Here is a 215,867-nt window from a genome sequence, read left to right as displayed (position 1 = left end):
TAAAGTCTTCCGGTTTCCCGCAGAGCTTACAGGAGGAAAGGAACTGATCGGGGTAGCAGGCATGAAGAATAGGGTAGGGAGCAGTACTGGTCTCGAGTCGGTGCTAGTGGGAGGCCTAGGTTAGGGTTAGAGAGGGAGCCGGCGGTGCGTAAACGCGCCGGGTATCTCGGTAGTGTGTAAGGGTATCTCTGAAGGTAAGCGGACGCTCCCGGGATGGCGGAGGGGCTCCAACTCCAGCCCGGAAAGTGAGACCTCGGCCGAGGGAGTGGACGTTCTCGTTACCCGGGAGGCCTGCGTGTGCGGGGGTCCATATAAGGGTTACAGGGCGGGTGGGGTGCCAGAAGCGTAGAAGCCGAGCCACAGTGCGGGATATCAGGCCTTTGGCGAAACTGGATAGGGCGGATTTTGAGTCGGAGAGAATTGCGGTGGCAGAGGTGGAGATGAGAGTGAGCGCAATGGCTGGTTTCTCTGCAATTTCTGATCATTCTGTGGTGGTGGAGCCTGATGCGAGTGATGGGCAAGTGCGCGCCAGCCAGACAGTCAAAAACCTACGAAGCTTCCACGCATTGCAAACAAGCCTTGACATCCTGTGCACCGTTTAATGCGGTTTAGCATTGCACTTTATCTCTCAGTCCATTGATCCACTTACATTCCTAATTCTAATTTAAAGGTTGTTTTTGCATAAAAAACACGCATTTTTACGGCTCATCGTTTTAAGGGGTGGAGACACCAAATTTGTGGTTGGCGCGTTCTTTGTTTCAAACGTTTCTTATTGCTCCAGGAAGCATGATACACACTCGAAGACTGATATATTCACAGTGAATAGTTTAATATCGCATATTTAGATGAACGATTTGGCGGTTGAATTTTTTTTCAGGAGAAATTCCAGAGGCCCGTGTACTGTGCGATGTCAGTGCACGTAAAAGAACCCCAGGTGGTCGAAATTTCCGAAGCCCTCCACTACGGCGTCTCTCATAGTCTTAGTCGCTTTGGGACGTTAAACCCCATGAACCAAACCAAACCCGATTTTCGGTTTCGGTTTCTTAACACCGAGTTAGACAGTGACGTGACTGTCTAGGATGCTCAACTACTTTGGCTGGTCACGTGGTCCCACAAAGCTGTGACGCACCTACTGCTGCATCGTCTGCTCTCTCACACACGTGCTGACCAGCGCATGAAAACAAACAACGGCATGGCTAGTCCCAGTAGCTCGGATTTTGGCGAATCTAATTCCAATGAGGACATCGACTTTTTTTTTTATCGCACGATCGGACGCTAATATCGCCTTCGCGCGATCTCGTGAGGATGCGAAGCACTTTGCAAAATGCCAGTAAGCTTGGCTACTTGGGCAATACGTTGACAAAACCTAACCGAGCGAGTGGCGGTTCGCAGAAATGTGGCTCGCTGGTGCGTCAACTGCGCTCACGTGGCTTGTCACTCGTGCCTCATGGCTGCTGCTGTGCCCCGCTCATCGTACGTCAATGTATTTTGGTATGACGTCACCAAAACATTGGTTACTTTACCAGTGCAGTAACGTCAACGTTGATCGCGCTAGCGATGGCTTCCGATCGTGAGACAGCATTCAGGTAATCTTTGGAACCGAAATAAAATATTTTTTAAACGTTTGTTGAGTCCAACACCTGGCTTTGAGTGCCCTTGCGTGCAGAGGAATCCCATAGCAGGCATTTTATAGCCTCAAAATTTGGTGTCTCCACTCCTTTAAAAAGAACATTTACTGACTTCTGGAGCTCACAGCAAGTGGGGCGATCCATCCGCACGAGGAGTGTTTTTGTTCACAAGTGCGGCGACACTACTCTTCGAAAAATAAAGCGAGTTCGGGTGCCCAACGTGCAGTGAGGACCCGCTCGAGACGCTGGGCCAAGCAAGGTTCCTGCCAAGCAAGGTTAAGAGCAAGGTGGCGGACGAGTACTCAATTATGCTATAACCTGACCGAGTGAGGAAGCTGGCGCACTAGTAACATGCAACTCTATAGACAGTTCATAGTAATTGTTGCAAAGTATGATTGTCACCATTGTCACCAGGGCCTCACATTAGCCCCTTTTCAAACTAAGCTTTTAGCCTACAATGTTTTGGTTAGATCTGTTCTCGAATATGCTAACGTCGTTTGGTTTCCTTATACTAATCAAGATATAACCAAACTTGAAGCCGTTCAAAGAAAAGCAGTCAGATTTATATTTAACAAATACAAAATAACCGATTCGCCTACTGAATTAATGGAAACTGAAGGAATAAAATCATTGCAGACCCGTGCAAAAGTCGCACGACTAAAACTCATGTTTCAACTAATAAATCGACATCGAAAACTCGACACTACTAAATATATTTCCCTTTCCGAAGCAAGATCAACGCGTCATAAACATTCGCATACATTAAGTGAGTATCATTTCCATACTAATTGCTTTAAAAATTCCTTTTTCCCACTAGCAATTCGAGAATGGAACAGCCTTGATCCATCTATTACTAACTGTTCATCATTGACAAAATTTAATATTGCAGTTGAGAGTATGTCCTGTTATTAGTTATTCATTCCTGGTTGCTTGCGTTCTGTTATTATTATACCCATGGTTATTTGTTTTTTATGTCTAAGTTTTTTTTTGTCAAACTATGCAGTGTTACTTAAACTAAACACCTATACTGTGTTAATGCCTTTGCAGTGTACGATAATAATATTTACTGTTTACTTATTGTCTGCGTATTATAACAACTAGCAATGTTTCAACATTTTGTTATTCTTTGTATAATACTACCGACATTAGCCTTATTTTATGCGTTATTTGATTGTTTTCGTCACAGCTCGGTTGTATTTTCGTTTTACCGTTTGTTGTTTTTCTTAACATGCTGACGAGTTGAATGTTCCAATTATGCTTGACCGCGTTCTGTTAGCCTCACTAAGCCCTCCTGCCACAATCCCAATTGGGATTAGCAGTATTTGTAAATAAATAAATAAAAATAAAATAAATAAATATGGAAGTGCCTTATAGGATGAAGAGACGAGCGGAGCGTTTACGAACCACAAAAAACACTTATAGGTGTCACGACTATCGCTCGTCAACCGGCTGCCTGCGCAAATCGTTGAGGCACAGGAGCCGCTTTACGCTTCCCTGTGGCCTAAAAGCTAGCGTTGCACAACATTTATTTGTTGAGGTCGGTCAGCCCGAGCGTGGAGCACGTGTGTCGGTGCGTCGGTCATCCAAAAGGAACTCAAGGGGTCGAGGGTTTAAAACAAATATTTACTTACAGGCAGGGAAACACAGAAAAGGTAAAAACGAACAGCAGGAGTAGCAGAAACAACTATACAAAACACGAAACGCGACAAGCAGGAGACAGACAATACAAAAACAAACAAATCCAACTATAGCGAACAACAAGACGGCATACAGTGCATTAAAGGAAGGAATATACAAAACGTTACAGGTAGGAAAAGGGGATTTGCGGAAAAGTGAGCGCCCCCTGTCCTGTAAAGAGGGAAGCTCCACCAGAACTTTTGGTTGGAAAGTTGTTCCCGAGCAGACATGTGCAAGGCAGCGTTCAGCAGTTCTCGTGCGCTTGTTTTGTTGTTTTAGTGTTGTTTCTTTGCCGGAAACGTGCGTTTGCTAACGTGAGAGGTTGATAGAGGAGGAGAACCTTCAATTTGCGTTTTTAGAAACGGGGTGAAGCGAAGATTTTTCGCGTGGTAGCCTGAAATGTGTGGCAAAACCTACACTCCGTTACCTCAGCTGTTTGCCGGGCTCATCGCGGCTGGTCCTTCAAGGAGGAAGGTTACGTCAGAAACTTGATGATGAATCTTCAAACAACTAACGATGAACTAGATTTCGTACGAGTGGCGCGTGCGCGAGGTCAGTGAATACCGGTGTTTATGTGACAAGGGCATGGTTCGTCGTTAGTACGGGCCTTCCTTGTAGTTGGTTTCTCGTCATTGGTACGCTTTCTTGTTAGGGCAGGAGTTTCTGCTAACTTCGTACAGCACATTTTGCTGCTGGGCACACTTAACTGGTTAGTAACCGACCCGTTGTACTATCTCAATCATGGCTCGTGCTGAACGGCAGAGCGTTGCTTTGCGTGCTGACGGGCCGCAGGAGCGTTAGAATGAACGGATATACGCGAGGATGCGTTCTGCCATGCTCCCGCTGTTCAGATAGCACGGCTTGACATTGTTGCATTTATGGTGGGTCTTCAGATTAATTTATATCATTCGGCTTCCATCGAATACGCAAGTGTGTCGATGGCAAAACTCTTCTAGAACGACCGAGCTGCGTGCACTTGGCAGCAAGCGCGAAATACAGCAGGAACATCCGTTTCGAAACGAGCTGGGCGGGAACCTGAGCTTCGCGCTTCCTTTCTGAATGAAGTAATTCGTGCAGCCGTAGGCCAAGCAATGAGCTGGCATTTTCATTCACGCTGCAAAAGCGAGGCAAGGCGCCCACATCTTTCGCCGCACTACAGCGAGGGAATGCACGGCCGGCTCATGTTTTCCAACCAAAACCAAATCGCCTATAGAGGGCGCTGTCTGCGCCTTCGCTGCGCATGCGCAGAAACTTTTCCGCAAATGGTCAGTTCACATACCGGGGCCACGGCGATGACTCCGGTTCGGGTGGCATTCGATGGGGCGAAGGCGCGACGGCGGCGGGCCTTGCGCAATGGAACGCGTGTACCTCGGCGCGGTAATTCGGCCCTCCACGCCCGCAGACACACCACCCAACCTCTTTAGTTGCCCGTCTCCTCCCGACTGTCTTCCCTACAACCCGGACGGGCCGGCAGAAAGCACACCTTCCCCGTTCCCCTCATCATCGGGGCGCTATTTTTCAACGTCGCCGAGTCGGCCAGGCCTGCATTCTCCACCTTCAAAAAAAAAACAGCGCACCCGCACCACGGCCCTTGGAACCAACCAAGCAACCATCCAAACGACCGACCGACCGACCGACCGACCCGACACGACACAACCCAACCCAACCCAACCCAAACCAAACCAAACCAACCCAACCCAACCCAACCCAACCCAACCCAACCCAACCGAACCCAACCCAAACAAACAAACAAACAAACAAACAAACAAACAAACAAACAAACAAACAAACAAACAAACAAACAAACAAACAAACAAACAAACAAACAAACAAACAAACCCAACCCAAACCAAACCAACACACACGCGCACACGCACACGCACACACGCGCACGCGCACGCACGCACGCACGCGCACACACACACACACACACACACACGTGCATGTACACGTTCGGGGAAATCCCTGACTGAAGGTGCCCAAGCGACGGACGACTGCCAGACGCCGTTTGTCAAAAATCTCTGCCTCTCCCGTAACCGAGAGCAGAGTAAGAATGAAATGTTTACGGGCATAAAACACTGGTTGTAGATGGTACTAGTCAAAATCTTGAAATGGGTCTAGTGTTCAACACACCACACCACACATACTTTGCACTGGTCCATGTGGACGCAATCGTTTCCTGTGAGTGTTTGGTAAATCTCTTCCGCCCTGCCTCGTGAGCTGTATCCGGTTTCTGTTTGCCTTCCATCTTTGTAATCGTTGTTTTCATTCCTCGGTTATTTGTACCACTTTGCCTATGTGACAATGGTGACGTAACCACTGCATTACGTCACAAATAATTGTTGACGAAGTAATGAAAAATTACTAATTAGTGACTAATTGCTGATTAATTACTAAATAATAATTATCTGCTAGTTAATGACGCTTAAGCTTCGCCTTTAGGAGTGGAACGCGACAGCGTTGTAGCGCTGCCAGGAAGTCCACGGAACGCCACCACCCGTTTGGCGCAATGCCTTTTCCTTTGAACGCGACGCTTTTTGAGGAAAGGAAATTAAGCAGTAATTCTCTGTCATCTCGGTGGACACCCGAACCGCACCGTACAGGAAGGGTGAAATGCCGCCACCCGTTCAGCGTGATGCCTTGCGCTTTGAACGCAAGGCTTTTTGAGGAAAGGAAATGGCGCAGTAACCCTCTGTCATCTGGGTGGACACCCGCACCGCACAGTAAAGGAAGAGAGGAACGCCACCACCCGTTCGGCGCGAAGACTTGCCCTTTGAACGCAACGGTTTTTGAGGAAAAAAATGGCGCAGTAATTTTCTGTCATCTCGGTGGGCACCCGAACCGCACCATACAGGAAAAGGGGAACGCTGCCACCCCTTCGCCGCGAGAGAGAGAGAGAGAGAGAAAAAACTTTATTTACACAGGAATTCGGGGCACGCCCCAGGGTCACCGCACGACCCCACTGCACTCAAGTGTTAATGTTCCGAAGATCCATAACACTGGCAACAAGGCCGGTGGCGATGGTCTGCACGGCCGGGTCCTCCGAGCGCAGCAGGGTCTCCCAGTCCTCCCAGAGCTTGAGATTCTCTATTTCCCGCGGGGGAGGGTCCGCCGGGAGAGGGAAATGATGTGCAGGGAAGAGGCGAAGGGCTCTAGGCATAGAGTGCATGCCGGAGTGGGGAAGGAGGGATGATAATGGGCTAGGTTAAGGGGTGAAGGGAGTGTGTGTGTGTGTATACTCTGCGCCAGAGTGTTGCGTGTTTGTTATCTAGGGAGCGGTGGGGCGGGGGGTAGAGCTGGCGTAAGGCTCTGTGCGGCTGGGTCAGCTCACTGAATGCGTGCATGTGCTCTTTCGTGAATCCCCGATCAGAGGCCACCTGAGCCCGGTTTAAAGAACCTCGGGCTAAAAGGTTGGCGGCCTCGTTTCCGAGATTCCCGGAGTGCTCGGGCACCCATATCAGCTCCACTTGGCGCGGAGGGGGGGGCATCGGGCGAGTGCAGTATGCCAAAAGCAGGGACATCGACTCGGCCTCGAGCAAAATTTAGAATCGCAGTTTTAGAATCGCTTAAAATGTACCGGGCTTCCGTGCGGGTGATAGCAAGTGCAATGGCGGCTTCCTCTGCAGCTTCTGGGGAGGTGTCTGGGGGGAGAAGGTAGTGTGAGGAGGGCGGAAAAAGAGGAGTCCCCCACAGCTGCTGTCACTTCATCACCCGTGCAGGCAGCGTCCACCCAAACGGCGTCCGGCTGGGGGCCGTACGCTCGATGGAGTGCCTTCGCACGGGCTTTGCGGCGCTGCTCATGGTGGGACGGGTGCATATTTTTCGGGAGCGGCCTGATGAGGAGCTCTCGGTGAAGGGATCGTGGGATGGCGAGGAGGGTTGGGTCGTTGGCCGGTATTTTGATTCCGAGGGTGTCCAGGATATAGCGACCTGTGGAGGTTTGTGTGAGCCTGATGTATTGGGCCTGTCGGTGGGCCTCCACAAGTTCCCCGATCGTATTGTGGAGGCCCAGGCCTAGTAATCTGTCTGTGGGTGTGTTGAGGGGAAGGTGAAGCGCTACCTTGAATGCCTTGCGAATCAAAGCATCCAAAGCGTTTATGTCATGTTTGGATAGTTGTAAGTATGGGTTAGTGTACAGCACACGGCTGAGGACAAAGGCATGAATGAGGCGACATAGGGCGCGCTCCTTCATGCCTCTAAGACGTCCCGAAACACTGCGGATGAGGTGCGATATCGCGCCTACAACGTGCTTGAGTTTCTTGAGGGTGGTGGTGTTTTATGCGAAGCATATTGCTAGAGCTACCACTCACGCCGTCGGCTTGGGACCCCTAGACGTCACACCACGTGACACCGCGACGTCACACCACGTGACACCATGACGTCACAGCCGTGACACCGTGACGTCACACCACGTTACACCGTGACGTCACATCACGTGACGCCGTGACGTCAGACCACGTGACATCGGATGAGAGAGGCGGCCTCCACCTCGCGCCGTCGCCGTGGGACCCCTAGCCGTCACGCCACGTGACACCGTGACGTCGTCGTGACGATGCCATCGCACAGACGCCGGAATGTCCTCGAGCGGCATTCCCGCGCATTTCGAACGCGCGTTCACACTCGGTGTAGGTGAAACGCTCCCTCCACCGGGCAGGCAGACGCGGCTTCCGTGGCAATCCAGGCGCTCACCCAACGCGCGTCTCGCGGTTAGTCGGCGTTCCGCTGTAGCCATGCCGTTGTCTTCCCCTACGACGAAGGCTTCTAGTAGTTGTATTAAAATGACCAAGTATGCAACCAAGGAAAGCCATGTATTACCAAGCCTAGCCACCAATATGCTTCGCATCTGACTAGGCTTAACCTTAGCTAAGCCTCAGCCATAATTTTTTTGCCATCGTTCTGGATGTGCAGGCCCAATACACGGAGGGTTCCGACCTCAGGTACCGGATTACCATTCAGTTCAATGGCAATGGGGGAGCGGGGGCAACGGTGGCTCTTGGGCCGGATGAGGAAGAGTTCGGTCTTCTCTGGGGAGCAAGACAGTCTGATGGTCCGTGCGTAATTTTGGGTGAGGGTGGCTGCTTCCTGTAAGGTGTTCTCTATGTCTCCGTCACTGCCGTGAGTGGTCCACAGGGTGATATTGTCGGCATAAAGAGTGTGCTTCAGGTGGGGAACAGCGGCCAATTTTCGGGCGAGGGGGATGAGGGTAATGTTAAAGAGAAAGGGGGAAAGGACGGACCCTTGAGGGGTGCCGATACTCTGAAGAGTGTAGGAGGGGGACGACAGAGGGCCGAAGTGTATCTCAGCTGTGCGGTCAGTGAGGAATGCTTGAATGTAGGCATACGTGCGCGCACCCAAATTCAAGGGGGATAGAGCAGTCATGATCGCCTGATGTTCAATGCGATCAAAAGCTTTGGAGAGATCCAAAGCTAAGACTGCCTTGGTGTGACCCGGAAGAAGCGGGTCGAAAATGTCGTGTGAGAGTTGCAGCATGGCGTCCTGTGCGGATAGATGGGGGCGAAATCCTACCATGCTATGCGGGTAAAGATTGTTGTCCGCCATGTGACTTGTGAGCCTCGCTATCACAACATGCTCTAGGAGCTTCCCAAGGCATGAGGTTAGCGGAATCGGGCGAAGGTTTTGAAGTGTAAGTGGTTTGTTGGGTTTAGGTATGAATATTACCTTCGCGTGGCGCCAGGACTGAAGGAGGTTACCCTCCCTCCAGCACTGGTTGAAGTATTTCATAATGTGGGTGATCGATTGGTCATCCAGATTACGGAGCATGGAGTTTGTGATTTGGTCTGCACCAGGTGCGGAGTTGGCGCGGAGAGTCAGGAGGGCCGCTCTGACTTCCGTCTCCGTGATGTCGGTGTCGAGTGTTGGATTTGCTTGTCCTGTGTAGTGCGGCAGAGGTATGGGGCCACCTGGAGATGTGTACATGGTTTGAAGTGTGTTTAGAAGGGTGTCGGGATCGTCAGTGTTTTCATGTGTGAGGCGTGTCACGTGGTGCTGTGTTGCTGATTTGGTGCGCGTGGGGTCAATGAGGTGTCGGAGGAGTTGCCATGCGCGTTTGCTGGACAGGTTTCCGGCGATGCCATCACATATCTGTCCCCAGTTGGATCGGCAGAGCTCCTCAGAGTGCTGTTGGATTTGTGTCTGCAGCGCGGCCAGCCGCTTCTTAAGCGTTCTATTGTGTTTGTTGCCTTTCCAGCGTTCTAGGATAGTGATAAGCCTCCCAGAGGTGGGCTAGGCGTGTGTCAAGGGTAGGTGTTTCAGTTGTAGTTTCAATGTCTCGCGTGTTGTGGTGAACGTCATGCTTGAGTGACGGCACCCATTCGTCGATGTCTGCGATGGGAGCGTCTGGGAGGGCGGTGCGTACAGTGCGAAAGGCATCCCAGTTAATGAGTTTGTGTGTTGTATTTGCGTGACGGGGTGCTTTGTACGGGACAGTGATTTGTATAATGTAATGATCACTGCCCAGTGTATGTTGTGTTCTTCGCCGCGAAGCTACCGGCGCTTGTATGCCGCTCCTGTAGGAGGGCTTAGGGAGTCTCGTTAAATATTGTAGGGTGCCCGGATGCTCTCGTTTCAGTGCCCGGATGAGTTTAATTCAGTCCCCGGATGTTGGCTCTCGGTCCCGGCGTGACGTCATCACACTGCCGGCAACGGGAGCTAAAAGCATTTCAGGCTTAAAAACCTCTCCCTGTCTCTTTTGAACGGCTTAAGCAAGTTCGTCATCTTAACATTACCACCCTGAGGTGTGACGGCACTTTCGCCACCATTATAGCCTTGCCCGCTTGGGCATTGCCTTCTATATTTTTGAGCTCAATCATTTTGTTCTGTCTCCCCGCTTCCAACTCAGCTTGTTTTTTTTCTTTCTCTTTCTGCTTTTCACGCTCGTCAGCCATCACTTTCTGCACTCGGCGTAACTTTTCCCTAGCATCCGTTATATCGTGCTCTTCAAACTCCACCTCTTCAATTACTTGGCGAATATCTGGTTTCCTCATACTTTGGTTTACCTGTAAACCAAGTTCAGCTGCCAACAGCAGCAATTCGACTTTACTCAATTCCTTTATATCCATGGTTGGCGAGAGCCGACTACAAAATCTTCAAACTAATCACACACCCAGTGGTGATTAAATGCAGCAGGTTCCTCGGATAAAAACAACTTCTAAATCATCTGGCAATACGTAGTCGCTTCAGCACTCGCCTAACCAGGAACCCTTGATGGCTACCGTGTCTTCCGAAGACAGGAACTGCCAATTCCGGCAATCCCAAATCGTCGAGGTTGCCTTTAAGCGGTTGTCTTCACTACAGGCCTTTACGCTGCACTGCGACGAAGGTGACTCCCTGAGCGACGTAGCGGAGCTCCGTTGATCCCGGATCCTGAAGGCGCTCTCTCGTCAGCTGTCGTCCACCAGCCTTGTCCTTATCCCTCCGCTGCCAACCAGTTTGCTGCTAGGTACGGGCTGTGGACTCGATGAAGGCTAGGAAATGGGTCTTTATTCAGAAAATTTCACCCAAAAGGAAAGAGGGCCACAGGCACTTGGAAGGTACAGACTGGCTCCCCGAGCAGCTGTACTCTTCCCCTGCTGGAGGAAGACTCCCTTCGTTGACTGCCGCTCCATCGAACGCCGTGCCCACGTGACCAAGCTGCGCGTTCTCGGACGGAAGCGTCCTTGGGCTGTGACGTTCGCGTTTTCGAACGCCGAACATGAGCTCCGCGTCCGAGACGAGGCTGGCACCCTGCGACGCCGAGTCTGGGTCGGAACGCTCGCGGCTCAAACAGTTTCCGGAGCTCGCGGGCCTACAGGCCAGCAGTGTCTTGCAACGCAACAGCGCGCTCTGATGCGAGCACGAAGATTCCAAAACCCTGAAGCATTCTACAATGCCGGGAAGCTCAGGTTTAGAGCTTTTTTGTCCCGCATATTTCATCAAAGGATTTTTGCGGCGCACAGGGGCATTCCTGACCTCGAGCATGACGCCGGCGACGAAGGTTAGTGCCAGCCTTCCTTGTTCCTTGTTTACACTAAACTGCAAAGCTCCTTCTACTCCTGTTGTAATTAGTGTACCCTCATACTGCGCTAGCTCGACCTCAATCTTTTACAGATTACCGCTAGCGCACGCCTTTCTGTGACGTTGGTCGACCGAGCGCGAACAGTGCTTGCGCGGCGTTGAAGCGTGCTGCTGTTCTGAGCGGTTATTAGTGCCTCTGCCGCTTTGCTACGGGCCGCTGACTTCGTGCAAATGCGGTTCTCAGCAGTCCCTTCGACCCTTGTCGCAATTTATAGCCATAATCTCTATTATTCAAAAGGTGTTTCTTTAGAAGCAAAAATTTACGGTTAAGGCTGACCTCAGCGCAGTATACACTGCTTAGCTTCCTGGAGCCATGGTAAGAGTTGAAAAAAATCGTCCTAGATCCAGCTCAAAGCCAGGAGCGCCCAGGGCCAGCTAACAGCCTACTCGGACGGCTAGCCGATGAAACCAAGATGCCATGCGAAAGGGCTGAACAGGAAACTACGTTAATCCTTTGATTTGGGAGCGTTCTCCTTGAATGAGAGGAATAAAAGTGAAAGTACAATTACGAATAATACCTTCGTGTGTGCTACCAGGAGACGACAAAGAGAAGCCCAGCACCCTTTTTTTTTGCGCCGTGCGGTGATGTGTAGCGGATGCCTTTGTCTCATTCCTTTGGTTGGCAAAAGGTGCACTTTTATTTTAAAAATCATGATTTAAGAAAGATTCATAACTTTTGTTCGTAGCCTTGAGGCTTCAATCTGGGGCCACAAATCGTGACTAATTGCTCGTTAGATGTAAGGGATCGGTAGTGTACGCGGGGTCGTCGGAACGCGGGCGGAGGCCCTCATATGACCGGAACTGGCAACTGTAAGGCACGGGGCCGTAAACTAGCGTCCCCGAAGAACGCTCTCTCTCCCCCTTCTTCATCGCGGCTTTCCCGCTGCGATAAACGCAGCACAAGCATCGGACGCAGCTCGACGCCTTCCCGGTCATCGTCTAGAACCAGACGGAATGACAGCACCAACTCCTCGCGTCTCACCTGGGCAGACCGCGTTTCTGGCAAGGCTACCCGTCATCCCCCACCACCCCAGTCCTCCCAGGCAGATCCGAGAGACCAGGAGCTCAAGGCCTTGCGTGAAGAGGTAAGCCGCCTTTCCTCCCTCCTAAGCACCCCCGCCCCCTCTATGCCCCTTCAACCCGCACCCGCTGTCATTAACTCGACCCCATCATCCACAGACACTTCGAGCACCCCTCCCGCAAAGAAACAACGCACCACAGACGCCACACCCCCTCCCGTACCCTCAGAAATAGACGCTAAATTAGCAGCACTCGAAGCCAAATTTGACCACAAACTAAAAGAGCTAGACGCACGCCTCGAGGCCAGATTCAATCATTTTGCCGCCACTCTCACCGAAAAACTTGAGCAGCGCATGGACGCTATGCTTACCAAGATGATGGAGCTCTTGGAGCATAATCTTAACCATCGCATCACCCAACTTCAAACCCCCTCCACTCCCCCCATCCTTCCTCCGCAAGCACAAACCACCTATCCTGAGCCACACATACCAATTGACACCCGTCTAACTTCCATCCTCAATCCCCCTACCATCCAATATTGAATTGAATTGAATTGGCTTTTTATTTGCAGGAAACAATACAGATGAATCCCTGCGGGTGGCGTAAGGCTAAAGGCTTGGAAGCCTGACGAGGCCTTAGCCCCCTCACATCAGTTACAGCCTGCAGCAGCACACACATTTTCTGAATTTAAGCATGTACGCGGTTGCAATAGGATAACATGTTCACGCTTTTCAATTACAACACAATGAATACGAGAAATACACAGTACAATGCAGCAATATAACTAAAGTGCAGTTCAAAAGTTTTGAGCAAGAATGACGGTACATAGGCATCCATGTACAAATGAAAAGAAACTAAGCCATAACTTGCGTTCGTTGCGTACAAACTGCAAGTTTCTAATAACACAATTGAACAGAAGTGAGTATTAGCGTATATCAGTCTAACAAAGAGCAGTTTATGGAAAAAGCAGTTTAGCGTTTATGGTTCTAAAATTATATTTGAGGAAAATAGGAATGCTCGATAATTTCGTTTGAAGGCTCTGAATGGTTGGCTGAAGTCAACATAAGATTCGTGTATGTTAAGCAGTCTAACTATTTGATAGTCCATAGCCTGTTTGCCATAGTTTGTTCTGAATTTTTATACCTTTCTCTTACGATACCTGATTGCATATCTCATGGAGGCATGCTGGATGTTATCGGCATATAGCTGTTTTTTGTATATTAGTTGCATTATCCGGAAATTGTGCACTTTTTTAACTGGAAGGATATTATGTTTGAAGAAAAGTGGTTGCGTAGGCAAGTTTCTTACTTGACCTTTGTAATTCTCTAATATCCGAAGTACGCGCTTCTGCAGAACTAATATTCTCTCATAATTCCCTTTGGTGGTCGTACCCCATACTAGCATACCATAGAGCAGTTTGGAATAGAATAAAGTGTAGTACATTGATCTCTTCAGCCAAAGAGATAAGATATGGGCCACTTTACTTAAACATCCTACAGAACGCGCGAGTTCCGAAATTAAATGATCTACATGATAAGTCCATGACAAATGTTCGTGAAACCATATTCCAAGAAACTTTTGCGTCTGCACTTTCTCCAAGTAATGGTCTTCAAACTTAATATTGATATTATCACATGCATTCTTATTGATGGGTCTGAATACTATGTATTTAGTTTTTTCCGCATTGAGCTGCAACTTATTTTTTTCTAGCCAACGGGACAGTTCTAGCAGATAATCATTAGCTTCATTTCTTATTTCTTGGATGGTTGTGCCTGTAAAAAGTATACTTGTGTCATCAGCAAACAATGTGATTTCAGGTGTGTGTTTTAGCTCAGTGATATCATTAATGTAAAACAGAAATAGTACTGGCCCTAGTATCGAACCTTGTGGGACACCTGCTTTTATAAGTAGTTTCTGGGAACATACGTTGTTCAAGGTAACGTACTGTTGCCTCATTGACAAGAAACTCTGGAAAAGATTTAAGGTAATGCCTCTAATGCCACATCTGTTCAATTTACTAAGCATAATATCGTGATTCACCGAATCAAAGGCTTTCCGTAAATCGAGGAAGATACCTAGGGTATACAGCCTCCTGTCAAGATTGTTAATAATATGAGTTTTAACTTTTACGAGGGCTTCTTCTGTCGTCTTGTTTTTTTGAAAACCATATTGGGATGACGAAAGTATATTGTATTTGTTAAGGTAAGTTGTAAGGCGCTTGTGAATGCACTTTTCATAAATTTTTGAAAATGCGGGCAGGACTGAAATTGGTCGGTAATTTGAGATATCATTTGTAGAACCACCCTTATGAACGGGGACTACTTTCGCCACCTTCAGTTTCTGTGGGAAGATTCCAGTCAGAAACGATAGGTTTATTAGGAACGCAAGTATTGGACTAATTACAGACGAGACTTCCTTTATTGGCGCTACCTTAATTTCGTCATATCCACTCGAAGCAGTGGCTTTTAATTCCTTTATAAATCTGGCGACCTCAGCTGGCGGGGGGAACACTAATTATCTACCCATTTTAGCTTGGAACTGCCGCGGCTTCCGGGCAAAGCGCGCGCCTCTGCAACTTCTCCTTCCCACCATCACGCACACGCCCCACATACTACTTCTACAGGAGACTGCACACCGGGCAACCCTCCCCTGCTACACATCTACACACTCGGATACCACTAACACACCCAAGGCGTCCACACTCATCCACCGCAGCCTCACCTACAAAACTTATCACATCACGTCTGAGACGTCCTGCGTGATCACAGAACTTATACATCACACACATTCACTTCCTTCTATATTTATACCAAACATACACCACCCCCCGTCCCTGCCGATGGCCCCGCTAGAATCACTTCTGCGAAAGCTACACCATCTAGCAGGGAAACATCCCCTACTCATCGGTGGGGACTTCAACAGTCAGCATACTGACTGGGGATACACAACCACGACACATCGAGGTCGCAGGCTCTGGCTGCGCTTGCAGAACCTCCAACTCACTGTGCACAACACGTTTCAGACGCCTACGAGGATCGGCAACAGTGTCAGCATGGACACCAGACCGGACCTGACGCTGAGCCGCTGTATCCGCGGCGTTACCTGGAACAGAACACAACATACACTGGGCAGTGATCATTACATTATACAAATCACTGTCCCGTACAAAGCACCCCGTCACGCAAATACAACACACAAACTCATTAACTGGGATGCCTTTCGCGCTGTACGCACCGCCCTCCCAGACGCTCCCATTGCAGACATCGACGAATGGGTGCCGTCACTCAAGCATGACGTTCACCACAACACGCGAGACATTGAAACTACAACCGAAACACCTACCCTTGACACACGCCTAGCCCACCTCTGAGAGGCTTATCACAGCATCCTAGAACGCTGGAAAGGCAACAAACACAACAGAACGCTTAAGAAGCGGCTGGCCGCGCTGCAGACACAAATCCAACAGCACTCTGAGGAGCTCTGCCGTTCCAACTGAGGACAGATATGTGACGGCATCGCCGGAAACCTGTCCAGCAAACGCGCATGGCAACACCTCCGACACCTCATTGACCCCACGCGCACCAAATCAGCAACACAGCACCACGTAACACGCCTCACACATGAACACATTGACGATCCCGACACCCTTCTAGACACACTTCAAACCATGTACACATCTCCAGGCGGCCCTATACCTCTACCGCACTACACAGGACAAGCAAATCACACACTCGACACCGACATCACGGAGACGAAAGTCAGAGCGGCGCTCCTGACTCTCCGCGCCAACTCCGCACCTGGTGCAGACCAAATCACAAACTCCATGCTCCGTAATCTGGATGACCAATCGATCACCCACATTACGAAATACTTCAACCAGTGCTGGAGGGAGGGTAACCTCCCGCAGTCCTGGCGCCACGCGAAGGTAATATTCATACCTAAACCCAACAAACCACTTACACTTCAAAACCTTCGCCCTATTTCGCTAACCTCATGCCTTGGGAAGCTCCTAGAGCATGTTGCGTTAGCGAGACTCACAAATCACATGGCGGACAACAATCTTTACCCGCATTGCATGGTAGGATTTCGCCCCCATCTATCCGCACAGGACGCTATGCTGCAACTCTCACACGACATTTTCGGCCCGCTTCTTCCGGGTCACACCAAGGCAGTCTTAGCTTTGGATCTCTCCAAAGCTTTTGATCGCATTGAACATCAGGCGATCATGACTGCTCTATCCCCCTTGAATGTGGGTGCGCGCACGTATGCCTACATTCAAACATTCCTCACCGACCGCACAGCTGAGATACACTTCGGCCCTCTGTCTTCCCCCTCCTACACTCTTCAGAGTATCGGCACCCCTCAAGGGTCCGTCCTTTCCCCCTTTCTCTTTAACATTACCCTCATCCCCCTCGCCCGAAAATTGGCCACTATTCCCCACCTGAAGCACACTCTTTATGCCGACGATATCACCCTGTGGACCACTCACGGCAGTGACGGAGACATAGAGAACACCTTACAGGAAGCAGCCACCCTCACCCAAAATTACGCACGGACCATCGGACTGTCTTGCTCCCCAGAGAAGTCCGAACTCTTCCTCATCCGGCCTAAGAACCACCGCTGCCCCCGCTCCCCCATTGCCATTGAACTGAATGGTGACCCGGTACCTGAGGTTAGAACCCTCCGTGTATTGGGACTGCAAATCCAGAACGATGGCAAAAACACCACCACCCTCAAGAAACTCAAGCAGGTTGTAGGCGCGATATCGCACCTCATCCGCAGGGTTTCGGGACGTCATAGAGGCATGAAGGAGCGCGACCTATGTCGCCTCATTCATGCCTTTGTCCTCAGCCGTGTGCTGTACACTACCCCATACTGACACCTATCCAAACATGACATGAACGCTTTGGATGCTTTGATTCGCAAGGCATTCAAGGTAGCACTTCACCTTCGCCTCAACACACCCACAGACAGATTACTAGGCCTGGGCCTCCACAATACGATCGGGGAGCTGGTGGAGGCCCACCGACAGGCCCAATACATCAGGCTCACACAAACCTCCACAGGTCGGTATATCCTGGACACCCTCGAAATCAAAATACCGGCCAACGACCCAACCCTCCTCGCCATCCCAAGAACCCTTGACCGAGAGCTCCTCATCAGGCCGGTCCTGAGGAATATGCACCCCTCCCACCATGAGCAGCGCCGCAGAGCCCGTGCAAAGGCACTCCATCGAGCGTACGGCCCCCAGCCGGAAGCCGTATGGGTGGACGCTGCCTGCACGGGTGATGAAGCGACAGCAGCTGTGGTGGACTCCTCTTTATCCGCCCTCCTCACACTACCTCTCCCTCCAGACACGTCCCCAGAGGCTGCAGAGGAAGCCGCCATTGCCTTTGCTATAACCCTCACGGAATCCGGTACATTTTAAGCGATTCTAAAACTGCGATTCTAAATTTTGCTCGAGGCCGAGTCGATGTCCCTGCTTTAGGCATACTGGACTCGCCCGATGCCCCCCCCCCCCCCCCCCCCCTGCCCCGCCAAGTGGAGCTGATATGGGTGCCCGCGCACTCCGGGAATCCCGGAAACGAGGCCGCCAACCTTTTAGCCAGAGGTTCTTTAAACCGGGCTCAGGTGGCCTCTGATCAGGGATTCACGAAGGAGCGCATGCACTCATTCAGTGAGCTGACCCAGGCGCACAGAGCCTTACGCCAGCTCTACCCCCTGCCCCACCCCTCCCTAGATAACAAACACGCAACACTCTGGCGCAGACTAAAAAAACACACATTCCCTTCACCCCTTACCCTAGCCCATTATCATCCCTCCTTCCCCACTCCGGCATGCACTCTATGCCCAGAACCCTTCGCCTCTTCCCTCCACATCATTTCCCTCTGCCCGGCGGACCCTCCCCCGCGGGACCTAGAGAACCTCAAGACCTGGGAGGGCTGGGAGACCCTGCTGCGCTCGGAGGACCCGGCCGTGCAGACCATCGCCACCGGCCGTGCTGCCAGTGTTATGGACCTTCGGAACATAAACACTTGAGTGCAGTGGGGTCGTGCGGGGACCCTGGGGCGTGCCCCGAATTCCTCTGTAAATAAAGTTTTCTCTCTCTGTCTCTCTCTCGGAACGCGGCTGGGGGCGCTCAAAGCGAAGCCTCTCCTTTCTCGGAACGCGGCCGCTCGCGAACGCGCCCGGAAGTACGGGTGTCCCCCGCCCCGCAGTACCGATTCGCGCACGTACTGGCACGAATGTGTATTTGTGTTTGTTTTTATGTTTATTTAGTGGTAGAGAGGGTGGTTTACCTTGTTGAAGCCGGAGGGCTGGCCATGCCCTTGAAGAACCAATCATGTTAAGACCACAACATGATTGGAAGCTATGAAATGTGGGCCGGGCCTTTAGGGCTTTAAAACCGGGCCCCGGAGCCGGAAAAAGGGTTCTGCGCTAAGGTGAGATGCTACGCATCTTCGGCTATGCCGAGTAGGGGCCTCCTCTAGTATTAGCCAGTTCCACCTTTTTGTTGTTTCGTATCGTTTTGACCTTTAATTTCACTCTAGTGCCTGAACATGTATCTAATGTAAATTGTTGTACGTAAACTTCAAGTATTCGCCTTACCCCTGCGTCTCAACTCATCGCGAGACCGTCTCTGACGGGGCACCCCTGGTGCAGAGATCAAGCTTCAGTCTTCAAGTTAAACCAACCGTCTCTGGCGGGGCACCACTGGTGCGAGGAAGAAGAACCTGTTAAATTTACTGGCGCAGTCGACAGGATCCTGCGGCCATCGGAAGACGGCGCAGGAAGAAGACTTGAAGGCAGGAAAAAGGCGACGAGAAGGCAACAGGTCAGCGTTCGAGAACAGACCTGCAGGGAGAGACAGAGGCGAGGACCACGGCAGTAGTCCAGCGACGAGAGTCTGCATCCGGTCAAGGAAAGCACCGCGTCGAGAACTTGACGGTCACCGGCCGGTCACAGCAAGTGACGACAACGTGCACAGGACCAGCGGCGTGCGACAGCTCGTCGCAGCGTCCGGTGAAAGTGGCGGTGGACTGCGACGCCAAGGAGCTGGCAATGCGGATCGACACATCGAAACTGTGAGTTTCCTTCGTCGCATTGTTCACGTCCCTGTTCATGTGTTCGAGCCGGTAGGACAGTTGAGGGGTACAGAGGACGGTATGGTGTGTTATCCATGCCGGCCCTCACTCGACGTGAGGTACCAGGTTGAGTTAGCGAAGGCGCACTTAGCGGACCTTCAGGCTCAACTTGCGAAAGTAAATGGCGGAAAGGCGCTGCTTCGTGAGGAAGAACCTCAGGATGTTAAGTATGTCTTGAATGTAATAGAAGCAAGACGCCAGCAGGTAGAGCTCGAGATCTCAAAGATCAAGGAGAGTAAAAGAGCCAGTGAATCAGCCAGGGAGAACTGCTCCGAGTCCCGAGAGGTGAGGCCGCCTGTGCTGGAGGACAAAGGATTATACTTGTCATGCACAGGTCAGGGAAACAGCAGTGAGGACGCTGAAAGCAATCAGCCGGTATGCGGGAACGCATCTTTGTTAGGAAAGGCCGCAAAAGGTTCAGGAAGTGAAAACAGGATTCCTGAAGGACGCGGAAATATCACAGCTTTTCCGCCACCGCGGGCGGCTAGCAAAGAACAGGAGCAGCCCAATTCTCGTGATCTAGGGTCAATCGAGGCCAAGGTGTCCGATAACAAACAGGACAGCGGTGGAATTCCTTCAGGCTCTATGACTAAGATAGTGACCTGCGACACGGAGCTAGTAACAGGTGAAAATCTGGCGTTGCTGCAAACACACACTGTGTCGGGCATAGGGCATGAAGTGCCCCGTAGCGTTACTGGTGGCAAGAGCCCTTCATCCGAGGCAGAGAGCGGAGGTGGGCCTGCTGGGCCGGCCGGGCAGAACGCCGCGCAGTTGTCGAACGCACACGGTGTGTGTCCGGCCAGGTCATTTGAGGACCCGGAAATGAGTAGCGACTTGCCGCAAGGCAAGCTCGGGTCAAGTGACTGCGAGGGAGCTCATGAAGCCTCGGAGTTAGACGATGCCACGAAGCCGGCAAATGCCCATCAAGCAGGGAACGGCAACGTCAATGTTTACCTGAGCAGGAACGCGGCAAATGGCTCTAAGCGAGGCGAAGTGCCAGGAGGCAGGTGCGCGGCTTTCATGTTGAAAGCCGGTACGTGGAACATTACGTTCCGTGCTGCAGGTCGCCGAATCAAGCGTAGCGAGACCGGCCGCATTGGTATGGTTAAACGGGGCAAGGGCTATGCTCCTTACGCAGCACGCGGTTCGTACCGGCGCACCAGAGAGAGCGGGCCCTCAGGTGCGTCGTGTAGTCATGGGTTTGGACCCATCAAAACCCGAGACGTTTTTGATCCTGGAGGGCACCAGCTTTTGAGCTCTCGCCCCGCTGTGGCGCCAGCCTAATGAGCATAGCGACCATTAGGTGTTAATCGTGTCGATTGAGACACGTGGGGGCTTGAACGCACACAGGGACGCTCGGTGCGACCAAGGACGCTCACGTGGCCGCTAACGGACCCCATATCAGTGCTACTGAACGCTCCAGTTGCGAGTGTCTGTGTGTGTGTGTGTAATCATTCGCGAGCAGGACGAGGGTGTGTACTTGAAGGTGGTCAACTGGGTGCAACCCACCAACTTGGACGCCGTGGTACGGCGCACGGCAGGCATGCCGCTGTGTGTGAGTGCATTTTGCTTATGTTTTCTTGGTGCCCTTAAGCATTTTGCGTAATGTTGTGTTGGTTCCCGTGTGCATTATTTTGCTTTTGGTTTTGTTGGTGCCAGTGCTAGTGTAGCTGCGGTATGTCACCCACAGGTTGGTTTTGTGACACGTACCGTATAATTCTAAAAGTGGCATTTGAGCCCCATCCCCAGGATTCCGGCCCATGCGCCTCAGAAAACCGGTCGCGCCATCTCGCGACAGCCGGCGGCGCGGCGGCGCGTAACTGAATGGCGATGAAAAATAAAAAATCAATATCTCGTCACGCATAACAGTTACAAGCGAGCTCTGACCCTGAGGGGTTAAATACCTCATAAAGTTTCTTTTAATAAAGTTTCATCACGGTGGCTTAAATATTGCGTTTACCCTGCGCGATGAGATATGGTCGCATGATGCCTATGACGAGGTCGCGAAAAAAACCCCACTTGTCCTCACTTGATCACTCACCGCTGCCATGATTTACAATATATCGGACTGCTCTAGGAGCTTTAAGTAGAGAAATGTCCCATCTTTTAATAGATGTAAAGTATTTTACATTTGAAAGAGGCAGAATTTTTCCCTGGCTATTTTTCTATTCATCATGCATCCTCAGCATCGGCAAGAAACGTGTGGCGCCCTCTCTTGGTGCGTTTGGCTAGGCGCACGTCTACGCTTTTTTTGCTTGCTTTAAGGAGATCAAGTCACGCCTTGTGAATGCGCGCTTTTATTAAAAGTGTCCCCATCAGATGTAGGCACACAAACATGGGCCGCTACAAGAAAGTGCTCGCCATGTATGGGTATTAGAGAGGATTATAAGCAAACTCCAGAGCTTTACAGACACATTTACTATTGCAAACGCATACAGTGGCTACTTCAGGATGAGTGATAGTGGAAATGCGTGCGCATTAACTATACAAAGCCACGAAACTTAGGTATTAGTGCATTAATCGCTACATCTTAAAGCTGAATAGCGTTCAGCTCTTCGAAAGTTTAGGCGATGCGGTCAAAATGCAGCAGGGATGCGTTGAAATCAGTGTACCTCTGTAGTCTCTTTATTGAATATAAAGCTATTTCTGTAAAGGTACAAGCCCAATCAAGCCGAATTCGTTTGGCTTCTTGCTGTACTCCTGTCATCTGTACATATATAGGTGCACATAAGCTTGTATACGTTGCAAGTACTGCAGGATTCTATGCAAGAAACCTGGTGCTCCGTTTCGTGCCTGTTTCACTAACTGATTGTGCGCATTAGGCAATTTGTCCAGTGTAACAATTCGTAGTGTGGTAATTCACAGCAATTCTTCTAGGTTGTTAAAGTGCCTCCAGTTATTCGATCATTCGCCGTCGCTAAGGGCTTTGTCATTGCCGTAATCACTGCTAATTTCCGCGTTCGTGTCAAAAGTGTGTGCAAACTATGAAGCGATAACGAAGAGTTCATAGAACGGCATGTTGTGAGGTATTCTGACAAATCTGCCATTTGCTGTGCAGGAAGCTACGCCTTTTCCCAAAGCTGCAACCCAGAGGCAAATCCAATTAAAATTTTATGACTATAATTTGCATTTATTTGAGAAGTAAACGCCAGCCAAATAAGTTCTTGTAGGATAACACGACGTTTCAAAGCCGGCTCTGTTTCTGCTTTAAGGCGGCAGCTGGGCGCTCCATCCGGGCCACTTGCGCAATGCGCCGCTCGCGCTGTCCATTAGCGACAGGACGCTACGTGCACGCGGCCTAGAATATGCAGTTAATTTACGTGCGTTGTAAATGTGTACAACAATGCTTAGGCACTAGCTTGCGAGCGGCGCGAACTTGATACTTTTTTGTATTTTGTGAATTTTGTACAATGCTTCCCCGTCTTTTCTGCCGGTCGCTTTCCTCCGTACTTTTCCTCGCTATCCTCTCCCTGTGACTTCCGCCGGCTCTGAATTCCGTGAATTCCACCGGCTGCAGCTCTCGTGCTTCTTTTTTGTATTTTTTGTCAGTAAACGATTACTACTACTTCTTGAAGGTGCGACTGCGGGCGCGTTGCGGAGCCTTTTTTAAGCCCACATAAGGTCGACCGCAGGGTCACGGAGCTTAAACCGTGGATGTAGGAAAAGGAAGTGGTTCCCAGAAAACATTCAACATTCTCCTCCGTCATGACTCAAGTAGAAGGCTTCTGCGCAGTTTGGTTCGGTTTCCACCACAATAGTGCCGTCAAAGTCACCCCTGTAGTGGCATGGCTGGGAAGTATGGCCACTGCGCTTCTGTTCATTTGCTTGACATCAGTTTTGTGCTGCTTCATTCTTTCCGTCATATTGTTGGTGTCCCCAGCCTAAGCCTCGTTTACATGAACCGGACTGCGGTAGATCGAATCGGGGGGTCAAGTTGTGTAAGGTCAGCCCGACTCGACGATTGCGTGTTTACATGAACTAGATTTTAGCGAGTCGAGACCGGTTCAACTGCAGCGACACCAATCGTCGAGCAGCGCAGCGGGTGAGGGCAGTGGCAGCCTCCAAGATTGCGGCACGGCACCGCTGTCTCGCAGGCGCGATGGCGCAAGCGTAAAAACAGGATCGTAATTTATGCTCTCCACTCCCGCTAACCCGACTCTTCGTCTGTATCCGGTTTACGTGCTATCTTCCGTTGGGATTGAGCGAGTCAACCCCCCCCCCCCCTGCAGCGGAGTTGACTGGACTCACTTCCTCGACTCCCGGAACCGACTGTACGATGTTTACATGAAACCAGTAACCGGTTTTCAACTGAATTCCTCAACTAAACCCCTTCAAGTAAACGCCGCTCTAGACACCATGCACTCGAGCAGGGTTTTTGCGTACCACGCCTTGCATCTTTTCTGTAGGACGATGGGTCTTCGGGATAGGGGAGGAGGCGCCTGATAATGATGTCCGGCTGGTACCCAGTTTCCACCGCTTCCTTTCCGCGAATGCTGGCCAAGGTTTTGCTGACGCCTTTTACGTACAGATTGCATACGCGTTTTTGCTCCTGGCGTGTACTTAGCCTACGCGTAGAATTGTTTTCGTTGCGTTTTTTCCCATAAGGATGTTTCCTTTTGTTGACAAGTTTTAATGGTGCAAGGGCCGCCTTGCACCAAAGAGCGCCACGGAACAGTGTTTTCTTCTACATAAGATTAGGTGAAAGACATTTTTCGAGTCAATTCACCTCAGAGAAACCACGAAAAAATTTGTATGCATTGGAAAGCGATAGGTACCCGGGGGGCACTGGGAATCGAACAACCGAACCGCCCGCGAACCGCATGCTAAAAGCACTGCTATCGCTGATTTTAAAATAAATAAGGAAGAATTGGGCATCGCTTTTTTTTTTATTCGTGAAGTCTGCCTTGAGGCATAAGTTGAGAAAAGGGGGAGTGGAATGTAGGTTACAGAAAGTTAAAAGAAGGAGTGTAGACCAGTTTCGGCGAGGTACTCGCATAGGCTGCTGGTGAAGTGATTGTCCATAGTCCACTTCACATAGTCCCCGTCGCGGTTCCACCACAGGCCGACCTCCCTGAGGAGCCGTTTTCTAATAGGGGCCGTCGCTGGGCAAGTCCACAACAGGTGCCGCACATCACAAATGTCCGGTGCAGCGCCGCAGTGAGGGCACCTGTCAGTTGCTGGCATCGCTTTCAACCTAAACTTGCTTGAATTTCACGCTACCCTTCGGACACAACTCTTTGACAATATGTTCCTATCAGAAAGGCTATGACAACGCGACACAAGATTCGCAGAATTAAATGGATGGCGAACACAGGGAGAAATGGGCGTTATTTTCAAGAGGTACGTAGGTGACCGGTTGCGGGGGTAAGGGGGAGGAGAGAGCAAAGGGCAGTAGGGAGAGGGTGCTGTCTCCTGCTGTACCTTTGTGTGCGCCTTTCTCTTTTTCCCCTTTTACTTCTCCTCGAGCCGTGGACCGCAGGCCGCGAATTCTTCTAAAGTGCGCTGTTTTTTTTACTTCCGACGCTGAAGAACGACAAAGCTGGCGCGTCTGCCAAACCGGTCCTGAAAGGTCTCCTGCATGAACGCATCCCTGCCGGCTCACGTACTAAAAAAAAAAAAAAAAAAAACCCCTTACAGCTGCTAATGCGCCACTCCTGACTGAAGCGGTCAAACATTTCCCAAAAATCCCATCAGAGTTTTTGGAGAGAATCAGTTGCATTCTCTGACGTCCTGGTTACGCAGGACTGCCACCAGCTTTGCGAAGAGAGCAGTGCAAGGCACAAAGAATGGCACAAAAAGAAATTTTGGTCCATTTGTCGTGGCTACGGCAAATGCGAATTAGGTGTGTTAGCACTGCGGTTTCGATATTGGAATCCACTGATCACGGCTGCAAGTTGATGCAGAAGATACCCAAAGCACAGCGCGAGAGACGGGTAGTTTAGGACACGGGATGTTCGGCTGCGGTGATGTAAGAGCGAGTGCTGTGCTGCTGAGGTGCGTCGTATTACGTGTCATGTCGATCTGCTACTGTTTTCCATATGGTTTGAACACGGTTCATGTACATAGAACAAAAGACAGTGATGTAGTGGTCTGATGCAGTGGCCAGCAAAACTAATCTATACGCGCCGTCCGGATTCGGAACCCACTCGGTCCGTAAGGTATTTTCGTTTAGTTAATATTATTTAAGGTCAAGAAAACTCCAGACATACAGACGGACCTAGGCGAACACTAAGAAGCCTCAGCACCGGGTAAAAAAAAAAAAACTTTGATCGCATCAGGTCGCTGTTGTTCCACTGCCATGTGGAGCAATACCTTTCTGCGGCCACGTAATTGGTGGAAGCTTCGGAAACCACGCGTCCTCAGCCTGTGTGCCAAGAAACCAGCCGTATTGCGTTTATTTTTTCTTTTCTCACCCAGCGTGTTCAAGGCGGGCTGACTGTGCGGCTGCCCTCCGTGCTCCCTTTGTTGGCGTGCAAGAAAAGGAAAAGTCAGGTCGCGGCTAACAGGGTTCTGTGCCTTCTTCGTGCGACTTCGAGCGGTGATTTGTCAAAAATTACTGCGAGTATACACATAACATAAGACATGACTAAACGTCCCATAAGCGGCACAGAACTTTTTCGAGACAACGGGACAAGATTTTGCTGCGATAATCAGAGAGCGGAGCCCTAAAAGCCTGACAGTTGCTATCATTGACAACATGGTCGGGAAGGTATCTAAACTGTGAAGGATGAGGTAAATGGGATAGTTGGTTGAGGAGCAACAAAACTTTCAACCACACCAGCACTTCTCAGCATGAGGGGTTGTTTTAATAAATATTTTGTGTAATGGAGCTCCACAATACTGGTATTACTGCAACAAAATGGCGATATTTCTACTTCACAGCTGCATCAGAATGCACATTTTCCGTTCCATAGTTGCCCCAGAACGCCCATTTTTGTTCTCCAAAAGCCTTAAAAAAAAAACATATTTTGGCCATTCCAGCACTGTTGTCAGCGCTCCGTCACTCAGTCGCTAGCTTTCGTTGCAAGCAGTCTCAGTCACCCGGAAGCAGGACTCCGAAAGTTCGCGAACAATGCTGAAACGGTGAGCGCAAGCGGCGCCTATGTGTTGATCCTGCGTGAACTGAACGAAGCCTTCAACGGTGGGCAGAGTCACGCGTGATCTTGCGATGCCACCATTATTAGGAAGTGCGCGCCCACGAAGTCAAAACCGCCAGACGCAAGAAACAGCAAAAACAAAAAAGGTGCCATTTGGGCATTCGAATGCCAGTTCAGCGTCAATTCATTCGGCTTTACATGTTTGGCCAGTGAAATGCAGACTGACGCTGCCAGGTAAGCTGTAGGTACTCTGAGCAGCTCCGTCTTTCATAGTGAGGCGGAGCTAACCAAAGTGCAAGCGCAGAATAGAAGGCTTGATGATCGATACAACTCATGAACGGTACGACGAATACACCCTATGGCTTCACCGATTGGCATGACGCCGTGATATCTTGTACCTGTCAGCCTGTCATCACGAGTTTTTGCACGTTAAATGGGATTACTGAGGATTAGGCAGATTAAACACGACGATAGCGAAACCCGGTAGACGGCATTTGACGGAAGGCCTCCTTTCAGGAGAATTTGCCGATTACGGCTCTTGAGTTCTATTCGACAATTTTGACTTTCTCAGCTTCTCCGATTATCGGCTGTTGAAAAGAAGTATAGTATGTGATTAACGTAAATTGAACCAAGGATAAAAAATGGAGTTCCAGAGCTACATGAAACCACCCACAGAGTGTTTCCCGTCGTATGGTCCTCCTCAGAGTATTTTATAAATTCCGATTAATTAGTTAATTAGGTAAGATTAATTATGCTAAATTTTAAACATTCACTTTAGGTTAACGTGCTTTTTGTTAAGTTGTAGAGGAGCGTTACGAAAGAACCGATCAAGTTTTTTTGTAGGAGCGTGTCTTCTACGTTGTTCTTTCTTCAAGTTTTTTAAAAAAAGCCCGCGAAATATGAAAACGCCACGTGTTTTCTGTCTTCCGCTACCGTACTGTCGCGTTGCAAGCCAGCTCTGAATGAACGAAGCGTGTGCGCTCACCGTGTCCAAGTAAGCGGCCGGGGCGTAGTTCGACGGGCTGCAAAATTATGAAAAAAAAAGAAACGAAGACTACACTGGAATACACGACTTCACTACTTTCACTTCATTTTTTGGTTTGCCTGCGCGATGTCTCATAAAAGCCCTATCGCAATTGGCAGATGACGCCGTGCGCTTTCCATGCTGGAAGAATGTGCTGATCGCACTTTCAAGATTATGCTAAGAGCGGCGTCGACTGCTCACTTCCAGAAGGTGAGCGCGCACGCTTCATTCAGAACGCGCTTGGCAGCGCTACAATGCAGTAGCGCAAGAGCGCAATGAAGTGTTTTTTCTTTTTCATATTTAGCGAGCATTCCATGAAAACTCGAAAAAAGGGCCACGTACGTTGCTACAAAAAACTGGATCGGTTCTTTCGTAACGCCCCTGTACAACTTAACAAAATGCACGTTCCCTTACAGTAAACGTTAAAATTATGTATAATTGATCTTAAATAAGTAACTAATTAAGCGAAAATAAGAAATACTCTGAGGAGCGCCACACAGTGAGCAACAACATATCGTTGGTTTCACCTGGCTACGCCGCAACCCTTTTTTTTTTAAATCTTTGGTTCAAGTTCCGTGAAACACCCTGAATAGATTTGGCCTGCAATTGCGTCTATCTGGAATGAGGCAGGGGCCCTTGTGCTTGCCTCGTCCTCTGGAATAATGAAACACGCACCATATGGCGCCTCTTGGAAAGCGCTTGGGTGCTTTATTTCGTTGCTAAGGCGTTTCACTAAAAAACCTAGGGTTCCGTGTTTTCAGTATTTCTTTTTTTTTCATTTGGGGGTTATATGGTGTTTATTTTTTCTCTTTGGTTCGATGATTTTCGCTTTCTACTTTCAATGCCGGAGAGAAACCGGCGTTTATCGGGATAGGTGTTGTAAAGCGGCTGTATAGTTACTGGAGAAAATATAGCGCACCTGATTTTTTTTATTAAACACATACCAAACACCCTACCCAATGAATTAATGCCCAAACGAGTAAAAATAAAAGAGAAATGCTATGACAGCAACGGAACGCTGTACGACGTAAGATTATTCAAAATTTTGGCACGAATGTAGTTGAGAATACTGCCACCGCATTGAGCCTCTGCCAGTGATGGCATCGCTTGGATTCTCTGTAGTGTATATAGTACATACACACGCAAATACTTGGAACGACGAACGCACGGCGCCGGATATTCTCGTAATGGAACTATAAGGCTTTAAAGAGTATAAAATGTTATATTTACACGTAGTGAAAAAAAAAAATGGACTCGTACATTGAGAGATTTGTCAGCCATCGGAGGAATGCGGTCAGAAAGCACACATTTTACATTTGCGCTTGATGGGGGGATGGCAAGAAAATCAAGAGATGGTTTTAACAAGACCGGCCATTCTTTACAGCGCGCTCTCCATAAGCTGTGAAAGTAAACGTCAGCAGATGTAATTTTGAACAGCGATTATTCTGAGATCCTTCTTTCAAAAACGGGTGGTCTGCAGAGCTCACAACAGGCGAAAATAATCCATTAAAGACTTCTTTGTCATCAATTCCTGCTCTATGGACGGGTCCACACTTGCACTTGATGCCAGAAGTCATGGCTATCAAGTGAGTTTTCGCGGAAGCTGCGCATATATTTCTCGCGGACTTCATAGCTTGTCGAGTAGCGAATATATCGGTCTTCGCACCAAACGCTGACCATTCAGGAAGGTATTGACCAGTGAAGGTGCAGGCTAGATGAACCAGGATTGAGTACACGCGGCAGACAAGTGCCTCCTCTGATTCCAATGATTTTATTGCTGTGTTTATTGCTTCGATGTTCTATACCACGCGATTACACTTCACAAAAACTATATATACAGTCATGTCTTCGGGGATAGCGAGTACTGCTAGCAGGCTCTAGAGCTTTTCACCTTTTGTTTGATTTCTCTCCAGAAACCAAGAACATGAATGAACGCTAAAAAAAAAGTACCAGCTCTCAGGGGAGCCACAGTGGCAAGTTGCCAAACTGGCAATGAGAGAGACGTGCAGGCAATGTGAAAATCCCGCCGTATTCCCCTGGAGCCTGTAAGCACTGCTGAGCCGAAAGAGCAGAAGATTTTGTCGGGTGGGGAGCTTGTCCTGGGTACTCTCGTGTCCTGTTGCGTTCCTCGTTACAGGAAACTTATGCCTGACCTACGCACTTGAAAACCGTCACGCTGGTAAAGAGAAGACAAAGGAACGCGACGACAGAATTTGGTTTCGATTGAAAGGAATGGTACCAAGGACAGTTCAGTGCGGCTGTGTTCCGGGTGGACTAGAGAAAAAAAAGTAGAGTACATTTCTTCACTTGAAACTGGCATTCTTTTCTTCAAGGACGGCTGAAAATCAGTGTTTATTGGTTTTCCAGCATTCATATCAAAATGCCGCGGGGGTCATTTTTCGGAGTTTAACGGAGTTTAACGGATACCGAAAACACGTCATCTCTACTTGTAACAGGGTTAGTTGGTGCGATTGCAATGTTAGAACTACGCTCACTTCAATAAACCGGCCTACACGGATTCGTGTACTACCAGTACGTGTGGGTCTTTGTTCTGTACAGTCCAGCCAGCGAAGCTCTAACGCAATATGTTTTCCTCTTTCCGACTTTCTACGGGAGCCAGATAAATTTCAGCTTAACTTCCACACTTTCACGCAGCTGCTGCGCGGCTTCTAGAACTGATATGATAAAACGTTCCGCTGACAAACCACTTGCCCGAGTGCCTGGCATACCGAAGTTTACCAAACATGAACCGATGCTGCAAGCAGTACAGCGACGGCGTACGCCGAACGGGCGCCGAAAAAGGGCATGCACCTCCATGTTCTTGGTGCTGGCTGGCTCCCCCTCTGAAGCCGACGGAAGTAATTTCGAGCCGTGAAGAAAAGAGGTTGGGTGCTCTGAAGGGCAACTCGAACCGCGGAAAGTTCTGGGAACCTGATAGAGCTTCAAGCCATCAAGAAAAGAGTCGCCGAGAGCCCCGCTGTCCTCCGAATGTCGTAAACCGGACCCCGCTTCCTACGCGTGCGCGAGCGCCGGTGCGTTCCGGTGGTGGTCCGGTGACGTCTCCTATAGTGCGCATGCTTATACCGGTTCTGTGGTATTCCAAGAGCGCCCACCTTGAGCGCGTACGCCAAAGAAGGGCCCTTGGAGCACACTTTCAGCATATCGAGTGCCCTCAACAATTTTTCAACCGAACATTCTCGTTCGAAAAATGAGGGGGGAGATGTCCCTTTTTCAATATAAGACAGAAGTTGTGGAAAGGATGTGAGGAGCGGGTCGGGACAGGTACTTGTCAAGAGAACGCATCATGGTAACCTTTCGGCAACTTCTTTTTACACTATCTCGATGGCTGGAGGCGTGCGTCGAGGCTTCAGGTTCCGGCATATTAGGGAGCAGCCCCCCTCACCTTCTTCCAAGAACGATACAATGGAGGGCTACTGACTCATCCCCCCTCGCGCTAACCCCTTGAGCCAGCCGAGCAGGAAGTGGAAACGCGGTCTGTGAACGAGGGTTCTTGGTTTGAAGAGACCTTCATGTAAATAAGCTTTCCTGCAATTCTGCAAGTTGTCCATTTACTTCAGACACAATGAATGCCGGCACGTCGAGAGTATGCTAGGGTGCGTCAGCGGACATCAAGGCCGCCAAGCGACCCACAGCGAAAGCGGGTATCTTCCACGGAGCTGCCTTCGTTGTCTGCATTCTCAGTGCACGCTCTGCGACGTATTAACATCGACAGCTGTTGAAGGCATGTTTCTTGGTTGTGCATCGTCGATGTTGGCGTTGATGTCTGAGAGGTACGAGCACAGTTACATCACGAGTGAAAGAATAGTGAGGCCATGCGTATTGAAAGCAATATGAAAATAAATGGCAATAAGAAATACGAATTTCATCACCTGAAATCTCGCGTTCTACAGTGGTAATCACGTCCTGTGATTTTTGTGTTCTACTCTGAGCGTTTTCTTTTTGTTTTTGATATAGTGACATTGGAGCCTCGACGCTTTGTCGTCGCCAGATGATCTCTGGAGAAACGGAAAGTTTGCTACATTCGACTGGTTTCTAGCCACACAAGGCGAGAACACGCGGTTTTTGAAGCTTTCACCAATTACGTGGCCGCTGAAAGGTCTCGTCCGTTCCCAATGGTTTGTTTTATTTGATACTGCACACAAGCCATAATAACACAGTGCACGCACGTTTAGTGAGAAGGAACGAAGTAAAGGCTCTAGGAAAAGCCTTTCAGCATGCCGTATTTTTCAGTAAGTGAGCAGACGAGAACGACGGCCACTCGGTGATGCGGTTCCATCGAGCGGCCGTTTTTTTATCAACCGCCACCTCCACAAACTGGTAAAACAACAGCCAGCTGACGGGGTCGCATTTTTTGGTGCGGCACTAAGGCTTGAATTCTCGATTTCGACGTGGTCTGTCTGTATGTCTGAAGCCTGCTTCACCTGAAATAAAATAATCGAAAATGTTTTACGGCCGCGAGTGGGTTTCGAACCCGGGCCAGCGCGAACAGATCAATTTTAGACAACTACATCGCCGCAACCGAGCATCCGGCATCCTAAACTACCAGTCTCTTGCGCTGTGTCTTGGATATCATTTCTTCAACAGCATCCGTGCGCAATGGATCCGAACACCGCAACCGCAGTGAAAACCGGAGTGCGGGCGCACCTGCGCATGTGGAGTAACCGCGCTAAATCGTCCGAAATTTGTTTTTGTGCAGCTCTTCGTACCACGCCATGACCACGCGCTCTGGTTTTAACAAAGCTGGTGGAAGTCCTTAAGCTGGTGGAAGGCATTAAAGAATGTAACTGATCCTCTGCAAAAGCTCTGATGCCATTTTTGGGAGATTTCTTTCGCGCATGGAGTGACCCCTCGACAGGACTGACTCATTACGGGTTGTAAGTTTATTTTTTTTATGACAGCCTAGAGACAAGAGTGCGTTCATGTATGAGACCTTTCCGGGCCGTTTTCGCAGAGGCGCTGACTCCGTCCTGTTTCACTGTAAGGAGCAGAAAAACAGCGCACTCCAGAAGCAACCACGGTCTGCGCTCTACGACTCCGTATATCCCGGAGGCTCCGTATATCCCGCTGCGCTCTTCGGAGCACCCATCCTGTTTCGAACAGCAGCCTGGGAAGGTTGAGTGATTGTGCTGGACATGTGTTTGTCTCTGTGCCGTGTGAATGTTCTGTGTTATCCCTCCCAGGAGGGATGCCCAGGCACGTATGCCGGCCTAGAGCGGGGAATAACCGAGTGACTCGAGGAAAAGTAAAAGGGGGAAAAAAGAAAGGCAGGCAAAGGCACAACAGGAGACCCCCCTACTGTCATTTTCTCTCCCGCCCCCTTACCACCCACGACCGATTCCCCGTTGCAAAATAACCGCTCTTATCCCTACCTATGCAACAGCTCACATGAGTCACATCATCCTTCGCCCTTCATGATACTACACCTCCCCCTTCTTCATCAGCTCCCTGCTGGAAAAAGTTGTATGATGCAATAAACTCATACAGTTTGTCATACAAATATCATATATTTATCATACAAATCATAGAAAATTATCATAGAAATACTTTTGAAGGAACCAGCGCACAAAACACAACGGACAAGAAAAAGGCGGTTTTGTGTGTTTTGTGCGCTGGTTCCTTCAGAAGTATGTATTACCAACTAGCCCAACAACAAGTGTTGCTCAAATTTATCATAGAAATGTCATACATTTCTGTAAAATCACACAGTCATCATAGAGATGTCACAGAATATCATACAAATTGTATGATATATCATAAAAATTGCACGATATTCTATGATGAAGCCTCTATGAGGTTATTGCATCATAGACCTTTTTTTCAGTAGGGTTTGATGTTGCCAACAGTGCGTCTTGTTCTTGTAGCCTTTGTGGGAAGAACACTGCCAAAAAGTCATGTCCGAAGGGTACAGTGAAATGCAAGCAAGTTTTGATTAAGACGAAGTCAGCGAAACCTTGGCCAGTATTCTCAAAAAGGAAGGGATGTAAACTACACACAAGCCGGCCGCCATTATCGGACGCCTCCTCCACCGTCCCAAAGACAGTCATCCTAAAGAAAAGGCCTAAGGCGTGGTATGTAATACCTCGCTTCAAGTGCTTAGTGTCGTAGGCTGTGAAATATGGGGTTAAGGTGAAGCAGCACAATGCTTACGTCAAACAAATGAACGTAGAGCGAAGCGCGGTGGCCTAGCCCTTCGAGGCGTCTGTCAACAGGACTGACTTCAACAGAACCATTGTGCTCGAGTCCGAGCCAGATTTGCGCAGAACGAAAATAGTCGGCCTAGTCGGTGTCGCCGAAGTGCGATTTTCGCACAGTGCTTTCACATGCAACGCGTACCCAGCGAATTCGGTCGGAGGGACACGCAAGGTTGGTCGATGTTTGCATAGGCAACCCACGATTAAACGCGACAGAAAGGCTGCACGTAATGTGTTGACGATGTTATGGCCAGCGTGTTTTTAGATGCAAGGCAATATTTCGTATGATTGATTGTAAAACATTTTATTCGCCGGGAAGAGCTTGGCAAGAGGTCGCGTTAAGTGGTCGAGAGTACATAGCCCTCGACGACTTTGTCAGCCCACTCCACCGCCAAAACTTGCGTTCTGGGGTCAGAGCTAGCCAGCACGGTCTCCCACCGCTCGAGAGAAGGAGCTGTAACTAGATCACCCGGAGGTGGCTCTATTTTGCAGTCCCACAGGATGTGATCGTAAATAGCACGTTGGCCACAGTGTTTGCAGTTTGGGTTGTAAAGATCTGGATAAATGTGCGCGAGGAGTGATGGGGTGCGTATCGATCTCGTCTGTAGACGACGCCACGTAACCTCTTGTTCTTTAGTAAGTCTTTTGTCTGGAGGGGGGAAAATTCTCCTCTCTAGTTTAAAATGATTGGTGAGATCATGATATGTGATCATGGAGTCCTTCGTGAAATTCAGGGAGCCAGACTCATCCACTGCCCGGTCGACGAAACCTCGGGCTTTATTGTGGGCTGCCTTGTTCCCCGGATTCCCCGAATGGGCTGGGACCCATATCAATTGGGAATAATTTGGTGAGAATTTGGTTACGTTAAGGATTCTAAGGGAGATGTTTGTAATTCGCCCTTTAGCGAAATTATTGATACCCATTTTGGAATCGCTGAAGATGATGCTCCCTTGGGTATGCGCTAGGGCGAGGGCTATAGCCGCCTCTTCTGCCGTTTCAGAGGATTTCGTTTTGATTGTCGCCGAGACGATGTGGTCACCATTCTCGTTCACAACCACAATTGCAAAGGCATTGGTATTTTTGTATTCTGCCGCATCTACATAAAGTGTTCCAGCGCACTGTCTGTATTTGTTATGTAAGGCTTTGGCTCTTGCTTGTCTTCTACCCTCATGGTGTACGGGGTGCATGTTTTTGGGGAGTGGTTTGATTAGTAGGGCCGTCCTATAGTCGCGGGGTAAGTCTACTTTAGCATCGTTATTCGTAGGTTGAAAGTTAATTCCGAGCCTGGTAAGAATACTCCTGCCAGTTCTGGAATTGGCTAATCGCGCTGTTTGAGCCATTAAATGGGCTTCTTTCAGTTCGTTGTAGGTGTTATGTATTCCTAACCTCATAAGCCTTTCGGTTGAGGCATTTAGTGGGAGTCCTAACGCAGCCTTATAGGCCTGCCGTATCATACTATCCAATTTGTCCTTTTCTGCTTTCGAAAATTTGAGATAAGGGGTGGCATAGAGTATCCTGCTTAGCGCAAAGGCCTGCACTAGTCGGCATAAATCTCTTTCCCTCACCCCTTGTCTGCGGTTAGCTATGCGGCGGATTAATCGCGCCGTCGCTTCTACCGTGCGTTTTAGCTTAGTGAGTGTGTCAGTATTCTTTCCATTCGTTTGTAAATACAACCCCAGTATTCTCATGGTCTGTACCTCTTTGACAGATCGTCCATTAACATAGACGTTTATTTGCGGGGGGGATGTCGTGGTACGCCTAGCTCTTTGTTTACGACGGATCACGAAGAGTTCAGATTTTTGCTCAGAACAAGTGAGGCCGGATTCCCATGCGCATGCCTCAATGATGTCCACTGCTGCTTGGAGTGTGTCTTCTATGTAGCCTTCGCATCCTTTGGTTACCCAAAGTGTGATGTCATCTGCATAGAACGTGTGATGTAGGTCTGGTATTTGTGCCAGTTTGGGGGGAATTTTGATGAGGGAGAGGTTAAAAATGAAAGGGGACAGGACGGAGCCCTGTGGCGTTCCTTTACTTCCTAGTGTGATTGGGGCAGACTCTATTGTTCCGACCGTTATCACTGCTGTTCTGTTAGTGAGGAAGGATCGGATGTAGTTGTACGTCCTTTCTCCGGGGTTGATTTCTGACAAGTTTGTCAAAATGGCTCTGTGGGTGACGTTGTCGAAAGCTTTAACAAGGTCTAAACCCAATATTGCTTTCGTTCCTGTTCCCTCGTCAGCTTCAATTATGTCCTTGTTAAGCTGCAAGAGTATGTCCTGGGTAGATAGTTGGGCCCTGAATCCTAACATTGTTTCAGGTAGGAGGTTCATGTCCTCCGCATAGTTTTGGAGCCTATTGAGGATGACATGCTCCATGAGTTTGCCTAGGCATGATGTTAATGAAATTGGGCGTAGATTCTCAGTGCTGAGTTTCTTACCCGCTTTAGGAATAAAAGTGATTTTCGCGTGTTTCCACTCTGGTGGTATGTTGCCTGCATGCCAGTATTTGTTCATAAGGTCTGTAACCGCCGCGATCGACGTTGCGTCTAAGTTCCTGAGAGTCTTATTTGTTACTTTGTCTGGTCCCGCCGCAGATGTTGTCCGCAGTTTTCCAATTGCGTACCAGACCTCTGCGTCTGTGATGTCTGCGTCTAAATTTGGATTTGGAGTCCCCCGGTAGTCTGGTTGAGTGGTACCATCATCCGTGTTTAGATAACGTTCTGCTAGCTCTTTGATTAGGTCTTCAGTTGTACCCTCATATTTATGTATGAGTCTGTACAGTTGACTTTGTTGCACGGGACGTGTTTGTTCTGGGTCGAGCAGGTGTCTTAGAAGATGCCATGTCTTCTTATTTCCGAGCTGCCCATTGACGCTTTCACATATTTGGTTCCATTGTTGTTTTTGGAGAGTAAGTGTATGTTCCTCGATTCGCCTCTCGATTTCAGCGATCTTTTTGCGTAGTCGCTTGTTGTGTTTTTGCTTCTTCCAGCGTTTTTGGAGGCCTTTTTGTGCCTGCCACAGGTGTAACAGTTTTGAGTCTGCAATCTGCTCCTCCTTCTCAACTGGCACCACAACGCTAGTGGAGCTGACATCCTCATTCAGGGAGATAGTCGCTAAGGTTAGAGATCTCCTTTGGAGCTGTTTTGTCGCGAAGTTGCCTGAACTTGTCCCAATCCGTGGTTCGTATTTCTTTTGCTTTGTTTTTAAGTTTTGTCGTGGGGAAGGTGATGCTAAGGATGAAGTGATCACTACCAAGGTTTTGCCCGGTGTTGACCCACTTTGCGTCCTTGACGTTTTTAGAGAGGGATAAGTCTGGAGATGTGTCTACACATACACTGTTACCCATGCGTGTGTGGTCGCTCGGGTTGTTTAGCGTTGTGAGCCCTAGTGACTGTATGATTTGCCAGAGCAGGTTCCCTTTCGGAGTTGCTTTGGTATATCCCCATGCTGGGTGTTGAGCGTTGAAGTCTCCCACAATTATTAGTTGAGCCCTAGCAGCCAGCTTTACTGTGTTTATCAACAAGTGTGGGAGTCCATTGCCTTTGTTTCTGGGCGGGTTGTATACATTAAGGATGAAGAGATTTGAGTCTCCTTTTTGCCTTGGTACTATTTCAAGTAGGGTGTAATCTTCTTCCGAATCATTTATAAAATGTTGAATTGCGGTGATATTTCTATGCACCAGAGTGGCTGTGAAGGAGCCGGCTGCGTTACTAGTATCATAATGAGGTGGCAGATATGCTTTATAGCCTGGCAGTGTAGCCCTGCCGCTAGCTTCTTGCAATGCAATCACGTCTGGGGTTGGAACAGACGGTGCTTGTTGGATGTGGAGCTGCAAGTGGGCCCGCTTGCGGCGGAAGCCTCTGCAGTTCCACTGCCAAATTTCAAATTTTTGGCGTGGTGCCATGTTGGGTTATAGATGGTTGTGGCGTCGTGGACAGATCCAAGATGGGGGGTAGGCGGGCCTCGATAGTTGTAAGCCTATCCATTATTTGCTGCATGCAGGTGGCTATTTGGGATACCTGTCCCTCTAGTGTTGCAAAGCGCATATCTATCTCAGCAAATTTGGTAGTAACGAGGCCTTGGAAGGTTGCTTGTTCTGTTGATATAGCGCTAGTTCTCTCTGACAGAGTATTGATGTCTGCCCTGAGTTTGGTAGGCGCTTTCGACGGCTGCGGGGTGTCGGCTTCCGAAGCCTCGGCCTTTCTTTTGGATTCCTCGCCTTCTTTTGTAGGAAGCGGTCTTTTAGTTGCTATTCTGGCGTCTGTGTCCGTCGCGTTATGGGCCGAAGACTGGGACGCGGTGGAGGGAGTGTGGCAAATGGCGTCCGTTTCCATCGCATTATTGGTCGAAGCCTGGGACGCGGTGGGTGGCGTTCTAGCCGCAGTGGCATTCTGTACCTGATGCGCTTGTAACAGGCGTTTAATGTCAGCCAACTCTTTTTTAAGGCTGGCAATTTCTCTGTCTCGGGATTGTAGTTGGATCTGAAACTCCTTCTCTCGAGCGTCAATAGATTGGGAGGCATCTGCTGGCCAGCTCACCTTTTTATTGGAGCGGCTATCGCTGCGTCCGCGGCTCGAGCTTCTCTTGTCGTTCCCTGCAGGGTTCCCCAGGGGCGGGAAGGAGCTGGAGTTGTTCCGGCTGTGGCTGCCTCCTTTTCCGGTAGCACCCTGTTCCTTCTTCCTGGGCCTAGATTGGTGTCCGTGGAGTGATGAGTCGTTGTCCCCTTGCTTGGGTGTCTGGTTGCCATGGGGCGTTCCTTGTTTGTTCTTGGTGATCAGCCGGAATTTGCAGTTCCGGCTGCCTGTGTTGTGGCCCCCGTTGCAGACGATGCAGACGGGTTGGCAGGTTGGCTGTTCTCCCTCAGGTGGAGGCGAGTGATTTTCTCCGCAGCGGCGGCAAAGGTTCGTTGTAGGTTTGTAGCAGACGTCGGCCCGGTGTCCTACCCTCCTGCAGTTGTAGCATACTTCATGTTGCTCCCTGAAGGGGTGGACCCGAAAGACGCCGCACTGATAGATTACTTGGCTGGGTAGCTTCTTTCCAAAAAAGGTGATTTGTATTGTTCTGGACTGTCCGATCCTTCTGGCATCCACAACTTCTATTCCTTCGTTTCTGTTTCCGAAGCCTTGGCGAACCGCTTCGGGCGAGTCTCCCGCGTAGGCGTTGTAAATGACCCCTTTTACCGAGTCTTCGGGCGCCGCCACGTACGACGTAACGTTGTAGGTTTTACCTTGGAGGTTCAGTTTTTCAATCTTGGCGTATGCAGTCGCCCGTTGACGATCGGGCGTGCATAGCGTGAAGGTGTTGTTGGCCGTATGTTGTTGTATGTATGTTGTTGGCCGTATTTCGTATGTTGTGATTCGAATAAACAGTTTTGATTACGCCGCGGGAACAGCTCCCACGTGACCCCATGCCGAGACGGCGCGTGACGTGTTGTCACGTAGTAGCTGTTGCCGCGGCGGTCTCGACACGCGCGCCTCGAGACCGGCCGTGGCCGCGGCAACAGCTCCCACGTGACACGCGCCGTCTCGGCGCTGCCCATTGGTCAGTCGCAGAGCGAACACACCGACGCTGCGACTGAATTCCAACCGGACGGAACTTGGTCGCAGGCCGTCTGCGGCTAGACCGACGGCCCTCCCCAATAACAGCGTCGCAGGCGAGAATCGCATGCATGTGAAACGGCCCTAAGTCATGGCACAGTTAATTTTTTTTGTGTGTGTGATGGAACAGAGTAAAACACCGGGACACAGGTTTTTGCGCTGTTCCATCACAAATGCAAATGAGTAACCAACATGCCCAACTTGCTGCCCTGGCTGATTTAAAAGTCGCGGGGGAATGTTAATCGTTCCCTGGAAATGGCTCCCTCTTCTTAACCCGCGTTTGTGGGCTTAAAAAGAACCTGCGACTCCCCTGCAGTCCCTCCTTGAAGAAGTAGTAGTAGTAGTAGTGGTTTGCCAGAGGCAATAACAGCTGACAAAAATAAAATAACGAAATTAAAAATGTTGCCGGCCGCGGTGATTGCTATCTAATACCTTTGCCCTGCAGTGGGTGTAGTCGGGCTGATGATGATGATGATGACCCCAAACATTGGAGCTGCGCCGGTGTAATTAAAGGCAAAGGGAGAGGATAGCGAGAAGTACGTAGCGGAGCGACAGAGAAAAAAGGCAGGGGTAGCTTTGCACAACATTCCAAAATGAAAAAAAAATTATATGTTCGCGCCACTCGCGTGCGAGCGCCTAGGTATTGTTGCACGTATTCGCATCCGTGACGGGTAAATTCACTGCATATTCAGGGCCGCGCGCACGTAGCGTCCTCTCGCTAATGAATCGCGCGAGCGGCCCACTTCACAAGCGGGCGGGGTGGAGCGCCAAGCCGCCGCGCTTGAGAAACCCAGTCAGCTTTTAAACGTCGTGTTATCTAAAAATAACTTGCCTTCATTTCTCAAGAAATTTAAATCATAATCAACAACATTTAACTAAGGTTTGACTCTTGAGTGCTGCTCTGGGTAAAGGCGTAGTTTCTTGCCGAACAGACGGGAAACGCTTCGGAATAGTTCCCAGCATGCCGTTTGTGAAGTCTTCTTTAGCTCTTCATAGTTTGCGTACACCACTGGAATATTTTCCAAAACTAGCATCGCTTGCAGCAGTGGTAAAGCCCTTATCGACGGTGAACGAATAATCATCGGAGGCACTTTACCAACCTTGAAAAAATGTGAACTACCACACTACTAATTGTTACATTGGATAAATCACGTACCGCGCACAATGAGTCAGTGAAACAAGCATGAAGCGCAGCATCAGGTGTTGCCGCTTATTATACTGCAGCTCTTGCTCACTCAACGCATTCGTACTGCATTTTCACCACATCGACAGAAGTTTCGAAGAGCTGACTGTTATCGAGGCCAATAACACGAGTGTTGAAATGCAGTGATTAATACACAATTTTAATATTTTTAATGCACAGACTAAGAGCCACATACAAGTATTCGTGAGTGAGCTCTAAGTATGAGCGTCGGGAATTACGCATTTCACTGCTTGAACGAGTGTCCCTGGAAGTTTCATTGCTTTTGTATTGTTAATGCGTACGCAATATCAGTGTCATTATGCATATGTGGTCACTGTACGCGCTTAATAAAAAATGTACCTATCACGCAAAAGAGTCCTTGTAATCTCCTCTATCCACCCCGGGCGCGCTTTCTTGTCGCACTTTATGCAGCAGCCCATGGTATAGCCTCACTCCGATGGGAGCACTTTTGATTAAAGTACGCCTTCATGTGGCACGACTCAACCTCTCAAAACAACCAAAGCATAGCACGGCCGGTCTCGACGCGCTCGCTCACGAGCGAGCGCGTCGGGACCACATAAAAAACTTGCTTTCGAAAAATATTTCGTAGTTAGCAGGGCTAAACCGCCCCCAAATTTTTTGACGAAGTTGGCATGCGTACACCGCACTAGCCACGGTCCGGCTTCTTTTCTTTCACCCCAGCAAAGAAGGGAGCGAGTAGGGGAGCGACACAATCAGCGCGCCTTGAATACGCTGGGTGACAAAAGAATAAAGAGAATCTCTGCCGGGGCCCCGAAAAGCTGGGTTCACGTGAGGGGAGCGCACACAAAGTGGAGAATGCGGGAAGGTGAAGGCATCTCTCCCCCAACCCAGGAAGGAGGAATGTAAGAGGAGAAGGAGGAGCTCAACTTCATGCGGCGCGTGGTGGCAGATTTGTGAACTAGGGGCGCATGAACCAGAATCCAGGCCATGTTTGTAGAATCTTGGGAAGGGTGTGTAAGGGATCGGTAGTGTACGCGGAGTCGTCGGAACGCGGCTGGGGCGAAGCGTCTCCTTTCTCGGAACGCGGCCACTCGCGAACGCGCCAGGAAGTACGGGTGTCCCCCGCCCCGCGGTACCGATTCGCGCACGTACTGGCACGAATGTGTATTTGTGTTTGTTTTTATGTTTATTTAGTGGTAGAGAGGGTGGTTTACCTTGTTGAAGCCGGAGGGCTGGCCATGCCCTTGAAGAACCAATCATGTTAAGACCACAACATGATTGGAAGCTATGAAATGTGGGCCGGGCCTTTAGGGCTTTAAAACCGGGCCCCGGAGCCGGAAAAAGGGTTCTGCGCTAAGGTGAGATGCTACGCATCTTCGGCTATGCCGAGTAGGGGCCTCCTCTAGTATTAGCCAGTTCCACCTTTTTGTTGTTTTGTATCTTTTTGCCCTTTAATTTGACTCTAGTGCCTGAACTTGTATCTAATGTAAATTGTTGTACATGCCCTGCGTATCAACTCCTCGCGAGACCGTCTCTGACGGGGCACCTCTGATGCAGAGATCAAGCTTCAGTCTTCAAGTTAAACCAACCGTCTCTGGCGGGGCACCTCTGGTGCGAGGAAGAAGAACCTGTTAAATTTAATTAGATTTCTGCTCTGCGGGAGATTATTTTAAAATACGGAGCAAATATGTCCTTGTTTCTTAATGTCTGTTTTGTTTGTAAAAACAGTCATTCTTGGCCTGTTGCTACTTCGAGCTACCACTTCTCGTGGCATGGCTGAGCCTCAGTAAGGTTTATATTACCTTTACGACATGTTCAGGTAAAGGCGATGCACCTGACAGCATACAAATTAGGCCCTGGGGACGTCTCTGCTACCCATTATGCGCACTGCGAACGCTAGTGTGCGGCAGTTTACTAGTGCACCTTCGACGTGTCCCACCTAAAGCAAGCACATGCTTCCATGGTGCTGCAGTAAGTCCAGTTCGACGATAGCTGTAATCCAAAATGTAGTTGACCACCACAAAGAATCCGGAGAACCATTTTGCGAATGTCACCTGCAAGAAAGCTTTTACGTGGCGTGCTGAGCTCGCCATTTACGCATTCTCATTGGTAGCCACTTAGCGCAATGTGACTAGACAACGTTCACAAGTCAGGCACACAGGACGACGGACACACTTGTGAATGTTTTTATGCTGCGCTAAGTTGTGACCTAAGAAAATGAAGCCCCGAGTAGCCGAGCGAAAATATTTATTGAGCCATTGCTCTGGCGCACTGACCAACATTCACACGCGTCAAGAGCGCCTTGAGAGAGCACGGATGAGGTTTCGTACGCGGCCGCGCGAGAAGTAGACATTAGTGCCTCTTTAAGGTCTAATTTTACGCTCAGCCGCCGCGGTTGTATCCGGGACTCGCTTTCGATGTAAGGAAAGCGCGGGCCGCTCGAGAACGGATTCGCGTTCAGTTTCGAAAGAATGATTTTTAGAGATCGTTCCAGTATGCAAGGGAGCTGCCGATTTACACAGACCGGCGGTTTTAGGTCGTTTACTAAAGATAAAAATTACTTTTCGATATAGTACTACAGGATGAAAACTAATTAGAAAACAGGAAAACATATGCTTGTCACAAAAATGGAGTATAATGCTCAAACTTTGTTGCCTTTCATACTGCAGAGACCTATACGTTCTGCAGTACATGAACCGTACAGGCCCGGACAAAAGTGAACGGAGCATGTAACTGTCTTCGAATATTTTTCATGCGTCACCTAATTGAAATTTCCAGCAGTGGTGCGCACATGCTGGTGGTGGAGGTTGGCAGGCTTTCTTGTAGACGCACAACGCTCCTTCTTTAACAAAGGAGAAAGCATAATTGCGCTTCGAACGCAATAGCGGGCTCCGTTTACTTATGGCCGCGCCTGTACGTGCGAACCGTGCGCGTCATTCCTGTTTTACAAACAGCACGAAAGAAGCAGGCGAAACCAAGGACAGGCGCTGGTGGTTGGACATGTGCCGCGAGCTCACCCGTCTCGCTACTGCCGTGAATGCCATTCTTCGCTGCAGTGGGCAGCACACTTTCAATCTGGCGCACTGCAGCGCGGCCTCCATATCACCCCGTGCTCATGAAGTCATCTGCTCTCCTTGCAGGAGAAGATGCCAGAAGTGTCGGCCTTGGCCTAGACGAGGGTCCTAGGCCCGCTCCATGTAGTTCGCGTGGCGAGGATGCGCAGTCACCAGTCTCCGACGGCCACGACGAGACGAAGGGAGGAACGGCCTCTGGAAGCGCATTCGAACGAGACCATTCCCGCGGGCCGAGAATTGAAGGTAAGCGTAATTCTGTCATCTCGGTGGACACCCGAACCGCGCCGTACAGGAAGGGAGGAACGCCACCACCCGTTCGGTGCGAAGCTACCGGCGTTTGTATGCCGGTCCTGTAGGAGGGCTTAGTCTCGTTAAATCTCGTACGGTGCCCGGCTGCTCTCGTTTCAGTGCCCGGATAAGTGGAACTCAGTGCCCGGATGTTGGCTCTCGGTCTCGTCGTGACGTCAACACACTGCCGACAACGGGAGCTAAAAGCATTTCATGCTTAATATCGCCTAAGTTGCTTGTGCAACCTATACGCAAATGTTCAGGTAATTACTTACGAAAATGACGCTGCACAAATTGAAGAACAGGGGGTAAAGCCTCAGGGGGCTTGCCAACGTTTCGACGAATGTACTTTGAAAGGTAGTGAACGTGGGCAGACTAAAACATAAAAAAACATAGGTCACTGCAGAGACATCATCATCATCAGCAGTATGACTACACCCACTGCAGGGCAAAGGCCTCACCCATGTATCTCCAGTTAACCCTGTCCTTTGCCAGTTGCGGCCACCTTATCCCCACAAACTTCTTAACCTCATCCGCCCACCTAACTTTCTGCCGTCCCCTGCTACGTTTGCCTTCTCTTGGAATCCACTCCGTTACCCTTAAGGACCAGCGGTTATCGCGCCTTCGCATTACATGCCCTGCCCAAGCCCATTTCTTCCTCTTGATTTTCAACTACGATGTCATTAACCCGCGTTTGTTCCCTCACCCACTGCGCCCTCTTCCGATCTCTTACCGTTACACCTATCATTTTTCTTTCCATAGCTCGCTGCGTTGTCCTTAACTTAAGCTGAATCCTCTTTGTTAGCCTCCACGTTTCTGCCCCATAAGGGAGTACCGTTAATATACAGGTGTTGTATACTTTTCTCTTGAGGGATATTTGTAAACTGCCATTCATGATCTGAGAGAAACTGTCGGCGGTTAGCCGCCGACAGTTGGTTAGCGGCCGTCGTCCATGATGCTTGCTTGGTTTGTGTGGTCGCGTTTCGGCCGCACTTCCGGCGTCCAGCGGTAGTACATTGGTTCCTTCAGCCGACAGCGCGGATGCCCGGATTTATCCACATAGTCGGCGGACAGCCATGCCTTTGCAGGCATTGCTGTCTGATGGGACACGGTGTGTAGTCATATAGTTTCATTGCGAGCAAACTTTGTGTGTCATTTGAATTGTGGTAATATAAAAGATGCCTGATTGCTGTTTTAGGAGGAGCCACAGACAGGACCCACAGACAGGCCTGTCGTAATCCTACCCAGACGCCATGCTACCGCTGCTTTAGAGCCGACCACCTGAGGTATTCTGCGGCGATCAGGAGGCGGGTAAGGATTCAAAAGCACGTTTGCGCACTTTCAACGTCAGATGGCAAAATGAAGAATACAGTCGATAACTGTCATCTGTCATTGAAGTCAATGGCAGAAAGGGCAGGCAGGTGGCTTTTTGACGCGCACAAAGTGAACAACGGAGGTTAAAGCCTCATGGTGCTTGCCAACGTTACGACAAATGTACTTTGAAAGGTATAGAATGTGGGCAGACTAAAACATAAAAAACAGAGGTCACTGCAGAGTCTGCATTGGAGAAATTCGAATGCATTGGCGTTTGCCGCGACGTTGGTGGCTCCTAGTCGACGCCTTTCTACACCTACCACTCTCCGATCCCCGATGCTACCGCGCAACGATGTGCGCTTTTTGTTGCTGTACTCTGGTTCGCTGTAGGCATGATGTCATCAGACGTATGGATGACGTCAACCTCTCATGACGTCAGATGGCCTGAATAATTAGCTGCATTAATTAATTAAACCCGTTGATCACCCTCGTTATATACTAGCGTTAAATACTGGAATTAAGTACGATTGTTAATTGCCATTAATTAGCTTATTAATTATTGACTAATTTTAATGACCGATGACTATTGACTGACTAGATATTTTTTAATCACTGACTTCATATACTCCACCACACCGCTGCATATACCCCACCATACCATGCCACCTGTCGCAGCTCCCCGTATGTGGACATCATCATCATCATCATCAGCCTGACTACACCCACTGCAGGGCAAAGGCCTCTCCCATGTCTCTCCAGTTAACCCTGTCCTTTGCCAGTTGCGGCCACCGTGTCCCACAAACTTCTTAAGGCCGTTGTACGATCGCTTTTGAGCGGATCCGCCAGGCAGGCGGACTGGCGGACCGAACGACCAGACAATAGGCATTCGCCCCGTTCGGCAGGCGAAAGGAAAGTTGGTGAACTTCAACTTTGGGGCGGACGAGCGAACCGCCCGGCGACCGAATTGCAGCGATTGGCTGCTTTTTACGTGACGTAGGCATCCGCTCCTGCCGGGCAAGATGGCCGTCCGTCGACTGAACTGGGGAGCGAGGCATAGGTCGTGGCTGTAGTGGTGGCATCTATGCCGCGAGGCATACTATATTGGCCACATGTTGATATTACGAGTGTTCAGAGCGACTGCGAACTTCTCCGCGTGCAGCAGCGGCGAGCAGCGACAGTTTCCCGAGTTGTAATCGACGCTGATGTAGTTGACAGAGCGCCTCTTCAAACCGACGCAAGACCTACGCGTTGGCGGTGTCACGAAGTGTTTATATGGAGCTGTTTGTGGTTGCTGCAAGCGTTCCTAATTCCTGCGAGGATCATCACGCACAGCGGCGAGCAAAAGCTGCTCACGGTGAACTTCTGTGGGTGCATGAGCTGCCTAGCACAGTGACTAGTGTCCGCGTAGTGAAAGTGATTGCGATCGAAGCGAGTGCTTTTACATCAAGGCAGTGAAATGTGCACCTTCGAGAGCTCACTACGCACGCCGTGCTTTCGGAATGCTGAAATGAACGTGGCGTTGTGCAGCTAGTCGCATTCGTTGCGATGGTTGCAGTGATCGCGACCGAAGCGTGCACACGACGTTGTTGCTGGCTACGCATTCGTTACCATTTTGTTCGCGATTCGTGTTGGCACTGTGCTTGAGAATTGCCGTGTGTGCGACGTGACGCGACGCGAGCTTGGCTGCACGGCCGTAGGATTGTTTTGCGGCGACAACAGCGATGTCGCCATCCTCTGCGCTTTGGTGCTCCATTCAGTACGTTTTGTGATGATGGGTGCTCGGGTTACGACTCGCCGGAGAAACTGTGTAACCTGTGTGAAAACATCGGTGCAGTGCAAATGTAACTTCGGGAGCGTCATTTCTTTTTATTTCCTGCCGGCTGTGCGCACATTTGCCTGCAATAAACATATCGGCGTGATGAATGGGTGACTGAAGACTTCCGCTTTCGGTTTAGGTTGTAACATGGAAACAAGAATCATTGCCGCTTTTGAATCACGACTGATTGACAGTGTACAAATCTCTAATATGTGCCAACTCATAAGTCTGTTTTGATGAGCATTTGAATTGATGTAGCGCAGAAAAAAAAGTGTGGCAGCAGCTTATGCAATCAAAACTGACCACAGAGCAAGTTGAGCATAACGAGTCTTGATGAAAAAGAAGAAAAAAATATTGAGACAACCTTTGCCATTGCTTTTTTTCTCTTTTTGCTTAGCAGTGTAAAGTCAATATTGACAAATGCTTGGCAGTATTCAGTTTAAGTGGGATGTTGGTTTCCACTGCAATCAGAAAAATACAGTGGTCTTGAAGCACCTCATAGGCAATGACAGTGTCTGTTGTTGATTTTGCTCATGGTCCTTTTCGATCCGGGGATCAGTGGTACGAAACTGGATGTGTTCGCAATGCTATTGTTGCAGAGCTGCTTGCGAAATCGGCCTTATTGGTGTTAAGTGGTTGTTCAGCGGTGCTTCCTGGGTCAGCCGCAGCACTTTGTTTAACAAGCCATTCTCGAAGCTTTGAGAAGATCTTGTCGATGCACTTGCATATGTCTGTCTGCTTCCACCTTCATTTGCCTGTGACTGCTTGCTACAGACATGACTACTTGCAGACTGCAAAATAAGCCCTGTGGAGCTGGTAAAGCTACGCTAGGAACAAAGACGATGGTAACATCACTGCACAGCGTAGCAATTCTTGCTCTGTTGTCGTCCCTTAGCACAGTTTCGACATGCCAACTTGCCACCGGTGCACCCCACAGTACGCTATGATCAAGTTCTGTGAAATTTACGGAAAGCAACAACGGGAGAGGAAGTAGGTTGTATAGGCATATCTAGTGCATGCTGTACAGATAGCTTCCTGCCTTATTATAGCCTGGCCCCTCTGTTTTTAATCCTTCATCACCCAGCACCTATGGCCCTATTTGTGTTATTGGCATGTGCTGCAAATCACCAAACACATTTCATACTCTTGACCCTGCTAGATTGTTTTGGCCCATTAAGTTGTTTGATTCAAATCGGCAAGCTTTTAGAAGACATTTCTGCAATAGCCAACTTTTTCTTGTTCTTCACGACATGCACCTTGACTGCAACATCCCCCTATGATGCTTTTGTTCTTTGCTTTGAAAAAGCATGCATTTCCCCTATTTATGTGAGGCTGGTTTTCTCGTGCTTTAACTTGCATCCAATAGCTCTAAACTGGATCCAAGCTTAAACAGCCAGCCTTCGGCAGATTTCCCTTGCCAATTCTTATGTATCTTGCCTTTTCCTGCAATCTCGGACGTCCGCCAAGGCACTCCTTTGGGCCTCAGCTTTTCATTACTTGCATTATTACCGTCCCTTCAGTGTTTTGTCATATGCCTTCAATGACAGCCATATGGTGTGTGCCATATTGCAATCAATACCAGCATTTCAGTTGTTCAAAACAACAATTAGCATGCCCTAGATTGTCCTGTTTGCTAATGTTACTAAGAATGCAGTAATATTGTTTTTTATTGTCAGCATTACATTTTGCCAACTTATAAGGCCTTCCGATAAAGGTATATTCACTGTATACTGGTTCAAATACCTAATAATCCTCATACACCCACCCACAACCTAGGATATTTACACCATGACATGTTGTTAGTATCACCATCTTCCAAGTTACTTGCATTCAATTCCTCTGTGTGTCATCAACTTGGGTATTCTAATGGCACATGGCACAAATCTAACTTAACTAGAATCCTTGAATTAGTTCAGTCCTGAGCCGCTTGTTTTATTTTCTCAGGCCATTTTTGAAGGTCCAGTGTGACAGCACCAAAAGTGCATATTTGAATGTCTTCATCTTATGCAGGTTTTTTTTGCTCCTTACCAACACGTCCCCAACTAATCAGTCCCAACTTGTAGTCTCTCGTGCACTAGGTGCACTAACACTCTTGTGCCTCGTTTAGCTCATATGCCACTGAATTTCAAGATTCGTTTTTGTTCGTGCCACAGAAGGCTGTAACGGTCTTGCATCCCACAAGGCTGTGTATCTTACTGTCCTGCGAAGTGGTTACTACAGAAATCGTGGTATAAATTACGAACTCACTGAGCTCCTACCTGGCACACCATTTTAAAGCTCGCTACTAAAGTAATGTCATTTAGGACCACTGAGGTGTGATAAATATGAAAACAAATAGATCTGATATAGTGCTCAGTCACTCGGTCACCTCGGCAAACCAGTACAATGCTCTCTTATACATAACGTGTTCATTGAGAACTTTGTTCATAATTTATTTCAAACTATATCGGGGCAGATTTACACAATAGTAGCATTTGGGCTAACTTTGCACAAGCTAGCTTTAGCTACCTACATTCGCCGACTGCAAAGCTAAACATGCATTAGTGCACCCACCTGTTGTTGACCAGGCTTCTCTTTGTGCTTGTCTGTTCTGCTCAGCTGAGCAACACACTGACTTCATGATGTGGCTCAGTGAGAATTATACATCTGTATGCTTATGCATGTAACTTGTATATAGTCACATGTACTAAGGATAGTATTAACTGGGCAATTGGTTCAGCTTAAAAGCTCTCATCATCAGATTGCAGCAAAGAGATAGCAATAAAAGACAAAAGTCATCACTGCCTTTCTGTTTTTCTTCATCATCCTTCGGCCTGACTTCAACTTGGTTTTTTTCCAACTTCCTTATGACTACTGATGGCTCAGTTAATTCGTTTCCTTGCAACCCAGACTGGCAGTGGAATAAGGATATTTTGCTAAGAAATTGGTAATTAGTAACTAGTACGACATTATTCTATATATAACAAGTGGTGCGGATATCGATTAACAAATACAGATTCTCTCTTTTGCTTGCTGCTTTGGGAATCAGAGTTGCCCTTAAAATTTCTCATATTATTTTTTACTGATCAGAAAGGACGTACCTTCAAGATTGCTGTAGAGCTTTACTGGAGAACTTAGGCATCTATGGCCCACACATACTTCAATGGCTTATTTTTCAATTCATTCTGTCCTGAGACATCATAGCTCTTATTTCTGAAAATTAACTTTTTCGCATTCTGCTTGATATGATTGTGTTTGCTTGAGGTAACTGCAAAATATGAAGCAGTTCCCGTTCCCTTGACTATACAAAGCATTATATCCTAGTCTCCGCCAATATTTGCTATGTAGACTTTCCAAATCGGTTCTTGCATTTCCTTAACCTCTAGGCCAGTGTACTTACTCCAACCACTTTGTTTTAAATTCATGGGACAGTTAAGAATGCTTTGTGGTCATACGCACAATACGCCACCTTGTTTCTGTGCATGTCAACATTGATTGGCTCTCAACAGAACTTTCCACACTTGTTTACTATGCTGCATACTGGTTTGCACAATGTTCACTGCAATGTCACCTCAGGAAGCACTGGTAAAAGGAAGCGGCCTGCCCACTGTCACTGCAGAACAAAAGCGTGCACTTTAGTACAGTGATGCGCACCATATCCGCTTTGAAGCCACTGAGTGGTATTTCTATTTCAATTTTCGTAATGGTGTGAAAAACATGACGAAAAAAAATCAGAAAAGAAATCAGTATTATTGCGTCGTCATTTTTCTGTGATGTGATATTGTAAACACCTGCAGTTAACACTGATCTTCCATATTAGTAAAGGTTGGGAACATTGTAATTTCCTCATGTATAGATGCATTCATATCTGATGGTAACATGCTAAAATATGCTGATTTTTTCATGCATACATAATACACACATACACATACACCTTTTCTTTAATGAGAGACAGTGGCGTGTTTGATGTCATTTGACCACACATTCTATGATGTGGATAGAGTTGAAGTGCGGCAGGAGTGAACAGGGACACAAGAAGAATGATATACAGGTGATGCTGGATTTCCCACAGCTGAAGAACCAAGCTGGGCAAAAATGATCTGGTTTGGTTTGGTTTATGGGGTTTAACGTCCCAAAGCGACTAAGGCTATGAGAGACGCCGTAGTGGAGGGCTCCGGAAATTTCGACCACCTGGGGTTCTTTAACGTGCTATGACAGAGCATTGTTAAAGGCTGTGAACAAGCAGTCCACATCAGCAGCAGCAGATGCCCTCTCTACAGATGCAACAACCAATCTTGTCAAGGTCACCTTGACGTCAGAAGCAGTAGCATGGACTAAGCCTTGGTACTATTCCCTTTTATCTAAGAGCACACAGAGGCATCTGCTCTACGTCCCCTCTTGTGTAGGACAGTCCAGCATACACTGTTCTTGATATCACTTTGGACAGTTGGCAGTATCAGTGAGGTGTTTGTTGCGGGTTGTCTCTTTTTGTTTCATGTTAACTATGCGCATCTATTCCTACAACAAATATTTTTGTTTGCATTGAATTGGCATCTAAGCTCAGTCAACAACCAATGTTCAGTTTTGGTTTTTGGCTGTCAGAACATGTTATCACCGAACACTATAGTCAGATTCAATTTAAGTCTGCAGTGAAGCTTTGCCATCTGGACCGCCGCACAGAATTCTTCCGCGCCAAAAAAAGTAGTCCGCTGTTAAAACTTTTATTGTATACTACCATAAGAAGCTTATTACAAGAAAAAATGATAAGCTCTAGAATTCTGATACCTGGATAGATTAATAAAGTCAAACATCGAACAACTTATTTTATTTACTGTTATTGGTTAGTGGAGTAATACAGGATGCCTCGGGCCATGACCGAGTGCTAACAACTGCTGTTTCTTTTAAGTTTTATCCTACTATACATGAGGTACGCGGTATGTGAACCAGAATCATAAAATTTCAGTCACAGCAATTTCATCTTGTTCAGATGTCTGATGTGTGTTCCACAAGGTCACCATCCTCAAATCCAGCAAACAATTGTCATGAAATGCACCATTATTTTTTTACTTGCAGTTATGTTGTAGGTAGGTAGCCAACGTCTGTGTTAAAGTACTCCACTCAAGATGGATGTAGGTTTGCTTCTGCAAACAATGGAAACTCACTAAAAGCATGTGTTTGATTGCACAGACGGTTACCAGTTGAAAATAATAACAGTCATATTCACCCGACATCACTGCTATCATTCAGCAGCACAGAGAACCCTATGCAACAATTTTGTGGCAACAAAAGACAGAGTGCAGGAACCACTGTGTATACGCATGTATGGAGTGCATGCTGCACGTACTGTTTCTTACTTCAGAATGCTGGCCTTTGCCAGTTACCACCCAGCAGCTATTGCCCCATTTCCATCACTATGCAAGATCAATGCTCAAATGCATGTGCGGTAATTAGTATCCAACTGTACAGCACTGCATACAAGAATTCCCAGTAAGTGTCAGCAGTTCACCCATGATGGCTATCATTAATCCTGATTTTCAATTATAACCTCAGGAATGCCTTCAGGTACTTTCCTGGGCCTTTTCACACCTCTGTCCCATTATGGGGACAGTGCTTCTAATTAGCCCCCTCAGTTCATCCATCAATAACTGTTCCCTCTTGAGGCTGTTCACTGGTACATGTTCCTCCATAATGTCATTTTCCACCTGTCTTAATTGTTTTTTGGGCTTCTCCCAATAAATGCAGACGTCATAATCTCTTTTGTCAGTTAATTTGTTATCCTTTGTCATTGTATGACCGTCGCAGCATTCCTTTCTGAAAATTTGACATTCTTCATTTTAAATACCCCTAGTATGCGGTCTTGACATTGCGCGCATCCATCCCGGCATCCGTGGGATTGGTACGCGTTACAGATTCCGCAAATATGTGCTTCCGAATTCGCTCACGCGGAAATGTACAGGTCACAGCCTGCCTTAATTTCGAGTGCTACCATACTGTACATGCGCCCGTTTCTTCGCCTTCCATCACGTGCCCCAGTAGTACGGAAGCTCTTTCGCAGCGGCTCAATGCGCGGGCACAGCGGGGAATCAAGGCATCAACCCACGAGACGATTCACTTTGAAACCGGTTCGCATCTCCGTGGTTCGCCGCGTGGCGTCACCTTTGCGTGTGCAAAGTTCTTCGTCCTGTTGCCGGCTGAACTTCGGCACGCCATGGCTATGCCGAAGTTCAGCCTAGGTGCCGGTCGCCGAGGAGCAAAAAAAGACCACGTTTTCGCGCCGTCTAGGTTGCCAACAGGAGCATGCTATTGGACAGACGGCAATCCCGGGCGCGCCAATCGGAACGCTTTAAACCATCCGCCTCGTCCGCCAGCTCCAAAATGATCGTACAACACCAATTCCGCCCCACGCCCGAGCGAAGGCCGAAAGCGAGCGGTTCGCTCGCTGGCGGATCCGTCCAAAAACGATCGTACAACGGCCTTTAACCTCATCCGCCCACCTAACTTTCTGCCGTCCCCCGCTATGTTTGCCTTCTGTTGGAATCCACTCCGTTACCCTTAAGGACCAGCGGTTATCGTGCCTTCGCATTACATGCCCTGCCCAAGCCCATTTCTTCTTCTTGATTTCAACTAAGATGTCATTAACCCGCGCTTGTTCCCTCACCCACTGCGCCCTCTTCCGATCTCTTACTGTTACACCTATCATTTTTCTTTCCATAGCTCGCTGCGTTGTCCTTAACTTAAGCTGAATCCTCTTTGTTAGCCTCCACGTTTCTGCCCCATAAGGGAGTACCGTTAATATACAGGTGTTGTATACTTTTCTCTTGAGGGATATTGGTAAACTGCCATTCATGATCTGAGAGAAACTGTCGGCGGTTAGCGGCCGACAGTTGGTTAGCGGCCGTCGTCCATGATGCTTGCTTGGTTTGTGTGGTCGCGTTTCGGCCGCACTTCCGGCGTCCAGCGGTAGTCCATTGGTTCCTTCAGCCGACAGCGGGGATGCCCGGATTTATCCACATAGTCTGCGGACAGCCATGTCTTTGCAGGCATTGCTGTATGATGGGACACGGTGTGTAGTCATATAGTTTCATTGCGAGCAAACTTTGTGTGTCATTTGAATTGTGGTAATAAAAAAGATGCCTGATTGCTGTTTTAGGAGGAGCCACAGACAGGACCCAGAGACAGGCCTGTCGTAATCCTACCCAGACGCCTTGCTACCGCTGCTTTAGAGCCGACCACCTGAGGTATTCTGCGGCGATCAGGAGGCGGGTAAGGATTCAAAAGCATGTTCGCGCACTTTCAACGTCAGATGGCAAAATGAAGAATACAGTCGATAACTGTCATCTGTCATTGAAGTCAATGGCAGGAAGGGCAGGCAGGTGGCTTTTTGACGCGCACAAAGTGAACAACGGAGGTTAAAGCCTCATGGTGCTTGCCAACGTTACGACAAATGTACTTTGAAAGGTATAGAACGTGGGCAGACTAAAACATAAAAAAACAGAGGTCACTGCAGAGACTGCATTGGAGAAATTCGAATGCATTGGCGTTTGCCGCGACGTTGGTGGCTCCTAGTCGACGCCTTTCTACACCTACCACTCTCCGATCCCCGATGCTACCGCTCAACGATGTGCGCTTTTTGTTGCTGTACTCTGGTTCGCTGTAGGCATGACTTAATCAGACGTATGGATGACGTCAACCTCTCATGACGTCAGATGGTCTGAATAATTTGCTGCATTAATTAATTAAACCCGTTGATCACCCTCGTTATATACTAGCGTTAAATACTGGAATTAAGTACGACTGTTAATTGTAATTAATTAGCTTATTAATTATTGACTAATTTTAATGACCGATGACTATTGACTGACTAGATATTGTTTAATCACTGACTTCATATACTCCACCACACCGCTGCATATACCCCACCATACCATGCCACCTGTCGCAGCTCCCCGTATGTAGACATCATCATCATCATCATCAGCCTGACTACACCCACTGCAGGGCAAAGGCCTCTCCCATGTCTCTCCAGTTAACCCTGTCCTTTGCCAGTTGCGGCCACCGTGTCCCCACAAACTTCTTAACCTCATCCGCCCACCTAACTTTCTGCCGTCCCCCGCTATGTTTGCCTTCTGTTGGAATCCACTCCGTTACCCTTAAGGACCAGCGGTTATCGTGCCTTCGCATTACATGCCCTACCCAAGCCCATTTCTTCTTGATTTCAACTAAGATGTCATTAACCCGCGCTTGTTCCCTCACCCACTCCGCCCTCTTCCGATCTCTTAACGTTACACCTATCATTTTTCTTTGCATAGCTCGCTGCGTTGTCCTTAATTTAAGCTGAACCCTCTTTGTTAGCCTCCATGTTTCTGCCCCGTAGGTTAGCACCGGTAAAATACAGCTGTTGTACAATTTTTTCTTGAGGGATATTGGCAAACTGCCATTCCTGATCTGAGAGAACCTGCCATATGCGTTCCACCCCATACTTATTCTTCTAGTGAGTGGACATACAGCCTTTCAAGCCCATCTTCGCGATCTCTGCACCCTCCCAACCTCCCGGATTCCTTTCTGCGGACCTGGCACATATCTTTCTTCACTATGGCAGGTGAACCGGCTATCCTTTTTAGCAGCACCTGCACAGATCTCACACCTGCCTTCCTAACACCGTTCACCCATCGCGTCTTCCTCAGCCGTCCTTCCTCCCCGGAGTGAAGGCCCTATTTTGACTCCGCCAACGATGACTGCTCTGCCCAGAGGAAGACGTTGGCAAGCACTCCGACGTTTTCTCCTGCTTCGCTAACTTTGTGTGTATCACTGGAGACAGTCGCGCGGGCAAGAAGTGGTGATGGTGCTGCTGACCTTGCTCCTCTGACGGCAAGCAGTGCTGCGTGGCTGAGTAAAGTTTCCTACTTGTTGCGTGAATATCTGAAAGAGCCAACTCGCCAAGCGGATTGATCTGTATGCGACATTCGCTTCAGCCCGTGTCCAGTAATTCGGCCCTGCGGAACAATTCGGCAATCCCGAATACTTTGACACGTCGGGTCCAAGCGGCGATGAGGTACAAGCATAAGATACACAGATCACAGATACAGAGATACACAGATAAGATATACAGATTCAGTCGTCCTTAATAACGTGCGTCACAGTCTGCATTATCTAGAACGCCATCACTGGACTCGTGAGTAGAAAATGCACTGCAAGCTCTCCTGCGCTAAAAATAGTGTGAAAAGGACGTCGAGCGCGGAAAATAGAGTACGGTTTACAAGCGCATTGAGGGGCATTGTCTACACCTTAGAAAAAGAAGAGTTCGGCAAATTCCTCACAAGAGCAATAGAGCTATAACGAGCTTAAGACCATCATGACTTAAGACATTTCATCAGTGCGGGCCCTGCGCTAGGTACAACTGATACCGTGTCGCCTCTTTCTACAGCTTGAGCTCCAGCACATGCCACGACATCATGCAACATTACGTACCAAGGTGCTGCCGAACAGGCGGTGAAACCTGAGTGGCCACTCACCTGTCCTGTTACCTGCTTTCGAGAGAAAACGGATGGGTGGAAACAACGTTGTGCCGACGGGCGTTAAGCTTTACGGGAAAAATTGCTGAAACTCTTTCCATTTTTGGCACTCAAACATGAAAGGAATCTTTTCGCCGCCAAGCAAGAGCCACCTGCTCCTACAAGCCGAGAAAGCTGAGGCAGTTGTTTTTGTTGGTGAAGATCTCCAAGTCTGATAACCGCACGCGCAGATAAAAAAATATACCAGAATTGGTGAGAATTTTTTTATCGTCATTATATTAAGTAACGCCACTTATAAAGGCATGTGCACCGTCCAACTCTAGTTGGTAGTGGTAACAAACACTAGAGAAAGGCTACATGCTGTAATTTATACTGCAATGGGTATTTCTACTCATTATGATTAAATTTACAATCCACTTTAACTGATAGTGAAACAAGAGTCCTTCAGTACGTTTTATCCGATTCAGAAGCCTCCGAAGTTCGATGCCGGAACAGAAACAGGGACAGCCTGCCGGGGCAGCCAGACGTAGGCTTCCTAGACGCTGGCACAGTGTAAGCGTACTTTTCAACGAACTTTATTTGCTTTCCAACTTTATAACCTTTAATAGACGTTTAGCTGGCTTGCTGCCGGCGTCCAAGATGCTTGCGTAGGTAGTTTGTGTGGTTGCGTTTCGGCCGCATTTCCGGCGTCCATTTGTAGTCCATTGGTTCCTTCAGCCGACAGCCGGGATGCACAGATTTATCCACATATTCTGCGGACAGCCATGTCGTTGCCGACATCGCTGCATAATGGGACACGGTGTGTAGTCATATATAGTCTCATTGCGAGCAAACTTTGTGTGTCCCTTGAATTGTGGTAATATACAAGATGCCTGATCTCTGTTTTCAGAGGAGCCACACACAGGGTCCACACAGGGGTCTGGCGTAATCCCACCCAGACGCCTTGCTACCGCAGCTTTAGAGCCGACCACCTCAGGTACTACGCGGCGATCAGGAGGCGGGTAAGGATTCAAAAGCACGTTTGCCCATTTTCAGCGTCAGATGTCAAAATGAAGACTACAGTCCCAGGCAGCACAAACCGTTGGCCCAATATTGGGAGAAAGTTGGCTATGTCTGGCCCTATATAGGAACAGTGCTGACTACATTGTCCCCATATTGGAATTGCCATTCAGTATCATATCCAACAATGGCCATACTTATTCGCTGTTCTCCCAACATTGGCTACGCCTCTTTATATCATCTCCAGCAATGACCCTAAATGTCCGCTGTTGTCCCCATATTGGCGATGCCGCTTCATTACACCTCCAACAACGGCCATAAATGCCCGCTGTTGTCCCATATTGGCCATACTGCTTCATTACACCTCCAACGATGACCCCACTTTTGCGCTGTGGACCCCATATTGGCAACGCCACTTCATTAAACCTGCAATGATGGTCCTACTTGGTCCTAGATGGTGCGCTGTGGGGCCCATATTGGCAACGTCACTCCATTACACCCCCAACAATGGCCCTTAATGTCCGCTCTTGTCCCCATATTGGCAATGCCGCTTGATCAAACCTCCAATGATGGCCCTACTTGTGCGCTGTGGCCCCGATATTGACAACGCCGCTTCATTACACCGCAAACGATAGCCCTACTTGTGCGCTGTGGCCCCAATATTGGCAACTCGCCTTCATTGCACCTGTAGCAAAGCAGACATTTGGGCTAGTTGGTGTGAATGCATGGTGGAAAAAACAGCGCAAACTAAGACAGAAAACAAAGAAAAGAGGGGAGACACTACAAGCGCTGACTCGCAACTAAGGTTTATTAGAAAGAACAGAACCGAATATATACACAAAAACCACCCACGACTGCGTACGTCATAACAGATTATGTGCAAGGCATGCAAGATGATCTAAACACGAGCATCGCGCGTGTTCACCCGGTTATTTAAGTACATAAATTCCAAATCTGACAAGGCCACTGAAGGATCACTCAGCGCTTGTAGTGTCTCCCCTCTTTTCTTTGTTTTTTGTCTTAGTTTGCGCTGTTTTTTCCACCATGAATTCATTGCACCTCCAACGATGGCCCTACTTGTGCGCTGTGGCTCTCATATTGGCAATGTCGCTTCATTACGCCTGCAATTCTGGCCCTACTTGTCCACTGTAGCCGGCGATGCCACTTCACTAGACCGCCAACGATGGCCCTTCTTTCCTGCTTTTATCCCCAGATTACCAGTCCCACCTCTTTACACCTAAAATGATGGTCCTAATTGTGCGATATTTTCGCTGCATTCGCTGCATTCGACATGAGGCATCCAGTGATCTCCCTGCTTTTTTCAATGACGATTGTCGTCAAACAATCTTTTTGATAACCGAGCATGTTTGGTTATTTGCAGTTAGTTGCCTTGTTTCATGAACTACATCAGCGTAAAACGCTGATGTGACCTTACTGAAAACAGCGGTGTAAGCAAGCCAAGTGGTCAAAAAAGAAGCAATGGTCAGATTCATTCCCCAAGGCAACAGTTTTGAAAAGCGGATTCTTTTTTCACCATGGTATTTTGTGTAGGGGGCGAAGAAACTGTTTGCTTTGAATGTTAATCCGACAGGGCTCATGAAAAAAAACACAGAAACGATCTTTAGCGTCTGCTAGCAAGCTGCGGATCACTATGTTCCTTCTTTGTTCTTCTTCATGCAAGCTCAGTGTTTCGCTACTACTGTAATTAATGCGGTGTGATCGAAGCGGGTATATAGTTTTACCACAAACAAGCGTAGGCAACCAAATTCATTAATTGATGCGTGCAAGGTAGAGTGACGCTGCTTACGGCCCTGAGAGCAGTTTAGGAGCGGAAAAAAGGATGTGTTACATAAACAAAAATAAAAATGAATGATCTCCGTTCTCAATCCGCGAAGCAAAGTTTGCAAGCTTTTCCGAAATAAGGAGATCAAGGAGCGTTAGCACTGCTGTAGCTTTAAGAGATTTAGGTGGGCGACAACGAAGGCAAGCTAACGAGGGCTCCACGTTTACATGAATACCACAGCAGCGCATCGTATTTCCTAGTGTATCACGCGGAGGGGACACGCCATGCTTGCATGTACCGCACAAGTCAAGTGAGAACAGTGACCTCTTGTCCATAACACGTGGCGGGGGAGGGCAGCCGCTCACATCTTGAGCCTGTTCTGCAAGCTTTGTTATCCCTCTGAGGGGTTATTCTGTAGACGCTCAGGGAGGAGGAGGGGAGCCGTGAAAGCCAGGGCTCCTCGATGCGCAGCAAAGCGAGGGGGAGGCACACATCTAGGCTCTCTACCGAAACTTGTTGCTACTGACGTCAGCAGTGGCTTGCATTGGACTTGCACTTGTCGATCTGCCCACTGCCTGAGCGATTATTGCATTTTGCTGGCGCATTTTCCCTCTTTACATGAGTGTGGTACACCAGAAAGTTGATATGCTGCGCTGCCCTCACATTCATGTACATGTGGCTTATCAGCCGCTCTAGTGCTATGCGCTTTCTTTCAGTTTATTTAGCGGTTCTACCCACTATTTTTGACAATTAGATACAGAATACTTCTGTTTTTTTGGCGTGTAAATACTTTCGAGCAACTGAAAATGCGGCCAACTTCAAACCGATGATATTTTTCAACTCCATCGTCTGGGATTGCAAGGCACAGAAAAAAAAGGCGGTCAAAAGAAACATCGGTCATTACACTGTCTTGTCTGCAGCTTAAACGTTACGTGACGGCAAGCGATGAAGAAAGGACTGCATGACCGATGGCGATGATATGATTTAAGGTCTGCGAGCCTAGCACGAGCGCTCCTGCCCATGCCACTGCCCGCTTCGTCGTTTTCTAGTCCGTCACATGACCCGGGGCCACGAAGCGATGGTCCCGATCGCGCGAACTAGAAGATGCCACAGACGATGACAAGCAGGACGTGACGATGGGCGTGGCAGAACATATGAACAGAGAAGAGAAGATGAAGGGCTTGCCGTCACGATGAAAGAGATGATGAGCGGGTGAAGCCAGGTCCACGAAGACTGAGGAGCCACCGGTTTCTGGAAGTCAACGTCGAGGCCCGTGGACACACCTAACGGCAGGGGCTGGGGTACTTGTTTCTCGTGTGAGTGTCGGTGGTCAATGGGTTCTCTGGTCAGTGGCGACGGTCTCGGTTCAGTGGGGTCGTAGGTCGTAGGGTCTTCTAGGTTCTCATGTGGGCGGTGAGTGGGGCCACAGGGCAGTTGCGGCGGTCGTTGTGTCGTCTTGTCGCCGTGTCTTCTGGTCGGGGCTTGGGGCGGGGCGGTGAAGAGCGGCGGCGTCGGGGCATACCTGGCAGGCTGGGGAAGCGCCGGAAGGTGCGAAGCCGTGAGCTCTCCACAGAAGACCTCGGTGTACAGCAGGCTCCTAAGCTCCGGGACCCAGCACCTCCACCAAATGTTACGTGACGGCAAGCGATGAAGAAAGGACTGCATGACCGATGGCGATGATATGATTTAATGTCTGCGAGCCTAGCACTAGCGCTCCTGCCCATGCCACTGCCCGCTTCGCCGTTTTCTAGTCCGTCACAATATACTCATAAAATATGACACGATGTTACTACCTTGAGCCAGCCGCAGTTCACTGCAAAATTTGTAGATGCAATCGGCAGCCCATACCGAAGTTTAATCGCTCCTAGTTTTTTAAATCATTGCTGCGTAGAGTGTTGAGAGCGCTATTCGCAGCCTCAGAAGATATGAAATACAATTTCAGCTCCCGCTTTCGGCAAACACAGAGACGAACATCGTCGCGATACAATGCCTCACCCACAGGATGCTCGCCCTAGAAAAAAACAAATAAATCGCTTTTTGCTTTACTAGAATTGAACTTGGTCACAAATTTACGCGTGGCGCATTTGGAGAGAAGAAACGATCTGAGTAATGCGGAATTTCTGTTTTACCGCAAATAAGCAGTACACGTGAACAATTTGCTACACGTTTACAGAGTGAAGAAGCAGGAGACGAGAAAGAAGATGTAGATGTAGGCTAGATTTAAAAAAGAAAAAAAATAAGCGAACAAACGGCTGGGCTTCCCGAAGCCGCGAAGCTAAGGTAGCGCTAGGTTTTTTAATGTCGAAAATCGTTTTGTTACTCAGCTGTGATTTTTGGGCATTCTATATAGACGGCTCTTGCATATACATTTTTTCTTATAAATATCACGTTTATCAAATTAAAGATCAGAACTTTTTGCCGATCGCAATGCCACTCGTTTTTGTTTGCTTTTTCTTTGCGCGAATCTTTAACGGGCATGCAAGTTATTATCATAGCATGCACATACACGTGTATTATCTAGTGCACATGTCATATCGAGCCTGAACATGTCTCAGGGTGAGGTCAAAGAGCTGAAGGAGAATAAAAACAACGGTGAGTTAGGAAGGAAGAACACCAACACAACAAGAAAAGCACAAGCATGCACAGCAGCAAGATAACACACAAAGAAGGCAAGAAATGCAAGGCTAACATGGCCCACAGTATTTGAGGGAGGCAGCATCACAGACAAGCAGTGGTATTCTGGCAAAAGGTCCATTAATGCAGCATGATAACACTGGATGATGTGGATTCGTTTTGGCAAGCCCTGTGCACTCCACGAGCAATCTACAAGATGCCTCAGTAATGTTTCTAGCCTGATGTGCAAGAGCATGACTTTCCCACTGTGCACACTCCTGACCACATACATATCAGGGCCATTGTTGGTTCTTTTTGAGCAGTGGATCACAATGCCGTTAGGCAACATTTACACCATACACTGATGCAATAAAGACCCTGTGATGCCACTATTGTGCACTGCAGGAGAGTAATGCTCAATGAAATGCGTTCACTCTCAAAGTACTTTCCTTTACTGTGAACTAAAGTAGACAACCCTCTATGTACACTCAAAATATGACATCTACAGTTCAGTGAAGGGCACCATACCAGATGTAGGTGCTGAAATGTCGGCAAATGTCTGAAAGGACACTGAGGACTAATCGAAGTTGCTCTGCAACAGTAGATGACCACATTCCAATAACAAATGGCCTACCTGTACTGAGAACAGTGCTTGTGTACAGATCAGAGATTATTTGTTCAAAGAAGCAGTTCAAAATTACGGTGGTGAAGTGCATTAGCAGGAAGGCTATTACAGCCCTTGGTTGGTAATAACTTTATTAGTACCACTTCAGTGGATCAGGTGAGGGTGGGTGAAGGGGTATTGAGCAGGTCGGCGACGGCCCTCAGGCCACTCTAGGTGACCAGGCACTGTTTGGCTGCGGTGACCTTCAAGGCCCAGGCCATGATGCAAAGCTGTATCTCTACACCAAACACTATCTTCACAAGATCGGCATCGAAAGTAACCCAAATTGGGCACAGTGCCACACTCCAGAGACTATTGGACACCTTCTTTGCGAGTGCCCGAACTATACTGCTGAAAGAGCAACATTGGAGGCGACCGTGAAACGACTGGACTCTCGCCCTCTCTCTGAGGAAACTCTTCTGGGCGCCAGGACGAGACGTTCTGATTGGTGCCGTGTGACAAAGGCCCTGCTCAACTTTTTGTGTGAAACTGGCCTGGATACTCGTCTGTGACCGCCTGTGCACAACCTACATGGTTAATGACATGTGTCGGTGTTTGTATTGCTGACACCAGTTTTATGAGTTTTATGTGCGTCTACTCACCGCGATGCGAGTGCCAGCCAGTGTGGTGTGTGTGGTGTGTGTGTGTGTAGACATCACCCGAGAAGCTCATTGTATTATGCCATCATCAGCCTTCATTCGCACTTTCCTTTTCCTCCTCTTCCCTTTCCCCTGTGTGGAGTAGCAGGCCAGGGCCATGTTACCACCGGCCGACCTTTCCACCTTTCCCTCATTAAAATTCCTTTCTCTCTCTGCCTGTGAGCTGCGCAGAGCAGCCTCCCATCGCTCCTGTGATTCCATAGGAGGGTTCGGTTTGTTTGGGCAAGCCTGATATGTGCGTTTGAAATCTGCTCTGGTGCTCGAGCATAAGTGACAGGTTAGAGATTTCTCCCCTCTATGTATGTATTACACTCCACTGCATGAAAAAAAAATAGAACACTTAAAATGCCTAGTGGTGTGTGCACATGGAGGGTAAATTGTTTTTTTGAGCATAATTAAGGCAGCTTGAAAAATGTTAAGCAAGTCTGACTCAGAGTTTCCACCAGGAGTGTGTTAAATTAATGAACAGAAGCTATTCATCACCAATATAATAATAGAACAGGTCGCAAAATGTTGATGAAATTGGAGTCACTGCAAGTGCCTGTGCATAAAATTTAAGCCCCCTGAAAAATTGTATTGAGTGCCATGTGCAACCAGAAAAGAAAGGTACGGAAAGCCTGCACACACCACTGTCAAGGAGAGAGGCTGCGATTCAGCAGAAAGCCCAGTGTTATCCAGTCGGCATTGTGTCAAGAAACAAGCTTCACACGTGGATGTCCGCAGTGAAAGTCACTGAAAAGAGGATTTGTAATCTGAATCAAACGTCAGCACATGTCTGAAACTACTTCATGTAATAAAATAATAGACCTTACGTACAGAAAATTAATAAATTTCTTTCTGCATTGAAACCCATGCCCCCTAGATCGCCAGCCAGGCACGCTACCAACTAGGCCATGTAGGCACATTGACTTTGCTGAGGTACAAAGGGGGGGGGGGGGAGTGATGTGTGGGTGCTGTTGGCTTAATTTGAAGCCTAGCAATGTAATTACTGCAGTGAACTAGAGATGTGGCAATTAGTGAGAAACTAACAACAGTAACATTACGTAGGTGAACTGCAGTGTGGAAGAGGTCAAAGGCAAGAATTGGAAACCTGCGTTGAGGCAACTGTGATAAATGTGTGAACACGAATGAAGAACAGTGACTGTGTGTGTGAAGAGAAACCGCTGAAGGGAGCCATAAACACTGTCGTGTGATACCCATGAATGCTGAGCTCAAGTGTGCCCCTACATTTTTGGGGAGCGAGACAAGTTGAAATGCCTCTTAGGTGTTGCAATTTGCTTAAAAAAAGTGAGGTGTCTTTTACATGCACAGTGAAAAGTTTGTGGAAGCCATTATAGGCAAAATAATTTATTTTCATCACTGACCTTCATGCATACTAAATTCATCATGCAGCCTAACTGCGAATCATTACCTAGTGCAACGTTACATATTGACGAATATGTCTCGTCTACAAAGATAAGAATTTTTCGGGACAAACCAGTCTTTCATAAACGTTTGACAGTGGAGTACATGCACATTATTGTTGCCTAGCTTGCAAACTGAAGTAGCCTTTGCTAAACAGAAAAATGGCAGCACGTACACTGGTATGGTCTAGTCACACTAAGGGTTCAGAGGGTAAACAGGTTGTCTAGGATTTTTCATAAAATGACCAAACAGCATCCGCAATTTGCATGAAGCAAAATGCAAGAGGACAAGGCAATGAAATTGGGATCTAACAGAGTTTCACTGGGAGGACAGGTAGGCAGTGATCTTCCAATCCATGCATTCAAGGTTGATGGCTCAGCATAGACAAAGAACCCAGACCACAAATCCTTGAAAGAGGAAAAGATACCGGACCTGGGAAGACCGCCTGAGTAACCCAGAAAGATCAATAAAGTTTACTACTACTACTACTACTATTATGATCCATTTCCAGTTGAATTATTGAACCGGATCATGCCCTTCCAGCTACAAAATGCCATTTGGAGCTTTATTATTGAAACATAAATTACGTCCAGCTGCATAATTTATACCTCCATTTACCTTCAACTGAATTAATGTACAATTTGTAGGTTTTCGCCACGGGTAAAAATTTCAACTAGAAGATGGGAATGGGTACATGTGTGAAAACGCTGGCCAGACCTTGCATTTTACTGGGAAAATGACCATGAAACAATTACGTGACTTTTCCTTCAGGAAAATAGCTCACTGCTGTATAACTACAAGCAGCATGTGAAAGAGGCAGTCGAAAGCAAGCACACAGAGGCAACCAGATGCCATGAGGCAAAGCATGTTGCAATCTTATCACACAAACAATGCCACACAAGGCATGTTGCACCCTGAAGAACAGATGTTGCAAATGACTAGAGACAAAGCGACCATGCTGTATGTTGAGGATGTTGTGGACTGCTGGCTCTCAACAAACACCAAAGCAAACAGAAAAGCACCGGTGAAAGCATGTGCAGTGAACACCCTGGTGCTAGAAGGAAAACATTTTGGTGCCCTCCTGTCTTTCACTGAACTTAAGCACCAAATAAAATGTGCATTGTGTGCAAGCAGAACACATAGGGAGGCACCACACGAAGGAACAGCACTTCTTCACAATCACCAAAGCATGTGTTGAAGCATGCACTCAGCAAGTTGGCAGACGGCAGACTGAAAACACTTGGGACACTTCTTGACTCACAAAAAACTGCAGCACCAGACAAAACTAATTTCTACTGTCATGGATACCACCAATATGGTCCAGTTTAATGAGGAACACCAAAGTGATGAAGACTTCACCGGCTTCCTAGCAGTATGCCATCAAACTTGAAGCAGAGCAAATGTACACTGATTACTTGTGGCATAGCTACACGTGAAAACCGTGGCAGTGAGTGCAATTCCCGCACGCAGATGCTGATCATGCACTTCCGGTCTGTCAGGCAGAATCCAAATGGTGCTGTGTCCTCCTCCTTGTTGTAGATGTTGGTGCTCCTGCTATTACCACCACTTGCCAGTGGTGTCATGGTCCTGCAGCTGAGTGTGGATGAATATGTTGGGTTGCACAATGCAAGCTGTGGTGACCTTCACAGAGAACTCTTGACCATGCTGCACCATGGCCTTTGCAGACACCTCAGGAGCCCGGTATGGCCACCCAGCTGGGTAACCAGACCAGCTGGGAGGTGACCAAACATCAATCTGGTATCCTGGCTCCAGAGCACATGAGACCCCATGGTGAGGGTGGTCTGCCACATCTGCATAAGATGCACACCATTACTTGCACACTAATCAATGCTGTGCACTGAAATCTCCCAACGAGCTAGACATTGTGTTAAAAAATAGTCTAGTTTTACGTAAAAATGTAAAATACGCTCACTGCAAAACCAATCATTAGTATCAAAACAAACTCTAGAAGTGTGTGATGAGAGGCTAGTTGGTAAGACATTCTGAATACATAAAACTACACAGGAGACAGGACACAGGACTACGCTCGTCCTGTCTGCATCTTTTCTGTGTCCTGTCTCCTGCGTAGTTTTATGTATTCAAAACAAACTGTTTCTATATAGCTAAAGGTACTTGATGGCAGATTTCCCAAACTGATGCACAGAAGTAATTACTACAGTCTTTTTATACTCAAGAAAACCGCTACAGAATGCACTGCAAGGAAGGGCACAAGTTTAACTGTTTATGACTACCTTGAGTTTTTTAGTATATGCATGCTTTCGCATTTTGCACCAATCGAAATGGGGCTACCTTGACATTGTGGTCACTGAGAGAAATTCAAAACCACAGAACAACACTGCGTGTCACGCAAACCTATCTCCGCTGTCACTTGAAAAGTACAGACATGATTAATTTACATTATTTTCATACGTGGTTCTATTTACACTGTTCTTGCTTGCTGAACAAACTATATATAAATGCAATCAGATATCATTAGCCGTACGCAATCTTACTAAAGGCAAACATCTTATTCCTTAATGCTTGCCACTACACGCACACTAAGCGCGTGCTCACCAGTTTGACGATTTCCATGCGGGCAGCACATGAAGAGAGATTGCACACAAACGGGTCATAGATGGATCCCGCACAGACTTCGTGTGAGCTGGAACCTTCACCAGCAGGAACAACACACCTGTAAATAAAATGTACAAGAGTCATACATGTTTGTTTTTCGCGCGCCCTAAGAGAAATGATTTTTTTCACCCTGCTACGGTCATTTCCACGTGGCTGCTGTGTAACTGATGATGTAACGCTGTTATGAAAATTTTACCTTGGATAGCAAAATCACTTTTGTGTGCTTCACTAATAATGCTTAAGCCAGTGTATAGTATTCTTTTAGAGTTTCACGCATTTTTTTTTCACACTTAAGGAAACGACGCCTTCCAGCTGATTTCACCTATGCTGCCTTTCACATTCATCAACACCAAAAACAAAGAAATGGAACAACGTACTAGCATGCCAGAATTTGTTTTCTCAACTTGAGCCGTGTGCAAAAACTGAAAACAGTATGATGAAAAAAGCAACGCGAAATGCCGAATAAAAATTTCGGATTCGCAGCATGCATGCAAAAGGAATGAGAATGACGCTACACACAAACACGGATGTCTCGTCGAGAAGCCCGACACATTCCTGGAGTTTGTTGCTCGGCCGCGCGAACACCTGTCGTGTCATCCGCTCATCACGCGCGCAAAGCCCATCCGTTCTGCGACGTTTCACAGCTGGCGATCGCCCCTCAGAGCTCGACAGTTCGGCACTGCTTCTCGCCGCAATGCATCCTTGCATAGCCACCACACCATATGCCTCGTCAGGTGATTGCACAGACGAGCTGTCTAGTCAGAGACAACTCGAAAGCATCGCGGTGACCTCGAAAGTCGCTCACCTTTCCCACTTCTAGGGTTTAACAAGCGACGAATGAATGCAAGGAGCAGCAAATCGCAGCGCCGGCACCGCCATTCGAGCAATTTTCGCGCTTCACTAACCACACGGACGGATGATTTCTCACTGCGAGCGAAGGGTTTGCAACGGGAGTGCAATTAGCGCCCCCATGCGGCTGTACGCTTAAGCGTTCACTATTAACGCTCTCAAGGGTTGCTTATTTCAGATGTGCTCTTTTAACGCCATACCATTACATTGTGCAATCAAAACAAGACTTTTGTGAGCTTAGTTTTGTCTTGAAATAAGTACCCGTTAAAGTGCGGCTACCTAACGCCGTATAAATCAACATTTCACTAACTCATTTGCATGATGCGGGTACCTTTCGCCGGGCGAAAGGATGGCGGCGAATTTCAGCCATTTTTTGCAATGGCGGCACAACGTAAACGTGATGAAACGTCATTCTGACATCATTCCAACATGTGTGCCTATCACGTGAATTACGTGATATTGTTCCAACCAATCAGATTTTAGGAAGTTGCCATTTCCGGTGTGCAGCTATTTTCTCCAAATTGGCAAGTCGAGCGCAAGTGCTCTCGCGCGGACCACTTGTAGCTTCTTTTCCCTTCACAATCACATATATGTACCAGCCGGGCACCAAGAATAGCGCTACGAAAATGCATTTTCAATGCCACGTCAAATTGACGTCACCGCGAAAAGTGCTCGTGTAACCGACCCTGATTGACACGCCCATTGACGGCGATTGACACTTCTGACAGCCATTCAGAGAGGCAATATGGCGCCGACAGGCGAATGTGAATATCGAGAATCGGGCCCCTGCTGCATCGCCATCACGTGACTTCGTTGCTTCTATAAAACAAGCATTGGAAACCCGTCGGCACCACTAGGCAGCGGCGACAAGCCAACGTGCATATCGCTCGTATCTTTCTGCTGTTACTGCAGGCCACTCGCAACGCAGCCGCACTAAGCGCCGCCGACTATCAAGTTTGAAGCGTGCGTGCCAACGAACGCTAGAAGCAAGCTGACCACCCTGGTGTTCCGGTAGCCGTCAACGTCGGCTCTGCTGTGACCTGCTGCATCGCCATCACGTGACTTCGTTTCTTCTATAAAACAAGCATTGGAAACCCTTCGGCACCAGTAGGCAGAGGCGACAAGCCAGCGTGCATATCGCTCGTATCTTTCTGCTGTTACTGCAGGCCACTCGCAACGCAGCCGCACTAAGCGCCGCCGACTATCAAGCTTGAAGCGTGCGTGCCAACGAACGCTAGAAGCAAGCTGACCACCCTGGTGTTCCGGTAGCCGTCAACGTCAGCTCTGCCGTGACCTGTTGCATCGCCATTACGTGACTTCGTTGCTTCTATAAAACAAGCATTGGAAACCCTTCGGCACCACTAGGCAGAGGCGACAAGCCAGCGTGCACAACGCCCGTATCTTTCTGCTGTTACTGCAGGTTAGTGAACAAACTGCACTAGCATTTCTAGTTTTGTAGTCGGGTCTGCCAAGTTCGCTGCAGCGTATTGGTGACGTCCAGTGTTTCATTTTTCTGCTTTTTCGCGTGTGTTCGTTTCCCTATCATCAAAGCTCCCACAATTTAGGATGTCGAAGGACTTAGCCAAAGTTAGAGAAGAAATGAAAGCTGAGCTGGCAAAGTTGAAAGCTGAAATGAAACTCGAACTGAAAACTTTTCGTGAGTCCATAGAACGGGAAATAAGAAATGAATTACGTGAGATTAAGACTGAACAGGCTACCTTGCGGGAAAGCATTGAATTTGCTCATGGTGACATCAAAGAGCTGTCAAATAAGGCAGATGGTGGAACTGCGAAAGCCAAAGAGCTTGCAAGTGAACATCAAGTGCTCCAGAAGAAGCACGAAGATCTGGAAACCAGAATTCTGGACGTTGAAAGTGGGCTTGTTCACTCTGACCAGTATTTTAGGCGAAACAATCTTGAAATTAGAGGAGTTCTCAAACATGAAAATGAGTCTACTGCTGATTTGCTTTCAAAAATTGGTACGGCAATAAGCGAACCTATCCTGGAATCGGACCTCGAGGCATGTCATCGTGTACCGACAAAGAATTCGGGCACGCCCAACATTGTTGTGCAGTTTCGGTCTCCGGCGAAGCGTGACACTGTACTCAGGAAGGCTAAGAAAATGCGCCTGACCAACGATGACATCGAACTTAACGACCCAGTCCCTGTGTATGTTAATGAGCATCTCTGCCCCACACAAAAGAAACTACTTTCCATGGCTACCAAGAAAAAGTATGAGCAAAATTGGAAATCCGCGTGACCACAGATCGGGAAGATCTTCATGAGGCGCACTGAAAAATCTCTGATCGTACCGATAATATGTGAAGCCGATTTCAGCAAGATTTTGGCAGTGCCAGCCGATGACACAGCAAGTACGTCACAAACAACAGTCTAAGACTGCTTGTCCTTTTTGGCTGCTACTTTAGCTGGAACAATGGACTATCACGAGTTTGCTTTGGCTCGCGCAATCCATCTAAAAAATCTGTCCTCTGATTCAGCACTTCATATTAACGCTCGCTCGGCTGGCAACAAAGAGGACGACATAGCTCTGTTTCGGAGCCAGTTTTCTTTCAAGTTCACCGTCGTAATGTTGTCCGAGATCTGGTACCAAGATGGTTGCAAAATGTTGGAAGTGCCTAAATACGAAAATTTCTTCCTAAATCGTACCAATAGGCGTGGTGGTGGCGTCGCTCTCTACATTGCTGCCCATAAACAATGTGGTATTCTGACAGATTTCAGCATGATAACAGAAGATTATGAAGTTCTGACGGTGCGAAGCAGAGATGAAATATTATGTGTTCTGTATCTTCCCCTACTGGTAACTTTTTGCAATTTATGAGTTTTTTTGAAGAGTTATTAGAGTATTTGATCAATTTGATCAAATACCTCAATTTGATCAACACGCCAACTAAAGTAACATGTACCACCTCTACTGCATTAGACTTTTTTATTACTAATGTTGAAACCGATGTTGACAGTGCCGGCACGTTAGCGTCTGATGTGAGCGACCATTGTCCTATTTTTTTTACCTACCTAGGGGAAGCACTTAAACGGAGTAATAAAAAGAGCCTTTCTTAGTGCAGCGTATTTCTGAAAGCACATTGGAAACCTTCAAACGTGACATTTTTAAGCACGATTGGTCATCTGTTATGAGCCTAAAAAGTGCAGACGACGCGTATGATGCTTTTATTCAGCAGTTTTTAGATATCTACAAGAAGCATTTTCCTTTTGAAACAGTAACGCGCTCAAGAAAGATAAGAAAGCCGTGGATTACGCGTGAACATATACACATGATAAAAAGTAAAAATCGACATTACCACTTATTTTTGCGCACGCGCTCGGAAAAGACACTAAAATTCTTCAAACAACTGAGGAATAAACTAAACTCTGAGCTCCGTAGGGCTAAGAGGGCGTACTATGAACGACAGTTTGACAATGTTGCCCGCCAGCACCCTAATATTGCCTATAGTCCCATACAACTTAAGAAGGCAGCGGCTTTTCCCCGTCAAAGAACCCCCTGCCAGCCAATGGCGTCTCCTGTTGCTCATTGTCCTACTAGCGTGACAATGCAGGGAGTGGCAGATGAAAGGGGATAGTCCCCTCCATCCATAGTCCCAGCTGGACCCCTCTCTCCCTGCATTGTCACCCTAGCAGGGTCATGAGAATCGGCCGACGCCATTGGCTGGCAGGGGGGTTTTTGACGGGGAAAAGCCGCTGCCTTTTTAAGTTGTACCCGACTATAGAGAATGATAAATGATGTCTTGGGCCATCATAAGGGCAGCACCGTGCCCAATGCAGTAAACATAAATGATCATGAAATAACACGTAAAGCTCTTGCGGATTACTTCAATAACCACTTTGCGAACAGCATCACTTCTTGCTTGAATGGAGCCAGTACAGACGTTAACGAGATCAGCCTTACACAAGCTGCGAATAGTGCATTTCTACAACCGACTGATGAAACAGAAGTTTGCAGTACATTCATGAGCTTAAGGAACAGTAAGGCTTTGGATATTGACAATTTACAAACAAAACCAATAAAGCACGTTATAGGCTTACTGTCCCTTGCGCTTACGCACATTTTTAATTTGGTAATCGAGTCAGGTACTTTTCCCCTTGCCATGAAAAGAGCCAGGGTATCACTCATTCATAAAGGAGGTGACCGCAACGTCGCTTCAAACTACAGGCCCATTTCTGTACTTCCAGTTCTTTCAAAAGGATTAGAAAAGTTATTTTTTTCGCGAATAATAAAGTTTTTCGGTAAAAACAATGTTCTAACAAAATCTCAATTTGGCTTCAGAACCGAAAGGTCTACTGAGAGTGCATTGCTAACACTAAAAGAAAACATTTTGCAGAATATAGAGAAAAATGTCTTTACGCTTGCCGTGTTTCTTGATTTCAGCAAAGCATTTGATTGCTTAGATCATAATATTCTAATCAAACTATATTCATGCGGCATCCGTGGGAAGCCATTATCAATAATTGAAAGCTATCTTGCAGCAGAACTCCGTCTATATGTATACATAATGAAATTTCTGACTTTCTACCAATCCGCCTTAGAGTACCACAGGGTAGTGTACTGGGGCCCCTACTGTTTAATGTATTCATTAATGATGTTGTTAACATAGACAACATCACTCAGTTTATTATATATGCCGATGACACTACTCTGCTTGTCTCTGGCCCTGAGGTTGAGTGTCTCATAGAGAAGTGTTATGTTGCTTTAGAAAAATTATCAACCTGGTGTCGCTTAAATCGACTTCAATTAAATACAGAAAAAACCAAAGCAATAATTTTTCGTGCTAAGAATAAGGATCTACAACGCAGTGGCATACTAAAATTTGAAGGACAGGTTATTGATATTGTCAGCAAACACAAAACATTAGGAGTGTATTTTTCATCTCACTTGCCTTGGGATGACCATATTGAACATCTTAGCAAAAAACTTTCCTCGGTTGCAGGTGCGTTGTCGCGATGCCGTGACACTTTGCCTCTAAAATGTGAAATCAGAATTTATTATGCATTGTTCCAATCACATTTAAATTACGGCAGTTTAGTATGGGCAACAACTACAAAGACTAACATGAACAAATTGTTCATAATAGAAAAGAGAATTCTGCGTCATGTTGCAAATCTCGAAAAATCGAGTGCAATAAACAACGCCTTCCAAGCACATTCCATCATCCGCGTAGGTGACCTATACCAGTTTCGACTTCAACTCAAGTATGTTTGCGCTACCCATGTCAAAAATCATTTATCAACATTGGCCTGCTTAGAATTACCCCAGGCTTTAATGCACACACGAAATCAGGATGTATGGGTCGTGCCATTTTTTCGTACTAACTTTAAATTACAGTCTTTAGCTCATAACCTTCCATGTACTTTAAACGCATTTCAAAACACCACTGGCTATAAAAGAAAGGAACTACGGAACTACTTTGTAACGTTGTAAATACTTGTGTACTATTAATACCATTCTTATTATTATTTGCTGTGTTGTTTAGCTCAGTGTGCTACTTGTGTTTGCTTCGTTGACTGAATATCTGCCATCTTCAGTTGTCTCTTTGTTCTTACGTTTTGTTTTATTTCTCTCTATGTACAGCTAGGAGTTTCATGACATTTTTATACTGCCTCTCTTCTATGCTTCGTGTTTTTACCATTTATTGTTATAATATCACTTATAGTTACTGATGGCTTATAACTAATTGTCACAGGCTGCGCGCTTTGCCTTGTATTGGTTTCCTGGACTTCGTCAAGCTGCGTTAGTAGCTTTTATCCACGAAACAATCCAAAGATATCTGGTGAATAAAGTGAATTGAATTGAATTGAAAGATTCAGGGCTACTTCAGACTTCAATCAACCAAATGATCAGGCAGGTTTTCGAAAACGGTACTCGAAAACAAACCATATTAACCCTATCAATCAGGTGATATAGAAATGCGCAGAATGTAACCGACCCTCACATGTAGCTTTCATTGATTATGAAAAAGCATTTCACCGAGTAGAAACGTCAGCCGTCATGCAGGCATTGCGGAAACGGGGTGTAGAAGACGTCAGCCGTCATGCAGGCATTGCGGAAACGGGGTGTAGAAGATTGTTATGTGCAAATATTGGAAGATATCTATAGTGACTCCACAGCTGCCATAGTTCTCCATAAAGTCAGCAAAAAATTTCCAATTAGGAAGGTGCAGTGAGACACGATCTCGGCAGTGCTATTCACCGCCTGTTTACAGGAGGTATTGCGAGGCCTGGGTTCGGAACAGTTGAGAATAAGATTTAATGGAGAATGCCTAAGTAATTTGCGATTCGCTGATAGATTGCCTTTCTAAGTCACTCAGGACATGAACTGCAAAGCATGATCATTGAGTTAGACAGGCAGAGCAGAACGGTGCGTCTAAAAATTAACATGTTCGAAATCAAAGTAATGTTGAACAGTCTAGCAAGGGAACAGCAGTTCACAATTGGTAGCGAGGGGCGGAAAGTAGCAAGGGAATATCTCAATTCAGGGCAGGATGTGAAAGCTGATCCGGATCATGAGAGGGAAATAACTAGAACGATCATAATGGGGTGGAGCGCATGTTGCAGATTCTTTCAGATCATGAATGGCAGCTTACCAATATCACTCAAGAGAAATCTTTACAACAGCTGTATCTTACCGCTACTCACCTATGGGGCAGAAACGTGGAGGCTATAGAAGAGGGTTCTGCTTAAGTTAAGGGCAACGCAGAGAGGTGTGGAAAGAAAACTGACAGGTGTAACGTTAAAAGACTGGAAGTGGGCATAGTGGGTGAGGGAACAAACGCCGGTTAATGACATCCTAGTCGAAATCAAGACGAAGAAAGCTTGGGCACGGCATGTAACGCGAAGGTAAGATAACCGCTGGTCCTTAAAGGGACACTGAGGAGAAATTGAAGTTGGCTTGTATCGACAGAATACCAGCTCCTGATTACAAAAACGCCACTCATACTGACAACAAAGCTCTTGTAACGTAGAAAAGAACAAGAACCAAAATACAGGTATCGCCGCCACAGGCCAAACTCGCAAGTACAAGCGTGATGACGTCATAGGACAAAGCAGTGTTGCTAGAACCAAAGGTTCTCTCAACTCTAGGACCCTAGAAGGCACAAATCACTGAGGCGCAGCCAATGCATGCGCAAATCTCCTTGACGTCGCCAGATGGCGCCACGTGCCCGGCAGCTACGCGCGCGCCTGAAGTATCGGGACTAGAGATGCAAAATTCCAGGAAATTTTGAACAATCGGGAAAAAAAAACGGTTTTTTTCTCATCTTTTTTCCGAAAATTTAGAAATAATGGAAAAAAACTAAATTTATTTTGCGCATGACAACGGTTTATTGTCAATGTCAAGAGCCATAACTCTCATAATGCAAATAACAGAAAAGAAATTCTTTCTGCCTTTTCACAAACAAGTGCAAGGATATCACAGATTGAAGGAATTATAGAAGCATCCAGCAAACGCGGTCTGTTTTCTGTAGATAGGCATGACATTGTGGAACTGTTATGGCACTTATAGTAAAAAACACTCGAATGCCTCTTCTGCGGCTGCTACTTCGTCACTGCTTCAACTTTGGATACATTGACCAAGGCGGTGACAAGGTGAACTTATACAATTTATTCGTTGTCAGTATCACTGGCTTCATCTGTAGCCTTTTTCATCATGTTGAGATGTGCGTGCACAAAAACAAGCTTTTGCACCTTGTCATTACTTAGCCTGTTCCTACGCAGAGTATGAATGTTGGCGAAGTCAGACCAGTTTCGCTCACAAGCAGCTGATGATGGTGGAATCTGTAAAACGTTTCGAGCCAGAGGCATCACCGTTTTAGTGGTGCAGATTCCCTCCCACCACGTTGAAGGCCGCATGTGGTTAGCAGAGGCCCATATTCCGGACCTTGACCATATGCCTTCATTGGTCCTGTATTCTGCAACGTCGTAGTACACTTTTCCGACTTCGAGGTTCATGTGCTTACTGTGCTCAGAGATCAAGTCAAACGCTGACAAGACTTCCTCGTCAGTCAAGTTTTTCCCCTTGTATTTTGGGTCAAGAAGGTTTGCTGCACAGTGTATGGGACGAACTGTAAACGCCTTGCGTGTATTTAAGGCTTTTTCGGCGAGATCCCGTTCATTCTGCAGAAGAACAGAGCACTGCAAATTCGTGTGAATCTCCTCTGCTAGACTGTGAAACAAATTTTTGACGTCCGCCAACAGGGCTTGGTCACTTCTACGGCTTTGATAGCCTTTGCGATGGGTTCTAGCAAAGTATGGCAAGCTTTCAATGCAACCCAGAACTCTTCTTCGTCCAGAACGACAACCCTAAGAGCCTTGACGAACTTCACGTTCTCCATTATAGCAATTTCTTGCAAAACCTCCTTGTTTCGCAAAAGGCTTTCAAAGGAGAGACAGACACCACTCCATCTCGTCTTGCTCGGAAGCTTCAGGCTGCAGCTCACACCTTTGCCGTACTTTGTTGCCTGCCTTTCCTTGAATGTGGCCAACACCAAGTGAGTTTTCTTAACGTATTTGATGATATCTTTCGCCTGCTTATGCACATCTTGGATTGTGCCAAGTGTAAGTAGATCATTCATCAGCAGGTTCAGAGAGTGTGCGGCGCAACCAATCGCTGTAACGTGAGGAAATCGCTCGATAACGAGAGCCCATGCTGCTTTCATATTACTGGCATTGTCGGTTACCAGCGCCTTTACCTTTGAGCTACCGACCGATTCCATAACTGCACAGATTTCTTCTTTCAGGTAGGCCGCGGTATGACTGTTTGTGCCGGTGTTGATTGACTTGAAAAACAGTGGCGATGGTGAGCACAGCACAAAGTTTGTAACCGATTCTCCTTCGACGTTTGTCCAGCCGTCAGTGACAATTAGCGTGATGCATGAAGCCTTTTCAATGGAATTTTTCACTGATACGGTAGCGGCCTCGTATTCTGCGTCGAGCAATGGTCCAGCCAAGCTGTGCCGGCTTGGGGGCTTATAAGAAGGTCTAAGTGCTTTAAATGCAGCCACCCAATAGTCATTTGTAACCAAGGTGAAAGGAGAGTTGGAAGCATACGAGGTCTGTTAGAAAAGTATCCGACCTTTTGCCGAAGAAAAAAAACTGGTGTAAGTGGAGCGTGGGAAACCTAATCACCTTCAAGGTAGTCTCCTTGGGACTCCACATACTTCTCCCAGTGGTGCTGACATTGTTGGAAGTATTCCGAAAATGCCCCTTTCGAAAAGGAGTTTAGCTCAGCTGTCGTTGCAGCTACAATGTCCTCTCTTGTCTGAACTCGCGCTCCTTTCAATAACCTCTCTTTTTGGGAAACAGCCAGAAGTTACAGGAGGCCATATCAGGAGAGTAAGGAGTCTGTTGAACTACAGCAGTCTGGTTTTTCGCGAAAAAAGTGTGAATTTAGTGCGAGGAATGTGCAGGAGCATTGTCATGATGGATGCGCCAATTTCCTGTTGACCTCAAATTCGGCCACTTGCGCCGCACAGCACCACGCAGGCGACGGAGGACATCCCTGTAGTATTCTTTTGGTCAATGTTTACTTTGTGGGGTGCGTACGCGTGGTGTGCCACACAGAGGGAGTCAAAGAAAGCAGTCAGCATCACTCTGACATTGCTGCGCACAAGACGGGTCTTCTTTTCTTGGTGGGTACAGCCGAAATAACAAGACGCAGACACAGAAAGGAACACGTAGAACGTAGACGAAGCTGACTGTCAACTACAATTTTATTGGAAAACCCGCGCTTTTTGTTTCCTTGTCAAAAAGATCTTGCTTTTATCTCCCGTGGGGTTCGTTCAAGAATGAAATTTATTTTCTTGATAGAGAGATTGATGGTGTACTAACGCACCGCTGTCCTGTTTCCCGTATCTCCAATGCCTCAAGGATCTCACGTGTCACTTGGTCTGCAAACCTTTTCATGACTTGAACTTCATGCAACTTGGGCTCACACTTGCGCACTTTTTTTCTTTTTTTGTTTTCTTTACAATCTCTGCAATGCAGGGCTAGATTGCTGCTTGGGGCACCTGATAGCGATGCTGCATGTTCCCTTATCCTATCATTAAGGCACCTTCCCGTCTGCCCTATATATTGTTTGCCACAAGCCAGAGGGATATTATAAACCACACCTTTGACACACTCGCTGAATCTTGTTCGGTGTGCGATCTGGCATTGCTGCTTCTTTTGCCTGTTGACTCGGGCACACATGCTCATTGCCTTGTTCGGTGCAGAGCAAACAACCCGGACCCCGTGCCTCTTGCCAATCTTCATGAGGTTGTGGGTCAATCTATGAACATACGGAACCACTGCTAATTTCTCCCTTTCATTGCCTTCTTCAGGTCCACCTTTCCTTGCTTGCACTCCTTTCAATTTCCGCAGCAAGCTTTCAGCTACGCTGCTGAGCATCGGAACGGGGTAATCCGCATGTTTTAGCCTATCAATCTGCCGCCGAAAACTTGTCTCCATCTGATGCTCACACGATTTCTTCAGAGGTGACAAGAGAGCAGCACTCGATATTGCCCTTTTCACGGTCTTTGAATGGCTTGATGAAAAAGGGAGAAAATGTTTCTTCGCCCTAGGCTCGTACCTCCAACATAAGTGTCCGGGTTGGAATTCAAGGCGTAAGTCCAGGAATTGCAGCGAATCCTTGGCTGGAAGCTCGTGGGTGAATTTCAACTCTGGGAAGTTTTTGCGAAAGGTCTACAGTACGCTATCCTTGAGTCGCTCAAAGTCCGTTGAATCCTCTGTTCTGCACAGAACCAAGAAATCATCCACATAACGAAAAATCCGTGTGACGCGATTTTCTTTCACAGATTCTTGTATTCTCTTGTCGCATGCGGCCAGGTACAGGTCACTGAGTAGTGGTGCTACCTTAGAGCCGATGCTGACGCCTCTTTTTTGGACGAACAAGGAATCCTCATGAGCGACGATCGTAGAGCCAAGATAGGCGCGCAGCAGCTCTAGGAACCCTTCCACCGACACTCCGGCCGAGTTTTGAAAAGAAACGACTCCCTGCTCTTCAATGGTTTCTCTAAGTGTGGTCATCAGTTTCTTGTGCGGAATTGAATAATACATTTCTTTGATGTCAATCGAGAACCCGTACATTTCGGTCGTTTTGAACTCTTTTATCTCAGACGTTACTTCTTCCGACTTCCAGATTCTTTTTTGACAAGGAAACAAAAAGCGCGGGTTTTCCAATAAAATTGTAGTTGACAGTCAGCTTCGTCTACGTTCTACGTGTTCCTTTCTGTGTCTGCGTCTTGTTATTTCGGCTGTACCCACCAAGAATTATGAACCAACTAGCTCAGTTTTCTACTCTTTTAAGGGTCTTCTTTGTTCTTGGTGACGTGGAATGCTGCCATTGTGACGACTGGGATTTGGTTTCGGGGTCGTACCTGTACACCCAAGACTCGTCACCAGCGATTATGGTGTTGATGAAGTCGGGGTCACTGTTTTTGGAATCCAGCATATCCTGTGAGACTTCAACACGAAGCTGCTTTTGCTCCACCGTGAGCAGCTTCGGCGCGAATTTCGCCGCATCTTTCTCCATGGCCAAATTTTCGGTGGTAATGGAATGTTCAGAAAAATTGGTGATGTCCACCTCTTCCACAATTTCTCGGATAGTCACACGATGGTCCCGCGTCACCACAGCGTCCACTTCGGCAATGACCTGGTCATTTCGGCATGTTGATGGCCAACCGGAGCGTGGTTCTCTCTGCAGCGATGTGCGGCCGTCTTTAAACCAATTGTACCACTGCTTAATTTGTGTGCTGCTCATAGCATTGTCACCGAAAGCCGTCTGAATATTCCGAATGGTTTCCACTTGGTTGTCGTCCTGTTTCTGGCAAAATTTGATGCAGTAGTGCTGCTCCTGTCGCTCCGCCATTTTCCTTGCAATAAAAAACCGACTAGAGCACTGCGCACTGCCTCACTCAAACGCTGCGTGCCAGTGACTGACGCTATCGGCAGGCGAGAAAAAATTTGTGCATGCGCACGAAGGTTCAAGGTAGGCTGGTGCAAGCGTGCTTGTTTCAAATCCATGGGGTGTTCATAAAAAAAATAAAGTCGGATACTTTTCTTACAGACCTCGTATATCGCCTTTGCCAGCGCTTTATCGGCGTTCTTCTGCGCTTGAGGTGTCATCGTGTCGACGAACTGAGTCACCCTTCCACTCGCTGACGCTGCGCTGCTCGCTGTGCTGTTTACTACGCCATGAGCTTCGCTTGAACTACGACTGCTACACGAAGGACTGCGAGAGCGGCTTCGTGGTGTCACTTCCTCTCTTGGGAATTTCACGCACTGAGCAATGTGCCCAGAAAGGCGAGTGGCATTGGGAAAAGCATAGCTGCTGTTGCAGTACTTACAGACTGCGGGTCCCCGTTTCCCGCCAACGGTCTCCCCGACCGTGAAGTGCATCCACACGTTGGAAAGTGGCCGCACCATTGCAGAATTCGCTCCAACACGGATATAAATGAGGATTTCCGCAACACTTTGCGCAGGGGTGCGAAGAAAAGGCAAAAGAGTATAAAACAAGCACCAAAAGAAGAGAAACTGTATCCACCGACGAAACTTCGCCGACGGCGGAGCTGACAGTACGTGGTCACGATGGCGATTGCTCAGCCGTCGATCGGCATTTCGGTTTCACGTTCGGTGTTTCGGTTTCGCATTAGGCACTGTGTGTTGCGCAAACTTTATTTCTGTACATTTTTTCCCCCGCGGAAATTTTGACAAATTTTTCCACTGCTCGTGAAAAAACGGAAAAAAAAAATTTTTTTTTCCGGAATTTTCTCGTTTTTTTTAGCACTTCGCATCTCTAATCGGGACCAATCCGTGCCTGTTCACCGTCTAGGCGGGCTCCCGGTATTCCGCTAGCTCTAACAATTGGTACACGGTATGCTAAAGGTGTCTATTTGCGAGAACTTCGTTGACGACTTCGAGAATGAGATCCATCGTAACGCTGGCAAAACGCCAGTGCAAACGTAAGCGAAGCGACTGTAGCGACGGCCGCAATAGCCGATAGATGCCTTCAACGTGCGGCCGGCGGTAGCTTTCTTTTCGGCTGCTGCTAGGCCGCACTGCTGGGCGCCAGAAATCACGGAGTCTGCGTTACGTCATGGTCACGTCATGTTTCACGTCACTTAGTCCTGTGTCGTCATAGGAGAATCCCAAGTTTGAATCAGAGCGGCGGGAAAAACTTTTTCAACTTCGAAACCAAATTTAATAGAAATAAATGCATCTTTCGCTGCCGGCCAAGTGGCATCAAAGCCATGACATGCCGAACTATCGCATTTTACTATAAAAAAAATATCAATAGTGCTCTCCTCACTGTCCCTTTAAGTTGCTGGTAATGGAGTGGATTCCAAGAAAAGGCAAGCGTAGCAGGGGGCGGCCGAGAGTTAGGTGGGCGGATGAGATTAAGAAGTTTGCGGGTACGCGGTGGCTGCAACTGGCAAACGACAGGGTTAATTGACAATTTGCGGAAAAGCGAGCGCCACCTGTCGTGAAAGAGGGAAGCTCCACCAGAACTTTTGGTTGGAAAGTTGTTCCCGAGCAGACATGTGCAAGGCAGCGTTCAGCAGTTCTCGTGGGTTTGTTTTGTTGTTTTAGTGTTGTTTCTTTGCCGGAAACGTGCGTTTGCTAACGTGAGAGGATGATAGAGGAGGAGAACCTCCAATTTGTGTTTTTAGAAACTGGGTGGAGCGAAGATTTTTCGCGTGGTAGCCTGAAATGTGTGGCAAATCTTCTACTCCACTACCTCAGCTTTTGGCCAGGCTCATCGTGTCTGGTCCTTCAAGGAGGAAGGTTACGTCAGAAACTTGATGATGAATCTTCAAACAACTAACGATGAACTAGATTTCGCGGGATTGGCGCGTGTGCGCAGGCAGTGAGTACCAGTGTTTATGTGACAACGACATGGTTCGTCGTTAGTACGGGCCTTCCTTGTCGTTAGTTTCTCGTCATTGGTACGCTTTCTTGATAGGGCAGGATTTTGTGCTAACTTCGTACAGCACATTTTGCAGCTGGGCACACTTAACTGATTAGTAACCGACCCGCTGTACTATCTCAATCATGGCTCGTGCTGATATGGCAGAGCGTTGCCTTGAGTACTGACGGGCCGCAGGAGCGTTAGAATGTCAGGAGCACAGACCTTTGGGCTAGTTGGTTCATAGCAGACACGTACAAGCGCTAAAAAACACGGACAGAGAAGAGACTTGGACAACACAAGCGCTCGTGTTGTCCAAGTCTCTTCTCTGTCCGTGTTTTTTAGCGCTTGTACGTGTCTGCGTTAGAATGAACGGATATACGCAAAGTTGCGCTCTGCCGTGCTGCCGCTGTTCAGATAGCACGGCTTGACATTGTTGCATTTATGGTGAGTCTTCATAGTAGTATATATCATTCGGTTTCCACCGAATACGCACGTGTGTCGATGGCAACACTCTTCTAGAACGACCGAGCTGCGTGCACTTGGCAGCAAGCGCAAATACAGCAGGAATATCCGTTTCAAAATGAGCTGGGCGGGAACCTGAGCTTCGTGCTTCCTTTCTGAATGAAGTAATTTGTGCAGCCGTAGGCCAAGCAATGAGCTGGCATTTTCATTCACGCTACAAAAGCGAGGCAAGGAGCTCACATCATTCGCCGCACAACAGCGAGGGAATGCACGGCCGGCTCATGTTTTCCAACCAAAACCAAATCGCCTATAGGGGACGCTGGGTGCGCCTTCGCTGCGCATGCGTAGAAAGTTTTCCGCAAATGGTCAATTGGAGAGACATGGAAGATGCATTTGCCCTGCTGTGGGCTTAGTCAGGATGATGATAATGATGAATCGGCAAGTTATATGCGCGTCTGAAAGCTGGTTGAGATAGCTTTTTTGCATTGCATGTTAACAAAATGGCGAATCTCGCACTTATACATAAAATAAAGGCGCGGTTGGCATATAAGATAATGTTGAAGAAATCAGATTGATAACGCTGACGATAGAGCGTGCAGCGATGACACCTAATTTGGGAATCAAGCTGAACAACCTTTCAAATGCCTATTTTTGAGATCCGACATTTCGAATACATTTCCGATTAAGAAAATTTAAAAACAGGGAACACCGTCGAATTTTCAGGCCATTATTTTTCTCTATAATCTTGCTACCTAAAGTTAAAAGTAAAAGTTCATTAATAAATTTTATTACTGTACACGAGATATCAACTTTCTAGGTAAGATTTTAGTGACCTGAATGTCGATGTCTTCGTAAGCAGGTACAGAGACTAAGGCAGTGGCGGTCCCAAGGGGGGGGGGGGGGGGGGAGTCGCCTCCCCCCCCCCCCTCAAAAGCGTTTGCACATTTTCCCGAACGCCCGTTTTCGGGCTCTCATAGGGTGAGATGTGTTTTTTGAAGTAGAACTGGAAAGCTTTTTCCTCCGTGATGCGTCATGTAGTCCCCTACTTTGTACGTTCACCGTGTTAGCGGCTGCCTTATTTCACACGATTCCACGTTCTACACGTTGGGAGTTATACGAGCACAAGTCTTAGTGATTGTCAAGATATCGTGCTCCTGCCATGCCCCCACTGTTGTCTTCACATGCCGCCGGCGCGGCGACGACGGCGGCACAATTCACCTGCGGTTGCGGTGGGGCGGCTAAGAGCCACCCATTCATGTCTTTATCCCACCATGAGACACAGCGACGCCAGAGGGGATCATCCCTTTTTCGCTTGACAAGGAGCGCCGACAAGCCGCCTTGAAGGAGGGTACTGAGGGTGGAACAAAGCCACTTCCCAGAACTGAGTAATGAAGGCCGCCATCCCACTGGTGAAATGTACGGGCAGGTGCTTTGACATTCGTGGATATGCCGTGGCGGGATATCTCCGCCATCGGCTTGTTTCCCCTGGTATCCAAATGAATATTGCTCGCGTAAACGTTGAAATTTGAAATTTATTGAAATTCAGACGAAATACAATTGTCTAGGTGAAGAGGGCTAAAGGTGACACATGAGGTCACCTGACTGGGCCCTAAGCACCCTGCATTCATACAGCACAGTGTGGACATGAAAAGCAATTCAGCAAAATTCTGCAAGAATATCGTACTACAGCAAAAAACACACCCCTAAAAAAGAAAAAAAAATGAAAAAAAAACATTACAACAAAATTCTACAGGAATACCGTGTGATTCCACATACAACTATACTTGAAAAGCACACCCTTGCTACAAGTCAAAGTAATTGAGTAAAGAGAATAATCACCAATGTGTTCCCTTGACAAAACAAAGATAACCGGAATGAAGGGGATCGCCTGAAACATAACAGTAAATATACTGGCACCGCAGTTTCTACAAGCATAGTCGTTAACATTCAAATATTCACTAATGGTATAACATCTGTATCGTTCGCCATTTATTTTTCAACAAAACGCACAGAATTTTTGTGCAAATGAAATGAATAAAAAATCGTTGTTTCTCATTTTTTCTTTTTGGTATACAAAAATGTGTCCCCCCCCCTCCGCCCTCCACCCCCCCTAAAACCACGCTCTGGGACCGCCACTGGACTAAGGTATCGTTATTAAGGTGACAAGCAGCTGAGGAGTTAGATGGCATTGATACACGGAACGGATGAAGATGTGCGCGGCATCTGTATTTGGTCGCACACATATCCTTGAGAAAATGTGCATATGAAAGCGGCCCTCACGCAACATTGTTTACTCGTTGTTACCGCACAGATAAGCGTTATATCGCAAAACATAATCTTTGCAGTCAGGAAGTTTCTTCAAGATTTCAGGTGGAAGTTAAGCAGTGCCGCAGAAAGAAGTAAGAGAAGAGCTTCAAAGCGTGGCGGTTGCGATAACTTGGTGGATTTTAAGCGCGGTTCCTCGTTCCTATCAAAACGGTCTGCTTGTTTTCATCTCACCCCCTTGAGAACGAGGAACCGCCTTGGTGCTCCCCTGATAAGACGGCCCTTTGACAGTCACTGCTCAAAATTTGTTTATTTAAAGTTTCACTTCCTGCTAGGTTTCCTTGCGGCTTGCACTCTCTTACGCAAGGAAACGCTCATAAAAACGCCTCATAGACACCCACAAGTAGGGATCCTCAGAGCGTCTCATCTGGAGAGGTACGCAATTCCCGCCTTTTGGCTTTTCGGTCACGCGCTCGTGCTAACCCTTTAATTGTGTAACATTTGGTTTTCGTTTATATTTTCACATTCGCACTGTCTTTTTTTTTTACTATTCGATGCTTCGTTACGGAGTCCAAGACTAGAACATGCTGCAATGGCTCTTGGTCGTAGGTGCAGTCTAGTGTATTTGTCAATTCTCAAGCCGCAGGCAATTTTCCAAGAACGAGATGTTTTTCACGCTTCGTGCTCCTGCACTTTCTAATCTTCAATAGCTGCGAATCTGGCCCCTGGCATCAAATTGTGGCATGTTGAATACGACGAAGATGAATGCGCTGACGTGCAATGTTTGTTAACGAATTCTCGCATCGTTCAATAAGAGAAAAACTATAATTCGTCAGTCGTCTTATAGATCTTCATAAATAGATTTCATTAAAACTTCCTGTTGGGCGAGTTGGTAGTTCATATTGAATTAGAAATATTATAGCGCAAACAAAGACACGGACAAAAAAGAGAGGAAACACACACACGAGCGCTAACTGTCAACTGAATTTATTCGGTGAAAGCCACACCTTTTTATAGGCCGAAGGATCGTGAGAAAAAAATGACAAAAAACAAAACAAGGGTTGAGTCAGAGCCATCAAATCGCGAGCGCATGCGCGGGTAGACAAGGGCATCACACTTCGGTTTATCTTCCATCTAAGTAGCTGCATTAAAATAGTCAATCTCAGCCTGGAACAGAGATAAGGAAGGTTCGCTGATGCACTCGCTGCGAAGTTTATGTATGTGGTAGGCTTCTAGGCTTATCCGTGCTGTCCTGTCTTTACTTTTGCCAAGAACCTTTGTCTCCTCAAACCGGGCCACGCATGCTCCACACTTACTTACATGTGCAACAAGATGCTTGTATTTATCGCTTTTATTTTCCAAATTTAGGGCGTGCTCCCCTAGACGGTCGTTGACACAACGTCCCGTTTGGCCTACATAAAACTTTCCACAAGACAGGGGAATGGAATAAACCACTCCAGTGGAACACCTTACAAACGGCTTCTGATGCTTTTTCAGGCACTCGCGCTTTTTTGCACTGCAAATGCGCGGACAGAGCTTTCCCAACTTGTTGGGAGCCGAGAACAAGACTGGTACTCCATGCCTGCCAGCAACTTTTTTGAGGTTGTGCGAGATTTTGTGGAGGTAGGGCACAATTTCTGGCCTAGGGGCCTTTTGAAGAGCATCAGCCGTTTTTTGTCTCTTTCCACGTTTGAACTTCTGAAGGATGGCCTCAGAGACTGCTGTCAGAACCGACCAGGGAAACCCTGCAGCCACAAGCCGGCTTATCTGATAATTAAAGCTCTGGAACATCTGATGTTCCATCTGATGAACATCTGATGTCTGTAGATAATTTTTTAGCCTTATTGCAGTTTTACTTGAATGCTACTCTTATTGTTTTTAACGACCAGCCTTTTTTGCAGCGAAACGGCATTTGCATAGGGTCATGTGTAGCCCCTATTCTCTGCGACATTTTTTTAGCTAAGGTAGATAAACGGCTGGATGAGAATTTCAAGGCGGGGGGGACAGTTTTAAAAGTTTTTAGATATGTAGATGATTTTTTAGTACTTTTAACAAAGCAGGAGATCATCACCTACCCCTCTACAGTAGGTGATGTTTTAGATACTTTTAATAAACACGGTCTTGGTTTGTCTTTTACCCATGAACTGCCCGAAGTTTCGGTTTTACAGTTTTTAGACCTTAAATTAACGTTCTGTGAAGGACACGTCTGATGGGGCTATTACCCACGAGCAAAGAAGGAGTTGTTGCCGTATGACTCGGCGCACTCCAAGACTATCAAGAGAGGAATAGCGTCGCTATGCTTGGAATCTTCTCTCCAAAAATCGTGCCCACATCAGATGTTCCAGAGCTTTAATTATCAGATAAGCCGGCTTGTGGCTGCAGGGTTTCCCTGGTCGGTTCTGACAGCAGTCTCTGAGGCCATCCTTCAGAAGTTCAAACGTGGAAAGAGACAAAAACGGCTGATGCTCTTCAAAAGGCCCCTAGGCCAGAAGTTGTGCCCTACCTCCACAAAATCTCGCACAACCTCAAAAAAGTTGCTGGCAGGCATGGAGTACCAGTCTTGTTCTCGGCTCCCAACAAGTTGGGAAAGCTCTGTCCGCGCATTTGCAGTGCAAAAAAGCGCGAGTGCCTGAAAAAGCATCAGAAGCCGTTTGTAAGGTGTTCCACTGGAGTGGTTTATTCCATTCCCCTGTCTTGTGGAAAGTTTTATGTAGGCCAAACGGGACGTTGTGTCAACGACCGTCTAGGGGAGCACGCCCTAAATTTGGAAAATAAAAGCGATAAATACAAGCATCTTGTTGCACATGTAAGTAAGTGTGGAGCATGCGTGGCCCGGTTTGAGGAGAAAAAGGTTCTTGGCAAAAGTAAAGACAGGACAGCACGGATAAGCCTAGAAGCCTACCACATACATAAACTTCGCAGCGAGTGCATCAGCGAACCTTCCTTATCTCTGTTCCAGGCTGAGATTGACTATTTTAATGCAGCTACTTAGATGGAAGATAAACCGAAGTGTGATGCCCTTGTCTACCCGCGCATGCGCTCGCGATTTGATGGCTCTGACTCAACCCTTGTTTTGTTTTTTGTCATTTTTTTCTCACGATCCTTCGGCCTATAAAAAGGTGTGGCTTTCACCGAATAAATTCAGTTGACAGTTAGCGCTCGTGTGTGTGTTTCCTCTCTTTTTTGTCCGTGTCTTTGTTTGCGCTATAATATTTCTAATTCAATATAAATAGATGCAGCGGACGTATATGTAACTTTCTTCTTGGGAGTTTTAAGGGAATCTGGAGGTACAGATAAGTTTTGAACCCCCTTCTGCCATTTCAGTAAGCTTTTCGGGACTTACGTGTCAGTGCCATATGCACCGGTGCTAAGTTTTCATCTTTTCGAGCCATCTCAGGAACCTAGCAAGGAGGATACCTGTCATAGGTAGAAACGATAATTTCTCATGTTTATGAAAAAGGTTCGTGCATAAAGGCTCGTGGCAGGGACCGGCAGAATTAACTGGCCAGTTTATGAAAACTTATTATACTGTACTTACTAGCATAATCAACACATCTTCTGCTTTGGTTCCTAAAAGTAGAATTTCTTCACCTCGCATAATACATGTACTGTACCGCTGTCTTTTGGCACACAGTCTGATGATAACAAAAGTGAATGGTAGCAGGCGCGCTTTTTTAACGCTGAAGAGACTAAGCAGTATATAAGATCCATAACTGTCGAATGAGAAGGCTGCTAAACTTCACCCTACGGGACAAACAGCCAATAGGAATGTTCCGCCAGCAATCTTAGAGCCAATAGAAACCACATCTGATCATTTAAGGTTTCTTTGTTCAACCTGGCATATTAAACGTGGTTCCAACTTGTTGCGGTCCGGATCCATGCTAATGTTTTGAGTTGTTCTTGAGTGAGCATTTGTCGTGCTGTTTCTGGAAGAATTATGGATCGGTAAGTGAGCTCTACGTCCGCTTGAAATATGAGTTGTTGACTATGCTGTCCTGCCGTTGAATCGCGCTGAAGATGGCGTTTTGTTTCAATCAAAGGCTGAGATGTGTCGGATGGAGTATTTATTCTTCGGCCCTACTATCTGTCCTGTAGCGGATGGAGTATTTATTCTATCAGTCTACTATTTGCGCCTTTTTTAGCGCTTAAAATGTTTTCCTCTTACGTATTACCCCACGTAGTGAACGCACCCCCCGAACCTTCAGATATTTCTTGGGAAAAAAATGCGTTCACTATGCGAGTAAATATGGTGTCGTATATACCCTAGAAGCGCCTATTCTTTCTTTTTTGTATGTGTGCAGCAGCGGCAGTAGATTCACAACGTATTTAGTAGCTTAATAACTTCTAAATGAACAAATCCGGTGTTTGTGTTATTTTAAATGTTCTGCATAGTAAACACGGTCAAGTAACTAGTCCGTAGTGCTGAGTCGGACTGGTATTTTCGTTTGCAGCAATGGCGCTAACTTCAGAAATCAGATTCAGAATTACACTGCACCGATTTAAGCTCACGAACTGATAGTTTTGAACATCAAAATTTGTTTGAAAACAAGTTTATTCACGGTTTCACTGAAAGGCTCAGAGCTTTTACAGTCTCAGAATTACCCTTTGTAACTGTTTCATTATAGTGGGCTTCTGGGTTTTTTCATTAAACAGGAAGCTTTATAAAATTCCTTTAGCAGCTGGAGTACCTCTTTCAATAACTGGTGATCTTGGAAGACGTCTACATGCCGTTCAAGTACATTTGTCAAGAATATTATCCTAATATATTAATGTTTTCATTATATTAACATTTTCTTTTCATCAACGATTAGCTGCCACCTGTCACGGTGGCAAAGTGGGTGCGCTGCCTATCCTGTGTCCGGAACGCACTCAACGTTGCAGACACCAAGCCGCTTATAGTTGCCTGATACGCCATAGCTTTCGCTCTATAACCAAGTTGAACAGTAGTTAAACAGCAGGTAATTATTCTTCTTTTGATTACAGAGTATCGTGACTCTCCTTTTCAGCTGGCCGGCAGCTGCAATAGCGGAAGCGTGACAGTCCCGGTGACACTGAAAGAGAGCGAAAAGAAATACGATTATGATATAATCGTCATTTTATCATGTCCATGCCTTTAGTGCATGAAAACCACAGGAGCACTTACTGATTCAGGCATGGTGAAGTTGCTGAATACTATTAACTATAGTATTAATTTCAAAGAAACTCGGAAAGCCTTCAGTTGGATTCGCTGCATATTAAGGTTATGATCGATAGAAGCATTGCCCGTTGCGGCATATACAAGCGCCAGGATGGGGCGCGCGTCTCTTTCGATCTCATTCAGCTAAGGACAAACTATTCAAGCAGCACTTTGTCTATTTCCACTCTGGCAGCCTATAAATATTGCGCATTTCGCACTCAGCCCCTAGCAGATATATACCGGGTGTTTCAGCGAACACACAAAAATTTTCAGGAATAGGCTTTTTGAGGCAAAAATATGACATCTGCGACAAAGTATTACCGATGTTGGCGAAACCAGAAAACCGCTGAATCGTCATAATTAGTAAGTTGTTAACAAATTGTTCATATTTAACTTTTTAACTAATAGAGTTGGATGAATAGCTGCAATTAAAGATTTGTAGCCCATCGTTAGTAATAGCCATATCAGTTTCTAGAATTTCTCTGTGGCTCGACGACAATTGGCTGGATCGTGCGAAAAAACATGCGCTTTTGAAAGCACGCAGGATAAGCAACCTCTACAGCGGACGTAACTAGTCATAAAAGCCAAATTTTGTCGAGCCACAACGGCAAGGCTATTCGCGTTTTTGCCAAACAAACGACCGGCTCTGTAATTGCAGCCAGGCGCCAACTCTAATAATTATAAGTTATTAAAAGTAATTAGTTAACCAACTTACTAGCGAAGATGATCCACCGGTTTTCTGGTGTCCGCCAGGCCTGGCCGTACCATGCCACAAAAGCCATAATTTTACCCTAGAAATCCTATTTTTGAAAGTGTTCGCTGAAACACCCAGTATATTGTTCCGCACGCTACACCCTAAACAGTTCATGTACCCAAACGTGGTCATACAGACAAGGCTGGGAGTTTCGAAAAGTACTACGTATATCTTAGTAAATACGACGGCAAAATCTGACCCAGAAATGGACAGGGAAAAGGAGCTTCGAATAGCACATGAGGTGTAAAATTGATCTGCTAGAATTCCTGATCCGAATGAATTAGCCCTGCCACTCTGATCACGGCACTCTTCCAATATTAGTGGCATTCAACTGGCCCTTGCAAATGCTTTACTTGACTGATTTGGAACGGAAGCAGAATTAGAAATACTCTTGTCGCTTCCGTGTGGTTTGAGCCAATCCCAAAACACGTTGAATTTGCGTGAAGCTGAACTCACCACCTTGATTCTTGCCCGCTGACAAAGAGCGGAATACTGGAACGTGGCTAGATAAGTCGTAAGCCTTGAAAAACTGAGACGCTCAGCTCTGCTTAATGAGGACTTCGAGCTTGCACGTTAGGTTAAGCTTTTGCCGCAAGAATGCACTTAATTGCGCCCTCAGTGCTCATTTATCTCACTCGCTTCCGTTTATAATCCCTCTGCCCTGCTCCAAGCGCAGAGTAGCCAAACGGAGCATTGTCAACCTCCCTGCCTTTCCTCTTTTCCTACCTTAACCATAATTAATGATCTGTGAAGCTCTCTGTTTTCTCCCGCATCAATCAATTTTTTTTTTACTATCGTCAAATGCCCTCTCTCTTTCACATGTTCATAGTGCTCGGGATGGCTGCTCTCTATCTCAAACATTGCTCCGGTTTCTTTTTTTTTTAAAGAGACCTCGACTTATAACGAGGCACCTGCGATGTATCTGTTTACAAGCATAAAATACAGATAGGATGAGCGGCCGTGCAAGAAACCCTTCCGTGTCAATAAATGCAATCCAATTTAAACCCACAATTTGAAAACTGGCTTCGGTCCATGACGTTTTCCTTCTCATGATTTCAGTTCACTTGTCCGTCGTTTTGTGGCGCGAGGGAAAATGAAAGTGCAAGTCCTTATCGCTTTCCTGATTGCTGCGACTGCGTGCCGTAAGTAATTTAACACAGTAGAGACATTTCGAAATATGATAAACCTAGTAACGTGAACGTGTGAAAAAGCGGGAAGAATTTTTAAGACAGAGGTAATCTCAACGCATCCCATTTGCACAAGAACAGTGGTTTAACATTATACTAGAATAGAAAGTTGGGGGAGTTGGTATACGTTCATTTTGGGTGAAAAAACAGCGCGAAGGGATGGAAGACAAAGATGAAGGAAACCACACGTGTGTTAACTTCATCTTTGTCTTCCGTCCCTTCGCGCTGTTTTTCCTCCCAAAATGGTTTAACATGTTACTGACACACACTTATCAGGGCGCGGTATCCTGTGTTCTTGTGTAAAGTTGCAAAAATTGGTCTCATGAATTCAAGAAAAATAATAACCTAAGCGTAAACGTGTCAGCAAATAATCTGGTCTCGCAATCATGACATAGAATGCAAAACTCCTCTTACAGAAGTAATGATATATAGCAAAAAAAAAGAATGCTTGGACAGGCAACTTTCACATGAAAACAAAGCAGACCTTGAGCGTGGAACTGTTCCACCTCTTACAAAAGGCACATCCAGTAACTTGGTGTGGTTTATGGAGTCTAAGGTCCCAAAGAAACTCAGGAGCAGGCATCGAAAAATTTTGACCACTTGGTCATTAACGTATACTAACAACCCACAGTACACGAACCTCTAGCGTTTCATCTCTATCGAAATGCGACTGATGTGGCCGGGATCGAACCTGCGTCTTCCGGGTCAGCAGCAGAGCACCATAAACATCATGCCACCGCGGCGGCATTCATTAACTTCAGCCATTACTTCCCGCCAAGCGTTCACTTTCTAAGAAGCTTTACGCATGACGTCGACATAACTACATCCTTTGCGATGAGGAGAGGGTGCCCATTTGCACCTGGAGCTCCATTCCTGATATTTTTTTTTCCGATATCTTTAGCTGTTCTTTTTACATATTAAAGTCCAGCTACATTTTTTTTAGCTATGAGAGAAAACGCTTGCACGTAATTTTTGTGCTCTATGGCTGGATTGACGAGGAACGGCAAAAAAAAAATAGAATGGACAAAATTTTCATTGCGTACTAGTACTTCTTGAAAAAGTCAGCCATGCGAGGATAAGCCTTTGCGCAGCCACCGGCCGTCGTATTGTTCCAGCTAGTTAAGTTTACTCAGGCGGCTAATGTGGCTAAGCAATATCTCTTCATACTTTTTGATAATGTCTCGTGACACGTACGAGATTCAAATACAATGACATCTTTCTTTCCATTCCACAAAGATGGACTTGACCTGGTGCGAGGCAATCAAGGGTAAGTACCGTGCTTCATTTACTCTTAAGACCATTGGGTACACCCCGAATTTCCTCTCTATTTGGATGTGTTTTCGTACACGTATTCTCAGCAACTAATGCACAGTGCTCATCCACGTCTTTTGAATTTTAATTCCCCATTTTGTTTTCATTGAACTAAAATACAGTTTGTGGGTTGTAGCAAATATATACAATTTATAACATTTTTCTCGGAGCAAAATTTTATGTTTGATTGCGTCGAGCAGAGAAGCACTGCAAACTGGGAGGAAGACGAAGGCCAGACAAAACACTCTGGCGCAGAATAATTCCTTTAATGCTAAAACTGATAAAGTTGATGGCCTGTTATGGTGACTGTGCCCTGAAATAGAACCTAGCAGAAGTGGATTGCGACTTCTTCCCAACAAAGCCTCACCCTCATCATCATCATCAGCCTGATTACGTTCACTGCAGGGCAAAAGCTTCTCCCATGTCTTTCCAATTAACCTCGTTCATTTGCCAGCTGCGGCCACCCTATACCCGCAAAGTTTGTAAGCTTGTCCACCCATCGAACTTTCTGTCGCTTCTTGCTACGCTTGCCTTCTCTTGGAATCCACTCCGTTACTCTTAAGGACCAGCGGTTATCTTCTCTTCGCCTTATCTCTAGCTGGTGGGAAGTTCCGCGGTCAGCTTTTTAAACATAAATAGGACAAAGGACTAAAAGCCTTCTCTGCGGATACAGCGCCGCTGTATCTGTCGCCTCTCCACCTTCTTCGCTTTCAGTACGCTCTTTCGCTTGACAAAACGACGAACCAACTTTCCCAATCATCTGTGCTTGTCTCGCTTGGATTTTAATAACATTTATCTTAAAATATGTGACGTAAATTGGCGCCATCGTATTTCAGTAGCTTTGCATCCCTGTGGAGGCAGCGGTAGAAATACTCTCCCCCCGAAACCATTTTTGCAGTTTTCAAAACGAAGATGAAATGTAAGAAAAAGTAAATGCGAGGTCAAATACAAGGGTCATGTCTACTGAAGTTTTTTAAAAAAAAAGATGCACTGAATCAACTCCTTAGCAGCTGCAAGTTACGCAGTCGATATCAGCGCCATTTATACGTTTATTATTTTGTTTATCAGTTTCCCTGTACAGACCACATTGTAACAGCTACTTAATATTTTGAATTGAAATACTTTCGACAACGGTCCACCTGCGGCAAACGTAACAAAGTGTAGCACAACATAATGTTCCAAATGTCTTGAGTGTTAACTCGGACCATGCTGCCATCAATGAGCGGTGTCTAAGATGGCAGTTCGGAGAAGCACATTTGGGGAGGCATTTTTGGGTGCGCACTCGGAAACGATGTCGTTAAAGAATTCGTATTTTTGTCTGGCCAATTGTGGCAATTTTTGAGAAGGTCTAGCTGTGCTAGTTGCCAGAACACAGGGCTTATGGTACTGAGAAATGAATACAGGAGCTTCTTGTGCACAAAAGACTCCTTCGTCACCTGACTCTTCCACATACTCCAAACATCTTGGCCTTTGAAAACAACCTGCGAAAGTGGTTGCTCTCGGTAGCCATTATTGAAAAATTTGCGAATGAAAGAGGTCTATGCACGTTTTCTAGCGTAGATTAACGAATACTTTTTAGCCTACGTCTGTCGAGGACAATCTAGCCCTGCTCTGAACCTGTTATTGGGCGGTGCTCAGTATTGCTACGTACTTAGCCAAACTCTCGCGCGCCTGGCCTCCCACAGGCACTAACTATCCATCTATGTAATAGGCAAACGAATCTGTCAAAATAATCATGCAGGGTCGAAGAAATCGCACACTTTACACGAGGAAAGACGTACTGAGTAGGAGGGGTGAGGGTTCCTTGAAACATGTAATTTTTTTTTGGCTAGTAGTTTCCAGGGAGTCACTTTGACTTAGAAAAACATTGTTTTCTTTTAGAAGTCATATTTCATTGCAGAAATTGGAATTAATTTATAGTTTGCAATCAAACAATCCTGAAGAAAACTATATACGCCAAGTATATTGGTAGGAACTCAGCTTCAACTTTGCCCAGTTGTTCAAGCGAGACCCTGCCTTTCTTAGGTATCAGTATTGTTGAGGAACTTTCTTGCAATACTCAGTATAGTGGAAGTGTAACTTTCGTGGATCGGACAGTTGGGTTCTAAATCATGAACACTACTTAAAATTACTGTTCCAATAGGTTCATAAGGCGCATAGGGCAAGCAAAACAGAAAAAAAAACAATTTCCTGGTGTCTTGTTAATCTAAAATGACGAAATCATCCTCAAGATCTCTGATTGACTCGCAAGCTTCTACACTTTTGGGTATAGCCTGAACACATGAAGTTGGAAATAAAGCGTCGAGCAAGCATGCCTGATTTCTTTCTTTCTTCGATTGGAAGATCCATGAATGCATACCCTCGGTATGCATTCTCGATACTTGGTATTAAAATTTCCGCTTAAGAACTCATATGTAGCTTTTACAGAGCTAGGATCAATTCTGAAGTACTCTAGGCTTTTCGGATACAAGCTGCAGATCGAAGACAATGACGAGCCTTTCACTGAATATTAAAGATTGTTTAGCATCGTCATAGTGGCGTTGCATCTGATTTTTTCTCACGAGAACTCAATGCGAATGCAGAGATCTCGGTGTGACTGTATACAGCAGCGGTCGTATGTTTTTTTTGTATCATACAGAGGTTTCAAATTGCAATTATTAAAGATAACTTTACTCAGGTGACTTCAAACCAGCGTGTATCTATGACCCTGAATGTTTCTTTAGTTCCTGAAAAAAGACTTTATCACAGGAAATCATGCTGCACTCTTTAATTCGACGACCGGAGCTGACAACGGTGCAGGTTGTCAAGACATGCAGTTTTTCGTTCGATATGCCCGAACGTACTCTTTGCATTTCTATGATATAAAATACTCGCAAGGAAGTCTTCCAGGATCCCACACCGCTTGTCTTTCACATTATCGAGGCGAAATCATTATATGTTCAATTAGCAGAAAAGCCGTCCACCGTTGTTAACCGTCTAAGGCACGAAGTTCCTCACTGGCGTCACCATGCTCTTGCATGACGACAGCAGTAGATTATACGATAGTGACGTCTACAGAAAAGAAGAAAATATCAATTTTCTTTTGAAGGCGCGGGCAATTCAACAAAGGACCTTCAGATTCCAAAGCGAGCACGAAATCCATAGGCCACGAAACTACGTTACTTCTTAGCGAATAAAGGTTAACCTAGTGTAGGCTCTTTCTTACGACTCTATGCTGATGAGTAGGTGTGTTGTTAGAAAGGAACGAATCTTTAATGAACCTCGCAACAGAGCCCACGTTCAGACAACGCTTTCGCATTCTCACATGTCAGCAGTCTTAATTGTTTCTGCTCAATGTTTTCCCCTGCGTTATAGCAGGCGGTGCACAGGAGATCCCACTACAAGGGCTCTGAATAAGTTATAGCACACTTCACTATTCAGGAATGGGTACCTTTGCATAAGCTTCCGTCTAAAAGGGTACATGTTCTAGCTAAACATGCACACAATGTTGGCCATGTAAGCTGACATCGCCAAGACGTTCTCAGAGTGCGAAATATCTCAATAGTAACTATTCAAGCCGATTCGAAACTTTCCTAAATCTCCGCGGTGTCACGCATTGAAGTAACTGCTGTGCTAATAAGAGTGCCGCGTCTGCTCTTCTTGAGCTCTCCCATTTCGAAACCTTTTCGCAGGAGACCCGACGATGACGGAGTGCTCGGCAGGTACAAGAGAGGTAAGCACGTTTCTTCCCTTGAAAACATTTCTTTGAGAAGCTGCTGTGTTTCCCCCGAACGATGTAATGCACTTGAAATTTCGTTATTAATAGCAATTCAGTCCAAGCACGTGTGTAATTTCCAATGATTGCAGAGTTTTGAGTGCCAAGCTGCAGAAGCGGCAGTCAAAATATATTGAAGTGGAAGGGCGGGGATTTATATTTACATGCGAATTTTCATTGGGCTGACAGAAATCTCAGCCTATGGGCATTTTCGCCATTCGTACTGCAGTACTATACTGCACTGTGGTTGTAATGTGGCCACTGGCGCCGGCTGTCACAACTTGTTACAAATAACCATAGGAGGAATAAGCTGAGGATGATAATGCGGATTTCGAAACAGAACAAAGGTCTTTGGGAAGTACTCATTCGGAGTCAGATGTTAGCTCAATGCGCTTTTTTTGCCGCGTTTAAAAGGCCTCGTAATTTAAGTGGGGAGGTGTACGGCAATGACAGAAAGATTTGTTTAGAACATGTGCGTCTAGAAAACAACACCACACATTACTACGAACCACGTACTTGTATATAAGACTGCTATATTTCACAATATTGTCACGTGTTCTAGGCAGCTGTTACAGTTTCATCAGGGCTCTCAAAGCTCCTATACCTGCTGTTGGCCACGTATTACAGACGCCACCGGCAATTCCTCAAGTTCCGTTTATAGAAGACGGTGGACGCACCAAACGGCGTATTAATCTCCACCGTATCGGAGGACCAAAATACCTGAGCGCAAGGCGTGCTCGTATGGCATCTGCCTCACACCCTGACTGGCCCAAAATCGAGACTGCTTGGTGAGGTGGACAGATGCATCGGTGTCCGTCTGCTCTGGGCGCGGCCGCACGCCGCGCTTTCCCTGGGTTTTTGCACACCCTTTCCCTGCGATTGTGGCATGTTTACGTCGGTCGCGCTGGTGGTCACCAATGGTAATCGCAGTGCTGCGAGGAGAACAGAACATATTTTGCATGTTTCCATTGCCACATACTTCTCTTTGCTTTCAGTAGTAAAGAGATATTTCTCCTCAAGGGACACTACATGTCAATGTTATAACATTCCATAAATAGCAGGCATAAAGCTGTTTTCATTCACCAGAAGTGTTAAGTTTTTTTAAATGGGGCAGCTGAAATTTCTATTATATCATTTCGTGGAGGCTGGGTTCACGCTACACAACCACTGTCAATCAGTGCACAGTGAGTGAAGTTAATTAAATGCATGCACGATCTCCCTTAAAATCGTAGAAAAGTGCAAGAATTCTGTAATGTTTATGTTAACACACGTGAAATGAAACCATTAGCACGAAAGGTCTTCACTGTCCGTTCTAATATATGCAACAACAATAGAATTCAATTAAAATAAAATTTAATCATTGGTTCCCAATATGCGCCTACTCTTGTGCGGACCGAACACAATGACTTTTCGTCAACAGCAGCGACTTAATCGTAGTTCATGATCGACCACTGAGATTAGTGCCGCGTTTCTGCCACAATGTTGTCAACGCCAAAGCATGCAGCGCACATCTGTCGCTACCGCCACGTAGCTTAAAGCACGACAGAGATGTCCACTGTGCCAAAGGGCAGTTATGATGCGCCTTTCTTTTGCCTTCGAAGCTCTCCCTCGCTCTTCGCCGGTTTCGTAGCTTAAAGCGCTGCTAAGGTGTCCACTGTACCAGAAGGCAGTTATGCACATGTTTTGCTTCATCTCAAGATCAAATGAAAATTAAATTTCCAGACACGGTGATCTTGGCTTTACCCAGCGATATGAAGCTTTCACTTCAAAAAGAAGGGTGTCAGGAGTAACCTGTATGGAGGAGCAGCAAAAGTGCATAGCAACCATCATTGCTCCTGTCTTCTCAAGTCCACTGAATGCCTTCTTGGACAGGGAATACATCCGCGTGTGGCCGAAGTCAGTGGAAGGGGAGCTGGAGGTTGTTAGCGCTAATACCGAGGCAGGTGAAATGACGGGAAGGCATGCCTGGTTAGTACACTGCATTGTAGTGCGTTCTCAGCGTCTTTTTCCTGCGACGCTGCCTTGTGATTTTATTTTTCAGACCAACAAGGTCATCCAACGAGCGGTGGACAACAAGATAATCCCACGAACGGTCGAGACCCTACCTTGCCGGACAATGTAGGCAGAGACCTTGAGCTAAAACTCATGGGGCTATCCTTGGACCGGTTGGCTGACAATCCCAACATACATCCTTTTTGGCGCACCGTTGGCAAGTTTGTGGCCCGCAGAGTACTGAGCCCATGGGGACACATCTTGGGATGGTTGCTCCACGCCGATCCTGCGTATTGACGCTCAACGGCAGAGAAATGGCCTTGACGCAAGACTAAAGTTTTCGTTATCCGTAATAAAGGAAACTAAATAGTACTGTAGGTTCGTTGCACCTACACACATTGATAAACAAGAACTAGCGGGATATATATAGAATAAAGTAGAGACCACTTCACATAGGCCTAGACATGCAGATTTCGAAGATGAGGTCTGTAATGCGCCAATATTTGTGATGTTACCCTTCGCCAAAGAGAGCTTTCGCCGAAGGAAGCCGCAACGCACCACTGTTTTAGTTAATCTGCAGCTAGAGAGAATACAAAGTAAATATTTTGGGAAGCTCTGTCATATTGTCGAGCTGTATTGCCATTTTCTGATAACTGTCAGCGTGCTACACAGAATTCGTAACCCCAGAATTTTTTTTAGCTTTCTTGGCAGCACTCTGCTACGCTGCAGTGAGCGGCTTCTGCAGCGAGGGACACAGTCTAAACAGCTGAGCGTTGCATAAGTGCGAGTTTTCCGCGCCCCATAGCACACACCAACTAAATAGACACGCGCACTCTAAAGCGTTTACGCAAAAATGTACAGTCGATCATTTCCAGTGATATGTTGAAAGAGTTATTTCCCTACCTGTTCGCCATCATATTGCAGATTTCAACAGCAGGATACGGATGGACATAGCACAAGAACAACTCAGTGTAACAACCCTCCGCCTTTATAGCGAGCAGAGGCGCGATGTCCTATTTACGGTCACCCGCCGTCCCTCCAAACAGTTTTGCGGACACAGTAAAAAGTTAGGGCGGCCAACAGTGCCGCAAGAATGCACTTAATTGCGCCCTCAGTGCTCATTTATCTCACTCGCTTCCGTTTATAATCCCTCTGCCCTGCTCCAAGCGCAGAGTAGCCAAACGGAGCATTGTCAACCTCCCTGCCTTTCCTCTTTTCCTACCTTAACCATAATTAATGATCTGTGAAGCTCTCTGTTTTCTCCCGCATCAATCAATTTTTTTTTTACTATCGTCAAATGCCCTCTCTCTTTCACATGTTCATAGTGCTCGGGATGGCTGCTCTCTATCTCAAACATTGCTCCGGTTTCTTTTTTTTTTAAAGAGACCTCGACTTATAACGAGGCACCTGCGATGTATCTGTTTACAAGCATAAAATACAGATAGGATGAGCGGCCGTGCAAGAAACCCTTCCGTGTCAATAAATGCAATCCAATTTAAACCCACAATTTGAAAACTGGCTTCGGTCCATGACGTTTTCCTTCTCATGATTTCAGTTCACTTGTCCGTCGTTTTGTGGCGCGAGGGAAAATGAAAGTGCAAGTCCTTATCGCTTTCCTGATTGCTGCGACTGCGTGCCGTAAGTAATTTAACACAGTAGAGACATTTCGAAATATGATAAACCTAGTAACGTGAACGTGTGAAAAAGCGGGAAGAATTTTTAAGACAGAGGTAATCTCAACGCATCCCATTTGCACAAGAACAGTGGTTTAACATTATACTAGAATAGAAAGTTGGGGGAGTTGGTATACGTTCATTTTGGGTGAAAAAACAGCGCGAAGGGATGGAAGACAAAGATGAAGGAAACCACACGTGTGTTAACTTCATCTTTGTCTTCCGTCCCTTCGCGCTGTTTTTCCTCCCAAAATGGTTTAACATGTTACTGACACACACTTATCAGGGCGCGGTATCCTGTGTTCTTGTGTAAAGTTGCAAAAATTGGTCTCATGAATTCAAGAAAAATAATAACCTAAGCGTAAACGTGTCAGCAAATAATCTGGTCTCGCAATCATGACATAGAATGCAAAACTCCTCTTACAGAAGTAATGATATATAGCAAAAAAAAAAGAATGCTTGGACAGGCAACTTTCACATGAAAACAAAGCAGACCTTGAGCGTGGAACTGTTCCACCTCTTACAAAAGGCACATCCAGTAACTTGGTGTGGTTTATGGAGTCTAAGGTCCCAAAGAAACTCAGGAGCAGGCATCGAAAAATTTTGACCACTTGGTCATTAACGTATACTAACAACCCACAGTACACGAACCTCTAGCGTTTCATCTCTATCGAAATGCGACTGATGTGGCCGGGATCGAACCTGCGTCTTCCGGGTCAGCAGCAGAGCACCATAAACATCATGCCACCGCGGCGGCATTCATTAACTTCAGCCATTACTTCCCGCCAGGCGTTCACTTTCTAAGAAGCTTTACGCATGACGTCGACATAACTACATCCTTTGCGATGAGGAGAGGGTGCCCATTTGCACCCGGAGCTCCATTCCTGATATTTTTTTTTCCGATATCTTTAGCTGTTCTTTTTACATATTAAAGTCCAGCTACATTTTTTTTAGCTATGAGAGAAAACGCTTGCACGTAATTTTTGTGCTCTATGGCTGGATTGACGAGGAACGGCAAAAAAAAAATAGAATGGAAAAATTTTCATTGCGTACTAGTACTTCTTGAAAAAGTCAGCCATGCGAGGATAAGCCTTTGCGCAGCCACCGGCCGTCGTATTGTTCCAGCTAGTTAAGTTTACTCAGGCGGCTAATGTGGCTAAGCAATATCTCTTCATACTTTTTGATAATGTCTCGTGACACGTACGAGATTCAAATACAATGACATCTTTCTTTCCATTCCACAAAGATGGACTTGACCTGGTGCGAGGCAATCAAGGGTAAGTACCGTGCTTCATTTACTCTTAAGACCATTGGGTACACCCCGAATTTCCTCTCTATTTGGATGTGTTTTCGTACACGTATTCTCAGCAACTAATGCACAGTGCTCATCCACGTCTTTTGAATTTTAATTCCCCATTTTGTTTTCATTGAACTAAAATACAGTTTGTGGGTTGTAGCAAATATATACAATTTATAACATTTTTCTCGGAGCAAAATTTTATGTTTGATTGCGTCGAGCAGAGAAGCACTGCAAACTGGGAGGAAGACGAAGGCCAGACAAAACACTCTGGCGCAGAATAATTCCTTTAATGCTAAAACTGATAAAGTTGATGGCCTGTTATGGTGACTGTGCCCTGAAATAGAACCTAGCAGAAGTGGATTGCGACTTCTTCCCAACAAAGCCTCACCCTCATCATCATCATCAGCCTGATTACGTTCACTGCAGGGCAAAAGCTTCTCCCATGTCTTTCCAATTAACCTCGTTCATTTGCCAGCTGCGGCCACCCTATACCCGCAAAGTTTGTAAGCTTGTCCACCCATCGAACTTTCTGTCGCTTCTTGCTACGCTTGCCTTCTCTTGGAATCCACTCCGTTACTCTTAAGGACCAGCGGTTATCTTCTCTTCGCCTTATCTCTAGCTGGTGGGAAGTTCCGCGGTCAGCTTTTTAAACATAAATAGGACAAAGGACTAAAAGCCTTCTCTGCGGATACAGCGCCGCTGTATCTGTCGCCTCTCCACCTTCTTCGCTTTCAGTACGCTCTTTCGCTTGACAAAACGACGAACCAACTTTCCCAATCATCTGTGCTTGTCTCGCTTGGATTTTAATAACATTTATCTTAAAATATGTGACGTAAATTGGCGCCATCGTATTTCAGTAGCTTTGCATCCCTGTGGAGGCAGCGGTAGAAATACTCTCCCCCCGAAACCATTTTTGCAGTTTTCAAAACGAAGATGAAATGTAAGAAAAAGTAAATGCGAGGTCAAATACAAGGGTCATGTCTACTGAAGTTTTTTAAAAAAAAAGATGCACTGAATCAACTCCTTAGCAGCTGCAAGTTACGCAGTCGATATCAGCGCCATTTATACGTTTATTATTTTGTTTATCAGTTTCCCTGTACAGACCACATTGTAACAGCTACTTAATATTTTGAATTGAAATACTTTCGACAACGGTCCACCTGCGGCAAACGTAACAAAGTGTAGCACAACATAATGTTCCAAATGTCTTGAGTGTTAACTCGGACCATGCTGCCATCAATGAGCGGTGTCTAAGATGGCAGTTCGGAGAAGCACATTTGGGGAGGCATTTTTGGGTGCGCACTCGGAAACGATGTCGTTAAAGAATTCGTATTTTTGTCTGGCCAATTGTGGCAATTTTTGAGAAGGTCTAGCTGTGCTAGTTGCCAGAACACAGGGCTTATGGTACTGAGAAATGAATACAGGAGCTTCTTGTGCACAAAAGACTCCTTCGTCACCTGACTCTTCCACATACTCCAAACATCTTGGCCTTTGAAAACAACCTGCGAAAGTGGTTGCTCTCGGTAGCCATTATTGAAAAATTTGCGAATGAAAGAGGTCTATGCACGTTTTCTAGCGTAGATTAACGAATACTTTTTAGCCTACGTCTGTCGAGGACAATCTAGCCCTGCTCTGAACCTGTTATTGGGCGGTGCTCAGTATTGCTACGTACTTAGCCAAACTCTCGCGCGCCTGGCCTCCCACAGGCACTAACTATCCATCTATGTAATAGGCAAACGAATCTGTCAAAATAATCATGCAGGGTCGAAGAAATCGCACACTTTACACGAGGAAAGACGTACTGAGTAGGAGGGGTGAGGGTTCCTTGAAACATGTAATTTTTTTTTGGCTAGTAGTTTCCAGGGAGTCACTTTGACTTAGAAAAACATTGTTTTCTTTTAGAAGTCATATTTCATTGCAGAAATTGGAATTAATTTATAGTTTGCAATCAAACAATCCTGAAGAAAACTATATACGCCAAGTATATTGGTAGGAACTCAGCTTCAACTTTGCCCAGTTGTTCAAGCGAGACCCTGCCTTTCTTAGGTATCAGTATTGTTGAGGAACTTTCTTGCAATACTCAGTATAGTGGAAGTGTAACTTTCGTGGATCGGACAGTTGGGTTCTAAATCATGAACACTACTTAAAATTACTGTTCCAATAGGTTCATAAGGCGCATAGGGCAAGCAAAACAGAAAAAAAACAATTTCCTGGTGTCTTGTTAATCTAAAATGACGAAATCATCCTCAAGATCTCTGATTGACTCGCAAGCTTCTACACTTTTGGGTATAGCCTGAACACATGAAGTTGGAAATAAAGCGTCGAGCAAGCATGCCTGATTTCTTTCTTTCTTCGATTGGAAGATCCATGAATGCATACCCTCGGTATGCATTCTCGATACTTGGTATTAAAATTTCCGCTTAAGAACTCATATGTAGCTTTTACAGAGCTAGGATCAATTCTGAAGTACTCTAGGCTTTTCGGATACAAGCTGCAGATCGAAGACAATGACGAGCCTTTCACTGAATATTAAAGATTGTTTAGCATCGTCATAGTGGCGTTGCATCTGATTTTTTCTCACGAGAACTCAATGCGAATGCAGAGATCTCGGTGTGACTGTATACAGCAGCGGTCGTATGTTTTTTTTGTATCATACAGAGGTTTCAAATTGCAATTATTAAAGATAACTTTACTCAGGTGACTTCAAACCAGCGTGTATCTATGACCCTGAATGTTTCTTTAGTTCCTGAAAAAAGACTTTATCACAGGAAATCATGCTGCACTCTTTAATTCGACGACCGGAGCTGACAACGGTGCAGGTTGTCAAGACATGCAGTTTTTCGTTCGATATGCCCGAACGTACTCTTTGCATTTCTATGATATAAAATACTCGCAAGGAAGTCTTCCAGGATCCCACACCGCTTGTCTTTCACATTATCGAGGCGAAATCATTATATGTTCAATTAGCAGAAAAGCCGTCCACCGTTGTTAACCGTCTAAGGCACGAAGTTCCTCACTGGCGTCACCATGCTCTTGCATGACGACAGCAGTAGATTATACGATAGTGACGTCTACAGAAAAGAAGAAAATATCAATTTTCTTTTGAAGGCGCGGGCAATTCAACAAAGGACCTTCAGATTCCAAAGCGAGCACGAAATCCATAGGCCACGAAACTACGTTACTTCTTAGCGAATAAAGGTTAACCTAGTGTAGGCTCTTTCTTACGACTCTATGCTGATGAGTAGGTGTGTTGTTAGAAAGGAACGAATCTTTAATGAACCTCGCAACAGAGCCCACGTTCAGACAACGCTTTCGCATTCTCACATGTCAGCAGTCTTAATTGTTTCTGCTCAATGTTTTCCCCTGCGTTATAGCAGGCGGTGCACAGGAGATCCCACTACAAGGGCTCTGAATAAGTTATAGCACACTTCACTATTCAGGAATGGGTACCTTTGCATAAGCTTCCGTCTAAAAGGGTACATGTTCTAGCTAAACATGCACACAATGTTGGCCATGTAAGCTGACATCGCCAAGACGTTCTCAGAGTGCGAAATATCTCAATAGTAACTATTCAAGCCGATTCGAAACTTTCCTAAATCTCCGCGGTGTCACGCATTGAAGTAACTGCTGTGCTAATAAGAGTGCCGCGTCTGCTCTTCTTGAGCTCTCCCATTTCGAAACCTTTTCGCAGGAGACCCGACGATGACGGAGTGCTCGGCAGGTACAAGAGAGGTAAGCACGTTTCTTCCCTTGAAAACATTTCTTTGAGAAGCTGCTGTGTTTCCCCCGAACGATGTAATGCACTTGAAATTTCGTTATTAATAGCAATTCAGTCCAAGCACGTGTGTAATTTCCAATGATTGCAGAGTTTTGAGTGCCAAGCTGCAGAAGCGGCAGTCAAAATATATTGAAGTGGAAGGGCGGGGATTTATATTTACATGCGAATTTTCATTGGGCTGACAGAAATCTCAGCCTATGGGCATTTTCGCCATTCGTACTGCAGTACTATACTGCACTGTGGTTGTAATGTGGCCACTGGCGCCGGCTGTCACAACTTGTTACAAATAACCATAGGAGGAATAAGCTGAGGATGATAATGCGGATTTCGAAACAGAACAAAGGTCTTTGGGAAGTACTCATTCGGAGTCAGATGTTAGCTCAATGCGCTTTTTTTGCCGCGTTTAAAAGGCCTCGTAATTTAAGTGGGGAGGTGTACGGCAATGACAGAAAGATTTGTTTAGAACATGTGCGTCTAGAAAACAACACCACACATTACTACGAACCACGTACTTGTATATAAGACTGCTATATTTCACAATATTGTCACGTGTTCTAGGCAGCTGTTACAGTTTCATCAGGGCTCTCAAAGCTCCTATACCTGCTGTTGGCCACGTATTACAGACGCCACCGGCAATTCCTCAAGTTCCGTTTATAGAAGACGGTGGACGCACCAAACGGCGTATTAATCTCCACCGTATCGGAGGACCAAAATACCTGAGCGCAAGGCGTGCTCGTATGGCATCTGCCTCACACCCTGACTGGCCCAAAATCGAGACTGCTTGGTGAGGTGGACAGATGCATCGGTGTCCGTCTGCTCTGGGCGCGGCCGCACGCCGCGCTTTCCCTGGGTTTTTGCACACCCTTTCCCTGCGATTGTGGCATGTTTACGTCGGTCGCGCTGGTGGTCACCAATGGTAATCGCAGTGCTGCGAGGAGAACAGAACATATTTTGCATGTTTCCATTGCCACATACTTCTCTTTGCTTTCAGTAGTAAAGAGATATTTCTCCTCAAGGGACACTACATGTCAATGTTATAACATTCCATAAATAGCAGGCATAAAGCTGTTTTCATTCACCAGAAGTGTTAAGTTTTTTTAAATGGGGCAGCTGAAATTTCTATTATATCATTTCGTGGAGGCTGGGTTCACGCTACACAACCACTGTCAATCAGTGCACAGTGAGTGAAGTTAATTAAATGCATGCACGATCTCCCTTAAAATCGTAGAAAAGTGCAAGAATTCTGTAATGTTTATGTTAACACACGTGAAATGAAACCATTAGCACGAAAGGTCTTCACTGTCCGTTCTAATATATGCAACAACAATAGAATTCAATTAAAATAAAATTTAATCATTGGTTCCCAATATGCGCCTACTCTTGTGCGGACCGAACACAATGACTTTTCGTCAACAGCAGCGACTTAATCGTAGTTCATGATCGACCACTGAGATTAGTGCCGCGTTTCTGCCACAATGTTGTCAACGCCAAAGCATGCAGCGCACATCTGTCGCTACCGCCACGTAGCTTAAAGCACGACAGAGATGTCCACTGTGCCAAAGGGCAGTTATGATGCGCCTTTCTTTTGCCTTCGAAGCTCTCCCTCGCTCTTCGCCGGTTTCGTAGCTTAAAGCGCTGCTAAGGTGTCCACTGTACCAGAAGGCAGTTATGCACATGTTTTGCTTCATCTCAAGATCAAATGAAAATTAAATTTCCAGACACGGTGATCTTGGCTTTACCCAGCGATATGAAGCTTTCACTTCAAAAAGAAGGGTGTCAGGAGTAACCTGTATGGAGGAGCAGCAAAAGTGCATAGCAACCATCATTGCTCCTGTCTTCTCAAGTCCACTGAATGCCTTCTTGGACAGGGAATACATCCGCGTGTGGCCGAAGTCAGTGGAAGGGGAGCTGGAGGTTGTTAGCGCTAATACCGAGGCAGGTGAAATGACGGGAAGGCATGCCTGGTTAGTACACTGCATTGTAGTGCGTTCTCAGCGTCTTTTTCCTGCGACGCTGCCTTGTGATTTTATTTTTCAGACCAACAAGGTCATCCAACGAGCGGTGGACAACAAGATAATCCCACGAACGGTCGAGACCCTACCTTGCCGGACAATGTAGGCAGAGACCTTGAGCTAAAACTCATGGGGCTATCCTTGGACCGGTTGGCTGACAATCCCAACATACATCCTTTTTGGCGCACCGTTGGCAAGTTTGTGGCCCGCAGAGTACTGAGCCCATGGGGACACATCTTGGGATGGTTGCTCCACGCCGATCCTGCGTATTGACGCTCAACGGCAGAGAAATGGCCTTGACGCAAGACTAAAGTTTTCGTTATCCGTAATAAAGGAAACTAAATAGTACTGTAGGTTCGTTGCACCTACACACATTGATAAACAAGAACTAGCGGGATATATATAGAATAAAGTAGAGACCACTTCACATAGGCCTAGACATGCAGATTTCGAAGATGAGGTCTGTAATGCGCCAATATTTGTGATGTTACCCTTCGCCAAAGAGAGCTTTCGCCGAAGGAAGCCGCAACGCACCACTGTTTTAGTTAATCTGCAGCTAGAGAGAATACAAAGTAAATATTTTGGGAAGCTCTGTCATATTGTCGAGCTGTATTGCCATTTTCTGATAACTGTCAGCGTGCTACACAGAATTCGTAACCCCAGAATTTTTTTTAGCTTTCTTGGCAGCACTCTGCTACGCTGCAGTGAGCGGCTTCTGCAGCGAGGGACACAGTCTAAACAGCTGAGCGTTGCATAAGTGCGAGTTTTCCGCGCCCCATAGCACACACCAACTAAATAGACACGCGCACTCTAAAGCGTTTACGCAAAAATGTACAGTCGATCATTTCCAGTGATATGTTGAAAGAGTTATTTCCCTACCTGTTCGCCATCATATTGCAGATTTCAACAGCAGGATACGGATGGACATAGCACAAGAACAACTCAGTGTAACAACCCTCCGCCTTTATAGCGAGCAGAGGCGCGATGTCCTATTTACGGTCACCCGCCGTCCCTCCAAACAGTTTTGCGGACACAGTAAAAAGTTAGGGCGGCCAACAGTGAAGCACGTGTGTCGATGCTGGATCGAGGAATCACTTCACGACAGTCACTTCTGTAAAAAAATGGATAGTTACAGCCAGCAGTTCAAAGGACACAAATAAACAATTAAATAACTTAGCGGAAACGGCGCGACGAGCCTTCTAGAAGGCTCTTTTTTCACCCGGCCACCGCTCCTCCAAGACGTCAGTGGCTCAGATTTCAACGAGGCGACATGACGTCAGGCGTCACAATGACAACGACGTTAACGCGCGGGCAAAGCGCACAAACCAACGACCGACACACCACGCCCTCTCCTATGACCTCACGATGGCCCCACCCAAAGTCACCACATGACGTCACGGTGTGACGTCATGCGTCACCATGGCAACCACGTTAGCTGGACGTCACCACTCGCAAATACTGCATCATCTTTTTTCCATACATTTTCATTTTTTTTAGTTAACGTTTTTGCACTTGCTACGTGTTTTCCCAGAATTTTGACATCAACTGTTTTCACGCCCTCATACTATATCGATGTCCGGTACTATTTTGACATCTAAGCGGCATTTTTGGCTTCAATTAATTTATTAATTACTCCACACTGACCAAATTTTGACGTGCATTATCCTCACAGCATACTCTATCACACAGTATCACTTTCTTTTCGCTGAACTCATACGAATGGAGAATTGCTGCCGACCCTTCATTCAGACACGAAATCGTCGAGGCCGCCAATGTTCACGCCCAAGGACTGATAAACGGGGTGGCGGCAGACTCGAGCCTGGGCGACACGAGAGAGCGCATGCATACCTTCAGTTAGCTGACGCAGACATATCGGCCCCACCCATCCCTTACCAACCACCACCATATCCTGTGGCGCCGCCTACAGACGCGAACACTCCCCACCACCTACCTACTATTCTGCATCCACCCGGGTGCTTTCACCTCATCCTGTTACTTGTGGTCCCACCCCACCGCTACCCTAACACACATCCTCATGGAGTGTCCGGCTGATCCTCCCCCGCCGGGCTCGGAGCTCTCCACCTGGGAGGAATGAGAGGCCTCACAGCGCGCGACGGACCCGCACCAGCAGAAGACCGCCACCATACGGGCCGCGGATGTGGTGCAGCGTCATGGCCTCCAAGACATCTAGCGCAGTATAAATGCCTGTATAAATGCTCCCACCACGTAGCCAAATTCAGTTCCAAGTCTAGCATGTGCCCCATCGTTTCTCTCCTGACTGTGGCTTTTTGCGTTAGTTACTTTGTCTGGATGGTCGTTCTTCTCTTTACATTTTATTTTGAGGTTCGGCGTATGAGCACTCTCGTTAGTTTACCCTACCTGGTGTTCGTATCTTCAGTAACGAGCTGAAAGTATTAACTTACTCATGTCATCAGGAATTATTCTCTGCTGACAACACAAGCGTCGATTATTCGGTCGGTTTGATGGAACAATTTGCTTTCGAGTCTTGTGTCCAGATTAATCGTTCCAACAGTTGTGGTCACTGTTTGGGTTCCGGGGATCCATACACTAGATGATTATGGTGATGTTGGTCGGCGTGTCCTCCGCCCATGTTCTGCCATGGGGTCCTGTTGATTGCCTTTGAACACACTGCATGTCACTGGAAACAACCCATACCGTCCCCACCGCTCTACGTTCATGCTTTTTGCCACAACGTCCCTGGTAAATTTACGGGGCTACGACCTGAAGCGTGAATTACAACGACAGCTCTAAATGGCAGGTTCGAAGAAATCGCGGCGCCGTCGTCGTCCGTGCTCTCCTCCTCCCCACCGGGAACGGTCACTCACGCGTGACTCTCGTCCGTGTCACAAGCCAACCAGCAGCCATGTTCGAAGGGTGCTAGAGTGCGGCATACATGGACGGAAGAAAACTAATCACAGAGCGCAAGTTACAACTGCTTCTTTTTGGAACCTCCGTCGACTGAAATATGCTTCTGCTTGGCGCATCAGAGACAACGAAACAATGAACAGTGATGAGAAAATACACTTTCTAAAAGTGGAGCTAGAAATAGAGCGCACGGGACCAAGTGACAGTCGCTAACTATGAATTGCGGTAAATCTAATCTTTAGAAGGAAACGGCAGCTGTTTTGAAGCAACGCCACTGATGGTTCACTCGTGCATGCTATTAGCCGCCTGAACAAAGAATGACAGAACCATCGACAATTTCATTTCTAGATGCCCTTTCCTTCTGCCTAATAAAAAGTTATAGAGGTCACCTAAGGCTACTCGCGTGCTTTGAAGATGAAAGCTTTAATTTTTTATTTACATTAGTCCTTTCTTTCTAATGACCGAGCTGCTCATTAGTATAGAGTGGTAAGACAACACGTACAGTCTTTGTCAAAAGTAACCGGGCACAGGTGGTTTGTTTCTTAGCCGCGCAGCGAAGCACTCATGGCAGCCCTTAAGCTATCACTCTGTGTAAAGTAAGGTGAACCCTTGTCCTCACGTGCTGACACCTTTCGGTCCCGAGGGGTGCCGTAAAGGCTGGGTTATGCGGTTGAGAATCAAAAACCTGTTGCCCGGTGACTTTTGGCAAAGGGGGTGCACTAGGCTAATCTTTATTCGCCAAGAAGCAACCTAGAAATCTGTGTGGACTGTGTGCATGAGTTCCAGCTTTGTTCTTCAGTACTTGTCCGCTCTTTCGCTGAGGTTTTCTTTACAGTGTGACGAGAGCGGTTTTAGAAAAACCTAATTGTCGCTCTCTCACCTCCACCCATGTATCGACCGTTATTCTTAGACCTGCCAGGTTGGGTGGGCAGGAGAGTTGGAAGGTGGATGGTGACTCTGCAAGCTAGTTTTCCCAGTGCGTTTTTGAATTCGATTTCGCCGTCGCCAGTTTGTTCCGTTGCTCCGTGCTCCTCTAGTGGGTGAGGCCAGGAGAAGGGTGAATGTAGGGGGGAGCGTGATTTGTGGACACTTAGTCCTGCACTCTTAAAAAAAGCTATTAAAAAAAGGGTAGTAACTGCTTAAGTTACTAACTGTGACTTCATTTTACTAATTTTTATCAGCTATTTACAACCCTCTTTAAGGTGCAGTTAGTGCAAGCAGCCCTTGCTACGTTTATAGTAGCCGTAAAATAAACTCAAAGAATATAACTGACACAGACTGTCTTGCCAATAAAGCGGTTTTTTAATTAGATATTTCTGCAATTGCGTATGGTTAGGTAGACTAAACTGTATCTAAGATCGCAACTTAATAACTAACACTGGTATCTTAGCGCAACCGGAGAGAGCCACTAGCCCGTAAATGAGAGTATGCTTTACGGAGTATATAAGACTGAGAAAAATCTACGTGTGCACGCGCAGTGCGCGAGTGTGACTCTTTCTGACTTCTGCTTTTCCTTCATTCTGAACCTTTGTGTGCGCACGGTAAGGTTATTGATGCCATGACCTCGCATAATTTGCACATGCAATATGCGATAAGCCTAAACCTAAGTGTGTGATTTACGGCCAGCGCGCTCTGATAGCTCTGTCTGGTTTCGGGAATCAGTAAAATTGACTATGAAGCTTTTTATTTTCCGAGTGTGCACAACTTTGACAACTCTCGCCAGCACACTACGATGAATCTAGCGATATATGTGAGTTTCTCTTTAATTTCTTAGTAGGTACTACTAGCCACCCGTTACTAACTGCGGGTAGCGGCTGTCACTAACTCAATGGGTTAGTAACTGTTACTAAACTTCCCGTTACTAACTACAGTTACTAACAACATAGTACATATGTGACAACCAGTTAGTACCCCAAAGTTAGTAAGTACTACTACCTTTTTTTGTAAGAGTGTGGTACTGGAATGCTATTCCAGGAAACGAAGGATTTTATCAGGAGATACAAAACCATGAAATATGCGACCTTGAAGGAGGAGATAGAGCTAGCAGTATTATCGAAATGAGTATATGTAAGGTAAGAGAGATAAGGAAACTTAACATAAGCAAAAAATGGAGCATAGAGGAGCCATGAAAGAGCAAGAACGGAAGTAAGATGTTCCCAGTGACCAGATTTATCAGATAAGATAAAAAAGCGGGCAGTGGGGAGGGGGACGCAGTAGACGTAGAGGAAGAACTGCAAAAGATGCCACGTTTCAGCCACAGTAGTCCCAGTATTAAATATTAAGAAAGAGGCAAACATGGAATTGAAATTTTGGCAGTAACAAGAGAGAGAGGGAGGAGAAGCGTACGAGCAATAACGAGGGGAACCACACAGCTCTAGAAAATCTGACAAAGTGCCGCTAGCAGTCCTGCGTACCCTCGCACAAGAGCTGTAAGTGTACCGGAGGCATGGAAAAGCGCCAACTTGAATTATTCATAAAAATAAAGGTAGACCGGTCAGTTATATATTGGTTCTTCGCTAGGTGTTCAGTCAGATAATAGAACCCGAGCATTTTTAGGCTACGATCACCTAAAACAAAAACACTGGATACGGTATTCGAGTAGGGTACAGATGTACGGTACCGACACGATATAGATGTGATTCATGCCTTGTAACAAATGAAAGATTTTCATAATATGTGAAATGCATTTTCTTCCGCACAAAAAACATCGGACAGAGAGAGGAGATACACGCAGATAACAGGTTCCCATACGTAGCATTGCGCAAACAGTGCCTGGAGGGAGCCAACGTGAGTTTTGTAGAGAATATATGCCACAGCCACCATGGTGTACTTTGTCCTGAACACGGCCCAAGCGAAGGCTGCCACTGATTTAAAGGAACAGTGAGTGGCATTGGCACTGGACGCATGAACGTTGCCTTGTCCGATCAGCATGCGGCACTCCCACGACTGCGTCCGCGCCACGTGAGCGGTGTGTCCGGGGCCGCGCATATCGCTCACATGACGCGCCTGTTTAACCGAGCGCGCCTAGCCAGTTCCGTCTCGTTGTGCACCAGCGATGTATGTACCGTCTTTGTCAAAAGTAACAAGGCTGCATGGTTTGCTTCTAGCTTGTATAGTGGCGCCCTCGTGGCTTTCCTTAAGATCAAAAGGTGCTGGAAGATAAGAAGGCTCCCAGTCCTTACCTTTAACGACCATTCCAGCTTCAGCGAAGCTGTAAGAGCTCCACTGCATGAGCTAGAAGTAAACCATGCAGCCTGGTTACTTTTGACAAAGACTGTACATTTTAATGGCACGGGAGAAGTGCGGCCTTCTTGATTGGGGTTCTGACTTCCGTGCTGATGTTTCTCCTTTCCTCTTCATTCAATAAATTTGGGTTCGCCAAGGTGCACAAACAACCGAAGTAATTCAACGATGCCGACGTATTTGCGCAACGCTTGATAGTGCAGCTGCGTAATAAATTAGTTAAGGAATTTACTGAGCATTCTCCCTCACATATATGAAGTCAACCTTTTATAAAGGAAAAAAAAAAGTCGTGTGATTTCCTTTAGGGCATTTTTTCTCTCTGGGCTGAATTCACGTTTACTGTTCTTTTTCTTGAAATTGGAGGCCTATTACAGGGATTACCTATATCCAGGTGCATCGATTTGATTAGCCCTAAGGGCCACAGCATTTCTTACCTTTTTGCTGCACAAGTTATGAAACGAATGACATGTGCACGCTGCACAGACACCTTTTATTTCACCGTCTTGCTTAGAACAGGGTGTCCCTTACCCACTTTATTCCGAATAGGGCCACTGCTGAGTCTTCTGTGAAAACTTTGTGCCTTCGAGCGCAGTTCTGCACAAAAGAAAAGAAGCATCATCCACGAGATGAACGGCTTAATTTATTTCTTGAGCAAGGTGTGTTGCTGGGCAAGTTGATTAAGGAACATTCATAGAAACACAGCGCTGCAACAACCGACGAGAACAAGGAGGACGCACAACTGCTCCGGCTAACAACTTTATTTCCGAGGGCAGCGGATCCGCGCCTTTTGTACACATATACAACCGGAGGAATTGTTACGCACGCGCAAAGATAGCAGAGTTCGAACACGGAAGCTACCAATAGATATGCCATGTTTTCATTATCGTCGCCCACAACCAATAACGCAGCCCGGACGAGCAAAAAATAAATAAATTGGCTGAAAAGTGCAGCTTAAGTGCCAGAAAGCGAATACAGCCATTTTCCCGTACCCGCCGCGGTGGCTCAGTGGTTAAGGCGCGCGTCTACCGAGCCGGAGCACCCGGGTTCCAACCGCACCACGGCGGTCGCGTTTCGATGGAGGCGGAACGCAAAAGGTGCCCCTGTACTGTGCAAAGCCAGTACGCGTTAAAGTTCCCCAGGAGGTCGAGGTTAATGCGGAGACCTCCACTACGGCCCTCTTTCTTCCTTTCTTATTTCGCTCCCTCCTTTATATGTTCTCTTACTGCGCGGTTCGGATGTCCCCCGAGATATGTGAGACAGTTACTTCGTCATTTCCTTTCCGCAAAACCAATTTTCATTTTTTTTTTTCATTTTACGGTTTTCGACGAGCTAAAACAAGGGGGTAGAACGGCTCTCTCAAATAGCTCGCACCTTAAAAAGAATTAGATAATCATCAACGAATCTAAATATTTTTTTGAACTTGAGAATTCGCTAGCTTTTTGCTAACTTCTCTGTCATGCATGGCCAAGAAGATATCCCTGCTACCTTATTCGCGCGGCTTTTGCGACGTTGTTGTCTTTATAGCTCTTTCATGGTCACTCGTTTCGCCGTGGTTGCTGTTGGCTTCATTGACATCATTTTAGATTTGTTTCATTGCGCTCTCTGCTTTTGTATTTTCTCTTAATCCGTTTTCTTTTTCCCGCTTTTTTTTCGCTTGTTCGGGTTGCGTTGTTGGTTGCGGGTGACGATAATGATAAGGCGGCGCATCTATTGGTTCTTTCCTCCTTCGAACTTTGCTGACTTAGCGAGAGCGTACCGCTACCTCCGGTTTTCTACCTGTATAAAAGGAGAGGATCGGTTCTCTTCACAAAAAAAGCTGGTAGTCAGCGCAGTGGTGCGTCCTCGCTGTTCTCGTCTGTTGTCTGCCAGCGCTGTGCTTCTCAGAATGTTACTGTACTTCGTGTGCTGTATGCAGGAAGCTGTTAAGAAGAGCGCTTCTTTAAGCACATTCGACAAGGTTCATCTGACGGCAGTATGCACAACCTTCTGTACAAGCAGATCAAGAAGAATGGAAAGAAAACTAGGCTTCGTAGTGCAGGGAAAAGCATACAGATAAATTTGCCCTTTTAAAATGAATTACCTAATGCGCTTACGTAAAGTTCGTAAGCGCGGAAAGAAATTGACACCACTCCGTCAATATTTGTATTTCTCAGGATGACAGCTCTGGAAGCCTGTAGGCATGAAACTTTTTACATGTTACACCGCCACACTGTTATTTTACGCTAAGTGTAATTAGTGTCGAATGATTTTGGAATCAAACATAAAATAAAACGTCTTCTGCCAGTTTCGATTCAAATCTCAAGCTGTGATATCAAGCTGTGATAATGTGTCCCGAATGGAATGGTGAGGAAAAGACATGCAATTTTTGTGATTTTAGCACTTGTGTGCAAGTGTTAAGATGTTTGTAGCCGTATGGCCGTGTTTGTAGCCGTATGGCCGTGTTTTTAGCCGTATGGCCGCGCTTGGGTTGATGTCATTGAGTAATTACTTCCTCCTTTATTACTTGTGTACAGTGTGCAAGATGGAAAATGCTAGAAAGGTGGCCTTGCGCCTGTTTCTTCTCGTGGAGAATTTTAATGCGATAACAATTTGGCTGTCGTCTCACAAAAAAATTTTTGGCTTCGCTACCACGCAAACTTTCATTTGGTTGAAACGGCCGTCACGTCATCAGTGCCACCAAATTTGAAAATCTGAAGACCCCCGAAATTTGGAAGTTGCCCACCCTGAAAAATACGCAAGGATCAACGGAAATTTTCGAAGTAGGCCTAGCACAGAAGATAGACTAGATAGATCGGTGGGAAATAGTGGGTGGATTAAGGCGGATTAGTTGGTAGGATTAGAAAAATTCTATCCGAGAATCCAATGGAAGGTACTCGAACATTCCAGAAGGTGATGACTGAGGCGCACCACGCAAGGGCAATGGAACCGGTTCTAACCAGAGTTTTGGCAGGAAAATTGCAAGAACATTAGACACTCATTGTAGACACCGTAGCGGACAACCTAAATGCTATCGTATTTTCTTCGTTACGGATGTGGTCACGAAGGTCCCTAAGTAGTTTTTTGTTTCCACACATAAGGGGGGTATAATGTGGAACCAAACAAAGCACGAAAGAAAAAGAAATGAAAACAGTCCTTCCTCCCGTCTTGCTTTGTGTGATTGTGCTTTCTATCGGTAATTATGAATGAAAGCCAATGCTCTCCACTATCAATTATTTCCAGTCTCTTCTTGTACCAGTAGTTACTGTTGTGCGGAATATACATGGAGAGCATGCTGAACTTCTCTGTAAATTGTAAGCCATTTTTTAGTATGAATTCAGTACCGGCACGTGGAAGAACATTTTGTTCTCTCTACAGAAGTTCGAACTAAGAGCTCTTAAAAACAGCGCTTCGTGATGGATCATCTTAATTTATTGCTGCTCTGTGTCGCATTGCGAAGTCTTTTTTTTTTCCCTATATGTGCACTCCGGAGGACAGGGAGGTAGACAAGATCAATCTTCAGCTTTTACTTTCCCAGACTCCACTTCTTCAGCGGAACTAAACCTGTTGTATTTGCAATACCTTTGTTCCGGCGATATTCCAAGTTATTGTGCGGTAAGAGCACAACGACGATAGCTCTTTCTAGTACAGCACGCTCTTGATATTGTGAACTAATATATAGTGGATATCAACAAGGTCAAGAACAAGGTAAAGAAAAACGTAAAAAAAAGTAAAGTAAAGAGGTCAAAGCCACACAGGAATACCGGAGACCCAGGAGAAATCATCCGGCCGCGGCGATTCTCTTTCGTTCTCTACCTTTCGCTCTCTGGGATTCTGGGGTTCTCTCTACCATCTGGGGTTCCTTTACGTGCACTGACATCGCACAGTACACGGGTCTGTAGAATTTCTCCTCCAAAGAAACTCAGCCGCCGCGGCCGGGATCGAACCCGCGTCTTTCGCGTCAGCAGCCGAGCACCATAACCACTGAGCCACCGCGACGGCTCTGTGCGTGCGTGCGTGCGTGCGTGAGTGCGCGCGCGCGCGCGCGCGTGTTTGTTTGTTTGTTTGTTTGTGTGTGCGTGCGTGTGTGTGTGTGTGTGTGTGCGTGCGTGCGTGCGTGCGTGCGTGTGTGTGTGTGTGTGTGTGTGTGTGTGTGTGTGTGTGTGTGTGTGTGTCACGTAATTTGAACCAAGGATTTTAAAAGAAGAGGTAAACCGCAGCCCGCTGAAACCAACGATACATTGCTTGCCGTCATGTGGCGCTCCGCACAATATTTTTATTGCGCTAAATTAGTTAATTAACTGAGATGAATTATGCAAATTTTCAAATATTCATATTAGTGCCAAGACCGTTACGTTAGGTTGTAGAGCAGGTTTATAAACAACCGATCCAGTTTATTTAGTATCGTATCTCCTACGGGGTCCTTTTTTCCGGCATGTAAAGAAATATAGTTCAGTAGCGTGGCTTTTTGGGCTTGTTGGTACATCTTTCTAATACACTCTGGCGCAGCAAAAGACGAGGACACAAGAGACGAGAGATGAACACAACAAGCGCTAATTTGCATAGCGCTCGGGGTATTCGTCTCTCGTCTGTTGTGTCCTCGTCTTTTGCTGCGCTACAGTGTATTGGATCTAAAGAAAGCCCGCGAAATATAAAAAAAATACTACGTGAGAGCGCTCGTGCGCTACCATATTGAAACACCGTTGCTCGAAACGCCGTTGAGAGCGCTGCAAAATGGTAGCGCACGAGCGCTCTCACGTGGTATTTTTTTCATATTACGCGGGCTTTCTTTAAGATGCCGGGACAAAGGATACCGTAGGAGATACGATGCTACAATAAACTGGAATAGTCAATCAATCAATCAATCAATCAATCAATCAATCAATCAATCAATCAATCAATCAACCAATCAATCAATCAATCAATCAATCATTTATTCAGACATGAACTAGTATGCACAGTACATGCCCACGAGATGAGAAAAAGGAAGAAGCTGCTGGGATTCTTCCCGACAAGGCCTCACCCCGGGTCACACATCAAAGACAGAAGGGTGATCAGATTCATTAAAACTCAAAAAACTCAAAAACTCAAAGTAACCTGAATGTCGAAGTATTTGCAAGCAGATACATAAACTAAAATAGCATTATTAAAGTGGTGAAGATCTGTGAAGAACCGATGAAGATCTGCACGGCATCTATATTTGATCGCGCACATATCCTTGTGAAAATGTGCATGTCAAAGCGGCCTTCACGAAACATTATTTACTCGTTGTTACCGCACAGAAAAGCGTTATATCGCAAAACATAATCTTCGCAGTCACGAAGTTTCTTCAGGATTTCAGCTTGACGTTAAGCAGTGCCGCAGAAAGAAGTAAGAGAAGAGCTTCAAAGCGTGGCGGTTGCGATAACTTGGTGGATTTTAAGCGCGGTTCCTCGTTCCTATCAAAATGGTCTGCTTGTTTTCATCTCACCCCCTTGAGAACGAGGAACCGCCTTGGTGCTCCCCTGATAAGACGGCCCTTTGACAGTCACTGCTCAAAATTTGTTTATTTAAAGTTTCACTTCCTGCTAGATTTCCTTGCGGCTTGCACTCTCTTACGCAAGGAAACGCTCATAAAAACGCCTCGTAGACACCCACAAGTAGAGATCCTCAGAGCGTCTCATCTGGAGAGGTACGCAATTCCCGCCTTTTGGCTTTTCGGTCATGTGTTCGGACTAACCCTTTAATTGTGGAACACTTGGTTGTCGTTTATATATTTACATTTGCACTATTTTTTTTCCTATTCGATGCTTCGTTAAGGAGTCGAAGACTAGAACATGCTGCAATGGCGCTTGGTCGTAGGTGCAGTCTAGTGCATTTGTCAATTCTCAAACCACAGGCAATTTTCTAAGAACTACATGTTTTTCGCGCTTCGTTCTCTTGTGCTTTCTAATCTTCAATAAATGCGAATCTGGCTACTGGCATCAATTTAGGGTATGTTGAATAGGACGAAGATGAATGCGCTAGCATGCATTGTTTGTTAACGAATTGTCGCATCGTTCAATAAGAGAAAAACTATTTTCGTCAATCGTCTTATAGATCTTCATAAATAGACGCACGAGACGTGCACATAACTTTCTACTTGGGAGTTTTAAGGGAATGTGGAGCTAAAGGGCAAACTTTGAACCCAATACTGCGATTTCATCAAGCTTTTCGGGACTGTACTTTTAGTGCGTTTTAGTGCCACAATATGCACCAGTGGCAAGTTTTGATCTTTTCGAGCCATCTGATGAACCTAGCAAGGATGACACCTGTCACAAGTACAAGCGATAATTTCTCATGTTTGTGAAATGGGCTAGTGTATAAAGGTTCGTGGTATTGACCGGCGGAATTAACTGGCCAGTTTATGAAAACTGAATATACGGTACCTACTCGCATAACGAACGCATCTACAGCATAGGCTCCTAAAAGTATAATTTCTTCGCCTTGCGCTAAAAATGTACTGTACCACCGTCTCTTGGTGCCCAGTCTGATGATAACGGTAGTGAATGGTAGCAGTCGCGCTTTTTTAACGTTGAAGTGACTACTCAGTGTATAAGAGCCATATCTGTCGAATGGGAAGACTGCTAAACTTCACCCTACGGGATGAACAGCCAATAGGAGTGTTCCACCAGCAATCCTCGAACCAATAGAGACCACGTCTGATCATTTAAGGTTTCTTTGTTTAACCTGGCATATTAAACGTGGTCGCAACTTGTTGCGGTCCGGATTCGTGCTAAGTTTTGAGTTGTTCTTGAGTGAGCCCTTGTATTACTGCTTCTGTATAAAATTATGGATCGGTACGTGAGCTCTACGTGTGAGTTCGAAATTGAAGTTGTTGACTATCCTGTTGTGCCCGGGAATCATGCTGGAGAATTCGTTTTGTTTCATTTAAAGGCTGAGATGTGCCGAATGGAGTATTTATTCCTTCACCCTACTATCTGTCCTGTACCGGATGGACTGTTTTTTCTATCAGCCTACTATTTATCCGATTTTTTAGCGCTTAAAATGTTTTCTTAATCTATATTATCCCGCGTAATGAACACACCCTCCGAGCCTTCAGATATTTCTTGGAAAAAAAAAAATGCGTTCACTATGCGAGTAAATATGATATACTATATGCCATCCAAACGCCTATTCTTTCTATAGTTTTGTGACAGCGTCTAAACTTCAAAGCGTGTTTTCAATTTTAAAAACTTCTAAATGAACCAAGCCGATGTTTGTGTTATTCGTACGTTTTCTGCACAAGCAACAAGGTCAAGTAACGGGTCCGTAGTCTTGAGTTGGACTGGTATTTTCGTTTGCAGCAACGGCACGAACTTCAAAAATCAGACTGAAAATTACACTGAACAGGTTTAAGTTCACGAACTGATAGTTTTTAAGGTCAAAATTTGCTTGAAAGCAAGTTTATTCACGATTTAAAAGGCTCCAAGCTTTTACATACTCAGAATTACTCATTGTACATGCTTGATTATGCTGAGCATCTGTTTTTTTCTTTAATAGATTCATTATAAAATTCCAGTAGCAATCATCATCGTCAGCCTGACTACGACCACTGCAGGGCAAAGGCCTCTCCCATGTCTCTCCAATTATAACCCTGTCCTTCGCCAGCTGCGGCCACCGTAACCCCGCAAACTTCTTTATCTCATCCTCCCACCTAACTTTCTGCCGCCCATTCCTACGCTTGCATTCTCTTGGAATCCAATCCGTTACCCTTAGGACCAGTGGTTATCTTGCCTTCGCATTACATGCCCTGCCCAAGCCCACTTCTTCCTCTTGATTTCAACTAGGATGTCATTAACCCGCGTTTGTTCCCTCACCCACTCCGCCCGCTTCCGATCTGTTAACGTTACACCCACCATTTTTCTTTCCATAGATCGCTGCGTTGTCCTTAGCTTAAGCGGAACCCTCTTTGTTGGCCTCCACTTTTCTGCCCCATAGGTGAGCAAATATATATCGGGTACTTTAGCGAACACTTTCAGAAATTTTCAGGAATAGACTTGTTGGGGTAAAAATATGACTTTTGCGGCATAGTGTTACCAATGTTGGCGGACACCAGAAAACCGCTGAATTGTCTTTTATATTAAGCTGGCTTGCTAGTTTTTAATAATTATCTTTTTAATTAGTAGAGTTCGACGCCTAGTTGTAATTAGAGATTCGCAGCTGGTCATTAGTAATAGCCATACCAGTTTTTAGAATTTCCAAAACGCAATTGCCCTCTCCGCTGTGGCTCGACAAAATTTGGCTGAATTGTGCGAAAATACATGCGCTTTTGAAAGCTTGTAGGAAAAGCAACCCCTCCAGTGCACGTAACTAGTCGAAAAACCCAAATTTTGTCGAACCACAGCGCCAAGGGTAATCGCGTTTTTGAAATTCTAAAAACTGATATGGCTATTACTAACGACCGGCTACAGGTCTCTAATTGCAACCAGGCGCCTAAATCTAATAGTTAAAAAGTTAATTATTAGAATTTAGTTAACCAACTTACTAATTAAAACGACTCCTCGGTTTCCTGGTATCTGCCAGGCCTGGCAATGCCATGCCGCAAAAGCCATAATTTTAGCCTAAAAAGCCTATTTTTGAAAGTGTTTGTTGAAACACTCCGTATATGTGTTTCGCACGCTGCGCCCTATATGGTTCATGTCCCCGCAGGGCGTCATACAGGTAAGGCTGGGATTTTCGCAAAGTGCTACATGTATCTTAGTAAACACGATGACAAAATCTAATCCAGAGACGCGGAAGGAAAAGCAGCTTCCATACCACATCTGTTCAAAAGCCATCTGCTAGATTTCCTGATCCGAATGGATTACCCCTTCCTCTCTGATCGGCACCGTTCCAATACTAGTGGCATGCAACTGGCCTTACAAATGCTTTACGTAATTGATTTGGAACGACTTCAGCATTAGAAATACTCTTGTCGCTTCCGTGTGGTTCAAGCCAATACCTTAACGACGATGATTTTGCGTCAAACTGAACTCACCACCTTGATTCTTGTCCGCTGATAAAGAACGGAATACTGGGACATGGCTGCATCAGTCGTAAGTCTTGAAAAGTTGCAATGCTCAGCTCCGCTTCATGAGGGCTTAGAGCTTCCGCGTCAGGTTTATCTTTTGCTTCAGGAATGCACATAATTGACGCCCACAGTGCTTTTTTGTCTCACTCGCTTCCACTGGCAATCCCTCTGCCCTCCTCCAAGCGCAGAGTAGCCAAATTGAGCATTCTAGTCAACCTCCCTGCCTTTCCTCTTTTCCTACCTTAACCTTGTTTCATCGATTTTTGAAACTCCGTTTCCCCCGCATCAAGCATTTGCCTTTTAACTATCGTCAATTTTATTGCTCTCTGTAACTTGTTTTCCACAACATGTTTATAGTGCTTGCGATGGGTGCTCTGTATATCAAAAATTATTCCCGTTTCTTTTTTTTTAAGAGACCTCGACTTGTGATCTAATTTAAACCCACAATTTGAAAACTGGCTTCGGTCCATGACGCTTTCCTTCTCATGATTTCAGTTCAGTTGTCCGCCGGTTTCTGACCCAAGGGAAGATGAATGTGCAAGTCCTCATCGCTTTCCTGATAGCCGCGAGTGCGTGCCGTAAGTAATTTAACACAATAGAGACATTTCGAAACATAAAAAACCTACTCACGCGGATCCGCGGAGAAGCGAGAAGAATTTTTAAAACAGAACCGATCTCAAAGCATCCCACTTGGACAAGAAGAGTAGTTTAACATCTTAATGACACACACTTATTAGGGCATGCTACCCTAGGCTCTTGCGTAAGGTTCGAAAAATTAGCCTCGTGAATTCAAGAAAAATAAAAACCTGTGCCTAACAGCGGAAGCAAAGAATCTGATCTCGCCGGCACGACATAGAACACATAGCTCCTATTGCAGAAGTTATGAAATATAGCGAAGAAAGTGCTTGTACAGGCAACTCTCACATGAAAACAAAGTAGAACAAGCATTGAACTCTTCCACCTCTTAGGAAATGCACATCCAGAAACCAGGTTTGGTTTATGGAGTCTAATGTCCCAGAAACTCAGGCGCAAGTTTCGAATAATTTTGACCACTTGGGGCTCTTTAATGTCTACTAATAACCCACAGTACACTGACCTCTAGCGTTTCTCCTCCATCGAAATGTGGCCGATGTGGCTGGGATCGAACCTGCGTCTTCCGGGTCAGCAGCTGAGCAGCATAAACATTGAGCCGCCACGGCGCCACTCACTAACTTCATCCATGACTTCCCGCCAAGCGTTCACTTTCTAAGAAGCTTTGCGCACGACGTTGACTGAACTCCATCCTCTGCAGTGAGGAGAGGACGTCTGAGTAAAGAACGCCTATTTGCGCCTGGTGCTCGTTGCCAATAAATTATATTTTTTGTTGCGAAATTCGTAACTGTTCGTTTTACCTATTAAAGGCCAGCAGTAATTCTTGGCGCTATGCGAGAGAAAATGCTTGCACGTAATTTTTGCGCGCCATGGCGGCACTGACGAGGAAACGCAAAAAAATTAAATGAACTAAATTTTCATTGCTGACTATAGTACTTCTAGAAAAAGTCAGCCATGCCAGGATAAGCCTTTGCACAGCCACCTGGCGTCATATTGTTCCAGCTACTTTAGTTTACTCAGGCGGTTAATGTGTCTAAGCAAGATCTTTTCATACTTTTCGATAATCTGACCTGAAATGTACGCGGTTAAACATACAATAACACCTTTCTTTCCTTACCACAAAGATGGACTTGACCTGGTGCACGGAAATCAAGGGTAAGTACCATGCTGCATTTACTCTTGTGGGCATTGGGTACGCCCAGAATTTTCTCTGTATTTTGAAGTGTTTTCATACGTCTTCTCAGCAACTAATGCATAGTGCTCATCCACATCTCATTTTAATTCTCCATTTGTTTTCTTTGAACTAAAATAAAGTTTCTACGTTGTAGCAAATATTTAACGTTTTAATAATTTTCTCGGAACAAAATCTTATGTTTGATTTTGTCTAGCAGAGCAGCACTACAAATAGTGAGGAAGACGAAGGCGAGACCAAACACTCTGGCGCTAAATGATTTCTTCAGTGCGAAACTCAAGCTTGATGGGATCGTGCTCTAAAATAGAACCTGGCCGATGGGCATTGCGACTTTTAATACAATAGAAATTTAACTTCATCATCATGTTCAGCATTATTACGTCCACTGCAGGGCAAAAGCCTGTCCCATGTCTCTCCAATTAACCCCGTCTCTTGCCAGCTGCGGCCACCCTACTCCCGCAAACTTCGTAAGCCTATCCGCCCATCGAACTTTCTCCCGCTCCCTGCTACACTTGCCTTCTCTTAGAAACACTCCGCTACCCTTAAGGACAATCGGTAATTCCTTCGCATCACCTCTAGCTGGTGCGAAGTTCAGCGTCCACCTTTATAATCATAAATAGGACAAAGAGCTAAAAGCCTTTTCTGTGGATACATTGCCTTTGTAGCTGTCGCCCCTTGACCTTCATCGCTGTCAGTACACTGTTTCACTTGGCACAACGATGAATCAACTTTCGCAGTCATCTATGTTTGTCTCGTTTGGATTTTAATGTCATTTATCTTACAAAATATGGCGTAAATGTGCGCCATTGTATTGCAGTAGCTTTGCATTGCTGTGGAGGTAGAGGTAGAAGTACTCTGCCTCCCATACCATTTTAGCACTTTTCTAAACGAAAATGAAATGTAAGAAAAAGTAAATGCCAGGTGAAATACAAGCGTTATGTCCACTTCAGTTTCTAAAAAAATGAACTAAATGATCTCTTTAGCAGCTACAAGTTACGTAGTCGATATCAGCGCCACTGTTACTTTTATTATTTCGTTTATCACTTTGCCTGCATAAACCATGTTGTAATAGTTCAGTGCAGTTCAGTTCAGTGCATTTATTTCAGTCATGTACAATGGCTGAGGAGAAAGGAAAAAAAGCCGCGCACGCGGCTTGACAAAGCTCCCATCTCCCGTAGCGGCTTGGCACGGCGATGACAGACAGCAGTAAAACAATAACAAGAGAATGCATGAAATAACAAATATGTACAATATCTTCATAGCAGATCACTAGAATAGTCTCGGTACTGTTACACACACGCAAATGATAGTTTAATCACAGCACATGGACACTTTGTTTACTTTACAGTTCGATATGATTCATTATTTTGTAAGAACATATTTCTGACAGCGTTATATGAAACGGAAAGAATGGATTGATTAGTGAAAGCGTTACTATTAAGGAAAGATGGCAACACATACCTGAGAGTTTGAAAACCGTAATTTGTGCGTGGACAAGGTACATGCCAATATTCGTAGTGTCTTGTGTTGTGAACAGCGGTATTTTCCCGTAGATTCGCAAGGTCAGCAAAAAATGTGGTGTCACTATGTACCTGAGATTTGTACTGCTGAATTACACGGTACTGATGAATAACCTTTGCATCCATAATGCGACTTAATAGCAACTTAATGCTTTGCATTGAAATATTTTCGACAACGGTCTACCTGCGCCAAACGTAACAAAGTGTTGCACATCATGACGTTCCAAATGCCTTGAGCAATAACTCGGACCGAGCTGCCATCACTGAGCGGAGGAGCACATTTTGGGGAGGCATTTTTGGGTGCGCACTCGGCAACGACGTCGTTAAAAAATTCGTATTTTTGTATGGCCAATTGTGGCAATTTTTGAGGAGCTCTAGCTGTGCTAGTTGCGAGAAAACAGGGCTTATGGTACTGAGAACTGAATATAAAAGCTTCTTGTGCACAAAAGTCTCCTTCATTACCTGACTATTCCACATACTCCAAACATCAAGGTCTTTGAAAACAACTTGCGACAGGGATTGCTCTCGGTAGCCATTACTTAAAAATTCGCGACTGAAAGAGGTTTACGCACGTTTTCTTGCGCAGATTAACGAATACCTTTTCCGCCTACGTCTGTCGAGGACGATCTAGCCCTGCCCTGAACATGTTGTTGGGCGGTGCTCAGTATTGCTGACGTACTTAGACAAACACTCGCGCACCTGGTCTCCCACAGGCACTAACTATCCAGTTATCCAAAAATAAAACAAAACTGTCAAAATAATCACGCAGGGTTGAAGAAATCGCGCACCTCACACGAGGGAAGACGTACAGAGAGTGGAATGAGTGAGCGTTCTATGAAACATGTCAATCAAATCATCATGACGAAAACTATATCTGCGAAGCACATTGAGAGAAGCTCAGTTTCAACTTTTGCCCATTTGTTGAAGCGAGATCCTGCCTTTGTTAGCTATTAATGTTGTTGAGGAACTTTCTTGCAAGACTTTCTTGCAACTTGCATAGTGGAAGTGTAACTTTCATCAATCGGACAGTAGGGTTCTAAATCATGGACACCACTTAAAATGACTGTTCCAATAGGTTTATTAGCCGTACAGGGCAAGCAAAACAGAAACGGTCAGTTTCTTGGTGTTCTGTTAATGTCTAATGAAGAAATCATCCTCAAGATTACTCATTGACTCATAAGCTTCCACACTTTTTGGGTATAGCCAGAACACGTAAAGTTTTAAATAAAGCGTCGAGCAAGCATGCCTCATTTCTTTCTATCTTCCATTAGAAGATCCACGCATTCGAAGGTATGCATTCTCGATAATTGATTTCAAAATTTACGCATAAGGACTCATATATGGCTGGTACGCTGCTAGGATCAATTCTGAAATACTCTAGGCATTTCGGATACAAGCTCCTGCAAGAAGATAATGACGAGCCTTTTACTGAACATTGAAGAGTGTTTAGTATGGTCAGAAGTGGCACTGCATCTGATTTTTTTCACGGGAACTTAATGCAAACGTAGAAATCTAGGTGTGACTGTATACAGCAGCGGTCGTATGTTTTTTTTTGTATCATACAGAGGTTTCAAATTGCAATTATTAACGATAACTTTACTGAGGTGACTTAAAACCAGCGTGCATCTATGACCGTGAATGTTGCTTATATCCTTGAAAAAAGACTTTATCAGAGGAAGGCTTACTGCACTCTTTAATTTGACGACCGGAGCTGACAACGGTGCAGGTTGTGAAGACATGCAGTTTTTCGTTCGATATGCCCGAACGTACTCTTTGCATTTCTACGATTTAAAATACTGCGCAAGGAAGTCTTCCAGGATCCCACACCGCTTGTCTTTCACATTATCGTGGCGAAATCATTATATGTTCAATTAGCAGAAAAGCCGTCCACCGTTGTTAACCGTCTAAGGCACGAAGTTCCTCACTGGCGTCACCATGCTGTTGCATGACGACAGCAGTAGACTATACGATAGTGACGTCTACAGAAAAGAAGAAAATATCAATTTTCTTTTGAAGGCGCGGGCAATTCAACAAAGGACCTTCAGATTCCAAAGCGAGCACGAAATCCATAGGCCACGAAACTACGTTACTTCTTTGCGAATAAAGATTAATCTAGTGCGTGCTCTTTCTCACGACTGTATGCTGATGAGTAGGTGTGTTGTTAGAAAGGAACGAATCTTTAATGAACCTCGCAACAGAGCCCACGTTCAGACAACGCTTTCGCATTCTCACATGTCAGCAGTCTTAATTGTTTCTGCTCAATGTTTTCCCCTGCGTTATAGCAGGCGGTGCACAGGAGATGCCACTACAAGGGCTCTGAATAAGTTATACCACACTTCACTATTCAGGAATGGGTACCTTTGCATAAGCTTCCGTCTAAAAGGGTATATGTTATAGCGGAACATGCACACAATGTTGGCCATGTAAGCTGACATCGCCAGGACGTTCTCAGAGTGCGAAATATCTCAGTATTAACTATTCAAGCCGATTCGAAACTTTTCTAAATCTCCGCGGTGCCACGCATTGAAGTAACTGCTGTGCTAATTAGAGTGCCGCGTCTGCTCTTCTTGAGCTCTCCCATTTCGAAACGTTTTCGCAGGAGACCCGAGGACGACGGAGTGCTCGGCAGGTACAAGAGAGGTAAGCACGTTTCTTCCCTTGAAAACATTTCTTTGAGAAGCTGCTGTGTTTCCCCCGAACGATGTAATGCACTTGAAATTTCGTTATTAATAGCAATTGAGTCCAAGCACGTGTTGCAGAGTTTTACGTGCCAAGGTCCCCAAGCGGCAGTCAAAATATATTGAAGTGGAAGGGCGGGGATTTATATATACATGCGAATTTTCATTGGGCTGACAGAAATCTCAGCCTATGGGCATTTTCGCAATTCGTACTGCAGTACTATACTGCACTGTGGTTGTAATGTGGCCACTGGCGCCGGCTGTCACAACTTGTTACAAATAACCATAGGAGGAATAAGCTGCCTCGACTTAAAAAGCGTGGATGAGAATGCGGATTTCGAAACAGCACAAAGGTCTTTGGGAAGTACTCATTCGGAGTCAGATGTTAGCTCAATGCGCTTTTTTTTGCCGCGTTTAAAAGGCCTCATAATTTAAGTGGGCAGGTGTACGGCAATGACAGAAAGATTTGTTAGAACATGTGCGTCTACAAAACAACACCACACATTACTACGAACCACGTACTTGTAGATAAGACTGCTATATTTCACAATATTGTCACGTCTTCTAGGCAGTTGTTAAAGTTTCATCAGGGCTCTCAAAGCTCCTATACCTGCTGTTGGCCACGTATTACAGACGCCACTGGCAATTCCTTAAGTTCCGTTTATAGAAGACGGTGGACGCACCAAACGGCGTATTAATCTCCACCGTATCGGAGGACCAAAGACGTGAGCGCGAGGCGAGTTCGTATGGCATCTGCCTCACACCCTGACTGGCCCAAAGGCGAGACCGCTTGGTGAGGTGGACAGATGCATCGGTCTCCGTCTGCTCTGGGCGCGGCCGCACGCCGCGCTTTCCCTGGGCTTTTGCACACCCTTTCCCTGCGATTGTGGCATGTTTACATTGGTCGCGCTGGTAGTCACCAATGGTAATCGCAGTGCTGCGAGGAGAACAGAACATATTTTGCATGTTTCCATTGCCACATACTTCTCTTTGCTTTCAGTAGTAAAGAGATATTTCTCCTCAAGGGACACTACATGTCAATGTTATAACATTCCATAAATAGCAGGCATAAAGCTGTTTTCATTCACCAGAAGTGTTAAGTTTTTTTGAAATGGGGCAGCTGAAATTTCCGTTATATCATTTCGTGGAGGCTGGGTTCACGCTACACAACAACTGTCAATCAGTGCACAGTGAGTGCAGTTAATTAAATGCATGCACGATCTCCCTTAAAATCATAGAAAAGTGCAAGAATTCTGTAATTCAGCATGTGAAATGAAACTACTATCGGGCAAGGCCTTCACTGTACGTGCTATTATGTGCGAGGAGAATAGAATTCAATTAAAATAAAGTTTCATCATCTATTCCCAGGATGCGCCGACTCTTCCGCGCACCAAAAAGAATGACTTTTGCGTCAACAGTAGCGACTTAATCGTAGTTCATGATCCACCACTAAGATTAGCAGCGGCGTGCGAGAAAATACCCACCACTGTGGCTCAGTGGTTAGAGCCCTCCGCTATTGAGCCGGAGTTCCCGGGCTCGAACCCGGCCGGGGCGGCCGCGTTTGGATGGAGGCGAAACGCCAAATCGCCATGTGCTGTGCGATGTCAGCGTACTTTAAGATCCCCAGGTGGTCGAAATTATTCCGGAGACCTCCACTAAGGCGCCTGTCTTTATTTCCTCTTTCATTCCCATGTTCCTTCCTTCACGGCGCGGTAAAGTTGCCCACCGAGAAGTGAGACAGTTACCGCGTCTTTCATTTCTTGATAACCAATAAATCAATCAATCCATCAATAAATCAGTCTGAGAACGCGGACGCAGGAACAGGTGCTCGTTCCAGCCGTGTGGGCCTCATAGCACTCTCTTCCACTTATCAGACCACCAACAAAAAACCAAGAACTACCGTAGCGATCACATAACCGATATCACTGCCAAATGAAGGAACCCAGAGACAGCGCCAAAGCAATGCGGCCGAGGGAGCTCACAAAACACGAAGAGGCCGCACGGATATTGGAACGGCCGCGTAGGTCGAATATTGCAAAGATATAGAAAGAAAGGCCATTCTAGCTTCCGCTACCTTTCCGATCTCTATCTGTACACAAGTGTGAGGAGGTTCCTCGAATTAGCGGGATGGAAGTGTCTCACGCTTTCCTCCACCCGGCTATATCCGTAAAATTAAAATCGATGCGAGGAAACGATGCTGGAGGCAATGACGCATGTGACCTGTTTAAAACGTCACTTTTTTGTTTTATTGTGCTTTCCACATTACATAACTGCTGTAACAGAGCAGGCAAAAGGAGCAACGAAAGTAGCCTGACTAGGCTCCTGGCGCGTATAAATTTTGAGAGCCCACGAGGCGCATTATGAGCAGGTAACTGGTGCAAAAAACCTTTTTGGCAACTATGGCTGATAGAAACGCGAGACATTCCCATGCAGAATTCAGCAGACGTATTGAAGACGAAGAGTTGATTAAAAGCGCAAGGTGTACAACGGATTCGCATAGAACCCCGCTGTCCTGGGTTTCAACGCTATGATTATATTCTTTAGTTCTAATTTCCTACTTTCATTGACAGTAAAATATCGGTCAAAATTGAAGAGTCAGTCCGACAAGGATCAGTTACGGCAGGCAGGATATCATGGTTGTTCATTACACTTGCGGCACAAAATATCGAAAAATTTGAAATATGCCTCATTACTGTATGTGCACGCAGTAACACAGCGCTGGTACCCTCAGCGACTTCTTGGCTGCTTACAAGGTCTCATGCTCTGTCAGCAGCGAAGCAGTATGTACTAGTACATTATGCTTTAACAAAGTCGGTGACCGCATGGCTTCACTCAGATGTTCGTTGAGAGTAATGCCGGTGCTACTCATCTTCCTACTTTGAGATATGTATATATAATTTAGACTTTGAAAGACGCAAAGCATGCAGCAGGTTAGGATAACCTAAGTCAAATCGCACAGCTGGCGACCAAGCTCTTTCTGATTTCGTTTCATGTCCGCAGAGCAGCCATCACTCTGTCATGCTGATTGTCTACCTGCGTAGCAACAGCATTATTGGTTTCTTGGTTTTTTAGGCTTTAACGTCCCAAAGCGAATCAGGCTATCAGGGAGGCCGCAGTGGAGGGCTCCGGAAATTTCGACCACCTGGAGTACTTATAAATATTCTAGAACACTGCAGTCTGCTGCATTTGAGAAATGCGAAAACATCTGCGTTAGAACTTCAGCAACTTTCTTTTTCGCAAGTGATCGTTGTCACGTGACGCTTATCGCGTGACCCTTGGATTACGTCGGTAATTTTTTGCCACCTATTGTTGTCACGTGAAACTTATCACGTGACTCTTGGAAAGGTCAGTAGCTTTTTTTGCTGGACATCGTTGTCTAACATCAGAACACATCCGCAACACACTTTACCTTCGTACACACCCCAACGCGTTCACTTAGTGCCCCTATAACACATTTGAACCAACGACACTTCAAGGCGTATGCGTTGCGTGCCCGCCTGGCACATAGCAAGTTAAAACGGACAACGTTGGTTAGGACAGAAAACGGCGACGTCGCGAAACACAGGAACGGGCGCCAAAGAACTGCGCTCTAAAATTAGCTGTGGTTAAACTACTGCTGCACCTGGTTAAGGAGCTAAACCTATGCCCATAACATTGAAGGGCAATGCTACGGCGTACCGGACAACTACGCGGCTTGACGTCTGTAACGTTGAGTGCGTTCCGGACACTGGATAGGCAGCGTGCCCACCCTACCACCCTGGCAAGTGGCAGTTAATGGCTTATTGCGAGAGTTTGGTCACGCAATGAACGCTGTCGCCTATTCCTCCGGTGCCGCGAGGTTGCCACAATTTTGTCATCGTTAATACATGCACCCCACATCTCTAACCAACCCACGTGCCTCAAAGCGCGATTCAGGTGTTCACTGGCCCAGGGAGCCAGTTATGTGCCTTTCCTCTGCTTTCGAAGCTCCCGCTCTTCGTGCGTTTCGTAGTTTAAAGCGCGACTAAGGTGTCCACTGTACCAGAAGGCAGTTATGCACATATCCTTTCCTTCACCTCAAGGTCAAATGAAGGTGAAATTTCCAGACACGGTGACTTCGGCTTCACCTTGCATAGTGAAGGGTGCCAGGAGTAACCTGTATGGAGAAGCAGAAAAAGTTCATAGCAACAATCAGTGCTCCTGTCTTCTCAAGCCCACTGAACGCCTACTTCAAATGGGAATACATTCGCGTGTGGCCGAACTCAGTGGAAGGGGAGCTGGAGGCTGTTAGCGCTAAACCGAGGCTTGCGCAATTACGTGAAGGCATGCTTGATTAATACACTGCATTGTGGTCCGTTTTCAGCGTCTTTTTTCTGCGAAGCTGCCTTGTGTTTTTCATTTTCAGACCAACAAGGTCATCCAATGAACGGTGGACAACAAGGTAACCCCACTAACGATAAAGACCGCACCTTGCCGGACAATGTAGGCAGCGAACTTCAGCGAAATATCATGGGGCAAACCTTGGACCGGATGTCTAACAACCCCAAGATACATCCCTTTTGGCGCACCGTTGGCAGCTTTGTGGCCCGCAGGGTACTGAGCCCATGGGGACACATCTTGGGATGGTTGCTCCACGCCGATCCTGCGTATTGACGTTCAACAACGCAGAAGTGGCCTTGACGCAAGAATATTAACTTTTCGTTTTTCGTAATAAAGGAAACTAAATAGTACCGTAGTTTCGTAGCACCTACACAGATTGATCAACAGCAATTAGAGAAATATATATAGAATAAAGTAGTGACCATTTCACACAGGTCTACACATGCAGATTTCGAAGATGAGGTCTATATCAGCGACAATTTGATGATGTTAACCTTCGCCAAATGACAGCTTTCACCGAATGAAGCCACAACGCGCCACTACTTTAGTGAATCTGCACCGACAGAGAATACAACGGAAGTGTTTTGGGAAGCACGACACCGCTCGAAGAGAATCTTCAAAGCAACGACAACGCTACCGACAACGCTACGGTAGAAGAGAACAATCGACAACGGGGGATGGTTCACTGCCAAATACCAGAACTCGAGACTGATTGCCGTTCCGGAGGCCGGGACAGACGCGGCGGACAATTCAGCGCTGAGCCAACCCAAACTCAAGTGGAATCCCGTTCGGCGAGAGAAGCTACCTCCTTTGCCAAAAAACGACTTCAAAGTCATCCTTAGACCGAAGAATGGACTCAACATCAGCGAACTGAGCACGCATCAGATGGCCCGGGCTATAACCAAAGCATGCGGAAAACCAGACGTCTACAACGAAGGCAGCTTCCTTATACGGCTGCGCAACGGATCCAACATCGCTATACTCCGCACGCCAAGCATGGAGACTGCCAGTGCTGTGCAGTGTACTTCGAGTCTACGCTTTGGTGCAAAGAACTATGCAGTGACAGCTTACGTGGCCGCGCCGGACAATTCATGCAAAGGTGTCATTCATGGAGTGGACGCCGGGACCACGCCAACTGAACTACTATCACATCTTCGGGTACGTACCTAAGGAGTCAAAATACTTTAAGCAAGAATGCTTGGCAAATCCCAAAGCGCGGTCATTACCTTCGAGGGAAAGATCGTTCCGCGCTACGTCTATTATTACGGCGGCGAGATACGTTGCTCCCTCTATCGATCATCGCGGCAAGTACGTTATACGTGCTTAAAGGCCGGACATAGGGCGGACGTAAGCCCGACACCTGACGTCGTCGTCTGCTCTAAATGCACCGAGCCAGTGATCGAGGACGGACACTCTTGCGAGTCCAGGTGTGTGCTATGCACGGAAGCGCATCCTACAGGGGCAAAGGAGTGCAAGGAACACCGCAGGAAACTGAGACCACGGACGAGAAAAAAAGAGGAACCAGGCGGCGGAGACAGCGGCGTACGCGGCCGGGCCCGGAAACGCTGGTTCAGCGAGGACTCCAGTTCGAGATCCAAGTCCAGATCGGCATCGAGATCAGGATCAAAGTCGAGATCGGCGTCCGGGACCCGGGAGGATCCAGGAACCAAAAAGAAGCAGCAGCAGAAGAAGACCACACCCAAAAAGGAGGAAGCAACCAGGGTGAACTGGAAAGAGCATCTTTTCCCTACCTCTCCCACTGCTCCAAAAAACACAAGCACACAGAAAACAGTGATAGGTAACAACGCTAATGGGGAAGCTAACGAGGAAGTTCAAGAGCTAAGACAAATAATTCAGACGCTGAGAGCGGAAAACGCCGAGCTGAGGCAGAAACTAAACGATCTGATAGACGAACTGAAGGCCCAAATAACAAGGCAGAACAACACTAACCCGCAAACAGACGAAGATCAGGCGACAACTGTAGGGCGCCAGGAATTGGTTGCTGGTCGCTGTTAACAATGCACTGGCAAATCTTAGCAACCTCATCTCCAACATCCAAGACGAGACACGCAAGGATAGAGAGCGTCTAGTACAATTCACAGACTTGAAGTCCAGAGGAAAACCCTTTTAACAGTACCTTTTGCTGGGCTAGTTGGTGTGACATTGTGTTCAGAAAAGAAAAAACAGCGCTAAATTCTACATAAACCACACAGAAAGACGGACAGGACGGGCGCATTGTTGCGCCCGTCCTGTCTGCGATTGTTGCATGATTGGTTAAACTTGGTTTGCTTAAGTGAAGACGTCAGCGCCCGTCCTGTCCGTCTTTCTGTGTGGTTTATGTAGAATTTAGCGCTGTTTTTTCTTTTCTGAACACAAGGAAAACCCTATAACAGGCCATCTCAGTATGGCGAGCAACCGTAAACGCTCGGTCAAGTTGGAAGCCCTCGAAATATGGCAGTGGAACTGCCGTGGGATCCGCCGAAAGCAGGGTCTTCTTAAACAACATATCACAAATTGCACCTCTCCTCCAGACATAATCGCCCTACAGGAAACCGGCTGCTCACTCACTCTCGCGGGGTACTCCGTCTACGAGGGGCAAAGCAAGGTCGTCACGCTGGTTGCGAAAGCAGTCACCACAATCAGACACGACATCGACGGAACGGACATTGACCACGTCCTTATAGAAATCATTACCCAAAAGAGAAGCCAAGAAAGCACTTTCCTACTTAACGTGTATAGCCCGCCAAGCCAGAGGAAAGCCAATTTCAGCTACCTGCTAGGCAAAGCAGAAGAAGCAGCAGGCAAGAACGGTATCGTTATTCTGGGGGACTTTAATGCCTGGCATAAAAGCTTAGGCTACGTTCGGGAAACCCAGAAAGGCAGGAATCTAGCCAGTGAAGCAGATCGTAGAAGGCTCACCCTCATCACTGACCACACCCAACCCACGCGAGTGGGGAACAACATCAACCGAGATTCGTGCCCAGACTTATCATTGGTCAGAGGGGTAAGGCACGCAAGATGGGAAAACGAGGGCGAAACTCTAGGCAGTTACCACTACATCCTGCGCATCCATATAGAAACCCTCCCGATCAGGAGACAACATGGCCAGGCTAGACTGACAAACTGGGAAGCCTATAGGAAATCCAGGGCACAGTCTGAAGACGCTGATATCACCGACATAAAAGGCTGGGTCGCAAGAATTCAGACAGACTGGCAAAAACTAACCCGAAAGGTCAAAGTCCAAGTCAAAGTCAAAGTCATTTTATTCAGGCAGCACTAATAGGTGCCTAGGAGGCAGACATAAAGGCAAATTAATGCCTGACTCAGTGTCGGCCCCCTTCCCCCCTTCCCAAACACATCACTCAACAGCAGGTACAGTCAGATCGTTAAACAAAGTTTCGATCAACATAAAAGGAACACATTAATACAGCATAGCATACAGGGCTAAGTCATACTGCGAGGAAACAAACAGCCAAAATAAATCGCATGCAGTAATAGGCAGAGAAAATAAACAAGCGGGAACAATAAAACATTCACAACAAAAACCATCTGGTGTCTACTTGGAACCCAGAAAAAAAAAAGGAAATAGTCAAAATTGTGTGCTCAAAAAAAATGTGTTAATGTTTCTTTTAAAGGCTAGAGCTGAAGAACTGTCAGTAATGATATTCATAACCATGGCGTGCTTATTCAAGAAGTCAGGAATCTGATATGTTAACTTTTGTGTTCCGTAGTTTGTACGAATCCTGTCTCTGTTATAAATGGTATGCCGGAGATTGTACATGTGTTCTTTATGAAGATATTTCTCAGTGAACGACGATGCATTCTGTTTGATTTGAGTGTATATAGCTAGTGCTAGTTTTTTACATCGGATGTTTGTGATAGTCAGGATCCGGTGTTTTTGGAATAACGGTGCTCAATGAGTTCGGCGTGGGACATTTTCTATTTGGCGCAGAAAATGCTTTTGTAGTACATGTAGGTTCTCTAAATTTGTTTTTGTGGTCGTACCCCATACAAGAAGACAGTAGTGCAGACGGGAGTGTATTAGAGCATAATACAATTGCTTTTTTAACCATGGCGGTAGCAAATCCTTTAGTTTATAGGTGAGCCCAATCGTTCTTGATATATCTCTTCGAACTTTTGCGACATGTGCAGACAAGTTTAGGTGTTCCTGAAAGATTACACCTAGAAATTTATGTGATGCAACACGTTCAATTTGCTCATTGCTGGTTGGTTGGTTTATGGGGTTTAACGTCCCAAAGCGACTAAGGCTATGAGAGACGCCGTAGTGGAGGGCTCCAGAAATTTCGACCACCTGGGGTTCTTTAACGTGCACTGACATCGCACAGTACACGGGCCTCGAATTTCTCCTCCAAAGAAATTCAACCGCCGCGGCCGGGATCGAACCCGCGTCTTTCGGGTCAGCAGCCGAGCACCATAACCACTGAGCCACCGCGGCGGCTAATTTGCTCATTGCCGAAGCGCAGAAGAATGTCTGACATACATTTATTTTTTGGTCAAAATACAATATATTTTGTTTTGTTCGTGTTTAGGGCTAGTTGATTTACGTCAAGCCACACCGACAGGTTACACAGCCAGACATTCGCCTGCCTCTCAATATCTCCAATATTCGCACCAGAAAAAAAGGCGTTAGTGTCATCAGCATACAGGATAATTTGCGGGGTTAGTGGAATATTTACAATATCATCGATATATAACAGAAACAATAATGGACCAAGTATAGACCCTTGTGGTATCCCATGTGCGATAACACCAATATCTGACTGCACTTTGCCTACCGCTGTGTACTGAAATCTGTTTGACAGGTAACTCTTAAGTCGAGAGCAACACCCCTAATTCCGTAGTTGGGTAACTTTTGCAGTAAAATTTCATGTTTGATAGAGTCGAATGCTTTTTTGAAATCAAGAAACAATCCTACTGTGTACAATTATGCTCAAAGTTATCTATTATTTGATCTTTAATGTATAGAAGGGCCGTCTCCGTTGACTTAGATTTTTGGAACCCGTACTGTTGTTCTACTATGACGTCGTTGTGCTGGAAGTAGTTTAGAAGGCGTGTATTTATAACTTGTTCTATTACTTTAGAAAAGATTGGCAAGACAGAGATAGGTCTGTAGTTATTAAGGCTACATTTATCACCTCCTTTATGACCTCTTGCAATTTTCAGTTTATCAGGAAAGACACCCGAACTTAGGATCAAATTGCATATATGCGACAAAGGGCGGCTAAAAAGATGTGCAACTGATTTTATTGGTTGCGCTTTCAAGTTATCCACTCCGCAAGCACTACTGTTATTTAGCTTTTTTAGTAGCGTAAATATTTCTGCCTCTGTAGTAGGAGTCAAATAGATTGAACCCGCAACAGCCGAACCCATATATGATTTGCAGTCAATGTTAGAGCTATCCGCGTTGTTTGTATTAAATGCTCCTGCGTTTAGGAAGTGTTCGTTGAATTTATTTGCTAGCGAGGTTCCCGTATAAGTTGTGCCGTCAATACTCAATTCCTTGAGTTCTTTCTTCTGAGTATTTGACATGAGATGGTTTGCGGTTTGCCACATTTTTCTTGGGTTGTTGATGACACCTGCAAACTTGTTTTCGTAGTAGGAATGGCGCGCTTTTTTAATGTCATGTCCTAGTTTGTTTCTTATTTTCCTATATTGATTTAAGTAGTCCAGAGCTTTAGTTCTGATAAATAGAGCGAAAAGTCTATCACGTTCCTTGATTCTGTTTAAAAGTGCTCTGTTAATCCACGGCTTTCTTACTTTCCTAGTTTTCCTGAATTCTAATACTGGAAATGATTGTTTATAAGTGTTCTCAACTTTCTCTAAAAATAAATTGTACGCCATTACTGGGTCCTCTGAACAGTAAACGTCATCCCAATTTGTTTGCGCTGTTAGTCTTTCAAATATCTTAATTGTTTCTTCATTAATAACCGTGCACTGAATCCATGTGCGCGAGGGTCGCACCGTGTGCTGTGTAAGGTGTGTTAGAAAAATAAAGATCGGTAGACGGTCGCTCAGGTCCGCTAATAAAACACCAGATTCAATATCGGCTGAGCTACAGTTCGTGAAACAAAGATCTAACAAGGTTCCAGAATTGTTTGTTACTCTTGTTGGTACATAAATGACATTTTCATACCCGTATAAAAGAAACACATCAGTAAGTTTTTGATTATTCAAATCAGGACAAAGAATGTCTACATTGAAATCCCCAATGAAAACAACCGATGAGCTATATTGTATGCAGCATTCCAACATTTCTTCGAGAAATTCAAGAAACATAGACAGTGTTCCAGATGGGGGTCGGTATACTACCACACATACTATGCTCTCGCACTTTATCATAACCGTCTCAAAATGAGGACTAATTCGGCAATATTTTGAGATAACACTGCAACTTAAATTTTCCTTGACAAACGGTCACACCTCCGCCTCTTGTATTAGTACGAAAAATTGACGTATGTTTGTACCCGCTAAATTCAATAACATTCATTTCATTGGAAAACCATGTCTCAGTGAAAGCGAACAAGTCAAACCGATGATTTAACGAGCCCAGAAGCATATCCCACGCGTCCTTTTTTGTTCGTAGGCTTTGAGCGTTTAGGTGGCAGACAGAAAAGGCCTTAGCACAACGAGTCTTATAATCACGGAAAGAAACTGCGTCATGATAGCCGCCTTTAGAAATGCAGTTTGCCATTGGCATAAAGCCAGTAAGTAAGCAACTCTTGGCCCATCAGAATCCTTATCGTATTTTCTCTAGATCATCGACAGAAGCGATCCTGATAATCTTGCTTCAAGGGGCCCGACGCACAAACAGCTTTCCGTTCTTAACCCAGGCAAACTCGTATTCCTTTTCTTTCGCCTTCGACTTCATTCTCCACAACAAGTCCTTATTTTGTGCTGTAAGGTTCTCGTTTAAGAATATCTTTGACTGTTTGTCCTTCAGTTCATTCTTCTTGCTAAGCCACTTGTCCCTAGTCACACGAGAGGAAAAGCGAACTAGCACAGGTGCTATCCTTTCCGAAGCGTCTTTATCGCCCCTGATTGGAAGTCGATGCACTGCCTCAACCTCGGCCTCGGAAAGTCGAGCAATCTCAAGTTCATCGGCCAGAAGGTTAATTTTGTCTAAAAGCTTTTCGTCGGTATGCTGAGGCAGTCCATGTATTTCCATATTCTGCTGTCTGCTATACTGCTCGAGATTGTTGATCTCTTGCCTCAGTTTCTTAGTTTCTTGGTCATCAACTTTTTCTTCAAGCTTTTCCATGCGTTTCTTTAAGCCAGTTATGTCTGCACTTTGAGTTTCCATGCGCGTGAGGACTTCATCGTATTTATCAGACATTGCTTTTACTGAGCTCTCAATGCAGCAAATAAAGGGAACCAGCGAAGAAAGACGCAACACAAGAACAAAGAAGGCACACACCACAACGCTGGAAGGCACACACACCACAACCAGCGTTGTGGTGTGTGCCTTCTTTGTTCTTGTGTTGCGTCTTTTTTCGCTGGTTCCCTTTATTTGCAATATGAACCAACTAGCCCAGCAGTTTGCACTTCTCAATGCAGCCCACGGTGGTCATAATAGCCTCAATGTTGTCTAACTTCGACTTCATTTCCAGTACAGTAGCAAGCTTGCTCTGTATGTCAGCAATTTCTTTTGCCAGGTCTAGGCTGGCCTCTTTCTGCTTTGTTGTGCCCTGCCTACTACCACGGGATTGTGCAGTTTTGCAGGTGGCGCACTTCCATGTTTTTTTTTTGCGATCTCCGATTTTTTCTTGTAGTTGGCCTGATTTACTCCTGAGCAGGCGCCTATGTGATAATTATAGTCACACTCCGCGCACGACAAGAACACTTCATCGTCAGAAAGTTTTTCATGACATGCAAGACATTCATCAGACATTTTTAGTCCGACGCACTCAGACTCAGACTGTTCAGACTTATGCACTCAGCACTCAGCAGCAGCGGCGGCCGACACCATACACAACTGACAGAAAACTTCAGCAAGAGCAGTCCAAAAAGGGTCGACCAACCTGCGCAAGTTGTCGAGAGATTAACTTCCAGGCATGAAGGCAATCGGCGTCACCGCTGCCGCTGCTGCTGGGTGAGTGTAGATTCCTTCGGTAGCAGGTCTCTTTTGTAGGAATCCGTCGAGGGCGTTTCCTCGTTCCTGACGGCCGGGGGGTGTCTTCGATAGGTGTGCGCAGCTCGTGCACGATGGTAGCAGTTCCTGCGCAAGTTGTCGAGAGATTAACTTCCAGGCATGAAGGCAATCGGCGTCACCGCTGCCGCTGCTGCTGGGTGAGTGTAGATTCCTTCGGTAGCAGGCCTCTTTTGTAGGAATCCGTCGAGGGCGTTTCCTCGTTCCTGACGGCCGGGGGGTGTCTTCGATAGATGTGCGCAGCTCGTGCACGATGGTAGCAGTTCCTGCGCAAGTTGTCGAGAGATTAACTTCCAGGCATGAAGGCAATCGGCGTCACCGCTGCCGCTGCTGCTGGGTGAGTCGCCCTCACTACCAACACACCCGAGGTGTACAAACATCTGTTACACCTGTGGGACGCCAGACGGGGCCTACTAAAAAGGTGGAAAAGGCAAAAGCATAATAGGCGGCTCAAGCGTAAGATCGCTGAGGTCACCAGACAAGCCGAAGAAATATGCGACAAAGCTCTCGAGGCGCGACTGGAACCAAAACTGCAACGAACTTCAGGGGACTCTAGGTTGGGCCAAGACATGGGCCTTGCTAAGGGCTCTCATAGACTCAACCACGACAAAATCCGAAACCCGTAAGACAACCCAAAGGATCGCGCACCAGTTCCAAGGCACTGACGAGGAAATGCTACAGAACATCAAGCAGCGTTATATCGGCAATGCAACACACGCCGAAAGCAGCTTGGCATACACGGGCGAAGCGAATCCCGCTCTGGACGAACCCCTTACCATAGAAGAAGTCAGACACGCTGTGATGTCCGCCACAAAGAACACAACACCAGGGTAGGATGGCATCACCAATGCATGATAAGGAATCTGGATGACAATTCAATCAAAAGATTCACGGAATTCGTCAATAAACACTGGGAACAGGGGACCCTCCCGGACGACTGGCGGCATGCGGAAATAGTAATGATTCCGAAGTCCGGAAAGACTCCAAACCTGGAAAATCTTAGACCCATTTCCTTAACATCATGCTTGGGAAAAGTGTACGAGAGAGTTGTGCATCACATGTTGCAGACCCACCTTGAGGACAACGAACTCATGCCGCACACTATGTTTGGATTTCGAAAATACCTATCAATTCAAGACGTTCTCCAGCAGATCAAGGAGGAGGTGCTTACTACCGTACCAAAATATGGAGAAAACATCTTGCTCGCTCCCGATCTTAAAGCGGCCTTCGACAACGTCAGTCACAGGGCTGTGCTGGAGGGGCTCAGCAAACTGGGTTGTGAGCAGAGAATATTCAACTATGTGGAAGCCTTTCTGACTATCCGAACCGCTACTATTGGAATAGGAGGCATCAGGACTGACACCTTCAACACCCCCGAAAAAGGAACACCACAAGGCTCTGTACTATCACCTATGCTTTTTAATATTGCAATGATTGGTTTAGCAAGGGCGCTCGAAGAAATTGAAGGAATCAGGCATGCCATCTACGCAGATGATATCACAATCTGGGTGACAGGGGGATCCTTAGGAGAAAAACAAGACCTTCATCAGCGAGCAGCAGACACGGTCAACGCATACGCCCGACACTGTGGACTTGCATGCTCCCCTGAAAAATTCGAGGTGCTCAGAGTCTACAGACAAGGGTATGATCTGCAAAACTCCATAGATATCTACATAGGGGAAACGGAGGTTCCGGAAGTATCGAAAGTTAGGATCCTCGGCATGTGGATCCAAAGCAATCGTCGTATTGATCAACGATCAGACAGCTAGCAAATATCACAGCACAGATCACCAGTATGATTGCACAAATTTTCAACAGAAGAAGAGGTATGAAGGAGGAAGACACATGTTGGCTAGTACAGGCCCTCGTGGTCAGTAGAATCTTATACGGCGTCCCCTACCAAACACCGCTCGAGCAAGAAAAGGAGCAGTCAGAGGCAATTCTTCGAAAAGCATGCAAATGCGCTCTTGGACTGCCGGTCAACGCTTCGACGGAGAAATTCCTTAAACTGGGCACAAACAACACAGTACAAGAACATATCGAGGCCCACCTTCTCGTTCAGAAAACAAGACTGATGCTGTCCGCAACAGGCCGAAACACGCTGCGGTTGCTGGGCATGAGGGACACTTTGAAAGAAATCAATAGCACAGCGAGCGTTCCAAATGAAATCAGGAGGATCATTGAGATCAGTCCGATTCCAAAAAACATGCATCCAGATATACATAAGCTGAGAAGAAAGGCAAGATCTGAATTCCACGAAAGAAGCTTCGCCGGTGCAAAAGACGTATTATACGTTGACGCAACAACATACAGACACCGATACGGATCGGTAGCCAGCGTGGTGGATCACCAGCTCAGGGAAATCAACTGCGCTTCGATAAAAACCAACAACATCCTCGAGGCTGAGGAAGCAGCAATTGCACTCGCCATCACCCAGCAGAGTGACGAGCCCCATGCACACATCATTAAAGACTCGCAAGAGGCGTGCAGAAGATACAGCAGTGGACGCATATCCACTGCAGCCATTCACATACTCAAGGCAAGGACAATCACTTTTACGAGATGCTTCATCACGTGGACACCAGGCCATGAGGCTGTGAAAGGGAACCAATGTGCGGACGCCAATGTCTCAGCATACGCCAACCGGGAGGCGCGCACCGAAGGGAAACTGGACGCAGTCACTAGACGGTATGGAGCCATCTTAGAACACCAACGAGCCCTCCGGACGACCTACCCTCCTCCCCGCAGAGACCTTAGTAGAGAGCAGTCGGTTGCCTGGAGACAACTGCAGACTAATACATACCCCAATCTGAGTTTACTCAGCAAAATCTGTCCTTCCACATATGACAACAAATTCCCGCTATGCGGTGAACACCCAACGCTTTACCACTTTACCACGTTGCATGGGCCTGTCAGAAAATGCAGGCAGCGCCAATAAACAACACACCAACACCGGAGCAGTGGGAGGCTGCGCTGTCCAGCTCGAAGCCTGAAGAGCAGCTCAAGCTGATCGGCAGGGCTCGCAAGACTGCAAAGGCCGCTGGGGCCCTGGACTGAGGGCTCCACCTACGCTGCGAGAAAGAACCCTTATACAATAAAGTTTTTCATTCATTCGTCATAAAAAAGAGAGAAAAATGAGAACAAAAAGGAAAGGGCCAGTAATACATGATAAGTACGTATAAGAAGGCAAGACACATAAGGTATGCAAATAGGAACCGTTCACACCTGCAAAGCTATAAAAAATGTCCTGGATTGTTGCTAACCACCACTTTCTAATGCTTTTCACCATTGTTTTCCTTTGTTCAATATTGTACAGGTCGTTGTTAAGTTCGTCAAATAGCGCGGGGACATAATAGTTTCGTTTTTTCGTAGTTTCTATTTTCCTGAGAGCGACTTCTTTGTGTACTGGCATAGCCTCCTTTATACTTTCTGTGCCTGTAAACTCCGCGCTCCGCGGCCGTCGTCGCCGCTCCTCCTCCCTTGAGATGTTACGCCGCTGGCTGTGAGAGATGGCGACAGCGACGTTGGGGCATCCTCGCGAGGCGAGTGCCGGGTGCGCTGTGTTGACAGCAGCCCGGATAGCCACGTGCTATTGATCTGTCGTTGTTATGTGGGCTGTTTTGCAGTGTTTGCAGTATTAGAGTGCTTTTTTTAAGCTTTGATTATTGCCACGTCTTGAACAGTCTTGCAGCGCTTTTTTTAAGCTTTTATTATTGCCACGTCTTGAAAAACATCCGCTCTCAGTTCCTTGCACGCGACCTTGGAAAGAAAGGAGAGGTTTCGTCATCTCACTTGAAGAAACTCTACGAGATGTAAAAAAAGATAGGATTGTAAAACCTGTGAGGAGTCTAACCAGAAAACATGTTTTCCCGAACAATATTGAAAACATGAACGTCTAACGAGCTGTCCAAGTTTTTCTCCAGACGTTATCATCTGCTCAGGAGTTTTTGAAAGAGCACGCAGGACAGAGCTGCCATACATCATTTGCCTATGCGGAACCAACAACTACTACACGACACCAGCAACAAGTGTCAACATATCGAGCAAAATTTCCCTGACGCCGGGCACTTTGACGACAAAAAATGATTCTAGGCTACAATGGCTGGAAGTTACATTTCCGCTATATATCGACCAACTAAAGAAAGATGCAACTTATCTTCGTGCCTTTTTCACAGCCGAAACGTACCAGGCCCTTCTGCTCACAACTTAGTCGACTGCTTGCTGCATTCGCTATCTGGTAGCTGAGGAGAAGTCCTGTTTTGTACTAACGCGGAAATTCAGCAGTGACCCAATTGAAGCGCTATTTGGAACCCTGAGGCGGTCACTGGGATGCAACGACCAACTTGACGTGCGGCCGGTACTCAGGACTAGAAAAAGTCTTGAAGACGGGAATTGCCGCGACATCTGAACACAGCAACGTACTATATCATGAGAGTCACCACAGCACTGGACTTAGGACTGCAGGGCTATGTGCACTTGGGAGGAGCGATGAGCTTCCAGAGGCTGCTTTGGAAGTCTTGGGACGCTTAGACGTGCAGCATGTCCCTGCTTCTCTACATACATCGCAGCTGTCGACCACGTTCTATGTAGGTGGCTACATCGCTCGTGTGATAAGTGAACATATGGAATGTGAGCAGTGCTGTTTACTCACAACCAAGTCATCTACTATACCCATTCGAGAAGTTCAACCAAGAACAGGACCGTGGTGGGCTGCTTTACCCATCTGACGAATTACTCTGTCTTAGGCTGCGGCTGTTTGTGGAGACAAGCTTAAAAGAAAACCAACGACTTCAAAATCCATTAAAAAACGGACCGATTCAGCTGTTACAGCTGTTACAGTAAATCAAGGTTGCTGAAGTGCCCTGTCAGTGACAGCAGTCACCGTGAACATTTTTCTCTACTTGTGGCAACTAGATTCATCAGACCACTGCTGGTGAACTACGCCTCTTCGATAACAGACAAGAATGATTTGTATAAGCCGCTGTTTCGGCAGAAGCCACTTTCACGATAAGTCATGAACTGTAAAGGTAGTTACTCTTGTAGCACAACTGCTGTTGTAAAATGCGTAAATAAATGGTGGTGCCTTTCTTCTTAAATTTTGCTTTAGCGCAGCGTAGACTAGCATTGTAACTGTTCTATTACCACTGACGCTAGCGGAGCAGTCATGCAGTTTTTCGAGCCATGCCCACATATCTTGAAATTACAGTAACATATCGTTGGTGTTACTGGCTAACAACTAACGTGATCACTTGTTATCCATAGAGGATGTCGGCCTCACAAGTAAATATAACGAATATGTACGATTCATGCTTAGTAGCAGTTGTCCCGCGAGGGAATAACAGCGCTCCCATGCTCGCGCCGGCATTCGCACCAGTGCGCCTCGACGCCTACGTCAGTGGCGCCCTCAGAGGCGGGAGCGGCAGCGCCGCGCAACTTTACCCGACGGCGCCGCTCCATAGTTTGCGCGGCGCGTTGACAGGCACAGAGAGTATAAAGGAGGCTATGGTACTGGTACTTTGAAATCACTTGCGAAATTGTGCCTCCTAAGTACCGAACACCAAAACAATTCGCGAACCTTGAGTATGCCTCGTTTCGAATACTTCTCTTTTGTGGAGGCCGTGTGTAGGCCTGTACCGTAACTGAAAATATTTGCTATTCTTTTTATTAGTGTATCAATCTTTTGCATTTTCTATTCTGAGTATGTGCCATATAAAGTGACTCCATAGCATAAAACAGACTCCACTAATGCTTTATATATTGTAATTCTTGAATTAAGAGGACATTTACCCCGCAGGTTGTAAATTAAAGCCACCGTATTTCTTAACTCCTTTCTCAAGTGCTTGATATGGTTATTCCAAATTAAATGTTGGTCGAAAAAAGGCCTAAATATTTAACCCCTGACTCAGGTCTTAGTGGCACACATTTACAAGTGCCACAAGTAGAAGAGTGCAAGTATAAACGTCGACTGAGGGTAACCGGCTTATGTGGATTTCTGAAACATAACAATTAAGTTTGTTGACGAAAATACAATTTTTACCAAACCAGTCCATGATTTTATGTATGTCTTCTTGAAAACGAACAGATCCTTTCTCGAAATAAATTGTATCCAGAATTATTGCGGTATCATCTGCATATTGATAAATTTTTGAAGTCAGTGGTAAACTGCCCATTTCAGTAACATATATGTTAAGAAGTATTTGTTCAAAGGTGCTCCTTTGCGGTACACTGTATTTTATTTTATTGCTACTATACTCATTGTCAATTCGAACACACTGTAATCGATTGTAAAAGTAATTACCAAAAAACCTGTTGAATTGACCTCGAAAGACTGAGATATTTAGCTTGCTTTTTTTTTCTTGACCTCTCAAACACTTGCGCCAAAAAGGTATCTGTATGTCTGCCAATTTGTAAGGGGGCAGGACCTGCGTCAAGCCGTTGTCACGGCTCTTTGTCCAGTCTCCTCCTCTGAAAAAGGAAATCAAAGGAATTCAATTGAATTGAATTGTTTATCATTAGGGCATGGTCTACGGTATCAAATGTTTTGGTCATATTCATGAAAAGACCTAAAGCGACACGATTATTTTCGACCACAGTATGAACATAGTCGAAAAATTCTTCCAGGAGTACTGTCGTGCTTTTGTTTTTTTCTGAAACGAAATTGGGCGGCTGGATTATGCAGAGCAAATCTTTCACAAAACGACTGCATCACGCAAGCGATATGATTTTCATATATTTGTGCTAAACAGCACAAAACTGCGATCGGTCTGTAGTCGTCTTTTTCACCGCTTTTCTAAAAAGACCTTGTGATCGATATTTTCAGCTCTTGGGCTATAAGGCTAGTTTAAAATATGCAATTTAATATATTTATCATCAAATCTTTCAGCTTATTTAAATGGAAATATAAGTCACGAAATCGTACTTTATCTATCCCCGGTAGATTCGTAAGCTTCATCTGCCGCATGCTGTTCCAAAGCTCCGTTTCAGATATTGGTGGTAGAAAGGCTGTGTGTGCTCATGCGCGTACTGGCTTGTATGCGCGTACTAGCTTGTACTTCACAATTAATACACAATTAGAAGCTATAGCAACAAGTTCGGGCCAGAAGACGACTCAAAAAGAAAAAGCGCTAAAGACCACTGCGGCGACCCGGATTGGGCGAATGCGAAAGAACTGAGGCCTCCTTCGCACTCGTCGCCTTCCGCAGACCATGAAGATGCCTCGCCTGACGACGTAGACGCCCCATCCATAACGGCTGACGCGCGCACACCATTCACACACTCGAAAGAATCTCGCACACTCGAGGGCGACGAGACAACCACTGACGTATGAGGAAGCGCCGGAGCGAAAACGGCGCGACGAGCATTCTACAAGGTTCTTTTTCATCCGGCCACCGCTCATCCAAGACGTCAGTGGCTCCATTTTAACGAGGCGACATGACGTCAGGCGTCACGATGAACACCACGTTAGCGCGCGGGCACCGCGCGCACACCCTCCGACACCCCACGGTCTCTCCTATGACCTCATGGTGGCCCCACCCAAAGTCATGACATGACGTTAAGGTTTGACGTCATGCGTTGCCATGGCAGCCACGTTGGTACGACGTCACGGCTCCCAAGTACTGCATTGTCTTTTTTCGATCAATTCTCATTTTTTTAGTTAACGTGGTTGCGCATGGTTGCGTTTTTTCGCCACAATTTCGACGTCACCTGTTTTCATGTCCTCATACTGTATCAACCTCCGATACTATTTTTGACGTCCAAGCGACATATTTGGCTCTAATTAATTAATTAATTACTCCACAATGACCAAATTTTGACGTGCATCATCCTCAAAACATACTCTATCACTCACAATCATTTTTTTTTTTCGGTTAACTCACACGAAAGGAAAATCGCGGCCGACCCTTCTTGCGGACACGAGATCATCGACAAAGCCAACAAAAGCTTTCGCCTTAATGAGTAAATAAAGTATCCCAATTTTGCTCCTCCGGTACTGCGCGAAAATTGATTATTGGGGAAAGGAAATGGCCCAGTATCTGTCTCACATATCTCGACGAACACCTGAACCGCGCCGTGAGGAAAGGGATAAAGGAGGGACTGAGAGAAGAAAGCAAGGAAGATGTAAGACATGATGTTGGGCTAGTCGGTTCATGGTTAGAGCGAAACAAAACTGCGCGAAGACGACGGGACAAAAGAAAGGCACGAATACACACACGCAAAGCGCAGATGCGCTTTGTGTGTGTGTATTCGTGCCTTTCTTTTGTCCCGTCGTCTTCGCGCAGTTTTGTTTCGCTCTAACAAGGAAGAGGTATCGTAGTGGACTGCTGCGAAATAATTTAGGTCACCTGGGGATCTTTAAACTAGTGGTGGAAAGCTTTTACTTATTTGAAAGCTTAAAAATAATAAGAATTATGCAGCAGCATTGCGGGCGGCCTTCAGGCTGCCGGTTGGGGCGTCCAGGCCGTGCCTAGTTACAACGTTTTCTGCCCCAGTCACCAGCCGAAGTTGGAGATTCGTCTCAATGCTGGACAAAGCAGCCTCCCACTGCTGCGGACTGTAAGTGACAAGAGGCAGGGAGCAAGTGTGCTGGGCAGGAGAATAAGATTTGAGCGTAGTCCGCTCTTAAGCCCCACCTTGACGGACACTTCCGAGGCGTACGGGCGGAGCGCCTACGCGTACGTTCGTACACTGGAGATGTCTGCGCATACGCGAGGCGCGACGCGCGAGCGAGGCGAAGATATCTGTCAGATATCGTCAGATATCGGCGCCTGCGCACGGGCGCTAGGGAGCGCGTCGGAAGCGGGGTCCGGTTTAACACAATCGGAGGACAGCGGGGCTCTCGGGGACTCTTTTTTCTCAGGAGGGCTGGAAGTTCTTTCAGGTTCCCCCAAATTTTCTTCGAATCCTTGCAGCTCCCCAACCATCTTCTGTTCATGGCTTGACATTTTTTCAGTCGGCTCGTGAGGGGGACCGAGCCAGCACCAGGAGCCAGCAGGTGCATGCCACTTTGTCTAAACGTAAGATGCCGATGGCGGGGATTGCCAGCCGTCCAACCGCGTAGTTGTAGACCCCAGGCTTGGAGTCACTGAAAATGTATACCGCGAACATCTGCGGGATGGCAAGGGCAATAACTGCCTCCTCGGTCTCCTGCCTCACAGGTGTGGGTGTAGACTGAGGAACAAAGAGTCGGTTGGAGAGAGTTCTCAGTGACTGCAAGGGTGTGGGCTGGGTAGCGGCTTTACGAGGCTGTATCCACATAAGCCACGGCAGGTGTCTGTCCGCACTCACGCCAGACCACGGAGGCTCGCGCTGCTCTGCGGAGGGGCGGTGTTCAGGATGCATATTCCCAGGGAGGGGATGAACGTGCCGAAGAGGGTAGGCAGGAAGGCCGGTTGAAACAAGTGTTATACTCAACTGAAAGGTTAGGAGGGAGGAGACGTGGGAAGAGATGGGCAGTGAGGTGGGGACGTGGATAAGAGGGGAGAGCTTAAGGGTGTAGAGAAGTGCGCGATCCGGGCGGGTGCGGGCGAGACGTAGGAACTGGGCCATACGATGAGCCTCCGTTAGCTCCGTAAGGGAGCTGTGGACGCCCATGGACAATAGTCGAGCCGTCGAGGTTGATATGGGAAGGGAAAGGGGCGACTTATACGCCTAGCGAATGAGGCACTTGACTTTGTACTCCTCGGTGCGAGAAAGGAAGAGATAAGGAAGTGAACAGATGAAGCGACTTGGAACAAAGGCCTCGATTAAGGGCCGGAGGTCGCGTTCGCGCATGCCGTAGTGGCGGTTGGCAGTGCGGCGTATGAGGCGGATTGCCTGTTGTACAGTGTTGTGAGTCGAGTGATGAGGGTGGTATTCTTGCCATTAGGCTGAGAAAATAGTCCTTGGATGAGGAGGGTGGAGGCAATAGGAATGAGTGTGCTGTCCAGGTAGAGGGTGTGAGGAGAAAGCGACATGGTGGCCACTCCCCGAGGCAGAAGCAGCAAAAGCTCCGATTAGACAGCGAGGAACCCGACAGCCCCAATGTGAGTCAGCACCGCGTCCCCGCCCGCCTGGAAGGTGGTCTCCACAACGCCAGCGTTGCCGGCGGTCACCCAGAGGGTGATGTCATCGGCGTAGAAAGCATGAGATAGAGCTGGAATAGCGCGCAAAGCACGTTCCAGCGGGCAGAGGGTAATGTTGAAAAGAAGCGGGGACAAGATAGAACCTTGGGGGGTACCCTTGTTGCCAACGGGGAAAGAAGAAGAAAGTGGGCAGTATGAGATGTCGGCTGTGCGGTGGGAGTGAAAAGCGGTGATGTAAACACGGACACGGGGTCCGACATGGAGAGAGCGTCCAAAACGCCAGTGTGATGTGCATTATCGAATGCTTTGGTAAGGTCTAACGCCGGGATAGCTCGAGTGCTTTTGTGGTGGGAGGGGTGTAGGACATCCTCGGAAAGCTGGAGCATGGTATCCTGTGTGGACAACTGGGGACTAACGCCGAACATGGAGCCCGGATACATGTCGCGGTCATCCAGATAAGTCAGCAGGCGGGCCAGGATGACGTGCTCGAACAGCCTGCCGAGACAGGAGTTGAGAGAAATGGGACGGAGGTGTTCTAGAGCAATAGGTTTGCCGGCTTTGGGGGTGAAATAGACAGGTGCATGAATCCACGGAGAGGGAAGAGTGCCAGCCTGCCAATGTGTAGTGATAAGGTTAGTAAGGGCTTCGAGGGAGCGAGTATCTAGGTTTCGGAGTGTTTTCCTTGTGATGCGGTCAGCCCCCGGGGCCGAGGTGGCGCGGAGCTTGAGTAGCGCCGCACGAACCTCGCCCAGGGAGACGTCCGCATCAAGATCGGGGTTGGCGGAGCTGGAGTAGGTTGGAAGAGGAGTTGGGGGGTCGGTGCAGAGGTAAAGGTTCCTGAGGGCCGCCAGGAAGACAGCATCGGAGAGTGGGGAGGATTGAAGGAGGTGGGAGATATCCTTGCGCTGCGAGGCCTTGGTGCGCGTGGGATGTAGCAACAGCCTGAAAAGCTACCACTTGTCACGGAGGCCCAGGTTGCCGGCCATGTGATCGTAGGTCTGGCCCCACTGTTGCCGAAGAAGAGAGAAGCAGCGCTCTTTCATGTCCAACGCGAGCTGAGCCAACCGGATGCGCAGGCGGCGATTGTGTTTCTGAGCCTGCTAGCGACGGTGGACAGCGTGATAAGCCTCCCAAAGCTGCAGCAGACGGCTGTCATCTGTAGTGGAGTTTGGTGCTGCAGGGATTGTGGATGTGGCAGTGCGCACGTCCACCAAAAGGGTCTTAGTCAAGACCGAGAGATCGGTGATAGGAGCAGAAGAGGAAGTAGAGATACGCACCGGATGAGGAGCCGATGAACACGGCACCCTCGGCTGCGTCATCACTTGCCTCCTCTCCTACCAGCAGCCCCCCTCAGAAACGCCGATTCTCCTCCTTCGACGCCGTCGCGACCGAGCGTGATGTCATTCGCCATACAGCCTCCTTCTTGGAGGCGTTTCCGCAGCGCATGATGGCCCACTTCGCTCAACTTGAGGAGCTCGTCGCCAGCATCGACACCAGCGTGGCCGCCATTGAATCTCACCTCACCGCCCTTGACACCAGGGTCGCGGCCCCAGAAGCCCACCAGAGCGCCACTGAGGCCACCTTCTCGCACCTCTCCCTACCCGCCCCAACAATCCCTGCAATTATTCTAACACCGTCTGAGGACCTCGCCATCCATCATGACCAGACATCCCCCGCACCTTTATCTCTGGCAGTGGAAATGTCGGGGGTTCCGCGGCAAATGGAGCACCCTGCAGCTACACCTTCAGGATGTCCCTCCAGACACTCTCCCCTGCGTCCTAGCACTCCAGGAACAGGTAGCTCGCGTCAAGCCACGCGACTACGCCTCCTTCCACCCTCCTTCGTAGGCCCAACCAAGCGTTACAACGCTGGAGCAGCGCAACCTTGCTGCCATGCTGCTCTAGCTGGACGTTTCGGAATGTGCCCATCTCCCCCTTGAAATCCTTCCCGGCCCTCGCACTGAGGCAAGCCTCTTCGTTCCAAATGTCCACAGTACTCCCAATGGCCATTCAACCCCTCTCCTCCTCGTCCTCCGCAAAGCGCTCGCCTCCGCAGGCCGCAGCGCCCAGGTCATTATGGGAGATTTCAATGCACCCCATACCAGCTTGGGCTATTCTCAGAACACTCGCAACGGCCATTCACTTTTGACTTTCATCCAGAACAAAAGCCTTCCTGTCCTAAAGGACCTCGCTTTCCCCACCAGGATTAGATCCAGTGTTTAACGAGACGCCAATCCAGACCTCTTCACTGACAAAATGTTACCAATCCCGCAGGGATTAATACAGGGCTCTCCCTTGGTAGCGATCACTACGTCCTCTGCACCACTTTCCGTTTCCCATCTCTTGGTTGTTTCTCTGCTCGTCTGATCCAGATAGTTGACTGGGGCGGCTCCCGCTCCACTCCTCTCTTGAGCGTGCACTGACAGCACACAGCACACGAGCTTCTTTTGCGTTCGAGATCTAGTCTCTGTGGTGTTACCGTCTCGGCAGCACGCTCTGGGAAAGTCCAGCTTTTCACACATATGCCCACCTTCTATCCACTTACGCCGGGGACGCGGGCCGGCCGGTCACTGCTCCGGATAATCGTTTTAGAACGCGCTCGGAGGTACAGGGACCCTCCCGCAACTTCTGCGATATATAAGCCAGCTTTTGACACTCACCCGGATATTTCTTTTTATGTCCGGGTGATGGGAGACCGCAGCGGTGGCATTGTGGTTTGAGCATCCGCCTCCAATGCGGAAGGTGTGGGGTTCGATCCCCAGTGCCGCCGGGGACCGACCGGTGATACAATGGGCACGAGTTTTCTCCTGAACTGGTGCTCGGCTTCTTTAGTGTGAAATGCTTGGAAAATGGGTATTTGGCCAGACCTTGAGAAGAAGAAAAACACATTGTGTCATGGTGCTCTTTGCCCCAGATGTCCTTGCGTCACAAATGTTCACGATCACCATTCCGTGTTAATAAGCGACTGCCGCAGCTGTCAAATGACAGGGTTCATTCCAGAGACATTGGAGAGGCCTTTGCCCTGCAGAGGGATGATGCTGATGATGATGAGATGCTTCGCAGGAGCAGCCTAGCAAGTCTTAGGGCGGATCAAAGGTGCTGCTAACTGCAGCACCTTTCCAGCACTCGTGATTTTGGTTCATATGCGGAAACCTGCGCTAATTTTTTTGCCTTGTTATGTTGACGGAGTGTACTTACAGAATGGCAGTGCGGCTCTAACTTTCACGTGAGCGCGCGACGCTTCAAACCGATCTCGGGTAAACATTTTATTCCGTTGATATCGAATTCCCTCCTTTCGTTCAAATAATTCCAGTGTTGTCTCCCGTAGTCGCAATCGAGTAGGCTCTTGCTGCAGCACCTGCCCAGCCCGCTTCGTTGTTAACGGCTATTTTTGCAGCCTCTGCCCACTCCTTCTTCTCAGCAACCAGGTCGCTCGTTATCTTCCAACGCCCTGATTGGGACAATTGTTTGCTGAATTCAGACGCAGTGACTAGCAAAACAACACGCAGGCAGGTGACGGGACACCTGCTAGACTTGTAATTGAATTTGGCTACGGGGCGGGATCATTTATACAGGCATTTTTTTCTGGTTTTTGCGCCACTGGTACCTCTTAACAGCTCTATAGTGACTTCACATTATGCGACTGCCGCTGATAGGAGGTACCAGCGGCGCAAAAACCAGAAAAATATGCCTGTATAAATGCTACCACCCCGTAGACAAATTCATTTCCATGTCTAGCACGTGTCCCATCGTTCATCTCCTGACTGTGTCTTTTTGCGTGAGTTACACTGTCTCGATGCTCGTTCTTCTCTTTGCATTTTATTTTGAGGTTCTGCGTATGAGCAACCTCATCAGTATACCCCACCTCGTGTTCGTACGTTCAGTAACGAGTTGAAGGTATTAACTTACTCATATCATCAGGAATCATTCTCCGGTGACAAGACAAGCGTCGATTATTCGGTCGGTTTGACGGAGAAATTAGCTTTCGAGTCTGTTGTCCAGATCAATCGCTGCAACAGCTGCGGCCTGTGTTTGGATTCCGGGGATCCATACACTAGATGAATATGGTGATGTTGCTCGGCGTGTGCTCCGCCCATGTTGCGCCATGGGGTCCCGTTGTTTGCCTTTAAACGCCTGCATGTCACTAGAAATAACGCATACCTTGGCATACCTTGAATCCCTCGATGTTTTACACGACAACAGCCTTAAGCGTGAACTACAAAGACAGCTCTAAGTGGTACTTGCGGGGAAATCGCGGCGTCGTCGTCGTTCGCACTATTATTCTCCCCATCAGGCTCCGTCACTCACGCGTGACTCTGGTCAGTGTCACATATGCCTACCTACAGCCACGTTCAAAAGGTGCATGCAGGGACGAGGAAGAACTCACAGAGCGCCAGTTACAACTGCTTCTGTTTGGAACCTCTGTCGACTGAAATATGCTTCTGCTGGCGTATAAGAAACGACAAAACTATGACCACTGATGAGAAAACGCAATTTTTAAAGATGATACTAGAAAAAGGGCGCGCGCGACCAAGCGACAGCCGCTAGCTTTGAATTGCAGTAAATCTACTCTTTAGAAGGAAACGGCAGCTGTTTTTAAGCAACGCCACCGATGTTTCACTGGTGCATGCTCTTAGCCCCTGAACAAATAATGAAAGACGCATCAAAAATTTTCATTCAAGATGGCCTTTCCTTCTGCCTAATAAAAAGTTATGGAGGTCACCTATGGTTACTCACGTGCTTTGAAGACGAAATCATTATATTTTTAATTTATATCTTACCTTCCCTTCTGATGGCCGACCTGTTCCTTAGCATAGAGTGGTAAGACAACACGTACGCGAGGTTACCCTTTATTTGCCAAGAAACGACCTCGAAATCTGAAAGTCCTTGATTAAATTCCGCGCACCTTCAGAAGGAACATCTTTTTTTTTTACTGATGACGTCGTTGGGTGTTTTGTGGACCGCTTTTCCTGGATGCCGATGACGCCTGGTTCCGTGTAAGGCTTTGTCTGTGTAAGGCTTTCTCCGCAATAACAGTTGCTAAACCCGAGGTTCTCTGTTCAGAGGGCAACGCATGTGTGAATGGACCGTCTGTGGCGTTAGTTGAAAAAGATTCAGCGCTTTGATGCGATCAGGTTTACCTGCGCCCAAGTTGATTTCTGGCAGCTGCTTAAATATGCTTTATTTTAGTGTTCCTTTGATTTCCTTTCGCCTTACATTGTCGTGTTGCTTTTTGAATGTTTGGTTATTTAGCATCGAGCACGAAATACAAGCGCAAAACTTCAGGGACCCAAAGAAATTGTTTAAGGCTACCAATTAACGTAAACTAATACATTTCATGTAGGCGGCAGCAGAACAGAAGTAGTGCATATCGCGCGTAGATGCAATATATCTGTTGAGACGGGCTGCCCTGAAAACAGTTTTAAATGGCGCTCTGTGATGTTTTCCCCTCCGTTGTCTCGTCCATGCTTGCAGCGCCAAAGCACATTTAATTACAAATCACCAATTTCCCCCAACACAACGTTGCTATGCCCTACACCCTTACCCCATTCCTACCTACAGTTACTAAACTGTCCCATTGGCGTCAGCATTGCGCACCACCCAGCTGTTGCTGAAATTCGCACTCTCACATAACTGTGTGGAGTTCCTTTCATTAACGTTTAGCGCTGTTAGTCTAGTGGGGTCAGTTTAGCCGGCTTAATGTGCAGTCGATTTTTTCGCGTTTGCTGCTTTTCTAAGTCGCCTACCCCTAACAGACCGCGCATTGCCGCACGGCGAATCATTTAATACAGTAGGGTAGGCTTTTTTGCGCTGTTATTTATATGTTATGAATCATTTAATCCTTTGCCAATGCTTACTGCGATTCTAATTTCGTGATCACCCTATTAATGGGACTGTATGAATGAACTCCACCTAGCTTCCTCATTACTGGTCCGTTCTTTCGGTAAGGTTTTGTTTACAGCGTGAAGAGAACGGTTTTAGAAAAACCTAATAATCGCTCTCTTCCCTCCACCCATGTATTGACCGTTACACTTGGACCTGCCTGGTTGGGTGGGCAGGAGAGTTGCCAGGTTTAATGGTGCCATGCAGAGAAGCTGGTTTTCCCACTGCGTTTTTGCATTCGATTTTGTCGTCGCCTTTTTGTTCCGCTGCGCCGTGCGCTTCTGGCGGGTGAGGCCATGGGAAGGGCGGATGTAGGAGCGTTCGCGATGTGTGGACGCTTAGGCCTGCACTCTTTAAAAAAAGTTAGTAAAAAGAAGGTAGTAAGTGCATCAGTTACTACCTAGACTTCATTTCACTAATTTTTATCAGCTGTTTACTACCCTCTTCAAGGTATAGTTAGTGAAAGCAGCCCTTGCTGCCTTTTTAGTAACTATGGTGGCTAGTTACTACCTAGTTAGTAAGCGTTCCATTAACCCTAAAATAAAGTCAAAGAATATAACTGACGCAGACTGTGTTGCCAATAAACTGTTTTTTTTTTAATTACACATTTCTGCAGTTTCGTATGGTTAGGTAGACTAAGCTTTTTCTACGATCGCAACTTCACAATTAACGCTTGTATCTTAGCACAACCGGGGAGAGCCACTAGCACGTAAATGAGAGCCTGTTTTACGGAGTGCATAAGACTGAGAGAGATCTACGTGTGCACGCGTAGGAGGATGTGGTGCAGTGAGCGCGGTTTTGGTCGCTTATCCGTTTTTTTCTGTAGCGTCCACTTCGGCGGACGCGGTTGTTGCTGCGACGCGCGTCTTTTCTTCTCTTTTTCTCTTCGTTCTGTTCTTTTAACTCTCCTCTATCTGCACGCGGCAGCGGTGGTGGCTCGGCTAGAGCCAGTAGGCAGGGCCGTGCATTTTCCTTTTCATCCTTCTCCCAGTCACAACAACAACAACAACGTGTGTACGCGCAGTGTGCGAGTGTGACTCTTTCTGATTTCTGCTTTTCCTGCATACTGAACCTTTGTGTGCGCACGGTAAGGTTATCGATGCCATGACCTCGCATAATTTGTACATGCTGTATGCGATAAGCCTAAACCTATAAAGCTTTTTATTTTTCGACTTGCACGTATTTGGCAAACCACGCCAGCACACTACGATGAATCTACCAGCATATGTGAGTTTCTCTTCAATTTCTTAGTAAATACTACTAGCCACCCGTTACTAACTGCGGGTAGCGGCTATTACTGACTGAATGGGTTAGTAACTGTTACTAAACTTCCCGTTACTAACTACAGTTACTAACAAGGTAGTAACATGTGTGACAACAGGTTAGTACCCCAAAGTTAGTAAGTACTACAATCTTTTTCTAAGAGTGTGGTACTGGAATGCTATTCCAGGAAACGAAGGGTGTTACTAGGAGACACAAAACCGTAAAATCTGCGACCTGACATGAAGGGAGACGATAGAGCTAGCAGTATTATCGAAATGAGTAACTGTAAGGTGAGAGAGATCAGGAAACTTAACATAAGCAAAAAATCGAGCATGGAGGAGGCATGAAACAGAAAGAACAGAATAAGATGTTTTGAGTGGCCGGATTTATAAGATAAGATAAAGAGCGGGGAGTGGGGAGGGAGACGCAGTAGCCGTAGAGGAAAAACTGTAAAAGAAGCCACATATAAGCCAGAGTAGTCCGAGAGTTAAAGATTGAGACAGAGGCAAACATGGAATTGAAATTTTGGCAGTAACAAAAGACAGAGTGAGGACAGGCGTACGAGCAATGACGAGGGGAATCGCAGCTGCAGAAGATCCGAAAACTGCCGCTAGCAGTCCTGCATATCCTCGTGCAAGAACTGTAAATGTACCGGAGGCATGGAAAAGCGCCAACTTGAATTATTCGCGAAAAGAATGAAGTCTAGGACTAATTATTATAGGCCGGTCAGTTAAATATTGGTTCTTCGCAAGATGTTCAGTCAGAAATATAATTCGATCATTCCCAGGCTTCGATGAGCTAAAAAAAAAACACTGGATACGGTATTCGAGTACGGTACAAATGTACGGTACGGATACGGTATAGATGTGATTAATGCCATGTAACAAATGAAAGAAAGATGTGCATAATATGTGAAATTCGTTTTTTCAGCGTACAAAACACAGGACAGAGAAAGGAGATACACGCAGATAATAGGTTCCTATGAGTAGCATTGCGCAAACAGTGCCTGGAGGGAGCCAACGTGAATTTTCTATAGAATATATAGCACAGCCACCATAACGTACTCTGTACTGAAGTCGGCCTAAGCGAAGGCTGTTACTGATCGGGCGGATCATGGCGTGACATCGGCACTGGACGCGTGAACGTTGCCTCTCAGCATGCGGCACTCACGCGACTGCGTCCACGCCACGTGAGCGGTGTGTCCGCGGCCGCGCATATCGCGAACACGACGCGGCTGGTTAACCGGGCGTGCCTCGCCAGTTTCGTCTCGTTGTGCACCAGCGGTGTGCATTTGAACGGCACGGGAGAAGAAGTGCGGCCTTCCTGATTGGGTTTCCGACTTCCCTGCTCACGTTTCTCCTTTCCTCTTCATTCACTACATTTGGGTTCGCCAAGATGGCAAAAGGAATCGAAGTAATTGAACGATGCCGACGTATTTGCGCAGCGCTTGATAGTTCCGCTGCGTAATCATATAGTTAAGGAATTGATTGAGCATTCTCCCTCACGTATACGCAGTCAACCTTGCATAAAAAAAAAAGTTGTGTGATTTCCCTTAGGGCAATTTTTTTCTCTGGGCTGGATTCACGTTTACTGTTCTCTTTCTTGAAATTGGAGGCCTATTACAGGGATTACCTATATCCAGGTGCATCGATTTGATTAGCCCTAAGGGCCACAGCATTTCTTACCTTTTTGCTGCACAAGTTATGAAACGAATGACATGTGCACGCTGAAGAGACACCTTTTATTTGACCGTCTTGCTTAGAACAGGGTGTCCCTTACCCACTTTATTCCGAATAGGGCCACTGCTGAGTCTTCTGTGAAAACTTTGTGCCTTCGAGCGCAGTTCTGCACAAAAGGAAAGAAGCATCATCCACGAGATGAACGCCTTAATTTATTTCTTTAGCAAGGTGTGTTGTTGGGCAAGTTGGTTAAGGAGCATTCATAGAAACACAGCGCTGGAACAACGGACTAGAGCACGGAGGACACACAACTGCGCCGGCTAACAACTCTGTTTCTAAAGGCAGCCGATCCGCGCCTTTTATACATAGACAACCGGAGGGATTGGTACACACGCGCAAATATAGCAAAGTTCGAACACGGAAGCAACCAATAGATGCGCCACCTTTTCATTATCATCACCCACAACCCATAACGCAGCGCGAACGAGCGAAAAAAAAATTGGGCGAAAAGTGCAGCTTAATTAAGTTCCAGAAAGGGAATGCAGCCATTACCCCGTACCTGCTGCGGTGGCTCAGTGGTTAAGGCGCTCGTCTACTGTGCCATATATCCAGGTACAAACCCGACCACGGCGGCCGCGTTTCGATGGACGTGAAACGCAAAGGACGCCCGTGTGCTATGCGGGGCCAGTGCACGTAAGATTCACAGGTGGTCGAAATTAATGCGGAGACCTCCGCTACGGTCCTCTTTCTTCCCTCCTTCTTTCACTCACTCCCTCCTTGATCTATTCCCTTATGGTGCGGTTCAGATGTCCGCCGATATATGTGGGACAGTTACTTCGTCATTCTTTTTCTCAAAACCAGTTCATTTTTTTTTTCATTTTCCGGTTCTTCATGAGTTAAAACAAAGAGATAGAACGACTCTCTAAAATGGGTAACACCTTAGAAACATCAGCTGTGAAAACAGTGTCTGGACAGTCAATAAGGATTAGATATTCACAGACGAATATAAATATGTTTGAGCTTGCGAATTCGCAACCTTTTTGTTAACTTCTCTTTCATGCTTGGCCAAGAAGAGATCCCTGCTGCCTTATTCGCGCGGCTTTCGCTACGTTCTTGTTTTGATAGCTCTTTCATTGTCACTCGTTTCACTGTGTTAGTTGTTGGCTACATCGACATAATTTTAGATTTGTTTCATTGCGCTTTCTGTTTTTGTATTCTCTATGAATCCGTATTCTCTTTCCCCCTTGCCCCGCAGCGGTGGCTCAGTGGTTGCGGTGCTCGGCTGCTGACCCGAAAGACGCGGGTTCGATCCCGGCCGCGGCGGCCGAATTTCGATAAAGGCGAAATTCTAGAGGCCCGTGTGCTGTGCGATGTCAGTGCACGTTGAAGAACCCCAGGTGGTCGAAATTTCCGGAGCCCTTCACTACGGCGTCCCTCATAGCCTCAGTTGCTTCGGGACGTTAAACCCCAATACACCAATACACCTCTTTCCCCCTTTTTTTTTTCGCTTGTTCAGGATGCGTTGTTGGCTGTGGGTGACGATAATGAAAAGGTGGCGTACCTATTGATTCTTTTCTCCTTCGAACTTTGCTGATCTTTCTTTGGGCATGCGTACCACTACCTGCGGTTTTCTATCCGTATAAATGGTGAGGATCGGCTGTCTTAAGAAACAAAGCTGGTAGTCAGCGCAGTGCTGCGTCCTCCTTGTTCTCGTCTGCTGTCTGCCAGCGCTGTGCTTCCCAGAATGTTATTATATTTCGTGCGTTGCATGCAGGAAGCTGTTAAGAAGAGCACTTCTTTCAGCACATTCGACAAGGTTCATCTGACGGCAGCATGCACAAACCTTTGTGCAAGCAGATTGAGAAGAATGGAAAGAAAACTAGGCCTCGTAGTGCATAGAAAAGCATACAGATAATTTTTTGCCCTTTTTAAAACGAATTACGTAATGCGCTTTCGTAAAGTTCATAAGCGCGGAAGAGAATTAACAGCACTCCGTCAATGTTTGTACTTCTCAGGATGACAGCTCTGGAAGCCTGTAGGCATGAAACTTTTTGCATGTTATACCCCACACTGTTATTTTACGCTAAATGTCATTAGTGTCGAATTATTTCGGAATCAAACATAAAATAAAACGTCTTCTGCCAGCTTCGATTCAAATCCTAAGCTGTGATAATCTGTACCGAATAGAATGCTGAAGAAGACATGCAATTTTTGTGACCTTAACACGTGTGTACAAGTGTTAAGATATTTGTAGCCGTATGGCTGCACTTGGGTGGATGTCAATGAGTAATTACTCCCTTATTACTTGTGTACGATGTGCAAGATGGAAAATATTAGAAAGGTGGCCGTGCGCCTGTTTCTTCTCGTGGAGAATTTTAATGCGATAACATTTTTGCTGTCGTCACAAAAAAATTTCTGGCTTCGCTACCACACAAATTTTCATTTGGTTGAAACAGCCGTCACGTCATCAGTGCTACCAAATTTGTAAATCTGAAGACCCCCGAAATTTGGAACCTGCTAACCCTGAAAAATTCGAAAGGATCTCCAGAAATTTCGGAAGTAGACCTACCACAGAATACAGAAATGGTAATAGCGCTGCAATAAGACGTACACAAGAAATACTGACACAGGACATGCGCTAACTTCATCTGATTTTATTTACTGCAAAGCCAGCAAATATATGGAAAATTCAAGGCATGCGCAAACAACACCGAAACAACAGGCATCAACAAAACTGTTCAAGATATGATATCTCATTCTTGAAAAGGCGAACCGAGGTATCACTCACGCAATCTAATCCCCTCTTCCTAATGTGGAATGCTTCCAAAAGCTCCTTCGCCTTCGTATCTCCACTCCTGCCCAGAATCTTTACCTCCCGAAGCCGTGGCTCACAGGAGTGGAAATACGAAGTATGTCCGACGAAGATCGGGTTGGCCATCTCCTTAAGGGCATTGCAGAGGACGTCTACAGCTTTCTTATCAGCAAAGAAAATTTGGACTCGCCCACGGATATAATCAAGCACTGCCGCACCTTTGAAGCTCTAAAACTGCGTCGAATTACTCCCAAGTTCGGCCGCCTGCCTAACGTCACCACCGTCGCCAGCGTGGATTTCCACGAGCCTGTGAATGCTGCGACTCTCCCTGACGTCATTCGTCAAATCGTGCGGGACGAACTCTCCCGGCATCAAGATCTTGGGCGCCGCAGTGAAGTCCCGTATGAGAGCTGTTCTCTGCAGGCGGCTCCCGCTTACCGCTCCTCCCATTGGAGTTTGTCCAGCCAGGCCCCTACCAGTACTACTCGCATTGATTACAGCGACTCTCCCCGGATCAACCGCCTCGGCCCCAGGGCGTCAGCTCGTCCGCAACGCCACCTGCGGCAGCCGGAGTACGATGGTCGTTTCGACACTGGCTACGAGGAGTGTTATCCCGAGTGACCCCGCGACCCACCACTCAGTTACAGCTGTAGCATGATCGGTCACATCTCTAGATTCTGCCGTCGCCGGGGCCAGTTTTCCCGCCCCCAGCGCCAATGGTCGTACCCTCGCCCGAGTTTCAATGCGCCTGCCTGTTCATGGCCGTGTCTTCACATCGTCTCAGCGCCCATCCAGTTACGCGCCACCACGGACCGACTCCCCTGCCTCTGACCGAATTCTGACTCCACCTCCGCACCGCTCTCGCCGCTCGCCTTCTCCCCAACGTCGTTCCCCACCGTCCCCGGGAAACTAGCGTGTGCGGCCGATGGAGGTGCGGTCGCCAGATCATCGATAGGGCCAATTCCTCTGCCCATTGTCATGTTAAGGAACCGCCTTGAAGTTTTAGTGGACGGTATTTGCGTCATGGCCTTAGTGGACACTGGTGCAACGGTGTCAGTGATGAGTTCAACTTTCAAGAACCGTCTAGGTCGTAAAACAATGTTCGCTTGGGATTGTGCTGTTATATTCCGGGGTGTAGGGGGAGAATCATTGGTTCCGATTGGTATTTGTTTTGTGAATTTAGTGATCGCTGGCCACATGTTCCGAACTGAATTCACGGTGCTCCCTCGTTCTACGCATGACATCATCCTCGGTATTCACTTTTTGCACCAGTGCGGCGCTACTCTCGACTTCCGCAGTGGTGGCATATCACTAAGTCCTGGCCTTCGGTCAGCTCTCACAGAACACTCGCCAGTGGTTGCCCAAGTGTTTTCTGTCTCTGCAGATACTGTCGTTCCAGCAATGTCTGCCATATTCGTTCCTGTTGTGTCCTCGAGCACGATTTCTGATGCCTTCGATGCTGTGCTGGAACCTTGTTCCCTTACCTGTGCAAAGAAAAGTGTGCTAGTACCCCGCAGCGTCGTCCATGTGACCAAGGGCCACGCCACTCTTTGGACTGTCAATCATTCCAACGAACCTGCAGTATTGCCATGTGGTTTAAAACTTGCTGGCTTTGAAGAGCGTTTTTCTGTACCAGTTGCCGTGATCACTGACACCGTGTCTCGTCCAACTAGACGCCGCGATCTGAGCGACTCTCAATTCCTAGCCATGGTGAACAAATATCTACCCACTAGCGACCGCCAGGTGCTAGTGGCCGTTCTTATGAAGCATGCGGACGTGTTTGACTTCGGTCGCGACCAATCACCGCCGATTCCAGCTTCCCGTACCCATCACATGATCAATACTGGGTCTGCACAACCGATTCTACAGAAGCCATACCGCGTCTCGCCTTCCGAACGTCAGATAATCGATGAACAAGTCCGTGACACGTTGCACCGCGGCATCATTCAGGAATCTTCAAGCCCGTGGGCTGCTTCAGTGATCCTCGTCAAAAAGAAAGATGGCACTTGGCGATTTTGTGTCGACTATCGCCGGCTCAACACTGTCACAAAGAAGGATGTTTACCCGCTCCCACGCGTTGATGACGCCATTGAGTGCTTCCACTCAGCCTCCTACTTTTCCTCGGTGTATCTCCGGTCCGGGTACTGGCAGATCCCGATGCACCCGCAAGACAAAGAGAAGACGGCATTCATGGCACCTGACGGGTTGTATGAATTTAATGTTATGCCATTCGGTCTTTGCAACGCTCCTGCCACTTTTGAATGATGTATGGATACGCTTTTACGTGGCCTGAAGTGGCAAGTTTGCATGTGTTATCTGGACGATGTTGTTATTTTTGGTAGGACCTTCACCGAACATAACAGCCGCTTAGCCATTGTCCTAGACTGCATAGAGAGAGCGGGCCTCGTGCTGAACTCCAAGAAGTGTCGCTTCGGTGAACGCCAAATTAGTGTGCTTGGTCACCTTGTTGACAAGGATGGCGTCAGGCCCGACCCGCAGAAGGTTGAAGCTGTAAGCAGTGTCAAAGAACCCAAAGCAGTGAAAGAGTTCAGGAGTTTCCTAGGACTTTGCTCATATTTTCGGCGTTTCGTTCCCAAGTTTTCTGATTTAGCCTACCCGCTTACAAGTATCCTGCAGAAAGACACTCCTTTCCACTGGACTCCCGAATGCGACTCCGCGTTTCGGCAGCTCAAGTTTCTCCTCACCTCGCGGCAAATATTGCGTCATTTCTGTCCGACAGCACCGACTGAACTCCATACTGACGCCAGCGGCATCGGCGTGGGTGATGTGCTTATCCAACGCCATGAGGGCAATCAACACGTTGTCGCTTATGCAAGTCGCACGCTCAGCAAGTCGGAACGCAATTACACTATAACAGAGCAAGAGTGTCTCGCCGTTGTTTTCGGCGTACAACGGTTTCGTTCGTACCTTTATGGACGTGCTTTTACAGTCGTCACAGACCATCATTCTCTGCGCTGGCTGGTCAATCTACGTGACCCCTGCGGTCGGTTGGCCCGCTGGGCGTTACGCCTCCAAGAGTTTAACTTTAAAGTGTCTTACAAAAGTGGCCGCCAACACGCCGACGCAGATTGCCTCTCGCGGCTGCCGCTCACGGTTACTACTTCCGATGATGAAAACTTCGACGACTATGCCGTTTCCCAAGAGTTTCCAGATTTTGGCACTTTCCAGACGGAACAACGGAAGGATCAGCAGTTGGCGCCGCTTTTTGCCGACGCCCGTGACCCGGCATCCGCAAGCCCTTTCTGCATTCGCGACGGTTTACTCTATAGAACGAATTACTCGCCTGTAGGTGCGCGATTTCTCCTCGTCGTTCCGGCTACTCTGTACTCCTCTGTTCTACAGACAATGCACGATGACGTCACGGCTGGGCACTTGGGGTTTGCCAGGACCCTTAACCGCATCAAAGAACGTTTTTACTGGCCAAAAATGCGTCACATGGTTCAGCGCTACGTGGCCACTTGCGTGCAGTGTCAGCGGTTCAAGCTTCCCACAACTTCTTCGCCTGGACGCCTGCATCCTGTGCCACCTCCAAGCACACTATTTGAACAAGTTGGTCTCGATCTGCTCGGTCCGTTTCCCCGCTCGTCCAACGGTAACCGCTGGGTTATAGTGTGCGTTGATCACCTCACCCGTTACTGTGAGACCGCCGCCCTACCTTGCGCCACCGCTGCTGAGGTCTCGCTCTTTCTTCTTCGTGCTGTAATCCTCCGGCATGGACCTCCTCGAGTTGTTATCAGTGACCGGGGTCGCCAGTTTACGGCAGACGTTGTGGAAGAGCTTCTGCGTCTTAGTTCATGCCATTTTCGCCACTCGACGCCGTACCACCCCCAGACGAATGGACTGGTTGAACGTACCAATCGGACACTTACGACCATGCTGGCCATGTGTGTCGATTCCCGCCATAAGAACTGGGACGACGTGCTTCCCTTCATTACATACGCCTATAACGCGTCGAGGCATGAAATAAATGGTTACAGCCCATCCTTCCTTTTTTATGCACGTCCGCCTCGAAGCTCCCTCGACAGCATCTTACCTTTCTGTCTCGACACCGAGCCTTCTACTGCCAACACACTATGTCGCGCTGAAGAAGCCCGTCGGATTGCCCGGATACGCACTTTGGCATCGCAGGATCGCTCAAAGCAGCGTTATGACCGCCGGCGCACGGATGTCTCCTACCTGTCCGCTGACGTTGTATGGTTGTGGACGCCTCTACGCAAGCGTGGTTTATCAGAAAAGGTGCTCTCCCACTACACAGGCCCGTTCATCGTTCTTGCTCGCCTCAATGACCTCAACTATGTCATCTCTCCCCAGTCAACGCAAGGACGCCGCTCAAGGACAACCCAGGTCGTGCATGTCGCACGGCTAAAGCCCTTCCACTCTCGGGACCCCGATTGATTGATTGATTGATTGATTGATTGATTGATTGATTGTGCGTGTGTCTGTGCGTGCGTGCGTGCGTGTGTGTGCGTGCGTGTGTGTGTGTGTGTGTGTGTGTGTGTGTGTGTGTGTGTGTGTGTGTGTGTGTGTGTGTGTGTGTGTGTGTGTGTGTGTGTGTGTGTGTGTGTGTGTGTGTGTGTTTTCATGAAACTGGCATGTATCTCACGCATTGTAATTCTCTCCACAAGAACATACATATGCCCTGTTAATAATCTCTGCTCGTGGTACTCACCACACCGTCGTAGTAAAGCCCCGTAGGGTCCACGTTAGATTTGTCCTCTGTCCAGTCCTAAAACACAAAGCAAACAAGAATTAAGCATAAATAAACTTAGAAACAACGGCTAATGAAGCACATTGTGCAATTATGCTAAGCTCATTCCCACGACATCTTTGAAAACTAAAGGCGCAAAAACTTCGGCAGAGGGGCGCAGATGGTGGAAGCCCTAACAGTGACGTTATGAAAAATTGATAATTCTTGCACACGCAGTGATTGGATTAATGAGCGCTTACTTCCTCTCATCGTTACCAGCGCCTTCTTTCTGCTGGCGATTTCGTTAGCTTCAGCTTTCCTTCACGCTGCTACTATGTCGCATCCCGTGATTAAATTTGCGCTTTCACAAAACCTGCTTGGATGTCCCCCTTCTGTGCTCATTCTGCCCAGAGCTCTCAATTACTGACCAATTTCTATGGCGTCGACACTCGTCCTTTCCAAGGAGACAGTTTCTTGAAATTTCACTTTAAACAAATCCGCTTTAGTTTGCTGGGGTTGACTTTCTCTTGGGACTTGTATGCTCGGTGTCGGTAAGAGGAATGCGTGCTCGACCATACCATACTTCCCTTTACAACAATAGTAAGTGTTTTGTAGCGATAGCTACACTACGCCAGTCGCTTCGCAAGATCAGCGTGGCTGCAGGCTGAGCCGTGGCACCACCGCTCCGCCAGCTGCGCGCATGCGCGGGGTGATGTCATCGCCCGCAGCTGTTGTGCGCGCCTCGCCGCTGCGCTGACAGCAGAGCAGACACCGCCCGCCTTGTCAGTTGTGCGCATGCTCGGAGTGACGTCATTAATCAATAATTTACCTTGATGATTCAATAATCAATCAATAATTTACCTTAGTCTGAGAACTACGGTATGACCATTATTACGCATGTTGCTGCTGGATACTCTACGGGCGCACATTTTGTAACTGTTCTCAAAAGTTCGGTTTCAAGCTCGGTGTCGAGTTTGGATTAATGTTCGACCTCAAGGCTACAGGGATTTCCGGGCGATGTTCAGATGATGTTCCCGAAAACAGGAACTAAAAATATTTCCTTAAGAACACTTCACGCATTTATCACAACATAACAGGCACGATCCATTTTTGATAGATGAGCACCCCTCTTCTTGGCCGATCCCCCTGTGTGGGTATGCGCCATTCTAAGAGGTGAACAACAAGAACAACAGCAACAACATCACGTCCTCGGCTACGCCGCTGGGTACGTCGTTAATGCACCGTACGCCCCCTTCAAGCCGCAATTCAAGCCCAGGACAAATACCGAAGGTAGACACGCCAGTCCACAAGGGCAGTCGCCTATTGCAGGGCTTACCTCCCGAATTTCTACTGCTCCCTATTTCCCATTGTTCACGGAGGGCAAGTGCTACAACAATGAATCCTCCAGCTACAGTCCAGCCGGTTCTGCTCTGCCACTATCGATATCCACCCCATTTCCACGGTCAACCACACGAGGACGCCGAAGACTGGCTGGACTAGTATGACCGGGTGGACATCTACAATGTTTGGGGCGCTAACTGCAAGATGCGGCATGTATATTTCGCCCTTGAAGACTACGCGAGGACCTGGTTTCTAAACAATGAATCTGGCCTTTGAACGTGGGATGCGTTCAAAACAAAGTTCCTCCAAGTCTTCAAGGACAGCACGTTGCGCAAGGAGAAGGCTGACCTGTTTTTAAAGGCCCGAAATCAACTCCCCAAATAGATTGTGACGGTGTATGTTGAGGAAATGAGGAGACTCTTCCGACGTGCGGACCCAAGCATGTCGGAGGAGAGGTTAGCTTCCTGATTAAAGGTGTCAAGGAGCAGCTGTTCGCCGGTCTGGTTCTAGCAACACTGTTCTAGCAACGCCCCGCGCCGCCGAGTCACGCGACGAGAGCGCGCGCCGCCGGTCATCGGGAGAGGGGGCACCCGGCCGCTCTCCTCATTCCCAGCTCGAACGTGACGTCACGACTACGCACTGGCACTATAGGGGAGGGGTCAATGCCTTACCTTGAGCGCGACCGGTTGCCTGAAGAGAGGGATGTCGGAGGGGTGAAATAAGGAGCAGCCTGCGGCGGGGATGTCTCTCCTGCCATGGCCCTCCTGCGAGTTGCCCCCCCCCCCCCCCCACGGACCCCTGCCTGCTCGCGCCTCCTGGACGACCACACGCCGGTCGACGACGGCTTGAGGAGCTACTGAACCTATTTTTATCAGATAGAACATTCGTACACAGTGTGCTTTGCCTTGCGCTAGGTTAATAAACTGTTTCCTAGCGTGCTCTGTCGTTGCCTATTTTGTCCGAACCTGCGGTGGTTGCGACTTTGCGCCACGGGTTGGAGACACGAGTCGCGTACGAGAAACGCCCGCGCATAGCCGGCACGGAAGCTCGCCTTCCCGGCCGGCTGGACGCGGAGTGACCCCATACCTTTCAGGAGTTAAAGGGAAACTGCATAGGTTTTAGAAATCAACGAGCTTAAGAGGGTCGAATGTGTGAAACTTGCAGGTAAAGCATGCCAAGTCTTTTTGGTCTAGCACTTGAAATAGTGAAGTAGTCGCCGATTAAAATCCGGACGCCATTCAAGCTTCTCCGCAGCGCACAACGCCAAGTGGGGGGCGCATGATGACGTCATCAAAGGTATCGGTATACATTTCCAACGCACAAACGCCTGCTTTGAAGGAAAAAAGCAACGCCACCGAAGGCAAACCCTGCCGAGAGTTGTTTGGCAGCGTCTAACGAGTCAGGGCAGGGTGTGGCTGACGACAGCGGTAATTTGAAATCATACCTTCCGTGACGTCACGCTGAACTTTTCTGCACTCCTCTGTTGCATTGAGGAGAAGCGCAAAATTTAATCGTCGGTTACGTCACTATTTCAAATGCTAGTGCAAAAGCACTTGGCATGCTTTACCTACAGCCTACATAGATTTGAATCCTTGAATATCGCGAAATTCTCAAAAAAGTGCTGCAGTTGCCCTTTAAGTATAGCGACGATTTTTGAACAATAGATGTGGGTTAATTGTTGTGGTTTGTACATTTCACATACAGAAGTGAGTGGCCCACGTGTATGCGTTACAATAAACTGACAGCATGTGGCGTTACATTCTTCTGATATCTGGTGCATTGAGTGAGCTTCACACAGGTCTTGTCTGAATCTAGACCTATTCGACGAGTAAACTGTATTGGAGAGTAGGAAGTTGGTCAGGCGTAAGCGCTTTAAATTAGAAGTCGCTTTTCCTCGCAAAAACTTGTTCGACCGTCCAACGTATTTGACAAGAAAAAAAAAACCAGGTATGCACTCTCAGTACGATACAAAAGTTACGCATGAATAAGTTCATTAAAAAACGAGGTGAGGAACGCAGCAACGAGGTCAAACTGAGCCACCATACCGGATTTAGGCGAGCTGTGAAAAGTGATGTCATGTTGCCGATACACTCGTACACTCCCTCCCGATAGGCGTCGGAGCCCTGCATACGAAGAGCGAAAGAAGAGAAAATATACACAGTGCCCACTAACCCTTTCAATAGGGCATGCTCGGCAGCAATGGAAAGCATCTCTAAGAATTTCATAAACGTCTCTGTTTCTGAACCTGCCCAAGAATGAAGCCAGAAACTTCCGCCAAAATTCTACAGAAATGTTTTCCGCGATACCAATGGGCTGCAATTTCTTAATGGCTTCATCAGCAGGCGGCAGCATCAAGAGAGCACTTCTTCACCGTTCGTCAGCATGAGCGCATTTTGGAAGTCTGGATTGAGTTTGCTGGACAGAATATGCCATGGCTCTCCTTATACGGCTGTCTTCACGCGATACACTATCAAAAAAAAATTTGTTTCTAAAGGGCTTCCATTCTTTAAATAAGTTGTCATGACTGGTGAACTATCCTGAAAAGCAGTTGCAGAGTAGGGGCTCATTAAATGTTACGACACCACTGTTCCGTGTAGAAGTGGTTAGGACCCATCTACGCATGTTACGCTGCATTGCGGAAAGAAGAAAATGCCTCTCAAAGAAGCCCTCCCTCTTAGGAAAGAAATGGGAGTGCCCTGTAGCCCCCCGGGCACTCCCATTTGTGGTGTTCGAGAGGTGGAGAGAGCGGGCACAAAAGGCGATGCACGGAACACAGCCAACGTCGTTTGTTGGATGGCGTTTCTTGTTTGGTTTAAGGTTTTCGCGGGTTAGTGTCCCAAAGCGACTCGGGGTATCAGGGACGAGGTAGCGAAGGGCTCCGGAAATTTCGACCACCTGGGATTCTTAAACGTGCACTGAAATCGCACACTACACGAGCCTCCACCATTTTGCCTCCACTGAAATGCGACCGCGGCAGCCGGGATCGAACCCGCCTCTTTCGGGTCAGCAGCCGAGGGCCATAACCACTGAGCCACCGTGGCATCTCGCCAGCGCCCTGTGTAATCTGAGTAAATTGCGACCAGCTGCAGTGTGGGCAACCAGCGCATGTTTGGGAATAGCGCATTGCGAGCGAAGAACTGCTGACAGGTGAAGAGCACGTGCCGAGAGGGTGTCACGGAGCAGCGTGTGCTAATAGAGAGAGAGGGGGGGGGGTTGTACTTGTAACGGTGTCGTGAGGCAAGAATTGAAGTTTGTAGTCAAAGAAACGAGGACGCTTGCTTTGGCACAAGCATAATTGAGACCTTTAGCACAGCGCGTAACGCTACCGTATCGGGCGCCGCGAGTGTTCGCACGCTGATCGTCAAGATGCGTCAGGCGTGCAGCACCCACCTTGTCTCGCCTGCACAGGTCGTCGCGGCGATTCTGATCAGAGCCTTCTGATTTGTCTTGACGCGGCATGCGTGGGCCAAGCACGACAGAATCACTTATCCAGTGACTCTACAGATCGCGGACACCTGGCATCATAGAGTTTCTTACTATTACCTAGAGGGAAAGCTGGCGTGCCGTCTATGGGAGTTTGCATGGAGCTTCCTCAAGAGCACTCCTGCCACCATGGGCGCTCAAATCATCATGGGCCAGTGAGCTACCGACTGCAAAACTACAATTTTTGCGAAAAAAAATAATGAAAAATTAAACGCGGTTCGATAGTGAAGAATGTCCTAACATTGAATATTACAACAAACGCGCATAAAAGCATGCAAATGCAAAGTTTTCACAAAATAACAGATGGCTTGAACTCCTATTGGACAAGTATTGCACACCACATAAACTAATGTTTCGTGCTTAACAGGCGCAATTTTAAAAGGAAATAAGTTTTCGAAAAAAAAATGTTGTTGCTTAAACATTTTAAGAGGTTTTTTAATGGCATTTCGGGGGAAAAAAAGAAACCTTTTTATTGGCGTCGTGTGCTTCTGCGGTTTCGCTACTATGGCTTTTGCACACTGCGCTTGCGCCAAAGTCGTCTGCGCACACACGAACAGCGTTTTCAGAACGAAGCATCTCAGCAGTGACACTCCGTGTTCCCCGAAAAATACAACTGTCCCGCACCAAGTAGCTCACCGGCCCATGAAGCTTTGAGCGTCCATGGTGGCTGAAGTGCAGCGCCGCCAGCTTTCCTTCTAAGTGATAGTAAGAAACACTATGTCTGGCACCTTCTGGAGCCCTCAAAGCGGAGTTTAAAGATACACGGTTGTCGTTGCCCAGTCTTTTCAGTAGAGCAATTTCCTTTGTGACGCCGAGCATATTTGCTTCGCAGTATTGTTATTGTAGGTGATAATTCAAAACTCCGCGCAGTTGGCACACTTAAAAGTGACTCTATTGCTTACTGCCACATACAAGAAACAGGAAGAGAGGATTTTTGAACCTCGTTCAAGCAGCACCTTGGGAACTCATGCAGGTCTTAGAGGACGGGCGATGTCATGTTAGCAAGTACCAAGCAGCGTACTTATGAAAATACACGGTGTCAAAGCAGGCAATTTCAAGCATTCCTAAAGAAATGTAGTTCAGACGGACATTCTGAGGAATAGCAGACGTGGTGTGCTTGGAAAATTGTACTAATCAGATAGCTCATTAACTGAGGCCGCCTAATAACTCTCCCAGCTAAGGAAATCTGGTGGTTAGCGCCAGCTGCGAGTTCGGTGGCACAGACAAGGCGATGCGATATCACTTCATTGTTGAAGCCTGCAGCCCGAAGAAATTCGATGCTTCTTTGCGCCCCAAACTCCACCTGACCATTTCATCTGGGCAGGCTGCTCTATGTAAACGCAACGCTTTTTAGTGAAGTGTTGCAGGGCCGACGGCGCGAAATTCAAACTTTCATATAGAGACTCTGAGGACCAATAGAAGTTCGTCTGTAGCGATGCGGTAGCCCAGTTTAATCGCTAAGCGCCCTCTCTCTCTGAAAACAAAGTCTTTATACACTAGAAACGATAAAAAGCAACATACAAGTGTCTGCATCACGGACCGATTTGCCCCGTGCGTCAGTATCAATTTTAGTAGCGGATCCCTGAGGCTACGGTGCACCACCTTGAACTTCAAAACGCTTGCAACCCGTCCTTCCGGAAAGAACGCCACGATTTTAGCTTACTGGCTGTAATATTCCAATCCATTTTTTTCGTCTATAAATGCCTGTTTTGTGTGCGTACCAACTTCAACACTGCCAGAGAGAGCCAGGGATTCATTCTTTACTGAAAAAAAAAAATAATTGGACGGTGTTGTCTCCATTCTCCCGTTAATGTAGCTTGGCATGTATACTTCATTTCGCATTGGCGCTCTCAAAAATAACAGACACGCAGATGCAGTTCGCTATCATATTCCTTGCACTAAACGACGACGCAAAATGATTTCTTCGCGCTGTACAGCTCTAATGAAGAATTTTTTTTCTTTTCAAAACCTGACATGGCATCGCCTTATCCGTAGCAGCCAACTAGCTGTTTGCACTACCCACAAGATCGTGAAGCTGGATAGAAGACGGCGTTATAGATAGAGGGAAAACCTTCATCCTCTCCACTGCCGCCTTTCAAGAACGCTATGCAAGTTTTAAACATGTGTGCTGTTGACGTGACATATGAGCTGGAACACTCGCCTTTCTGCGAGAAGAACGAGGGGGAATGGGACATAACGCAATACGAAGAGAACAGAGCGGCTTGTTTTGTAGCAAGTGCAAGAGGGGTGTACTTCTGGAAAAGTAAAAAGAAAAAATTGCGTTAGATTTCTCCACTCTGCAAACTAAGACACTTTTCCGGTGATGCAGAGACAAGCCACCGGAAGTGGGCAGAGTTGGTGAAAGGAACAAATGCGGGTTAATGACATCGAAGTCGACATCAAGAGGAAGAAGTGGGCTTGGGCAGAGCATGTAATGCAAAGGCACGATAACCGCTGGTCCTCAAGGGTAACGGAGTAGATTCCAAGAGAGGGCAAGCGTGGCAGGGCGAGGAAGAAAGTTAGGTGCGCGGATGAGAATAAGAAGTTTGCTCGGATACGGTGGCCTCAGCTGGCAAAGGACAGGGTTAACTGGAGAGACATGGGAGAGGCCTTTGCCCTGCAGTGGGTGTAGTCAGGCTGATGACGATGATGATGATGAGAGACAATCGACGCGACGTCGCACAACTCGCTAGCCAACTGCAGCAGATTTCTAAAAATATCAAATAAATTTAGGATGGACGCTTATCATCAATAGACAAGAAACTGGAAAGCCTAACAGCTCTAGGCAGCAAAACATTGCATTCGGTGGATGAGGTCACCAACCTGGAGAAAACAGTATCTTATTTTGCATTAAGACTGGAGCACTTGGAAAGTCGTTATCAAAGCTCCAATCTGTGGTGGAGGACGAGAATTTGGAAAAGAAAATACTTATTCCCTCAATTACCTAACGAATAAAAAAAATTGTGAAACCCGTCCTTAAAATTGAATCTGCTCCCATTTATAGAATTCATGGACTAGCGCGGCCAGCGGCTGACAAAACATTTCCGATAGTATTAAAACCACTGTACTACCGCGACAAAGCAAGAATGTCAGAAAAGTTGTAAACTAGAGGATTCTAAACACTCGGTAGGCGAAAACTTCTCGGCAAGCTTGAGAAATCTAAGGAAAAAGCTGTGGGGAAGTGCAGAACCGAAGAAAAGGGCGGGGAACGAATTGTCGCTAGTCTATAATAAAATAAGGCCCGAATGGCCGATTATACTGCTGGCATTACTTAAAAGATAGTTAAGTCTATATGTAACCTGATGTAAGCAGTTAATACGCTAAAAAGTCATACTAGACAGGCAAGGTGACGCATTCTGTCAATTCTCGTGTTTTTTCTTATTCTGATGTGACTTGTAAATATTCACTTTATTATTATGTCATTGCAAAAGTGTGCGCCTTCCTCCTAGTTTTACCTTGTATAATTATGTGTTTTTTTTTGCAATGAGAACGTATGAAGTTCTTGCTTCTTTTGACGCTTGTCCTGAGCATTGTGTCCGATGCTTGGCCCCGTCAGGCAGTGTGCATCCGCCTTTTGCCCTTGTATCCTAGACGTTGTTGTCTGAAATAAAAGATCTATCTATCTATCTATCTATCTATCTATCTATCTATCTATCTATTTATCTATCTATCTATAGCCTTTCCGTCCACGAGGGCAACCACCACGTCACAAATAACTTTGGGAAAGTAAATTCCCGCAGCATCTTGAGCAGAACAGATTCACCCGAATCACTGTTTTCTACGAGCTGAGCCAGACTTTCTGGCAATACCAGAAACGTGGCTAACGCCCGATATCTTAGACATCGAGGTTGCACCTTAGTATTATGTAACCGTACGCAGGGTTGGGCAAACAGGTGGGGCCGAAGTGGCGATTGTAGAAAAAAAGAAGGTTCCCTTTTCTCTATTGCCGGATGTTCAGGATTGCGACGCACTCTTTTACAAGTTGATGCTTTGTGCATGTTTTATCACAGTGGGGTGTGTTTATCGTAGCCCTGCAACGTGCCATTTCGCCATGATCTCTTTGTACAGCTATTTCCAGCGTCACGTACTAGGTTCAAGACTAATCTTACCAGAAAACTTTAGCCTGCCAGGTACAAACTGGCAAACGGTTTCATTCCCTGGCTCTTAGGTCCTTCTGCACGCAATATTAAAGTTTAATCTTTATGTGGTAGTAACCGAACCTGCACGTGCACAGGGAACAACGTTCAATATAGTTGACGTAATATTTTTTAGCAATCATTTTTCAGTACGCTGTGCAGAACTGGACCTCATGGATGGTATATAAGACTCCAGATTACTGCTTTGTATTCTCAGTATTTGTAACAGAGAACCTTCTACAAAATCACATATCGCGATTATAGCCATGCAACGGTGTGGATATACTCTATCAACTTATTTATTCGAGGCACTGCCCAACATATCGACTTCTGTGGAGCAGGTTTAAAACGTCGTATCTTTATGCATGCTTAAATACGCGCAGACTAAAAGAAATAGAAATGAGAAACATAACCCTTATATTAAGAGAACTTCTAGCTGGGCTAGTTGCACTCGCCAAAGTGCGCACTCATGTCGGAGTGCGTTCACAGAACGCACTTTGAGGGCTGAGTGCGTAGCCTTGCCAGTAGCGACTTCAAATGGACAATATGTATAGGGCATAAAAGTACTTGCAACTTTATTTTGCATGCACTGCACTCCGACTGCTTGAAATGCTCATTTTTTATACCTGCATTAGGTTAATAGAAAGCCCACAATAATTGTATTTTTAGCAGGTCATCGATCGACATTCTTACAAAGCTAGCAGAAAATGATCTTCGCTGATAATTATATATTTCTTGTCATCCTTGTTAAGTAGTTTTTGTATTACTGCTGTATTGTTTTACCATTATTGCGTTTATTTTTTGTGATTCTAACATGGCTATATGATTAAGATTTCGAATAAGCACGTGTTTTCAGATGGCTGCTTTGTGTGTTAGTGCTGTAATTAAGCTTAATTACGTGTGGTCCTATTTTCGCTCTATATTACCTTTATGTTATTTCCTGGTGTGCACTTTTTCTACCGGTAATTTTTTTAAGATGTTCAGCTGTCCTTCTTGGTGTTCTGTGCTAAATGCAGTTCTTGTTGATATCCGGAACTGATTGAGAACATGCGCAAATAAATAAATTGACTACCGGAAGAGCGTAATCGTTGTCGCACACTCACCTTAGTTTTCTTCAGTGGGATGTACTTGTGAAAGCACAAACGGAACACAAGGCACATTTTATATGCCGCCTGGGGAGAGGTCAAGAAAGGTATTTGGTTTGTACTGTATCCAAGAGTAGGGTATAAACCATTTCGCAGTGTTCTTAATCCAGTAGATAGGTATTTTGGAAAAAAATAATGCCGAAAAGAGATGCTTGGCGGCAGCTAATGGAATCCAGTGCATGATTAGCGCCATTCAAGCAGGACTGGAGCGCACAAAAGAAACTAAAAATACCTTGTTCGTCCTATTCCTCCCTCTGCTACGGCATGTCGGGAAATCAGCTAGAGTAGCTTAGAAATTTATTGAATTCGCACTTTTTCTTGTGACAAATGTTTTATTCTTTCTTTTTCTCGCCTTTTTGAGATGCCCATCACTGCAGAAACATCCCGAGACAGAGAAAATTGCATAACATGCGAAAGTATCCTGCCCGTAACAGCACAGCATACGGCATCGTGATACAAAACTAAACACTGCGATTGTAGATCACTTACTGTCTGCTCATATTCACACAGGAAATCAATCAAAATTCGCTTTTCTCTGATCACGGAGGACAAGCAAGTAAACTCTACGCGTGTCCGGAACAGAGCATTCTGTTCTCACTGAGTTACATCGGTAAAATTGGGTAGTTCCACGGCCAGACGCGTAAATAGTGAAAAGATACGGCTCGGGAGAGACACGATGCATTCAGAGACACGGACGAACGATGGTCTGGGACCCTTTGAATTATTGTTCGAGCGCTGCATCTCTTCACTCTCTCAACCATCTAGTTCAACGGTCCACCGGGGTGCATAAATGGGGGTGAAGCCAGCAACAGGTCAGTGCAACTTGCAAAGGCTAGTTGTAGTTTACAAGCTACACACAAATGTGGTGTAGTTGCGTAATAAAAAAAAAACGTTTACACAGTGCAATTTGAGCCCCGCACTCACCGAGTGCAAACTGAAGAAATAAATTCGCAGTAATTTTACAACGACGTCTTACATTCACCACCTTCATAGTGAAATGCACTCGACTACAACGACTTCACCATTGTAGAAACGTTGAGCATGTGCAACGAAAGGCACGCATAAGTTTGTGATTTGGGGGTGGGGACGGGGGCGGCTACAAATGTAAAACAGTGAAGTCGGTTCGTTCTCCCAAATCGTAGACAGAACTCGAATGGATGCACCTACCCTTTGAAACATCTTGGGAGTGAACTTGTACTTGCTGGCAACGGGCAGAAAACACTTGTCCACCAGCTTGGCGCCAAGCTGCGTTGCCTTCGCCTTCTGGGCCATCCCTAAAGGAAGAATACATTCAGGCAACGGTGCAATCGATATGGATCTGCCGGTCGCCTACGACTAAGACAAACTCGGCATAATTATGGCTAACAGAGTTCATCAATATATACCTGGAAATAGTCACGCATTTTGACAACCCTGAGCAAGGATACTTTCAAGGTATATACATGAAATAATTACGGGCATCGTAAGCATCGAACAGGGGCCGTTTACATCGCAGCAGAGAACTTCTGTCTCAAAGTCATCTCATGCAGCCGTCAGTATCGCAAAACACGCGCACTGACCGCCGGTACAGCAAGTAGTGCAGTGCCAACTCGGTTACGCCTATACGTCGCCAATGCCAAAAAACAACCCAAACATTATTAGCATGCATGAAACAGAAGCGTTAGACAGTCGCCCAACGCTGCGGTCGAACACAATAAAACGTATTCTTTTCAGTGAATACTCCTGAGTTAGTCCGTAGTCCTAATGATAGTCCTAATAATGTAATTCCTAATAGTCCTAAGCTAGTATCACCGTCAAAGAAGCCCTCACCAGACCAGTTGTCTATTGCGACAACCTTCCGTGAATTATTTCGCGCACCAGCTAGCGCTAATTGCTGGCTGTACCATTCCGGTAATCAGGCTTCATTTTTATTTAAAAAACCGCAGAACAGACGCGGTCTCGTCTAATCGTTGACTATTCAGATAAGCATCACCGAGGAGTCAAAAATAGAAAGCAAAAATATTGGACTGAAGCTTCAGCTGTGCTAAATGAATGCTATTATTCCCGTCGATCCTTTTCTAAGCTGCCGGATTACAACGAGAAACCAGAGCGCCACACACGCTTCACGATGCGTGTCTGAAAGACTGCGAGTGCTCCTTGGTCCGCTCTATGTTAGCGCAAAATCAGGGCAGTAAATGTTGTTGTTTCGCATCCAGAAAGCAGATATCACCTGTTATTTCCACTAATTAAAATGGTTTCACTCTCATTGTGCTTGGCAGTTCAAAGCTACGAAAAATCTGAAATTACACCTGCCCACATGTCGCGTCTAACAACGATGTGAGCCCGTAAGAATGGCGTTACGCTATATCCTCTTCAGACCTCGGCAAAAATTCTTGTCAGCGTTAGTCAGTTCTAAGTGACATTTTCCTTGCCCAGTGTGACAGAAAGTTGGCTATCCTTTTGCGAGATCAAAACAAAGTTGATGGCGTAAAAGTGTTCCGGTTTGTGGATGACTTTTTAGTGGCCTTTAATCACCTTCACGGTATTTACGACTCTGCTGTGCAAGAGCTACTTGCTGTTTTTAGTAAAACCCTTAACCCACTAATAATCACATATGAAGAAATGAACGAAGGCACGATACGTTTCCTCGATATCAAGCTGTCACTGGCGCGTGATGGGACATTTTGGATGTGCCAGCCTAGAGGTAACAAAGGTTTGCTTCCGTTCAGCTCTGCATATTCAAAATTAGTGAAGAGGGTAATCGTGAGGTTATGTTTTCAAAATGCGTTGAAGAAATCTTGCCCGGAATTAGTGAAAGAAAGTTTTGAGCAGCGGGTGGTGAGGCTAAAGGAAGCAGGTTATCCGGATCAGGTTTTGGTGTCGGTGGCAAAAAGCCTGCTCAAGAAATTTGGCAAAAAGGGTATGGTGCCTAGCAGTGAGGGAGCAAAACAAAAGGAGAAAGTGGTGGTGATTCCGTACATTCATGGGGTGTCCCATAATATTAAAAGAATTGCTTCGAAAGTAAAAACTAAGGTCGTTTTTTCAGCCCCGGACAAATTGGAAAACTTATGCAAAATAGTAACGTACAAAGAAAGAAAAGCTAAGAGGTGTAAAAAGAAACACCAATTCCCCATGGTCGCATGCGCAGAAGGAGTGGTATACAGGTTGCCGCTTACATGTGGCAAAGCATATGTAGGCCAAACGGGGCGATGTTTGAACGAGCGGCTCCGTGAGCATCGGAAGAACATGGAACGGAAAGGCGATGGGAATTTGGTTGTTCATTGTCAAGAATGTAAATGTGTACCTTCCTATAACGAGACGAAGATAGTAAGCAGGAACCGTGACCAAACGGCGCGTGAAATAATTGAAGCCATGAGCATAGCGGACAGTGGGGTTGCATGCGTGAGTAGCACGTCCCTTTCACTACTATCAAAGGAAAGGGCATTTTTGCAAAAGGAAAGGAAGGACTGGACATGTGACGAGAGAGTTGGTCGATTTTTATCATCCGGGTGTTACCATCTTCTATTTTTATCAGCTGCTGGTGTGTATAAGGAGCAGTGTTTCCCGAATAAAAATTCAGTTGTAAGTCCAGCGCTGCGTGTGTGTGTCTCTATTTTTCAGTTCGTGTCTTTTAAGCGCAGATATATTTCAATATCGATATTGTTAGACGTCACTTTGCCTTCCTTCGCAACTCCGCACGACACATTACGCTGCGCACGATTCTACCTTCTAGCCTGTTTTCTCTTTCTTTTAGACGCAAGAATATAGTCCTCCATTCAGCCTCGATGTTCCGTAGCCCTGCATCGCTTTGGCGCTAACGCCGGATTGCTGCATGCAGCCATGTGCCAGTCCAGAGGCACCTTTGTAAGCGCGCGTTGCACACTATGCCCCGCAGCCATCTTTGGAGACTCGTCTCTGGGTGGTCTGCCACGACGCCGCGAGATAACCGGCTTTCCAATCCCCGAATATCCGGCACGCATAGGAGGTATGGCGTCCATCTTCACAACTAATACCCCTGTCAAGCGCACAAGTTAAATGGCAACTCTGGCGATTTTTCAGCCATTTTAAGTTAATGGCTGTTTTGTGTTCCTAAGAACCTCCTGTAATGTGTATAATACAAGGGTTTCAAAAGCAACCCTAAAATAATTTTTAAACAGCAAAAAACGCAAAACTCGAAACCGCAAAACCGAAACCTGGGTGGGAGGTGCCTTCGTGCGGTATTGACTGTGACGTCACTGGCTTGTTGGCCGAGCTCTGAAGTCCCCGAAGATATCTCAACTACCCTGCGCCGCGCTATCGACATGACTGAAAACGCGGAGAACAGCTTTTCCGAGACCAGCGCGTCTGTAGAAGACGACTCATTCCTTCTTGGTGGGAACAGCCGAAATAACAAAACGCAGACACAGAAAGGAACACATAGAACGTAGACGAAGCTTCGTCTACGTTCTATGTGTTCCTTTCTGTGTCTGCGTTTTGTTATTTCGGCTGTTCCCACCAAGAAGTATGAACCAACTAGCTCAGTTTTCTACTCCTTTAACGACTCATTCGACGGTTTTGGGTTGGACGAGTCGTCTTTCAGGTATGATCCACCGCCGCGCAAAGTCCCACCACAGGCCGCGTCACCTGCAGCATGAAGACGGTCTGAACTCGGAGAAGTAAGTACTTGAGTCGTTTCTCGTGCATGCATTTGTGACACAATCGTCAGAACAGAAGTCAATGTGACGCTCCCGCTGACAGCTGTTCCGTGTGGCGAGTGTCGGCCGTCCCAGTCTGATTTAAGAATCTGCTCCCTGAACGTTGCCGCGGTGCACAACGTCCTTACAGGGGCATGCATCACCAACAGTCCTCTCTTTGCGCAGCTTTGCCTCGACGGCCAGCCTTTGGAGTGAATTCACGCCAGCTACAGTTCTACAATCCAGCATACTCTGAGCACGCTCACTGTGGTCCGCTTCCTCTTGACGGCCGCGCTTCGTTCAGCTGGCCGCTGCGATGGGCGGTTGTACTCGAATAACGCTGGCACCGAATCTGCCTTCAAGCGCCGGTTGAACGAAGCCTTAGCGAGTCCAAAGCTCTCTCTGAGGTACACGCTGTCTTCACAGCAATCTGGCGCGAAATGTCCCAAGCACAAGCGGGAATGCTTCATCGGAGACCAGTTGACACGGCGGACTATTCTCACCCACTTGTCGCGAAGGTTCTTATCGCTAGGAAACCTACGGTATATCACGCCCATTGTCACAGATGAAGAATTCGTGCACCCCACAGCACAACAGAAGTTGCCGTGACCCACCACTCTGGCGTACACATCACATCAAGCACGTTGAGACGGCGCGAAATTGCACAAGTGGTCGAAATAATTCCGGAGACCTCCACTACGGCACCTCTTCCTTCCTTTCTTCTTCCACTCCTTCCTTCCTTCTGTCACTCCTGCCTTACGTCGCGGTTCGGGCGTCCGTTACTGCGTCATTTACTTTCGTCAAAACCAATTTTCAGTTTCCCCTGCACTGCCAACTCCAGCGCGCGCCCGACCATCTTGACACGCCAGTGACGTCACAGTACCGGGTGGCCTGTAGAAGTTGCTCGATCAATCGGTGCCGCTTGCGTTAGCTCGCGTCGAGGAGCGCTTGTCTTCAAAATTCGCTTGCGGAAAAACTACGCCGCTTTCAGGTGCGAAATTTTACAGGAGACATCAGACTACCACAAAGAATACAGACTTAAAATTTCATTTCAATCGATGAACATCGAAATATGGCCGGAGTTGCCCTTTGAGTCCACTTACGGGGAATGCGCTTCCGCATCCCGAGTGACACTTTTGGCTACGCGATGCTAAACGGGAAAGCAAAGTGCACTCGTAGAAAAAAAATGGTGTCAGAAAATGAGCGGAATTTCTGAAGAGGTCGATGAAAAAAAATAGACTCATAATAATTGACTGCTTAACGTGACAGCGCAAATAAAAAGAGGTTCAGCAGTTTTTAACGATGAAAAAAAATAGAAATAGAAGAATACCCAAGACCAGCCAAGACTATCCAGAATTTCGGCAAGAAACAAGATGGCGGCGGGGGGCGATGTTCCATCTGATATCGTTCCTTTGTTTTGTTGCTTCGCTTGAAGCTGTAACGAACGAATTTTTTTTTATTAAAACAGTGTTATAGGATGCAATATAAAGTTGTAAGTACTTTTATGCCCTATACATATACTTTTATACTTTATGCCCCTATACTTTTATGCCCCTTTGAAGCCGCTACTGGCAAGGCTACGCACTCAGCCCTCAAAATGGGTTCTATAAACGCACTCCGACATGAGTGCGCACTTTGGCGAGTGCACTTATGTTACGCCATTTAGCTGTGCTAGAGTGCACTTTTAGCGAGTGGTACTCTTCGTAAGTGCACCTTATTTTGCCCGCTTGATAGGGCTATAACACCACTGAAAAGCACTTGTTTGCCGCTCCTCTGCCCTGCATAGCCACGTCATGCATCCTGTCACATGACTGGACACGCCACGCACACAGTAGCGGAAACTTTCCACACTCTTTCACTGTTAGCGCAGCTAGCATTCCGCCAGCCCTCAATAGGTAATTGCTGACATCACTCATGATGTGACTCCTCAGTGTGACGTCATATGTTGCTTTCATTGGGTAACTGTGGTGTGAGGGCATGGCATTTGCCGACGAATCTTGAATCAGCCTGACGACGCGCCCGTATTTTCCACCGAACGTCTTTGCCGCTCTCTTCTGGGCAAGTAGTTTTTTTTTTAATTTGCTTTGCTTCATCGAATAGGCAGTGATTGTATTGCGTGCGACCTATTCTTCGGTATTATTTGTAACTGGACGCTACGAAACAGCTTGTGGCGTGTGTAGCAGCAGTTATACTTTTCTGCAAAAATCTTTTGCGAAATTTCATTCGTGGAAATATGCAGTATGACGAGATGATCTTGTGATGGTTTTGCGAAATTTCATTCGTGAACAAAGGCAGTACGACGAGGCGTTGTGATGGTATATTTCTTGCAAATCAGAAAGTCGATCAAATTAAGCAGTACCAAGGATCAGCTTCACCAGATCATTCCCACAAACTTTCATATCGTCCGCGAAGATAAGAGGCAACCAAGTCCACACCTGATCGAAAAGTATGCAAAGCTTAGAATAAAGGGAAAGGGTGGTGATTGCGACGTGGGTTGATGTTTGTATCATGGAAAGGCGAACGAGGGAGAAAAGAACGAAAGTCATAGTATTCGTTGTTCCGACTTCTGTGTCAACGAGAAACGGGGTGCACTTACACTCGAGACAATGCTTGGCCAAGTTTGTTGAACACTTTCCCAAAGAATTTTGGCGCTCCAAAAGTCGTACATTAATGCAACGGCCTGTCTGGCCAATATAAGTACGGCCGCAGGACAGAGGAATCTGGTAGACCACAGCAACCTTACACCTGTTTGCATGGTTAATTTTACACCCTGTTTTCTTTCCCCTTCCATCTCGGTTCCTTTGAACAGCTGCCCCCACCTTGCCTACCTTATTAGGAGCCGAGAACACAACGTTGACACCATACTTGCTCCCACTTTCTTAATTATGTGCGAAAGGGAATTTACGTACGGCATTACAGCTATATTCTTTGTTCTATCGTCCACACTGGAGCGCTGCTCAGAGTCACGTTCAGGGGTTTTCAATTTTTTCACAATCTTTTCCGCACACGACACAAGAACTGAGTCCGGGAAACCGGCCTGCTTACAGCGGTGTACCTGGCCGCAGAGGCTAGTCTTCATTTTGTGACAACATGATTTCCTTAACGCCATACTCATGCACCCGGTTACTATCCCGTTTTTTACTAGTTTCGAGTGGCAAGACCTATAGTTCAACAGGGGCTTCTCGCTCCGAGAGGAGTATTTCCAGCACACGTGGTCTTTTTCAAAGACAAGCAGTAAGTCCAAAAATTGTAGTGTGTTATGCTGAGGAATTTCATGCGTAAATTTCAGCCCGGACCCATTCTTTACAAAACAATCTAAAACACTTGACACGGTTTCTGCCTGAGGAGACTTCACAACCACAAGATAATCATCAACGTACCTAAAAATGTGTATGAAAATACCTGTCAATTCATTCGCCACTTCTATGTCGACATGACTAAGAAAAATGCTGCTGAGCACCGGGGCTACTTTTGATCATATACACACGCCAGACTTTTGCAAGACTTTCGTTTTCCCAAGCGACTTACGTATTCTTGAGATAGAAGGTGAGGAGGTCCAGAAAGGATACGGTAGAAATTCCGCATCTATTTTGAAAAGCATGCTCGTCATTTTGATCCTCAATGGATTGCTGTACATATTGCAGGAGAGGCACATGCGGTAGGGAAAAGAACAGATCTTCCACATCTGTGCTAAACCAGAACAGTCTCCAGGGTTGTCATTCAGTAGAAAGTTTACAATTTCCTCTGGGTTGGGAACCAGGAACGGGTCATTCACATGCAGTGTTGAAAGATGTCTGTTCAGGTACGTGGAAACCACCAACTGCCAAGAGCGGTGCTCTGTAACTATGGCCCTGAACGGAATCTCCGGCTTATGTGTCTTGGCCGCGAACAAGATTTTCCTTAGCATTTTCCTTAGTCATGTCGACAAGGAAGTGGTTTGGTTTGGTTTGGTTTGGTTTATGGGGTTTAACGTCCCAAAGCGACTTAGGCTATGAGAGACGCCGTAGTGATGGGCTCCGGAAATTTCGACCACGTGGGGTTCTTTAACGTGCACTGACATCGCACAGTACACGGGCCTCTAGAATTTCTCCTCCAAAGAAATTCTGCCGCCGCGGCCGGGATCGAACCCGCGTCTTTTGGGTCAGCAGCCGAGCACCATAACCACTGAGCCACCGCGGCGGCTTGTCGACAAGGAAGTGGCGAATGAATTGACAGGTGGTTTCATACGCATTTTTAGGTACGTTAATGATTATCTTGTGGTTTTGAAGTCCCCTCAGGCAGCAACCGTGTCAAGTGTTTTAGATTGTTTTGTAAAGAACGGGTCCGGGCTGAAATTTACGCATGAAATTCCTCAGCATAACACACTACAGTTTTTGGACTTACTGCTGGTCTTTGGAAAAGACCACGTGTGCTGGCAATACTCCCCTCGAAGCGAGAAGCCCCTGTTGAACTATAGGTCTTGCCACTCGAAACTAGTAAAAAACGGGATAGTAAGCAGGTGCATGAGTATGGCGTTAAAGAAATCATGTTCTCACAAAATGAAGACTAGCCTCTGTGGCCAGGTACACCGCTGTAAGCAGGCCGGTTTCCCGGACTCAGTTCTTGTGTCGCGTGCGTAAAAGATTGTGAAAAAATTGAAAAACCCTGAACGTGACTCTGAGCAGCGTACCAGTGTGGACGATAGAACAAAGAATATAGCTGTAATGCCGTTCGTACATTCCCTTTCGCACAGATTTAAGTGGGGGCCAAGTATGGTGTCAACGTTGTGTCCTCGGCTCCTAATAAGGCAAGGTGGGGGCAAGGTGGGGGCATGGTGGGGGCAGCTGTTGAAAGGAAGCGAGATGGAATGGGAAAGAAAACAGTGTAAAATTAACCATGCTAACAAGTTCGTCTCGTGTAATGTTGCTGTGGTCTACCAGATTCCTCTGTCCTGCGGCCGTACTTATATTGGCCAGAGAGGTCGTTGCATTAATGTACGGCTTTTGGAGCACCAAAATTCTTTGGGAAAGTGTTCAACAAACTTGGCCAAGCATTGTCTCGGGTGTAAGTGCACCCCGTATCTCGTTGACACAGAAGTCTTGTTCATACATAATGATCGTAGCACGAGGGAAGTAGCAGAGGCATTTCATACCTTGAGAAAAGGAAACAGATGTGTAAGCCAGCCTTCAGCAGCATTGTCCTCTAAGGAAATGAAGTTGCTAAAGAGTGGTTAGCATCGATAATCACACGTGCGATTATGAGACATTTTATTACCCGACAAGTGTATTTTTGACAAGCGCATGCGCGCGCTTTCTTGACGTCCTGCCTTGAAAACCAGCGTGTTTTTTCCAATAAACGCAGTTGCAAGTTCAGCGTCGTGTGTGTCTCCTCTCCGTTCTCGTCCTGTGTCCTTGCGCCGTTTAATTACAAAATGCTTAACCAACTCGTCCAAACTGCCATTTTACTACAACCTTCAAATCGCGCTACAGTGTACGCTAGTTGCGGCACTGGATGAGCCCAGGAACGGCAGATTACGGTGTGAAGGCACGATGATCAGGCGCATGTAGATTTGTGGCAGCGATTCATTTATGTGGCCGGACGTTGCCTCGGATGACTGCGTGCGGCCGACAACAAAGGACGAGCACTCCGCTGCCGTTAGGAATGGGATTGATCTGGCCGACCTGCGACCAGCTGCCGTGGAATCTTCAACATGACTAGTTTTATCCCGTCCTTAAAGCAGATTTTTCGCAGCAATGATCTCGGCGAGGAGAACGTGATCTCCCTGAAGAGCCTGAAAGGAACCGTGGTGAGGCCTGCTTTGAAGAAATAGACGCGCATGATACAGTTTTTAAGGAACGAACCTGACTTCTGGCGGACTTAGTATTTTTGGCTGCCCTTACTACGAACATCTTATGACCCAGTACGCGCAACTTTTATGTTCGTTATAAGCGGATTCGGCTGTATAACCACCGGTCAAGCACGCCGACGAGCTGCACAATCTGCCAATTGAGAGATGTGTGCCGGCTGGGCAAAGTGTCTGAATTGAATAGATAGATGAGATGGGTTCGATACAGGGGCAGTGTTGCAAGCGAAACTACTGGCACGGCCGCTAGATCGAGCGGTAGTTACTACTGCGCAGTGTCAGTTATGAATCAACGGCAGCGATTTCAGATGTTTGGATAGCAGTCACTGGGTGTGCCATGCTGGCCCAGCCGGCCAGGTGGCGTGTGTCGCCTGTCTAATGAGCTGTCCATCATCTGCGCTGCTACCGAGTGCAGTCAGCGCGCACACAGCAAAGAATGGAGCTCAAATTTGAACAGCGTAGGCTTATCGACAAAAACATACATTACGTACTTAAATTTGAACAGCATAGGCTTCGAGGCGAAAACGTACATTACGTACTTAAATTTGAACATCATGGGCCTCGAAATAGCCGCCTACCAGGTAATAAACACTTTTAGGCATTCTTCCCAATGTTGATAAGCGGTGGCCGCGAAGTCATTTTCCGTAAGCGCATCCATAATTTTCCGAGATTCGCCCTGCATCTCGGGAGTGATGTGAAAACAGCAAGCGAATGTGATAACGGCAAGAAATAAACACTTGGCAGCGCTCGTATCGTTTTGAGTTCCTCCTTTGGTCCTGTCGTGTTGCGCGCTGCTCTATTTTTATGGATTACCAACTCGCCCACCAAGCAACACTTCTGAAAGCATATTGAATCGGGAGAAAGAAGTCAGCCGGCGCGAAATTTGGCGAGTAGGGCAGATAGGGGAGTGATATAATGTTGGTCTCGACGAGAAACTCAACATAGAGCCATTCTCAGAGTGCTGAGGCAGACTGCAACACTCTGCTCGTTCTGCTCAGTGGTTCACAGTCGGAAGACAAACATGGCAGTTACGTTCCGTATATTCAGATCCGTCGACAGGATTATTTTCAGTGAACGTTACGACACATGAAAAAATAAATGCCATCGCCTTTATCGTGCTCTGACGATAATCATGCACGAGTGTCACATACGAAAAGTGACAGCAGCAAAATAAGCTGCACTGACGTGGCGAATTCCAGGAAGGAAGACACGAACGCCCAAGGAAGAAAATGACGATGATAAGGATGACGTCTAATAATAATGTGGCCATAGGCACGAATGTATAAGAAGAAGATGGCGTGATAAGTATAAGAACGCGTGAGATGACGCGGCAGAGCGGGTGTATCTGTTCTCGCTTCGGCGAGCGCGGCTTCGGCCGCTTATCTGTTTTTTGAGCAGCGTCCGCTCCGGCGGACGCAATTGTTGCTGCGACGCGCGTCTTTCCTTTCCTCTCTCTCCTTCCTCTGATCTTTTAACTCTCCTCTATCTGCACGTGGCAGCGGTGGTGGCTTGGCTCGAGCCAGTAGCAGGCCCGTGCAATTTCCTTTTCATCCTTCTCTCAGTCACAACAACAACAACAACAGCGGCAGAGCGGGGGCAGAAGACCTGAGTAGCTGAGAGGGAGCATCGCCGGCCGTCACTCCGGGTTTGCCGTCCCTTCTCTCCTACGGCGCCGCACCGAAGGCCCCAAATGTGTCTGCGCCTGTTCTCAGAACCAGCGTCCTCTCAACCGCCTGACGCACAGGGGTTCCCTTAACGCTGACGCCACTAACCGCCTGCAATGCACTGGGTTTCTTCGGACGCCAGCGCTAATGGTTCCTCCAACGTGGACACAAACGTCAACTCCGACGCTTACTCACCCAACCCAGCAGTCCCGAACGTTCTGAGCAGAAAACTCTGAACGTTCTTCTTAGTACTTTTTGTTTGGCTTCGGTTAGATTTGGGCATTGTTTAGTTCTGTGTGTTTCCTAATATTTTGAGCAGTGTTATTAGGGTATTAAGGTTGCTTCAGTTTTCATCATAGGTTTTGTGTGGTAGTGTTTGTTGTTTTATAGTGTGTATTAAATATGTGCTTGCATCTTCATTGCGCCTCGCCTGCCCATCTGATCTGCCTGAGCGGTCTCCTTTGAGATTCATGACAAATTCCCAGACACGTTCAATGTTGTCCGGGGTGCTGGCCGCGCAAGGTCTCCCAAGGAGCTCCCCGTTGTGAAGGGACGCGCTGACACATGTTAAGCGCATATGACGCTTAATATTTCGGGTACGACTAACTGCCTGGTCTCTGTATGACTGCCGAAGCAAGACTACCGTCTGTATGGCCGAATTTTAAAGTGTAAAGTGAAGCTTTACATTGGTTTGTTGTTCCAACTGTTCATCAATGTTCCAGTCGCAAACTACGACTTAAAGACGTTAACGCAATTAGCGCTAGAACAACCGCCCATGAGAGAGGATGTCCAGCCTCAAATCCGTCTAGGAGAGAAGGTGCGGAGTATTGCTTCACCCCCGCAGGAAAATTACTCCATTTTGAAAATCCCCGGACTGATCCGAATTTTGACAGCCAAAGTGGTTCTCGTGACGAAGTCATCGTTCCAGGAAACGGCTTGTCCTGTCGAGCAAAGAGAGTGGGCCGAAACTAGCCACTGCTTCAGCTTCGGGGAAGCTCTTTGCAACCACGATCTTTGAGGGCCTCATTTCGTTGTCTGATGGTCTCTAAAAAGCAGATGCGGCTTTATGCACTGTCACCTGCCGGCTTGATCTTCTGCAGCAGAAGGGAGGAAGAAACTCATTTCCTTGAACGAATGCGGCGTTTTAGGTGTGCAGAGAGTCTTGCCGAGCTTTGGTGCGTTTCTATTTCCGAAGAAACACCTGCTCGTCCGCGCATGGTGATTCCAAAGATGGCCAATCATAAGAATTGTTATTACAGCAGGCTACCGGAATTTTCTTGGTCTTGCTGTTTTACTATAATTCTGAACACATTACTCTTCCTGCCCATGGCTGAAGACCTCTCCTAAATGTTCAAAATTTTTTAGAAAACTGACAAGTCAGTCCATCTTGGGCATGTACACAGGGTCCAGTGAACCGGCTGCACTTATGAGTGTGGCTACTGACGGCACAAAACAATCTGTTTTGCTAAAGGGCCTGATGCCATAACACGTGAACAGAAATAAGTGGGCATATTGCGCAGATTTTCAAGTTCATTTCTTGCCCCTTGGTGCGTTGTCCAGGGCAGCGCAGGTCCCAATAAGGGCCTAATTACTTATTTTATTTATGCCTGAGGCCTCTTATGCCGCTGTGAAGAAAATGGGCGCAGGATCACAGAACGTTCGCCAGGCCTCCAAGCTTGAGCCTCGCTACCAATTAACGCCACTTCTTTACAAACTAACTTCGCCAAGATGGCTGCCGGTGAGAATTCACCACCGTCTCGGAGCAACACCGCTCTTAGGCTAATACACATTGATGAAAATACAGCAAGGCATCTTCAGTTAAGGCATCGCGAGTTAAATGCCTCGATTCTGAGCGTTACTAACATGAAATGCATCGTACTGGGGGCGCTGGCCATTAATTTCCAACAGCTCGGACTCATTGAAATGCCCTTACATTTAAGAACGCAAAGCCTCTTTTAGTTTTCGCTTTTGTCGGGGTGTGGGCACCGCGTCCGTAAATCGATCTTGCAGAATCGTGCTGCACCGCAGAAATGAATATTTTACAACGTTAGCGGCTCCTATCTCTTTCCTCAGTTTTACACCGTCGGCGCTGTACACAACTAGGTGAGTGCGACGGACACCGGAATACGTGGTACAACATGCGTCATGCGTGACGACGCTAGATGCAGAAAAATCAGCGTTTAAGCTTGTGCAGCTGACAGGGAGCACGAAAGAAGAAGGCGACAGGAGCAATTTTACAAAAGGAGTCGACGACACGAGCGTTCTGAAGATGAAGAACGTCCAACTCCAGTGAGAATTGCAGGCTGGGCTATTTGGTTGGTTTACATGTTGGGTAGTGAACAGCACCAAACACGCGCGTGGTGTACAGGCTCCGAGATCAGTTACCTCTAGAAATTGTGGAAGCATTCCATACCGCAAGACAGCAAGAGCAGCGCTTTAGTAAGCCCTCTATTTTGCTGCATGAGAAGGAATTGGGAAGTGCATGAGAAGTGAGAGGTTGTCATTTCTTCGATACCTTTCTTACATTAATAAGGACTCAATTGCAAGACAGCGCTCGTCATCTGTTGCCTACCGGTATCGTTTGTGTTCTCCGCGCTGCTCAGCGGCCAAGCATGAAACCTTAATTATTGCAGCGCCTGTGATTATTATTGCTGAAATACCACGGCGGAAGCAAGACATTGATACTACAAAGCGATCCGGCGAGCTCGAGATCGGGAGTGACCTCGCCGAGCCTGCCAGAACGATACTGCATTACGTAACGCGGAGGCAGGAGCAAAGGGATGTAGGCGAGACGACTCGTCGGCTGTGGCAGTGGGAGCCGAAACAAATTTGCCTAGACGCGAAGACCTGCATTTAGAGCCACGGAATTCCACATGAATCGCCGTACACGCACGGAACCACGCGGGAACGGATTCGGTAAGCCAGGGCAGCACTCAAGCAACTAAACTCAGGGGATGCAGCCGAGGCATTGCCGAAACAATTTCCTGGACAACCTGTTCAGCTACATCTGCTCTGTATGCGATCGGCGGTGGTTCGAGAACCATCTCTCTCTCTCGGCTCTGCCCCAGCAACCAGTACTCTCGTTGTAATTTCCCCACAGCAACCCCACGATAGCGCGGCTGTGCTAACTTCGGTGTTCAACTCTCGTAACCTTCCTGTGAGTTTTTTTTTGTTGTATTTAACTCATACTGCGGGCGCTTCTCGGACACAAGCAAGTGTGGTTTAAAGATTTCGCCAAGTGCAAGAAAGAAAATGATAGAAAAACAGGGGCACGAAAACCACACTAACCTGAAATATCGCAATCCGGGAAAAAAAATAAAAATTAAGCAGAGGTAACAAAGAAGTCATGCGCTTAAACCAAAAGAAGAAAAAATAATGCACTTGAAAGATCACTTCCAAATTCTATGTCCTCAAAATAAAAAATTGGCAGAGGCTCAGCTTGGTTAAGCCCGGAAATTGCGAAAGCAACTTCATCCGTTTCTTCAGCCCGCATCCGCCGTGTCTACCGCCGCTCCGCGCCGACGGTTGGTTGGTTGCGACTGAGAGAAGGATGAAAAGGAAGGTGCACGGGCCTGCCTACTGGCTCCAGACGAGCCACCACCGCTGCCACGTGCAGATAGAAGAGAGTTGAAAGATATGTGGAAAAATAAACACCACTCATTAAACTTGGCCCTGCACTTGTAGATGCACCCGCATCAAGCGATGTTGACCGGCGTGCTCGCCAGGCTGCTGCATACGCACGTTCTTTAGCTAGCCGTTCTTCCCGTTCTTCGTCTGTTTCTTCGGCGCGGCGCCGTCGCTCGACCGCAGCAGATCGTTCCAGCCTCGCCTTGTACACATCATCCGAGATAGCGCACTGAGAAGAGCGCAGCTGCAGCCCCCCCCCCCCCCCCCTCGTTTTATCCCGCTCTAGCTCTCTCGGCAGCGGCGCAGCCGGCGTGTAATGCTGTACCTCCACCATCGATGGCGCGAGCTTGGGCCCCGGCTCTCGGTCTGTCGTGACGTCACGTGGTGGAGCGGCGCAGCTGGCTTGTAAGGCTGTACCTCCGCCATCGATGGCGCGAGCTGGGGCCCCGTCTATCGGTCTGTCGTTACGTCACACGGTCACGTGACGCGCCGCTGTGTAAGCAGGCGCCACGACTATAGTGAACTAGAAGTATTCTAGTTCACTATAGCCACGACCACCGATGGCAGAAAAGTGCAAGCAGTATTGCTTTTGCAATAAAAGCAATGCCATCGACAGAGGAGCAACCAACTGCCACACTCACTGTTTCAATGCTTTACGGTGCTATGAAAGAGAATATTTATATTATTTAACGTGGCTGAACGGCTGCAGTACTGTTTTGTTTAAATTAGGCATTGTTGTTAGAACAGATCCTCTAGGTAAACTCAGTGGAATATCTTCAAATGCCGACGACAAAGCCACAGCGCTGAAGCACCGGATCATTCCGAAAGGTGGATTGTTTAGGAGCGAGGGTTACAGGCGACACAGCTATGCGGGTGCTAAAGACCTGCGTGCAGCTTTTCTTTATAGCCGTTTGGGAGCGGAAAAGTGGGCGCTTGTTATCCCTGTTCTCACTTTACAACTTAAATTCAGGTTCAACGTGAGTCTTGGGGTTACTCTTCTTGTGGTGAAGACGGCCACAATCAAGGCAACCTTTATTGCTTTCAGTGCGGAAGCTCTATTCCGATGGGCAAATCCAGAGCAAGATCTTGAGGTGTTCGTGGTTTTGTGCCAAGTGAAATAAATAACTAAAATAAATAAAGCAAATGTTGCCGCAACAGGCATTCTAACCCGCAGTGGCACGAAGAGAACAGCATCGCCGGCCAGTGCACGAGAGCACTATAGGTTATCGCCGCAGCCGGCCACACTTTGCGCCAAGCTGCAACACACTCTCGCGCTGTGCACTACACGTCGTTGTCCTCAACAACTTACATCTGTGGTGCGAAGAACAACAGATAAAATTTTCCGTTTTCATTGTCGTTGTTACCGCTTATGCAAATCTGCTTTCCCACGTTCTCAGTATTTAGGCAAACATTCTGCCATTCTTTTTTCCACTCAGTAGGGCGTTAAGCCCCATTGATAAATGCGAACCCCAGGTGGTCGACATTTCCGGAGCCCTCCACTACGGCGTCTCTCATAGCCTTAGTCGCTTTATGACGTTAAACCCCATAAACCAACCAACCAAATGCAAACTCAGATCTGTATTGCTGGATAACAAATTTCAATTACAAGTTTAGCTTCAGACGAAAGCCCATGTAGCGAAGAATGGAATGTTCGTGGCTGCTCTTAACACGGACTGAAGTACTGGCGTGAGCGCTCACCTGTCTTTTCTTCGCAGACGTCGAACCTGTCTGCGCGTGACATCACCGAAGAAATTAAGGGAGCGGAAAAGAAGATCCAAAGAAGGAAGCGGGAAGACGTCATGTTGCCTATCGCTCGAGCTGGCTGCCAAGTGCGCGTAACGGTTCTTGGGCCTTTATATCCTAGTTTAGACCGCGACCTGGCTTGTACAATGGCTGGGTTCAGTGCCTGTTTCTGAGTGTGCGGATGACAGGCTGCGCGGTCACACATTTATTTTATTGCATTAAGCACGCAAGTGATGTAGAGCAATCCACTCAAGACATATGACCGGGCAAGCCATATACTCCAGAAATGAGCCATCCCAGCGCCCAGACGACTGACGGCTTTCAAGGCACACCACAGTGAAAAATGATGCGAAGGAAAGCACAGGGGACATGCCAGCTGCACAGATAACACACTGCGGATATTTCTCAGGGGAGCAATCGCTGTTTCCAGGAAACTGCTTTTTGCAAGATGCTTCGGGGCGCATTCGTGACAGGCAGCCGATGGCGTATGCCGTGCAATATTTCAATGCGGCGGCGAGCAGGGGCCCCAATTAAATTTGATAAACCAGCGCGTTCATCTTTGCGTAGATATAAATCCTGGGAGGCCACGTATGTTTGCACCATCAATAATTGTTCTCTTCTGCTATTACTGCCGTGCTTTCCCTTGTCACGTCCATATATTTATGCGGTGTAGCAACGCTATGCGAAAGCAGGGTTCCTTGTTTTGATTATTTAATTTTCTTCAAATCCGGGAGTTTTTGCTCGGTGCTTATTTTTTCTCATTGATTCAGTGTCTTTCGGTGTCCTGTTTCTATCCCGGAGAGAAATGGTGTTATAAACCATTTAATTCGAAACATATGCCGAACAGTTCGCGCAATGACGCACAATTAATCAATGCACGAACCTGTCAAAAAAATAAAAACGTGAATTCGAGGCTCTGCGGAGTACCAAGTTATCACTGAACTTACTCAAAAAAAATGAATATATAGATTTTGAGAGATTTTTCAGCCATCGCAGCATGCTCTTTACGGCTCAGGGAAGGCTGGCCGGAAAATGCGTCTAAAGTGGAACTTGATACGGAGACGGTAAAAAAAACCTAGGGAAGCTTTTCACAAGACCGACGATTTCTTTCTGTGCGCCCTCCAGAAGCTGCGAAGGCAACTTCAGGAGATGTGATTTTATACGATGAACTTCTGAGACTTCCTCTTTTACTAATGTTAGGTCTGAAGAGCTCACGATGGCCAAAACAATTCATTTCAGTTTTTTTCTCAATCATTTGTTACTGCTTGATGGCTGGGTCCTACTATTTTATGGCTGATAAATGTTTTTCACTGCCACCATACTGCACTTGATGCCTGGAGAAATTTCTCAGGAAATGAAAACTGGCCGCGAAGTTCCTGTTAACAAACTCTGCTCACTTTGTCTGAACCTCAAGGAGGTGTGCGCGGGAGCTGCGCACACATTTGTCTCCGACGTCAATGCTCTGTGCGTATGCCAGACCTCACACCAAGCGCTGCTTTTCAGGAAGGCATTGATCAGCAAGGGTGGATTCGAGAGGAACCGTGACTGAGTACATGGGGCTTCCGCAGACTCCGGGGATTTCACTGCGGTGCTTACTCGCTGGATGTTCGCAGGCAAGTAATTACCCCTCGCAACAGGTACAGTTACAAGAGCTACGACTGGGTCTTGTTGGTATAGTTGGTTTCCATGTGTGTGTTTTCTTGTATGTTGTTCGCGCTTTCCCAACCCTAAGGGAGAGTCATGTTTTCAGGCTTAGCAAGAACTTCCCGCACCTTCTCAAGTTTTTAATTTTTAGCAGTGCCATCCGTGAGTAGAAAACCCCTGCTTCACGAGGACAGTCCGGCTCACCGGTTTGTGTGAAGCTTGACATTGAGGGTGACCTTGGGAAACCATCAATAAAATAATAAACATTGCCGCGGCCGGGATTCGAACCCGCGACGGCAGGAGCTGATCAGCTTCGCTGGCCACTGCGCGAGTGGACTATGCTATCGCGGCTTTCGCTAATGCGCTAACATTAGGTGGCTAAATTGACACCGGAAGTGTCCGCAAAATGTGTCGCCGGAAGTTGGTGCCCTGTTATATCATCGGTCATATCCCCTCATTAATCATGTAAGTTATGAGACAAGAGAATGAAAGTAAAAGAAAATTGGGGTCTACGTGCGAGTCAAACCCGGACCGTCGGCGTGCGTGACGTAACAGGATGGCGCAAAACTTATAAATTGATGACGTCACACCCGAGCTGAGTCAATATCGCGGCCAAGTGCAGACAGCAGAAATGATGGAAAGACGCGCGGCGCAAAAACGTGTCCGCCTAAGCGACGACGATGGTTTGAGCAACATATATCGAAGTGCAGATGAAATCCGAGCTATGTCATCACTGATTGACCTTAATGTGATGGCAGTATTCCCGAAAGCATTCACTAAAATTTTGAGCAACCGTTAGTAGTGCAGCATTCCGGAGCATTTCTCTTTGCATATACGTTACAGTTATAGTCAAGTTGGATGCTAGCTTGCGATAGTGGATCGGACCGATGACGTATGCACGTTCAGTTGCAGGCGCGGTTGAGGTGTCTGCCGATATGTCGAGATTTGAGAGCCACTGCGCCCTTTTCTCTCCTCTCCTCAAAACACATGCTTTCGCATTCCTCCACGTAAGCATTAAGTGCCTTCATAATTTGTTCTTGGCGGTGTTCTCGCGCTGTGTATCGCACATCATCTTCTCCATCAACTACTTCCACTATCAAACTAATATTCGCGCTTTTAGCTATAGTGACAGTGAAATGTGCGCTGCCTGTGTTGGCGTCGAAAACATTGTGGCAGAAACACGGAACTGTAGCATAGGCCACCGGTGGTCATTAGGTAAATTGGTACCGCCGATGAAAATGTTAAAGACACGCATAAGTGGCGCCCTGGGCCAGTGGACACCTCAATCGAGCTTTCAGGTACGTGGCTGTTGTGTACACCTGCAAAAAACTGCTTTCGCGCAATATTTCAAGCTGAGCAATGCTTAACCGCCAGGCAGTCTTTTGTTGCTCTCCAGTAAGCAAGAATATCAGTGTGCGCTTCAAAAAAAAAAAAGAGCATCAGCGCATGGGAACCATTGTGGCAAGTGGCCGAACCGGCAACTTGCAATTTCCGGCGTACTCTTCTGTAGCGTTTCATTATTGCTGGTGCTAGAATCACGAAGTCTCGCACAGCACTGAAAGTTTGCACCCTCACAGACAATGTTAAAACAACGTTGAAAAATATGACAAATGTATCTATGTGCAACGCGACAAAATAAGGACGTGACACCTTTACTTCGTAAGTCACTTTCTGCACACAGGAGCTGATCCCGAGGCTGTCGCTGTGTCACCTTCGTGCACTTTTGCGTACACACCCAGACACCTGTACAGCGTGTGGAAGTAACGGTCTCGAAGGAGATGCCCTCGACCCAGCGTGGCATGGTCAGCTAGAAACCAGCTACCAAGTGACAAGGAGGGTGGTCGTGTTGTAAGCCAGAGAATGGGTCGGTGCCAAAGGTTCACAAACAAAACAAAATTAATACAGCAAAGAGACGATACAGACGATTCGCTAATCACTCGTACGAGCTCATAAAATGTGATTTACAATACAAGGCAACAAGTGCAAAGTCGCCGGAAGTTGGTCCCCCTGTTACATCATCGGTCATATCCCCTCATTAATCATGTAAGTTATGAGACAAGAGAATGAAAATAAAAGAATACAACAAAAGCTTTGCACCTAAAGTACACTAATACAGGAGACACACAAACAAACAGAACACAGTTCCTTCACCGGGCACTGCGACAGTCCGATGACTGGAGGACTCCGACGGGGCCTTCAAGATGACAGACGCGCTCTGCCGCGCTGTTCGGTGGCTGGGAGAGTGGTTTCGAAACGTGGAGTCGTGCGGGCGCGCTTCCCAGAAGCTTAAACGGAGGCACAGACTGGCTGACAGCGTCAACGTCCTTAACATATAGGCGCGCGCCGCGTCGCTTCTTTTCTTCGTGCCAGGGCAGGTGCGCGCATGCACTCAGTATTAACCGCACAGTCACTCTTCTCGCCGGGCGCTCGTGGGCAATAAAGCCTCTTGATAGTTGGCATTGGTCAGGTTTGGAGACTGGTTTCTGGAAAATTCCAGTTCTTTTCGACGCGGCCCCGCCGACGCACGGGCGAAGTGGAGAAGGCATCACGTATCAGGCCCGAGGTTACGCACTTTCCGTCGGAAATGAGTTATATTTATACTCCCCCAGTGTTCTAGAAGCATCGACGTGGCGCGCAGGCGAAATTCCTCCTTAGCCTGCTTTCCGAATGTGCGCCTAATTGTTTGACACGCTGAAACATCGATAAAAGTCTTCTCATACTTCTTGGCTACCACTGACAATTGATTGGTTATTGTAGTGGAGTTTTACTGCACTAATACGTGCAAGTGAGCAAGCCTTGTCTTTTCAGAAATCTATATCTGGGTCTGAAAACGTGAAAGCCGGCCTGCCATTCATTTCAGGGGTTTCATCTATATTTACCGATACCCGATAATCAACGGCTAACTGAATTAGTGTCCACGTCCTTCTCGTACTGTCAAAAAAAGTATACTTTGTGTAGTGTTGATCCGATGCTGGCAGCGTTGCTGCGGCAGGCCAGCGAGTGTGTAAGATATCCCCCACTGGACCGTCAGACTGACGCAGGATCTCATCGCCTTGTCTCGGACTGTGACAAAACTCGCGAGTGATGCCCTCGTCAGTCTCGCGCTTCTCTGCAAGCCTAGTGACAGACTGGGCAAGTGTCATCCGAGCTGGTGATCCCGGAACAACTGAATAGGATGCGTTACTAATTAGCACTTCTTAATGAGATGCGTTAGTATCCTTAAAAGTGAAAGTCAAACTTGTGACCAGGTAGCCACATTCACACCCAAACTAAAGTGAGATGAGACGGGAGCGGTGTATATCCGAAGACAGCAACGGAGTGAAATCTTCTTACAAGCAAATTTTACACCAAATTTCTGGCATCAGTCATCGGAAGCGTGAGTGTTAATTACTACTTTTCTGCTGTATTGCGCTCCTGACTTTGTTCTAAATTTATTACTTAATGCTCTTTGTGGTCAGTATCAATTTATTCGCTCAAGATTTCATGGGTACTTGTTAGTTTGCTATGACTTTCGTTTTGTAGCCTTCCTTCTTTTTCTTTATTGCTGATCTGCTTTTTTCGGTTATTAATCATTTGTGACCAATGTCTTGTTTCCTGAATATTGTACTTGCATCTTGAATTCTGTATACCCACCCTGCGAGAATATCTTCCTGGGATTGCAGGATTAAAAAATTGAATAAATAAACAAGGCGAAGGTGTGCCATATCGACACGCCAACACAACTAGTGAGCGGCCGAATGTGTGCCACTTGAGGAGAGTGCCGCGCTTGCCGTTCGGCGCCCTACTTTAAGAACTACCTCCCAGCCTTCCACCGTTCTAGCTCGAAAACTGAAGAAAAAGTTTTTTTACAGTAGCGTCTCCCCCTAAGAGGTAGCGAATGGAGAAACCTGAAAACTCAACCCCCATGGGGCTTTGAGGCATTGAAAATAAATAAATAAATAAATAAATAAATAAATAAATAAATAAATAAATAAATAAATAAATAAATAAATAAATAAATAAATAAATAAATAAATAAATAAATAAATAAATAAATAAATAAATATACCTGGTTCTGCCGGCGGCTTTTTGAGCTCCAGATGTCGAGCGAATTTACACGCTTGCTAAGTTGACTGCTGATACGATGAGGGTCGTCGGAAGTATTTAGTGGGCAGCTATATCACAAATGGCGCCTGTAATTAAAGGAATAAAATTGCGCAAAGGAATTTAAGAAGAGAACGAAAGAGACGTGAGGACAGGACAGAGCGCAAACTTCCAAGTAGTTTTTTTATTTCTGAGACACCAACTGCTTATGTACCAAATAGGAAATCAATTATCACAGGCATTACTAAAGGAATATTTGACCACATTTGGTATATAAGCAGTTGGTGTCTCAGAACTAAAAACTAGTTTGAAGTTAGCGCTCTGTGATGTTCTCACGGCTCTCTCGTTTTCTCCGTCAATCGCTTTGCGCAAATTTATTCCTTTATTTGCTGTTATGAACCAACTCGCCCAGACGAAAGTGCTTTTTGGACGCCTATAAGCACTTTCGCATAAAACATTGAAATCCTGAAATTCTTAGACATAGCCCTCCATGGTTTTCAAGTTTCTGCGCATGCTGACCTGGAGAGCCCGCCTATAGGTTTCGTTTAAAAAAAAAAAACGAAACGCGCGGTGCGTCTCACTTCCTTGAGGATACCTCAACCGCGACGTGAGAGGGAACGAAGGTGAAAGTGAAGGAATAAATAGAGACGATGGTGCAGCAGTGGAGCACTCCGGAACAATTTCGAAATCATCGAAACCCGGTCGCCGAACCCGGGCACTCCTGCTCAGTAGCCGAGTGCTCTAAAAAAATAGCGGCTCGTCTTTTGGGGCGCCCAATAAATAACGGAATCGCCGAAGGGCGAGAAGGAACTCGCTCCTCTCCTTTGTTTGCTTAGAGGTAGAGGTCTTCGAGAGGGGACCTTAAAATGAGTGCCCCCATGTCCTCTTTTCTTTAAAATTAATTGCAGGCGCTGTACAGTTTTACAAGAAATGAAGACAAGCCAGAAAATACGTTCAATATACGGTTAGGGGCGCCTGTCGCTGGGATCTCCGATGGATCCTAGCGAAAGACCTTGCGGGGCTATGTTTCCGAACCAACTATATTCGTTGGTTCATTACGCGCCTCGATTTACAAGAGCGGAGCTGCAGAGGACTTACAAACGCCTGTCTAAGCGCTCCTTGGACGAAATTCATGCAACGGCACGCAACTGTGACAAGGAAAAAGAGCTGTGTATAGCCAATGTTCAAAGCGCCTCTATATTAGCAAACGTACTGAAAAGCAACGCACACTGTCTGGGGCTGAGATCGCTGAATGTTTTCGAGAACTTCTATGTCGGATTCATGAACGCCATCAATCGTAACGTTGGTGCAAACGTAAACGAAGCGACGGCGGCTGATAGAGGCCTTCAACGTCCGGCCGGCAGCAGTTTTCATTTCGGCTGTTGCTGGGAGGAGCGCAGCGCTCGAAGCCAGCAATCACGGAGTCCTCGTATCCGTTTCCGCTGCTTTGCGTCACTCTTCTCCTATTTCGTCATCAGAGGTTCCCGAGTTTGAATCGTAGCGGCGGGAAAAGGTGTTTCGACTTGGAATCAAAATCTCTTAGCAATAAATGCGCCTTTCGCTGCCGGACAAGCAGCAACAAAGCCACGAAATGCCGAACTATCCAACTTTACTAACAAAAAAAAATTGATAGCGTTGTCCTCAGTGTCCCTTTACGCTCCGCTTCAGATTACGACGCAACAGCGTTAATGGGTTAATGGCTGTGTGTGCGGAATCAGTTATTCTGTATTTTGCATTCATTGCCGCCACAGCGGCTGGTGATGGTGTTCGGCTGCTGACCCGAAGACATGGGTTCGATCCCAGCCGCGGCGATGACATTTCGATGGGGGCGAAGAGACAGGGGCCCTGTATTGTGGGGTGACAGTGCACGTTAAAGAACACCAGGTGTTTGAAAATATAAGGAGTCCTCCACTACGGCATACCTCCCGCCTGAGCCGCTTCGATACCTTAAACCACATAACCCAAACCACACTATTGAGTCCGTTGAAGTAGATATCAGAGGAGGCATTTCGTAACCAGTTGTGAATATTTCGATAGCTTCATTCTCTCCTCTCTTCGACCTGTCTTGTGCGTGGCCTTGGTCGCAGGTGGCGTTCGAAAGCGCGTTTCCCTTTGGACTCCTTCCATGAGTTGCGTAAACACTTCCTCTGGACCCTTTCGTCCCGCTGATGTGAGCTCTGTAGCTTCTTCGAACATACAGAAACGCCGCGAGCCCACGTCTGACGACAACGACTCAGGTACAGATGCCCCTAATCGCGATAATCGCGACTGTCTCGCAGCGCCTTTTCATGCATCGCCTGGTTAATTGTGACGCTCTTAGATGGGTCCACATTCGCTGTCGCTGCTTGCATTGGTTTGGTCAGGAGATGCGACCTTTCTTTCGTGCGTCTCCACCTGCCCCGACGCTGTCCACTGCTCCACACGCTGAACGATTTGATAGGAAAAGCATCAAGATCCTAGACCACACTGCGTCAACCACGCCGTGGTCTGTAAAGGAGCGGAGTCGTTATGTGTACAGGGCAATCTTCTCTGGGCATGAAAGGCAGTCATGAAAGCTGTCAAGAAAGGCTGACTTCCAAGTCCGCGGATTTCACCCGAGAACCTCATTTTTGTTGTCAAGCTGGCTGCAGTAGAAGTACGTGTGCTTTTGGATGCAGTGTCGACAGCCCAGCGTTGCACTAGTGGGAGAACAGCATTTTATTAAGAGCTCTTCAATGCTCTGGTGAAAAATGTACTCCGGTAATTTGATGCGCTGCGTGTCGGCAGAAAGAGGACGAACTAAAAATGACATCGCCAGGACGTGGCGCAGCTGTCAGATATTTTAAGTGCGCTGCGTCCAGTTGATGTCCTTTTTCGTTCGTCCTAATTGTGCCTACACTCAGCGCATCAAAGTACCGGAATGTAGCCTATTTTCTCGCAATGCTGGGAAACACGTCTCCTGTGCTGAGTTTCCTTGCTACTGAACAAAACGTTGAGGACATTGCATTTTTACGTGGCACACAAGAACTGCGAGTGACAGGAGCCGGCACAAGAAAAGAATAAATGCAGCGGCCTTTGTTGTTTGTTCCCACTTCGCTGCGCTCCGACTTGGCTCCGGCTCTCAGGAAACGGCGGTAGGAGCTCGGCACCTAGCGCATCACTTACCAGGGCGGTACTCCTCCATTACTGTATATGATTGGTGTATTGGGGTTTAACGTACCAAAGATACTCAGGCTATGGAGAGACGCCGTAATAAAGGGCTCCTGAAATTTCGACCACCTGGGGTTCTTTAAGGCGCTCTGACATTGCACAGTACTCGGGACTCTAGAATTTTCCCTCCATCGAAATTCGACCGCAGCTGCCGGCATGGAACCCACGTCTTTCGGGTCAGCACCCGAGCACCAAAACCACTGAGCCACTGCGGCGACTTTTACTGTAGATGAGGTTAAGGCAGAAATTCCCAAGCTAAACTGCAAATCGGTCTCTGGCCCAGATGCGGTAAACAACAAGATCCTCCGTAACCTCGATGAACATTCTCTACACTCCTTAACTGAATACATGCATAAATAATGGTCGGAAGGCTCAGTACCACAAACATGGAAAACAGCAGAGATCATTCTGATTTCAAACCAGGCAAGGCCCTCAGCCTTGAGAACCTAGGGCCAAATTCGGTCACATCATGTGTAGGTAAGCTCATGGAACGCGTAGTTCAGATCCGCCTCAACCGGTTTCCGGAGGAGAACGAGCTGAACCCCTACACCATGATTGGTTGCCCCCTCGGCAACGAAGGCACCCCGTATAGATCGGTCCTCCCACCCTTTCTCTTCAACGTTGCAATGCTGAAACTTCCACACCAATTAGCGCAGATGCCGCAACTCCACCATAGCTTCTATGCGGATGATATCACCTTGTGGACCACCGAGGGCAGTCATACCGAAATCGAGGAAACAGTCCAGCGTGCCCTCGATATTGTGGGGAACTATGTAGACGCCAGAGGGCTGCAGTGCTCTCCGGGCAAATCTGGATTTCTTGTATTCCGCAAAACCAGATTCCTTGCGCAACCCCCTCTGGCCATCCAACTCACTTTTCGCGGTGGCGTCGCCATTCCTCAAGTACCAAAAATTAACATCTTGGACCTAATGCTACAGGAACACGGCTTCAATGGTGACGCGATAGAAAAGCTTCAGGGAACCTCGCAGCAAATTATGCGACTCATTCTCCGCATTAGCAACCGCCGCTGGGGCCTGAGGGAAAGAAATACTCTCCGTTTAGTACAAGCCTTGGTGATCAGCCGCATAGATTACATGCGCCCTTACCTACATCTCAAGTCAGCTGAAAAAGAGAAAGTGGAGGCTATAATCAGAAAATGCGTCAAACAAGCAGTTGGACTACCCATACACAGAACGACAGAGAAAGTGTTAGGCCTCGGTTTTCATAACACCCTAAGGGATACTATTGAAGCAGTCACCATCTCGCAATACGAACGGCTATCGGCCACAACAACTGGCAGACACATTCTCTCCACATTAGGTATAACATACGAACGCTAAGGCGGACTAACAACTGACCTTCAAAAATATATACATCTTTTGGTCATCCTACCGATACCTCGGAACATGCACCCAAATTTATACGCTGAACGTCGTGCAGAGAGAACAAAATCGTTGGGCAAGCCTTTTCTGAATGATACTTCGTAGTATATGTAGATGCAGCAGATTCCTCGGCTGACAAGATGGTAGCTGTAGTCACCACAGAACACGATACACTCATAACTGGGGGCACTATACGCAATCAGCACACACGTGATGGAGATAAAACAGCCATTGCTCTGGACATGGTGGGATGTTCGGCAGAAACCATTGTCAGCGACTCAAAATTGACGCTACGTAAGTACACGTTCTAAGAAGAATCTCCCCGCAAGCAGCACGGATTCTGCAAAATTCTCAGCCTACACGGAGCATTCGCCTAATCTGGACGCCTCCTCCCTTGCTGGTAATGAGGCGGCTCATAACCTAACTCGGGAATGATTGATTATTGTCCTGCCAATCTGCGGATCCGAGCAGCCCGCCCGCCCAATACTCAGGCAAGGACCGGTTGTTTTCTTAAAGAGAAATCCCGCAGCACTACAGGCTTGCAAGACACGGAATTCCTACCAGCAGATAAGACGCTCTCCAAATGACAGGCAAAAGCCAGGCGTAAACTTAAAACTAACACCTATCGGAATCCCCAATTGTGTAGCTTCTATTCGGAAGGACTCTACTATGACAAATGCAAAGATTGTGATAGCAAAGCCTATCTAAGCCATATGATCTGGAACTGCCGGCAGGCCCTACCCGCGAGTTAATTCATTTCCGACTCTGATCATTGGGAAGCTCTAATGCTCAGCCCCGACCCGGGGGCACAGCTCAAGCTCCTCCAGCTGGCTGAAGACTCCGCCGCTGCCGAAGGGATAGCGGCTGTCTTTAAGCGGTGGGTGGCTTCGGGTCGCTCCTCTGTACCGGCTAGTAATAAAGTTTCACCACCACCATCCTTTCATGTGTATGTCAATGTGAGCAAAACCAATGTGCCTTCACGGATAGGAGATTAAAAGTGAAAGTACTCTATAGGAAACATTGACGAAGTCGAGAGTGTGACGGAATCCCGTCTGGCCGGAGGGATACATTTCAAAACACAGAGACGCCGACCAGTAAAATGAAAATTGTAATTGACGTTTCGGCGCCAGAACCGGGGCCTTGCTCAGGTGAACAAGGCCCCCATGAAAAGGACACATTGATTAGCTAATCTAAGATTGCGAGTGCAAACGTTGATCCCCTGCAGCAATCTGGGGCTTCGTTTCTACAAATCCGTTATGACAATAGGCAAACTGTTCAACTTATAGACAAATATTTTATGTTGTTTATTTAACTAATTAACATGTTTTGTGGGTGAGCATGACGGCCGCTTGGTTATGCAACATTTCAATAAATATGGCGTTTGTATTCGTTTAAGCTTAACTCTCCATTTATTGGTATTCGCGCAAACCGGTACATTGCCCATTAAAAATTCTCCGCCAACACTGCCTCAGTGCTCGACTTAAGAGCGTTAGCTGCGGGAGCTTCAATTGTTTACATCGGTGTGCTTAGCAAACGTGTATAAGACCAAATCCAGAAATCGGGGATTCAGCAGATGTTTCCCTTTTTGTTTATTTATTTATTTACAAGTACTGCGGTCTCAACGAGACCAAGCAGGTGGGCATGTGCACAACATTTTCATTTCATTAACAACAAGTGATAAGTTATTCTCTTGTGTTTGACATGGAGGGGGGGGGGCAGCAAAAAGTGAACAAAAATTAACAAGTTCGCATTTCAATTTTGCACAATAACGACCTTCGCACAATCAGAAAAAAAAATGCACTTGCATGCGCTACTGCGCAGACGAAACACATAAAGAACACAACTGAATGAAAAGACGGGAAAATGGCACAGAAAGAATATTACGTTACAAAATACATAAGTAGCGCGTGGTCAAAATTGTCAGTGGAAAAAATTTCAGCCGGCAGATCGTTCCACTGACTAACTGTACGAGGAAAAAGGGAATTTTTAAAGAAATTAGTGCGTGCGTGGAAAGGCAGTAAATTGTGATCGGGACGGTGTCTTGATGCGCGTGGCAGGTATGGTTGAATGTACGGCCGTCCGTTGAATTTCAGTGACTTATGATACATCGTGAAAAGAAATTTAAGTCGTGCTATAGACCTTCGTGACTCTAAGATAGGTATGTGGTTGACAGCCATGAGTTGTGACGGGGAATATGTGGACCTGAACTTGTTGAAGATGAACCTGGCTGCTCGTCTCTGAATCATTTCAAGTTTACGTTTATCCTTTAAGTGAAAGGGATCCCATACTATTGCTGCGTATTCTAATTTTGGCAATATGCAAGTTCTGTAGGCCAGGATTTTTAAATCAGGTGGTGCTGTTTTCAGTTTGTGACGCAGAAAGCCGAGTTTTCGAGAGGCGGCTGCGCAAATGTTCTCAATGTGTTTTGACCATGAAAGAGTGTTTGTAAACGTTACGCCTAGGTATTTGTATTCTGTGACTTCCCTTATTTGGGTATTATTGATGCAATACGAAAATGAAAGTGGTTGTTTTCTGTTCGTAACGCGAAGTAAGACCGTTTTTTCTGTGTTTAGGGTCATGGACCAAGCCGAACACCATTCATTAAGTGCGGTTAAACTATTGTTTAATTGAAGTTGATCACCAGGGCATGTAACCTGTTTAAAAAGCAGACAATCGTCCGCAAACATTGTGATGTTAACATGAGGATGGATAGCACTAGTTACATCATTAACATATATTAAGAAAAGAATCGGTCCCAGTACACTTCCCTGAGGCACTCCGGATGAAACCGGTAATGCCTTGGAGACATGGCCTTTAACATCCGCGAAATGAGTGCGGTTTGAAAGGTACGCTCTTATCCAGTTTATAATAAATGCAGGAAAAGCGAGATTAGTAAGTTTTTCAAGAAGTTTGCCATGGGGAACGCGATCGAACGCTTGTTGAAATCAAGGAAGATAAGATCAGCCTACCCAGAAGAATCAAGTGTTAGAGCGATTTCATGAACAGTTGTTAAAAGCTGCGTACATGTTGACAAGCCCTTCGGAAATCCATGCTGGAATGGAGAGAGTAAGTTGTTATCTTCAAGAAAATTCGTAATGTAGTGAGCGATAATGTGTTCGAGTGTTTTGCAGCTCGTAGATGTGAGCGAAATGGGGCGGTAGTTTTCCACAAGCGGACGGTCACCCTTTTTGTGGACTACTATGACACGGGCCACACGCCAATCGTCAGGTAAGGTTGCCGTGTTAATAGATAAAGGAAAGATAGCTGTTAAAATGTGTGCAATAGGCTCGGCGTAACGGTGAAGGAAAGAATTGGGCATTCCGTCCGGGCCCTCAGAATATTTTTGTTTAACATTTAGCAGTAATGAAAGTACGCCCTCAAAAGATATGAAGTCTGACACTTATCATAAAGAAGACGAAGCCTCTGTAACACTATCTTCCTGGTTGAATACAGAGTGAACGTACTCATTCATTATGTTAGAGATTTCCTGGGGATCAGCGACAAGCGTATTGCGCTGCCTTATTTCTTGCAAGTGCACGTTCTTATTGCCAAGGTATCGCCAGAATTTATCGGGGCTAGTTTTTATGTACATCGGCAAGGTACTGGAAAAATATTTTTGTCGGGCTAGCAATAATGCATCAGAAAGCTGGGTTTGCAATTGACGAATATCTTCAGGGCTTCTGTTCTTTCGCTTTTTCGCGCGTTTTAGCCTACGCTTTAAATGCATAATTTTTCTGTCGACCCATGGGTGTGCTCGTTGTGGTTTAATATGTTTGGTCGCAACAAAGACACCAATGCAGTATTTACAGCAAGTTACAAACGCCTGCCATAGTGAAGTAATATCAGTTTTTGGTAAGTTGTCAACCAGCCTCCATAGTTCATCAAGGATAGATTGATCATCGGCATGAGTGAAGTCTTTAACAGTTTTGCGAAGCTTAATGTCTGGCTTCTTACAGTTCCCAAGCCTGCTAGTGAACAGCACAAGCTTGTGGTCAGATATTCCCTCTTCCAAGCATACTTCGAACTCTGTAATATTTTTGCTAACAAATACAAGATCCAACATTGAACCAGTGTCACCACTTTCACGCGTGGTTTCAAGTACAACTTGTTTTAAGTCGCATGCAATCATTATGTTAAGAAGAGGGCTATCTGCAAGCTGTATTTCAGGCCTATGTAACCAGTCTACAGCAGGCAGATTAAAATCACCCGCCATAATCTTGGCAGCAGCGTCAGCAAGCCGTGAACACCATTTGAAAAACTGCTCTTTTGCAGTGCCGTCTACTTCGAGGCCCCACCGAACGTGCATACGAAGCGCTGCGTCGACTTCTGGCTCTACATTTCACGGATCCGCCCCAGTGACGAGGGATTTCCTGGCAAGAAGTCATCTGCACATGCGCGCCCAGCCAGCTCGACCCAACAAAAAGCGGAGCATCTTCGGCCACCCGTCACTTGGCAGCAGCGGCAGCAAGCCGTGAACACCATTTGAAAAACTGCTCTTTTGCAGGTTAGTAGCCTATGTTTCTATAATATCCATTTTAATAGTATTTCTGCTGCTGCTGCTGCTGCTGCTTCTGCCATTTGCTGACATTTGTTGACATTTGCTATGCTTTTTGCATTACTGAGATTCGTTTTGCGAGTACTTCTGTACACTTCAAGCAATGTCTGATTCCTGTTGCACGTGTGATGTGATCATCTCTGAGGATGAGCCATTTGTTTAATGTTCCAAATGCGAGAGCAACTATCACTTTGGAAAATGTGCTGGTCTTACTGAAAAGACCTTCAAATCGAAGTATGAGGCCACAAAGAAAGCCTGGCAGTGCCCATCATGCAGAAGTGCAGGAAGTAGCAATGCATGTAGTAAAGAGAGTAGTGGCTCTGAAACAGATATCAAACTCGCGCTCTTCTCAATTAACCAAAAGTTAGAGCGGCTGATGCCCCTGGCAGAAAAAAATTGAAAGCATGGAGGAGTCTCTTAGCTTCATATCTTCGAGGTTTGATGAATTTGAGCAAAAGGTCGGCCATCAAGAGGCTGATATCATGGACCTAAAAAAGAGGATATCGGAGCTTGAGAAAAAGGATGACTTAAATCAGGCAGCACAAGCTCAGTTTGAAAAGGAGATACACGATCTTGAATTCCGAAGCAGGCAGCTGAACTTGGAACTACATGGCATACAAGAAGTGCAGGATGAGGATCTAACAGTCATATTAAATAACGTGGCTGATAAACTTCGAGTGCCTCGCTTGATGGAATCGGAGATAGCAACTGTTCATCGACTTCCCGCTAAACGTGATAAGACGCCAGGCATCATTGTGCGTTTTGCGAAGCAAGCTACAAGAGAAAACTGGTTGAAGAACAAGAAGAACCTAAAAGATAGCGACCCGCCCATTTTCATGCAAGAAAATTTAACACGCCGAAATAGAGAACTGCTTCAGGCAACTAAAGTCGGTGCCAAAGAAAAAGGCTATAAGTTCACTTGGTATGTCAATGGAAAGGTTTTCGTTAGGCGAAGTGAGGGAATGAGTGCCATTCATGTGAAGGGAAAGAGCGATTTGGATCGGCTATAGCACTCAGCATGGCATCTTTCGAGTTTCTTCTTGAAACATAATCGACATGCAGCAGATGTATTATCTGCCGAGTGACTTGAACCGCACTGCTTCGTGTGTTGCGCCGACAACGCTTAACGCTATTCACCTGAACGCACGCTCTGTAAAAAACAAGATATTGTGTTTAGACGAGTTCTTTGGCGAATTTTCATTTCCTTTTTCTTTGATCATGCTCAGTGAGACTTGGAGCACAGATGATTCCGACGTTTTCAGGATGACCAATTACAAAACTTATTACTTGAACCGCTCCGGCCTCCGGGGGGGGGGGGGGGGTGGAGTGGCTTTACTGGTGTCAGATGACATTGAATGCGACAAGTTGGACTCGTACAGTCTTATTACTGAAGATTTTGAAGTGCTATCAGCCTGTACTGGAAGGTTCGTGTTTTCTGTTTTCTATCGTCCACCGAAGGGAAATATGGTTAGGTTTTTGGAATTTTACGATTGTTTTCTTTCATTTATAACAGATAACAAATACACTCTAATAGCTGGAGGTGATTTTAATATCGCTATGTTGAAGGATAACTCCTCTACTAGAGACTTTAACGCAGTCTTGGCCTCGAACGGATTTATTAATCTTATTAACGATCCAACAAGGGTAACACAAGAAAGTGAGTCACTTCTTGATCTGCTGATTACGAACACTTCCCAACCGATAGTTGAGTCGGGCGTAATATCATGTGCGATCAGTGACCACCTTCCAGTGTTTGCATGCATAAATAAGACTAGACTGGTAAAGTACCGACAGGAGAAAGCGAAGTACCAAAGTATAACCAATGCTACCCTGAATTCATTTCACAGCTCACTGGAACAAGTTGAGTGGGATAGTATTGACGTTACCAGTGACGCAAATGAGGCTTACGATGAGTTCCTCCGAGTATTTAAACAGCTCTACCATTCCTCTTTCCCGCTAAAAGTGCGTGCAATAAAGCGTAAAACTCGCAAACCTTGGATATCTTCTGAGTTGCGCCAAGAAATTAAAACGAAAGACAAACTGTACAAAATCTTTTTAAACACACGTTCAACAGATGACCTAAGCATTTTTAAGAAATACAGAAATAGATTAACAAAAAAGCTACGTCTCGCTCGTGCGGAATACTTCGCGACATTTCTTGAAATTAAAAATGGTCGCCACGATCTGTTGTGGTCAAGGTTGAATTTCTTACTGAGGCGTGAGCAACCACAGACTGCCCCGCGGGCTTTAAAGCTTGATAATAAAGATGTATCCGGCAGAGAGTTGGCAGATGCCTTCAACAACTTTTTTACCACCCTTGCCCATAACACCCCGTCAAGTGATTTCAACACCTATTTTAGCTCTTACAATAGGGACACAATATTTCTGAACCCAGTTACGACAGAGGAGGTTATATCAGTCGTACAAAGCCTAAATAACAGCCATAGCTGTGACATTGACGGCATTCAAGTGAGGCCTGTCAAGCATGTTATAAGAGTTATTGCCCCTGTTCTTGCAGATATATTTAACTTATGCTTTACTACGGGCACATTTCCTAAAAAAATGCAAATAGCTAAAGTAACGGTTTTGTATAAGAAAGGAGACCGCAATGATTTAGGAAATTATAGACCAGTATCGATACTCCCAATCTTCTCGAAAGCCTTTGAAAAAGTTCTGTATACACGGTTGTCTGATTTTATTGATAAACATGACCTTTTGTCACCTAATCAATTTGGGTTTTGTAAAAATAAATCTGCCGAGTTAGCACTACTCGAACAAAAGGAATATATACTAACACAGTTTGAAAATAAGGCCTTTGTTATTGGTGTCTTCGTGGACTTCTCGAAGGCATTCGATTTAGTAAACCACAGTGTACTCCTGAAAAACTTGGAGCGTTGTGGTATTCGTGGACTGGCTCAAATGATCGTGAAATCATATCGTTCGCATAGAAAACAGGCTGTAAGCATAGACAATGTGACATCTGAACTAAAACTTGTTACTCCTGGCGTTCCCCAGGGTAGTATATTGGGACCATTACTTTTTAATATGTACCTAAATGATATCTCCAACATTAACTCCGCCGCTAAATTTATTATCTACGCTGACGACACTAGCATCTTTTTTACTGGAAATGATCTTGATCTCCTTGTTCGGGAATGCAATGACACCTTGAGTGAATTACAAAAGTGGTCCGAATCCAGATACATGCGTATAAATGAGAAGAAAAGAAAAGCTGTCATATTTCGTCCTAAAAACAAAGTACTTCCTTCCCCCATCGAGATTAAACTAAACTCGCGACGTATAGACATAGTTGAACAATTTAAATGCCTTGGAGTAGTTTTTTCTTCCAGCATGTCTTGGGAACACCACACGGACCATATTGTCACGAAACTGGCTCAAATAACCGGAGTCATAAGTCGGCTAAGATACGTCATTCCAAAAACAGTAAAGTTACTCCTCTATAATTCACTTTTCTACTCCTATTTAAACTACTGCCATCTAGTGTGGGGCACAGCTACGGTTAGCTGTCTTCAGCGTATCTACATTTTTCAGAAAAAGTTTCTTCGTCATGTTTACAATCTCCCCTGGGACTCGCCAAGCAAAGATCTCTTTCTACAAAGTGGTGTGCTAAAAATACACAACTTGTATAAATATCGCTTGAGTGTCCGGTTTAAACTCGAAACACGTAGAAATGTAAACCACATACGTAAACTTTCTGAACTACATACCCGAGATGCAAGCTACACAACAAGGTATGCGGAGACATGGATAGTCCCGACCCCACGGTTAAACTCGGGTAGAGAACGCCTGCAGTTCACTCTTCCGTCCCTGCTAAACGCGTATATATATAATAATTTTGACCTTTTCAGTTCGTCAAACAGGTCTTTGCGTGCTTTGTATGCTAGCATGTAGGATTTTTTGTCTTGTGCTTTTTTTTTTCTTCATTCTCTTTTTTTTTCTTTCCTGCCATTACCTGTGTCTACCCAATGTGAATATTGTGTCAATATTGTATAATGTTCTCTCGTTTTCTCTTGTACCTGCTCATTATTGTATACTTGTCATCACGCTTTGCAACTGCCTTTTGTATTAAAAGCCTTGCTGTCAAGCTGCTGCCAAGCGAAAAGGGGCTGCGGCTTAGTCAAGCTGTCTCTCAGCTTTTTCTGCGCCTCCGCTGTCTGTATCTTTACAAGGCAGAAATAAAGAATTTGAATTTGAATAATAATTTTTCGGGGTTGAAGCGCAGTCGTGTAATCACGCAGTGTGGCCAAGAACTCGGGAGAGGATGACGGTGGCCTATAAATTGCACATACCACAACTACGTGTCCCCAACAGCTAATCTTTAAAAACAGACTTTCATGGTTATCAATCTGACGAAGTATTTCTGCGGTAACCGTGCTTTTTAAAATGATCGCAATACCTCCTCCCCTCGAACCACGATCCCGACGAAATATCTGATGTGTCGGAGGTACCAGTATTTCGTCGCTAACACCATCACGCAGCCAGGTTTCTGTGACAATTGTAATGTGGGGGTCATACTTGAGCAGAAGGAATTCAAGTTGTTCTACCTTATTTACTATACTTCTTGCATTGAAATTTAGAACTCTCAGGTTTTTGGAAAAGACGCGGGTGTTGTGTCATTCGTTATCAGAAGTTTGCCGTTCGTGGCTTACGACTACTCGTTGATTTTGATTATCATCCCAAGCATAAAGGCAGCCATCAACTTTCAGTTTATCATTGATAAGAAAAGCACGTTTTCCGCTGGCGACATCTGGTTTGGCAGTTTCCCATAGAAGTTTACGCTTTCTCAGAGTTTCCTTGCTGTAGTCATGCTCAATAGATATACCGCTACCTTTTAACTTACGTAGGTTGCGGAAAACTGCCTCTTTTCCTAAATAATCCTGAAAATATACAATAACAGGCCTTTTGCCTGGCTGTCTCCCAAGACGGTGAATACGCGCGACAGACATGCAGGACTGTTGCAGTTTTTCTAAAAATATGCCATTGATGACTGCTTCACGTAACGCCTCATCATCTTCCTGATTTTGTTCTTTGACACCGAAAACATTTAAGTTTGATCGGCGACTGCGGTCTTCGAGTTCAGTTAGTTTCTCATACTGTTTGCAGACTTCCTGGTTTAAGGCTCGAACTTTCTCTTCTAATGTTTGGATTTGGGAGGTTTTCACGCCTATGTCTAGCAGCGACTTGTCAATTACGTTCAGTCGTGTGTTAACAGTGGCGATGGCTTGTTCATTTGACGTAAGACGCTCCCGAATACCGGCTAGCTCAGTTAATATATTTGCTTGTCCTGCCTGAAGGTTAGCAAACATTTCTTCAACTGTGGGGCCAGGATTTTCTTCGATGTCACCACAAACAAGCAATATACACATACAGAAACAATTGTAAGCAATTGACATGCATGTCCGTCAACATCCAGGAAACATCCCTCCTAAGGAACAAGCAGCGCCATCTACCACATAGATTTTGCACTACTATAGCGCCGATTTACAGCCACCTT

General features: G+C 46.7%; 2 protein-coding genes across 28 annotated transcripts; one reads left to right on the top strand and one right to left on the bottom strand.

Moving 5' to 3' along the window:
• The first annotated feature begins 11,028 nt into the window (after nt 1–11,028).
• LOC149334583 (uncharacterized) lies at nt 11,029–133,644 on the top strand. 26 transcript variants are annotated; one of them, XM_089555194.1, is made up of 16 exons: nt 11,029–11,298; nt 43,775–43,951; nt 45,195–45,307; nt 54,256–54,368; nt 57,507–57,618; nt 69,135–69,642; nt 91,871–91,953; nt 93,235–93,265; nt 96,981–97,021; nt 99,105–99,181; nt 100,611–100,693; nt 101,975–102,005; nt 105,720–105,760; nt 124,670–124,700; nt 128,857–128,897; nt 133,320–133,644. In XM_089555194.1, the coding sequence occupies exons 8-16, from the start codon at nt 93,235–93,237 to the stop codon at nt 133,565–133,567; spliced, it is 624 nt and encodes a 207-aa protein (XP_089411320.1). In that variant the 5' UTR covers nt 11,029–11,298; nt 43,775–43,951; nt 45,195–45,307; nt 54,256–54,368; nt 57,507–57,618; nt 69,135–69,642; nt 91,871–91,953; the 3' UTR covers nt 133,568–133,644. The 26 variants fall into 26 exon arrangements, 11 of the variants coding, with proteins under 11 accessions (XP_089411320.1, XP_089411319.1, XP_089411318.1 ...); XM_089555193.1 differs by lacking the exon at nt 69,135–69,642 and adding an exon at nt 66,425–66,530; XM_089555192.1 differs by lacking the exon at nt 69,135–69,642 and adding an exon at nt 12,277–12,463.
• Nucleotides 133,645–160,162: 26,518 nt separating this feature from the next.
• Nucleotides 160,163–195,873, bottom strand: LOC149334582 (uncharacterized). 2 transcript variants are annotated; one of them, XM_089555188.1, is made up of 6 exons: nt 195,455–195,686; nt 179,139–179,245; nt 177,930–177,998; nt 171,253–171,330; nt 167,849–167,905; nt 160,163–160,512 (listed from the first exon to the last, which is right to left on the bottom strand). In XM_089555188.1, the coding sequence occupies exons 1-6, from the start codon at nt 195,555–195,557 to the stop codon at nt 160,426–160,428; spliced, it is 501 nt and encodes a 166-aa protein (XP_089411314.1). In that variant the 5' UTR covers nt 195,558–195,686; the 3' UTR covers nt 160,163–160,425. The 2 variants fall into 2 exon arrangements, with proteins under 2 accessions (XP_089411314.1, XP_089411315.1); XM_089555189.1 differs by lacking the exon at nt 171,253–171,330 and having other exon boundaries at nt 195,455–195,873.
• Between the last annotated feature and the right edge of the window lie 19,994 nt (nt 195,874–215,867).

The sequence above is a fragment of the Amblyomma mixtum genome, chromosome 8 (genome assembly GCF_055824585.1).
Source record: "Amblyomma mixtum isolate Tamu chromosome 8, ASM5582458v1, whole genome shotgun sequence".
NCBI lineage: Eukaryota > Metazoa > Arthropoda > Arachnida > Ixodida > Ixodidae > Amblyomma > Amblyomma mixtum.
Note: the sequence above shows the minus strand (reverse complement) of the source record. Positions and strands in the feature narration are given on the sequence as shown.

Excerpts from the sequence above, each read along its gene's own strand:
- LOC149334583 (XM_089555199.1), top strand. The coding sequence starts at position 93,235 with ATGGACTTGACCTGGTGCGAGGCAATCAAGG. Across the intron at positions 93,266-96,980 it reads CTGGTGCGAGGCAATCAAGG|GAGACCCGACGATGACGGAG; the intron begins GTAAGTACCGTG and ends ACCTTTTCGCAG. Across the intron at positions 99,182-100,610 it reads ACCCTACCTTGCCGGACAAT|TTCACTTGTCCGTCGTTTTG; the intron begins GTAGGCAGAGAC and ends TCATGATTTCAG.
- LOC149334582 (XM_089555189.1), bottom strand. The coding sequence starts at position 195,704 with ATGTGTGACCGCGCAGCCTGTCATCCGCACACTCAGAAACAGGCACTG. Across the intron at positions 179,246-195,454 it reads CGTCTGCGAAGAAAAGACAG|GGATGGCCCAGAAGGCGAAG; the intron begins GTGAGCGCTCAC and ends TTCTTCCTTTAG. Across the intron at positions 160,513-167,848 it reads GGCTTTACTACGACGGTGTG|AACTGCGCTCGAAGGCACAA; the intron begins GTGAGTACCACG and ends CCTTTTGTGCAG.